Source organism: Ictidomys tridecemlineatus, chromosome 6 (assembly GCF_052094955.1).
Source record: "Ictidomys tridecemlineatus isolate mIctTri1 chromosome 6, mIctTri1.hap1, whole genome shotgun sequence".
In the NCBI taxonomy this organism is placed as follows: Eukaryota; Metazoa; Chordata; class Mammalia; order Rodentia; family Sciuridae; genus Ictidomys; species Ictidomys tridecemlineatus.
The window spans coordinates 133,098,809-133,363,043 of NC_135482.1; the positions used below are offsets into that span (position 1 = coordinate 133,098,809).

At 36.8% G+C, this 264,235-nt stretch overlaps 1 protein-coding gene and 1 long non-coding RNA gene across 11 annotated transcripts; both read right to left on the bottom strand.

Moving 5' to 3' along the window:
- Nucleotides 1-10,356: 10,356 nt before the first annotated feature.
- Scel (sciellin) lies at nucleotides 10,357-167,321 on the bottom strand. Of its 9 annotated transcripts, XM_078015761.1 has the most exons (37): nucleotides 167,041-167,321; nucleotides 125,198-125,321; nucleotides 122,149-122,247; nucleotides 121,619-121,654; nucleotides 98,084-98,145; nucleotides 97,073-97,190; nucleotides 94,287-94,346; nucleotides 92,214-92,282; nucleotides 87,640-87,708; nucleotides 87,022-87,060; nucleotides 85,614-85,694; nucleotides 83,406-83,471; nucleotides 70,788-70,868; nucleotides 68,399-68,464; nucleotides 66,534-66,596; nucleotides 62,746-62,790; nucleotides 61,540-61,599; nucleotides 61,183-61,242; nucleotides 60,518-60,577; nucleotides 58,157-58,216; nucleotides 57,730-57,789; nucleotides 55,917-55,976; nucleotides 52,429-52,488; nucleotides 51,518-51,577; nucleotides 50,602-50,661; nucleotides 47,324-47,374; nucleotides 39,663-39,722; nucleotides 35,595-35,654; nucleotides 34,848-34,907; nucleotides 34,654-34,710; nucleotides 27,061-27,123; nucleotides 23,372-23,464; nucleotides 22,410-22,481; nucleotides 19,654-19,728; nucleotides 15,313-15,421; nucleotides 13,252-13,354; nucleotides 11,490-12,103 (listed from the first exon to the last, which is right to left on the bottom strand). In XM_078015761.1, the coding sequence occupies exons 5-37, from the start codon at nucleotides 98,124-98,126 to the stop codon at nucleotides 12,033-12,035; spliced, it is 2,214 nt and encodes a 737-aa protein (XP_077871887.1). In that variant the 5' UTR covers nucleotides 98,127-98,145; nucleotides 121,619-121,654; nucleotides 122,149-122,247; nucleotides 125,198-125,321; nucleotides 167,041-167,321; the 3' UTR covers nucleotides 11,490-12,032. The 9 variants fall into 9 exon arrangements, with proteins under 9 accessions (XP_077871889.1, XP_077871888.1, XP_077871891.1 ...); XM_078015762.1 differs by lacking the exons at nucleotides 121,619-121,654; nucleotides 122,149-122,247; nucleotides 125,198-125,321; nucleotides 167,041-167,321 and adding exons at nucleotides 109,356-109,471; nucleotides 109,932-110,038 and having other exon boundaries at nucleotides 11,489-12,103; XM_078015763.1 differs by lacking the exons at nucleotides 11,490-12,103; nucleotides 121,619-121,654; nucleotides 122,149-122,247; nucleotides 125,198-125,321; nucleotides 167,041-167,321 and adding exons at nucleotides 10,357-11,453; nucleotides 109,932-110,060.
- Nucleotides 167,322-179,006: 11,685 nt separating this feature from the next.
- LOC144378410 (uncharacterized) lies at nucleotides 179,007-195,290 on the bottom strand. 2 transcript variants are annotated; one of them, XR_013440065.1, is made up of 2 exons: nucleotides 195,078-195,290; nucleotides 179,007-179,174 (listed from the first exon to the last, which is right to left on the bottom strand). It is a non-coding gene; the product is annotated as an uncharacterized LOC144378410 (long non-coding RNA). The 2 variants fall into 2 exon arrangements; XR_013440064.1 differs by lacking the exon at nucleotides 179,007-179,174 and adding an exon at nucleotides 192,702-193,204.
- Nucleotides 195,291-264,235: the final 68,945 nt, after the last annotated feature.

The following is a 264,235-nucleotide window of genomic DNA, read 5'->3' on the forward strand; positions in this document are numbered from 1 at the left end:
TCTTAGCACTATCCGCTGAAAAAGCATAGAGATATTGACCAACCCAATAGCAATAAGTAACCCTACTGCCTAGCTAGTCTTTAAATATGATGTTTCACTAAAAAAGACAGAATTCTTAAAAAAAAAAAAAAAAAGTTGATCTTAGACCTAAGGTAGGAAATGTATGAGATAACCCTGAATATTCTTCCCCAAAACTTAGTAGAATTTGTGTCAAAAGGATTCAGGACGATTCTGAATAAGCTCTCGCTGTGGAAAGATGGGACAATTTCAGGATCAATACGAATATTAACTATATAGGTTGAACTTGCAATATTCCCAAGACATAGAAATACAGGGGCTGAAAAACATGTATAAAATAAAACAAAATAAAAGTACACACAGCTTAAGTTCTCTGCAAGTGACCCAGCAGCTGCTGCTGTTGCCATTCGGTCCATGATCATTTGGTACTGTTGCTTTTGGGTCTACAGTGACCCGTCATGGTGGGAGAATGCCTCAGAATGAAACCCCTTACCTCATGACCAGGAAGCCAAAAAAAAAAAAAAAAAAAAAAAAAAAAAGAGGCAAAGGGATTAGTGTCTCCTGTCTTCTTCAAATGGTTGTCCTAGGTGACCAGAAGATCTCCCACCAGGCACCACTTAAAGTTTTTATCAACTTCCAATAGTACCAAGCTAGAGACCAAATCTTTAACACCTGGGCCTTTAATGAACATTTCAGATCCAAACTATGGCATTGCATACTAAAAGAAATAAGAGTATATTAACCAAATGCAATATATAGCAGTTGTTTGAACCATAATTCAAACTTAAATACAAAGAGAATATTTGTAGCATAGTTTGGAAAATGTGAGCATTACCTGGACATATGAGATTAAGGAATTACAGCTGATTTGGAAGATATATCAATGATACCATTATGTTCTAAAAATCAAAACATGGTAAATGTAGCAAGTGTACCATATTAACTTACATTGCCTCAGTCTCCTAAGAATGGAATTAAGTGGGAGTAGGATTAGGGATAGAAGAGATTAGGGTTGATGGTGTAAGGAAGGAAGATTTGTTGCTTCGTTTTGCTAGAAAAGTAAAGGGTATTTCAAATTTTGTTTCAACGCATCCAAGAAGCATGCATAAAATCAGTTTTTAAAAAAATGAATGGGTGAGTTGTAAAGACATCTAGATAGTGGGAAAAGTTCCTTTTCTCTAGCTAATTTTTCTTGACTAAAGAAAAAGAAGAAAAAATCCCTAAAGGTTCTACCAAATTTTAACAAATACAAAACTCTAAAATACAGGCAGGCATATGGATATATATTTAACTCTTTCGTAAGGTATTGAGACTTCCGTCAATTCTAACATATGTGAAGATGCTTAAATACATTGTGAAGTTTCAGTAAACTTCTTTTTCTTCATCAATTAACCATTCAGGATGGAGTTGGAAGACAATCATATGAATAAGAAATAACAAAAAAAAATAAATCTATGAGGCTGAATATTTTCATGCTTACACCTTATAATTTTCCTTCCTGTGGCACATATTTCCTTTTCCATATAAAGTATCATAGAATTAAACAGTTTGACTATTTCTATGGTATAATAGAATTCTTGAATGATACTACATCCACTTAAGAATTTTTATAAAATTTCCCAGGATGTGACATCTCTGAAAAGGTGAGATACATCCTGAAACACATGTATGTAAATTACCTGGGGCACAATTGGTACCCAGTGAGTAAAAGTTGTTATTGTGTCAAAAAGTTATCAACATGGGTATGGGCTTTATTATCCCATTTTCCTGTCTATGAAAGAAAATCTGATGGACACCTCTTCTCCTCTTTTAAAGGGAAAGGATAATTTTGTGCTGAGTTTCCATCTGAATCTGTCTACTGAACAATGTGATCCGAGAGAAGAGCAAAGAGGAGGAGAGCCAGATAAAGAGGCTGGGGTTTAAGAGGTATTGTGGGGGGTGGGGGTGGGCTGGGCTGGGGATGAGGAAAGCAGAAGAGGAAAAGTGGACATGGAATATTATTTGGATCCCTTCCAATGTCTTTTGAGAAGCACTAGTAGAAGATGGAATTCTTTCTAAATTCAAAAAGTTGAATTCCCCTTTTTGAATTTAGCACTATTATGGTACTACAACCCGAGCATCTCTGGATTGACAAGGCTTACTTATTGGTTTAAAGTTGTATAGAAGATGATTAACTTGGCACAAAGAGAGATTGTTTTTTTTTTTTTTTTTTTGTCACAGACTCCTAGGAGAAAACTTCTGAGCCTTTGGAATGTCCTGCCCGCCAGGATGTGTGTCTGCATTTACCTGGGGCCTTGGACCATCCCAGATACTGTATACTAAGAAGGTAACTTACAGAGGGGACTTGGGGCCACACAGAATCAGCTCTACCTCTGTATGGGCTGGAAATTAAAGGCAGCCATGGAATTGGACAAGCCAGGTCTATGTGACTAAAACACAATAGAAACTCTGGACACCAAGGCTTAAGGGAACTTCTCTGGTTGAGTCTACTCAGAGATAGGTATCTTCACATATCTTTGCTGGGGAAATGGTTGCTATCCATGGAACTGCCCTGGGGGAGAACAATCAATGTTCAGCTTTTAGTGTCTCCTGGACACTGCCCTTATGCTCCTCTTCCCTTGGCTGATATTCATCTGTATCCGTTTACTGTAATAAGCTGCAGTATGAGTATAACAGCTCTTCCAAGTACTGAGTCCTTTTAGTGAAGGATCTAAATTGACAGTGGCCTTGGGGATCTCTCCGATTTGTGGTTGTATCAGAAGTGGAGGGTTCTTGGAGCTTTGCAAAAGTGTACTGTGAAAAAGTATTTTTACACACTAATATAAGGTCAAAGTACATTTTTTTTTTTTTTTGGAAAGGCTAGAAGTGGAAAAGGGAGCCCATCATTTAGGAGGAAATGAGTCTACAAGTGTATATTTCCAGAGGAAATATCAGAAATCATGGTCAAAATAGCAAAATATGGAAAATAATATGACCTTTAAAGGAGTAAATTCTAATTTAAAGTATTTTTTACAATAGTGAGAAATCTAGTAAATGGGAGGCAAAAAAAATGCATCATACATGTTACTTTGGTAAAGTTTTTATTTGGCCCCAGGATTTGATGTTTTAAAGCATTTCCTGCTTTAAAAAGCTCCGGAAGTATTGTAAAATTAACTAATTCAACAGTGACACATGCAGAGGACAAAAAGTAACTTGTGAAAGAAGAAATCTGTACACATCCAAGCTAGGATGGAATTTAGTTTGCAAATGTATGGCGTAAGGGCTGGGATTGTGGCTCAGCAGTGGAGTGCTCTCCTAGCCCATGCGAGGCCCTGGGTTCAAGCCTCAGCACCACATAAAAATAAATAAATAAGGTAAAGGTATTGTGTCCAACTACAACTAAATAAATAAATAATTTTCTTAAATGTATGGCATAAAATTGATCTAGACAAATGAAAACCACAAGTTAAGTAGGAGTTAGCAGTGTGTCATTCTAATTCTAAAAGTTAATAAAATACTACAGTATCCAAATAAAAGAACGGCATGTAAGACTTAGACTGTCACAGCATTCTATTCTAGTAAGATAATTTTTAGATTATCTGTATTCATTTAAACCCCATAGGCAGTGAAAGAGACTTCAGTTTGCTGAGCTGCAATCTTCGTTTTGCCCCTAGCAAACTGGCTGTATCGTGGAACTGAAGGTGAGCATAGGCCCCTAACTCTCTCATATCCAGATCCCATAAATTGGGGGCATCAGATCAGGATCCTATTCAAATGACCATAGAAATCTAAACTCTTTTATTCAACAGGGAAAGACATGATTAAAAATGAGTTAGGGGAACCTGGGGTTGTGGCTCAGTGGTCGAGCGCTCGCCTGGCACATGTGAGGCACTGGGTTCAATCCTCAGCACGACATAAAAATAAATAAATAAAATAAAGGTATGGTGTCCATGTAAAACTAAAAAAAAAAAAATTTAAATGAGTTAGAAAGATCTAATGACAGTGTTTTTGTATATAAAGAAATGAGTCCTAGGAGGCTCTCTATGGATTATCACCCACCAGTGAGTAACCAGTCACAGGGTTAGGGTTAGGCCCTGGGCTCCCATCCTCCATCATCTGTCTTTCTTGAGTAATGAAACCCTCAACACGTATTGGCTGGTGCACAGCTGGAAGCTACATTTCACAGCCTTCCTTGGATATAGGTAGGACCAGTATGAATGGGCACTTGGACATGAAAGCAATGGGGCAGCTTCTTCATCACAACTGTGCCCTTTCTCTTAGAGGCCTACTGTGGAGCTGGTGAGCCAGCTTTGACCTGAGATACTGGAGGACGGCAGTGCAACCACATGCTCTGGACAATTTCTTGCTTTGCTGTGAAACACTCATGTTTGAACTACTGTAGTTTAGAGGCTCTTTGTTATGCTCTAACGTATATGGAAAATGGTACTAGAAATCAGGTGCTGTCAAACAAAAGCCTAAAACACATGTCATTAGCTTGTTACTGATATGGTGGGCAATAAAATAATAAATGTTGCAGGTTGGAAATCTAGTAACCCTTATTATGCCATAATAACACATTTGGCCATATTCTCATGTACCTTGGCATCTGTGGAGCCCATGCTAGGAAAAGAGAATGGAAAAACCCAGGATATGCTGGCTACTCCTTGACTGAGCGTCCAGTGATTTGGAGAGTAATCAAATTAGATAAGCTAACTGCAGCTTTCTGACAAAGAACAAGAGACATGTTTGTTTCTCAGAAGCTGCACCAGGACCTTCCATGAAATGCTCTTCCTCAGACAATGGAATGACCTCATCAGCAAAGGTCATTGTGTTAGCTTTCTGTCACTGTTACAAATATCTGAGATAAGTCAATTTATAAAGACAAAAGGTTTATTTGAGGGGGGAAATATATATATAAAACAAGCCCAAAGCATCTTCTAGTGTTGAGAATAAGGAAGTACTCAAATGCACAGTGCATACAACACACAAACAACACACAAAATAATGTGGATATGCTGAAGGGAATTGGAAAAGCTGGAACAATTTGAACAGGAAAATAAATAATGTACTATGGAATTGTAACCCCAAACACTAAATAAATATCTATGTGTTCAGGCTGATGTAAACAAGTGATAAAGAAAGAAAGAAGAAAAGAAAGAAAGAAAGAAGATATAGCTCCCCCATTCATAAGAATGCCAAAAAAAAAATTATGTAGTTACTCCATCCTTAAGGAGATGGAGCAAAGCACTCCTTTCTTCAAGTATGGGTGGTGCATAGTAACTTCCTTCCAAAGAGCACAGTAGGGAAAAGGTGGGGGGAAATAGTGACTTTCTAATAAAGACATCTGGCAAACACTACCTCAGCCAGATGGTCAAGATCAACATGAACAGCAACAAATCAGATCACTAGCCCATCCCCTTCCTACGGCACAGTCCTGCAGGGCATAGCAGAACACTCCTGTACTCCCAGCAGTTCAGGAGGCTGAGGCAGGAGGGTTGCAAATTCAAAGCCAGCCTCAGCAACTTGAAGGGGTCCTAAGTAACTTATCGAGACACTGTCTCAAACTAAAATATAAAAGGGCTGTGGATGTGGGTTTAATCTCAATACCAAAATACAAAAAATAAACAAACAAAAAAAGAAGAAGAATGGCACTATTCTCTGTGGTTTCCTCCTCAAAACCCATACCCCCAATCTAATCATGATAAAAAAAAAATTAGAAAAATCTTCAAGTAATAAGGTCACCAGTAAAAACAAAGTCTGAGAAACCGTCACAGGTAAGAAGAACCCGGGGAGACATGATAGCTAAAAGGTAATGTGGTACCCTGGATGGATCCTGTAATAGAAAAAGACATTATGTACTAAGAAAATCTGAATAAAATGTGGACATTGGTTTATAATAGTTTCATTAATTATAGCAATTATATCATATTAATATTGAATATTAATAATAATTTTTAGACTTCAGCCTTTTTAATAAGCATGTAGAGATATTTCATTGTTATTTTAATTTGCATTTCCCTAATAACAAATGTTGGGCATCTTTCATGCACGTATTTGCCATCTATATATCTTTTTTGATGAAGTGTCTACTCAGATCTTTTTGTCCATTTTTTAATTAAGTTTTTTTTTTTTTTATTGTTGAGTTTCAAGAACTAATTGTACATTCTGGGATAAGTTCCTGATAAGACAAGTGTTGAAAAAATATTTTCTTCCGGTCTGTGGCTTATCATTTCATTCTCTTAACAGTGCCTTTAACACAGCCTATGTTTTTCATTTTAATATACTTTAACTTATCAAATTTTCTTCTACAGATCATGATTTTTGTGCCATATCTAAAAACTCTTTGTCAAGCTTAAGGAAATGTTGAACTCTCTTCTTTTTTCTTGAAGTTTTATAGTTTTGCAGTTTTACATTTAGATCTGTGTTCCATTTTTGAGTCAATCTTTGAATCTTCATGAAACATGTCAAGTAAAAATTAATCAAGTATATTTGTCTCAATATTATTTTAAAACCTGTCCATAAAATGAATAACATCCCATAATATTTTAATGACAAAAATATAAAAGATATAAATGAATTCTACCAAGTGTAAATTATCAAAAGACAAAATTACAACAGACTTAACGATCTCAGTAGGCTTTTGTGATTCTAGAATCAGACAATATCTCCTTCTATAAGATAGAATAGAATGAGTAGTTTCCCAGCAGCTGAGCAGAGAAAGCTGAGTTTTTGGATAGAAAAGGGCTAAGAGAAGAAACAGAATAAACTTATGAATTGGTTGTTTCAAAGTTACTTTGGTTGTAAAGGTTAAATCAGAAAAGACTTCCTAATGATGCTGCCTAAAATTGGCCTATTATGGGATTTGGCTATTATCTCTCTTCTGTTTTCTCAGAAGTTCAAATAAATAACTTAGTTTCAGCTCGTTGATTTGGAGCCTCAGCAAGAACAATTCCTTTTTGGTGTGGTCCAGTGCAGAAAGCTCAGTCCAAAGCAATGGTCTCTTGTGAATTTTATTTAACATAACATATAGAAACATATAATCTTTACTTAATGATAATTATATTTAACAATCAATTATAAAACTACCACGACCTGCCTTCTTCTTCAACGTCTTCTCATGTTCACTAATTCCGGCTTCCAGCCAGTCTTTCTCTTCCTGAATCACACCAAGGTCACACAGGACCTAGACAAGAGGAGCCTAGACAATTTCCTGTGGGCGATTTTCAGTTCAATTTGTGTTTAGGGGCCTCAAGGAGGTCTAACATTCAAGAGCCTTCCCTTTTCACTTGGGGAAGGAGGTGCAATTAGCAAATTGTAACTGTTAAGAAAAGGTATACCAAGATCTTGATGTTCTTTTCCACCAGATACATTTATTCGTGTTTCAACAAGAGAAGAGAACATGGAAAAATTGATAAAATTCCCATGAGATGTCTCTTCTAGATCAGAAGTAATACTACCCTGCGGTTCAGTGTTTCTGTTTGAAAATCAAAAGGGATCTGACACTTAGTGCCTCCAAAGAGATGAGGAAACATTACCCTTGCTTCTGCTTCAGGTGTGAGCTTACTTCATACCCACTGGTCCCACCTCAGTCTCTTAGTGTGTCTGTGGGCTCCTTTGCTCAGGGGAGCAACTTCAACATCCAGGACTAAGCAGCCCTTTGGTGCAACTCACCCTTGGCAGAGAGTTGAAAATAGTCCGAGTAATAGGTCAATACTGTTTTTCAAGGGGAATAGAGGAGCCTTCAAAATACTTGGACTAGTCTGTCTACTGGCATTTGAATTTTCCATCTCATTATGTTTAAAAGAAGCAAGCAAGATTAGGTTTAGCCCAGAAAAAATGGTCTGATGTCTGTCAAATCTAAGACATCTCCTCCTAGAAAACTCTTCTCCTGGCTGGTTCTTATTTAAGATTCTCCTCTTCATCTTACCACCTCATTTTAAAAATTACTCCATTCATACAGTCACTGTATTCCATTTCATGTGTGGGTCTTATTAATATCAGAATTATAATATTTATTTTCTTTCTGTCTTTCAAACTGCTCTTCTACTTGCCTTCCTGCTTTAGGATGTAGTTTATGAGAGCAGGGACTTAAGCTGTTTTTTTCACCACTAGGACTTGGAATGAACAAAGTTCTCAAAGAAAAAGTTGAAGTTAGTTAATATAACAGAATGAATGAACGAATGAAAAAATGATAGATTATAAACTGTGCATCTTTTCCTCCAGAGAACCTAAAACAATAGGTGTTTAAATGTATTAATAAGAAAAATGCACCAAAAGGAATGTAGAAGCCAATGAAGCTAAAAGGTCTTCCCCAGATGGCATTTATAAAGCAATGATGGTGTCCAGTTTCCTCTTACAGTGAAGAAAGCTAAAATCATTACCTAATTTATACATTTTGAATATTTTAATAATATCTCTCAGAAGCCATGCTTCTCAAATGCCAGGTAAAAGGTCCAGGAAAAAAAGGGTCAGAATGGTGTCAAATTTTGGTATTATAATAAATTCAAATGAAATTCTCAAGTATACATAAAACATTCAAAGACCCTTAGACATCTAACAAAAGAGATCATATAAAAATAGGGTGATTTAGCTGGGGCTGGCTGGGGCTCAGCAATACTGCACTTGCCCGGCATATGTGAGGCACTGTGTTTGATTCTCAGTACCATATATAAATAAAGGTCTATCAACAACTAAAAAATAAAACTAAAAAATTTTTACAAAATTGGGTGAGCACCAGAAATAGATTTATAGACCCATGTGATGTTTGAGCTGAGGGCGCATTAGAGAGCCCCAAATTTTAAACAAAAGGGAATAAGACTAGTAAGGAAACGTGCTGTGGAATAGGTGGGATTCTAAAAGCACTTTATTTACATTGTACCAAAATAACCATTCCACAGTTAAAAAAAAAAACACTATCATTGTTATTTTGCCATGACATAGATCTGTCACTTGTTTTGATAAAGCTCTGAAAGCAGGAAAATGTTCCAAACATTCATGATTGTCTTCCATCCTGAACGAGTCACCACCAGCAATGACAGCCAGACCACCTTGTCACTCCCAACCAGCTAGCCGAGTGATTGCAATCAAACAATTAAAAGATGTACAGATTCTTGAGTAAATTCTTATTTCTTGGCCTTGTTTTAAAAGTGCATGTTATTTTAACAAATTCAGAACAAAATTCTGAAATTGTTGTATTTCTTTTCTTTAGTTTTCTTAAAAAGATACTCTCATGATGAAACTATGATTTCTCTTTCAGAGATATATTTTAACTAGCAATAGAATTCAGGACTTGGTATCCCTAGATTTAGGTACTTGTGTCCAGGACAAGTATGTAAATCATAACATAATTAATTGGCTGCCAAAAGAGAGATCTTCCAAGTTGTTTTAGGAGTCCGTCATTTCTATTGTGACAATAAACTCAGACATAATGAAGTGGTCTTGATGAATCGGAAGAACTTCTCTCTTCACTTCATTTTTATTTCATTTTTACAACAGCTTTGGGATTGATTTAACACATTATTGCAGAAGAAAGCATCCATAAAACAGCTTTAGAAGAGTGAGAAATGTGTTCCCTTTAGGTTTTTATACTTTATTTTTTATTTTTTAAATTTTTTTTAGGTTTTTATACTTTAAAATGGTATTCAGATGATTTTTAATTACTACAAAAGCATTGAGATGTTAATACACTTTGTAGAAAAGGCAGGGATGCTATTTCATCCATCCTTTTCTGCAGTGAATTTCAACTCTAAGAAAATTATTTCTTTTGATCCACTCTGATAGCATGTAATAAAAGAACAATAAAACATATGGCTCAATTACCACCGCTTCTCATCAAGCATGAATTAATGAATATCAAATTATTATTAATTGTTTTTTCTGGCTCCTTCTCCATAGGACAATTATACATTGCTGTATTTTGATAAGCACTTTGTGTTTAACACTTTGTGGAACAGACTCTAAGAGGGACAGATGCATGAAATTATAACACAAATCAATCATTCTTTGAATTTATCACCATTTGCATTATACATGGTCATCCTTTAACCTCCCTAGTTTGTATCAGTTTCTCAAAACTGCTTAAAACCTCCCTAGAATTCTACCTGCACCTCAATTAAACTCCCTTCAAGAAACAGTTGCTATGTGTCTACAAAATAGTTTATAAATTCAAGTTCTCACTAAGACTGGTTTCTCACATAATTATTGAGTTTTCATTTTCTTCAGAAAATGTTCTTTAAAAACAGAAGCTATAGCTTAAACAATTGAAAAATAACAGCACCTCACAGAATGTAAGACATTGTGCTAAGTATAATTGATAAAACATATGTTAGTAAATAACATTTATAGACACACCACAAAAAATTCTGCATACTTGGTAGTTCATTTTATTTTTATAAGCTTTCTGTAAATACAAAGTGCTACACAATAGGTATGTATGTAGAATGTGTTTGTAATCCATAACAATTACTTCTCATAGATTATTTGTACACCCAGACTTTGAAATGCATGCAAAGAAAATTTAACAAATTATAGCATGTTAATTATACATGTTATATGATTTTACCTATTATCTATAAATCTATTTCCTTTTAAAAAATAGTCTATGAAAACTATTCTTCTGAAAAATTGAAGGATGATATTAAGGTCAAATTGCTCATATGTCACATGTAGTTCAATCAACTTAACAAACACACATACTGACATATTTCTAACAAGCAAACCCAAATTCTAGAATCAAAGAACCAGAGTAGCAAAAAGGGACCTTAGAAGTCATTTTGTCCTATGCCCTTCATTTTACAAATAATGTCACAGAGATCTAGAAAGTTTAAGTGATTTTCTAAGGTCCATACAACCTTTTATGTTGACATCTTTGTGCAAAACTTTATAAGAAAATTTCTATCAGCATTTCTTTTGCAGATTAAAAAAGCATATGTTACTTTCTGTAGTATATTTGTCAAGATTTCAATAATGACTGTGAATCCAAATTCTCAGTGGAATAAAAGTGAATAAATGAGAAATTTGGTAACAATCAAAACCATAATGCACAGTGAACATATAAAGCAGGGATGGACTTTTGACATTGGTTACTAAAACCACCCGAATTAAGTTCTAGATGGACACAATACCTTTATTTTATTTATATATTTTTATGTGGTGCTGTGGATCGAACTCAGTGCCTCACACATGCTAGGCAAGTGTTCTATGACTGAGTCACAACCTCAGCCCCCCAATTTTTTTAATCACTAAATCTAACCAGATACAAGGTTTTATGTATTTAACCTTACTGAGGGGAATTAGATTATTTATGCAATAGCAGACTTGTTGATTTTATACAAGAATTAATCTTCAGTGTAAAAGCTTTTCTAGATTACATACTCTCAAAATAAAACTCGTAACTTTTAATTTCTTAATGTTTTTCATCTTGATTTCCATGTGCCATCATCACTGAATCCATTTTGCTGAAAAAAAAAGTGAAAAAAATTAGATATACAAATTCAGCACAAAAATAAGTCTACAATTAAGATTTTAAAAATCAATCTTTCATCTAGGGGAGAGTGGTGGATTAGGCATTCCACCTTTCCTTTCACTCCTGAATTCACTGATGTCCCTTTGGGCCACATGTAAAGTACCAGATATCAGATATGCATATTCATAAAATGCTTGAGAGTCATCTTGACAACTTATATGTACTATAAAAAATGCAGTGCCTATGAAGTGCACATGGGCAGGGGGGAAGGCACAAAGTCTCAGTCCTTGGGTAACCACACCCCCTAAAGTGTCATGGATTCCCGGGAGACCAAGTTATAGAGCTACCACCATGCATATCAAGACCTATGATATAATGTTGGATCAGGATACGGCTGCTAAATTAGAAAGAAAAGCAAATATGAGAGCTGTCTTGGGGAAGCAGAAAATAGAAGAAGTATGAATATAATTAGGTTTATTCTTGAAATTGATTCTGCAGCCTGATGGAACGTGGGTTTCTGAATATTTTTCAGAGCATTTTCCAGATGTAGCCTCCCAATAGCTCATTAAGCTCACACATTTGTCATCAAGCTCCGTACTTTGGATCCCATGTAGGAATCCCAAATGTTCCTCTTTTCATTCACTGTGTCAACAAGATAAGGAAAAAAGTGTTGTTCAAGTTCTCTTCAATCTCATTTTGGTTATTTTATCTACTTAGTATTAAACCTAAAAATAAAATGTAGATACTGGCTTGTAAAAGTTGATCAAATGTCAAAGGACTTTATTTTGCTAACTTATGTCCTCTGTTCATCTTTTCAGTCAGCTTTTATACCTTTCTCATTTAGTTTATAGAAAATGTTCATTGAAGATACATATCCTTAATGGTTTCTCCTCACATTATCAATTATGATATGAGTCTAATTTATACTAATATTTGATTTATATTGTTAAAAACATTTAAATGTTATAGTTAATAAAGAATCAACTCTATTTTTTTTTTTCATTTAAAAGTAACATTAAGGGCTGGGGTTGTGGCTCAGTGGTAGAGAGCTTGCCTAGCACGTGAGACACTGGGTTTAATCCTCAGCACCACATAAAAATAAATAAATAAATGAAATAAAGGTATTGTGTCCATTTATAACTAAAAATATTTGAAATTAAAAAAAAGGATTTATTATCAGGCACAGTGGTGCACACTTGTAATCCCAGTTACTTGAGAGGCTGAGGCAGGAAGATTGCAGGTTCAAGGCTAGCTTCAGCAACTTAGAAGGACCCAAAGCTATTTAGCAAGATTCTGTCTTCAAAATAACAAGTAAAAAGTGCTGGGAATGTAGCTCAGTGGTAAAGGCCCTGGGTTCAATTCCTAGTACAAAAAAAACAAACAAACAAAACAAAAAAAGGCATTTACTGTACTGACAAAATTATCTAAAAAAATATATATATTCAAGTGTAAATGTAAAAGGTCACTCACAGAAATGGACTTCAATTTAAAAAATCAATTTATCAGCAAAGATCTATTTTTGTTTGAAAAAAATGGGAAATTTTTTAAAATAAATGACTTCTTTCTTAGTTGTATCTATGTCCTATGTAATATCAGAAGATAATATAAATATTGACTGATTTTATACCAGTAACAAAATATTATCATAGTATAACTATATGCTGCTAAACTGTTAACTAAATATAATTAATTAATAAAATATCTTACTTTATTTCAATACATCATTTTCAACAATACTCAATGTACATTAGTAATAAAAGTGATTGTTCTTTACAGATCCTGACACTTACCCAGGACCTTGGAGTAGCAAGGTTCACAGTGTATTGTCTGTCTATAAATCCAAATACTGTCACCTGCTTGTAGATTTTCCAAAGGCTGTTTGCATATTTCACACTAAAGGAGAAAAACACAAATATAAAGTTTACATCATAGATTAAGTCTAGATTCTTGGAGGAACAAGGTAGAGAAGCCTTTTCAGTTCATTCAAGATCACCTTCCATAGCCTCACTCCAATGCAGCCTCAAAAAACACCACAGGAAATTTGAGAGTATCCTGGTCCTATAATCCAGTGGAAAACTTTTCAAATGGACTCTCATGTCCTCTTTCTATCATGCTGGTATATTTCAGGGACTATCTACCACTGAAGTTATCTACTTAACTCCCAAGGGAGCAGATACAATAGTTTTTATATTGGTTATGCCTGGGACAGGATGTTCACCCAATATCTCAAACAAAAATACAAGGTAGCATTTATGGTTTTCTTACATAAGGTTTAGGGGGAAAATTTATTCTGAGTTGTGTTGGGTGACAGAAGCAGGAAAGATCTGGCCTCTCTTTTAGACCCTTCCACTATTGATTGGCTGAGTTCCAAGCAAGAGGCAGGGGCACTAATTACTCTCAGAAGTGGGTTCACTAAAGTGAATTGGCATTGATTACTTTGACATGTTTAGACTACTTCAGATGGCTCTCTATTACCATGGCTACAGAACAAACTATCTTTTTCTACAAGTGTGGGGAAACCTTTTTATTCTCAGTTTTGTTTTACAATGACATTGGAAATAGTGTCAAATCATTTAAAATATAATAAATGAAAATTGTTCCTATTTACCAAAAGCAATAATCAGGAGAATTTTCTCTCATTTATAAAGTTTTATTCATAATAATTTAAAAGAAAGAGTTATATACTTTTATTTAATTGAATATATTTAATAATAGGAAGCGATTGCATATTCTTAGAATCAAATAATTATTCAATCTTCATAATATATTTTTATAATCCTCTATTGGGTGGGTTTTTCTTTGTTCAAAATAATGCACCAAATTTCTGATTGCTTTATGTTACTATCTGAAGGTAAATGGAGGAGAAACATTCAATTCACTAAGTATTACATCTATTTGGATTAGATAATTTGTATCAATCATAGAATGCCTGCACTATAACTACCCATAGATTTGGATAAGTGGCTCTCAATTGGCTGCATATTAGTTTTATCTAAGGAGTTTTCAAAGTACTAATGCCCCCAAATTATCTCTGAGATTCTTGGTTTAACTGGGGCTGGTCCCAAGCATTCTGATAATTTCCGTTAATCGCTTCAGATGATTATAAGACGCAGGGCAGGGTTAAGAACAACTGGTCTAGTCAACAGGTAAGGAAATAGTCCAAGGCAATCTAGGTGGTTTCCAAAGTCACTCAGTCATAACTAGTGGCAGAGGCAGAACCAGAAGTCAGGTCTTCAGATTCTCAGCTCAGTGTTTGCTCATGCAATTACACCTAAAGCTGTCATGTTGACCCACCCAATGTCATTGCTGAGAAAAAAAAAATAGCTGATAGAAACCAAACTCTGAAATACTATGCTAATGAATGTCTACTATTATTTATTAAACCACAATTAATTGCAATTAGTCATAGGCTCAAAAGCAGATTGAGTTTTAACAATTGTTAAACCCATCAGGCCTAATTTCATGATGAAGAGTTGCTCGCTTTCTTCTCAAGTTTATTCTCCTCTTTTGATTTCATTATATATTTTATGCAATATGTGAATTATCAAAATGCTGCAGAAACTTTATAAAAAGAACAAGTGTTTATCTTTTTCACAGACTTAAATCTCTTGGGTAAGAATGAATAGATGTGTCAGTAATCAACTCTAAGCCTAAAAAGCAAGATAGTAATTTTAAGCCTTTGAGGTTTAGGCTACAGAGCTCTGAGAAATATGTAAGTCGTGCATTATTAATGTGCATTATAGAGTTTCTGAATGCTTTCACTTCATTCCATGAATTTTAATAAATAATTATTTTAATTCCAGTTATTATGCCATTTTACATTTAGTTAAGTGTAATAAACACATGTTTACCTTAAAGCAAGTGGAATGGCAGCAAATCTGTAATTCATCTAAAATCATTTTCGTTTGTAAACCCAAGGGTTTGCGACAATAAGTACACATATCTCTTTCGATGACTGACCTGTAGAAATATAAGCAATAAAAAATTAAAAAGAAATTTGCTATCATATAAAAGACAGAAGTCATGTAGAAATAGTATGTTACTTTTAAAAATTAAATTATTTATTCTAATTTGTTATACACAATGGCAGAGTGCAATTCATTTCACATTACACAGAGAGAGCACAATTTTTCAAGACACTAATGGTACACAAAAAATCACACCATTTGTGTCTTCATACATGTACTTAGGGTAATGATGTCTTCCTCATTCCACCATCATTCATTCCCCTTTGCCCGCCCCTCCCCCCCATCCCTCCCTCCCCTTTGCCCTATCTAAAGTTCCTCCATTCCTCCCATGCTCCCCTCACCCATCACCATTATGAGTCAGCATTCTCATATAGGAAACTACAGTAAAATCAAAAAAAGTGCAGAGTTTACTTATTCTAGTAATAGAATTGATTTCCTAGTTACCCCTAAGATGATGTCAAAGAATTAACATGAGGGAAAGTCTCAGATTATTAAACCATTAGCAATCAAGAATGCATATGAGCAGGACAGAGATGTTCAGTTTTCCTGCTAAAGTAGTTTATAAGGACCTCTTGAAGCTGGAAGAGGGTTTTTTAATTATTAATTTACCTCTATCAGTTTACAGATTACATGGGGAAAGTATGTTACAGATTAATGTAAAGGTTTTACACTTGAAATATTCAATAGGCCCCCAGTAGAAATCCATTCAAGGGTGTGTTTATAAACTCACAAATGACGGGTCTATAGTGCTCAAGGACTCCAAGGTCTAGAGTCACCACCCAGGGTAAGAGTCAGATTTAGGGATACCTATCATGACAACGTTTATATTCTACAGGAAGATATAAAATTTGCTTAGTTTTGTGAAACTAATGTAAATGAATTATAGATGCAATCAACAGAATCCAGAAAAATTTAGATCATGCCACAGCATTAGGAAAGGATTCTTTTCCTTTTGTAAGGTCTCAGGAGTGTCTTAAATCCCACCAAGTAGTATGTATTGGATTTGAGGCTTTAGTACACCCGCCTGATATTTCCAGAGTAGGATACTTCATGGATAGTGAAATAAAAATAGCCAATACTTGTATAGTGCTTAACATGTGCAGTGTATTTCCCCAAGCCTGCGTATAAAAATTCAGCTACCCTTCACAACATCACTGAGAAGTCAGTATTGTTATTTTTAGCATCACTTTCTAGAAAGGGAAACTGGGGCAGAGAAAGGTCAGTATATTGCTGGTGTCATGCAGCCAATGAGTGGCCTTGAATGGAGACAGTGTGATCCCAGAGTTTAGGCCTACCCATGAGGCCTACTGGGTTCCCTGTGTTGATAAGAGCTAGTCATGCCCAGAAGCCACTATGGTGTCATCAAGCCCATGAGTGAAGCAGAGAAGAGGGAAAATGGGAGGAAGAGAAAACCAGAGAAGAAAGGAATTAAAGTAGATAAACCCTTTCTGGTTTTATATATTTAGTCATTCTAGCAATTTCTTGCTCATACCTAAGTGCATAAGTAAATATTTTCCCCTTCACTTCATTCTCTAACTACTCACTTATAGATACCAGGCAAATATTTCCCTATGAGTTACCCATTTATATACAGATGTATGTGCATACACACCCAAATTTCCCATTTGTGACTATAAGCACTTTAAGAGCAGAAAGTGTGTGCTTTCTATCTGCTGTCCATTCCACAGGCACTGAGCTAGGAACTGGGAGTACAAAGAATGGCTAGATGGTGTCCTCCTATGAGAAGCTGTTTGCCCTGGGGAAGCCAGACATGTGACTCAGTGGTGACAGCATGACATGGATATGAGGGAAGAGGAGCGTCCACTGAGGACGCAACCAATGCTGGGAGGAGTCAGGAAAGCTTGTCCAAAAAGTGCATATGGTTAGGCTGGAAGATGAAGGAGCTCCCAAGGTGGGCTCCTGGGGTTCATGATGGAGGAACCAAGCACAGTGAACAAGATAGATGGAGCTGCTCCTCCCTGAGGGCATTTGCAGTGATTGACCATCTGCCAGTGTTCTGCAGGAGCAGATTCTAAAAGCCCATAAAGAATGTGTAAAAAAAAAAAAAAAAGGTCTTTGTTTTATAATGTACGCAACCACTTTTAATGGGATTGGTATGCTTGGATAAGAACTGTGGGGACATAGCCAATTTCACACACTAACCAACAGCAAGAGTTGCTTGACCTACTGGGCTTACAGAGAACTTACTGACAACTAAGAAAAAGTTCATGAACTGCCTCAGGCTAATTCTCCAATTCTTCATATTAACAGAAAGACTTTAATGAAGCATATTTCAATTCATTACATTAACAATAAAAATATGAGTGCAGGTAGAATTCTGATATTGGTGTTGTCCTTAAAATTAAGGATTATACAATTAGGCATAGATATTTACAAAGGATTATTAAAAGTCTAGCTTTGGTTTGGTTTTGTTGTTGTTGTTGTTGTTACCTACATAGTGTCTATAATTCCAATGTTTGTATAGATTACTTTATTCCTCAGAGAAGTGTAACATAAAGGCAGGACACCCAGCAGAGCATTGATAATGGGAACAATCTTGGAAGATTATCATAAAGGGGCTATATTTTTATTTTTGATTGGCAGATAATAATTATACATTTTTATCTAACATGATGTGATATTTTGATATATGCATAATATTTATAATGACCAAATCAAAGTAATTAGCATTTCTGTCTCAAATACTTATTATTTGTGTTAGGAATACTCAAAATCCTTTCTTCTAATTATTTTGAAATAAACCATACATTGTTGTTAGCTCTGCTCATCCTACTGTGCTATAGAACTCTAGAAGTAATTCTCCTGTTTGACTGTATTTTGATACCTGTTATCTATCCTCTCTCTATCTTGCCCTCCACAACCTGGACCATTTTACTCTCGACTCCTATGAGATCAACTTTTTTTAGCTTCCACATAGGAGTGACAAAATGTGGTACTTGTCTTTCTGTGCCTGACTTATTTTACTTAACATAATGTTCTTTGGGCTCATCTACATTGCCACAAATAACAGGATTTCATTCTTTTTATGACTGAATACTATTCCATTGTATGTATATATCCAAACCTTTCTTTTTCCATGAATCTATCATTGGACATCTAGATTGATTCCATATCTTGGTTATTATGAATATTGCTGCGATGAACTGGGGGTAAAGCTGTTTCTTTGGCATACTGATTTCCTTTCCTTTGAATATGTACCCAGTAGTGGAATTGCTGGGTCTATGGAAGTTCCATTTTAGTTTATTGAGAAACCTCTATATTGTTTTCCATAATGGTCATACTAATTCACTTTCCTTCCATCAGAGAAACAGATAAAATTGTGATGCTTGGTTCACCCATATTCTCCTTTGTGAATGGGACATAGGTTCATGTGCTCAGAAAACATTTACTGAGTATCTGTTAGACACCAAATACTGCATTGGAGGCTGAAGCTATGCATAAAAACAAGATATACCCTTGCTCTCAATGAGTCATATTTCCAGCCCTTGCTATAGAGAAACTGGTAGAATATCAGATATTTGCATTAAAATTTGTTTCCAGTGATTGGGTTGAAAAGCTAATTATTTTCATTTAGTTCACTGCAAATCTGCAGGCCACACACTCCTGAGTGTCATCTAGGAGTGAACATTGGGCCCCACTGAACATTCAACAGTAGAAGATCACTAATAGCAAAAGCCTGGAGTGGGGTCAGTTCACCAGCACTAAATCAATACTCATCATAACTCTCCCCCTGGGAACTGCACTTAGGTCCAGGGTAGGTCTTATCAGTAAGTATATCCATACAGCTGCCTGTAAAGTGAGATGGCTTTGAGAAACCACAAGGAGGGAGGGCTGAGGGTAGTCTAGTAGTACAATGAAGCCTAGATGCTAATAATGTGGAATTGGGGACCCCTGGGATTCATCAACAGCAGAAGGGCTGGCCTGGAAGGCTGCTGCAAAGAATGGAAAGGATTTTGGGAATAATGTGCATCAAACTTAGAGATCAGCAACAGCAGGAGACCAAGAGGCAAATTCTTGGGTGCCGAGTTATATTCCCTTCTTGTACATACATAACAATTATCTTTAGGAGAGCTATCTCGAGAACAAATGATAATGAGAATATATATGTATGTGTATATGGGTTTTGTGTGTGTGTGTGTGTTCGTGTGTGTTCGTGTGTACACTAATGTATACTTTTGTGTTTGGAAATATAGACATGCTTACCGATCTGAAGTTGAATAAACAGTTTGTATATATTTTCCAGAAGTATTCTCCTGATATCCATCTTTTGGTGATTTACTAGAAACAAACATACATGAACATATGAGAGTCTATCTGTTTTCTCTAGTATCAATGTCATATCCATACACTGATGGATTGTAAGAAAACACACAAATGCAGCCTTATTATTATGCCTCCAAGTTGATATATCATCAAAGTAAATATAGAGCAGGGTAAGGAATATAGGAACAAGTGTGAGTAGGTAAATAAGTCAACATTTTTTCATAAAATGTATACTTTCACCTCACTTGTTCACTAAAACTATTTGCAGTCTAACATAAAATAAAGGTAACACACAAAGCCCAAGCAAGGCGGGCAAACGCACATACACCATTCCCAGGGAACAATGGAGACACATGAGCTTTTAGAGAAAGCTCTAGAAATTTTTATTTTTACTTGAAAACATGCAAGAAGGAGTAATTTAGAATGAAAGCAAAATTTTAAGTGCAATTTTAAAAGTCCTCTCTTTTTCATTTTGTAGATTGTCCCAGCTTCTAAACGTCACTTCTCTGGAGACAAATGAATCTGTTGTGAGCTAACCAGTTGGCTCCTCATAATTGCTTCCCCAAAACTTAGGCTACCTGGGAATATATTACCATTCAACTCAACATGTTGCTACTATTTCAAGCAAGTGATAATTCTACATCCCTCACATGAGATTTTTTAATGAGAAATCTCTCTCTCCATCCAAACAGTCCATAGGCAGACTGCTGTCAGAACTAAAATCTACTTCCTGGAGCACATTACCCCTCAATGCCAAATAAGAGTTTGCACATATTTGTTCATGATGCATATATCATTACTTTTATTTTATTGATGAGGAAACTGAGAACTGCAGAATAGCTTTGCCAAGACTACATGGTTAATAAATGGCAAACAAAGACTCAACCCAAATCTGATTCTAGAGACTCGACTCTACAATGCACTGTCTGTCAGTGGAGATTTTAGGGAAGTTAGGGGTGTTTGGGGTTGCATCACCATTTTGTTAAGTTAAAGGAGGGGAAAATCAATCTTTCCAGAATGTTCTGCCTTGTAAACACTTGGCCTGGCATGCAACAATGTTATCTATTATCTTTTATAGTGATTTTTCTCAAACCTAAATGTGTATCAGAAACACATGACAAGTTTGTTAAAATGAGATTTCTGGGTTCCACTTGCAAAGCTTTTGATCTGGCAGGTCTAGAGGGAGGCCAAAGAATTTTCATCTCTAGCAAGTTCTGAGGTGATGCTAGCCCAGAGTCCACACTGTATCAAAATGTCTAGAGTTAGATGTTTTATAGAATATACATAATTCTAGAAAAATCATCTTTTCTTTGAAAATCAATACTGCAATTATTGGCATGAGTTCCTGTAAGACATTTCTTTAGAAATCAAAACATATTGGTGTAATATCCCTTAAAGCTGATGATGTGTGAGAGAAATTATTATGGAAGAAATGCCTGTTATTTTCTAATTCTATTTTACAGTATTTGGTGTCTTGCCTACATCGTAATATTTTTTGATACTATTTATCTACTTACCAATGTTTTTCAACTACTTGTTATTTTAAAATTTACTCTGATGCAGGTTGAAAGGTACCACAGATGTGGGGGTAGCATTACTTCCTGTGTTCCAGACTGGCAGTAGCACATGCCTCATATTTAATAAAATTGGAGCCAATTTTGGTTTTGTATTATTTTCTGTTTTCTTTAAAAAATGTCAACATAAAATTATATGTGAAAAAATCATTTTGAAATATTTTATATGTGAGTTATTTAAAAGAGGGCAGAAATCATTGTCTTCAACATACCATAGAGTGCAATGTAAATTAAGACAAAAATCAAATTGGAAGTTATATTTTAAAGGATAAATTATACAAGGGTTTGAAGAACCTTTTTTGGAAAATTGCTCACTTTCCCTCATATATGAAGTTTATTGGAGCTCCTGAAGGTACCTACCCTGCACCCAGAAGATTCACCAGGGCCACTTCTGCTCTGAGGCCTCTTACATGTCACGTGTCTCTGCATGCGTGTGCCCAACTATTAGATTACACAACAATTAAGACAATGCTTGTTTTCATACTCCTTGAAAACCAAATGGGCTGTGAATGTGTGACCTTAGTTGACATTTTCCTCAAAATCCATCATGCCAATCAGCAGATTTCATGGGACATCCATTCTTTGTAATTTGGGTCAAAATATATCTGCTCAAAGTTATACCCCTTATTTCAGATTGGAGATAAACAATAGACAAAGCCATTTAATTAAAGTGGGACTTCAAATTAGTACTGGGATATTTGTGTAGTTTACAAAGCTTGTTAAACCATATGGTCACATATGTCTATGTGAGAGCTTTCAAATGATAATCCTATTATGTACACATGTATTATATTAAACTATCACTTAGCTCTTCCAGTGACTATGATTATTTATCAAGTCCTTAATATCGGAAAATGCAGTACTATATGCCTAGACCTTAATACATTTCTAGGTGGTCTTCTTTTGTTAAACATAGACCATTTCAAAATTATAAAACAAAGAAAGATATTTTAATTATATTTCTTTTTTTTTAAATATTTATTTATTTTTTCTTAGTTCTCGGCGGACACAACATCTTCGTTTGTATGTGGTGCTGAGGATCGAACCCGGGCTGCACGCACGCTAGGCGAGCGCACTACCGCTTGAGCCACATCCCCAGCCCCTTAATTATATTTCTAATACCTGTTTTCCACGTAGGTCCTTGTGTACACAACAGTGTCCTTTGGTCTTGTGTGCCTGGTATCAGCATTGGAACTGCAATACAAACCATTTTACTTCATGTTGAAAGTGTATGTATAAGAATAATAAAAACAACAAGGCTATTACCCAATTCAATGCAAAAAGTAATGTTGTGTGTCTTTCTTCTAGACTATAATTGTGGAAATCATGTTAAAGTGCTACTAATTAAATTCTGCAAAATTTTATTATTTCTCCTATTTTGTTCTTAACTTCCACTGTGCTGACCTACTTTCAGAGTATTAGCATGAAAATCAGTCATTCAGTAAATCTGCTCAGAGCGGGAAGATTATTTTCAATATCTGTGCAATGTGTTTTAGTGTCTCTTTCCCTGATGTCCCATTCATATTTCCTACCCACAATTCTCCCCATAAACCTCAAATAAAAATGAATCATAATTTAACTATCATAACAGCATCTGATTTAATGAAGTATCTAGATCTATCTAAAGAATGACAACATTAAGGCTGGACAGGTAGCTCAGTGGCAGAGAGCTTGCTTAGCACCCCAAAGCCTTGAGTTCAATCCCCAGTATTGCAAAACAGAACAAAAACAACAAAACCCACTAATATCACAATTTCATGCTTTTTGTAATTATAGACTTCTTAAGGAAAAAATGCATTTTACAGTTCCTATCCCAATGTTCCAAGAAAAAAACCAAGTTGCTAATAACACTTCCAGGTAATGTTATATACATATAACCCCAGATAAAATTAGAAATGTCTTCATTTCAAAGGAAGGGTCAGAGGCCAACCTCAGTAACTTAGCAAGACCCCATCTCAAAATAAACAGTGAAAAGGGCTGGGGATGTAGCTCAATGACAAATCACCCCTGGGTTCAATTCCAGTACCAGAATAAACAAACAAACAAGAATAGTCCTGTTGCTTATTGTACAATCAATTAAATACCTGAAGCTGTCCTTGGTTTCATAGGAATAGGAAGTGCTTCTCGTAGACTCATTGTGCAAAGTTTTGGTGAATCCATTGACTTGGCCACCTAGCCTGAGAGAGTAAACATAGTGTACTTGTCACTTAAAATCAGTCACTTAAAAGTTTTTTGCTTTATTAAACTTCTGTTCCATTAACATTACTTTACCTACAATTAACATTACTTTACCTATGACTGTCTGATGTCTGCACAGATACACATAGAGTACACTCATTATTTCTCTCCCTCCAGAGAAACCAGACTTTAAGAATATCCACAAGCACATGCCACATTGTCTGCTGCTAGGACAGAATACCTTTTTTATCAAGGCTTGAAACCATCAGAAATAGATTCCTGCAACATTTTCACACCAGCAATGTCATTTTATAAAGCTTCCCATGGTACAACACATCTGAGAATTTATCAACTTAATGAAAATGATCCAGGGGTTGCTCTGAGACATTCCAGTTTCCATTTTGCTTTTAATGAAAGGCAACACTTTGAAGATGGCAGAAGAACTCTGACCTAGATATCTGCTAATCTAAAAATGTCACCACGTTTCACAGAGTGGAGACACATTTGCCTTTTCCTATGGAACAGAAGAAATTCTTAATGCAAGAATAGTGAACATTTTAGCTCTTTCTCTTCCTCCATGTTAGCAAACTCTGACACAGGAGAGACTTGAAAACCTACAGGAGGGTTCAGATCTTAATCAAGCCTTATCATTCTCAAACAGGCTGTTCTTTCCATTTTCAGAAAGCTCTTAAAGAAGAGGAGAACATTTGTTCACATATCATCTCTGACATACAGAAAATCACCTCTGGTTTTAAGGCAGCTGTTTCATGAACATATATGCCTAAGTTCAAATGATACTAAGTAGTGAAAATGTAGAATTAATAGTATTAGGTTTTTAACATGATTATTACAATATGTCACTCCAGGAATAGTAAAACTAACTTGGAACTGTTAAAAAATATTCAAATCATATGACACACAATAAAAAACCCACTTACAAAAAATTGATAGCTTCAAAGAACAAAGATTATCAGGGAGATTGAAATATGTCTGCGTTGTCCTCAGCAACATAAAATAAAAAATAAACAGTTTGCAAAATCCACAAACAGAAGAGGGAAAGGCTTTGAAAATAGTACTATTATGGACTATTGTAGTCCCTCCAATTCATATATTGAAGCCCTAACCTTCCATGTGACTGTGTTAGCTCTTCATTAACTCTTCTAATGAAACCTCATTTCATAAACAAGCCCAAATGAAATTGGTACACCTTTCAAATCATATTAAATAGGAAGTTTCTTAATTATACTTATTTATTTATTTTTTTTTCTGAGTAGAATTTTTTATTGTTAAGATACTTGTTACATAACATCAGTGTTTTTCTAAGTGGAAGTCATGGAGAAGATGCTGGCTTTTTGTTTTGTTCTAAAGGCACATGAAAGCAGGTTTTCTAGAGTTAACAATTTTGATAAGTGGAATTTTTATGCATTACAATTCCTATTACAAATATAGAGCACATTTTTTTCATATCTTTGGTTGTACACAAGGTAGAGTCATATCCTTCATATCTTCATAGATGTACTTAGGGTCATGATGACCATCGCATTCCACTGTCTTTCCTACCCCTATCCTCCCTTACTTTACCTCCCTCCCCTTTTCCCCTTTGCCCTATCTAGAGTTCATTTAATCCTTCCATCCTACCCCTCACAGCATATTATGAATCAGCATCCTTAAATCAGATAAATCATTTGGCATTTGGTTTTTTGGTATTGCATTATATTCTCCAGCTCCATCCATTTACCTGCAAATGCCAAGTTTTTATTCTCTTTTAATGCTGAATGATATTCCATGGTGTATATTTACCACATTTTCTTTATCCATTCATCTACTGAAGGGCATCTAGGGTGGTTCCATAGTTTAGGTATTTTGAATTGTGCTGCTTTAAACATTGATGTGGCTGTGTCCCTATAGTATGCTGTTTTTAAGTCCTTTGGGTATAGATTGAGGAGTGGGATAGCTGGGTCAAATGGTTCCATTCCCAGTTTTCCAAGGATTCTCCATACTGCTTTCCAGTTTGGCTGCACCAATTTGCAGTCCCAGAGTGCCTTTTCCCTCACATCCTCTATCTATAACCATACACAAAACTCAACTCAAAGTGGATCAAGGACCTAGGAATTAGACCAGAGACACTGCATCTATTAGAAGAAAAAGTAGGTCCAAATCTCCATCATGTAGGATTAGGCCCCAACTGCCTTAATAAGACTCCTATAGCACAAGAATTAATATCAAGAATCAATAAATGGGATGGATTCAAACTAAAAAGCTTCTTCTCAGCAAAAGAAACAATCAGTGAGGTGAATAGAGAGCCTACTAATTGGAAACAAATTCTTACCACACGCATGTCAGAGCACTAATTTCTAGAATAAAAAATTCAAAAATCTTAACATCAAAAAAATAAATAACCCACTTAATAAATAGGCCAAGGACCTGAAAAGACACTTCTCCAAAGAAGATATAAAATCAATCAACAAATATATGAAAAAATGTTCAACATCTCTAGCAATTAGAGAAATGCAAATCAAAACTACTCTGAGATTTCATCTCATTCCAGTCAGAATGGCAGCTATTAAGAATTATTTACTTTTTTTATTTCAAACCTCAATCACTTTCAAATAATATTTGAATGAGCTTGGTTAATTGTAAGTCACTCCTGTTCCCAAAATAGTGAATGGGTTTCCAGAATAAGCAGATCCTACTGAAAAATTATACTGCCTCATTCTATCAAAGACTTTCTTAGGATCATGATAAAAGATGGCAGAAGATGATTTGGACAATTAAGGGAAGAGAAAGAAACTGTCTGTACAGATTCAAGAGCCTTTTGTAGACATTATGGGGGAAAAAAAGTGAGTCAGCTTTTTCCCAAGCTTTTCCACTGTCTGCAGAAAATATTATTTTTTAATATTTGAATGACAATTATTAAATTGTCACACACATACACCACTACCACCAACACACTAGGAAAGTAAAAAATGCCATAGGAAGGTAAATTTTAAAAAAAGTAATATATTATATTTTTAGGCTTTTTTCACATTTAGGGAAAAAACTGCTAAACATGAAAATTTATTAATTCCTTTCCAATTTAAACATTGATATTAACAATGAAATAATGCTTCTATCCTAATTTTCCTTATAGTGGCAAATGAAGCATTATAGTTTTAAAGCCCTTATACTTTGTGGTGTAAAGAAATTTCAAAATTAGGTCCTGTTTTGTGGCTGTGAGCAATTTGTGCATTTTTTAGCACAAGGTATCCAAGGAAAAGATTTTCAGAGTGTGCTCTGCATCTCTGAAGACCTACCAAGCAACAGTAAGTAAAAATAAATCTTCACAGACCACATAAAGAGCTTTGAATTTCCATGACGCCTTTTACACCAAGCAACGGAACAGCAGGCCTAAGTCAGAAAGTCTAACAGAATTAGAATTTTGTTAATTTTTTTGTATCAGCTATTAAGCAACTGGTACCATAATTTTTTTTGTATTTAGATAGTCTTTATTTTTAAAAACAATAATACAATCAAGTCCCCAGAAAATCTTCTAAGATTACACACTTCACACAGGGGCAAACTCATAATAAAGAAAGTAAATTATAATGAACCTTACCTTCCATTCTTTTTTTCAGACACATGAGAATTTTCTTCAATTAAATTTTCTTGGTCCTGGTCTCTAGTTACAACACAATTTTGGAAAATAAGCACATATTAGACTTAAAAAATTAAACCTTAGTACATAATGTTAGACACAGTGATTTGTGGTCTATAAAGTGTATGGAAGATCAGAAATTGGATGTTGAGCTATTTGGCCCAACTACCAGTGAATCAAATATGAAAGCACAGGTTGGGTGGAACCCCATGGTAGAGTACTTGTTTGCAGGCAGAGCATCTGGGTTCAACCCCAGGAATGAAAGAAAGAGAAAGCAGGCAAGAAAGGATAAAGAAAAGAAAGTGTGAATTACATTGTGAGAGAAAAGTAAAAAAAAAAAATTATGTTTTTTTGGAAGGTTTGGGAAGTCTTGTCTGAAAAGACACCATTGATTTATATTCACAGTCAGCTAACATTTAATGAGCACTAAGTTTGTATCACAAAGTTCTAACTGTGTATTTTTACATGATCTCTTTCAGATCTCACAAAACCATATAGGACGGCATCTAGGACTCAGAAAGACTGAATTTTCTAAGACCGATAAACTAATTTATGGAAAGTCAAGACTTAAGGCCATGTCACCTGCCCACCTAAAATCGACTCTTGAATTTTTATTGGAGTCTTTCATTCAGACTTCTGGAATAATCAAAACATAAGACAATAACCCAAAATGTTAGTCAATAATTTATGATGAGAAGGATAAATGGAGTGATTGGATTCTTAAACCTTGAGCTCCATTAATGATTTCACAAGTTTTCATGAGATACAATGTCCTCTGATATGTTAGCTGCATGTCAGCTATTTATATATTTATAACATTGACAATTCCTGAGGTGTGTGTGTTTTCATGAGTTTGGAAAAGGCTTTGTCTGTCATGAACTCTACTGAGCAGGAGCATTGCTAAGGAGTCAGATCAAGAAGGTTCATCTCTTCCCTTTCTTCCCTGGGCAAATTAGTCAACTTTTTAAGCTTCATTTTGTAAAGGAAGTTACTAATATCCAATCTCTCAAGTCATGATGAAAAAAAATAAAACTTAGGGCACAGTGAGCACACTTGTGGGTGAATTGAATAGGCTTACATAAATTAGAACTAATGGAAGAAAAGAGATGCAGGAGCACTACTGATTCACAGTTTTGAGGGACTACATTTTAATTGTTATTTGTATCCTAAATTTTCACATCTTTGGAATTAATTCCAGTTCTTAAAATTGTCCTTGCCATGCCCTGAGTTTAACTAAAGTTGTAATACATGGAATGAATATATAGACTTGTACTCACAAAATTAATCTTGATAAGGACAAAGAAGACTATAAACATTCTCATCTTTATGTGGAGTGAGATTTAATACTCTTTACATAACATTCAAGTCATCAGTAATTGATAGACGATGGAAATTAGGCACTATTGAATAGCCACACTTAAACCTTATTTTTAAAATACTAGCTGATGCTTCTCAAAATGCAAAAATTTAGGGCAAATTACTTTTTAATGTGAATTACAGTAGAAATATTCCAATTTGTGTATGTAAAAAGTATGATAGTTCAGAGGCAGCCCAGAAGTATCAAAATCACTAGGTTTTTTGATATGAATGATATCAAATTCTAAACTGAATTTCTGTTGAAAGACAATAGAAAGAATCAGATATAACTTTCCTATGTCTATACGTGAATACACTACCAGTACAACTCCACATTACGTACAAACACAAGAATGGGAAGTTATACTTCATGTATGCATAATATGTCAAAATATATTCTATGGTCATCTAAAAAGAACAAATTTTAAAAATGAAAAAAAAAATTCTAAATTGAACTTCTCAACTTGACAGCTAAACCTGTGTAAGGTGATCTCCCAGCTCACCTCCTGAAAATTTAGAAATGGAGACAGAAGGCTTTGGGTTTTCCTATCCCCACCATAGTCTTCATCAATTTCTGGAGCTTCCTTCTTGGTATCAGGGGCTGCTGTACTACCTTAATGGCCTTAGACATTAAGTGATCCTTCCCTTAATGTTTCGAATAATACTTCGCTAAATACTTGGGAATGAAGGAATAAAATTAAATGGAGTATCCATCATCCAGTTTCCTATAACAACAAACTGGGATGAATGGCAGCAGTACATGGGAAAGATCACCAGGACACATGAATCTTGGAAAATCAGAATTTTGTCCTGGAAAGTCATTCTCCCTCTGCTGCCAACACTGGAAAAACTTTGCACTACGTTTAAGGCAGCTGATCACTTTTATTACAACTTGAGGGTAGGTCTCACATGATCTTACACAGAGTAGTTTTTCCATAAATACGTGAAGACGAAAGGTAAAGATGGCCATCTACAAGCCAAAGAGAGAGGCCTGGAACAGATTCTTCCCTCTTGGCCTAAGCAGCACTAACCCCGCTGACAGCTTCATCTCAGACTTCTAGCCTCCAAAGCCAGACAAAGTCAATTTCTATCTTTCAGCCCATCCAGTCTGTGGTCCTTTGTAAGTGCAGTCCTAACAAATGAATTCAGACTTCTTCTCCCTCACAAGGTGATTACTTCTAATTTCTCAGCTTGATGGTGGACATTTTCCATTCCTCTGCCACTGTCCACTCAAGATTGCTGCAGATACTGCACCTTTGCTCTGTGTACACCTCTCACTCAACTCTTTCGGGCCATGGCTTCTTTTAAGAGGGAGAAAAAAAAAATGAATTTGAACTTCAGGAAGAAGGGGAAGCCAGAATCTTACAAATCCAACAACTAAACTAGACAAAAACTGGAGCCCACGTAAGCCTTCGAAGAAGCATGCTCCCAAAGTGGTGTGAATCAACAAACCACATTGTTAGTGGCTTCATAGAATTTTTCTTTTTTCTTGTTTCATTAAATACTACATATTAAGTTTGGTTGAGTGGGCTATAAAATTTTAAGCTGAATGAGCTATTACTAATATTGAAAGCAAACATTTATTCCTGATGATGGAAAGCACCAAATGAGCCAGCATGGTAACATACAACTGAGTCCCAGCAACTTGGGAGGCGGGGGAGGGAGGATTACATGTTTAAGGCTTAGCAAGACCCTGTCTCCAAATAAAAAGGGCTGGAGGTGTAGCTCAGTGGTAAATCCCCAGTCCTCTCCACACATACACACAAAGCACAAAATGTATATTTACCGTGCTTATTCACTCTCTTGGTATCATGAGCTAAATCAGAAGATCTAATAAAGTTCAGACTACCCATATACTTCCCAAGTCAAAGGATGTGAAAATAATTTTTGGTTTTTTAATTAACACCACATCTATTGCATGACGTCTTTTACACTATAGTGAAAGATGAAGAACTGTGAGTCAAAGCATGAAAAATAGATTTTATAGAAGTTCAAGCCAAACGCTGCAGGCTTGAGCAGCAAAGGGATTCCAAATGCTTCCCGTTGTAATTGTAGCAAAAGGAAGACCTTATAGTTTACAAGCAGTTAAATTAATTTCAAGGAAATCATTAATTCTTTATAGATTCATAGAATTGCTAAAGAACAAATTATTAATCATTGCAACCAGTAATAATTTTTTAAATGTGGATTTCAAACATTGGCGAGAAAATAGGAGTCATCTATGGGGCAAAGCCACAGGTGATTTATTTTCCTCTGCCACATTAAGTAGAATAGTTACTGAGCAGGGGAAATGGAGATTCTGGGGACCAAGAAATTATGTCTCTTGCTATAGACATTTCCTAGGATAAGTTTTGATGTGATAAAATTATTACTTCACTTCTAACTGTTCTTCTCTCGTATGAGTGTAGGAGGTATTTATTAATAGGTGGCAATATGCTTCTCTCTATAAGAGCTAACTTAATTTGCTTTTGCAGAGTATCATACACACTTAAAAAATTAAGAGTCTTCATATAAAACTTTTACTATGGTATTTCTTTTATGCCAGGAACTAAATCTTAGGCATTGGACTATAGTTTAAAAGGAATTTTTGTCTCCCTGAAAGGAATATAGAATACAAAGAAGTAACTAGTATAATTCTCAATTTATTGACATAGTAAAATGAGTCTAGCTTTACATGTTTTTACATTTTTTTCAACAAAGATGTCTTATTAAAGAAATTAAGAGATCTATAGAGAAGTTGGACAATTTAGGTATTTTAAATATAAGATATAATTTCTAACTTCAGTGGCTCTTGTTCACCAACATTCACTGAGATTATTGTGAACAACTGGGCTTTTGAGTGCACACCTATAATCCCAGATACCTGGGGGCAGGGGCACAAGGCTGGAGAATTTCAAATTCAAGGCCAACCTCAGCAATCTAGTGAGGTCCTGTCTCAAAAGGTTTTTTCTAGTTGGACTATCATAAAGCACTGATTAATTTGAGGTTTAGTCATTAATGCACAGAATATTTAACCTCATATGTGCCAGATACTGTGCCACTGTGCTAAACAGTATAAAGAATAAACAAGACGGATCCAGTCCTTGACACTAATGAGCTTATAGGCAGAGAGAGAGAGGATTAAATAACAATTCTCTCTAAGGGACAAATGTTAGGGGACAGGAAGGACAGAGCTTGAGAATATCTAGAGGATGATGCACACATGGTGGGTAGGGCTTTCCAGAACCTGAGTGAGAGACACCTACACTGGTACCTGAAGGGTAAGCAGAAGTTATCCAGGCAATAACATGGAAGGAGGAGTGAAGAGCAGTCCAGTGAGAGGCTGGTGGACAGAGTTTACTTGTAAGTGGGAAGGAACAGGAGTTGGGGTGGGAAAGCCTGCAGAGGCCAGATCATGATGGGCTTTGAAAACCAGGTTAAGCGGCAGGGTCATGACCTATTGGCAACAGGAAGCCGCTGACGGATTTTAATTAGAAAAACAGGATCAGATTTGGGTTTTAAGAAGATCAGCTACAGTGATTGAAGGACATAAGTAAGACTGGCAGCAGAGGAACCCTTAGGAGACGGGACAGCAGTCTGGACGACAGCAGTCCTGGGGTCATTTCCTGAAATGATGAGGAGAAGCACCAAAGTGATTGGTTGATGGATGATGGGAAGTGAAGCAAGAGTCGAGGATTTCCCCGGGTTTATGTCTTGAACAGAAATAGGAGAAACAACCAGTAGGAAGACAGGAAGGAACTTTTCTATTGCTGGAAAACTAAAAACTTGGAGGTACATGTTAACAAGTAGCCCTTAAAAAGATGAAAGTATAAAATCACAAATAGAACTTATTTTTTATTTTCTGCTTTACGTGAATGAATGCCTTTTCTCACCGGGAAGCCTTAGATGAACAGGTGTGCTTTTCTATATTCATTCGGGAGCAAAAATTCGGTTTTAATAATTAGTCTAACAGTTTATAGGCTACAGATAACTGAAGATCTCTCAAATGTTGGTTCATGTTGCTGCTAAAAGTCAGGCAATTTCTCACTGAATAAATAAAAATTCTGTGCACATCTGCATTTGTTCTGGTTGTTGTGTTCCAAGAAGCAGTTCAGGGATGCCTGCTTACGTTCTGATAGATGATTGAAGTTTATTCAGCCCCTAACTGTGAATTAAATATACAGCTGCAGGAGATGTCAGCAAAGTCACATAAAAGGATTCTGATTCACTGCTGTTATACTATTAAATAATCAGTGCTTGTGTCTCAGTGAATTGATGTAAAAGTGCCTTGTGGCTGTTCTTCCTACCAGGAGGTGCTTTAAAATGCCCTTTTTTTCTCTACCTGCATTAAAATCAAGAGGGCAGCATGGCTGCAATATAGATAGATACAGGTGGCCATATCAACTGAATGAAGTCACTCTTTTCAAAGAGTTCAGTATTTCCCATTTATCTGCTCTGTAACGATTCTTGGAATTCCTGGCTGATTATCATCAAATCTGTGTGCGACCAAAGAATGATCAGGCACAAGTCCTTCTTGTGGACCAAGATGCCATCTTAAAAGATCATGATAATGAATTTTTCAATTTCCTTTTTGTAGTCATCATACTTGTGGGAAGAAAATGTCCTGTTTCCATGTATGTTTGTTTAGGAGTTGTTGAAATACAACTTTTTGTAAAATCAGTCTCTTGCAAGTAAAGGAAAAGCAAATGCTATGTTGCTATTGTCAACATAGCACACTTGCCAGAGAGGCAGAGGCAGGGGAGAGGAGAGCAGCAGAGAAAAGAGAACAGGGGGTGGGAGTGGGGGAAGGGGCGGGGCAGAGAGAAGTAGAGAGAGGGAAAAAAATTTTTCCATTTTTAATTATTGTACAATATGATTATTAAATCTAACTATTTCCAACATGATTGGTAACCTTCTAGGACTATTTCTAATGTAAAGAAAAGTCTACCCTAACCAATACCACTATAAAGAAATGGTTCTATTTAAATAATTTGTTTCCATATAATTATCAGTGGCAAGACCTGAATCACAAGTTTCTTGTTATTTCAGCCAGTAAAACATTTCCATTTAAGGACTAGGGATGTAACTGAGTGAGAGAGTGCTCACCTAGCATGCTCAGGCCCTAGGTTCAATTCCCCAGATCCATAAAAATTATAAAATTTAAAAAATTTAAAAAGCCCTTTAACTAAGTGTAGGGAAAACAGGGGAATAGAGATATGAAAGGTTGAAAGAAGAGAGTCGGTGGGCATTTAAACACAGATCTTCTGTTCTCCCTCTAGGTAGTGACGTCAGACACAGTTAGATGGAGGTGTTTTCTTTCTTGAGAGGGCTGCTAAGTATCTTTGAGTTCTAGTATCCTCTTCCACAAAATACTAGACTATTTCTCATGAGGTGTTGTTGTAAGGACTAAATGTATATAAATTGCAAGTCACAGGGGCTCTGCAAGTACTCTAAGCAGCAATTGCTCTTCCTCTGCCTTCTGCCTTCCAAGACCCAAGACCCCAGTGATAAAAACACAGAAACAGAAAGAGAAAAATGAAGCGCTGACGTAGAAAAGCTTAAAAGGCCAATTAGTGTGTTACATTGCCCTTTTCTCTGACTGGACTCAAAGTACTTTTTCATAAATAATTTATTGTCTTCATCTCAGAATGTTGGGCTATGATTCCCAGCTATTATTTATTATGATAAAATATCAAGTCAGCAGAATGTTTTGAACTTCCAATACAGTATACACAGGTGAACCATCTATACTTTATTATATACTAATAAAGCACCTTGAGTGGAAGACATGATATAAAAATAGCAAACTCAAGGTGAAAGTTCAAGATTAAAATCTGCTGTGATGTTTGGCAAGCCTAGACAAATTGTAGATCTAAGCTTCTAAAGACCCTAAATTCCTTTTCCAAATTGGTTCAACTTCAAAAATATTTTTCTTTTATTTAATTTTATTCACTTTTCATTTCAGTCTTGAAACCCTGCTTCCTGTAGACAACAAATATTAAGTTGTTAGTGCAAAGAAGCACGGAACTGATTCTAAAGTAGTTCAATTGATTCCAGAAGAGTGAGTGTTTCCTTGTAGACAGGATACACGTGGGCTATAAATGCATCCTCATTTGTAACACCAAAGAAAAATAAAAGCCTTCTTCAAAAAAGAAAGAAAATCCCTACCCTAGATAGAACCTTGGGAATATGTCAAAATAATCAGGCAAGGCCATTTACCGATTAGAGTTCTCCAGAGCTGAAGGTTTCACATTAATAAGATGATCCAGGTCTTGGCTATTTAAAGAGACAAAGAAAAATTCAGGTTAGTGAAATGTTTTGCAGGTTGAAATCAATAAAGCCATGATACAAATCCACATCATCCAGGGACAACAGAGAGATCAAAATGGGATTAACTGCTTTTATTTGAGTACCTCTGATTGTTTCTGATTACTACAGGATTCACTTTGATGAAGTTATCCAGATCTTGGTTTCTTTAAATTAAAAAAAAAAAAGGTAAAGAGAGCATTTAGTGATAAAGTTATTTTTTTCCAACAATTAAAATATATTTTATTAGTGCATTTAAAAAATCGTTTTTAGTTTGTAGATGGATACAATACCTTTACTTTGTTTATTTATTTTTATATGGTGTTGAGGATCAAACCCAGTGCCTCACACATGCTAGCAAGAACTTTACCACTGAGCTACAACCTCAGCCCCTATTAGTGCATTTTAATTACACAGAATAATGTAAACAATGTGCTTCATCATATTAAAAGTAAATCAAAGAAACATCAGAAAATAACAATGTGTGAAAATTATTTGTATTTAAGTGAACTTTAAAATATAGTTATGATACATGCAATTAGAAACTTAAATATCAGGTGAAATTCAGTGATTGTTAGTTTTTAGTATGACTTTGTGTGTGTTATTATAATTACTTTACCATTTTAAGCTATTAAATGACTGACCAAGAAGAACACAAGCAGATGCTATCATACATAACAACTCAGATTAAATTATTTAAAATCAAACATGACAAAATGTTACAAATGAAAGTGATATAGAGTTGTTTTTTTTTTTTTTGGTAAAATTGTTAAGGTTATAAATCTGCTTGAAATTATAATAAAACAAAATACTCTTGACCAAAGTACATTTAAAATAAAAATGTATTCTATTACCTTTGGTTGTTTGTGAGAATTTCGGGATTCACTTTGATGAGCTTATCAAGATCTTGATTTCTTTAAGGGGGAAAAAAAAGATGAAGCAGCTTGGGTTAGAGATAATAGGATTTCAGGTCATTGTGAATGGAGGAGAGGATGACAGAGTGAGACATGGTCTTTTGATGTAGAACCTCCATGCAATGAGTCTTCTAACCCATCCAGAGGAGGAAGAATTATGCTGTGAGGGAAGGAAACTTACTCTGACTTCTTACACTTCACTGCAGAAGCACATCTATCTACAAGGATGTGCAGGCGAGGTACGTCCACAGCCAACACCCAGTGACTGACAATTTGTCACTCCAGAAGACTTCTACAATATTAAGAACTGATTCTAATGCCTTTGCCATTTCTTAAATTATATTGTAACTAAGGGTATCAATTCTTTGAAACAATAAGGTCTAAAACAGGTTTTATTCCTTATTCTTAACATAACTTTTTTTCCTTCTATTTTATTATTATTATTACTGTTATCATTATTATTTAGTGCTGAGGATGGAAGTGAGGCTCTTTACCATGCTAGGCAAGTATTCTACCACAGTAGTATGCTTCCTGCCCTTTTCTTTCCTCTATGACGACTAAAAACCTGAATTGAATTTAATTATTCATAGTTAAATTAGATACATCCTCTGAAAGTTGTTCACTCCCCATGGTACCAATTTCTTTTTTCAGCAAGAAATAGTATTTCCTCCCCTATGGTCTGTTCTCAGCCATTGCCTTGATATAACTCTAGTTTTAAGGACTACAAAGTGGTGATTATTTTCAGTGTCCCTCTAAACCCTTTTTTAATATATATTCAGAGAAATGCACGGCAAAGGCCTGGCAAGAGATTGCACAAGGCTGATAACCCCTGCATCCCCTTCCATCTGAGACAGCAACCAGTCTGTACCCATCTCCTGCAATCCTTTTTTCTTATCTAAAAACAAAATGCATTTTACTCAACAAAAAGATTGATGGGGTGGGGGGCGGCACTGGGGTTGTGGCTCAATGGTACAGGGCTCACCTAGCACGTGCAAGGCACTGGGTTCAATCCTCAGCACTAAATATAAATAAATAAAGAAATAAAGGTATAAAAAAATTGATGCAAGGTTACAAACGGAAAGTGCGTCATTTAGAGATGAATCCTTAAAAAGGCCTAGGGTCTACGTTCCCCTCCCCAGCCTCAATCTTTCCATGGAATGTGCTTCTCAGCTCATGACTCCATTCTGGAGATCTCTTCTGGTTCTCACATCTCCACAGTGGATGGAAAGTCCCTATCTGGACTTTTTTTGAATTAGCCTCTATATAATATACAAAATTAAAGATTATCTATTGGTATCTGCAAACATCATTAAAAGAATGATTGCCGAATGAGAACTAGCCCAAACATAATTTCTTCATATAAATTGATAGAAAAATATGTTATAAAAAGTACTGTGAGGATTAAGTGAGCTAGTAAAGATAAAAAAAAAGTGTCATAAAACAAAACTGTGCCATAAAAAAAAACAACTATGCCATAAAAACAAAGCTTAAAATTCGGTTAACTTCAAAATGTAAAAGAAAAAACTAACAAGGAATAAAACTTTGTAGAGGGGACAGTATGTTCAAAAGCCTTTTTGTACATATAAAATTAATCCCAATATATTTTAGTATAACTACATATAATACTCCTTAGCATAATTAAGAAGAGGGAGCATAGAAAATGCAAAAACAAACACAGGGGCTTCCATTTACACTTGTTCTGCTAAGCACAGAAGATTTGATCATCTATCATTCTAGATAAGAAATATTTAATATTTTATATTAATATTTATGTGCATGTAAATAGTATTTATATTTATATGAATAATATTTACATTAATATTACCAATTAATATTTTATAGATTACTATTTTGTAAAAACCAATAAGAAATGCATTTTCTTATTGGTCTTATTTCTTATTTTCTTATTGGCTGTATTTATATTACAGCCCAATACTCTCTCTTTTCCAGACAGACACGAACAGAATCACATATGGAAAATATGTGAATTACACAAAATAATACCCTACTCGATTAGAATTCTCACATTTTCTATTTGATTAAGCTTATTCAATTGAAGAGGTGAGGCTGATTATTACTCACTAAAATAACTACAACATCCTTGAATGAATGGTGACCCATGATTTGAGAAACTCTAGCTTAGAAAACAGATGTTAAGTCCTACTACTACTTCAACAAAAGGCAATGCCATGTGTTAATAAAATCAGGATCTTAGTAATAATGCTGAACTGTCTTGGTTGACAGCATAGGCAATTTATCTCAATGAATTGAAAACAACAAAATATTGACTTTTTTTCTTGACCTGAGTCCTGATAAAAAAGGAATCTAATATCTAAATTTTATCCAGGGAATATGTAACATCTTTCCTACTCAAGTTACTGCTTTCATTAATTTTGCTTTCAGGGTGTGGCAAAGAATGCATTCTAATGCATTAGAGCTAGTATTGTGACTTCTGAAGGTTTAAATGCTGTAAGACGTTTTGCATACTGTGCCATTGTCATTCATGAAGTAATTCTTCACATGACACTGTGAAAACAGTAGAGGGCACATCCTGGTTGTCCCACAATAAGAGCAGCAATCCTATCTGTTCGTCTCCACTATTTCCTGAGGTGTTTAATTAACTTTCATTTACTTCAAGATCAAACTCGGGTGCTGTGGTTGTAAAGATCAGAGTTGGGCTGAGAGTTATAAGAACTCCTAGGAGATGATGGGATTTTTGCTCTCTGGCCTCAGTATTCTCATTTCTATATGAGGAGCTTGGATTGGATAATCTCTAAGGCTCTGCTCATCACTGGCTTCTATTCCAGGACTCCATGAATATGAATTTTACTTCCTATCGTGTTTATTATATCCTCTTTTAATGCTTCTTTTTTCTTTTTAAATGCAATTCACTGACAATATATTCTATATTCAGCAAGCAGTACATGAGTGCTCTGAAATGTAATATATTAAACTGACAACCTATTATTGTCTTGGAGTAACATCTCTGTGCCCCTGGTACATAATTAGCTTTAATCTATGTTAATTGCCTGCTGTTAATAAGATTGAGTATGACTACTGAATTCTCTTTTTGGTGTCCACAGCCTATAATTATACCTAATGTGCAACTAATGATACCTAGTCTTAAATTGTGAACCCAGTAGGTGTTCGGTAATTATTCACTGCTTAGGAGATCACAGAACTACTATCAGTCTTACACTGATTTTCTCTGTGACCCTGGTCAAATCACTTAACCTTTCCATGTCCTAATTTCCTCTTTGACAAAATGAGCAATTTCAGCTGGAACAGTGGTTTTCAAAATTGTTCAAATTAACGAGGCTAGGATTCTCTGAGGTTTCTTTCTTCTTTTTTTTTTTTAAAGGTAACAACAAAACTTAAAAAGGAAATCATGAAAATATTTCTAAGATTTCTAAGAGTAAGGTGTAATGATGATGTGAAAATTTTCATATAATCAGGAACAAAAAGAGAATTTCATTATCTTAGAGAGACTACTTACAAAATTACCAAATTTTTGGTCCACCAAACCCTGTAAAGATCAATGAACCTCAAAGTTCTGGTGTTGCCCAGGAAACACTTCCAAAAGGATGTAAATGATACTACCAATGAGTCTAATGAAGCTTATAGGTCTATTTTTTAAATTAACTATCACTAAGAATTTAAATTCTAGAGACAAAAGTATTAATATCAATGCCACACAAAAACAAAACAAAACAGCTCTTGGACTGGCTCTGTTCCTAGCACCTCCTTCTCCAATCATTCCCTTCAACTGCTTTATACTTGAGGCTGAGGAAAGAGATGGGGCCACCATTCATTGTCATCAGCAGCCTCTTTCTTGCAATTAACAAATTCTGTTGTTAACAACTAGGTTTCCAGGGACATATAAAAACTGTGATGATATTTCAAGATCTATATCTAATTTGCCCATAGAATGATTATGTCATTTATATTCACACTGTGCTTAGTTATAAAGAAGGAAAACCAAACAAGTAAATAATATTCTTCTCTTACCCAGAGGTGCTTTGGACAGCTTTGGGGTTTACATTAATAAGTTCATCAAGACCTTGTTCACTAAAAAACAAAATAAAATAAAGTTCAGAGCCAATAAGAAATCAGCAAGTATAATGACTGGTGGGTTTTTTAAAAAAATTAATTTTTATTTTTTTTAACAATTATAAATTATTCAATGGAAACTAAAATCTAAAAAGTAATAAGTTTATTGAGTTTCTACTTTCAATACACAGTTGCTGTTTTCTAATACTCAGAGCAACTCACTGAGGTAGACACTATCATACCCTATGAAGAAATTGAGTTTCACAAAGACACTTCCTGGGGCTATATACCTAAGCAGTGGCTGAGGGTGACCCAAACATAAATTGTAACAAATTTCCACCCTCCTGCACCCTAAGAGGCTTCCTCTCTTATATTCATGGCAATTCCTTCCATCTGCACAATGTTTTCACCATTATCTTCAAAATAATTTTATAAAAAATGGTTTGAATTTTCTCTGTTATACATTTATTAACTTTTGCTCCAATGTGTAACAGTCTTAATTTCTTTCTTAATATCTCTCTCTCTCTCTCTCTCTCTCTCTCTCTCTCTCTCTCTCTCTCTCTTGTACTGGGTATTGAAATCAGGGGCATTTAATCATCAGCCTTTGTTTTTTTTGAGACAGAGTTTTGCTAAATTGCTGAGGCTGGTTTTGAACTCTTAATCCTCCTGTCTCAGCCTCCTCCAGCGCAGCTAGGATTACAATCATGTGACTGTAACAGGTTTTAATTTCTCAAGAACAGAAGAAATTCAATGTCATGCAAAAATATTATTTTCAAGTGTAAGAGTGTTATATTCCCACTTTTTTCAACCAAGTCATTTAAAAATTAATTCCTGGGCTGGGATTGTGGCTCAGCAGTATTCACCTCGAACGGGTGGACCCGGGTTCTATCCTCAGCACCACATAAAAATAAAGGCATTAAAAATTAATTCCTGGGCGGCAGAGGCCTACGCCGCGGAGGCGCATACCGCTGGGACCCGGACCTGCATCCAGTCGCTGCGGGTGTCGGCGGAGCCGCTTTCCCTTCATGCCTCGCCCTGGGACGCGGTCCTGAGCTTGCTGGCTGCAGGGTATTCCTAGCCTTATAAAATGAGTTAAGAAGTATTCCCGGAGATCCAACATGGCGGCCGGCGTGGAGAGATCAAGTCTCTGACCTCTTCAGCTGTGCGGGCATAGGGAGTCGTGGGCATAGGGAGTCGTAAACTGTCTAAATGCTGTTTGCTCAGGATCACTAGGCAATGCTGAGCTGACATGGATCTGGGGCGAACAGTTTGGGCCTCTCAGAACACACACTGAGCCCGGATCAGCTGCATTCAAGCTCCGATTCGCCTGCTTCTCGTGACTCAGCACTAAGGATCCCGCTGAAATAACTGGTCGGCCCTCCTGAACTTACAGAGGTAAAAGCCAACCGAGCCTTTATAGGCAGTGGCCACAGGATTGAAACGGGACTTGGGAGAGACAATCAGGACCCACCCGTTGCATTGGTCACCTGGCAAAGGGAACAAACGGTCACCATTTGCATGGATACCACCATGGCAGAGAACTGACGTCAAGGGCAGAGGAGATAACTTCATTGAAACCAGCAGTGACAGTGACTTCTTCCCTTCCCTTCTAATACCTTTCCTCCCAAGCATCAAATAAATTTATAGGAGTAAACAGTAACTCAGCAGTCAAACAGAACAAGAAGTAACATGAGCAGCATAAAAAAGCAAGGAAGAAAAGGAGTACAAACAATGTAGGACAGCCTAAATATTCAGGGGGACCTAGAGTCATCAGAATAATGGCCATATAAAGAACTCAAGGAACACCTTAGACAGATGGAATGGAACCTTATAGAGGATATGAGACAGCAAATTCAAACAGTGAAAGAACACATTGAAAATGAATTACATAAACAGATAAAAGAAGAAGTTAAGCATCTTCATCAGGAGATAGAGATTATAAAAAAAAATCAAACAATAATTCTAGAAATGAAGGAAATGATAAATCAAATTAAAAACTCAATTGAGAGTATCACAAACAGAGTGGAGCAAGTAGAAACCAGAACGTCAGATAATGAAGACAAAATATATCATCTTGAAAAGAGTCTAGCCAACTCAGAAAGGCTGGTAAAAAAATCACGAGAAAAATATCCAAGAGATATGGGATAACATAAAAAAAACAAACTTATGAGTCATCGGGATAGAGGAAGGTACAGAGATTCAAACCAAAGGAATGAGTAACATGCTGAATGAAATAATTACAGAAAACTTTCCAGAAATAAAAAAGGAAACGGATATACAAATTGTAGATGCATACAGGACACCGAGCACACAAAATCACAATAGACCAATGCCAAGACACACTGTTATGAAGATAGCCAATATACAGAACAAAGAGAAAATATTAAAAGCTACAAGAGAAAGGAGACAGATTAAATTCAGGGGTAAACCAATAAGGTTAACAACGGATTTTTTATCACAGATGCTGAAAGCGAGAAGATCCTGGAACAACATATTTCAAACACTGAAAGACAATGGATGCCAACCAAGAATTCTGTATCCAGCAAAATTAAGCTTCAGGTACAACAACGAAATAAAAATCTTTCATGATAAACAAAAGCTAAAAGAATTTGCAGCCAGAAAACCAGCAATGCAAAGCGTCTTGAGCAAAACAGTACACGAGGAAGAAATGAAAAACAACAACCAAAACCATCACTGGGAAGTGCCTCAGTAATGACAGAGGGCGGGGGGGGGGGAAAGCTAATCATGGAGAAACAAACTAAATTGAAAAAAAAAAGATAAATAATCAAACATGTCTGGCAGTACAAACCATATATCAATAGTAACTCTAAATGTTAATGGCTTAAACTCTCCAATAAAGCAACATAGGCTGGAAACATGGATTAAAAAAACAAATCCAACAATATGTTGCCTCCAGGAGACACATCTGATTGGAAAAGACATACACAGGCTGAAGGTGAAAGGTTGGGAAAAATATACCATGCACATGGTCCTTGTAAGCAAGCAGGGGTGGCCATCCTCATATCGAATAAAATCGACTTCAAGACTAAGTTAATCAAAAGGGATAAAGAAAGACATTATATACTGTTAAAAGGAATCATTCACCAACAAGACATAACAATTATCAATATTTATGCACCAAATAATGGTGCTGCGACATTCATAAAACAAATTCTCCTCAAATAGACCACAACACAATAATTATGGGTGACTTCAACACACCTCTCTCACCATTGGACAGATCCTCCAAACAAAAGTTGAATAAAGAAACTATAGAACTCAATATCAATAACCTAGACTTAACTGACATATATAGAATATATCAACCATCATCAAGTGAATATACTTTTTTCTCAGCATCACATGGATCCTTCTCAAAAATAGACCATATATTATGCCATAGGGTAACCCTCAGTAAATATAAAGGGGTGGAGATAATACCATGCATTTTATCTGATCATAATGGAATGAAACTGGAAATCAATGATAAAAGAAGGAAGGAAAAATCATGCATCACATGGAAAATGAACAATATGTTACTGAATGATCAATGGGTTACAGAAGACATAAAGGAGGAAATCAAAAAACTCTTAGAGATAAATGAAAATACAGACACAACATATAGGAATCTATTGCACACAATGAAAACAGTTTTAAGAGGGAAATTCATTGCCTGGAGATCATTCCTCAAAAAAAGGAAAAACCAACAAATAAATGAGCTCACACTTCATCTCAAAGCCCTAGAAAAGGAAGAGCAAAACAACAGCAAATGTAGCAGAAGGCAAGAAATAATTAAAATCAGAGTGGAAATCAACAAAATTGAAACAAAAGAAACTATTGAAAAAATTAACAAAACTAAAAGTTGATTCTTCGAAAAATAAATAAGATCGACAGACCCTTAGCCATGCTAACGAAGAGAAGAAGAGAGAGAACTCAAATTACTAACATACGGGATGAAAAAGGCAATATCACAACAGATGCTACAGAAATACAGAAGACAATTAGAAATTATTTTGAAAACCTATATTCCAATAAAATAGAAGATAGTGAAGACATCGATAAATTTCTTAAGTCATATGATTTGCCCAGACTGAGTCAGGAGGATACACACAATTTAAACAGACCAATATCAATGGATAAAATAGAAGAAGCAATCAAAAGACTACCAACCAAGAAAAGCCCAGGACCGGATGGGTATACAGTGGAGTTTTACAAAACCTTTAAAGAAGAATTAATACCAATACTTTTCAAGTTATTTCAGGAGACAGAAAAAGAAGGAGCTCTGCCAAATTCATTCTATGAGGCCAACATCACCCTGATTCCGAAATCAGACAAAGACACCTCAAAGAAAGAAAACTACAGACCAATATCTCTGATGAACCTAGATGCAAAAATCCTCAATAAAATTTTGGCGAATCGGATTCAAAAACATATCGAAAAAAATTGTGCACCATGATCAAGTAGGATTCATCCCTGGGATGCAAGGATGGTTCAATATACGGAAATCAATAAATGTTATTCACTACATCAATAGACTTAAAGATAAGAACCATATGATCATCTCGATAGATGCAGAAAAAGCATTTGACAAAGTACAGCATCCCTTTATGTTCAAAACACTAGAAAAACTAGGGATAACAGGAACTTTCCTCGACATTATAAAAGCTATCTATGCTAAACCTCAGGCTAGCATCATCCTAAATGGAGAAAAATTGAAGGCATTCCCTCTAAAATCTGGAACAAGACAGGGATGCCCTCTATCACCACTTCTATTCAATATAGTTCTCGAAACACTGGCCAGAGCAATTAGACAGACGAAAGAAATTAAAGGCATAAAAATAGGAAAAGAAGAACTTAAATTATCACTATTTGCAGGTGACATGATTCTATACCTAGAAGACCCAAAGGGGTCCACAAAAAAACTATTAGAACTAATAAATGAATTCAGCAAAGTGGTAGGATATGAAATCAACATGCATAAATCAAAGGCATTTCTGTATATCAGCGACAAAACTTTGGAAACTGAAATGAGGAAAAACACTCCATTCACAATATCCTCAAAAAAAATAAAATACTTGGGAATCAACCTAACAAAAGAGGTGAAAGATTTATACAATGAAAACTACAGAACCCTAAAAAGAGAAGTAGAAGAAGATCATAGAAGATGGAAAAATATACCCTGTTCATGGATAGGCAGAACTAACATCATCAAAATGGCGATATTACCAAAAGCTCTCTATAGATTTAATGCAATGCCAATCAAAATCCCAAAGGCATTTCTTGTAGAAATAGATAAAGCAGTCATGAAATTCATATGGAAAAATAAAAGACCCAGAATAGCAAAAGCAATTCTAAGCAGGAAGTGTGAATCAGGAGGTATAGCGATACTAGATTTCAAACTACTACAGAGCAATAGTAACAAAAACAGCATGGTACTGGTACCAAAACAGGCGGGTGGACCAATGGTACAGAATAGAGGACACAGAGACCAATCCACAAAACTACAACTATCTTATATTTGATAAAGGGGCTAAAAGCATGCAATGGAAGAAGGATAGCATCTTCAACAAATGGTGCTGGGAAAACTGGAAATCCATATGCAACAAAATGAAATTGAATACTCTCCTCTTGCCATGCACAAAAGTTAACTCAAAGTGGATCAAGGAGCTAGATATCAAATCAGAGACTCTGCATCTGATAGAAGAAAAAGTTGGCTCTGATCTACATATTGTGGGGTCGGGCTCCAAATTCCTTAATAGGACACCCATAGCACAAGAGTTAATAACAAGAATCAACAAATGGGACTTACTTAAACTGAAAAATTTTTTCTCAGCAAGAGAAACAATAAGAGAGGTAAATATGGAGCCTACATCATGGGAACAAATCTTTACTCCTCACACTTCAGATAGAGCCCTAAGATCCAGAGTATACAAAGAACTCAAAAAATTAGAAAATAAGAAAATGAATAACCCAATCAACAAATGGGCCAAGGACCTGAACAGACACTTCTCAGAGGAGGACATACAGTCAATCAACAAGTACATGAAAAAATGCTCACCATCTCTAGCAGTCAGAGAAACACAAATCAAAACCACCCTAAGATACCATCTCACTCCAGTAAGAATGGCAGCCCTTATGAAGTCAAACAACAATAAGTGCTGGCGAGGATGTGGAGAAAAGGGTACTCTTGTACCTTGCTAGTGGGACTGCAAACTGGTGCGGCCAATTTGGAAAGCAGTATGGAGATTCTTGGGAAAGCTGGGAATGGAACCACCATTTCACCCAGCTATTGCCCTTCTCGGACTATTCCCTGAAGACCTTAAAAGAGCGTACTACAGGGATACTGCCACATCGATGTTCATAGCAGCACAATTCACAATTGCTAGACTGTGGAACCAACCCAGATGCCCTTCAATACATGAATGGATAAAAAAAAATGTGGCATTTATACACCATGGAGTATTACACAGCATTAAAAAATGACAAAATCATGGAATTTGCAGGGAAATGGATGGCACTAGAGCAGATTATGCTTAGTGAAGCTAGCCAATCCCTAAAGAACAAATACCAAATGTCTTCTTTGATATAATGAGAGCAACTAAGAACAGAGCAGGGAGGAAGAGCAGGAAGAAAAGATTAACATTAAACAGAGACATGAGGTGGGAGGGAAAGGGAGAGAAAAGGGAAATTGCATGGAAATGGAAGGAGACCCTCATTGTTATACAAAATTACATATAAGAGGTTGTGAGGGGAATGGGAAAATAAACAAGGAGAGAAATGAATTACAGTAGATGGGGTAGAGAGAGAAGATGGAAGGGGAGGGGAGGGAGGATAGTAGAGGATAGGAAAGGTAGCAGAATACAACAGTTACTAATAGGGCATTATGTAAAAATGTGGATGTGTAACTGATGTGATTCTGCAATCTGTATTTGGGGTAAAAATGGGAATTCATAACCCACTTGAATCTAATGTATGAAATATGATATGTCAAGAGCTTTGTAATGTTTTGAACAACCAATAAAAAAAGAAAAAAAATTAATTCCTTGGGTCTATTATAGGGTAGAAAGCCCAAATTCTTTGGTTTATTGTGTTTTATGAACTTATATTAGTTTAAATTTACACTTATAATCTATTTGTGTTATCATTGTATCAAAAGAATTGCTCAAGTAGTAATTATACTAAATGGGCTTTGGTATTATCATTTTAAACAATATTATAATGAATAAGATGATTAATAATGAAAAAAAACTTGTCTACTATTATTACACATCAAGAAATCCATGTACCAGGCATAGTGGAGCCACCTGTAATCCCAGTGGCTCTGGAGGTGGAAGTATAAGAATTTTGAGTTCAAAGGCAGCTTCAGCAAGTTAGAAACTTAATGAGACTCTGTCTCTAAATAAAAAACAAAAAGGGCTGGGGATATGGCTCAGTGGTTAAGCACCCCTAGGTTCAATCCTCAATACAAAAAAAAAAAAAAAAGAATCAATGTGTTCTTTGTTTTCATGTACCCTTTCAAAGTGCCCTTAATCAATAATCTTTCTTTCTCTCTCCATTATTTTTAATATAAATTGAAACATTGTACAGGAGTCTTTAATAATTAATGTTAACAAGCTTACCTTTTGTTTGCTGAGGGGGTCACTTTGATAAGATTGTCCAGATCTTGGTTCCTAAAAATAAGTTCAGGTCAACTAAAATCAATCATTTTTTTTACTTTTTAACCTTAGTATTGAATCAATGACTACTGTTAACTTAAAAATCCATCATCTCTTGAATTCACTTTTTAGCCCCTGTAAAAATGTAGTTTATGGAACCACCATTTGACCCAGCTATCTCACTCCTTGGTCTACCCAAAGGACTTAAAATCAGCATACTACAGTGATGCAACCTCAATGTTTTTAGCACCACAATTCACAATAACTAAACTATGGAACCAACCTAGGTACCCTTCTCTAGAAGAATAGATGGATGGATAAAGAAACTGTGCTATATAGATACAATGGAATATTACTCAGCCTTAAAGAAGAATGAAATTGTGGCATTTACAGGTAAATGGATGAAATTGGAGAACATGATGCTGAGTGAAGTAAGCCAATCCACCCAAAACAAAGGCCAAATGTTTTCTCTGATAAGGGAGAGGTGGGGCAAGGGGAAAATGGAGGAACTTTGGACTAGGCAGAAGGGAGGGAGGGAATGAGAGGGGATGTTGGGAGAGAAGATGGTGGAATGAGACAAATATTATTGCTCTATGCATGGGTATGAGTGAACATATGGTGTGACTCAAGATCATGTACAACAATAAATGAAAAATTGTGTTCCATTTGTGTAAAAAATAAAATAAAATAATAACATATTTTAAAAAGAGTAAAAAAACACACCAAAAAACATAGCTTCTATCAATTTACTTCATGAGCACCATTGACTATGTGGGAATTTAATTTTACTCATGTTTCTGTCAAGTCTAACACAAAGCAGAATTTCTTTTAAACTTCTTACTTTCCATATTATATTTGTGTAGTCGAATTAGCATTTAGAATAGTTTTGGAGGTTATAATGAGAAACAGAAAAATATGAAACTATATCATTACTCAGTGGTCCTTGCTTCCTCCCCCTTCCAAAACACAAACCAGTAATAACAACTGAGACTTTTAAAACATGATTTCCTGATTCTAACTTATGTAAGTAATACGTATGTCTTTATTTATATGTATGTATATACACATATGATATAATTCTGTGCTACTCTAAGGTATTAAATAAATCATTTTAGAATCACACTTCATGTAGCCAAAGCATAACAAGCAAGATTTCAGACTATATAATTTATGTTTTTATTTTAAACTATTGAATATTGAGGCAATCATAGCTCTAAAGATATACTGTTATAACACTGGACTCTCACACCAACCCTAACAACAAATAGCCTGAACAAAAAGTCTTATTTGATATACTTTATTATTAGACAATGCATTAAATATCATAAAGCAAAAAAGAGACCAGAAAGACTTTATCATTTAACTAATCTTTGGGACTAACCTATGAACTCATTTTATTGTGTATCTATCCTCTGATATAAATTACTATATTCTATTATTGCTAAACTATATTATATTATCATTTGTGGGTTAAAAATTGTTGAATGTCAGTATTTTTGTAATTTTTAACTTAACAGGATAATTTCTTCAGTATCTTCTTTAAGAATCAAGTGGTGATATGGGGATTCAAAAATGAAGAAAAATAATAGCACCAATAATACTAATAGATAATATTTAATAAATAAGTATTTGAGCAAGAAATACTTTATAAGCAAGATCGCATTTAATCTTTCTAGTAACTCCTGATGAGGGTTAACTCCTGGTTTTACGATAAAGAAACTGAAGCTGAAAGATTAAGCAATTTGTTCATGACTACACAACTAGCAACTGTACTCAAAAATCTCACTGTCAAGTAGAAGAAATGAATACACAACCATGCAATGAGTGTCAGCATGCAGCTTCTAGGAAAGACCACCTTCACCTTTAGAAACTAAGTCATCCTGGGAAAGGGACAAAAGACAATAGCTACTCCCTTCATCTGTAATGTAGACTGTTTTTTGGTCTTCAGATTGAGTGTCTGACCATAAAGTTGATTTCCTCTTGGGTGCACAAACTCTGAAGATGGTCGAGCACTAAGCATTCCGAGATCATCAGTTTAATCATATAAAATGAATGAAACTATATATGCAATAGGACAGCCAGCTATGTTTTCCAAGTGGCCTCAAATGCATTCAGAGTTGACCCTCCTCTCCCTTCTAAATAAAACAATATCTAGTCTAAGGGCCAGCAAACTATGGCCCTCGGGCTAAATTCTGCCTGGTTTTTCAGCCGTTTTATAGGAACATGGCCATGTCCTTGTGTTTGCAAGATATTTTCTATGGCTGCTCTCACAGTACTGGTGGAGCTGACTACGTAGTTAAAGGAGAGACTGAACTATTGACTACCTAACCTTTTCACACAAAGCTTCTGATATCTGATCTAGTCAAAATAAGCTCTGTTTGATGGCTATTTACTATAAAAATAGAAAACATTTCTATATGTAAAGTGAAAGAGAAAATCTGTCAGAAAGAAGGTATGGTCTCGGTATCTTTCATGTCTAACTCATACTCGAACTTACATAACAATATAGGTATATAACTTCATGGTTTTGTTGTCTATTTTCTTAACATGCTGTGCCTTAGAGAAAATTCTCTTTGTATGAAAACCAAATGTCATTCTTTGCATTCTTTATTATTTCGATGAACTGAATATGATTTTTAAGAAATGATCTCTCAACTTCAGGATAGTTTGGGTGGTAAACAATAAGAAGAAGGAATAAACAGTGGACGAAGAAGGAAGGAGAAACTTTTATCATCTGAGGACTTTTCTTTAGGTTGCTTAGCTTTAGGAAATTGTTCTTATTTTTTATTTTTTGTAGTTGTAGATGGATAACATACCTTTATTTTATTTATTTATTTTTGTGCGATGCTAAGGATCAAACCCAGTGCCTGACTCATGTTAGGCAAGTGCTCTGCCACTGAGCTACAGCCCCAGCCCATAAAATTGTTTGGGGATGATGTTTCTTTCCATAGGGAATCCCCATCTCTTTTTAGAAAACCACAAGGTGGAATACAAATCCCACACTGGAAGGGTCACTCTGGTATTTCAAAGAATTATCTTTCCTGCAAAAACCCACAGCCAGGGATCCCCCAAGCAAGGCCCTGCACACCAGTCCCTGGGATGGTGACAGAGGAAATACTTATCTGGGGTCCCATCATTGATTGTCTCTATGGTGAGGCAGTGCATTCCATCCTATTTTTAAAGTTGGATACAAAAACCAACAAACAAAACAGGGTGAAATAGAAGACTTTCACAAACCTTACCCTGATTTGATCCTGTTTGTTTCAGGAGCCACTTGGATGAGGTTGTCAAGACTTTGGCCCCTTTAGAACATGGGAGAAATGATCAGGTCAGTGGTAGATATTCATCAAATCGTCATAAATATTTTTTTGAAACTGAGAAAACCTTTTTGTTATAAAATAGTCATTAAAACAGAGACCATCTCAAAAGGTTGAAGTTTTTTTAGTGATATCTATTAATCATCTATCAATATCTGCATAGGAATAACGGATAATAACTAGTATCTTAGGATTTTTTTTCACTTTTCATATGATTGCTATGATTTATGAAATTTAACCCTCACGCCGATCCTATGACACAGGAGGTATTAACATCATAGTTCAGTAGAAGAAAAACTTGAGACACAGTATCTTCTCACATGGCTGGGTGATCTAGTTCCAGAATGCTTGGACTTTACCACAACACCAACCACCCGATTGGAACTTAGTACCTGAAGGAGTGATGGAAGTATCTAGAAAGCAGCCAGCCCGATTTCCTTATTTTGAGGATGAGAAAACTGAAGCACACACAGAAGTGACTAGCTCCAGACCACACAAGTTCAAGGGCCAGAGCCAAGACTGACCTCTATCTAACAATTCCAGCCTAGTTCTCTTTCCCAGCTACTGTGCCATCCCTTCTGCTTGGGGAAATCAAGCCAACCAATAAAAATGTCATCTCCATCCTGGGAAAACCACTGTGGGCCTCGTTGACCAAATGTACCTTCATTGCATCAGCAATCGATTGGCTAAGATCTTAAACTTTTCAAATCTGAGGAAGTCAGTGTTACAGGGTTTTCTTGACAATCATGGGTTCAGCATCAGTCAGCCAAAAGGATGACTTAATTGTACTTTTAAGCTTTGGTTATGAGGAAATGAAAAAGAGGAGCTTATTAAATCTTACCCTTGCATGCCTCTTCCTGTTGATGGACTTACTCTGACGAGGTTATTAAGGTCTTTGGAACTTTAAACAGACAAACACACACACCATAAATAAAAAATGGAATTAAATTCATTGACTCTTTTGATTAAAGCAATATATGTGTTCAAGATGAATTTTACTACAGTTTTAACAGAGATCAATACTAGTTTTTCCCTTTAAAAGAGTAAACATTTTGAGCTTCATACAAATCACTGATATACTGGCTTGGTTTTGCATTTATAGTCAAAATAAAACTATAAAATCAGAACAAGATTGGGTTTTCTAAAAAATAATTGATTCAAGCACAATGTAACGATTTGCCTAAAACTCTTGCCCAGTTTCTATAAGCATTTCACCTAATGTTATCGCTGTAACTAAATTGTTTTGTTGGTAAAATTCACCTGTAGTACCTTTTTGTTTTAAAGGTATTTTATATCCATTATTACACTTGATTCTTAACAACTATCCAGTGCCAAAAGCAGAATGAATATTATGGACCTCATTCTGGAAAAGAAACTATGACTCAAACTGGACACTGTAGTGCACGCCTGTAATCCCAGTGACTTGGGAGGCTCAGGCAGGAGGATGGCAAGTTTGAGGCCAGCCTCAGCAACTTAGTGAGAGCTGTCAAAAATTAAATCAAATCAAATAAAAATGGCTGGGGATAAAGCTCAATGGTAAAGCATTTCTAGGTTCTCTAGTTCCAGAAAAAGAAAAGAAAGAAAGAAGAAAGTAAAAGCTGTAATTCAGTATTCAAGGGACTTGCTCAAAGACACCCAGCTCGTAAGTAATAAGGTTTGGACTTTCTGATTCTGATCCAAAGGCTTTTCAACTCATCCTCTGACACGAATTGATGAGGAGGGAGAGGAAGAGAGATAAAACATAATCCTCACTTTTGGTTCCTTCTGTTTGCTTCAGGGGTCACTTTGATCAGATTTTCAAGACTCTGGCCCCTTTAAAACATTGAAGAAATGATGGGGTTAATGGTAGTTTTTCAGAAATGAATGAATTCATTCATTGAATCTCAGAAACAGTATAAGTGCGCACTGAGATCATGTCAGAGTTGAAAACGATTAAAGGTGACTATGCATGCTTGGAGCGTGTCTACGTCTCTGAAACTTCCTGGGACTCAGCAAGACAGTATTTCAGTCTTGGAGACATTTGGTCCTTAGCAAATTTTGCATCAAGAAAAAAAAAAAAGTGCTTAACACAGAAAAATAACAGACTCTATTTCAGTGTATTTAATACTCTGCTGTTAGTCTTTGGCATGTACACATAATATGTTTTATGTCAGTCTATGTACTTATCTTAAGGAAAATTCCAGAAGGCATACTCTCTTAATATCAACCTCCAACATGTATGGAACTTTAAAACCAGCTTTGAAGAGTCCATGCTTTGTGACTGTCTGTCACAAAAGTATGTTAAGCAAATACACTGATATGCTAAAATGCACAATACGTAAACTGATGTGTGTTTCTGATACTTACAACTCTGTGTTAGAACGACCCATTTTGACCTATCATTTTGGCAACGGACAATAAGAAGATTAAAATCTATAGAGTTCTGAGGTGCAAGACATATCGACTGTACAAAATCACCAAAAATCACTTTGGTATTTCATGGTTACCCTTTGATATATGTCTACTTTTGATCTTAATGGAATTCTGCTTTTCTTGTTGCTTCTGTATGTGTTTTCCACATACACAGTGCCAACAAATGCCTGTCTGATCTCCAGCGGGCACCGTGTGGGGATAAGAACATCAGCAGGAGGGTATCTCACACCGTTTCTCCACACTTTGGACCCTACTAAGAGCCCTTCCAAAACAGTCTGAGGTTTCGTCTACACAACATCAAAGATATGAATATTTGAAAAAAGATGTGAATATGGATATTTGGAAGCAACCAGATGTTGATCCAAGTTTTTTTGCATGTATAAAGATGTCTGAGGATCAAACAAGAACAAAAAAAACGTGAACCTTTTCAAGCAGAGAATGAAACAATTAACCTCACAGAAACAACCACTCAACTCCAGATTACTCCTTGTTGACTTTTGCCTAAATGAAGTATATGGGATTTGATTGTCAGGGACTGAGAAAACAATCCCCATGTTTCTCTTTCCAGATCTGAGTATTCAAAAAAAAAAAAAAAAAAAAGCAAGCAAGCAGTTAAATATTGTAATTCCTTCCTTTGTTGTTTATGGAATCTGTTTTCATCATATTGCCAGGACTTTGATGTCTTTAAACACTCAATCAGGCACATAACCGTATAAGTATAAGGTTGTTTAAATTTCTTAGTTCATAAAACCAAATCAAATCAATCAAAAAAGTGAACTAATTAATGTATAACCTAATTGATGTAATAGTGTACATAATATTAGGACTTAACTCTGTGAAGCAGTGCCTCACAGTGTACACATCTTCCGTAGTTAGGCATTCTTTCAGGACCCAGGTTGGAAAGCCCAGTGGACTATGGGCTAGGCTCTGCCTCAAGTGTTAGGGTGGATGTGAGCACAACAGACGCATGGCCGGCTCACACCAGGCTTCTGTTCCAACTTGGGGAGAGGCAGGAAATAGACAATTGAGTATATAAATGAATGCTGCAATTTCAGATAACAATATGTGCTATTAAAAAAAAAAAAAGAGTGCCTGGTGCCTGTGGCGCTGGGGACAGGGGGAAGGGAGGTGACTTAATTATATTCAGTGGTAGGAAATGACCTGAAAAGGTGACAGTGTGGGCATAGAGCATTTCGGGAAGCAGGAGCAGCACCTGCCAAGCCTTAAGGCAGGAATGAGCCTGGAATAGGAGAGATCCATCTGGCAGGGCTTTACCAAGAAAGAAAAAGACCATTGCTAAACATTAGAATTCAATTCTATCTGAAAATGTCAAAACATTTTTTTTAAAGGGAAAGAAACATGATCTGACTTTATTTTTTAAAGATCTACAGAACTTCTTTATGTATAGCAAAAGAAATTAACAACTACTATCCTAATAGCCCAGGAAAGCACATACATAAAAATATAGATTCACACACTGCACATAAGTTCACACATGCAAGTACACATGCATCCATTACATATGCACTCATATACACACAAAAGCACACTTATACTTACTTATACTCATGAATACAAAAGCATGTCTATAGGTATACAATTACACACGTGTATAGCATACACACATTTGTGTGTATGCATGCTCCCATATGCACACAGGCATACACATACATGTATGTGAATGCACACATGCCCACAAACATTTGTATGTGTATATGCATATGTGCACACATAGGCATGTATATACATACACACTCCAATATATTAAGAAATATAGGTCACCATTTGAAAGATTAAAAAAAATTGGAAAGGAAAACAGATTTTTCTCAAAAGTCAAGGTAAACTAAATATTTGAACACCATCTAAATCAATAAGACAATACAATTCACCTGAATCTTTATTATTGTAACAACTTGTATCTCTTATGTGCCAGGCATGAGAGTATTGTGATCTGATCCATCTTTGGTAGATGAATAAATTGAGGTGCAGAAACACAGTTTGCAAGAGAGAGAATTTGAACCCAGTTCTTTCTGGTTCCCAAATTCAGTGCATATTATCATCCTGAACCTTCCACGTCGCCTAGGTAATCCACGTTTTGTCCTCGTCCTGTTGATGGTGAGATTGTGCCTCTGGCTACACCAAATGGCCAAGAGCAGGACAGCTTGAGAGTGTGCACCCCAGTTTTTAGCTAGCTGAGCCCTTGCTCTGCCAGTGGAGCCTACGGGCATTGATGACACATTTTAGAATTAACAAATAATATCATGTACTGTTAACTGAATGGAAAGAGTTCAAGGGAAACCACATGGAATTACTTAGCACACTGTTTTCAACAATATGCCAACAAGCCCAGTTTCAAAAATATTCCATCTGCTTTAAAAAGAATAATAAGCAAGAGGACATTATCTCTGTAGACTTACTTGATATTTCATGAGTAGAAGAACTCTTTTAATCAAGCATGCTCTAAGCTTGCAATCTTCACATATACACCACACTGCATACACATACACACACTATAGACAAAGATACCACAATAGTTCACACATATACATTACTTACCCATACACACACATACATTTATACATACACACAACTTACAACACATGTGCATGTACACACACTACTGATATATACACACATGCACACATACAGGTACACATATTACTTGCACATACACATTCATACACTTTTACTTACACACATTTATATGCATATAAGCACTTATACACACAAATGACTTCAAATACTGTTCTGAATACAAGCACTCAGAATTCTAACATAATGCTTATAAATGCCACATAAAAGGGGGAGGAGGGTTCTAAATGTCTTACCTCTTGATGTTTTTATTTGTTTCAGGATTCACTTTAATAAGCCCATTGAAGTCTTGTTTTCTTTGAAAAAGAAAATGAGTTTTAATGAATGACATAAAATAAAATAAAACAGTAATCAAGTGAATAATAGTTGGAAAAATTAAGAAGTGCTAAATATAAACGTTCTCTATGACAATGTAAACATTTGAAGCTCTAAAAGAAAATGGAAATTCTCTTACCGAATAACATTTAAGGTTATTTATTAGTAAGAAACAATATTTATTTGTTAATATATATTTGCTTCCAGAATTCCTAAGTATATGAAACTTGTAATTAAACAAAATCAACTTTGCTCTCAGATATATCTTCTGAGAACTCTCAAAATAGGCAGCACTGAAGTAATGAAAGTTAGATTATTTTTTTTCCCTATGGTATTGGGGCAATTAAACTCAGTGATGTTCTACCACTGAGCTACATCCCCATCCCTTTTTATTTTTTGAGGCAGGGTCTTGCTAAGTTTCCTGGGCTGTCCTCCAACTTACAATCCTCTGTCTCAGCCTCTAGAGTAGCTGGGATTACAGGTGTGCACCACCACATCCAGCTTAAAAATTCTTTACTGATTCAGACCTTTACTGATGAAATTCTTTACTGATTCATACCAAACATAAATTTTTACTCAAGAAATTCAATATAACTGCCTGTTCTGTTTTTAAATAATAGTAAAATGTTCACATAAATAATATTTTAACAATATAAAAATAATAATCATAACAAAACATGCCTTCATATAAACTTAATGATTGCCCCAGTCCAAACCTTTTTTTTTTTTAAAGAGAGAGTGAGAGAGGAGAGAGAGAGAGAGAGAGAGAGAGAGAGAGAGAGAGAGAGAGAGAGAATTTTTAATATTTATTTATTTTTTAGTTCTCGGCAGACACAACATCTTTGTTGGTATGTGGTGCTGAGGATCGAACCCGGGCCGCACGCATACCAGGCGAGCGCGCTACCGCTTGAGCCACATCCCCAGCCCAAACCTTTTAAAATATAATTTGCCTCAAAGTAAATTATGGTGTGTAATAAAAAAAGAAAAAGAAAATACCTCATAGAGCAAAAAAAATATGACTCACTTCCAAGGGAACACACACTCCTCCATTAAAATGCATTAAGTGGTACCAAAAAGTAAAAAATAAAAATAAAAATAAGTGCTACCTAAAGGGGTTCAAATTGGCACATGAAATAAAACCTTCATACATCAAAGACTGAAAATTATTAGAGAATATAAAAGCTGGTCCTTCAAATTCCCCAGTTGTTAAAATGCCATGTTTTCTGTCTGATTTCTCTGTGGTGGGACTGTTAACATGCTGGGGATAACAAGAGCATTGTGACTGGTATGGCTGCCACACTGACCGCTCCAAACAGCAGACAGTGGTGGTGAGCCCTTATCCCTGTGCAAAGTAAGGACTCCCAGACTCTCCCCAGCTGCCTTCTCCAGAGAGAAGGTGAATTATGAGCATTTTAACCAAGACTCTTTCTTGGTTATCTTTGTCATTTTGGAAACCTACTTCGAAAATTTCGTCAAGACTGCATTCTTTAGAAAAAGAAATGCAACTCAGTTTTCCATCACTAAAAATAAATCAACACCCCCAAACAGGGAGAAAAGGCAACTTGCTATCGAACTGTGGAACACTCTGGAACATTCTTCAAAAATAGCGGTTTTCTGTGTGGGGAGAGGTCAAGAAGGGATGGTCATGACCCATCTCTATCATGAAGCTAAAAAATCAAATTATTTTGATCATCTCTTACAGAAATCAAAGTTAAATACATCAATAAGTCTTACCCAGATACATTTTCCTTTCCTTTGGGATTGACTTTGATTATATTCTCGAAATCTTCATCTCTTTAAAAAAGAAACATTTAGGTCACTTTCAAATATTCCCACAGTATAGGTGCACATATGAATTCCATATTATTGATGGTCTATTCACGTTTGGGGAGAAAATTATTACACTGATATTAAATTGATTTTTTGGTATAAGAATTGCCTAACAATAGTATAGTTAATCCCTAGGATTTTCTGAGTTCTGTGTAAATGTGAATTTACATAGAATATCCTATAGACTTTTCAAAGTGAAGATCAGGGCACCAGAGATGAGTCAGGAGAGAGAAGACAAACACAGAGATGCAATAGATACTCTCAACATCACTGAGAAGACCACCAATGAATCTGGGAATAAACAACCAAGACTCAGAGACACATTTCTCACCCTTTGCTGGTTTTCTCTGTCTTGGCATTTGATTTGATAATAGATTGAAGATCTTGGCTTCTTTGGGAAAAACAAAACAAAACAAAACAAAACTTTAAGTCAGGTGAAATACAGTTTTCTGTGAAATTGTATAAATAAGAATGTTGAATGCAGCATCCGGTGTTTTTAGGGCGAGATGACCAGAAAGACCTTTGATACTTATCCTTAGCTTATCTTTAAATATCCACAATAGTGCTTGATTTACACCAGTTTAAATCAGTTTAGAGAAGCTTCCCAACATGACTCTCACTTTACAACTTATCCTTTATATTTCTAAATTTACATTTAAAAACTGGTTCATCTTTTAAATTATTTAAGAAAACACAAAATAAGAGATTATGTAGCAGGTTTTCCTGCACCTACTTCAATGTAACTCAAACACATGGTCTGTGGAAAATGCCCTCCTCATACTCCTCCCTGATGTCTCTAAATAGTTTGTCTGTGGCAAAGGACAGCATAACTCTCCTGTGTGTAATGAGGTGTAAGACCTGAAAAAAAGAGCCACCTCAAGGTGGGAATGCTACTTACACTTTCTCATATTTGTCAGTCCTTTGATTAACTTTATTAACACTTCCCAAGCCTTGGTTTCTTTTTAACACTAGGAGAAAAGAAAAGGCAGAGCAAGAGACAGAAAGAGGGCAGCTCTGTGCTCTGTTCAGAATCTCATATGACAGCAGCAGACTTTGCACAAGACTAAGACATAATTGGTGCCTAAAGAATTAGAAGTTCTTGGCCAGATGTGGTGGCACATGCCTGTAATCCCAGCAGCTTGGGAGACTGAGACAGGAGGATCATAAGTTCAAAGCCAGCCTCAGCAACAACGAGGTACTAAGCAACTTAGTGAGACCCTTTCTCTAAATAAAAATAGGGCTGGGCATGTGGCTCAGTGGTTGAATGCCCCTGAGTTCAATCCCTGATACCAAAAAAAAAAGAACTAGAAGTTCTTAGAAATATTTAATTCAAATGGCTCTGCTCCTGATGCAAAATGCTCAAGATATCTTGATATAAGAGTCCAACCATTACTCAGATACAACTGAATCAACTTCAAAGTTAAAGTCCTTCCCAGGTCTCAGGTTTTGCTTCTTGGAGAGAGGTTTGGAGGGAGGTGAACTTCAGTCTATACAGCAAGATGTTGACTTATTTAAGTATGAAAATCATTCATAACAGAGTGAAAATCAATTGGTCAACATTTTAAATCTAAAGAGTTGGAGGATTTAGTCAAGCAATTTCTTCTAAAAAGTTTAAGGGTGTATTTAAAGGTCTGAAGTTCCCTTGAAAAGTTGAAATAACACTATTATGGTTCCGGTATACTTTGTGTAAACTGGCACATGGAATAAAACTTTCATCCATCAAAGACTAAAATTCATTAGAGAATATGAAAGCTGATCCTTCAAATTCCCCAGTTGTTAAACTGCCATTTCCTTCTTTCTGATTTCACTGTGGTAAGACTGTTAACATTGTAAGTTCTTTCACTATTAGAAAGAAGGTGCAGTGACAAAGGCCTGTCATCCCAGCAGCTCAGGAGGCTAAGACAGGAGGATCATCACTTTGAGAGCAGCCCCAGCAACTTATCAAGGCCTAAAGCAATTTAGCAAGACCCTGTCTCAAAAATAATTTTTTTTTTTTTAAAAAGGGCTGGGGGTGTGGCTGGGTGGTTAAGCACCCCTCCAAAGAAAGAAAGATGTGGGGAAGAAGGAAAAAGAACTAGGACTCTTGGAATCTTTTTTTCCTATGCTGACAAGATCTTTATTCCTGCATTAAAGTTTAGTTGCTATCAAGTTATTCTAGTTACAAACACTTCTTTCACTTTCATATCACCAAAAATGATCCTCCTGAGATGTTCTTCCTATTTTTCTTCCCATTTACCACCAGTTTTGTGGAATTTTTCAAACTCTGTTTTTAAATATCTAAAAACTTTATCTCTTCCTATAAAACTCATAAAACCCCTCAAAGAGAATTGACTTTTTCCATCTTCATCTAGTCTCCATTTAAAAATCACCTGTGATGAGTTGGCACATTTACATGAAAAATGTTCTTATCAAGCATCCTGTGTCTGTGTGCTTGTTACCGCCAACACTTTCCATCATACAGACTGTGTTCAGAGTTCAGTATCAGAAAGAATTGAGAACATAGCTGCCAAGATTGACTTGGAAAGTTAGAATACCATTCTATACACAGATTGGCACAGATAAATGGTTTTTAAAAATAACTGTGACAATAGAAATGATTATCATGTTAGGAAGGCAAATAAAAATGACTAACCAAATACAAAGGAAACAACCAATTTGGGGGAAAAATAGTAGAAACCTCATAAATCCTTACCCTTTGTCATTCTTGACGGCTCTGGGATTTTCTTTAATGAAACTGTCAAGACTTTGGTTTCTTCCAACATGAAAAAAGGATGTTAATAATTAAAGTTAATTTTATAGTAGACCAGTATATTAATCTCTCAAATGCTGCTAGTTTAGCTACTGATCATGCATTAACCCATTTTGTGATACAAAATAAATAAAAGCATGGCTTTGGGTCTTAAGTTATTTACAAATACATCTATATACATATACATTTGAAGAGCTACTAAGATTCCAACTTGGTACAGCTGGAATCCACGTTTTAAAGACTTCAACATTGAACAGCTATACCCCCAGAAACAGTCTTATAGTAACTGTATTTAATTCATAAACAATGCCATGGTTTTCTACTTGTAATAGCCAGTTGGGTTTCTTTCACTTTTAGAATCAAAGGGAACTTGGAGATCAGCCAGGTCATAGCCCCTAGTTTATGGGTTGAGGAAACAGAGGTGCCCATGGTCACCCACATTGATGCTGTAGGCAAAGCCAGCACTGAGACTCCCACCCTCTCCTGATTGTGATCTAGGGCCTGTTCCTCCAGCCCACCTGACCCTTGCCCTGAGCAAGAGGTCTCCCCCAGAAAATAGTAGACATACTAGGACCCAACCAAAGCAGCCTGTCCTGATCAAATCTTACCCTTTGCCACCTTTGTCCATCAAAGTATTCACATAGATGAGACTCTCAAGACTTTTGGCTCTATAAATACAGAGAAACTCAAATAAAAACTGCACTCTGAAATTAAATTGTGTGGTATCTTGAAAGGTCAAATACAATAAACATTCTCCATGAATTGCTCATTCATTCCCATTGAATGGAAGAGTAAAAATCCTTCCGGGCAATTGTATCTGAACTCAATGTACAATGCAGAGAGCATTAGCCCATCTGCTCATGCATTTCCATGTTAGAGGATCAACTCCCTTCCAGATAACATGTGAGGAGTAAGACAAGCAGTCTGGGAGATAAGATTTTCGGATCAGAGATAGATGCGCTTACCTTTTCTCTGTTTGCTCAGCCTTTGGGGTTGCTCTGAAGAGACCATCAAGACCTTGATTCCTTTAAACATATTGATGTAAAAAAAATCTCAGCAGTAATAATGATGAATGCTTAACTTTAAAATATAAACACAGACAGATCAGTTAAAATAGGAAATAGAAGCTGGTTGGAAAAGATGAATCACAATTCTTTAAATTGCTTTATTCCAAACAGGTATTTTCACTCAAAATTAAATTGTAGTGAAGCTTCGAGAAGATGAATTAAAAGACATACACTGGGGGTCTGCCAGCCACAATAGGTTCATGAATGCGTTGCTTGGATATATGAAGTATTTTCTTTTTTAAAAAATTTTTTTGTAGTTGTAGATGGACTATTTGTTAACTTATATGCAGTACTGAGGATCAAACCCAGTGCCTCACACATGCTAGGCAAGCACTTTGCCACTGTGCTACAGCCCCAGCCCAAGTATTTTCCTTTTAATGTCAGCTAGTGTTTACAGGGATGGTCATAATCCTAAATTTTCAGAATCTCCTGAAAATGTCCTGCAAGAGTGGACCCAAATTGCCTGTGGTAACCCTTAGCTGAAACTGAGAAGTCAAACTGGTGCTTTTAACAAGACATTCACCATTTTTGACTTGGTTCCACCACTACCTGTATCATACAGCCAGTCACCTCTGGCAGCTGCCTGTCTGAAACTTCCTCTCTTTGTAAATGAGAAAACTGAAAAGTGGCAAGTTTCAGTGACTTGTCAATAGATCATTACTGTCTAGAGCCTGATACGAAAATCTTATCTCACAATCCTCTGACTGATTCATTCATTTGACTTTTTAAAAAATTTTCTCCTTTTCTTTGGTCCCTGCTGACTTAGTTTGTTAGCATACAAAGTAACAGAGAGAGAACTAAAATGAAATACACCCTTTCTGCCTCCATCGTAAATTTTTCTTTCAACATAATTTAAGTTTTACAATTATAAATGATCCAAGATAAAGAGATAACGGTAACTAGGATATTATGGGTTTTGAAATGGTTAAGCTAAAAGCATTCAACAATCAAACCAAACTCTGTGTATATAGAGCATATTAATATTTCAGTAAAAAAAGTGGTTATTTATATGAAGCATATGGAGTATGAAAATCAAAGACACTTTGTATCCAATGATAGGATTGAAGGCTGAGAATAAATAAAGTCTTAATTTTTAAGTCTTACCTATTCAAGCTTTTGTTCATTTTGATGATATTATCCAATTCTTCACTTTTTGGAAAAGAAAAAGAAAAACTCATATTAGTAAAAGGCTGCTCAGAGTTGATGGGTAGATATACCTTAAAATAACTCAGTTCTCTGAAATACAATATGTATCCTACCTTAATCACCTGCAAAACTCCTATTTAATCTTCAAGGCTCTCCTTAAATACTACTTCCAAGGTCCTAGTCCCTAGTCCTCCAACTGCCGGAACTTCCCTACGTTTTTGGAATAGTTACAGTATTTGGAGTTTGGGGCATCTCCTTTAAGATGCTTCTGTTGATTATACTTTGTATTATAGCAACTGCACACGTGCCTTATGTTAGTGTCCCTGCTCCTACATACACACATCACTTGAAATTTAGAACTGTATTTTACACGGCATCCTCTTCAGTCTTTAATACTGTGCTTTTACATAGATCCTTAATACACATTTTCAATTGAATCAACAAATACAGGTGCTGACTCTAGATTCTGTCCCTGCGTGAAGTATCTGCACATGGAGTAGCTATGGAAGACACTCACTCATCTGTAAGTCTGGCTTCTATCTGGAATTCTACTATTACCCATCTAGGTCAGTCAGCTAAAAGTGCTAGCCAGTGCTAGCCGTATCTGAGAACTGCAAAGTTCTGGTTGTTTTAGGAGCAACCTATTTAAGCTAAAATCCTGGGTTTAGGAATTTCCCTAAAACCACACAAACTCAGTTTTCTTCCTCAAGTAGGTAGCCTGGGGAGGGTTGTTCCCAAGAGTGCCCTGACTTGCTTCCTCCAGTACATTCCTCCTCACACTGTGTCTTCTCCCAAACTTTTCTCTCCCTCTTCTACCCACTTCTCTTGCCTTCCTCATTTAGTTTCTCCATTCACAAATCTTGGTTCCTCTTCTTTCTCCTCTAAACTTGCACAGTTTCCCAAGCATTCTTATTGTCCCGCTTTCTTCCTGAGTCACCTCTGGACTTAGGGTTAGGGTTAGGGTTAGGTGATGACCAGGAGTCCGTAAGAGCTGGTAACTTCTAGTTACACATTAAATCTTCCAATTCAGAGGCACCCACATTCCAATATGGGATTCACCAGTCATTCACTGGTGACCCTGGGTGAGTTGCCTCAACTCTTGTTGGATCAGTTTTCCCATCTGTAAAATGAGAATGCTAACTGTATGTATATCAGATAAAAATGGATAAGTTAATGAATATAGAGTGCTTAGCATGATGCCCAGCAAGTCATAAATTCTCAATTAATTCTGCCAGCATAATAAACAACATTCTATCAATTCTAGATGGTTCATGTAGTAAATGTTTTCTATATTTATTTATTAACTGAATTTAGAGACATCAAGACAATGTCATTGCTTTGCAGTGGCTAAGTCACTTTGTGCGGTAAGATGCCTAGCATAACACTTTTGCCATAATAACTGCCAAAGGCAATCCTTGTGGAGACCCTAAGAATATGTTAACAGCCATCATATAGGGGAAGAATTTCACATAATCTTATGTATTTAATGATAGGACCGAAAGCTGAGAATAAATATCGAAATACAAAAGTTGCTGACACTGACCAAAAAAAAAAAAAAAATTGATTAGTGTTCTATCCTTGTGTGGGACAAATACCACATCAACCCTAATATGGTGTCCTGTTATTTTTTCTTGCTCAAAATTTTACCTGCCAACTCTGAGGATGTGAATCTGCTCATGTCCCAAGGAAAAGAGCAAAGCTAAGAGAACTATAACTTTTGTTCCAGACCATTCTGACTGGCATGAGTCACACTGAAGAGATTCTCAGGATTCGGGGTTGCTTGTGTTTATCTGAAGAAGATTAGCATAAACCATGAGAAGATACTCTGTGGTAAATTAAATAAAATGGAAACTATATTCTACATAAAAAAAAAACTTGAGCTTTCAACATGACTGTAAATCAATGAAAGCTTTGGCTATTCAATTTCACCATTGCATTTGCAACAAATTAAATGCCCTTAATCAGATAGCTGTAACATTTAGTCCACAAAGAGCTGCTGGAATAAATAACACCATTTCTATTCCCTCTGGACAGCCTGTAGTACATTGTCCCTGGTGCTTATCAAAGCAGCGACTTTTCTATGAGATGAAGGTGTGTGGCTGTGAAATTTGTCCATTGTGGCTTGGAGGCAGAGACAGGAAAGTCTGCTGTCCTCATTGTTTTTCTTTGATTAATGCCAAACCACAATTTCCTCTTGGCATCACTCCCTTATCTCCTCTCAAATGTCCCCATCGCCCACCCCAACATTGTTCAGTCCCTACTGAAAACAAAATATCCTCCACACAAAGTAAATTAATAAAATGAGAGCATCAGGAACTTAGATGGGAGAGGAAATGGACATAAAACATCCAAATCCTTTCGACAGTCTCCATGTGGCTGCAGAGTGCCTATGGGCTAATGAATTTATAGAGAAACACCAAGTGTCACTTTGTTTCTTCTCTTCAGTTCTTTTGACCGAGACAGAAATCTCTAGTAACATTCTTATCATTATTAACTTCTATCCAACAAGGAAAAATATTGTGGGTTTGGAATTTAAACAATGGAAGATTTGAACTCTAGGTTGTCTCACTGCCCTTCATGATTTTAACACTATCAGCTATAAAGACCTCCTTTGGACAAAACAGTGTGACAGACACTGAAAACCACATCTGGCAAATAAGACAGCATATCTGCCCTGAAGATTATGGGATGAGAGGAAGGGGATCCACTTACACAAATAACATGGAACAAGAGCAACTGTTATGAGCTTTGCAAACTATGAACAGTGGGTCTCCAATCTCTTGGAGAGGCAGAAGTCACATCTCACTGGATCACTCAGTGAAGAATTCACAGGGGAGGTGGTGTTTGATCTGGATCTGGATAAACAGTAGGACTTGAATGAACTGAAATGGTGACCTTCAGGCTAGAGAAGACTGCCACATGGAGGGGATCCCTAAACCAAGGCAGAGTATCTGGGGATACTGTAAGATAGTGGTCTCATCTGTTACTGAATATAGGATTAACAACATAGGTGAAGTCAGAAGTAACTCTGAAGCATCAGACTTGGAGCCAGGTTAAGCAACAGCATTGAATGAGTTTGTATGTAATTAAATGGGTGATGGGGAGCCAGGACAGTAGTTGTATGAGCAAAAACTTAATAGAAAAAAAAAATCTCTGGCACTGATGGGCAGTCATGGTTCAGAGGCAGGAGAGACTGAGTAGCATAAGTAAATCTGACCAACCACTCTAACCACTATGCAGCAGTCGATGAGGGATTGAACTGGGAGAAACCGTCAATGCAGCGGAAGCATTTGATATTTAATTCATACCTGTCTATACTACATGAAGGGGGTAAGGGATGAAATAATCAAGAATGATTTCACAAAGGAGAGCCTACAGAAATTAAAGAACAGAAGTCAGGAAATAGCACCTTTGGGAAGGAAATTGAATGCAGCCTAGGACATCTTAAATGGGATGTTGGGGAGACTGATAAGTAGAGATCTGGGCCAACAACATAAATAAAGGACTGGAGATTTAGAATGAGATGTGGTGGCTGAGGTCATAAGAACAGGTAAAATTAGCAGAAGAGGAAGCAGAAGAGTGTCCATAAATGCCACCATCATCTATTATTCAATTATTCTTCTTTGAAATCATACTTAATAAAAAGCTCCGAGGTTTTGTTCATGTTTGGACATTTTCAAGGTACTGGCGAGGCGTTTTTGACACAAGGCATTTTGACACAGCTTGTGAGCTCTCAGACCACTCACCCCTTGTCAGTTTTCCCCATTGATGTGGCCACCTTGTCGATGTTATCGCGATGATCCTGACTCCTTCAAACAATGGGAAGAGGCACAGGTCAATGGCAGTGGAGTGAGCTTTGAAGGAGCTAACATTTCGCAACTGTTTCTAGTGCAGAAAGTTGTAGTACATGTGTTGTTCAGGAATTACTGACTTGTGCAGAATAAAAACGGTGCTATCATATCAGCTCACAACACACACACACACACACACACACACACACACACGCACGTCTGTAGCCTACACAATGTCATTTCACCTAGGTGCTGGAAATCCCTCTATTGGTTCTCAAGCTCCACACGTTAAAAAGGGCATATAAAAGAAAATGCAGTTACAGCACAAGGAAAAACAGAAGCCAAGTTCAGAAGTCTTTCTTCCAGATCCAAGGAGCATTAACCAACAGGTCTGAACAATTAATGAGTCTCTCAAACAGGGTGAAAATATCTGTCATCTCAGTGTTTCAGAGGGGAAAGAAAAGACACTTAAACTATTGGTAGAAGCACCTGAGACACAAAAGGCTTAGATCCAGGCTGACCTCCCTGGATCATGGAAAGGAATAATTTAGTCCTTATAGTTTCACCTATAATTAAGACCTGCATTTTCACAAATGTCTCATAGAGGGTTAATATGGTTGCATGAAGAAAAAAAAATGTTTTCATCAACTAAGTTTAGAAAATGTAACCTACTTTAGGTGATTCAAATTTCACACAGGCATGCTGAAGGTTCTAGAAAGTCCTAATTAAGAGAACACTATCTCATTGTTTCCTTGTGTACCGGACCATTCAACTCTTTCTTTCCAGAAAATGCATTGACATCTGTGTCAAAGGGAACACAGTTTAGGGAAATGCAGAGAGTTGCACTTTAAGTTCCTAGGTGCAAGGAAAAGATGATTCTCCGAGAGGTAAGGTATCTGTGTGGTGGGTGTCTCAAACCTGACTCTTCTGAGCATCAAAGGAGAGATAATACTGAAAAAAAGTTTATAAATTGGAACTTTAAAAATCTCTCAAAAAATTATTAACTGAAAATTGGTTTACAATGTTGAAGTACCTATAAAAATAGCATTGTTCAAAAAGTATTTTAAAACCAGTATTTTTTTTTCCTTAAAAAAAGAAAATAAGCAGACAAGATACAATCTAGAACACATGTTAAACTAGACAGGATGTGCAAAACAATAGGTGTCAATCAAGACTGTCCTGGAGATGCCAGGCATTTGGGAAATGCCACCCTACCCAAAGGAATCAACACAATTTGTGAGCCTGTTCCTTATGCTGCAGGGCGAGCTGGACTTGACTTTCTATCGCAAATACTACTAAAGCTCTCGTAGTACAAGTTCAACCAAATGATATGTTTCTGGCTATTCATTCATATACCTGCACTAACTATGCCACAGACCCGGGGGCAAGTGCTGGGACTACCAAAGTGAACAAGCTTCAAGAGATTTGATCTTACTCTGTTACTATGCTCAAGACATTCTGGTTGTTTGCTTAATGTAAAGTTTAGGATTGAAATACAAGGATCAGGGGCTGGGGTTGTGGCTCAGTGGTAGAGCACTCGCCTAGCACGTGCAAGGCCCTGGGTTTGATCCTCAGCACCATGTAAAAACAAATAAATTAAATAAAGCTATGTGTCAACTACAACTAAAAAATACTTAAAAAAAAGAAATATAAGGATCAAAATTCTGTAAGTACTATAAAAGCATTTATTATCCACTATATTAAAGCCATCAGAAAAATTAATTTTATCTTTTATTATTGTTTCATATTTTTGGAGTGTACTAAGAAAGCATATTTTACCACTGCTACAATTATATCTGTATAGACAGAGACCATTGTACCTTATATTTCTTTCAACAGATCTGCTGGTTTCCGTATAGACACCTGGTTTAGGTGGACATATCTGCCTGTATTTAAAGATAATGTCTGTTAGGTAAGGAAACATTTCTATGTTAAATTTAAATTTAACAGAAGGAAATATTTGTGTCAAAATGAGTAGTATATGTTGGAATCATATTGCTACTTAACATAGCAAACTCTACCCTAGTTCTTTGGGTTGGCAGCAACTCAACTATTTCCTGTTTGAAAGTTTCTAGAGAGTACAAAAATACATATAATATTGATCAAATTATATTGTTATATCATGTGCATGTATGAATATGAAACAATAATCCACTATTATGTATAATTATATAACACCAATAGAAAAATGAAAAAAAAATGTAAAGACACCAATATACTAATTTTATAATTTCACCTTGTTTTAATATATTTTGTACAACAAGGTGTGTTTAGAAATATCTGTTCTACATATGTTCATGTTCACTCTTTTGGTCTCTGTTCGTCAAAGCACTTTCATACATATCTCCATTAGATAATGAAATAACATTTTAAAATATTAAGAATATTTTTTGTTATTAAGCATCAAAGGGATGATGTTTTCCTTGAAGACTTATCCCATCTGATAACTGTCAAGAAATACATTTGCTTGGACAAGACAGGAAATAAGTCTATATTTCAAATGCAACTACCCCGATGAGAATGGCCCCATTGAGCTGACAGCATCAAATTCTACAGTGCTAGCTTCTGTCACAATTTATGACATCAGGCTTTTCTCTGCTCTTCTCAGTATCTGGTTGACCTACTTATACACGCTTGCTTGCTCTCAAGGAGCTGTATTCAACTATTTTTTGTTCTCCTGAGGACATGTGTTAATTACATAGGAAACACTTCCCTTTCATATTCTTTCATTAAAATCATCTTGCTGTGATTAAAGTAATCAGCCTTTAAAAAAAAACATGCAAGTTGTCCCAATTTTATTTTTTCAGATCATTTATGGAAGAAAAAGATTCGAGTAGTAAAAATTGACTAGACCAATTCCTGTGAAATTTAGCTTCTTTGGAAAATCTAAAGTTAACTACGTGTTGCTGATTTTTAGATTAGAATTTAGGTGGTACAAGGCAATTTTCTTTGGGTTTTTAAAAAATCCTATTTACATTAAGGTTTAATTGCTCAATATTTCTTTTATATAAGAGTAAAAGAAAAATAATCGGGTAAGAGAAAAAGTCTGAGAAGCTGTTTTAATGGGACAATTATAACCATTGAACAAATGAAGAGTTACACATCTAATCCATATTATTAACTGGTTTGTTGGATAGATATTTTCTTAACTCATTAGAAAATATACATGCTCTCATCCTGAGGGCAAAATTTCAAAGATCCGGTGGAATTCCACTGGAGAGAAGTTCAGATCTGGAGTTTTATCCCAACAGGATGAACACCTAAGGTGCTTCATGGTGGGCACTTCCAGCCAGTCACGCTCTTACTGAAGTTCTGCAGCTGTGACTTTTTGAAGAACAGCTCTACAATTGTGTCTTACATGGTGTCAGAAAAATCACCATCAAAAAGCAAAAATACTAAAGAATCAAAGACAAGTCTAATGTATTCAGTCTTCACTGATATCATTTTTAATCTCATAATGATAATGGAAATGTGGAATGCAGGTTTTGAAAATGGTTCACGATTATTAAGCAATTGAACAGGAAGACTTGGGAAGATTTTAAATCTCTGAATATGTTTCTAATTATTAATTATAGAGTGACAGGTTCACATGAAAAAAGCGTCTCTGTTTTTTCTTCTTCAGAGACAAGTTAATACAAATATTTTTCAGATTTTTTGAGAGTTTTGAATTAAACTATCCTTCTTAGCTAAGAAAAAATAAAAGGCAATCCCAAAAGGTATTTCTAACATAATTGAGGATTTCAGTAGTAACACAAAGTTTCAAGGACATCTTTCATCAGATTATAGAGCTTCTAATGGGAAACTTAACTAGGAGTAAATATCAATTAAATATGTATACATATAGTTTAATATGGTTTATAAGTGTATATGTATATAATATATATGCCAAGTACATACATACATCATTATGTGAATATTAGAAGCTAACATATAAGAAGCCTAAGCACAAATACATGAACATGAATATATTGTTCCATTTTTATCTCGAAAGTGCATCTCCATAAGACAAGTAATAGGAATTAGCATCCAAAAGCAAACATAAATACACAAGCATGTTAACAGATAAAATCAGGAAAAGTTCTATGTGCTTCACTTGTGAATGTGCATGCAAAACATCCTCACCTCTGGCACAAAGTGGATCCCAGATCATTTACTCCCATTTCCCTTGAACTTCATTTTGGCAATAAAGTCTGCAGTGCCAGTTCTTACCTATTATCTGGTCTCAGCTGGTTAGGAGAAGGAACAGGAGATCTAGGCTTTGGAGGTATCGGAGGGTGAACAGTTGGGTCCCTTTAAAACAGAAAATGGCAGTTCATTTTTTTATGGAAACATGGTGGATTTTAGCATCTATTAACCTAACACATCTACTTCCTGCATGAAAACATCTCTTACATCTTCTAATCCCCTTATGTGAGGGCCCTGAAAGGTCAGCATCCATGGAGCCCAAACTTTAAAGAAGTCAAATATTTCAAATACGCATCTTTAAAAGGTTCATTCAATCAGATTTTTTTGAAACTTTCTCTTCTTTAATTATAGTTTAAATTATAATATATTCTTTAAGTGGCATAATACTTCACTAGTCTATCTAGCTCAAGTCATGGCATTTTGAGTCAGTAGCTCATGAATGTAATGAAGGGTTCTTGGGCCTTAGCATATAAGCTTCTTTAGGAATTATATCAACCATCAGACTGCTATGGAAACAGCAAGAAAGGCTTTCAATTTCACAGACCTCAAGGTAAAGTTGCTTTGAAGCTTTTAACTGAATCGAACTTAAATATTGTCAGTACAAGCCAGTTTGATGTTTGCAAAGTATAAAATATACTGTTGGCCTAAACTTGCCAATGAAGTACCAAAGTAGTCTCTGAGTTAGCATGATTTAGTGACCTAAGAACTGGAGACACACAATTACATGTATATTTTCAATGGCGTCAACTCCTTACCAAGGGCATGTCACTACCCCTACCTCCCACAATGTTCTCTGTTGTCCTCAAGATAAACTCTGTATCCAATAAAAGTATCCATGTCTCTGGACTCCAAGGATCCTCTGGCTTCTACCAGCATGCTAGGTAGTCACACTCTGGAGTCAGTCTGCCTGAATTGCCAGCTGTGGGACAGTGGGTTAATCTAATGCTGTTTGTTCATCTGTAATAATCCTTCTAATAGGATTATTGGGGTGTTGTCAGGACTGAATGAGATCATGCTTTCATTCAACAGCCACTTATTGGTAGCTTTCTATGTGCAACACACTCTAGGAGATGGACAATGTTCCTGTCTACAAAAGGTTTTCAATATACTTCTAAGTGTGTATCAGAGAGAGAAAAGAGTTATGTAGAAAAATAAATGTAGTAAGGGGATAGAGAGCAGGGGTAGCAACACTGTTTTATTAAGAATACAGCACTATTTGTTTTCTCTGTAAGGTGAAATGTGAGCTGAGACTTCCAGGGAATGATGGAATGCACCCTGAAGATATCCAGAAGAAGACCATATAAATATGGCCACCATCATCTTGGAGATGGTATTTGCTGCTTGAAACTGAATGAGATCACCAAGGGAGTCAGTATAAGCAGAGACAAAAAGAGGGTCAACGTTTGGGCTGTCAGCTCCTACAGTATTTGGAGGTCAAGCCTAAGAGTAGGAAACATCATAAGAGCCCAAGGAGGAGTGCCCAAAAGAAAAGAAGAGAAATAGGAAGGTGTGGTATCTTGAAAGCAACTGAGAGAAGAGTTTCAAGGAAAGGGTAATTGGCACTGTCCGATGTCACTAATAGACCAAAAACACAAGGACTGGAAAACCAGCATGGTTTTGACAACAGGGTCATCATCGATAACCCTGATATGAGCAGTCTGGGTAGAACATGGTGCTGGACAAAAAAACATAATAGGAATATGTTATAGTTTATCTATGAAGTGTCCCTCCAAAGCTCATGTGGGAGACAGTGCAGGAAATTAGAGGTGAAATCATCAGGCTATGAGAGCCTTAACCTAATCAGTGCATTAATCCTCTGATATGGATTAACTGGGGGTTAACTGACAATAATGGCTCAAATGAAAGGCTTTGAGAGGCAGGATGACATCACACTGGGTTAGGGTCAGGGGTACGGAGTCTGAGAGAATGGTCCTGCCTGGGGTTTCTATAGAGATCCACAGACATGAGCATGGAAGACATGATGGAATTTGTCCTGACGACTCTTTGGCAGTGGGCAGTGGTGAGGCTTTTCGCGGGGGTGGATGTACGGTGGGGCAACAGTGAGTCTCCTGGCTCTTGTGTTGATGGTGGCTCTGAAGCCAGAAGAAGAGCAGAGAACACTGGTATAATTTGCTTGGAAATAGCTTCCCGCTACTGGCTCAGTGTCAGATTCTATAGTTAGAGGCTATTTTGTTTGTATTGAAAACATCTTTTTTTTTTTTTTTCTCAAAAAAAAAAATCCCTGTGTTGGGTATATGTGACAAGTGATAACCTTTAGTGTATCAGTGTGTCTTAGCTGATTCAATGTTCCCCTGCCAGAAGCAGAGGAAAAGCAGAAGGAGGTGGTCCATCCTGAGTGATAATCAGGCTGCTGCACAGGGCACTGGATATCCGAGGACAGACCAGAGAGGGGTAACAAGATGGGAAGGTAGATTACCGCAAGGAGAAAGAGGATGGGGCCAAGCTTTGCTTAGGGTAGGACCATGTTGAAGCAATGTTAAATGTTAGAACATCTAAGGTCTCAAAGAGGTAGGTAAATGTTGATGGGGTGGGTCTGGGAGGTAGAGATAGATAGAACAGAAGGAGATCTGGGATGGTCTGAGGAGCACTTGGGGAAAAAAAATACTGGTTGTGAGGTTGTAAAGACCAGGGAAAGCAGAGGAGGATCCTTAGTTCCAAGGTGTCCATGTACTGGACAGGGTCAGGGCACAGGCAATGCCACTTGACTTCAGTTCACCTCCAGGGCCTTCATGGGCCTCTCTGCAATGATAGCCACAGATGACAGAGCCCAAGCCTGGGGTGGGGGTAGGGGATGAGAGGAGTCATTCATACTGTGCCAAGAGCACGAGGCAATGCCAAGCAGGGGATTAAAATGCCAGCAGCAAGCAGGAAGCTGTGGCCTGGGGTGTTTGGAAGAGAAGGAAACAAAAGACATTTATTGGCGTGATCCTGATTGAATTCCGCTTGAAGACATGATGCTTAAGCTGGGGTGAGGTGACCCCAGCTCTCCCCTCTGTCCTCCCCCACAAGGCCTTTGTGGGATCCATGCCACCACAGTAGTGGCTAAAATTGTAAAGAACAGCTTTGAGGAATAAAAAGGCAGTTTTCACAAGAAACATATGACAACTTGCAGATTGTAGTACAAAGGACCAGAGCTAAAAGAAATATCAGCATGAAGAAAGCTGAGTATATTACTTCATTTCCACAAGCTGCTGCAAAGATCACTTCTTTCCATTTTGTCTTCTTTGGATAACATGCTTGGCTCCGAGACTAGTCCAAGTCTGACTTTGCAAACATTTCTACAACTGCAACACAAGTCTAGGCTCCACCAAGAACAATTGACCCTCATATTTAATGGTGAGTTTTGTTTTCACTTTTCATTGGGCGGAGCTTTTGCATTTCACAAACAGGATTTTTATTCCATCAGTGGCAAAGGAGATGGAACTGATATTGATGGGGCCTCCGTACATACCAGCTTGGAAGGAGCTGTTGGCTCAACAAGCACTGATTCCACAGCTGCCCAATTACAATGTTGGGAAGACGGCAATGGATGTGCAAAACTGGGCATTCATGGTCTAGAAAACATGGCCCATCCTTTCAAAGAACTTGTATAATGCAAGGCCTAGTTCAGAGGAATGGTTACTGTAGTGAAGACTCACTTTCTAGCAACTAGAGGCCATTTCCAACAGTCATAAGCACAGTCACGGAACATGTGCTGGACCAGAATCCCGGAGACTCAGCTTCCAGACTAGCTGGGCCACCAACTCTCTGTTTGACCCTGATAAGGAAGCTGATTCCTTCTGAACCTCTGCTTCTTTATCTTTAAAAGAAAGAGATTGATGCAGATCTGTGGATGGCAAACCAGCACGTGACCACAGGAGGGCAGAATTATTGCGAAGACTTCTCCATCTGCAAAGCCCTGAGCGTAAGCTAGACACTAAATACCTGGATATCCACATACTATACTTTTCAAATGTATGCAGATGCTGTTGTGGTTAATGAAATTTAAATTTATGTTGAAGCTGGAAGAACATATATCAACTTTAGTTGGTCCCAGGGTTCAGATTTGGTTGGTCAGATATTAGAGACTTGGTTATTCATATATTAGAGACTTTGGTTATTCATATTTTAGAGACTTGGTTCCTCAGTATTGCCACATTAAGAGGCAGTAGAACCTTTAAGGCATGGGACCTAGAAAATGAACAGGTTATTGTTTTGCTGTCCTTAAAGGGGGTTAATGTATCTTTAGGTATTTTGTTAGAGCAAACAGAAAATTCACTAAGATGTTTGGTTAAGAGACACAAGGAACTTTTAAAATACTGCTTAAGTCATAAATATTTTTGGCTCTTAGATGTTTTCTCAAAGACATAGCAAAACCAGTCCAAAGATTAGAAGATGAAACTGAAAACATTTTAGCATTAAAAAAGGAATCTACTCAAACTAGACCATTGACCTATAGGTTAAACATAAAACTGTAAAACTTCTAGAAGGAACTGAGGAAGAAAAATCTTTATGATCATTGGTTAGGTAAAGAGTTATTAGATATCACATCAAAAACATAATTCATTGAACAAAACTTAACAAGTTGGATTTCATCAAATTAAAAACCTTTTTTTGTTCTAAGGAATACATTGTTAAAAGACTGAAAATATAAACCACACACTGGAAGAAAATTTGTAAATCACTTATTCAACAAAGGACCTGTAAACAAAAATTTTTGTTTAAACCCCAAAACTCACTGAAAGGTAAAATAAACAGCAAAAATATAGGCAAGGCTGAGCGCAGTGGTGCACACCTATAATCCTAGCAGCTTGGGAGGCTGAGGCAGGAGGATCACGAGTTCAAAGCCAGCCTCAGCAAAAGTGAGACACTAAGCTACTCAGGGAGACCCTGTCTCTAAATAAAATACAAAATAGGGCTGGGGATATGGCTCAGTGATAGAGTATCCCCCTACCAAAAAAGAGAAAAGAAAGAAAAATATAAGCAAAATATTTGAAAAGGTATTTCATGAGAGAGAAGACATACAGATAATAAAAAAATGTATTTTAAAATTGCAATGTCATTTGTCTCCAGGAAAAAGCAAAGTAAAACCCATGATGAGATAAACTACACACTTATTAGAATGACTAACATAATTTTTTAGACTGTAAATACTAAGTGATGTTAAGGAAATAGAGCAACTATAAACTTTAGATTTTGCTGGTGGGAGGGAACACAAAATGAAACAGCTACTTTGAAAACATATTAGCAGATTTTTATAAAATTAAACATGCACCTATCATATGACCTAGCAATCCTACTTGTAGGCATGTTCTCAAAAGAAATGAGTACATATGTTCATATGAAGACAAGTATGTGAACATTTAAAACATCTTTGCAAACAACCAAATGTCTTTCCATTAGTGAATGGATAAATGAATTGTGTACATCCATGCAATGGAACACTACTCAGCGATGAAAAGGGATAAACTATTGATATACCCAGCAGTGGGGATGAATCTTCCATGCATCATGCAGATTCAAAAGGCTGTAGAGTGGGATTTCACTTATGTGACATTCTTCAAATAGCGGAGAAGAGAGAGATTAGAAGACAAAGAAGTGCCCCCTGCTGGTTTTCCAGAGTATAAGGAGAGTCTTAAGAAAAATGTTGATCCTTAAATACTCCATCTCCCACTCCCAGTGCCCCACAGACCACAGAGCCAGCATGTCTATCACCCATAGGACCCCATCCAGAACCTCCTGCCTCCCAGGGACTCCTCGCTGAAGCCATCTTCCATTGCTCACCACAAAATGTGAAACTCCATTCCAAGTTAATGTGTTCCAGGTCTGCCCAGTTATCACAGGAAAGAAATCTGATCTATGTCAGTGACATTAAGGTCGACATTTAAATAAGCAGAGACAGCCCCTGTCACCTGCCAAAGTTTTCCTGATATTAACTGAAATAAAGTTGATAGAACTTAAGGCAATTGCTACTGAATGGTGAAAAAAAAAATTCTTTTTTCTTAATCAAACCATTTTGTTTTTATGGCTGGGGCAGGGCGATGTTTTTATCAGAGTCGCTGACTCTGGGTATCTGATCTCACAGCTTCTTCCTCATCTCTGGCTTTGAACCTGGAGCCTCTCTGTCTTGCCAATCCCAAGGAGCTCCCCTGGCAAAGGTGGAACAAAGGAGGCTCTGAGGGAGGCAGGGGCTGTGGGTATCTGGGTTGGGCAAAGTAGGGGTGGTTTTCATTCATTGCTGGTTGAATGTATGAGTTACTTAAAACAAGTGTTAGGAGACCAGGGACATGTAGGTTGACCCTGTAGGACTGAGGAGACAGCAAGTTGTTGCTACAGGTTAAGATGTTCATTCTATTCCAGCAATTTTCTTTGTTCTGCTCAAACAACAATTTCCAAAAAATAATACACCTTCGCCAGAACCGAAATAAATAAATCGATAATAAAAATAATACACCTTTACGACCGTTTAATGTTTTAATTATTTGAATGTTTCGGCATTTAGGTATGATTTTTAAACCACTGTTATGCTTTAATATTTTAATCAATGTCAGAAAATCTTAAATGCTTTGACATTTTACTGAATGTCAGAGAGTCTTAATTTTTATAAAAGATTCTAATTAATAACATAAAGATTTTTGTCGGGATAAAAATGAAACCTATGTTTGTATATAGTGTGGTATCAAACTTTGTAGAGGACTTGGTACCAATAGAGTTAAAAAATGTTATAGCAAAATTAGAAAGGTTACATTTTACCATTTATAGTTACAGACAGAAAAATATAACTATAGTGCAAGGTTGCCATGGCAACTCCCTTCTCAATCGGGAATTTTTTTTTTCCTGCTGTGACTCTACCAATCAGCTACTTGGAAGTGAAAACCACTGAAGAAGAAGAGGTGGAAACAAATAAGGATGAGAAATAATGATGGTATACAGGAAATATCTCACTATATGCTACTTCTCCTAGGTATGTGTCCATTATTTAAATTTTTACCGGACATTATTTTTTTTGTCTATCTTCAAAAATGGTTACAGGAAAAAAGAAGAGAGAAATCGGTTTTGTTGGAGGTATGGTAGAGGTGATGGCTTTATTGTTCTTTCTAAAATCAGTATACTGGGTCACATTCATGAACATTCACACTGTTATCCAGGTCTTTTGGCTTCGGTGAACTGGGGATTGAACTCAGGAGCACTTTTTCACTGAGCCCCAGCCCCAGCCCTGTTTTGTATTTTAGTTAGAGACAGGATCTCACTGATTTGCTTAGCACCTTGCTAAACTGCTAAGGCTAGCTTTGAACCCATGATCCTCCTGTCTCAGCCTCCTGCTAGGATTACAGGCCTGCGCTTCAGTGCCCAGTGACTTCGGGTGAGTTTCTTAACTGCACCTTACATGGCATCTTACCACTGCATCTTTAAGTCACCTAATGTGAAGTCAGAGGCATTTGAATGGGCCCAGATTTGATGGTGGGTTCTGATGTTGAAAAGAAGTTCAATGTGGATTCTCCAGAACTGAAATGTGACTTCCATCCCTCAGGTCTATCATCCCCAAGCCCAGAAAACATTCTCACTCTTTTAAAGGGCCCAAAGACGATGAGAAAGAGTTGAAGAGCTTGGCCGATTGAGACACACACTAGTGATTTCTGACAAACTGCTTTGTGCCAGGCTTTCTGACACTTCTTCAAATGAAGGAAGAGGGGAAGGGGAAACCAATCACTGGCTCTGACCTTCTGATAGTTTCCTGTGTTGACAACACTCATGCTTTCTTTGATAGATACTTCAGGATCTCTACCACAGGGTCAGAGCTCCAATTATATATAACAACACAGCATTAACTCCTAAAATAGAAACACGATATCTTGAAGAGGTCCTTAAGCCTTCTGCAAGTTATGAATGGACATCTCCTATAACATTTTATGCTAAAAAAAACCCACATTTTTTTCTGCATGAAAATCGGGTTTGAAATTACTGAATTTCCTGCTACAACTAAAAATAACTGATAAAGAATGGATGCAGAGAATAATACCCTGTGATGATAGAAAGCCTATAGTGCTGCACATGCAGATACACTCAAACACAAGCACATACACGTGCACACACCTACACCCCCACACAGTGATGCTCATGCCAAACTCTCTGGCATTAGAGCTCCTTCTCCTTTCCCCATCCCTTCCCCTTTGCACCTCATTCCTTAAGATGCTCCTCAAGCACTGTGTCTTTTGAGTCTTCTGTTCCCCAAGTGGATACTCTATTGCCTCCTCTCCGTGCTGCCTCCTGCTCTGTGGCTCTCTCCATCCTCGTCAGCATTCTACCCCCAAGGACCACTTTCGGTAGGACCAGCCTTCATATTTAGTGATCCTGGCTCACAGTGACTCTCTGATAGATTCCCTAAAATAGGGTTGGGTCTTATATCTCCCCACATTCCTGGCATCTAGAAAGTATATTCTTATCACATAGCTAGAGATTTACATTTGTTTTGGAGAGAGAGAAAAAAAGGAGTTCAACGTGAAACAGACATAAGAAGCTTTCAGAGTTCACTTGACAAAAGAACCCCCTTGGCTAAGATTCATGCCAGACTTTGAAGGGTGGTCTGAAGTGGATTTGCGTGGTAGAATCCACTTCCTACTCTACCTTCACCCTACCTGCCTCCCATTACACCTCTATTTACCAGGTAACTCAGTAGCTAGGGTCTCATTTTTTTTAGCTCCTCCTCCACCACCTGGCATGTAGACACACATCAAGATTGCACATGATTTTCTCATTTAACATTTTCTCCAGAGGTAGCTTTGCTCTGAATGTAATATATTTTAAGTCCCTGGATTATCCTCAAATCAGGATCTCACACACCAGCTCTTATCTGAGCACATTCCACCCTCATCCCCAGACATTTTTCATTGCTTGGGGATCACCTCCACAAGTGCACCCCTCTAGTATCCCAGATTCTAGCTGCTCAAAACAAGTGCCATGGTGGCTTCTTAAGACCTACTGTATAGTCCCCGTCTGCTCCTCCCTATTCTGCTCCTATTTCTTCCTGCATTGACTGGTGTAACACTATGCTTTAAAATCACCCTGGGCTTGAAAACCTAGCAACGCATAATTACTCTCCTTCCTCCAAATCCCATCTCTTTCTCAGGACCTGTCTTTCGAGTCCCATTAGAATCTCTCCTACAACATCAGATCTAAAAGAGAAAGTGGATGCTCTTCTCATGACCCACAGAGGAGCTTCTGCTATGGTCATTTGTATACTCATGTTGTCCACCGTGGGGGGTTAGGGAGGGACCAAGCTGCTGTTGCCTTCAGCCTTCTCTGACACTTATGTTTCCCCTCCATGCTGCTGAGTCACATCTCCTAGATTCCCTCTCTGATCCTCCCACCCCCAAGAGTCCATCTACCCTCCTACCCTTCTAGATGGTGGCTCCAATGCAGTTGCCTTTGGAAAGCCTCCTGCCATGAGTGACACCTGCCACAGAAAACCTGTCAAAGCGCCACCCAAATGAAGCTTGTGGGGTGCTACTGCCACCTAGTGGTAATATCTTTTTCTTTAACATCATAACTTGAACTCACTACAAGAATGATTGAATACGCAGAGTAAGGAGGACAGACGGGTCAGTGATTGTTGTGATGTATTGAGTGTGGCTGTAATTAAATGTTGATATCACTGTGACATGAGGAAATAATTTTGTTGTAAAAGGCAGCAGAGAATGCTTCTCAAAGAGTGAATAATATTATGTTTTGGCTATGAGGATAGTGAGGCATAGCAAAGAAAGACCTAACCTGCCTGGCATGAGGGGAAGGGAAGAAAAATGGAGACAAAAGAAAGGAATAAGGGGACGCTGAGCAGAACAGCAACAGGGTAAAGGTTGAAGAGAAATGTCAGCCAGTGAGAAATGAATAATGATGGGGTGGCCAAAGAACTCACAACAGGGATTTCTAATATTCCATTTTATAAAGTTTGGTCTGGGCTTCTGAGATAAATTGCCATCACCCATTATATCTATATATTTATTAAAGCTTGATGCAGGTAATATTGGGTGAATTCATACACCCATTAGGCTAGTGTGGAAATGAGAGGACAGAATAGAGATAAATCAGAAGTAAAATTTTTCCTTTTTTTCAGTTTTGGAGGTTTTCAATTTTTTAAAATATTTTTTTCAGAAGTGAAATTTTGAAGAGAAATCAGATGAAAATGTGGCCACAAGAACTCAGGTGCCTTGGATGGGGAGAAGATAATATTTCAGACAAAAGGTATCTTACAAGCTAACGTATATAGGGAGCATCTTATATAGAAGGTGGCATATAGAGAGCATTTAAAACAGATAAAATAACTTAAAAAGAGCAAAGGGAAGTCCTGAAGGATGGAGGGTAGGTCAGCACCAGAGATCAATGCTAAGGATGTAGATCTGTAATCTAAAATGATGACAATGTGCTATAACTGTTATGTGGCAAGGTGACATGTTTCAATTTTTCTTTTATAATATATCACTCTAGGAACTTGTGTGGATAAGAGATGAGGGAGCAATAATGGGGCACAAATGTACATATAGAGAGATAGACCGTAGATGATAGATAGATAGATAGATAATCATGAGCTCTTCTGTTGATAAACAAGTTTGAGACCCCCAAGGTACAGTTTCCATTGTGCCTGAAGTTAGTTTTAACCCAAACATAATTCCCACACACATTTCAAATCCTAACATTTTAAATCCAAAAATTTGATTTCTTCCATGATATATTGGTCAAGAAAGGAACCAGCAAGGGAGGGGATGATCCATGGTATTAAAGGCTGCCCAGAGAACAGGGGAAGAAAAGGACCTCACATGTGCTAGGCAAGTGCTCCACCACTGAGCCACACCCCAGCTTCTCCCGAGGGAAAATTCTTTTGGAGAAGGTGGTAGAGCAGAGGAAGAGTGGAAGTATATGACTCTGTTCATGAAAGATAAAGACGAATATTCAAGTTTAGCACTGTAGTAGTAAGTAGTATTTAAAATCATAGTCCCCCATTTTATCTGGTGGATTGTTGTTGTTGTTTATTTGGTACCAGGGATTGAACTCAGTGGCACTCAACCACTGAGCAACATCCTCTGTCCTTTTTTCTATTTTATTTAGAGACAGGATCTCACTGAGTTGCTGAGGCTGCCTTTGAACTCACGATCCTCCTGCCTCAGCCTCTTGAGCTGCTAGAATTACAGGCTTGTGCCACGGCACTCAGCCATTTTATCTGTTTTTGACTTATTTTCATTTACTCTGGGTTCCCTTGGGGACGAAGGTTCCTTTCTGAATCCTTTCCCCATTTTCATCTTTTAATAATTTCTTCTATTTTTCAGCATTTACCAAAAAGGCTACTTATCAGTCCTGGGAATGCAGTGGCAGTAAAGGTGAGAAACAGAAGCTGCACATTGAGCTCTTCCAAAGAAAAGCACTTTAGAAATCAAAGCTATTGCTAAATTGTTAGGGTTCTCTCCTTTTCCTGAAAGCTTGGCGTGACATTATCTCTGATCCTCAGAAAGAAGTCTTTTGATTCAGTCATTATACTAATAATCTGTGACTCTAAAAATAGGATTGAATATCTAAATTGATCAGCAAAGCCCAATAATCTCTTTTTCCTCATTCTAATGTTATGGATGTAAACCAGGAACCAAAAATAGGAGCGTTGTAAGTCATTTCATCTTTCATATAAATCGCATCCAGCAATGCATAAATTGGGAGAGCTTAGAGCTAAGCACTGACATTTTTGTGCAAACAGAGATCCACAAACTCAACAGGCATTGAAGCATGAGAGGCTAACTCATGAATAATCCTTGCATACTTTTACAGTTATATAACCAGTTTCCTATTATAGTGATAATTTACATTAATATTGGGAGAATGAATAGAGGACAAAAATAAGAAGTTATTTTGGAAATAAGTAATAAATATTTCTAAGGAAAAGTGCCAGCAATTGTCTATCAAGACAAAATCGGATGGATCTTATAAGACTTAAAAAAAAAATTTGTCACTAGCAGAACACTTAGTTCACATTTTCCCACTTGGGTAGCTCCATGAAAGATGTCACCCATAGAGAAATGTCTAATAATAGTGTGAGGGGAAGGGACATTTTAAACTAAAAATATAATCTATACTTAGTAGTTCATATAACTAGAAGTCAATGCAGTTGAACCAGTTTAAAAAGAAAATATTTTAACTGATTCCAAACTGCAGCTGCTCAACATGTTCAGTAATTTGATTTAGTGTTCTATGTATCACATTGTATATGAAAGACGGACACAATGACAAGACTGTCAGAGAGTGTTCAGGAAGCCACCAGCGTGGAGGGGAGAACATAGAAGAAACTCTCACCGCCTCTGAAGGAGCCAACCTGCTGGCACCTTGGTCTTGGGCTTCTAGCCTCCAGATAGCTGAGGAAATCTATTTCTGTTGTTTAAGCCACCTAGTGTGTGGCCCTTTTTTATGATGACCCTAGCCTGTCAGCTTTTCTACCCTGGGGCACCTGTAGTCCTGACTTCACTTGGCACGTGCTCATTCAGAGCTCAGAGTCCACAAAATTGCCTTCAGATTTATTCCAAAGAATTCATAATTATGTGTTATCAGTGTTTTGACATATTCTTCAACCCAGCACCACAGCAGTGACATCTAATAGTGTGCCCTTACCTTTTGCTGGCTTCTGTGCTTGGGGTGGCACTATAACCAGGAGGGGGTGGTGGAAACCAGGACTGTCTGTGAAAAAATGATATCAGTTATAAACATGGTGCTTGAAGGATGAGCCTACCCCTGTGTCTGTCAGAAAAAGCTTAAAATAATTCGATGGTTAAAAAGGCCATGGAATTACTTTTTACAGAAGGCCTTGGAAATAAAATGAACACTGTTTCATAAATAAAATAAGAAGTGGCTGTCTATATTCCAGGCTATCTGCTCCCCCAAGTAAACTCCTTTTCCCATTTCCTTTGACACTGAACAATGTGGATGTGTCTTGCAAAAGAAATCTGAAGAGACTGGAAAAGAACAGCAATTATCAAATGTAGATAGTAGGTTCATGGGTGTTTATTTTACTATTCCCCTATTTTTTTTCCTAGCTGAACTATTTCATAATAGAATAACAGTCTTATAGTCTACTTAAATTATGATTTCTTTTAAAAAGTATGGATAAAAAAATCTTGGACAAGAATATTGAAAACATGAAAGAATACCAGAGCAATGCTAACATCATCTTAGTTAGAAAGATGTCCTCACATTATCAGGAAGTAGTTTTAATTAGTAGCAATAGCTAAGGTCTCTGTCAAAAACACTAAGATAAGGACCAGAAACGAAGATGTACAGAGAGTGATGTGGATGAGAGAAGAAAAGCCCAAGATAAAAGGAACAGTCTGAGCTGGATTTATTCTTTAAATAAGTCCAGGACTAAGACCAGGTGGGAGTCAAGCAAGACAGATTTCAGCTCCATGCAGGGGATCGATGCCCCCTAAAGAGCAGTCAGCGGTGCTTCATAAAACAGTGAGAGTCTCTTTGCTGGCTTCAGTGGTCCTGAATCAAGTCTAATCTGTTGGAGGAAAGATACTTGCACTGGATAGAACATCGAACAAACCCATCTTAAGTTTCTCTTAATACCTTATAAATCTGTTTTTTAACAGACCAAGGGTGGAGTGGGCATGAAATTTGGGTTCAGATAAAAGATGGATCATATTTTCTGAGATTCTGCAGATACAACCAGGACTCTGTGACTATAGGGAAGATAAAGACAGTTATCTCTCTCTACAGTGACACCATGGCAAAGCCAGCTAGTCCTTCAACAAACATGGAACATCTATCCTACACCAAGCAGGGTCCTGAGTGCAGGCACAGCCAAGAAAACAGAAAAATTTTAAAGCACTGAGGCTTAGGACACTCATTTTCCATTTGCATCACGATTCCCTGGCACTGTTCATTTCAACATGCGAAAATCTCTTCCACCTTCATGCTCTGTCTCATGTAGAATATTCTGTCATCACAGATCTCTCTTCTCCATGCCTAGCAGACAACACAGAATGCACCCACTCAGGGGAAGCCAAACACGAGGCAAAAATCACAAAGAGATGTCTCCCAGGAGGGTCTTTGACTCTGTACTTAGAAGAAAAATCAGCCAAGTCTACAGAGAGGTGGGGGTGGCTACAGGTGCAGGCTGGTTTCAGGAGGACAACATCGAGTGGCTCTATGTCAATCATTATTTCAGGTTAAGGTACTCCCTGTAGTCAGACTTTATAAAATATGGTACCTGAAATAGCCAACCCTGTGACTTCTGAGGTCAAGGTCCCAAGGGAATGGAGTATTATTTGAAGAGATTAGGGAGGGCAACTAAAAGTTTGAGAATAGCAGAATGTAGATGCAGAACCCTGGAAGGAGGGGAGAGAACACGGAAGAGCCTTCCCAATGCTGCTTGGGAACCCGGGTGGTAGATTTGGTTCCAAAATTAATGAAGACAGAGATGGAGAGGTAGAGTGGAGGGATAGGTAAGGAGACAATGCAGGACGATTTTTTAAAAAAATCTTATTATGTGCATATGTAAATATACCTCAGGGAATTTCACCTTTATGTAAAAGTAAAAAGATCCAATCAAATATAAATAAATAGATAAATGAAAGGAAGTCTAACCAAGTAGAGGAAGGAGACTGGGGAAGGGGAGGCAGGACAGGAAGGCAAAGGGGAAGACCATGAACTGGAATCGAATTCCATGCATGCATGAGTTTGTCAGGATGAACCCAACTACTACGAATAACTATAAAGCTCTACTTTAGAAAATAAAGTGAATTAACAACAAGAAGAAAATTGATGAAGAACAGTCCTTTTCAAGGTGTCCGCAGGAGGCAGACACAGAGCCCCTCATACCTCTTTTTCTTCACAGGAGTAGTAGCAGGGGTAGAAGACGAGGTGTAGGTCCTGCTTGCACTCAGTAAACCACCATGTGGCCTGTGGGACAACCAGAATGACAAATCATTACATTCCTCAAACCTCTTCTTTCTTCCCACCTTTGAAATGTCTGTTAATCTACTCATATTCCAGCTCACTCCCTATCCTCTACATAATGCTTCAATTGAAGATGGATAAGTTAAAAATTTTCTTCCTTATGGGGTCTGGGGATATGGCTCAGGTGGTAGAGTGCTTGCCTTACATGCACAAGGCCCTGGGTTCAATCCCCAGCTCTGACCAAAAAATTAAAAATTAAAAAAAATGTTCTTCCTTACTTTATCTATATAGATCAGTTATCAGAATATCATAAAACTAGTTAAAAATGAAGATTCTGAATGAAGAAGTAATTTACATATGGTATTAATTGTCTAAAAGTCAGGCCAATCAATTTTTTTTTTTCTTGGCGGCGCTGGGATTGAACCCAGGGCCTTATACATTCAAGGCAGGAACTCTACCAACTAAACTACAGCCCCAGCTCCTCAGGCCAATCAACTGTAGCATGCTATGGACTCATTTTTTTTTTAAAATCTCATGATTATATTGTGACTAACAGAATTATACTGCAATTTTACATTAAAAGTCTTGGTTTGATTAAGAAAAAATTTAAAGTCATATTTTAAATCTTCAGCTAGCATTTTAATATATGCAGACCCTCAAAAAATGGAAATTACTCAGGCTTGTGTCAAGTACTGAGAAGTACTGTCCAAAATGAAAATTAGTTTGTATATAAATACACATTTAAAAACTAAGTTTAACTGTCTACCTAATTTGAATTACTTATAACAACTAGTAATACATGACAGGGAAAAATGTATTTTATGTAAATGGATTTTTAGCAGGTTTAGGGATGACAGGGAGGTTCAGGGGAGGAAAGAGTTGGGTGCCATAGGAATGGGGGGATAAAATAGTTCTATGGGGGAGGAGTCTAGATCTTTTGAAAACGACAAAGACATAGCCTAAGCTTTGGTGTTTGGTTAGCATGATGGTCAACAAACTTGTTCAGTAAAAGTCCAGCCAGTAAATATATGAATGTGGACCATTTTGGTATCTGTGTTCCACCACTACCTCTGCCAAAGCCACAGGGTTGTGGCTGTATTCCAATGACACTTTGGCCTGGGGCTGGGACGCTATACCCTGGGTTTTTCTTGAACTAAGATGATACTTTGATTAGAAAAATACATACTAGTTGGGGAATGTAGCGCAGTATAGTGGTAGAGCATTTGCCTAACATATATGAAGCCCTGGGTTTCATCTCTAGCGCGCACACACACACACACACACACACACACACACATACACACACACACGGAAAGAGAAAAGTACATACAATGTGTTTGTTCCTGATGATCTAAATGGAGACAAGCTTCTGATAAAAGAGAAAAAAAACACAGTGAATAATTAATTAATATTTGCATCTATTGGTAATTGTCCACAAATTTAGAGTAATTATAATAAAAAATTAGACATTATTTCAGAGAAATTAAAAGAAAGCATCAGCATTGGAATAAATTTGATAAAGTGATTTTATCATTTAAAAAAATCTGTTGTACTAGATTTCAAGGGAAAATTTCCCCCCTTTGGAAAATTCAGTATTGGTTAAATCCAATGTTCTTAATATGTTGGGTTCAGTGATTTTTTTTTCTTTAGTATAAGAATGCAAAATTTGCTTTTGCATGTATTTCATCCCTGTCACCAGGACACCTTAAACAGTAACATCCATGTGGTAAGATCGATGGCCTGTAGCAATAAGCCTTGATTTTTTAAGCCAGGCAACATTTTATTCTAGTTAAGAACAGGAGAAAAGTTTTTTACTCCAGAAATTCTGTGTTAAAAATACAGAGAATAAGAATTTACAGAAAGACATTAAAGTACAATTGAAGAACTTAGATAAGTGAGAAAAAAAGGTTTCACTCAAGACTTTCCCAAAGTTAGTGGACACTGGTACCTATTGGTTAGTTGGTTATCCAAGGTATTGGCCTTATATGTTTTAGCAGCAGCATCTCTGTCTGAGATCCTTTATAAAGAAACAACACAAAAGTCTAGATAAATATTCAGGTTATTAAGTTCCATTCAGACCTCTTTGATGTTAGAGTGACTTTACAACATAACCTTTCTCTTGTGAAGAACAATTTTTCAGTTGTTACATTTTAGAAATTTTTACAGTAAAAAAGCAAAAAGCTACTCATGACAAAATCTACTTATGAGGCTATTTAGAATTTTTAAAGTATGATGCCTTTTGTACATTTTCTTTTCGGACTCATTAAGCATTTAACTCATTAATTATTTTTATTTTCTTTGCTATTTAATAATATATCTAGTTAATAAAAATACTTCTTATGTCAGTAAAAGGCATCAATGAAATACTTAAGTATTTTTAAAAATCATTTTGAGGCGTAGAAAATACTCTGTGTTTGCCAGACTCATTTTCTTTACCTCCTGAATGCACAGGAAGACCACATTTACCAACTTTAATTGCAATTAAGTTGGAGCCACTAGTGTGGGCACAAATATTATTTGCCATCTCCAAACCCATCATAAAATCTCCTGCATAATTTTTCATGCTAATTCTTTTCCTTTCAAAGCCATGGTACCAAAGCCATGGTATCCATGGGTTGAAGATGGCAGCATTAAAACACTGTAGGAATTGAAAGAATTCAATGAAAGAAGTCCAGAAGTCACTGCATGGATTCAGCAAAGCCCATCAGACTCTGGTGAGTCAAATGATACCTTCTATTGTGTTAAACCACCTATATTTGGGGATGGGGGGCTTGTTAAAATAGTTACTCTATCTTGACAAGATAATTACTTTGACCAATATATCAGAGGTTTTAATTCCTGTAATCTTAGGTCTCCTTAAAGACCTTCTTAGATCTGGAAAAGGTATATTTGTCTACCCCTTGGGTGAGGAAGCACAAATCTGGAATCGCCTGACTACAGACTCTGTTCCATCCTTGCCTGCCTCATGTCAGATAGGAACATTCCTTCTAGGACCCAGGGCTGAGTTCTGGAACATTCTGCAGATCTGCAGAAACTAGGATATAGCAAAGTGTGGTTCAGAAAAATTAAAGGTCAGCAAGATTCTTCCATTTATCCTACATTCTGGGCCTACTATAACTCTCCAAAAACTTTTGTTCTTATTATCCACTCTAGGACAAGACTTTATATAAAATATTCCTGCTAAAATGGATAATGATTTCGCCTCTCTCTAAAAGAAAAGGTCATGTGGGAAAAAACACAACTTCATTGTCATAAGTTAAAGATAATATCAATTTATTTTGACATACCTAATTATATTTTGGGGCAATTACTCTAATATAATAAACTTCTGAGTCCACCTGAACACAGTGTCTGTTTGGGATACATAACACCACAAGCTGATAACTCTTGAATGCAAAAATGAAAGATGAATAACTAGCTGTAACACTCCAAAGCACCACAGTCTCCACAGACTGTTAATAATACAGTCAGTAACTTACACAGAATCCTAGACTCAGGTACAAAAACTCATGTCTTCGGTGATCTTCGAGCCAAAGTCAGGGACCATTTCCCTGCACTAATTGAAGACTCTGAACTTCTGAGAGATTTAGATTTCAAGTGCTTTGCAGTAAATCACCATGCATACCACAAGTGAGAGGTCAGGTGATCAGAATTCTTAGAGGTTCCATGGGAACGAACCTCTACTCAGACTTTGCAGCTGTCTCTGTGATCCCAATAAAAGTTAAAAAAAAATAATCTCAGGAAATTGCTACACGGAAAACAATAATCTGCTGAAAGTGAATGGAACCTTAATTTTAAATGTTCTCAAGGTGAATTCTGATGTTAAAATTAAATGAACTTAATGAAAATTCCACATGTAAATCTGTGTGGGCAATCCTACATGTAATCATAAAAATAACTACCTACTCTCTGCTGACCTTTTCATAAATTTTTCTGCTCTTCAGAGAATAGAATTACCCCTGCAAAGTAGGGGTGATTATTTTCATTTTATAGATGAAGAAACAGAGTCTCAGAGAAGTTGGGTGACTTTTTCTTGGTCATACGACTAGGAAACAGTCTGTCTCCAAACTCTTCTCACTGGAGCCCAATATTGCACATCTCATTCAGACAGGATGACTGTCCCTAAAACTCATATAAGATTACCACATCTTCATTATTCTTCATTTATCACAGTCTCTTCCATGCCACTAGGGGGAGAAGTGATCAAGAGTAACGGAGGGAGGTGGATCGTGGCTCACTAGCAGAGCGCTTGCCTCGCACACGTGAGGCCCTGGATTTGATCCTCAGCATCATATAAAAATAACTAAACAAAATAAAGATATTGTGTCCATCTATAATTTTTAAAAAAGAGTAATGGAGAGACCTCTCAAGTACCATTCTAACATATGTCAACTTCTTATTGCTGAGAGAGATTAACTTTGTATTTCTTCTGGAAGTTGATCTTTTGCCAACTTGTGGTATGAAATAGGTTATTTTAATAGGAATGGGTCTGGGAGACAGAAAATAAACAATAGAATTAACAATATGATCAAGAGCTTAAAAAAAAATCCTCCACAAAGGAACACTAGGGGGCTCCCTAACCTTGGGTTTCCAAATTAGTCATTAAATCACCTTCAGGATTTGGACAATATCTTAGTGCTACATCCACTATTATTTACTTATGTTCTTTAGCATATTCCATATATGTACCCATACATATGCATATTTAAAGAAATATGTATCATATATGCAATATATGCCAATGTAAAAGGAAATTCTTGGAAGTCTAAACTCAATATTTTTTGTATTCATTAAAATTAATAATCATTAGTAAAATGCACATGCATACATACTGCATATATATATGATCAAATTCCTCCTGAAATATTTCACATCTTGCATTTTGGAGCGGGCTGCATGATGTAAGTCTCACTTCTGCTAACAGAACTTGTCTTTCTTTATTGACCCTGTGTTCACTTCCTCCTATTTCCATACTTACTGCCTTAAAAATAAGCTAACCCGGATACTTCTTCCAAATGTGTTACTAAATCTTTGTGTAAATAAATTATCACATAATCTCTAGTCCCACTTGCTAGCATATAAAATGAAGAGTCTGGGCTGCACTGGTGTTTCTGAATCTTGGTTGCACATTAGAATCAGTTGGAAATGAATCAGGTTAATTAAAAGAATTTGGGGAACGAGGGCAGTAAGACCAAGTAAAGTTTAAAAGTTCCCTTGGTGTTGGTAATTTGCTGCCAAGGCCCAGAATGATTCAATTAGTTTGCCTGGGAGATCTAATTCATTGCAATCCCTGTCTTTACTCACAAAGTTGAGGTCTGGATCTTGACCTGACCTTTCTGATATGAAGACTACAAAAGCATGGATCTTCCACGTATCTACCTTTACTGAGGCTTAATCACCATATTTTAAAAATTCATCCCTAGAAAGACGGTTTCCTGCTTCAATTAACTGGGCAATAGGACAATCCAAAAGGCTAGGGTGAATAAACAAAGGTATTTTCTCTACCTCTTCTCTGTATACTGTTCTGCAGATAAATCTTGAACATATACTTTTATGAGGTTATTTTTGACGAGTCTAATAATTAAAAGAAGAGAGAGGCCAACTCTTTAGGATACCAGTGATGATATTAGGATTCCTCTATTAGGAGGACTGACTTGAAAGTCTATGAATAATATAAAAATATATACATTTGCTGTATGAATATGGACTGGCATAGTCTGAATTCCAAGTACTAGTTGCTGCAAGTTTCAGTATATCTGCTTAAAACCCAGGACATGTCATTTTTTCTGCAATGGTAGCACATCTTTAGCTACAGGGAGTGAGCTCAACTGTCACCAGCCTCAGGTGTACATTATGCCTAACTCCTGTTAAAGATGCTAAAGTTGGCCTTCACTTCTGCTGGTTAAGCATCTCTACCAACTTCAAATGAAAAATATGGCTTGTGGAATTTACACTTCAACCTGGTTGGAAGTTTCTTAATGTCCTATATAGGACCAGCCTTTCTTTTCTATGTAAGAGGGAATGAACAATGTAATGGTCTCATTCTATGAGCCATATGGTGACTCTGGAAAGAGTTAATGTCTGTCATAGAGTGGATCAAAACTACTGTAGTTTTAAAACTGACATCTCTCCAGCAGGATGGAAGAACCCAACATAGGAACAAGGACTATTTGTAATTATAGAAAAAACTGTTCTTTATTTTAAATTGAATTAACAGATGCCATATCTTGTCCACCCCACTTATACTCAAGTCAGAATCTTTCAGAAGAATCTACTATTTCCTAAAATCTAGGGTCTCAGGAAACAATATATCTAGGCAAGATTTTGTGAGTTTTGGAGAAGATAATTTAATCCTTAGAGCCCTGTCTCCCTGAAGATAAAACATCAGAGGTTCAAAGCTTACTTTGGCAAACATTGTAATATCTCACAGATTTCTAAGAAGTGGGATTTATTATGTTAACAAGTATTAAATGTAAAGCACGTGTAAATGTTTTCCCCTCACATGATTCAAAAGTACCTTACCTGTCCAAAGTGTCATCGGATCTGTACCGACTAATTGTGGCTTTTGGCCCATCTCTCTCATTTATTTTCCTGTAACAGAAATAATTACCAAATAAATTAGATAAATTACCAAAAAAAAAGAGCATATAAAACCTGTCATACTTTTGGCAATAGTTTTACCTACTTGGGTAGGAAAAGTACAGGTTGTCAAAGGAAAGGCCGATTTGGAGTACCCAAATCTTCTAGGCTTTGGCTTGGATAGAATAATAATAATAAAAGGTTCTCTTGTGGCTCCAATTATTTTTAACTACAGTGTAACATAATCAAGTTGTGGACAAGGATATGTACAACAAACAACAAAACATGCAGAATGGTTAATAACTAATATGAACTCTTGTCAAGTTGTCAATCTCTGCATAATAGGAAATCAACTCCTTTATAGTCAGCTGTGTTTTGTTTGCAGGGTTCTAACAGTGCTCTATGCCCACACAATGGACTAACTCCTAAATTGCTGTATTTAACATTCAGCACCGTGGACAGAGTTGAAAGAGGATAACTCACTGGCAGCTGGAAAGGAGATGGGGAAGAAGGAAAAGATGGAAACATGCAGGGCCAAAAAGAAAAAAAAATAGAAAGAAGAAAGTGAGAGATGAGAAAAAGAAGAGAAGAGAAGAGTTATTCGGAGAAGGAGAGGAGGCAAGAAGAGAAAAAGATACACAAGCAGGAAAAAATGGGGAAGGAAGACAAGAAAATAGAGGCAGAGAGGACAGCAGCCTTAACAATAGGAATCATTGTTTTCAGAGGAAAGCACTGAAAATATTTTGATCTAATTGATCAAACAGAAAGTCTGTTTACTGCCTCATCTAGCCTGTGATGCGGGGAAAGCAAGCTCTTTGAGGAATTATGCCGTGATTTATTGCATTTACATTTCAAATCATCATTTGAAGCCGATAGATCAAAGATATGGAGTCAGAATAAGTACTAAGACTGGTTCAGCACACCAATGTAATTCAAAATAGAAAGTAAACACAGAAAGCACAAGGCTCCTGTTCTCCCAAAACACACTGTGTATATACCCTGAGAATAGGAAACTTAGTTTTCACTGTCACATCCCAAGTGTCATATTCTTTCATAATTATAGAGAAACTTAATAAAATGGAGGGAGAAATTTCCACTGGTGGCCAACCTCCCTGTGTCTGGTGAGATGAGGGTCAACTGAGAACCAGGCTGACATCTTCAATATGAGGAAGCCTAATGAGAAGGCACAGGTAGAGACTCTGCCAGACCACAGAAGGGTAAATCAGATGGCACCAGGAAAGCAAAATGGCTACTTTGAATAGAGAGTTGTAAGTTGTGCACCTTTAGGAAAGGTCAAAATGATGAAAAGGTTAGAAATGGTTGGGAAAAAATCACAGATAAAAAGTTTCGAATATAGATTCAAGGTGTCTACTTCACTTTCTACAGTCCACACTCTTTACTAAGTACCTCTCAGTTGCAAGCAAACACTAGACCAGATGGAACTTGATTCTGATATATATTTGGCTTCTTCTGACAGGTGTGGTTGTTTATATGTGTGTGGGTACAAATGTGTTTTAATGAGAATATTATCTTTCTTGATCAATCTAAGACTATTTACATCAATCATTATAATTACTAATTTTGTCTGAATTTTCTCACTTGCCATCAAGGATAGATTAGTGTTTTCCACAAGCCTAGGAGTTTCCAAAAAGAAATGGACTATCTCTCTGGAAATGTTATTTCTGAATTTTAGGATTCCGTTCTCTAAAGCTCAGAGATAGCTCATCTGGTTATGTTTCTATTTCCATGATAGACCTTTCCCTGCCCATGAGAAGGACCATCCTAGTGGCATGGGCTGTGGCTGATTATGTTTCAGCTCTAACCCTTAGTTCTGGGAACTGGGTAAGCAGGTCCCCACCCTTACCCCTGATGATATCCCAGATTCTCCTTCCCATGCCTGGAATACTGGGGCCAGCCTGAGGCCAGCCACAGATATTCTGCTGACTTGAGCAAGTCTCATCTCAGAGCCACCATCTTTGTGTTTCTGCTGATAACATACCTTATCAAAACACCTACCTGTCCAAGGCATCATGGGAGTTGTGTCGGTTGAGCACCACCCTGCCATAGTTTTCATCTCTGCAAAGAAAGACCAAAATGATGTCACATCACAAGTTACCACCGTGTTTGCTGAGCACAAAACAAGAGAGATGGGGAGAGCTCACAAATCTTGGCAAGGTTAATCCATTTTACTTTAGGCATAAGAACACAAATGTGAAACCAGTCACTGCTTGCAGGAGCATCCTAAAAAGAAACAAGTTGTCAGTACAAATGATCATTTATCTCATGAGACTTCCACATGATTCAACAAGGAACAACTGTTTGGTTGTTGTTATTTTTTTGTTTTTAAATAGAGTATGGAAACACGAGCCCACCTACGTTGTATATATTAGAAGAGTCCTTTTCCGTAGGATGGCAAATACAAAAGATTCCTACCAATGTTGTTTAAATTTAATTAACCCCTTGATGTCTGGATAATTGATGGACTTGAAAATTTCCTTGACACAAGTGTAGGAAAACATGTTGCTAAGGAGACTGAGCATTCATAGGAGATTTAGCCCATCTTGAACCATGAGCCCATATTGCCCTCTTTGGTCCTTAAAATAACCCTCTGAATTAGTCAGGGAAGACACTGTCCTTTCCAATTCACTGAAGAGTAAACTGATCAGGGATTTTGTAGCTTTCCTAAAATCACAAGATTAGTAAAGTGACAAGGTGGGTCTAGGACCCAGATATTTTCATTCCAAACCTTTGTTTTTTTTCTTCTGGTGAGCTCTGCAAGGAACCTTTATACATAAAATTCCAAAGCCATGTCATGATACTTTACTCAGTGCATTTGAATGTATGGGCAATTTTAGGAAATGTCAAAACATGTAGTGGAGCTCTTGGAGTGGAGCCAAAGCAGAGAGTAAGTACCTGAACCTCTTTCATGTCAACCCACCCAAACAGGAAACACTACCTTTTTCCTGATTCGGCTCCACTAACATTACTCAACACTCTGGAACCATTTTTAATAATGCTATAAGAGAACTGTGGTAGACAATTAAAAAGAAAGATGAGCACTGAAACTGAAACAATCCTAGAAAATATAGACCCTCATAGGTCCCAAGGGGGACGTTTCTATCTTCCTTTGTATTCCTTTCCAAAACCTGTCAGAGCGAAGCAGACACCAGGCGTGTTCTTACCTGAAAAAGAATCACAGCCCAGGACCCGGCCAGTGGCAGCCAGGGAGGCACTGGGGCCAGATTCCCTTTCACTCAGCAGCTGCCATCCCATTTCCAGCTGGCTTCCCTTTTTAGGGAGGTTTGCCTGGCATGAAACCAACATTCCTACCAACTGCGGTTTATCTTAGACATCTCTGTCTTCATCCATCTGTGTAAATATTTGCAATCCAAAATTTATTATCTACACTTGACATCACACTGCCACGACAGAAAAACAGAAATGCCATATTAAGCTCTGACAGAAGCAATAGGTGCTGCTTTGTGGAAGGGAATAATTGTTGTCCAAGAGTATTAACCCCAAAGTGAATCTGTCTCCACAAGCCCCTATATGTTCTCGAAACCATAAAATTCAGTAACAACAATCAGTAGGTATTTTAATGTCACAGTTGCAAATATGATCCTCAAATAAACACATTTGGACAGTTTGTAGAAGGTTTGGAGTACATATCATATAATGCTGGGTTTTTCAGATTCAGGTTTGACAATGATGTGATTGTGGAAGCTGTCCTGTGCATCATAGGATCTTTAACAACCTTCTTGGCCTCTACTCACCCCAATTGGGGTGTAAAGAACACACCCCAATTTTGACAATCAAAAGTTATCTCCTAACATAGCCCAATGTCTCCAGGGGGTAAAATCACCCGTGTTTGAGAAACACAGGTATAATGAAAAGACAATGGGTCACGTTAAAATCTCCACTCCGCCACTTAATGATGATGCCCCATCAGACAAATTATGGGGCTTCTTCTCACCAGAGATTTCTCTCCTATAAAATGAGTATATAATATCTACCTTGAGAGATTGTTGTGAGATTCAGTGATGCTCAATCTGTCAATTATCCACTATGAAGCTTAACACATAAGGAAATGATAAGATGTGTACATGTGTATGGGTAATTTATAATGTGCCACTAATTTATAAAAAAAAAAGATCTGGGATGGATGCGTGTCTATTATAAATCTGTGTTGGCAACGAGGCTCTATGCCTATGATTATAGTTTCCAGATCTTTGGCAGAAGCAATGCTTAAAGCAGATGAAACTTTGCAGGTGGCAAGTGTTTTCTCTTATAAAATAAAGCCACATTTTCCATCCATTCAATATCTAGAAGTGGGGCAGATAGGACTAAAATAATTGGGGATTTATTAACTAATTTCAGTGGTGTACATAGAAAATTGCAATACATTATTATTGGATTTGGAATAAGGCTACCATGTGCTTGTTTCCACCGGCTCCACCAACACACACGAGGAATCTCATGATGATGGATTAACTGTTAGCTTTTTGGAAACCGGAAACTCCTGTTTTCTTTTGTTCACCAAGGAAACACCAAAATCTATTCCAGGTGACAATCATGCTCTCTCTGAGGAGTGTCTCACATTCTCTTATGTGTAAGTGTATTAAAAATGAAGGAGATATTCTTGAAAATCTGGTACCACCGATTTATGTTTCCTAAATCTCACCCCAAATCAGAGCATGTGTTTTAAAGAAAACTGGCTTTCCAGATGACCCCTTAGTCCCAAACAGAGAACACCTCTTTCCGCTCATCCGTCCACCTACCCACTCCTACATCCCTACACTTACTTTTCTTCTTCCAGACGTTTCTTTATCCAGCTGCTGTCCTGTAAGAAAGTCCTTCTTTTGTTCATCTCGTGAAAGCCCTGCTGCCTCGGTGTGGTCCCCCCAGTGGTGCTCTTCACATCTATCAGTGGAAACATGAAAAATTAGGTGACAGAGTGAGGCTGAGTATTGGTTTGTTTACTCTGAAAATCTCAAGAAGCCCACGTGATCAGCCAGCATTACTTTCTAAGCTGGTAAGTCCAGTACTTGTTTCAAAGCAGGATTCCCCAGCAAGAAAGAACAAATCCCACACCCCATCATCAAAGATAACATATAAATCTGCTCAGGTGCCAAGCGAAACTGCCAGAGCAGCTCACGAGGCCTCATCCAGCGCCTGGGAATGTAGAACCACCAGCCAGGAATAAACCAAGCCAGGGCTTAGTGGGTTGGGTTTTGACCCAACAAGAAATACGTCTCCGAAGTACACCCAAGACTGTTGTTATAGGACTCAGTAAATTAAAATCCATAAGTCCTGGTGCATTTGATTACATGTAATTTGATTATTTGAACTTCTGGGAACCAGAAGAAATGTCACCCTCAAAGAAGGACATTTTTTTTTAAAGAATCTTTAAATTACAATTATATGATGAAAAACTATAGCACCTGTTCTTTTTTATATGTATATATTTTTAGTTGTATATATACAAATATAAATATACATTTTTGTATATATATACAAAAATATACATATTCTTATATGTATATACTTTTTATTATGATGGACATAATACCCTTATTTTATTTATTTATTTTTATGTGGTGCTGAGGATCAAATCCAGTGCCTCACACGAGCTAAGCAAGCGCTCTATCATTGAGCTACAGCCTCAGCGCCCTCTTGCTTGTTCTTAAGCTTAAATTCAGCAAAGCTGATTCGACTGCTACTTCCAAGCATTGAATACCTATATTTAAAACCATGAGTTGTTTTTCCTAGATTTTAGAGTTTTTGTTGAGCAAAGGAAACATTGTCTAAATTACCATTTCCTGTGGGTGACTTTTTTCTCATGGGAAAATCAGACATGATGCCTTCCAGTAAGGATCTAAAAGAAAAATGGGAATGTGAGAAAGCACAGCAATGACATTAATAATCTGTGAGTATTTCATTACTAAGGCATATTTTTCAATGACAAAGCTACATGATACAGTACAATCCATACGTTACATAAAGTACCCTGTAAGGACCTGAGAATTCATCTATTCCAATTAACTTATTTTACAAATAGAGAAAAATGAGGCCCGGGATGTTTAGTGTCCCCAATATTGTATGACAAGCAGTTGGTTGAATCATCTTCATTTTCTGAGAGCTGAACGGTCTTAGTGGAGTTGGAAGGATCTGCATTTAAATGATCCTATTTTCTGACTGTGTCACCTTGGGAATACTATTAGCTCAGTCCCTCATCTAAACAATGAAGTGAAATAGAACTATTATGAGGACCAAGTGGAGACATATGTAAAGTACCTAGTTATTGCCCAATAATTGCACCTAGTAGGTGCTCAATAATTCTTAACTGCATGCCTCTCTCACCTTGGAAAGCAGAAAGCAAAAATGTGAGAGAGAGGGTTGGGAGTGGGAAGGCAAGGAACAGACTTGAACTTGGGCATATGGACATGTAAGGGGTGTGGGGTGGCCCTGGCTGGGTTTGGAGGTTGATGAGACCTTGGCAGGAAGGGGAGGTAAAGAGGCAGCTGAAGACCAACACGCTTTAACTATTGGTGAATTTTGCCTCAGTCTGAGTCTGCTTCTTGACCTACCTGTTTCCGGCTGTTAATGGGCTCTGATAAATTCTATTCCTCTTAGCTGATGAAGACCTAGAACATTCTCAGAGGTTTGAACTAGAATTCTGAGGCAACCAGAATGTCGACTGTATATTGGATGATAAATTTGCAGAGACTGCAAATCCAATCGTGGGACAGGGGCCAGGGTATTTGGAGAAAAAGCGTTTTACAATTACCCCTTATTTGTCTGTCTCTCCTAAGAGACCAGGTTTTCAGTGGGCAGGATCTAAGTCTCTTCTGTTCCCAGTGTCTGACAATGGAGGAGCTGACTAAGTGATTTTTATTGGCTGAACAGCATCCTCCAAAATTCATGTATCAAAATCTAAAAACCTTAAAATGTGATTGTATTTGGAAATAGTGTCTTTAAAGAAGTAAGTTAGAATGAGGCCCTTGGGGTGGACGCTAATGCAATCTGACTGATGACTTTATAAGAATAATAATTTGGACACAGGAAGAGACATCAGAGGAAAGGTCAGGTGAGGGCCCAGCAAGAACCAGCCATCTGAAACCCCAGGGAAAAAAATCTCGGTGGAACCAAACCTACTGACAACTTGATCTTGGATTTATAGGCTCCAGAACTGTTAGACAAATTTCTATTGTTTGAGTCATCCAGTCAATGTGTGGTATTTTGTTATAGCAGCTCTTGCAAACTGATACAGTCCTTATAGAAATGTGATTTAAACATTTCTGAAATAGCAAAATTTCTCACAGAGCTCTGTGTGCTATATTGTCCCTTTCCTTTGTTTCTTCAGTTGTCCTATTCACAAGGCAATTATTAATAGCATAAATAGCTGTTTGTGGAGTTCCTGCTTTGAATAGGGGCCCTCACAGGCATCGTCTCTCATTTTCACATGAACTCTGTGACCTCACTATTATGACCTCCAACTCCCAAACAAAACATCTGAAGGTCAGGGACAGTATGTAACTTGCTCAAGGTGCTAAAAGGCAGTTAGGTTTCTAAACCAAAGCCAACCCTTATCTCAGCAAGCAGCAATAGTGCTCATCATGAGTCACTTCAAGACTAAACGGGTACCCAGGTATTAGAGAGATGATAAACATCAGGGTCCTGCCTGACCTTTGATATCTCACTCCTTGGAAGTGCTATAAACTTTGACCCTGTTGCATGGCACCAGGAGACTCAGGGTAGTCACTCAAGGAATCACTGCAGCAGAAAAATCCTCCAGAACAACTTTCTTTGTATTTTACCTTGATTATAAATATTTCCACACAAAAACTTGTACATGAATAATCACAGCAGTATTATTAGCAGTAGCCCCAAAGTGGAAATAATCCAAATGCCTATCACGTGATGAATGAATACAAAATTTGGTAAAGCCACACAATTGAATATTACTCAGCAATAAAAAAGGAATGTAGTACTGACTCAAAGAGGACATGGATGAAGCTTGAAACATTAGGCTAAATGAAAGATACCAGACACAGAAGATGGCATGTCATATGATTCTACTTTTATGAAGTATACAGCATAGTCACATTCATATAAAGAAAGTAGGTTGGTGTTTGTCAAGGGTTAGTGGAAGGGGAGAATGGAGAATGACTGTTAATGGTAGGTTTCTTTGGGGGGTAAAAATGTAGAGCAAACAGGTTAGAGGATGCAGGAGAGGAGGGAAAGGGGAGGCACTGAGGAATGAGACTGATCAAATTATATTTTATGCATGTATGAATATGGCATAATGAATCCCACTATTATGTTTAATTATAATATACCATTAAAAGTTAATGAAAATTTTTTTCTGGAATTAATGATGTTGGTTCTACAACCTTGTGAATAAATTTTTTACAACACTGAATTTTATACACTGAAGGGTGAATTTTTTTTTAAAGAGAGAGTGAGAGTGAGAGAGAGAGAGAGAGAGAGAGAGAGAGAGAGAGAATTTTTTAATATTTATTTTTTAGTTTTCGGCGGACACAACATCTTTGTTTGTATGTGGTGCTGAGGATCGAACCTGGGCCACACGCATGCCAGGTGAGCGCGCTACCACTTGAGCCACATCCCCAGCCCCTGAAGGGTGAATTTTGTAATATGAAAAAACAAAAAGAAAAACTGACAGCAGGTGTGGATCATGTCACAAAACCATGTAACTATTGGGTAGTACATTTTCAATTATTTTAGTTGTGTATGTTACTTAAAAATAGATATCGTATATGGATTTATATAAGTTATAGCACATATGTCCTAAATAAAATAATTAACATATATGCATTTAGTAAATGCATATTATGTATAAATATTTTATTTATAAAAATAAATATACAACATAAAAATCTGCCCCTAAAGCTATAAACTTAAAACTCATTTTATTGAAAAGGTAATTACACTCATTGAGACACACGAACTCATCTTAAGTACACTGTGTTCTTCTGTTCATGCTATTTGTTGTAACTTCCCTGAACAATGCCCTTTGGGCATATGGAAGTTGCCTTGTCTTCTTGTAGAGGGGTAAAGATGCCGACTGCATCTTACACAGACTTCACATATCTCAATGCCAACACACTCTTCTTCCCCTTTGATCCTATCTTTAGCTTCCCTTTATGCCCCAGAACTTTCCATCTCCCTCACACCCTTAATATTTATCTGACCTTCATTTTCTTGAAATCCTTCTGACTTCCAGCCAGTCTGAGGTAAAATGCCTGGACAGGGAATGAGGTGTCCTTTGAGGGGGGAGGGTAATCTGTTAAGGTGTTAGTGATGGCTTGGGGTGGGGTTGGGGGAATGATGACCTTCAGCCAGACAGCTCCCAGCCTGGCCACTCATCAGCTACGTGAACCCATTTTTCCTTTCTGCCTCTACAAAGTGGGGGTTATGTTAACCTTAAAAGATTGTTATGGGGCTGGGGTTGTGGCTCAGGGGTAGAGGGCTTGCCTAGTGTGAATGAGGAAGTAGGTTCGATCCTCAGCACCACGTAAAAATAAAAAAAGGTATTGTGTCCACCTACAATTAAAGGGAAAAAAAAGATTGTTATGGAAGCTAAATGAGATAATATTTTGTAAATTATAAATCACTAGAAAATCATCTAAACCATTATGACTATCTTAACTTTCCTTCTTCCCTAGCAGACCTTAAAGGGGCAGCAGAAGATTAGGTTGTGGGGAGGATTGACGTGGGATATGAGTAAGGGACCAAGGAAAATCCCAAGAACAATATCCACATGGGGTTTTGGGCAGAGTGATGCACACCATAGAAGAGGCAACAGGGTAAACCCTGGAGTGTCCCGGAGAAAGCAAGCAGGCTTGCTGGACACTACTCCTGGAGAATATCCCAGAACTTCTGGGGTGGAGCAGATGATTATTGAATACCTGTGGATAGTCACTAGCAGAGAGAAAAATAGGATAATGGCATAAGCTTGTTCAGATGTTCTCTCTCTCTCTCTCTCTCCCTCTCTCTCTCTCTCTCTCTCTCTCTCTCTCTCTCATTTAACCAGACCATATTGAGATTACCTTGCTATTAAAGGCATGAGAATATCAGAACCTCTAGCAGGATGTTGGATCTGACTGAAGCCAGCCCTGAATATAAAACAAAGAGGCAATTCTTGCTGTTCTCCATTCATCTCTCTGTTAAAAGTGCTGACAATCTGGGAATCCATCAAGGTCTTACCCAACCAAGCTTGGTACCCTAATCCTGGCTGCAAACATCTAGATGGGCAGGGGATGGAGGCATGGATGGAGGGCAGAAACACTGAGTTACTGCAAAAAGTCTGCTAGAAATCCTTCTGCTCTCAGTGTACAAGCAGTATTATTAGTGGAATGAAAATTACTAAATCAAGGATAACTTTTTGTCAACTAGTAAGTTACTTATAATTAGTCTCATATGTGAGACCTCATAATTTATTTTATTTTTAAAAGAAACTTTCCACTCAACAAGGTTAATAATCATCACTCTAGATTTTAAAGTAACTCATGATTGTTATATTTAGAATGTCTCCAGAATGCTATGCTTCCTTCTTCTAAATTACAAATGTTACTTTTAAAAAAAATTTGCCTTGAAATTTCGGAGGCTATTAGAGGAGTTGTGTTCAAATAGTAGACAGCAAGAAGGACAGACCCAGGCACAGGCGAAGGGGAAGTTGTCAAGCCGGGATGCATGGCATCTTTAGGGTACCTATCTGATATCCAGTCTCCCCTTCTTTACCCACAGATGAAATGGCATTTCTCAGCCTCACTTGAAGCTGTAAACAGTGTTACAGCTCTGGCTCTTAAGGCTGAAGAACATGTCCGTGGGAAGAGTTTGGCCTTTTGTATATCATGACTCCTCTTGTCTGAACTAAGATGTGGAGCTGAAGGCAGAAGTAGCCATCTTGGACCGTATGAACCACGGATGACCATACAGTCACACAGTAAGAAGGGCAGAGCCGAGAGTCAGAAGGAGCCCAGTTCTTTGACAATCTCATAAAACTGCCACATTTGCCCTGCATAATCTATCTTTGGACTTTTCCTTCCAAGAGAAAGGTAAACCTCCTAATGTTTTCAATAGATGGCTTTTCCATTTTTTTTTATTACTCAAGCCTAAAAGTTTTCCTACATGATACTAAGCCATGGTGGAGCAAAGAGAAGAGGTAAATGCTGATGAGGCCTACAAAAGATATTTGTGTTTCTTGTATTAGTAAAGCATTATCTATTACTACATGTCTACAAGATCGATGTTCTTAACAAGAAGGATCACTTACTGAGTGCCTACCATGTACCCTTCACAGTGCCACATGCTTCATGCACATGATCTTATTTAATTCTTCCAAATGAGTACTATTATCTCTAATTACAGGAGCCCAAAACTTAAATAACCTGCACAAATCACACAGTAAGTGGCAAACCCAGGAACTGTAATTAAGTCTATATGACTATGATGCCAGGGCTCTGTTCAGTAAGTGATCTTACATGTAACTTAAAGTGTCATGTGGTAGGCTAATACCAGGCATAGAGAAATGTCTTGATGTTCTAAAAGATGGGGCATAATGGGGGAGCATTATGCTGCCACTCTAACGCCAGGGGTGGTCTCACACTGTGACCTCACTCCTTCCTGGAGGGATCTATCTCCCACTGGATAGCTAGATAATGTTTCCTGTTCATTCCCAGACCTGTGCCATTCCTTGACATAAACTAAATGAGAAATAAAATATAATGATATGCCATTTGTCCACTACTTTAAAAATTTGCCTTCTTTTCATCTTCTCACCTCGTTTATGGCCTTTCTCGATTTCCTTTAGTGTTTTTTCTCTCTTTCCTTTTTTCCCTTTCCTTTCCTTTCCTTTGCAGTGCTGGGGATCAAACTCAGCCCTCACACATGCTTGGGAAATGCTTGACCAGGGAGCAACACCTCCCACCTCCCACCGCCAGCCCGGTATTTTCTTCCTTTTTTTTTTTTTTTTTAGCCTGGGATTGAACTCAGGGGCACTCTACCACAAAGCCACATCCCAAGCCCTATTTTGTAATTTATTTATTTGTTTATTTTTTGATTTTTTAGTATTTATTTTTAGTTTTCGGCGGACACAACATCTTTGTTGGTATGTGGTGCTGAGGATCGACCCCGGGCCGCACGCATGCCAGGCAAGCGCGCTACCGCTTGAGCCACATCCCCAGCCCCTTTCAATTTATTTAGAGACAGGATCTCACTGAGTTGCTTAGCGCCTTGCTTTTGCTGAGGCTGGCTTTGAACTCTCAATCCTCCTTCCTCAGCCTCCTGAGCCACTGGGATTACAGGCATGGGTCCAGGCTGCCTAGTGTTTTCTCTTTTTAATCAAGGCACTTCCCAGGAATCTTCAGGTAACTCACTCCTCCCCAAGACCAGTTCCAGCCCCTATCCTGTTCCAACACCAAGAATTCTATGGGTCCCAGCTCAGCTACCATTCTCTTCATTGTCTGGGTCTTCTCAAAAGAAAGTTGGTTTTTTTTTTTTTTTTTTTTTTTCTCACTCTTCCCTTCATACCCAAGGACAAAATGCCACTTGGCTTACCTAAAAATATCTTTACTTCTTCCTGCAAACTTTCTCTTTAAATAGATTGCTGAGAGCAAAGAAACTGGAATGGGTGGAGAGGGGCCCATAAAGAAGAGAACACAGAAAAAGCAAAGAGGAATAGAAAAAACCTGTAGCAAGAATAGATGAACAGAGGATAAGGGAAGGTGAGAAAAAACAATAAAAGGAACTCAACTCTGACTGCTGATATCTTGTGTCTTGGGGTAATTCGGAGATATATGTATGTATATATATAAAACACTTATGTGTATTATGTATTTATATATAATTTCATTTATGCTTCATATAACATTTTCAGGTTATTGCTATTATTATCCTTGTTGCAAACCTAAATAAAACCTTAAGACAAATTATTGCAACAAAGTTAGAGACATTTTATAGGAAGTTAGGACTGGAGTTAGTCAAGTGGGCAGTGGGAAAAACTACTTTTAAAAATATTTTTCTAGATAGGAATCTCAGGCTGAGTAGTTTGCCTGAGGCTACATAACTACTGAATTGCACAGTTGAGATTCAAATTCAAATCAGACTGACACCGAAGTACCTGTCTCAGAAGCCTGGGAAACAAAAGGGCACCAACAGGTGGAAAGTTACTGGGCTAAAATAAATGGTGAAAAGAAGAACAGTCCCTTTGCAGGACAGCACTGTGATGAAGCTAGACCCAGAGAGGATTTTCTTTGATTGTTTTATGAAAGCATCATGAGATCAGCATAGAATGAGCATACCCAATGTCTGTATGCTCCAAATTTTCTGACAATTGGATCTTTCCTTTCTCCAAAATCTTCCCATCAATTTATCAAGCTTCTAAGACATTTATGGCAATTGTTATCTTTATGGAAAGAAATGTGAGTAGTTGCTTAGGGAAAATGTCCACAGTAATGCAAAGTAGAATGAGGAAAGAAATAGAGCAAACATGTCCATTACCCTCATTTTACAAGGGGTAAATGGGCCAAGTGGAATTCATCTTCATGTATGAAAAAGTCCTGAGCTCTTATTTCCCAGAAATCACTGAAACAGGGGAAATGCCTTGAAGTGGAAAAGGACATATGCTACAAACCATTTTCAATAGAAGAATAAGGAGGACCTGATAATTATAGACCAATAAACAGAAGCACTCTCATTTAGAAGACAAAACAAATCATCCAACAACTAGTTATCCACTAAAGGACATGAAATATTATGTAAGGTGAAAACAAACCAGGTTTCATAAAGTATAAATGTGTTTCATAAAATATAAATGTTAATAAGTCCCCTTAAGTTAAATTTTAAATGGGCCCACCAGACCCAAACGACTATGTTTAGACTGAGTACGAAGCAATTGAAGGAAATCCAAAAATCTACCAGGCAGGCAAAGATTTGTTTATCCTGCTGCTATGGTTAGAAATGGTTTATTTCTTTCCTCACGTAGCCTCACAGCCTATGTTTGGGAATCTTACTTAATTTATAGTGAAATAATACAGAATACATCACAAATGAAATCTTTTTGCTACCCAATGTCTGTATGCTCCAAATTTTCTGAGTCTTTATAACCCCCTTCCACCACAAATTTTTCTCTCCGTTGATTCTTGGTTTTAATATATGGCCCTTAACTGTTCTACAGAATAATGCCAATGTTCTGTTAGAATAGTATCCTACTCTCTGGGACAATTATCAATTTAATTTTACAAAAGACACTATTATTCATGAATAAAATGCAATCCAATATAAATTACCTATCACCTGAGTTCCATCATGGGCTATTTCCGGTTTCAGGAGATTTAAAATCAAGTCTAACTGGAGTCCAGTCTCCTGCGCTTTCTGTACCTAGATGCCCTCTGAACTCATACACAATTAGCTCCCGGATGACAAAAGGGAAAAGGCAGGGCCATAGGGATCATTTTCTCTAGAACCTTTTGATGAAAATTAGCTCTCCATTCAGAGAAGTACCTTGCTTACTGTGAGTTTTGTGCACTTTCTAGATCACTGCTACAACCTCCTATAATATGCGCACCCCTGGTTGAAAAGTACTATCTAGAGTTCACTGTCTTCCCCAAGAGGTTCCACACACAGGAGACTTACTAACATTTTAGAGTTGAGGAAATTTGGATCTAGAGGCAAAGAATAAATTATTTCGATTCTTAGAGGTCTCAAGTGTACAATTACAATGAACATTTAGGATTATTGGTTTTTGTGACTAGAAGTAAGACAGTTGGTGTTTAACAGATAGCTATAAAATTCACTCTTCCAATTAATGATCATAATGAAAGGATGATTCAAATCCTTAAAAAGTTTAGCAACTTACATAAAATGCAAGTCTAATAAATGAAGCTTTCCTTTGGCAAAGCCTGCATCTAAAAAAGATCATTTTCCAAATCCTAAAATCACATGGATTTGTGCATCAGTAAACTAGAAACACTGAATACCTGTATAGAGGCATAGTAATTAACTCATGAAAACTTTATTTCAAACTTCTCAGGAAGAAAAAATGGAGAAAGATCAATAACCGGGGCTGGAGTTGTGGCTCAGTGGTAGAGCACTTGCCTAGCATGTGTCATGCCCTAGGTTCGATTCTCAGCACCACATACAAATAAAAAATAAATAAAATTCATCAACCACTCATAAAAATATTTTTTAAAAAAGATCAATAAATGGCCTAGAAGCAGGATAATGGCAAAAGAGAAGCTATGTGGAACCAAAAGAGATTTCTCTTTGACTGCTGGACCCAGGATTCTAGCACCTCACACCTAAGAATGCTCAGAGGTAATGCCTCAATCATAACAGATGCTAGCAGTGAAGTAATTAATGTTTTCTCAGGTTGACTGCTTGGTAAATTATAGCAGTTCATTCCATGGTATGAGTTCAGTCGTTTAAAACGTACCCTCTTCATTTTGTTTACAAAGTCCCCAGTAATATGAATCCTCAGGTATTTCAGTCAACATCTGAGAGTTAGAGAGGGCAGCCAGGTAAACAATGGTAGCTAAGGTGAAGATGTTCCCAAGTTGCATATCCCACACCTACACACAACTTCCAGACTGTCTTCTGACCCAGAGGCCATTGGACATACTAAATAAAAAGACTAACTCCACAAGCAAGTGAGAAATGTATCCTATGACCATACCATACATACGGTAATAACATTTTCACATAGTGCTGGGTAAGGAAATTCTTTTTTCCAAATCATTTGTAGTCCTTTTATAAAAGATGGAGTATAGCTCATTTATTGCTACTACATATTTTATATGGAAGATATTTGAAAAATTATTGAGAAAATCCCATTAAGACAAAAGACAGATGATCTAGCTTCACATTCTGATTCTGATACTCTGAGACTGGCAAGTTTATGCTTTGCTTCCCTCATCTAGAAAATTTAGGAGTTAGACTAAATGAATCTCTGCCCAGTTCCAATTTAAAAGATTATGTCAATTAAATCTAAGATTAATATGCAATTGAAATTTCAATAGGAATACAGATCTGAGCCAGGTGCAGTGAAGTACACCTGCAATCCCAGCAATTGGGAAGCTGAGGCAGGAGGATTGCAAGTTCAAAGCCAGACTCAGCAACTTAGGGAGGCCTTATGCAACGTAGCTAGACCCTTTCTCAAAATAAAACATAAAAAGTGCTGGGAATATGGCTCAGTAGTAAAGCACCTCGAGTTAAATCCCCAGTACCAAAAAACAAACAACAACAACAACAAATAGATTTCTGATATGTTTCTCTGGGTTACCTATATGCACTGATATTTAGATTCATCCAAAAGTTTTGGTAAAATTTTAAGTACTGTCATACCTTAGTTTCCTCAAATTGATTTTTTTAATGTTTTAGACACCGGAATACAACAAATATCAGAAAGGCCATATCTATGTTATAAACTATGGAAACAAAAGCCAGGTTTAATGTAATTATATTTTATGAAAAATGAAATTAGACTCCCCAAATGCTATACTTTAGCTTTCTAAGTACTATAACTGTTGGAAAACCAAGTAATAAAATTCTCCAGTAAACCACTGGAACTTAGCACTGACATATCTAAACCCCTTGAGACTTCAGGTGGTTTGGGCAACAGTAGGAAGCAATGAAAACTCTAGTTCTTATAATGGGGAATGCCTCACTGCAGGGCATGAGGCTGCTAGTCACAAACTGTTTGATCCCTACAGCTCTGCATTATAAATGGAAATAGTGAGAAAAAAAAAACTACCAGTAAAACAAGACAGCTTAGCTATTACTTATAAAAGAAAACCTGGTTAAAATAACTTTTATATTCTTATCAAAAGGCTTTCCAAACTGGTTTCTCAGGACTAGGATAAGAATAGAGGTTGAAAAATTGCCCCTGTATATCTTAAGTATATCTTAATCAGCTTTTAGTTTAGAATTCAGAATATAACTTAGAGAAGTTGGCCAAATGCACACAAATCCCTATGGAGAATCACACCCCCACACACCCACCCACCTGGCCTTCAGTCTTTGGGAAGATAGGGTGGAGGGACTGTGGTTTTGGCATCAATCACCTACCCTGCCTTCAGTCCTTGGGAAGATAGGGTGGAGGGAATGTGGTTTTGGCATCTCTCACAGCTCAGCAATGTGCAGTGCTTTTAGCAGTCAAGAAAAAAACAAATATGCCTTATGAGCTGCAAAACAATATGAAAACTAATGAAATAGTTTGCTATTTCATGAAAAAAATCATTTATGAAAACAGGAAGATTTTTTTAAAAAATTGCTTTTACAGTCACTTGAGAAAATAGACCAAAGAGTGCTGGTCCCTTACTGAAGCATTCATGATGCTTGAGTGTGAGAGGATTCACCAGCTGACAGATAACACATGGGAAACTTGAAAAGCTCTCATTTCTGTGAAGCCCATAATACATATAATTGCCAAGTTCAAAGCTATGCGATCTGGAAGCACAACCAGGAAGAGCAGAGCTATTGACAAACACAATACCCATTAGAAGCTGTCAAAATTTAACTGAAAAAAAAAATACAAAGATAATACAGACAGTCCTAATTTTAATCATTTGGAAAGAAAACAGAGAAAGTTATGTGCATAAAGTAAAGCAGGTGTATTTGTGTTGCAAATATAATTCAACTTACCTCTTGAGCAGAAAACCAGGACTCTACCTAACCAGCCTGCAGTGATTCCCCAGCAGATCTGCCTGGAGTTTCTCAGTGCAGTTCCTACCTCTACCTGACTGAATTAATGAACAGTCTGAAACTTCTCTCCTGGCGCTGAGTCACTCAGGGAGGAGGTGGGTGGTATGAAAGAGAGGGTGTCGCCTTGTACAAATACCAGTTCAATTAAAACAGTCTCACTCCCGGACTACTGTCTTTGTGTGGTGAATTCTCCATATAATTTGTGGCCATGTTATGCTCAAAATGCTCCTGTTATCACCTTTTTAACTGATGTCAAAAATACAACAATTTCACTAGCATAGTTGCTGCACAGCATGCAACTATTCTCAATTCCATGTTAAAAAGCAAAACAAAGACTCTGTAGAAGGGATCCCTATTTGCCCCTAGTGCCTGGAGTGTGGGACAGACCCACACAGGGAGTATGCTACTTGATTAGGAAAGGAAAGTCCTCGGGAATCCAGCAACTCTGGGATCAGAGATACGGAATGAATCAGTTGCACAAATTCTGTACATGGAACATTCTGTAGAACCATCAGAGGAAAAATACATACTGACATGTAAAAAGTCTGATCCTTATTTTACATATGTTAAAGGAAAATGTCAAAAAGATGGTTGAACCTTCTTTCACAGCTGGGGGCAGCATGAGGGAGGAATAATACAGAAAAGCCATCGTGGGTGGGGGCTTCATTAATAGGCTCTGAAATATACCTTTCACAATAGCCAAGGAGGCCTTAAAGAAACTCAGTACATCTGGAACATTGCCAGAGATGCTTGGTCATTAGAGTTTCCTGGGTCATCCTTATTCATCAGCCAAACCAACAATTAACCAAATCCTCTCTGTAAGATTGTTCCTGAAAGCTTCAGCTCACCTGAGCTACACCTGCAGCACTGACCATAACAAGATGTAGAAATGTCCAGATGGGAAGGCAAGGCAACAGCAGTAGGAACAGAAACTGGGAAGTTGCTGGCTCTGTGGCCCTTTGATGGAATTTTATATACAGGCAATATTTTTTAAAAAATATTTCTAAATTTCTATAACACATTTTAAATGTCTATTGGGTTGGGGTTGGATATTAATATTAGAAGTAAGTTGAAAAATAAAGATGTCACTAGCTCAACTTAAAAAATAAACTAAAAGTTATATTCAGCATTAGAACTTAGTTTAAATTATAGGGCTAAACAGTTTAAGAGCTATCTTGTAGGGGCAAGCTATCACTTATATTATACAATGTTTAAATACATGTTTTTGTCCTTCATAAAATACGGAACCAGAAATATAGGGTTTTTCTTTTACCTAATAATGAAGTCCAAGGTACGCTTAAGACTTTTGAACTTGCAAGAAATTATTTTTGCATGTAACTAAGGGTTTCTCTTACTAACTTTATATACAAGGACACCTATACCACCAAGCCAAACCAGTCTTTTCATTTAGAACCAAGTCTCTGATTCAGAAAGGGCTTATTCTAAACACTTGAGCAAAATTCAGATATCTTCATGCTGAACACATATTCAGCCAAAGACTGCTGTCTAAAGTCAAGAATCTCAAAGAATGAAGTGGTCAAATCAAGAATGTGTTTGGGTGTGGACATGGCCAAATAGGCTTGGCCTTGGTTTCACTGTGGCCTTAAGCTGGGAAGGCTTGGGCATGCTTAGAATAACTCAGCTACGCCTCTTTCACTGTGACTGTCAGAGCTCTGGAGGGTTCTTAGAACACCAGCTCAGTGGGGAGGGCAAATGGTCTTATCTCAGGTACAAATGCTAGCTGATTGGTGGGTAGCTACCTAGGGGGATATAGTGAACTTTGCAAGGCCCATTTGGACCCCACGGTGTGCAGGGGTTAATTAGTATTGTCCACTGCAGGTCTTAGCTAAGGGAGTGTTTTCTGACTCTGTCTTATAAAATTAAGACATTATAATGCTGCATTGCTTGGTTTATGTGTTTTATCCATTGAAATAACCAATCAAAATGAGCACTTATTACTACATAGTAATGTCAAGAGCAAGCATTGACATAGCACTTTTATGTGCCAAGCATTATTCTAGGAAATTTTCATAATTTAATAGTTATCAAATGATTGTTACCTCTTCACCCCAGAAAGATTCTAAAACTGATAGTGAAAGTGCAAATCATACAAAAGAAGTCAGAATCTCAAAAGTATCTAGTCTATGGTTTCCAGGCTTTGGGGAGTTAAAAAGTAGAGGGTTCCTCATTTTCCTTCCAGATGGAAGAAATAAAGGTTGTGTGCTTTTTAAAACAAAGGAGATGTCATTAGGGTGGAAATTACGGAGCCAATTTCTCTTTGTCTGGGAGTAGAGAGATGCCAGAATTCATCTATCACTGCTGTGCTACAAGACCTGGCATTGCCTAGTAGACTTTGAGGGCACCAGAGTAACACAGAACAATGAAAAACACAGCACCTATCCCATGGGAGCCTGGGTTCAGTGGCCCATACAGACTCACTATTCATGGTGAGCAAGTCACTTAAGCTTTATGCCCATGTCCTTTTTAGTGCAGTGAGATTAATCATAACCATCCACCAACTGGACATATCACAATGACAATGTCAGTCTTTTAACACCAGAAAGAATCAGGAGAATGCAGTCCTGAGTTTCTGATGCTTTCTGACTCTTCTTCAAGCTCTAAACAATTAACAGAGTTCTGCTTCCTAGTGAATATAGATCTGGTTTCAGCTGAGGCATAACTGGTCCAGTTAGTGAGAGAAAGAAGAGCAGAGATACAAGTGGGTAATGGAGATCAGCAGCCATACTCTCTCAAGTGGAGAATCCCTTTGATTCAAATGTATGATATGTCAAGATCATTGTATTGTCATGAGCAACTAATAAAAAAAAAAAAAAGAAAGTTTTGCTACATTCCTTCCTCCATTCCTGTGTCCACCAAAAGCAGCAATTTGGCAGACTCTGAAATCCTGTTCCTTAGAGTGTTGTGGATGGATTTTCCCATTCTTATGGGATTCTGAGGACAATCAGAGCTATACTGCAAAATAGTGGGATTTTCCTAACTTCAGGCTGAAATAAATAATTCCATGGGGACTGGAAGGGAAAAAAAAATGCTTTTTCTTCAACCGAAAGACTTAGAATGGTAAATCGTTTTTATAATTAAAATTTCATTTTAAAACTCAAGTTGTTATTTCACAATTTCATGACTTCTGAATTTCCCCAATATACAGTAAACTCTTCCACTTTACACCTGTCTCTTTATTGTCAAATATTTAGTGGCATTACCTAATAAGTACCTTGAGATCAGAGACCTTCATATTTGCCTTTGTGCCAATCACATGGCACAGTTCTTGATCCAAATAGTACTTGGTGTTTGTTGGTTGAATGTCAGAATAACGATCATAAACAAATGAGCATACACAAGGGGTATTCAGTGTTCACCAGAAGTCTTTTTAATAAAACCTGATTTCCTTATCAAGTTTTATATCCCTGGATGTAACACTGTAACATTAGCTCTTCAACTCACCTGTAAAACTCACAGTTCTTTTAGAACAAGGGGAGATTTCTCTATAGAGATTGCTCAAATAACAATTATCACAGCTGGATTTATTGCCCTTGGTTGAAACCTTCGTCACCTTCATCGTCATTGCCTCCTTCCTCAAACTCCCTATGCTTAAACCACATCCAGTTAATTGGTCACTGAACCATCATTGTTAATTCTACCTCGTTACTCAGTCCAACCTCCCCTTCCACTTGACTCCCCAAACCTGCCTGATTCAGGCCCTTCTACCTTGAGAGGGAACTTTCTTTTATTTTTTAATCATCATGTTGAGGAAACTATTACTTCAGTCACCTGCTAATGGATATCCCCAGTTCAAATGCATCACCTGCAGAGTCCATTAGGCTCCTCTGGGTTGTAAGATTGAGAGAGAACTCTGGAAACCTCAGTAGATGGGAACATACTAACAACAGTTAGGAGGGAAGACCCACAGAACCCAAAATGATACTTAGAAGCCTACAGTTTATTACAGGAAAGGATACAATGTGCAATCTCATTAAAGAAAAGCTAGGTATTGCAACTAACAGCCATCTTACAGTAAGGGGTCTGAGAGGCTACCTGTAGGCACCAACTGTCTTCTCTTTACCAAGTTCTTCTCAGGATCTACTTTCTCTCAGGTGGAAAAGCATTGAATGTGAAAGGAACACCCAACTGGGGTCTCAGCTAGTGTTTCCTGTACCACGCTGGGCCCACAGTACATGCTGCTATACAATCAGCCCTTCCAGGGTCTCACCAGATACAAATAAACAGGCTCAGTTATCAATAAACAATGTTGATTTGCTTGTACAAAACACCCTGAAACTCTTAGGGCACACGGTTTTGAGACAAAGCTATCAATCAGTGTGTGAGATCAACCTTACCCGTGACTGAGTTACACTCCCCGGCTGGGTGCTGAGGCGCTCAGTCACAGAAATGTGGCAGAGCTTTCCCCACCCTTCTTGGGTCCGAGGGTCGGTGTCTCATGCATGGGTGTGTCTTGCTACAGCCCCATGGGTGAAGCTATGCTCACCTGTTCCTTTGTAATATAACCCCTTGCCCTGTTTAGGATAGAATCTTCCATGGAAGTGCCTTGTGTGTGTCCCCTTCTCTTACTGTGCCCTTGGGTGTGGCCTACCCAGGTGCCAGTCAACCTGCTGACAGTGGACATCATGAAGATAGACTCAGCCCCCTGAAACCTGACCCCTTGCCTCATATTCAAATGAGCTTCCCCTCAATAAAAGGGGTCAGCACGTGCTCTCACTCTCTCTCTTTCTTCGGACCCTTAAGGTCAGAGGAGCCGTCACAGTGACCCCAAAGAAAAAGGTATTTGTGTCTCTTGTGTGGATATTTTGTGCAGCCCAGTTAGCCCAGATTATCTGGAGTGACCTCTGAGCCTTTTAGTCCTGAGAACAGAAACCTGGCAAATCGGTATGTTTCAGGTCAGTGCTGTGCAGGCTTATTCCTTATTTTAGTAGAATGACTCAGGCTAATTCCAGGTCTTCTCAGCATGCAGGGATCAGTGTAAACATTCGTGAGACTATGGGAAAGAATATAGTGTCACCAGGCTTTCTTGGATGTAAATTAACAAGTCCTGATGGTTTCTTTGCAAAAATAATACTAGTTATTCAGCACAACTCTGGGGACCCAAGAGCAACTCAATGAATCTCCCATGCTCCTGACTCAATTCATAACTGGGATCCTTTACCAGCTGCTTACTTATACCATACTATAAATTTTTCATAGTTTTTGTGTGCATGCTTTCCCCTGAGCTCTGGAATCCTGAGAAGTGGGCTGATTCAATTGCAAGTTTCCCCCTGGTAAAAAAAAACACCATTCCCTAAGATGCAAATCACGCCAGTCCCCAACATCAAACCTATTATAAGTTCTCCATGCCCCATAAAATTTCCAGTACCTTCATTTCATATATGACTGTATTTTCCAATGAAGCAGCCACTGACCACATGTTGCTCTTTAATTTTTAATTGATTAAAATTAAATCAATTTAAAATTAAGTAAATTTAAAATTCAGCTCTTCAGTTGCACTAGTCACATGGCAAACACCATATTGAATAGGGGAGACAGGAAATGCAGAAATATGGTCTTTGCACTTTCAAAGTCACTTCCTACTGTTCCAGGCTCATTTCCCACCACGTTCCCCAATGTATCTTAAGTTGTAGCCACATCGTAGCCACAAATCCTAGTTGTTGCCCAAATGCGTTATAATACTTCAAGCTTTTAATGTCTATCCTTATGCTATTCCTATTATCTAAAGTACCCTTGATTATTGTGTATGTGATGGTCTTTATTCTCCCTTAAGGCCAGCAAACACATAATGTGCTTCACAGAAATTCTCCTACTATTCCCAAACACAGGTAGTTACCCCTTACTCTGCTCCAAGGGAGCTCAGGATATTCTTCCACTATAGTAGTTAAGTGGATTATATGATAAACTAGTTGTACCCAGCATAAGAAATTGTAGAAGACTTTAATGATAGTGGCAGTTATAACCAGTGCTTAAGAACAGACTCAGGTGTCTCCAACAAAGACCACTGTAGGGTCAAATGTTAATACAGAGAAAGCACTTAGAATAGAGCTGGCAACTTTGTAAGGAGCCACCTGAAAGTCTTTAGCAAACTATAATGCATCTTATTTATTCACAGATAAAGTGCACCTGAGATAAAGAACATAAAACACAATTATTAATCCCACTCTTCACATACATTTACTGTGTTCAGCAGTCTCTTACAACATCATTCATGCACAACATTAGTTGTCTAAATGATGATCTTAAAAGATGTATGAAGAGCTTCTCCAGAGTCAGACCCTGGGACTATAGATGGTTTTGCAAAAGGCTAATCATGATCTTTCCACTGAGCAGGGATTTTAAACCCTATAATGAGAGGTGCTGGTGTGGAGTGGAGCATTCACTGTAGCATCACATCATTCATTTCTCTTAGAGGATAACTTGATGTTATTCACATGCCCTTCTATTTGATTGGCTTGTTATTTTTTTCTTCTTAGAACCAGTGTGTCTCCTCTTTCTTCATTGTTCCTATACCCATAATGGCAGTTTCACTTTTTTCTTGAAATCTATTTTATCTCTTCTCATAATTCGCTATTGCATTAGTTTCTTATTATTTCTGTAACAAATTACCACAAATTTAGGGGTTTACAGAAACACACTTTATTATCTTAGAACTCTAGAGGTCAAAAGTCTAAAATTAGTTGCAGTGGGTTAAAGTCAAGGTCTCGGCAGGATAAGATTCCTCTGGAGACACACCGAGGGAAGAATGTGTCTCCTTGTCTTTTCCACCTTCTAGAGGCCACGTACATCCCTTGGGCATGGCTCCTTCCTGCATCATTCCACCCTCTGCTGACTGATCCTGCTGACTCCCTCCTGTGATGACACTTATGGTTAAATTGGGCCCAACGGAAAATCCAGAATAATCTCCTCATCTCAATATTCTAAATTTAATCACATCTGCAAATCCCTTTGGCAAGAAAGATAACATATTCACAGGTTATGGGGATCAGGATTGTGGGCATATTTTGTGGGGTGGGTGGGAGAAGTGCATTATCTAGTCTACCACACGTATCATACTTTCACAATATTTCCTAGTTCTTTATCACTTCATCTATTTTTACAATTTAAAAAGCTAAGTATTTCATTGAAGTTCAAATGCATACAACATGTTGATTTACTAGAGAAATACAAAAATTCTAGAGTCTTACCACCTTCATTAAGTTAAAAATAGGCAACATATTTAGGACTGCATCTAAAATTTTAGATTTAAAACCATGTAAGGGGCTGGACATGTAGCTCAGTATTATAGCATTTGCCTGTCATGTACAAAGTCCTGGGTCCAATCCCTAGCCTGGCAAAAGTAAAATAAAAATAAACAAATGCTAGAAATACATGCAGTTTTTATAGTCATTCTTTACCTTCCCTCATGATTGATAAACAGTATTATTAATTCAACAGGAATTTTTTCTTTTTTAATATTTATTTTCTAGTTGTAGCTGGACACAATACCTTTATTTTACTTATTTATTTTTATGTGGTGCTGAGGATTGAACCCAGGGTCTTGTGCGTGCAAGGCAAGCACTCTACTGCTGAGCCACAACTCTATTTCCAATAGGAATGCTTTCTAATGATCACTGGATTGAGTATTGATTTCAATGATCATGTAAAATCTGTTTGCAGCTGAATCTTGGAGGAACATACTATTTAAATCATATATATTACCTATATATATCCACATACATACCTATCTCCATGTATATACACTCATATATATACTTTATTTGCACATATATAATAGATACTTATGCATATATAACTATATATTGTATATTTGTTATATTAATATCATATGTATCATATACAAATATATATATATATATATATGTCAAATTTGCATACACACAGAGCTCTACCTGTGTCTGTCTCCCCTATCAGGACATAAGCAACTAGAAGGCAAAACTCCAATCTTACTTATCCTTGAATCCTTAGTGGGCCTGACCTACCCAGTTCTAAGAAATTAAACTCCTTTGTGTCACCATATGACACATGGAGAAAATGACCTTTCATGCTCCTCCTCACAATTCATTTCAAATTGTCTTCAAAGGCCTTGACTTTGTGCAATCAAAAGATAAATCCACCAGAAGAAAGCAAGATATTCTAGAAAAGTTTTTATTTCCAAATATTATTGTAAATGAATAGATTATCCTTTACTGTAACAAAATTGGTGATGATTTTCATGGTGTCCCTGAAAACAGTGATTTTTAAATAATTTAAGATTGGTACATCCTATTATTGTTTTAGTTTTACAGCAACTCCCCCCATTCATCTTTTAACCATGTCAATTTAACTGCAAGTTATTAAAAATAGGTGACTTCAATAATTTGTATGTTTGAGAAGGAGAAACAGATAAAAAAAATTTTTTATTTTTATTTTAGTTATATATGATAGTAGAGTATAATTTGACTTGCTTGTACAAATATGGAGTACATCTTATTCTAATTAGGATCTCCATCTTGTGGTTGTACATGATGTGAAGATTCACTGTGGTATATTTATATAGGTACATAGGAAAGTTATGTCAGAATCATTCCACTGTCTTTCCTATTCCTTTCCTCCACTCCATTTCCTTCATTTTCCGTTGTCTAATCTACTGAACTTCCATTCTTCCCCTCCCTGAACTTGTTGTGTGTTAGCATCCACACATCAAAGAGAACATTAGACCTTTGGTTTTGGGGGGATTGGATTATTTCACTTAATAGTCTCCAGATCCATCCATTTTCTGATAGATATCATCAACTCATTCTTTTTTATGGCTGAGTAATAATCCATTGTGTATATATACCACATATTCTTTATCCATTAATCTGCTGTTTAGTTTATGTTGGTTCCATAGCTTAGCTATCATGAATTGAGATGCTATAAACATTGATGTGTCTATGTCACTGTTGTAAGCTGTTTTTAAGTTCTTTGGGTATATATAGAGAAGTGGGATAACTTTGTCAAATGGTGGTTCCAGTCCAAGTTTTCTGAGGAATCTCCATACTGCTTTCCAGAGTGTTTGCATCAATTTGCAGTCCCAACAAAAATGTATGAGTGTTTTTTCCCCACGTCCTCACTAACACTTGTTGTTACTTGTATTCTTGATAATTGTCTTTCTGATTGAACTGAGATGAAAACTCAGTGTAGCTTTAATTTGCATTTCTCTAATTGCTAGAAATGTTGAACATTTTTTCATATATTTGTTGACAAATTGTACTTCGTCTATGAAGTGTATGTTCAGTTTTTTTGCCCATTTATTAATTGGGTTATTTGGTTTTTTGACATTAAGTATTCTGAGTTTTTTATATAGCCTGGAGATCAATATTTTATCCAAGGTGTAGATGGCAAGATTTTCTAGCATTCTGTAGGCTCAAGAGAAGTTCTTGCAATCACTGAGAATACTTTTTTTAAATTTTATTTATCTTGTGCTCTTTTAATATTTTTATATGTTTTTAATTTTTTATGGTTGGTTTACCTTTTATTTTCCAGTTTCTGTACTTAATATATGTTTCATTAAGGAAAAAAAATGATAGGTGTTTACACATCCAGATGTCATCTACAAAAACAAACTTTGACTTTCAACAATCCTAATACTAATAATATCCTGTTATAGAGAAGGTCAGGAAAATTTAAACTAATAAACCAATCAAATTACCAAGTCAGTTTTAAAAATGTGTAAAGACCTAATTCAATGAATCTATAAATACTAAAGGTACAAAAATGACCACTAAAGTCATTGCCTGTTTATACATGAAAGTTACCCCAAAATACACTTCTTATAGAACATTTTCTTCCAGACAGGAAATTCTCAAGAAATGTCCAAGAGACATTTAGATCCAACATTAGCAAATAAAATCTGACACACCTTGGCTTTGAGCAGATAGAAGCAAAGATTTATATGAAAGCATTAAACCATAAAGATATCATGAGCACTTCAGAATAAATACAACTGATGCAACTCAGAATCCACCCTTTTTATTCTTTGTCTGTGGCCAGAAGTCAACATTTTTTTTCTTAAAGAACCAGACATTAAATCTTTTATTTTAGCTTTTGTTGGCTGTATGCAAACAACTCACTTCTGCCACAATGAGTGGTAAAGAAGTGGGTAAGGACAGAAGGACCTGCAGCAGTCAAAGCTGGCAGCACTTGGCCAATCCCTGGTCTATACAAAGCAGCACAAAGTACAAATGTACTTTTGACTGGGTGTGGTGGTGCATTGCCTATAGTCCCAGCAGTTCAGGAGTCTGAGGCAGGAGGATTGAGAGTTCAAAGCCAACTTCAGCAACTTAGTAAGGCCCTAAGGAACTCAGCAACACCCTGTGTCTAAATAAGGTATTTTTACAAAGGGCTGGGGATGTGGCTCAGTATTTGAGCACTCTTGGGCTCAATCCAGGATACCAAAAAAACATCCCTGGTACAAAAAAAAAAAAAATGTGCTTTTACCTTTTCTCTTCCTCTTTGTGCAGGGGTAACACTAAATGAGAAAAGAAGCATAAACATTTGGTCAAAGCTTCATTTTTCCAAACAAGAATATGAGGCTCTGAGTGGTCCAGAGAGCTTGGAAAAGATTTACTTAGTTTGTATGGAAGTGAGATCATAGTCCATTCAAAATTAGGGAACATTTCTTGACCACTTACTTTATCAGGTGAGCTTCTCAGCACTTGTACTTTATTTGATTTCATCCTCACAACTTTCTAAAGTACTATTATTATCTTTATTTCACAGAGGAAGAAACTGAGATTCAGAGAAATTAAACAATAGTCCAGAATTTCACAACAAGCAAATGATACAAGGATGAGCCAGTGCTTTTAACCCCCTGTTTCTTGACGATTATACTGCTATTGCTGCTGCTATTCCATGTTCCAATGACTGCTATTCCATGATGCTCATGAGAAGACTTTTCAGTGCAGTGCACACATGCTCTGGAGTTGGAGTCAACCCTAGAATTCCCACTGCTGCATCTGACCTAAGCTGTCAGACTTTTCCCCCTCAGGAGCACCACATAACCTGACCTGTCTATCCAGTCTAACTGTAATTCTGCAACACAGAAACAGGGAGTGGATCTTGACTTTACACACCCAAGGCCAGCCCCACGTACAAAGGCTGGGAAACCTAAGTGTTTGAGCTTTGCTTATGCAACAACGTGATTCTGAAGAGACCCACAACCACAGGGCATGAGGCGATTCAGTTGACTTCCTGCTCCCGCCTGCTCTGTTAGATTCTTGCAGCAGCTTTGGGCTCATTCCAATGTCCACAGTTACTAGGGGTCCAGGGAGGGTCCCCCCAAAATGAATGGAATTCCCTCTCACTCACAACCAAAATGTGCCATTTCTGTAGAAAATTGGACCTTCATGGCCCCCCAGAATTGAACTACATTAGCCTTTGCCTCTCTTCATTTTGTTTTCCCACAAACCCTGTCAAACAAGTAGGTATAGAAGTGTAGGAAGGAATAAAGAGACATTCAGTGCACATTTTTTATTCTCGACAAATGTACTTCCTTATGAGCTTTAGACAAGTGCCACAACTAAAACCTCTACCATTAAAAGCAGAAAAACATGGCTGGGAGTGCAGCTCAGAGGTGGAGCACTTACCTCACACAGGCAAAGGCCCTTGGTTCAATCCCCAGCCTGGCAAAAAGAAAAAAAAAAAAAAAGGCTAAATGGCAAGCGATGCACTTAAAATAGAAAAAAGAAAAAGCTTTGAAAAAGTTCATGTATGTGCTCATGTTACAGAATCAAATATTATTCTTCATGTGTCCCATACGTGAACATAAGCCACCATTACTTCATTTATTTAAAGGGATGTGTGTGAGCTATACACTCTTGTTTTCATCTCAGACTCTAGGAAAGGGCATATATAAAATGTGTTATCCTCAGATTACTAATCCCTAAAGCCACATATCTCCTCTCTGCCTTTTCCTTTCCACCAAGTTCCATTGTGCATCTGTTAAAATAGATTAAGTGAAAAAGTTGAGGGGAAACTTCTGTCTTACAGCAAAAGTAATTCATAGCAGGTTCTAATAAATCACTTTATAAGGTCTATTGTCCTTATTGTTCTTTCCTCTCCCTTCCAAATCTTTATTAAAAAAAAAAAATCTGGAGTCAAATTGGATGATACAGACCATAGTAAAGTCAGAGGAGACTGGAGAGTGAGCAACAGATCATGTGATCAAAACAGTGGCTCTGCCCATGGCCTTCTCCTTGAATCACTCAGCAAGGCCCTGGAGAGAGAATAGGGGTTCTCTCAGGTGCTGCCTGAATGGACTGCAGAGATTACAAGGAAAGAGTGACAACATGCTTCACATAACTGTGATTTTCCAAGATGCAAAGGCAAATCAAGAAATGTTAAAAATTGTGTCGATTATGTTAAATGAAATAAGTTAGAGAGAGTTAAATGAAATAAGTTAGGGGAGAGTTGGGGTCAGGGAGGGGGATGGAGAGAGGATGACTCACCCACATCACAAGGTACTTGGTTAGGAGGTCATTTCTAATGTTCTGTAGTGCAGTAGGGTATCTGTGGTTGATGGTATTTAACTGTGTAATTCAAAATAGCTAGTAGAGAAGATTTTGAATGTTCCCAACACAACAAAATGAAAAAACATTTGAGACGGTAGAAATGCCAATTTCCCTGATCTGGTCATTACACATTGTACTGAAATGCCACCCTGTACCCTGTAAAAATGTATAATGATTAGATAGTACAGTTAGAATATCAATAAAGATACGTGAGTGGCAGTTGGATATGGAAAACATCATGTCAGAGAAGTAATTTCCTGAAGATAAACAAACATTTAAAAATAATCAAAAATGACCATCTGAAGAAGCTTGTGAAGAGCTTCAGGTACCTCCGGGCAAATTCCTGACCACAGTATGCATTCTAATGTTCTCCCTGAAGTTCCCACTGCCCTTTGCTTTACCGGGCAGCTTCCTGGGTCTCCCCAGAAAGGTATGCAGCCTGCCCTGTGAGCTGACCTGACAAGGTCTGGCAAACATACTCTCAAATGTCTCAAAGACATTCTTTGGGGATTTGTGCAAAGGAATTTGGCAGCAGTGTCTTCCTCATGAGGTGTGGTGTAAAAAACAAATGCCTCAACCTGGGGCATGGGATTATTTGCAGTCTCCTGAGATCACTATTCAATTGTATTTATCCAGAAATCCATATTTGCATTAAAATGTCCATAGACTTGCTCTATTACTGATATCTTTGATATTAAGTAACAAACACAGACACAAACTTATCCAGGCAAATGTTCCCCATACTGAACCTACCATGGAATTAACACAGGAGACTTGGCATTCATAACTTGTGTAGGGATTCTGACCATGGAAATGTACAGGGAATCATTCCTTTGGGGAGCAAACTCCCGGGGGGGAGGGGGGTAATAGGCACTCTGTTTCCCAACCTTAGAATGCCCTGCAATCTCTCCTAGGATCTAGTAAAATAACTAAATATACATGTGCAATGTCTAGCTGGTATGGCAATGCCCTGCTTGAGAAGCCTCTGTGCTATAGAGACTCATTCAGCCTTGACCTTGATTGCTTCTGGGAGTAAAGGAACTTCTTGCTACATAACTACAATGTTTCATCAAGGTCCTGTGCTCCTGGATCTGCCTGCCTAACAGTAACTTCAGACAATGGACTTTCTTGAGAGCTCCACAAAGCTCCTGACATTGCATATTGTAACTATGGAATGTAATTACAGAATAAGCCACCTTCCTGATACTCTAAACAATAATGTCGTTATGGTACTAATGACCTAATTTAACCTATTGGTATAAATAAATGTGGCTGCTTGGACAAGGGGCCACTTTCCTGCCTCTGCACCTTGTCTCTGTGTCTCCTTATTATTTTCCTTACAATTCTTGTCTATTTCCCTCTTTTCTTTCTTGCTCCTTTCCATGGAGCACTAATGAAACACCTGCTGACACTCAGTACACCTAGGAACCCAGGAAGGACGTCTCAAGTATCTCTTACATACCAGGAGTGATGACAGGCGTTGGACCTGAACAGCCCTTCCTTTTTCAGAACTACAGGGCACTGTGTGCAGAGACACACCATTGTCATTGTAAAACATAACCTTACTTCCACTGGTCATGTCAATACTGGAAAGAGTCAAAGGCTAGAAAGCAATTTGGTTCCAGCCCCCACATTCTTAACAATACAGTTCCTACTATACCCAATCTGAGGTTACTACCCTCCTATGTTTGCCATGTGGTCTGCCTATTTTGTGGCCTCTCGTATTAGGTGACAAAAGTGCTACTGCTGTGTTAATTTCACTAGAGGAGAGAAGGAGTCTCATGATGAGTGAATCACGAGAGACTCCAGAAGTGAGCTGCACTGCCACCCTGGGTTAAGGGCTGAGTCTAGTTGACTCTCAATGGGAGTCACCTGTCATGGTCCTATGAATCACTTATGAACCTGGTATGACCCTCCCAGAAGCCAGAATTAAATAGGTGGAGCATTGAAGGATATATATATATATATATATACATATACATATACATATATATATACATATACATATATATATACATATACATATATATATGTATATGTATATGTATATATATATATATGTTTTTTTTTTTTGGTTGTTGTCATTTTGTGTTTTTAATAAGGAAGACTCTCTGACTTGCCCCTGGGGAGGGGCAAATGAAATAATAGACCATTTCCTGGAAGCCAGAAAAACCAGCTGAAAAACAAAAAGGGTGCAGGAGAAGGAAGTCCTATATAATATCTGTAGGTCATTAACTCTTTGGGGCCAAATTATTGTAACCCTCACCAACAGAAATCTGCACTATTTGTAGTCATTCCTGTTTGGGTACAAAAATTATGAATGAATAGTGGTTGCAGCCTTCTTTCCTGGGCCACTCCAACACAAGCCAGCATTCGCACCTTACTCTCTCAACATCACTCTAGTTTCCAGGTTGATTTTCAGGAAAGTGCTCAGAGCCAAAGATCAACTGCCCACCACAGGACTTGTCCAAGATCGGGGATAGGGAAATTGATGTGTCTTAAGAGTCCATTTGTGTTGTGCAGGTTTTCTCAGCACCATCCACCTTCCAAAGCAATTTGATTTGAAAGAGCTAAAAAGATTAGGAACTGCATGCATTTCCCAGATTGACTGCCAATCTGGGTTTGGGTTAGAATCTGCTTGGGAGAGATACTCACCCAAGCGTTGGAAGATTGGAGAGAAGCAGAAACTTTAATATTGTTCCCGAGCCACCAGCAGGCAAATCACATATTTTGGCAGATGGTGCCTCTAAGATGTTTCCAGAAGCTTCCCAGTGTCCTCCTATGAATTATTACATTTCAGTTGTGAGCAGGCAGCTGAATCATTTTCATCAACTTCCTGTAATTCCTAAAATTCTTCATTTCCTAAAAGTCATCAGCCACTCTGCATGACCTGTATTCTCCCAGCCTCTCTGTTTCCTTGGCACAGGTCTTAATAACACCTATCGTGTATAGAGCATAACGTACATAAAAGAAATTTTAAAAGAACAATATAGACATTATTTTAATATTTTTAACTTTGTAAATAGAACAAAAACATTCTACCTCAAATATTAGTTTCCAATTAATTCTTTTAAATTAATCAGCATATAATTTGAGCATCTAGTTCTAAAATGACTTTATTTCAATAATTTTAATAGCTACAAAATCTTTAAAAATGACATCTCACAAAACTATGGATTACAACTGAAGATGTACCTTATTAGTGACAAAGATTCTTTTCTTGTTATAATTTGGATCTGGAGTTCCCCCCAAAGCCCCTGAGTTAAAGGCTCTGTCTCCAACTTTAGGCATTATTGGGAGGTGGTGGGACATTCAGTAGGTGGGGTCTATTAACATTAGGGAGTATCTAAGATATTAGATCAATGGGGGCAAGTCATATGGAAGAAAGAAGTCATACTAAACATCTGTAGGACATTAACTTTGGGATTAGATTATTGTCAGCTCACCAACAGAAAGTTAGTCACTGAGGGCAAACCCTCGAAGGGTAAACTGGAACTCAAGCCCTTCTCTATTTTTGCTTCTCAGTTGCCATGAGGTAAAGGTCTCTTCTACCTGCTCCTGCCATGATGTACTGTGCCACCATGTGCGCAAAGCAACAGGGCCACATGACTATTGACTGAAACCTCTCAAACTGTGAGACAAAATGAACCTTTCCTCCTTTTACTTAATTACATCAAGCATTTTGTAATAGTGATAAAAAAAAATTGACTAACACGCTCCTTGATCAAACTCTAGACAAGCTTTAGTCAGGTTCCGTAACCAAAATCTAGTACAGCTGCTCTGAATTTTCTTCTCAGCTAGACTTTTGAGCTCCTGTGCTCATTTCTGCTTCTTCCAGTTATCACAAGAATCCTGCTAAGACAGTTTACCAGAATCGTCCACCCTTAATGCCCTTAATGTCTGATCATTCTCACTATCTGATAAAGACTTACCCTTTACCATCTTCTGAGACAGATCTGATCATCGCTCACCTTTGGCAAGTCTGAATTCTCAGCACCCTGGATATTTCTTCCTAGTAATTTTCCCTCTGTGACCTCCTCCATCTTGTTATTTAGCTATAAATTCCCACTTTTCCTTCTTTTATTTCGTGTTGAACCTGATCTCTCTTTCTCTCTCCTGCTTCAAAATTCCATTGTGGTAGTCCCTACTTGAATAAAGTATTCCTTATTATCTCTAACAAATGTTATGAATAATTTTTTCTTAATATCTGCTATGCTTACTAAACCGTGATATGTAAGAAAATTCACCAAATTGGTGAATATATTACCTCCTATTTTTTTTAAAAAAATGAATTCTGTAAATGTAATTAAGGATCTTGAGATGGGGAGGTTATCCAGTAGTTCTTATGAGAGGGAGGGAAAAGGATCATAGTGAGAGAAGAGAATATGATATTGGAAGCAGAAGTTGGAGGGTTAAAAGCTGAAAATTAGTGAAAGGTGAGGATTCTGCTGCTGACTCTCTACTGTCAACACCTGGCACACCATATGGGCCACAGAAACATCCAAGGTTGCACATTATCAAACAAGGACACCAAGGTTTTTAAGTGCATACACACACACACACACACACACACACACACACACACACACACAGCAACATCCAAAAAGTTAATTGCATCTTTCCATATAAGCCACAACAGAAAATGAAATAAAAATATTGCTTGCAATGCATCAAAACTATAAACATCAAGGCATTCAAGAACTGTCAAGAAAATTATTTTGTAAGTTTAAAAAGCACTAAATCTATGGCATAATATAAAATGTTGTATGAATTGAGAAAAATCAATACTGTAATATACTTTTGTGGTGGAGACTACCAGTGTCCACCATGATCTATTTTCCTTTTCTTCTGTTATAGAGTTGTGATTGGGCACATGGCTACCCAGCTAGAACTACATTTCCCAGGCCCTTTCATCTGGGTGTGCCCATGTAATTAGCTTTCATCCCACGGGAGGTAAACTGAGACAATGCCACCTTAGTCTATCAGCCTCTTTCTGCTTTCCATTGACTGGAGCCAGGGAATTGCAACAGGACCACAAAGGAAATTTCTGGTTTACTGGAGGCTTTTTCATGTGATGTACGTGATCCAAATGTTGATTATAGTGTATATGTAAATGAAATTTGAGCTGTACAATTAAAATCTGAACATTTTCCTGTGTTTATTGTATTTTACCACAATTAAAGCAATTTATTTTTACAAAAAAAAAAGTAACCTGTTTGCAGAAGGCTGAGTTTGGCAAGAACATTTAACAGTGTGGTGCTGCAGAGTTTTAAGCAAGAGACAGCATTAGCCTGAAGGAGAGTGATGGCTGAGGAGATAGACTGTGAAAGGACTGGAAAAGATATTAAAGGAGGTAAAATCCACAGGACCTGGTGGACTGGGTGGTGATAAAGTTGGATGAGAGAGATGAGAGAGATAGAACTATTAAGAAAGAGTCCAGGTGTTCTAAGTTGATATAAACAAGCTGAAAGAGGTAGTGAGCCCATCAAGTATGAGTCTGGACTGGGGTGAGAAACTTTGACTGCTTTTCACACTTGTTTGGTAAATAAATCTGCTTGTCCCAAGCTAGAAGTTCTAAAAAGCCACACCTTCACATCTACCCACACTGACCTGCGTGGGACCCAGGCACACAGTAGGCCCACTACCAGCAGACACCCAATGGAGCCCAGGCTCTGGCACAGGACCACCTCTTCTAACCAGAAGACCACCACAGGAGCTCAGGCCCAGCAGAGATCATCCCACACTGACATATGTGGGACCCAGGCCCAGAGTAGGTCCAAGTTCACCATCTTCCCACACCTGGGAGCCCAAGCCTAACCCACTTCTATCTTGGGACACTGCAGTCACCACCATAGCCTTCTCCTCGCAGTAGCCCCTACCTTTTTGACAACAGACAGGACCTACAAGCAGCTGCATCTCAGAGGGGGCATCCCAAAGACAGTGTTAAGGCCCACCCTTTCAGCTCCATCTCTCTAAGACATTGCCTTCATCTTGGGGCACCTCCAATATTATCTCAAGTTACCTCGGCTATTGCCACCTCCACCTTTACTTGCAACAACATACATTGAAGGACACCAGCAGGGTCTGGAAGCCCCAAATCAAGGTCAGGTACAAACAATCTGCACAGGTACTATAAGAATATAGGGTAGAAACTGTAATATCTCAGGTCCACACTGCAAGAAAGGAAGACACACAGACAACATGAAAAAACAAGGGAGGCAAGTTCCCCAAACAAACCAGGACACTATAATAACAGAACTCGTGGACAGCAAAGTTAATGAAATGTCAGAGAAGGAGTTCAGAAGGTTCATAATTAAAATAATCTGTGAATTAAAGAATGACCTAAATGAGCAAATACAGGCAAAAATTGATCACTTAATGAGATAAGAGAGCAAATACAGGTAGCAAAAAATTACTTCAAGAGAGAGATAGAGACTCTGAAAAAAAAAAAAACAGTCAGAAACCCTTGAAATGAAGGGAAAAAATAAGCCAAATAAAAAACTCAATAGAATGCATAACCAACAGACTAGATCACTTCAAGGAAAGAATGTCAGATAATGAAGACAAAGTATACAATCTGGGAAATAAAGTTGACCACATAGTGAAGATAGTAAGAAACCATGAAGAGAACATCCAAGAATTATGGACAGCATCAAAAGATCAAATCTAAGAGTTATTGGGATAGAAGAAGGCACAGAGTTTCAAACCAAAGGAATGAATATACAGTCTCTTCAATGAGATAATATCAATGAAAATTTCCCAAACATGAAGAATGAATTGGAAAACCAAATTCAAGAGGACACTAAATGTACAAAATTATAACAGATCTAACCAAGGCACATTATAATGAAAAAGCCTAGCATACAGAATAAAGATAGAATCTTAAAACCCATAAGAGAGAGGAATAGATCACATATAGGGGGAGACCAATTCATATCTCAGCAGATTTTTCAACCCAGACCCTCAAAGCCAGGAGATTATGGAATAACATAAACCAAGCTCTGAACGAAAATAGATGCCAATCAATCTTATATCCAGCAAAATTAAACTTTAGATTTGATGATGAAATAAAAACCTTCCATGATAAACAAAAGTTAAAAGAATTTACAACTAGAAAGCCTGCACTACAGAACATCCTTGGCAAAATATTCCACAAAGAGGAAATGAAAAACAACAATGAAAATCAGCAGGTGGAGATATTACACTAAAGGAAAATCTATTCAGTGGAGAAACCAAGTCAAGTTAAATACCAAAAATAAACAAAAATGGCTGGGAATACAAATCATGTCTCAATAATAACTCTGAATATTAATGGACTAAACTCACCAATCAAGACATAGACTGGCATATTGGATAAAAAAAAAATACCCAACAATATGCTGCCTCTAAGAGACTCATCTTGTAAGAAAAGACATCCACAGACTGAAGGTGAAAGGTTGGGAAAAATCACACTACTCACATGGACTGTGGAACCAAGCAGGGGTTTCCATCCTCATATCAAATAAAGTAGACTTCAAATTAAGGTCAATCAAAAAGGATAAAGAAGGACATTACATACTGCTCAAGGGAACCATATACCAACAATACTTAACGATAAATATATATGCCCCAAACAATGGAGCATCTACGTTCATCAAACAAGCTCTTCTCAAGTTCTAGAGTCAAATAGACCACAACACAATAATTTTGGGTGACTTTTACACACCTCTTTCACCACTGGATAGATCTTCCAAACAAAAGTTGAACAAAGAAACTATAGAATTCAATAATACAATCAATAACTTAGACTTAACTGACATATATAGACTATTTCATCCTTCAATGAGTGAATACACTTTCTTCTCAGCAGAACATGGTTCCTTCTCTAAAATAGACCATATATTATGCCACAAACAACTCTTAGTAAATATAAAAAAGTAGAGATACTACCCTGCATTCTATCAGATCATGATGGAATGAAATTAGAAACCAATGATAAAATAAGAAATAAAATCCACTCCAATACCTGAGACTAAATAATATGCTACTGAATGAACAATGGGTTGCAGAAGACGTCAGGAGGAGATTAAAAAAATTTTAGAGGTGAATGAGAACACAAATACAACATATCGAAATCTCTGGGACACTATGAAGGCAGTTGTAAGAGGAAAGCTCATTGCATGGAATTCATTCCTTAAAAAAAGAAAATGTCAACAAATACATGACTTAACATTACAACTCAAAGCCCTGGAAAAATAAGAACATATCTACATCGAAATCAGTATAAGACAGGAAATAATTAAAATCCAGTTGAAATAAATGAAATTGAAACAATTGAAGAAATTGACAAAACAGAAAGTTGGTTCTTTGAAAAAATAAATAATATTGACAGACCCTTAGCCATGCTAATGAAGAGAAGGAGAAAGAAAACAAATTACTAACATAAATGATGAAAAAGGAAATATCACAACAACACTACAGAAATACAGAAGATAATTAGAAATTATTTTGAAAACTTGTACTCCAATAAAATAGAAAATATCAAAGGCATCAACAAAATTTCTAGAGACATGTGATTTGCCCAAATTGAATCAGGATGATATGCAGAATTTAAACAGATCAATTTCAAGCAACAAAATAGAAGACACCATTAGAAGCCTACCATCCAAGAAAAGCCCAGGACCAGATGGATACCCAGGCAAGTTCTACAAGACATTTAAAGAAGAACTAGTACCAACACGCTTCAATTTATTTTAAGAAATAGAAAAAGAGGGAGCACTTCCAAACTCATTCTATGAAGCCAATATCACCCTGATTCCAAAACCAGGCAAAGACACAGCAAAAAAGAAAACTTCACACCAACATCTCCAATGAACATGGATACAAAAGTTCTCAATAAAATTCTGGAAAATCGAATACAAAAACATATCAAAAAGATAATACACCACTATCAAGTGGGGTTCATTCCAGGGATGCATGATTGGTTCAACATACAGAAATCAATAAATGCAATTCATCACATCAATAGAATTAAAGATAAGAACCATATGATCATCTCAATAGATGCAGAAAAAGCTTTCAACAAAATACAGAACCCCTTTATGTTCAAAACCCTAGAAAAATTAGGGATAACAGCAATATATATATATCAACATTGTAAAAGCCATCTATGCTAAGCCCCAGGCCAACATCATTCTAAATGGAGAAAAATTGAAGGCATTTCCTCTTAGAACTGAAACAAGACAGGGATGCTCTCTTTCACTTCTATTCAACATAGTTCTTAAAATACTAACCAGAACAATTAGACTAAAGAAATTAAAGGGATACAAAAAGGTAAAGAAAAAAAAATTCCACCAAAAAACTTCTAGTAAATGAATTCAGCAAAGTAGCAGGATACAAAATTAACACTCATGAATCAGAGGCATTTCTGTATATCAGTGGCAAACCCTCTGAAAAGGAAATTAGGAAAACTACCCTATTTACAATAGCATTAAAAAATGCTTGGGAATCAACTTAATGAAAGTGGTGAAAGACCTCTACAATGAAAAATACAGAACAATAAAGAAATAAAAAGAAGACCTTAGAAGATGGAAAGATCTATCTTGTTGTTGGATAGGAAGAATTAATATTGTCAAAATGACTATACTACCAAAAACACTATACAGATTTAATGCAATTCCAATCAAAATCACAATGACATTCCTCATAGAAATAGAAAAAGCAGTCATGAAATTCATCTGGAAAAATAAGAAACCCAGAATACTTAAAGCAATCCTTAGCAAGAAGGGTGAAGCAGGTGGCATCACTATACCAGATCTTAAACTATACTACAGAGCAGTAACAAAAACAGCATGGTATTGGCACTAAAATAGACTGATAGACCAATACTAAAGAATAGAGAACACAGAGACTGACCTACATAATTACAGTTATCGTATATTTGACAAAGCTGCCAAAAACATACATTGGAGAAAAGATAGCCTCTTCAACAATTGGTGCTGGGAAAATTGGAAATCCATATGCAACAAAATGAAATTAAACCCCTATCTCTCACCATGCACAAAACTCAACTCAAAGTGGATCAAGGACCTAGGAATTAAACCAGAAACATTGTGTCTATTAGAAGAAAAAGTTGGCCCAAATCTCCATCATGTTGGATTAGTCTTATTAACTTCCTTAATAAGACTCCTATAGTATAAGAATTAATATCAAGAATCAATAAATGGGATGGATTCAAACTAAAAAGTTTCTTCTCAGCAAAAGAAACAATCAGTGAGGTGAGTAGAGAGCCTACTAATTGAGAACAAATTTTGACCACATGCACATCAGATAGAGCACTAATCTCTAGCGTACATAGAGAACTCAACAAACTTAACACCAAAAAAACACAAATAACCCAGTCAATAAATGGGCCAAGGAACTGAACAGACACTTTTCAGAAGAAGATATATAATCAGTCAACAAATATATGAAAAATGTTCAATATCTTTAGCAATTAGAGAAATGCAAATCAAAACTACTCTAAGATATCATCTCACTCCAGTCAGAATGGCAGTTATTATGAAGACAAACAATGATAAGTGTTGGCGAGGATGTGGAGAAAAAGGCACGCTCATACATTGTTGGTGGGACTGCAGATTGGAGCAGCCAATATGGAAGGCAGTATGGAGAATTCTTGAAAAACTGGGAATGGAAGCACCATTTGACCCAGCTATCCCACTCCTCAGTCTATACCCGAAGTACTTAAAAACAGCATACTAGGGGCTGGGGATGTGATTCAAGTGTTAGCTCTCTTGCCTGACATGTGTGAGGCACTGGGTTTGATTCTCAGCACCACATAAAAATAAAATAAAGATATTGTGTCCACCAAAACTAAAAAATAAATATTAAAAAAACCCCAGCATACTACAGGGACACAGCCACATCAATGCTTATAGTAGTATAATTCACAATAGTTAAACTGTGGAACCAACCTAGATACCCTTCAGTAGATAAATGAATAAAGAAAATGTGGTATATATACACAATGGAATATTATTCAATATTAAAAGAGAATAAAGTCATGGCATTTGCAGGTAAATGGATGGAGCTGGAGAATATAATGTTAAGTGAAATTAGCTAATTCCCCCCAAAAAACAAACACTGAATGATTTCTCTGATTTAAGGATGCTGATCCATAATATGGGATGGGGAGATTAAATGAACTCTGGATAAGGCAGAGGGAAAAAGGGGAAGGAGTGGAAGAGAGGGGTTATAGGGGTAAGAAAGACGGTGGAATGCAATGGTCATCATTACCCTAAGTACGTGTATGAAGACATGAAGGATGTGACTCTACTTTGGGTACAACTAGAGTTATGAAAAATTGTGTTCTATATATGTAAGATGAATTGTAATGCATCCTGATGTCATATACAGCAAATTAAATTTTTTAGAAAAGAATATAAAATAGTTACAAGCCTGGGCAGGCTGAAGGGCTTCTGAGTACATTATATGGAAGGGAATGCTGTGGAGACAAATAAAATGGTGAAGAAAGATAAAAAGCCCCAGGGTGAAGGTGGGGATCACAGCATCTTCAGAGAAGCCTCACTGAGAAGATCAAATATAAACAAAGTCTCAGAGGAGGAAAGGGATCATAGCTGGGGAATAACATGCCAGGAAAAGAAAATAGAAAGTATAGAATCGCTGTAGGGAGACCATGACTATTGTGTTCAAGGAGTGAAAAGGGGGTTGGTAGGCAGAAACAGAGGGAGCCAAGAGATGAGTTACAAAACCTAAAGAGAGAGAGTGGGGAGGAGGGGCAGGTGATGTAGGACCTTGCAGGCCCCTGTAAATGTTCTTAGCTTCCTTTCTCTGAGAGGGAAAGGACTTCACTAGAGGTGAAATGTTTACTTATCCTTTCACTCAAGTGGCTAAACTAAGAATAAAAAATGCAAAGAAGGAGATGGATTAAAAGGATATTGCAACAATCTAAGCAAGAGATCATGGTCACTTGTACTAGCCAGCTGGTGAGGATGAAGGAATGTGATTTGTTTCTGAATATATTTTGAAGATACAAGAGATTTTATGGTAAAGTGGACATAGATTGTAGAAAAAAAAAGATGTCCAGGAGAGTCTATGGGTTTCATTCTGAGTATGTAAATATGGAATTTTAAATTAATGACATAAGAAATGTTTCTTAGAATGTTTTTAGATATAAAATACATAAAAAGTTCAATTCACTGTATACTGAACTTAAAATAAACATCTACTATGTACCTAGTGAGACTGGCACATAATGCAGTTAGAATTCATTGCAGTCCAAGTTGGATACATTCATGTGAACGTCATCAGCATATATTTTGAAATTTATAAACCATGATATCATATACAGGATCAACATTGTTAATTCAGAAATCTGAAATGTTTTAGAATGTCCTGAACACCAAAATATCTGAGTACCACAAGTGGAAAATTCCACATCTGATCTTATGTGATGAATTGTAGTTAAAATGCAGGCACACTAAAAATAATAAATAAATGAAATTACTTTTAGATTATGTAAATAAGGTATTATGAAACATAAATGAGTTTCATATTTAGAATTGGGTCTCATCCCAAGATGTCTTGCTATATATACATACATATTCCAAAATCCAAAAAGTCAGAAACTTGATATACTTCTGATCCCAGGGATTTGGGATAAGGGAGAGTCAACTCCTAGTCGTGTAAGTCACTGTATCAATTAACACAAGAAATAAATGCAAAAACAGAAGAAAATAAGCTGAAGCTAGAGCTCTTGAAGCATGATAATGTTTAGTTCACATAGATATGGAATAATAAGTAAGAGACCATGCGACAGGGAGAATAAAGGCCTCCTAAAAGATTCCAGATCTCCCAAAACCTATGAGTGTGTTTTGGAGAGAGTTGTCTGGATTATCCAATTTGCCAAATATAATCAGAAGAGTACTTACAGGAGGGAGAGAGGAGGGTCAGACTCAGAGAAAGGGATGTGATGAGAGAAGCAGAGGTCAATCAGAGTGATGTGATCATTGGAAACAAGTCACAAACCAAGGAATGCCCACAGGGTCTGAGCTGCCAAAGGAAAGGAGACTGATTCTTCTCTAGAGAAGGCTTGAAAGCCTCCAGGAGGCTTGAAACTTTGATATTAGGTTAGTGAAATGTATTTTTGATTTTTGACCTCCAGAACTATAAGACAATAAAGCTGTGTTGTTTAAAACCACTAAAAAAAAAAAAAGCCATACCTTCTCCATATTTCCAGGTTTACGTGAAGATATAGCCGAGGCTGAAACACACCAAGCCTTCTACAGAATTTCTGTGTAGTTCCTTGTCATCATTACAGAGGAAAAGGAAATGGGCAAACGTTCGATTCTAAATTCTCTCACCAAGTTCTCTTCTGATCTCACGAATATAAAATTAAATTTTCTCATGAATGCATAAGATGTATATATTAATCTTGAATTTTGCTCCTTTCTGGTGATTGCATGTTAGCATTTTTTATATTGAGGATAGTCCACATAAAAGCTAAATAATATTTCTTTGCATTCATAAAAAAAAACTGGTATTATAAGATCACACTGCAGTTACCAGAAATGGCTACTAAGGAAGAACATAAATCACACAACTATGTGAGGTGGGGGAATCACCCTGAGCTCCATGCTTCCCATTAAATAGATTGGAAAAAAAAAAAAAAAACAGCCTCCAGCCTGCTATTCTCTGCTCTACTCGAAGCCAAGGGAAATTAACAGAGCAGATAATAGAAGCAGCTAAGCAACAAGGACACACAGACAGAACACAGCTGCACTGCAGATGAGGACAGCAAACCCCCAAGTAGCAATTCAGGCGCAAGAATTTTGCTGAGGAACGGGGAAGCAATGGACTTCACTTGAATGAAAATCACTGTACAGCTGCTCCTTGACTCGTGACAGGGTTACGTCCTGATAAACCAACTGGAAGCTGAAAATATTATGTTGAGAATGCACTTATTACCCCCAGCCTACTGAACACCATAGCTGAGCAACACAGTACACCGAGTACCAGGTTTTTCTCTCTGCCATAGCATGGCTGATTGGGAGTTGTGCTTTGCTGCTGCTGCCCAGCACTACAAGAGAATATTCTTAAGGCATAGTGCTGACCCAGGAAATGATCAAAATACAAAGTATGATTTCTATTGAATGCAAAGTGCTTTTGTACCATCATCAACTAGAAAAATCTTAGAAGTTGGATCATCCTAACTCAGGACCATCTGAAGATGCAAAGAAAGAAATCCTTTGCCCTTACTAATAAGGGGACTGTCAGAAAACATGACCCAATTGTCACACATGCATGAGTTTGTTCCTGGAGTGGTGTGTTTTGTTGTCATGCAAGCTAATAGGACTCTTGCCAAAATCAGCCCTGGGAACATAGCTGCTTTTCCAGAGCTAGGAACCAGGAGGCTCAAGGAAAAGCAAGCATAACTTAAGAATGTATGCCCTGAACTTCCTTGGGCTGGCCACTGAGCACAGCCCAGAAAATCATATCAGCACTGAACTATCAAGGGATGCATGATGCAGAAACAGGAGGTAATTCCAGTAGGGTCTGCTTAGCTACCCTATGGAAGTGGATGGTAAGAAGAGTTTTTAAAGAAGGTTCATTGAGAGGTGAATAAATTATATTTGTCTGTGGTCCTTAAAAATCTCCAAATTTTCATAACTTCTAAAAATCAACCTATCAACTAAACAACAATCACACATAGAGAGAGACACAGACACACAAAACTTTCCCAATCTTCAAATCAGCTCATAGATGGTATATTAGATGTACTGGGTTAGTTTTAGATATCCCCAATATGATACAGGCTGTTTCTCCCGTTGAGTTTTTCTAGAATTGCAACTTCCTATTTTGTTTTCATTAATAGTCTTTAATTTTTAAAGCAGTATTAGGTTTATAGAAAAATTAGAAAGCACAGAGGTTTTTGAGTACCAACTTTTCTCCAGACTTAAGTTTTTCTTATTATTAACATCTTGCTGAGGTGGGGTGCATTTGTTACAATTGAAAGCTAATATTGATGCATTATTACTAATGAAAGTTCTTAGTTTATGTTGGCATTCACTCTCCATGTTGTGTAACACTGAATTTTGACAGACGCATAACATCAGACACCCACTGTTACTCCACCTATTCATTTCTCTCCACTCCCTCCCTAACCCCTGGCAATTACTGATTTTTTTTAACTATCTCTATAGTTTTGCCTCTTCTGAAATGTTATGTAGTTACAGTCAAAGTATGTAAAACTTTCAGACTGGCTTCTTTCACTTAGTAATATGCATTTAGGGTGCAATTTGCTATTTTTTTTTTTTGTTGAGCTATGAAAAGGGGAAAATATAGATAGCATGTTCTTGGTTTCACCAGAAACTATCTCTCACACACACATGCGTTCACATGTGCATGACTTGTGGATTTACACTCAACAATGTGAATATGCCAAATATAGAAAACATTGAAGTTTAGAGTAAAAACTAGGTATAGTCCTGGACCAATCGTATGGATAACCACACTGGTGACTTTCAAACTTGTCTTACCATTAAACAAGTATTTATGGAGTATGAAGGGGGATGGTGATGTAGAATGGCAAACAAATGCTAAAGTCTTTTTAACAGGTTTACTTCTTGCAGTTGTAATTGAATTACTTCACTCAATCCTGTATTGTAGAATTGAACAGTGAATTAATGTGCTTATATTGTTGAGAGTCAGACTTCTCACTATGCAAGAAGGGCCACACATATACAATTAAGGATGGAAAGAAAAAGCCCCAAGGGAATGGATTGGAAATAGAGATATTGATGCGGATTCACAATTTCTAAAATATGTTGGCATGTGTATATGGATATGTATGTGCACCTGTGTAAGCATATATATTTGCATTTGTAAATATATGTGTGCATATATGTATACATATGTACTTTGTGTCTGTGTATATCTCTGTGTGTGTGTGTGCCTGTGTATATGTGTCACACACAAATTTTCTAGTTCTATCCACTGAAAGGACCAAGAAGCAATGACATCTCAGTAGCCACAAGCACACCTAAAGCCCAGTTTGTCCTCTAATAACATTCCCCACTAAGAAGAACAAGGGCTCCTCTCTATGGAGACACACTAAACTGCTATCATAGCCAAAATATTTTAAAATTACATTTGTGCAAAGATTTACAATATCAATTAGTGAAGATTTGAAGACATAATGTGGATCCAATGAATTTTATTCTAGAGAGAGATGAGTCTTAAATGTACTTCTGAAAGTAAAGAAGTAGTTTTAAAAAGTGTGGGGGGCTTGTAACAAGGACAAGGATAAACTTAAAGAAGCCCCCATGGCAAAATCAGGGATAATTTGAGCACCAAAATGTTAAGTACAGTAATGAATTATAAGCCACTGAAAGATAAGAACTAAGGAGTGGTACCAACAATGATGATGATGAAGAAGAAGATGGATAGATAGATAGATACATACGTATGTACATACATAGGAGAGAAGGGAGATATCTTGCTTAATGTGGAGGGGTACTGGGGTAGGAAAACCATCATTTTACAACACACAGTAAATATTGGATCAGACAAATGAGCATCAATGGATACTAAGTCAAGGGAGTAATTTTGTTGAAGACTAGAAACTTCGCATGGACTTAAAGTGTCTTACCACAGTTGTTAATTAGTTTCAAGTTAAAAATAATAATAAATATTATATAGGAGGGAAGTTAGGCAACACACGTGTGTGTGTGTGTGTGTGTGTGTGTGTGTGTGTGTTACCAAGGGGATGTCCCTCAAATCCAACCTGGGGATTGAACCCAGGTCCTTGTGCATGTGAGGCAAGCATTCTACCAACTGAGCTATATCCCCAGCCCTAGGCAACACTTTTACCAGGTTATTAAAACTAACATCACTGACCAGGGGCAGGTGGCCATTGTGTGCCACCAGATGGGATACCTTGGTAAGGCTACAGCATCACGTCATCTGGAGTATCTAGTTGACAATGTACTCCCTAATCATGAGAAAATAGAAAACCAATAAAAGGATGGGGAAAGGTTATAACCTTCACAAATATTATTGATACAAAAATTAAAACTATGGAAATGCTCCAGAGGAAAGGAGGTTAAAAAACATGATAAATAAATGTAATAAGTGATCATTGGTTGAGTTCTAAATTGGAGGAGACCCTACACAACTCCTTGTCAGGGCAATTGTGTAAGGATAATAACATGGATAAAATTAGTGAATAAATGTTAAATTTACTAGAGTTGATGACTAAACTGTGAAGGTGCAAGAAAATATTTCTGTTTTTAGGAAATACACAGTGAAATATTTAGGGGTAAAGAAAGGGCTATGACATACACAACTGAACTATGGCACCACAATGACAAATACATAGTCAAGACAGTTAATTACAAAACTAATGGGACAAATTAATGATAGCTAAATCTGAAGAAAAAGCAGAAGAGTGTTTTAGCATTATTTTTATTCTTGCAGTTTTTGTGTATGTATAAAATTATTGCCAAACAAAAAGTTCAAATTAAAAAGCAATACCTAATGAAATATGTGGCAACAACAAATATCTTTCAATGGATCCTTCATCTTCTATAACCTGGACAGTTCCCCCCCCCCATATATCCTTTAAAATAATCTGTCAAGGCATCACTTTCTTTGATACTTTACCCGATATTTTCTTCTTAAAAAGAACTATATTTTCATGTCATCTGAAATTCCCTTAGACTCTAGTAACAGAATAAAATTAGTAGTAATGCAAGACAGAAACACATTTCTACCCCCAAACCAAGGGAGAGTCATCCCAGGGTTCCACTGGATCATTAGTGTGTCCTGGATCCTTCTATCTTTGTGCTCTGCCATCTTTTGCACCTGGCTTCTGTTCTCAGGGTCATAGAGTTCCAGAATTCTATTGTTCCAGGATCACTGCCAGAGTGTCAGCCATCACATCCACATCTTAGCCAGCAAGTGCCAATCATTTTGTCCCTCTACCAAGGGGATGTCCCTCAAATCCAACCTAAAACTTCTGCTTGCATTTCACAAGCCAAAACTTAATTCCATGGTTACATCTAGCAGGAAAGTAATATGGCATCTTGAGCTGGGTATTTGTTGCCTGGTATAAATTTCTATTATAAGGAAAAGAGGAAGAATTAATACTGGGTAAGCAATTCTATGTCTCTGAATACCTCCCATTGTGGTATTTGACGTTCTATTCCATTATTATATCACACTTTATTTGTTTTGATATCAGTATCATAAATTATACAATTTGGGGACATGAAATATCGGCATTTATTTCTGAGTTCCCTTATACTGGCTCAGTACCAGTCACTCAGTAACTGTTTATGAAGTTTTAGGAAATTGGGTGAATAGATAGGCAGTCACCTGCATAGTACAGGTAAGTATAATGTACATTCCACACAAGTAACAAGCACTGTTTCAACTATGGAAAGACCTTAAGAACCAACTTCTCCGTGTAATTTGATTATAAAATCCAAGTTAATTTTGGAGATTATGAAATTTGCTGGTGATTGTGGTAATAATAGAATAGAGAAGATATTCAACTGAAAAGTATAACAGTTATCCTTTTTTTTCCTCCGCCTCAATGGCTCTTCCCTTTTTCAACCCCAAATGCTTAGAATTTCCTTATTTCAACATGAAGACATTTAACAGTACGTATATTTCTGACTTCATTTACCCAATCAATAAGGAAATTTCAACAGAAACAGCAAAATGGAAATGGGAAGCAAAGGCCATCCCAGCTCGGAGTGATGCTTCATCTTCTCAAGCATGTATTTCATTGCAGAACCCAAATGTTCTTCAGGAAAGAGCAAAGCGATGGGCTTCTTAAATGCAAAAACTGCTGGAAAAGAATTTTCATGCTCAGGAAGAAAAAGTACCATTTCTATAGTGGAGCTTTTACTAGGTGTCAATCAGTTTGCTCTGTTCTTGAAGCAGAATGGCATAAAACAAAGAAAAGACACATCATTTCATGGAATCTTAAGCCTCGGGAAGTTCTCCCAATAAGTAAGAGCATGCTTTCAGCCTTGAGGTTATTTACCTCCAAAACCCATGCAATTGACTGCTATATTTTTACATGAAGAATCAGGTCTTCTTGAACATTTCCATCTGAAATTTTAGGTCCACAATCAATTAATAGTTGAAATCCTATATTGATGCCTTTAGTACTTGTGATTTCTATAAAAAATGAAGTTGCTGGGACTGGGGATATAGCTCAATTGGTAGAGTGCTGACCTCACATGCACAAGGCCCTGAGTTCAATCCCCAGCACCCCAAAAATAAATAAAGTTGCTGGTAATGGGTTAAAAAATAAATAAAGTTGCTGGTAATGGGTTAAAAAATCTGAAATTTCTTTAAGTAAAACAAAATATTCATTATTATCTCATCTTTACTTTTATAGGTCCACTTAACCAAGTTCTATATAAATGAATTGCCAAAATTTTGAAGTGCTCAGATTGCTGTATGTTTGTCTCATTACAATAAGCAACACTGAGATACAAAGCAATAATTTGGATATTATTTTTCTTTCTGATGGAAAAAATTCAAGCCTTTCCCTACAATGATCAGAAATTGGCGGTATGGGCACTCAGCTCAGCTGCCAGGCATACTGGAGAACATATTACCCAAAAATAAAGAATGGAACTGAAGAATAAGTAAAACAAAAGTCATGCCAAGAAAGATCAACACATAGGCTCCTTTGAAGATTACTGCCAAGTGTCTTTAAAACAGTGCCAAAGATAGTGTCTCATCCAGGTTCACTTTGTCTCTACCTTGCCTGTTTTACTTCTAAATACTCGGGACTCATTTGCAGCCCAATTCTACCTTGAGTTTTAAAATGATAAAACTGATGGACTGAAATCAGAGTGAGACTGACTTATTGTGTCCTTGATTATTATCTGATGAATAGGCCAAGAGGTGGCCTATGAGGTGTCCAGCCATGTATTGGAGGCCGGAGATGATTGTGCATCCATATGGTTCCTTGTGGGATTATCGAGTACCTTCCGCTCTGAGGACAAAAGCATCCCTTACTGGTAACCACACCTAGATTTTCAGATTAATAGATCTTTCACCTTGGGAAGTCGTCCAGCCCAAAATGTGAGATCATCGAGCCCTGGAAAAGCCATCAAACTATTGTTCGGTTATATATACTCTGCCTCTTGCCAAAAAAAAATTTAAGTGGTTCTGAATCACAGTTCCAAAGCACCAGCCCATAGTGACCACAAAACATATTCAGTCTTATTTAGAGTGTGAATAATGTAATAATTCTTCTTCTGGTAATAACTCCTGCTATGGTAGCAAGCCCTGCTCATTGTTCTCTTTTTTAAGACAACGAAAAGACAGATGTCCCCCAAATAGCCAGAAATCTAATGAGGATGCTATCTCTAGGACAAAACAGAGTGCTTAATACCTGAAATTGAAACACTAGTCCATTTCCCCCTTTTAAAAATCACTGTTATGGAATAATAAAGTGAATACTTAATTGCATTAAGCCATTTACCTGTAAAAGTTGTTCCAATGTGAGCTTAATGCCTGCACAGACCTATGCTTTAGAGTATTAAATTCAGAAAAAGGAAACAATAACCAAACTAACAAAACAGAGACAGACATAAGATACTGAAACAAATACGATCATCATGTACTTGGTTCCTGGAAATCGGAGTATTCTCAGGACGAGACGTTCAGTGGTGCTGGTGGGTTAGAGAGACTTTTTGTCCTCAAAGGGGCAGTAGTATCCAAGTTCTGAAAAGGACAATAAGACAGAATCTTTCCAGTTTCCCTCTAGTGAACCAATTCATTGAGTTGGGTATGTCCCCACATAAAACATCCATGCATTTTTCACTTCAGAGCACTAGAGGGAAACAAAGTAGGAAAAATAACGAAGACGAGCATATTAAACCATTAAAAGAACACTATTCTCTTCATTTTAATGCATTTTTTATGTTACTTTGTGGAGGGGAAAGCATTTAAATGAGAGAGTGGTTTCAACAGATGCAAGTTTGGATTTGATTTTGCAATACTTCAAACCCACTCCTCAGGAACAAATGCACAACTGAACCTCAGAAGATCCATTATCTTTGGTAGATTCAGGGGAAAAAAAAAAAAAGATGGTGAAGAAGTTAAGTCCAAGAGTGAGTAGGGTTTAGACACGATCTGCTTGTGGAAGGCTTATTTATATTCTCTTAGGAAATTACTGTCCCAATTACACGTGGGGGGAGCACGTTTCAGTGCTACCAAGAGCAGGAGGCAGCAACCGATGTCTGACTTCAGCTTCCTTTCGGGGTGCGCCAGCGGCAAAGTCACTGCTTTCAGAAATGGAAAAAGAGAGTATTAGAATTCACACTTCACTGCCGTTCCCCCATCAAGAAAATGTGTTCTGGGAATTTTGTTACTGATAATAACAGTGTTACCAAGTTCTCTTGAGAGTTCCTAGTCTTTATCCCAGCTGCCCCCCAGCTGCTATGCAGTTTCCCTTCTTGAAAAAAATCGGAAAATTAAAAAAAAAAAATGAGCAAAATTTCAAGTGAAGGAAGTCTCTTCTCCTAGCTGGTACCCTAGTGATTTTTCTTAATCATGTTTTTTATACCTAATAATTTTAGGATTTTTTATATCAAGATGATAATGGTAATATTTGAACTTGAACCTGTAATTGGCTTCATACAATCTTCAAACTAAGGGGTTGTTCTTGCTGAAAGGAAAAAACTCCACTGGATTCTGGTAAATTTATTCAAAATATTTGGTAAGGTAAAACCTGATTTTAAAATGTATGCATGAAATATGTGTGTGTGTGTCATATTTTTCAAGAGTCAGCCATTGTTAGCAGTCATCAAGAATATAAACAATAATAAATGCTAGAGAGGATGTTGGAAAAAGGGGACATTTTGCACTGTTGGTGGGATCATAAACTAGTGCAACCACAATGGAAATCAGTATGGCATGTTCCTCAAAAGACTAGACATAGAACTACCATATGACCCAACTGAACCACTCCTCCATGTTTATCCTAAAGAATTAAAGCCATCATACTTTCATGATGCATGCATACCCATGTTTACAGCAGCACAATTCACAACAGCTAAACTATGGATCCAGCCTAGGTGCCACCAGTGAATGAATGGATAACAAAAATATGGTATATACACACAATGAAGTTTCATTCAGCCATAAATAAATGAAATTATGTCATTTGCAGGAAAATGCATGGAATTGAGACCATTATGTTAAGCAAAATAAGTCCAACTCAGAAGATCAGTGACTGTATGTTTTCTCTCAGATTTGAAGCTAGAGAAGAAAAAGGAAAAGAAAGGTAGGGGTGAATCTCATGAAAATCAAAGGGAGATCAGTAGAGGAAAGGGACCAGGGTAGGAGGTGGGGAGAGAGGAGATTATATTGTATGTATGTATGGATATGTAACAACAAACCCCATCACTATGTACAACTATAATCACCAACAACAAAAAAAGGTGAGAAAAAAAGAGTCAGCTATTGTTAGAGTGGGGAAAACAAAGTGATCAATGCTTATTTTATTTATTTGAATTATCTTGTAATACCAAAATTTTTGTATCTTTAGTGCTGTTATGAATCTCGTACCTATTTGCAATAATGAAGTATAAACTTAGTTCTTAGTCCTTTTTAATCTGGGAATTTAGAAATTCAGTGTTGTTTGGTACCTTTAGACTTTTCCATACAGTAATAGACTGAAAATATAGTATTGAGTTATAGTAATGACTGAAAATGCCATATCATACCTTTTATTTCACTTGTCATCAGATTTCATATTTGATACTCAACTAAAAGTTATAGAATGGAGCAGGCCATGTCCTACAAATATTTGTCTTAAACATAAAAAGAAGGAAAATGTTGTAATAAGATATTGTGAATACATTTACAGTATGATAGTTGTTATAGAATATCAACTCTATGGGTCTAACTTCTTCCTCCCAAGCACAACCATAGAGGGCCCTCAATCTTAGCTGGATAAATGTAAAATTTGAACAATATAAAATGAAATATTTGTTCTGGTTTTTAAAATGGAAATTGCTACTAATAACTAAGTAAAATCAACAGGAGAGTTTAAATCACATTAATCCTGAATATTCTGATTCATTTACAGGCTAGAGTGAGCTAATCGCCTGGGATACCCTAGAAAATGAACTGATCACAAAAATGCTCATATCTTACCCTAAAAACTATGGGAGCCAGTGAAAGATTATGTGGAGGAAATACCATTAATATTATTTACTGTTTTATAGGTAAGAAAACTGATTTTCTCTAATTTTCACAGAAGTAACTGGAAGAGATAAAATTTGTCTTCCATCTCTCTGAACCCAGATCTTGTGGACTTGACTACTCTCCTAGTTTAAAAATTGCTGGGTGAAGTGGTGTATGCCTGTAATCCCAGCAGCAAGGGAGTCTGAGGCAAGAGGATCAGGAGTTCAAAGCCAGCCTCAGCAAAAGTGAAGTGCTAAGCAACTTGGTGAGACTCTGTCTCTAAATAAAAAACAAACAAACAAACAAACAAAAAAGCATTTAATATCAAGGTGAGAAGCAAGACTTAGACTACAGTTAACCTAACCTGTGATGCCCATTTGACTTTCTCACAAAAGTCAAAAACAAAGGCCACAGTCAAGGGATAGGAGGGAAGTTAGGATTAGGAAGCATGCAATATTTAAAAAGTTGGTTGAAACTGATAGTGAGATGCATCATCCTTCATAATTATTTCCAAAGTGCAAAAGAAGTACATGATGTTCTGCACCTCAGTGCATCTCTGAGGATCTTGTCATGAAGCAGAGTGATTGGCTAGAATTGAGGTGGGACCCTCATTTCTACATTTCTAACAGGCTCCTGGATGGTGCCAATCACCTGGTCCACAAACTAATCTGTAAGTGGCTAAGCTTGAGCTGATTCCTGTTTGAAATACCAGGGAAGGCTTGCAACTCTCTGCTTTGTCAAAAGAAGTTGTGACACCCAAAGATTTCCAGTTTCACCAGCTTGAACCAGGTATGGTAATAGGCAGTTGTACCCGATATTAAATCCATCACAACAGGCTTAAAGGGAGACTTTGGAGATTAGAGATTTAGGTGGAGGAATAATTATGCAAATATTCCAGTACACCTCCCTTTTCATATTCTTATTGAACCTGGAATATTTCCTCAACTTCTCACCACTCACAAAACTAAAATATAAACATTGCAGTGAGGAATTTATTACAGTAAAATGCTAGACTATGTCAAGGATTATTATTTTTTTCCAATTCATTTGGGTACTAGGGAGGATCATGCTATATTGTTTATCTGATGTGTCAATCCCTACCTATTTGATTTTAAAGACAGCAATAAAGTTGTAGTTACTTCCATATTTTTTTCAGGTGGTATTTATTAAAGGCATATAATGTCAGATGTTATACTAAATTTTTAAATGAATTCTTTCCTTTACTCTTCACAATAACTATATGAGATGAAGTGTAACATTATCTCTATTCAGAGTTGACAAAACAGAGCTTTAAGGACATGAAGCAGCTTCCCAAACAAGGTAACAGAGCTGATAAGTCAGGGTTCCTTGAAGTCTGCTTAAATCCAAAGCCTGGGATCCTAGTCATTGTGCCCCAATATTCTCTTTCTGAAAGGAAAGAATTCTTAAATTTCATTAAAAAAAATTTTTTTAGCTGTCAATGGCTTTTATTTTGTTTATTAACATGCGGTGCTGAGACTCCAACCCAGTGCCTCATACGTTCAAGGCAAGTGCTGTACCACTGAGCCACAGCCCCAGCCCTGAAATTTCATTTTGACTATTTGTAAAGAGCAAATTTGAGGATCCTTTGATAAGATTTTTCTGAGCCAATAAGGCATTTCTGGCTTGCTATGGGAAGTGGTGTTACCAGGCTTGGACTGAGTTACCAGTAATTATAAGCGTTTCTGAGTTTATTTTACACGGCAGTGAATTCTGACCACATGCATGTTTGTTCCTGTGGAGAATCCTTTTACTCTGTTCATCTGTCAGTTCCAAATCTAATTTGTAGCTGCAGCTACCATGAACAGTGTTGCCCTACTGCAGATACTTCCATCAAAGACTGTCTCTGTGACAAGCGCACATAAGATAAGTGCATAGTTTTTTTAAATCTTTTTTATTAGTTATTTTAGTTACATATATTATTAGGATTCCTTTTGACGTATAAAAACATAGAATATAATTTGCTCTGATTCAGTCAGTACCTAGTTTTTTGGTGGTTGTTTACATTTAGAATGTGTCACAGAACCTCTTGTTTCTCATCTGGATCATTAGGCATTATAAAGACAGAGCCCTAACATTTGAGGCTTTCTAAAGTGACTGGAATAAAGAAGTGGAAGCCTAGATGATAAAGATAACCCAGGGAAACAAGTAGCCTCCAAGGCCAGCCAGTGCCCAGAAACCCAGAGCAGTTGAGTTTTTTAGCAGTGGGTACCAAATAAACCTCTGAAACTCAGAGACATGAAGCAGGATATGGTTGACAGATGGTGACAGAACCTCAGAGAAAGGGTTAAGGCATCTCTCCCCTAGAGGAATGATGTTCACTTTGGTCCTGAAAAACCTATTTAGTGAAGTGCGAAGCAAGGCTTGTTTTTTTAAAAAAAAATCAAGTAAAGAATCTGAGAGGAAAACTCTGATTTGAACTGGCACTGAGCCTTCAGACTCTAGACCTAGACTTCCCTACATATCTTCCTACCTCAGAAAAGAGTTAATCTTCCAGTCAGGCATGCATCTGACCCTGTAGGGAATCCACTACGGGAATTTACCAATTAGGTGTTTAGGAAACCAAGCAGATTGCTAAAATTGCATCTTTTTTGCTTCCACTTGACTGATGGAAATAAATGAGCTCCTTTTGTGAGAATTAATTAAGTACTATATTTTAAGAAACTGAGCAATTAAAGATTTCAGGTTGACTCATAATCACCCCACACCCAGGATGGCAAAGGCTGTTATTTGTTCTCAAATCTCTTGTCTCTCTTCTTTCTGAGCAGATGGCTGTACAGAATGAGTGAAGTTCTCAACACAGCCTTGTGATGAAATTCTGGCTGACGGGATATGACCAGAGTAGCGTATGAAGGACCAGAAGAGTCCTTAAGTGCTAGGGACACTCTCCCTTTCCTCATTCTTGGCATCTGCCATGGGGATATGATGGCTTTACTTAGGGAACAGAGATCCTGGATGAAGGAACACCAAGACAGAAGCCTGGTGTGTTAGTCAGCTTTCAGCCACTGTGGTAAAATACCTGAGAAAATCAATTCTTTAAAGGTGGAAATTTTTGTTTTGGCTCCAGTTTCAGAGGTTTCAGTCTATGGTCACTTGTCCCCATTGCTTTGGGCCTTTGGCAAGAGACAACCTCATGGCAGAGAGTGCACAGTGGAGCAGTGTTGCTCACCTCATAGTGATCAGGAAGCAGAGAGAGAAAAAGAGAGGAAGGAGTCAGGGACAAGATAGAGCCTTCAAGAACATGCCCCCAGTGACCTACTTCTTCCAATTAGGCCTGGCCTCCTAGGGTTTCCATCACTTCCCAAAAGTACCACCAGCTGTAGTCCAATCCTTCCACACATGAACCTTTGGCAGGCATTGGGCCCTTCAGCACCTCAAAAAGCAGAACTGCCTGCCATCAGAGGCATTGAATGCCTACACCCAGGCATTAGTGGAAGGTAGAAATGAGGTTCTTTCTTGGTTAAACAGCTGATTTGAATTGCATCAATAGTCACAACCAAACCCAATTCTAAGCAATTCACTGAGCTATCACTTTTGCAAAAGTTACAATTGAAAAAAAATACTATTTCACTTGCTTCACTGACAAGTGAAAAATGGTCACGGTGGCTATCAGTGTATAAAGTGATTGCAATGAGGGCGAATCTGCAGGAAATCAGTTTTCAGACAATCAGCTTCAGCCACTTAACAATTCATTTAATACAATATTCAAATTGAGCAGAGACATTAATATTTTTAGAATGAAACCTGCCTACTTCCATCATTGTTTCTTTGAGAGATTTTTTTTTCAAACTCACCAAATTTTATTACATGGATATAAAATATAAGAAATATATAAGAAAACTTGATATTTCTATTGCTTAGTACAAAAAGTTGTATTAAATTAATGGAATTGAATGGGTGAAAATAAGAAAACCCTCTCACTGACAAAGGAAATCATTAGTGGACCATGAGATGGAAGATGGACACTAATCTTTCTTTGGTAGCCACACTGACTGTGCTTTAATCAGTAGTTGGATGATTATCTGCAAAATTGTGAATAAAGAAATATTAACCAATAAAGGATACCCACCATGATTCTGGATGGCCTCCTCATATTATTTCTAGCACACCCAACTGTTCTCAACCCTAGTGTCTGTACTGACATTCCTTGTCTGCTTCCCCCACACCTCCTTAAGGTGGTTCCATTCTCCGGATCTTTTCTCTTATCTCTGGAGCATAACAGGAGCTAACACAGTCTTCACATATTAGCTCATTCAACCCTGTGAGGTACCTGACTGTAAAGTACCCTTATTATTACCATTTTAAAGAGGAGTATGTGAGTCAAAGAGCCAGTCAATTGAGAGCTAGACTGCAAATGCAGGGAGTCTGGTTCAAAGCGAGATTAACCTACAAATGCATCTCATTCCCTCAGGAATAGTTGTGAAATAAAAACAGTTGGCATTATTTACTAGATAATCAGATCTGCCACCAAACGCAACTCCAAAGTCTAGCGGAGATTTGTCTTTTCATGAAGAATCAGCAATACAGATCTGAACAGGTTAACGGAGAAGTACTAGGGAAGGGGAACTTTCTGTACCCCACAAATCGCACTCTCCAGACAGTCCACCAGTTAGCACAGCTGTTCCTCAACCACAATCCTCTGTGTAAGATGCACAAGTGATTAGAACATAATGTGAACATTAAAAAGCAAGAGAATTTTGAGTCTTTAAAACTGAGATTAGTAAGGGTGAGCCATGCTACATCTGAGCACAAGTTATTCCAACTTTTAAATGAATTCCATTTCCTCTTCTGTGAAGCCCGAGCTCTTAATCTGGGGAAACTGCTGGCGTTTTATCATTTCCAACTTAGTATTGAGCTACTTTTCTTCAATACCACTTATACTTCATTGTCATTTTCATTCTGCCATTGATTTTTTTTCTCTATATAACTAGACCTTTGAATCTGGCAAATATAAATATTAAGAGACTTCTTTTCTGTTATGATCATCACAGACTGTTTCTGAGCTCAGACACTAATTTTTTTTTCTTTTAGCAAAAATACTGTCCAAGGAGGCTATTTGCCAAGCAGTGTATTTAAATAACAGCCAATCTTTTTGTCTCTGTTTAAAGATGAAGAAAGTGATGCTTACAGGTTTCACATAATGCTCAGGATAAACCAGTGGGTGAGAGCAGGAACTAGAATTTACCAAATCTCCAGACTCCAATTTATGCTCTTTCCATCACGCTGTGGTGTCATCTCTTCGCCAGATTTAATTAGGTCCAAGTTACTAATCGTAAAAAGACACACTTGAATTATATCCTTGAGCTTACAAAGACCATGAAAATCATGATTTCATCTATAAAAAATTCACTAAAAACAATGTTTATCAAACATATATTCTCTGATATCTTTAGCCAGTATTTTGTTTTTCTGCCAGCTTCTCTCCCCGCTGGTCAGTAGGAAACGGGGAAACTAATGTCCATCAGTGAGAGACAGCAGCATATGGTGTACATGGGATTCCACCGCCTGCTGGACATGGAGGACTGGACCAGAAGGACCTTCCCTTAAGGGCAGCCAACCCACTGGATTTGCAAAAACCAATTCAGTGTGGCCCAGCTCCAGTAGATTAAGATTAAGAGACTCCTTTCCTGAGAATGTAGGACTGAGTTACCAGCAGGGTGCCCACCATCTTTTAGAAAGTATCAGGACTACCATGATGGTCCGTGGTTGTTACAGTTTGAATGTGAGGTGTGAGACAATGTGTGAAGCAATGCAAGAAGGTTTAGAAGAGAAATGACTGGGTTATAAGAGCCTTACTCCAATCAGGGATTAACTGAGTGGTAATTGAAGGCCCGTAGGGCGTGGCTAGAGGAGTCTAGCTGAGATTTGTCTTTTCATGTTTTGTGGGGGGGGCAAGTGGAGTCTTTCTCTCCCTGCTTCTTGATCACTGTGTGAGCTGTTTCCCTCCACCACCCTCTTCTGCCAAGATGTTCTGCCTCACCTAAAGCCCTGAGGAATGGAACCAGCTATCAATAGACTGAGACCTCTGAAACTGTGAGCCTTCAAACTCTACCTCCCCTAAAATTGATCTTGTAGGGTCTTTAAGTCACATCAGAAAAAAAAAAAAAAACCTGACTAAAACAACCGTAAAGTGAAAGGTGTAAGAAAAGGAAAATCAAATGCACAAGTAATAAGAGCCACCATTTACAGAGTACATGTGCTTTTCATTTTTAGTTTATTTACTGTATGAAGAAATTACTATTAGTAACACAACTCCCACCTCCACCATTCTACCGATGGGAATGTTGAGGAATGAAGAAACTTGTCCAGCTTCACACAGTTCCTAAGAAGGAGACCATGACTGGAAGCCAAGACAGGAGGCTTTGCTGTCAAATTTGATTTCACATAAAGGTAGTGTGGTGTATAGATGTAGAGAAGACAGCAAACAAAATGTGTAAAAGAGAAGCACAAAGGAATGAGAAAGGCACAGAATGAAACAGGGAGTGGGAGAAAAGGAGAGAGAGTAAGAGAGAATGCAAGAGGTCTCCAGGTCTCAGCTATACTATAGCTCCTTTTCTTAGATTCCTATGAAATCCATGACTATGTTCCTACACGGCACAGCTTATGCCTCTTTCCTTGTAAATGAGAGATCCTGAAATCAAATTATATGCTCCCTTTTGATACTCTGTAAATATAACACTCCAAATGCTGAAGTTAGTTGTATTACTGTATATTTTATGTCTGAGGTAATGATTGAATATCTTAAAAGACTGATGAACCAATAGGATGGGTAAGATAGACAAATATACACACAAGGTAAATATTTATAATTAGAAGAGTACAACAAGATCATAATGTAGGTTGGAGTTAAAGAAAACTGAGAAAAACTCCAGCCAGGCATGGTGGTGCACATTTGTAATCCCAGCGACTCGGGAGGCTGAAGCAGGAGTTGGGGAGAACTTAGAAAATGGCAGATCAGAGCCTACAGGCAACAGAAATATTTGTGCTTTTACTGTAAAGGAGAATGAAAATCACTGTCAGGTTAGGAAAGAGGAGTGATTGTTTTCTAACATGCTTTTAAAATCATTCCCCTGGCTGCTGTGCCACACTCCCAGAGGGCAGAGACCAACCCGGAAGACCTGCCGGAGACTGTCATTGTGACCTACATGAGAGAAAACAGTAACTGGAACCCACATGTCCTCTTGAAGAACAAAATACAAAAGTAAAATATAAGGTTAGCTACACAAGTGAATGTATTGTTTAGAACAAAAACCAAACCAGAGTTTAACATTTTTAAACTCTGTCAAGCAGTACAAAAAAAAAAAACCTACAAAGATTTGGAAAAATAGTCCAGTGTTTTTATGAATTTCAATTGCTTGACCCATCTTTAATATATCTACATTCCCACATACCTGGGAGTTAAGAAACTTGTCCGGCATCACACAGTTCATAATAGATAGGTTCTGGGACACCCCCCTTTACCTCTGGGATGCCAAACTCTGCAGGTGCTCTAGTGTCCTATATAAAATGACATTTTGCCTCTGTACATCTTCCCACATATTTTAAATAATCTAGAGTACTTGCAATCCCTAATACCATGTCACTGCTATGTCAGTAATTGTTGTACTCTATTGTTGAGGCAAGAAAAATCTGTGCATGTTCACACAATACACACACAATTTTTTTCTGAGTATTCTAATCCAGTTTGTCAAAGCCATAGCTATGGAAACTATGAATCAAGAGGACCAACTGTATACATGTTTTTGTCTCCATACTCTGATCACCTCTTATATATGACAATATAATGTCACTGTCTTGACAGAAAAATATAAAGGTAACTCAGTCATCAGCATGAATTATTTACCGTAGGAAGTTTATTTACTTCATCGTTTGTTTACCCTATGAAGTAATTACTATTATTAAATCTTTAAAAATTCTCCGATAGTTTAGAAAATTTGAAATTTTTATTTTCAAATTTTCACATCTCAGTGTGGTTAAGGTCATACAAATTTGGGGTAACATCAAACTTAGGAAAAGCTCCGTCAATATTTCTTTACATATGATCTGTAAGATTCAGGACAAGCACAAGTCCTATGTTGTGTTATAATTTATCCATTCCTGTCCATCACTGTCAATACTTGATATCTACAAGAAACTTTTCTTTCAATGTGCTCATAGGGTCCATTAAATAATCTAAGAGTCAACTCATTATTTTCATGGAAAAGTTATCCTTTCCAAGGAATTATTGCTTCTGATATAATATGAATTTCTCTATGATTTGCTTCTTAATAGAAAAACCATTTCTATTTTATCACATTTTCTTATTATTTTTTTCTACACTCCATTATTTTATCTGAAGTTTTCCTCGTTCTGTAACTACTACATACTGATGTTCCGTGGAAGCTATGCTGAGTAAAAGAGGAAATGATGGGAAGGATGTGAACATGGTAGTAAAACTGATGGGAACAATAGTTCTAGGTCCCAGGCGGGCACTAGAGGAAGAGCTGGAAAGCTAAGAGGATCTGAGTTAAGGTGGCACCTGTTTTAGGGAAACTTCCAAGATTCCCAGAAACTCAGTTTTTTTATGCCTTCTCCCCACAGAACTCCTCCTTCTCATCTCAAGTAACATACATCCCACTATATTAAAATTACCTTTTTACTAAAAAGACATCTTTGGACAATAAGCTCTTTGAAAACAGATATTGATTTTTTTGTTCGATACCACACCTATTGATAATTATGCTAACTGCATAGCTAGATGAATGAATGAATAATGATGTGAAGATTTGTAAAAATTGAAGAAATTGCTATGATATAGTAAATGTGATCATAATAAAAGGGTAGATATCACAATATGATATACTGCAGAAGGATAATTATGGTTGAAGCTGGATGGTAAGTTCATAAGAATTTAGTTTTCTCTCGACTTTTGTAAAATATTTGATGCTTTTTATAATAGTAAGTTTTTAAAATAAGAAATATTTTGCAAAATTCAGTGTCACTTGTGTTAAGAACATTCTACATAGGAGAAAACAAAGAAAAAAATTTGAGGTCATGGTAGTTTACACATGATTTGACTATTTTTCTTGTGGTCTACAGAATTCTAAGATGACTCTCAACTTATATAATTTCCTCCCCTTGAGTGCTGGCTGGACCTGTGAATATGATAGAATATTGCTCCCATAATTATGTTATATTATATGCCATAGTGAAGGTATTTTGCTCAGTTATGCCTCTAAGGAGATTATCCTGGGTGGGTCTTGCCTGATCAGGTGATCAGGTGGAAGAGGGCACCTGGGATCTCTCAGAAGAAGAAGAGACTCTTGTGGCCTTGAAAAAGCAAGACAATGAGAGCTCTATGACAGCAGGAAAAGAACTCTGTCAGCAGCGAATTTCGTTTGGAATTGGACGGGAGCCTTAGATAACACCTCAGTCCAGCCATCTCTTCAAGTGCAGCCTTTGAGACTCTGAGTCAAGTCATGACAAGACTCCTGACCCAGAGCAGCTGAGAGATAATGAATGCATGTTCTTTTTAAGCTACTAAATCTGCAGCAGTTTGTCATGCATCAATCTGGATTTCCCAGAGTTTTTTTGGAATAAATAATTATTTTGTAACAAGAGACAAGGCTATTTAAAACAAAAAAAAAAAATAAGGAAAGTTAATGTGGATAATTCTGGCTATATTTTCCAGGAAAGTGAACTGATGTCATTTTTCTTAATGTCATGAAAAAAGAACTACATCAAATAGGAAGAAATCTCTTTGTACTTTAATGCTCTGGATCAAATCCAAAGTCACCCTGCTCAAGGACAAAAGCTAATACACTCTATATAAATGAACTGATGGGTTCTAAAACAAATGTGCTGAAAGATAACCCCTTGCATAAATCATTCTTCTCTCCCTGTACTGATTCATTGAAACCATCTCCAACAAACAGATTTTAATTTCAGTTTAGACACCAACACCCATCAGGCTACTTCACTGATTAATGATGGTAAAACTGAGTGAAAGGGGAAGCTATTCATGAAACAAACAATAGAACCATCAATCAAGCCTGCGGCTGATAATATTCAAATCCTTGAATATTATCAAAGTACTTGACTCTCTAGCACCACTCCATGGAGACCCAGTGAGCAGCTAAACCCTTTAAGAGTAATATCAAAATTACCAGTGCAAAGGTTCACAGTATCAATTAGGAGGACTTAAAGATACAATGTGGTATTTACTGATCTCCCACAATAAGCTAGATGCTACAAATGTGTGCTTAGCTTCAATCCTCAGGCAGGAACACAAACATGTCTTTCTCTAACACCCATCTGCCTATTGCACCTGCTACACCGGCAAGTTAAATAAGTGGAGAGCAGATAGAAAATCCTCGCCCCAGATTTTTCAAGTCCCTTCTGATGACTTTTTGAGTTTTTTAACCATGTGAAATCATTTTTATTTATTAGTTTACGTATGTGGTGTGATTTCATTATTTCCCCAGTCTGCGTTTACATGGGTCACCACAAGAAGCCCAGGAACCCCATGTCAGCCCTCTCACCTCAATTTTTTAAATATTTTTTTTTGTAGTTGTACACAATAACTTTTATTTATTTTTATGTGGTGCTGAGGATCGAACCCAGGACCTTGCATGTGCGAGGCGAGCGCTCTACGGCTGATCCATAACCCCAGCCCCTCACCTCAATTTTAATCCCAGTTGGCTCCATGAGAAATGAAGACCACCCCCCTGCTCACTCCACCCCTGATTTATACCCCCCCCCATGGCACTAATCACTATTTGACAAACTGTACGCTTCATTTATTAAATTGTCTTCTTCCTCTAAAATTTTCACTCTGCTAAAATAGGAATTTTTGTTTTGTTCCCTAATAAAAAGCCCCACAGTGTCTAACACATAGTAGGCAGTCAATAAAAATTGCTTGAATGAATGAATAGTACTATTATTTCAAGACCATTTGGAGGAAAGATTCTAGGACTCCCGCCAGCTCTTCCTATCATGATAATCTTTAGTGTGTCAGGAAGCTACCCGGAAGATTTTACAGTTTCTGAGGGTTTCCATTCAGTCATAAAATCAAACTGAATTTTAAACAAAGATATGGGTCTAGGTTTTGCCGAGGTAGACAGGTCAAAACCCCAACCATTACCTGACCTCCATAATCCCTCATTGTGACTGACAGATCTTGGTAGTTTCCTGGACCCCAGGAACTAGTGTTAACTCAGAACAACTATTAGATGGATCCTATAATGTGATAAGGGCCATCACATTTTTCTTTCTCAATACAGTCAGTTCAATAGCTGAAGGTCCCTTTGCAAAAGGCTAGAAGAAATACACCCTTGCAGTAAGATTTCAGAATTCTTTTTCAAGAACACCTAGTCTTCCTTTTTAGCATCTGACATTTAAATTTGGAAACTGGGTAGACCAGTGCTTTATGATGTGGAGAATCAAATTGAGTGAGCCCCATACCTATTGTTTTGGGCATATGTTTAATGTAAATATTGTTTTATAAATAAAATATTCTCTTGATTGGCTGTATATGTAGCTCATTTTTAAGGCCCTCATAGTTTGATCTTGAATGTCCCCCAAAAGCCTATGGATTAAAGGCTTGACCCCCAGCCCATGGTGCTACTGGGAGGTAGTGTAACCTTTAGGAGGTGAGACCTAGTTAGGTAATGGGGGGTTGCCTCAAAGGTGCTATTGGAACTCTAGCTTATCCCCGCCCCGCACCCCCCTTCCCAGCAGCCCAAGATAGCATGAGGTGAGCAGTTTCCTCACCATCCACTCTCTGGCAACATGCCCTAGCAACCTTGGACTGAAAACTCTGAAATCATGAGCCAAAATAAACCTTTCCTCCTTATGAGTTGGTTTATCTCAGGTATTTGTTACAGCAATGCAGAGCTGAATAGCTCAAATACTCATCACTAATAAACAAATATCAAAGATCTCTGAGACAAGGACCATTTTGACTGACTCTGCCCTTTCAAGCCTGTCACTCACCCACGCCTCAAATTGTTGCCTGTGTTTTAAATGCTGCTGTATGGCTTCAACCATGCTGGGATTCTAGTATCCCAGTGAGATCAGTTTATTTTAACTCACTCCTCTCCCAAGTCCACAAAGAACAGCCTCAAGGGATTTTTTTAACGCTAGTATTCTCTTCACTAATGAATTTCTCAATGCAAGAATCAGTGAAGGGCCATGGATAGTAGTTAAGGCACTGAATTGAACACACACAAACACACACAAACACACACACATACACACACACACCCTCATTCCTACCTCCTTCTGTCTCTAAATCTTTTGATAACTTTTCTTAAACTACAACAGAAGGGTTTAAGCCACTGTGGATGATGCACTCAATTTTGATTTTAGAGTAACTAAAATCACCCCCAGTTGAATTTAGGATTGTATATAGGTGCAGATACATATATTGATACATTCTGCTGAATCACATCGCATTCCTCCCTCCTGGGCTAACATTCTCAGCATTCATCGTCGCAAATATTAGCCATATTTTTGTAAATATAGGTTAGCAAAATCCTGAAATTCTTTTGGGTTGACTTCGTCATGGACGCTGGGACATTCTTACATTGACAGGGGTGGGGATGCACGGGTGTGTGTTGGGAGGTTTGAGCAACACAAATCTTCCCATGGCTCTACATCATGTGTTGGGACCTACTTAATACTGCATGTAACATAGAGCTCAAATTTCCACCTAAGAGACCAGAGAAGGTTATACATTGCTGTAAGGAAGCAACTTGGGATATAAATTGTTTGAGTCTGGATTCCTTGAGGCTTTTCTGGCTGAAAGAGGTGACAGATTCTCATAGAACTGTTTGAGAAAATGAGTTTTCAGTGGATGCTTTGAGCTGGGACTTTAAGTTTGCTGTTTTCTGCCATTACACTATCATCCGCTCTACTCCATGGTTCTTGAATTCTTCACACCTTTCAACCACCATCTTGCAACTACAATTTCACCTGCCAAACCAAATCTTCAATGGGACCACCACTGCAGGGAATCACAGGTGAGATGATTTGGTTAGATGTTTGTTCACTAATTTCAATGGCTGCTCAAATCTATTTTCTTCATATTAACTTGATTTTTTACTCCCCTTTAGTCCCCACCAGGACTCAATCAATTTCAATTTCCCCCTTATTCTCCTGCAGGCCTATTGCCTTTGATCCCTCCTGTTACAACCTTCAGTCTCAGGCAAATAATTAAAGAAAGTGGGAATTATTTAAAAGATGTAGGATAGCTCCCATACTCTGGTAGGGCTGGAGAAGCAAACTTAAGAATTTCACAACCATAAACAAGTCCCAAAATCAAACTATGGAACTTGCCAAGACATCTGGAGGCTGGTCCCAGATACCACAGCACATTCAGGCAGCCTCAGGGGCTGAACCCTGCTGCAGGAGCCATAGACACTGCTGCCTTTAGGAAAGAGTTGCCACCTCCACCCCCAAATGTCCAAATAGATTCTGGGTTGTTCCCACTTCTTTGTGTCCTAATTACTGATGCACAATGTGCAGAGCAGATGGATCTGAATGGCAGAGCCTAGCCCCTCACTCTCATGGCGACGTCCTGGAAAGGCAAGTAGCTGGCAAAGCACCCTAGGAAAAGCATTTACCAAACATAGAAAGTGGGCTCTGAGGCTCAGGTAACAAAAGAATAAAATAAAATAAAATTGACACATCTCCACTCCACTGTCTTTACGAGAAATGTCAGGTGCTGTGTATACAGACAAAGCCAGGTTTCAATTCAGGTATTTCTTTCACATTCTATTCCACTTTGGTTTAGTTAACCCCTGTGAGTTTCATTTTTACTCATAAACATAATGGATATAAAGCTGCCATGCAGGGCTTTATAATAAGGTGTGTGATTTAGATGATAAAATTTTGAAAATCAGTTTTGAAACAAATTCATCAAAATGTACAGTATTTTGCAAGGCTTCCTCTTGCTAAACTTTATGAAAAAACTTGTATACTTATATTTATTCTCCCTAATCAAAGTGTTATTTCAAATCAGTGTTCATGTTTTATACTATGTTTATTTCTCTCAAAGCAGTACATATGTATACATGCACACATACACACTAAATGAACAAATATTCCAGATTATAAATAAAAATGATAGGTAGCAATTTTCATTCTTATAGCAGCAAATCAAAGGTTATATGAGTACAGGCCATGTCCCACTGCAACTTTGAAACAGTTTCCGGAGGGCCCCACTGATGACTTTTGCTACCAGTTTATGAGCCACCCAGTTGAACATAGTTTGTTACATATATTGAAACCTAATCACTAATGTGATGGGATTTGGAGGGGGGACTTTTGGAAGGTGACTATGTCACAAATGCATTGTGAATGCTATTAGTGCTGTTAAAAGATAAGCCAAGGCACAATAAAATTTCAGAGTTTATGTGAACTAAGAGCAATTTGTGAATCCAGCAGCTCCAAACCACAAGTGGTTGGGTTGTGGGAGGAGGGAAGTTTGGGAAAGAAACACTAGAAATAGGGTGCTATAGGTTGAATGCAAGTATAAAACAAAGAAACTCTTTGGCTACAGTTTAAAGTTGCCTTATTTGGTTCATTCTGTTGAAGAGTACTTAGTTATATAAGTTAGTTTGTGGCTTCTGACTGCTTAGTTGTAAGTTTCATTTTCCTTGAGTGTAGGCATTTACAAGAAATAGCCCAAGTTTAAGTTTTGCTTATGTTTGCATATTGAGCAAAGTTAAGGTCACTTATGAGGACTCGTCAACTTTGTTCAGAGAGTCTTCAGGCTTGCTCTTAGTTCTAATTTACTTTAACAGTTCCTTTAGAAGAGACCCCTAAATATCCCTTGCCCCTTTTACCAGGGGAGGATTCAGCAGGAATATGGCTGTAGATGAACCAGGGAGCAGTGCTTACCACACATCAAATCTGCTGTTGGCCTTAGTCTTACACTTCTCAGCCTCCAGAAAGAAACAAATTTCTGTTGTTTATGAGCCACCCTGTCTAATGTAGACCTCATAGCTTGAAACGAAGCAGAAATGGAGCCAGCATTTCGATGACTTGGGCAGAACTTTGCAGAAAATTAAGATTTTTTTTTCTTATCATTTCCTTTATTCAAGCTGCATTCATTCTAGAAGTGGAAATGTTTAGATACAGTAAAGAACCTAAACTTTCAAAGTCTCATAGAGGCGAGAGAGGGCCAGAGGAATGCATATGAGTAAACACATTAATGTGGGCACAGTGCACAAGACTGGTATATAGATAGTGGGGGCAGGAGGTATGGTTTGAAGGTGGGTGCCAAAAGCAAAATTCATCAACTCCAAAAAAAAAAAGAGGGCTCAAGAAATCAGGAAATAATTAAAAACTTCTGTCTAGGGGTCAAGAAATCTGATCTTGAGTCCTACTAGCTATGAGACTTTGAGTAAGTCAATCACTCTGGATCCTCCTGCCTTATCCTTCCCAGCTGTTGGGATTACAGGCATGTGCCATCCTACTTGGAAAATATTTTAAAGCATATATTTTTAACTAATTCACAATAATGAGGAAAATTCCATGAGATTAACTTCCTCCAGTAAAATCTGATCATTTATTGTCTCCCTCAAACTCCCTACTGATTCTCAAAATAGACCCTAGACCTTTGGAAATGGCAATTATGCAGGAAGAACAGGTAAATAAAACCTGATTTCAACTTCCAAGAAATTCCATCTCCACTTACCCAATGCTAGAGAACAGTGGTTTTCCTATTGTCTTCATCAAATATGGAAGATTCTTTCCTCAAACAAAAGGAGGAAGCATGACCTCCTAGTCCTCCTCCCACAGTATGGCCCTGGCAAGTTACCTGGCTTCTAAGTTCATTTTAAATGAAAAAATTGGACAAAATACTTTCCAGATTGCCCATGTTCCACCCCCACCTAAAGTGGGCTCCACTTCCATTTGGCTTGATTGATCAAGGTAATTGGTCAAAGAAGTAAAACACAAATTGTAAGCCTGCCAATTCTGAGTCACATAGGCAAAAAATAATCTGGTTACTCAGCATTTACATAATGCTGTATTGTGCTTTCAAACTATATATGGCCATTAATCAACACAAACCATAAACAAGAGACATAGGAAATTGACATTGGCAAGACTTACCCAACAGATCAAAATCAGGAAAATAAAATGACATTTTAAAATTCTGGAAGGATGATTATCTCATGTGAGCCACATGACTTTTAGTGGGATTGTATCACATGATACTCAGGTGGGAAAAGAACACCAAAGTCTGGACTAAACCCTTCTTCTTGGATCCACTCCTCCCTCTATTCTACTTGCTGTGTGGTTCACCTGGAGCTGGGTGGATGACCACCCAGGTGGCCTGGTCTCACCCAGGACAACTATTCTGACCCTCCCACGCCTCCTTTCTTCTTAAAATTAGACATTTTATTCAACCTTCCCTGAGCATATGTTTTGCATGCCAGTGTTCCAGAATCCTCAAACAAGTTAATAATTGAAATCAGCCCCTGCTCCTCTACACTCCGCACCCCCCTCCGCCTACCTAGCCTCTGCTCTCTCTTTTGTTCTGCCTCCCACACCAGCCTCTCTTCCTCCTCACACATGGGAATGGCTCAGAGTGGCCTCCTTTCTCTCCTCTTCTCCTCCTCTGACTATGCCCACTCCTCAAGGGCCTGTCCATTTCCATCTCCATCTCTACCTGCTCCTTGGTCTTAGGTTTTCCCATCATGGATGGACCTCGTCTAAACTTGGTGCTCCATCTTGGATGTGAGGGACTCCCTTGGAATTTTGCAGCAACCCAACAGCTTTGGCCTGGCATTCCTCAGCCCCATCTCCCTCCCTTTACTCAAATTTCAATCAGATTAGTGGTACCAACATTGAGCAATGACCACACTTTAATTATGGGTAAGGAAATGATTTGTGAAATTTCAGAATGAAATTTTTCCTCTTAGATAATAATAATAACCAATTAAGAATGACATCTCTGAAAATTAATAATTATTTTTTCAATGAAAATACATTGGAGTCATACTTTACTCAACAAAGATATTGAAATGCCAAATGTCTTCTTTGATATAAAGAGAACAACTAAGATCAGAACAGGGAAGAAGAGCATGAGGAAAAAATTAACATTAAACAGAGACGAGTGGGGGGAGAGAAAGGGAGAGAGAAGGGAAACTGTATGGAAATGGAAGGAGACCCTCATTGTTACACAAAATTACATATAAGAGTTTGTGAGGGGAAAGGGGAAAAAAAACAAGGGAGAGAATTAAATAACAGCAGATGGGGTAGAGAGGGAAGATGAGAGGGAAGGGGAGGGGGGATAGTAGGGGATAGGAAAGGTAGAAGAATACAACAGTCACTAATATGATATTATGTAAAAATGTGGATGTGTAACCGATGTGATTCTGCAACTTGTATTTGGGGTAAAAAATGGGAGTTCACAACCCACTTGAATCAAATGTATGGAAGATGATATGTCATGAGCTTTGTAATGTTTTGAACAACCAATAAAAAAAATTATTAAAAAAAACAAAGATATTGAATGCTTTCTATGATCTGGAGATGAAAAAGATGTTCTTGAACTCAAAATGCATAACAGCCTACTAAAAGAGGTAGATGAGCAAACAACTAAATAATAATGACATAGTCACTGCAGTAGAGGTGTGATTTAGGTGGAGGAAAATGCAAAGCAACATATTGCTTTATCATAGCACTATGATGGTATTTACTGAAAACATTAAAATAGTGTTTATGTCTGTCACTATAAATTATAGGCTTTTGAAAAATCAAACTATGTCTTTGATATCTTTGATATATCCAGCACCTAGAAAAATACTATGCCTTGCATACCATAATCACTCTACAAGTGTTGTCCTGAACTGAAATGAACCGCATTGTTAGTTATGCTTAAGGCAGGAGGAAGATTTGTGAATGGATTTTCAGAGGAGGTAACATCTGAACTAGATCTTAAAAGATAAGTTGGAATTTTCCATGAAGATAAAAAAATAGAATAGGATTTGTAAGACCACGGAAAATGTGATATAATAATAGCAATAATAATAGATAACAATATGCCAGCAACTCTGCTAAGTACTAGTATGCATTATCATTTAATTCTTACACCAACCATACAGAGGTTTATTTTTTACAGATGAAGAAACTGAGGCTCATAGTGGTTAAAAAGCATATCCAATACCACCCAGTGGGTGCATTTGTACCCCAGGGACATCTGTGATTCTCTGACTCCAAAGCCCGTAAATGAGGTAACATTTCACACTCATGTGGAACTGAGCCAATTCCAGTGTCCTGCCAACCCAGTACCTATGGCCACCCATTGTCTCACTACTCTTCAGAGTGGGAGTCCATCTGTGGCTTCACTGTTGTGATACTAATATTTTCATGATATAACTTTCCTGACAACTACTCTTGGAATCTACCTCATCTTTGCTTCTCTCTTTATTGTTATTCTGTTCCTACTGATTCCCACCCCTCCTCTGTTTTCACCCCTCTTCTCACATTGTTAGAGTAGCTCTCTGGGTTAGAGTAAACATCTGTGGTCACCATATGTTGGTTTGAGCTGTCCAGCACCCAACTCCCATTGACTGTCCAATCTCTTTTATAGGAAATGCCCTGCTGTATGTCTGTATGTCAGTATAGTGACAGAACCATGATCCACACAGTAGTCATGAGTCAGTGCCTTCTCTCCCTCCCCAGCCTGGCTATGGGATAACAAGTCACTTGGCCTAGGACAGCCAGACCAGTACAGGGACCACTGCCTGGAAGGAGCAGCAGTGAGCTTGGCAAGCTGAACCTGTCTCTCACCTGCGGAACTTTTGCTGCTCACCTGCCTGCAAAACCCCCAGAGGACTTTGATTTCTATCTCTTTTCTAAGCATCCTCCAAAATCCTGTAGATCTGTGAGCCACAGACCATCACCCAGTAAATTTCCTACTGAGAAAAAAATTAGCCAGAATCATTTTCTATTGCTTGCAAAGAGGAACTCATACAGAACTCAGGCACCAGGTAGTTTTAGCCCAATCATCTGAGCTACTGAAGCCAGAATAGGCAAGGGTCCAATCCATAGAATGGAGGGATTGAAATGTTAATTCTTCCTCCACCCTTATCAAGATAACCTGCCCTGCTCCAACCTGTTACTAAGGTAACCTGTCCAGAGATTGTCCCTCCCTAGAAGGAATTATAAAGGTTGCTAATTACACCCCTTTGCTGGCCAGATCCCTTCACCTTGATCCCTTCAGTCCATCTGCTTCTCATCTTTAGGTCATCCCAAAGAGCATCTCCTGGGCCTAGTCACTTATGCAGGAAGGAGAGAGAAAAAGGGAAGAGAGCAGGAGAACAAAGCCTAGGACATATAAAAAAGGCTCATTTCTTGGGATACCAGTGTACCAGCTATGACCTCCTTCTCTCTCCTGGGAAAAGTCTGTGTTGCCCTTTTTAAATAAACCCTGCTTTATATGTTTGCCTTGGCATGCTTCTCTAATGCTATACTTCAACATGTGAGGAAGCAGAACTTGTCACCTATGACCAGCAGTATCACTACCCTGGTCTATGGCCCCTATCCACAACCCAGTTTGCTGAGAACAAACACATAACCCAAATCATGGCAACTTCTGTACGAAGAGCCTTTTATAGCCCCTATGTTAGGAGGAAGCTGTCACTTGATGCTTAGTTACAGACCCTAAGTCAAGATTCTAGGGGAGTTTGTTATATGTTTATATGCTAAGGGGATTGAGACAGTGACAGTGGAGGATTAAAGAAACATGAGAAAGAAGAGATGAAGCAAGGGCTCTGAAGAAATGGGTGGGAGGTGAAAGCACTGGGCTTGGAAAACAAGGGGAGTCACCTCTCCCCACTCTGGCAAGGGGAGATAAGGGTGGAATTGCAGAGGTAAGTACATTTAGTAAGTGGAAAGGACTTGAAAGAGCTATTGTAAATAGATCTGTCCCCGGTGTGATATAAGAGCCAAGGTCATCTGCTGACAGCGAGTGTAGGGAAATTGGGGGAGGATTTGCAGAGATGAGTGAAGACTTGGAAAAGCCACAGTGAGAAATAAGAGAGGGAGCCTGCTGGGAATTGGCAAAAGGACCTTAAGCTGCACAGAGGCAACTCTTTCTATCTGCATTGGCTAATAGCAATTAACCACTCCGTGGACACTTTTTAAACAAAGACTCAGACAAAGGACACACAAACCTTCTCTGAGACCTTTTCAATGCAAAATCAGGGATTTGCAAACTCAAGCAAATTTCACAGGAGAGAAAAAAAAAATCTTTAACCTAGTTTTTTTTTTTTTTAATTTTGCAATTTTATAGCTTTAGAGCTACTTAGAGTGAGCTCCTTTGATGGCCCAGGAGGAGATCATTATTGGGGACTACAGAAAGTTTGAGACAATAGAAATTTGTTCTCAAGGAATCCAGATTTTATTTGATACAACTTTTTTATTTTCTTTTTTTGAAATTAAGAAGTTAGTCAACTTTGTACACAAAAGTATGAAGGAAAAATTAGACAAAAGGCTTTCAGGGGTCTCATAGAAGTATTAAGGAGTGATAAACAATTTTGTTTACAGCAGTCTTTATTATTATTGGTAACCACCAAAATAAATAAATGTTGTTTGGTCTGAAGGTGCAACTCAGTTGTAGAGTACTTGCCTAGAATGCAGAAGGCCCTGGATTTGATTCTCAGTACCACACACACACACACACACACACACACACACACACACACACAAAAGTGAGGTAGGGGTGAGTTTCTCTGAAGTTGAATAAACAATGGAAGCCCATCTCTAAGTCTTTGAAGATAACATGGTTTGGGTGTGGTCCATGTGATGATACATGCACAAAGGATTAATTCTTCACATATCCCCTCTGCTGGCTCTGGTAAGCAACTGAACTGATAGATAAATTGTAGACTTCATTGTAGCTTGCCAGTTAGATCTGTGAAGGAAAAATGTGCTTCTGACACATTATAGGAAAATGAACAACTGCTCCGCATCATCTGGCCTGTCCTAAAAGAAGCTAGCATCTGGATAAAATTCAACCAGCAATTTTAGCTTTTGTTGCATTTTGAATAAAAATGGTTGGCTGAGCCACTACCTATTTAAATTACTGAAAGCTGGTGATTACAAATAAGCCTCCTGGCTGATCATTAGAGTGGCAGTAGACATCATTCAGAATATCAAGAGGTTGGACAGGATTCCAGAAGTCGTTTTCCCTCAAACTGAGTGGTGCAGACAAAAGCAGTTGGATCTTCAAAAAAACAAGTACTCTTAACTATTGTACTCACGGATGAAGCCCGGACAGACGTGGGTTAATTTATTCAGCTCTTCAGAGGCTTGAAGGTTTCATATTCAGCAAAGATGAGGCACCATGGAAATTAAAATTCATCATCTTTCTCTTGTGTTTTTTTCAAACACCCAAAGCTTCACAGCCTTAAAAGGATGATTCTCAGGCACACGGGTTTTTATTTGAGACACGGCATGGTCAAGAAACAAAAAGATAAAATTCTCTTTCTGAAACCGAATGTGATTCAAAACAGCCACTAGAGGACAGTGGTGATACTTGAGGATGTTTCAAGGCAAGTGCTTAGATCAGAACCTCAAAATGAAAGCTGTTTTGTCAGGTTTTAAAAGCATTTGATGGATTGTTTAACAAATAGGGTGGGGTGAGGGAGTGGAAAGAGAAGAAAGTATTTTCTTGATCACACTCATGTGACATTAATGGGAACCGGCAGAAACAATATCACACAAGCATGTGAGCATTTGCACTGACACACATTTCCACGACAGGGGACTTCTGTCCCGTGCCTTTGGGATGACAGTTGTAGGACCGTGATTCAGCACATATGATGTAATGAGGTCAGTCCCCCGATCCACTCTGTGATTTAACCCTGCCTCCAAAACGGCACAAGATCAAAGAGGCTGAGCAACCACAACACAACAAAACACAAATCACTGGCAGATGACCTTCTGGAACATTCCAAGGCAGCTGCATTGATAAGTTGTTCTGTGACTACGTGTGTGTGTGTGTGTGCGCGCACACACTTTTAATGTAAATTCTGTCTTTTAGGATTATGAAGTCGAAATTATTACTTTTTTTTTTTAAATTCCCACAGCTCTCTTTAACCCACGCTATTTGTGGGAGGTGAGGGAGAAATGATTCACATGATTGCTAAAATGCATGTGAAAATGCAGATGAAATGGTGACAGACATTGAAGCACTCAGCTGTGATGGTTTAAAAATCTTGCCATACAGAGGACTGGGCTGGGGATGGGGAAGACACAATCAAGCATTAATTCTAAGGACTATGCAGAACAACAGACCTTAAAGGTGGAAGTATCTTAAGGTCCTGTGCATGTAATATTTTCCATTATTTCCAGCCTATAATTTTGCTCGCAGCCATTTTAAGTAAAAAAAAAAAAAAAAAAAACTCTGTACATGAAGATACATTTTCCACATCAGCTAAATTGATCATGGAAATGTGACTATAGATAGGAGTTTACAAATGTTATAAACAACTAAAGATCTTTGGGGATTCTAGGTAAACCTGTAGTAGATAAGGCAGGAGTCAGTACCAATCCTTTTGATTCCCTGAAGCTGATCTCTGATGGCCAGTGTTGTGACTTCCTTCGATGCCATCCTGGCTCTTTGAAGGAAAAAGGTCTTAGACACTTTAAGCTTAGATATTAATGAAAAATACCAATGCCCTTGTTCCTTCAGAGCATGATGACCAGTCCCAACTTGATGACAATAAAAGGGAATAAGAGTGATACTTAGGTCCATGACAGTTTCTCCAACCATCTGTCTGAAACATAGCTACATTAATTTATTGAACATTATCATTTTATGTCAGGAAATACACATTTTTATATGACCACATAGAAACGCAAATTGTTATCTAAGGGAAAATATCCTATAATGAGTCTTCCAACAATAGTTTATTCGAACCTTTTTTTCTAAGAATCTATGTGACCTCAGATTTACTTTTCTTTTTTCCTCAATAAAAGATTTCTGTGGGAGAATCAGGCAAGTCTAAAATATCTGGCCACTTAGATTCACTGGGGTCATTCTACTTAATAGAGGAGACAATTTCCTAAGACTTCTGAAGAGGCCTTCACAAGGTACAGTGGTTCTGAACACCAAAGCTTTTTTGAATACTTGGTTCTCCTGTAGGTTAAGAACCCACTCCTGTGACTTTCAGGACAAGTTGTAAAATAAATTAGTCATACTCAAGGGTGAAATCTCAGATCCTAAAGTGCCTACAAATTAGAGATGCTTTGAAACCCAATTAAAATGTGCAGTAGAATATATTTTAGTGATTCCTCTCTGAAACTTCCTGGTCTTGGCAGAGAAGAGATATGCACCCCCATACTTCTTAATTGTACCTTTTGAATGGCCTGACCATTTTATACTATAATTTTTGTACACACTTAAGAAGCATGGTCATGTCTCACACATTCCTTAATTGCCCAGGACTGTCTTGTTCACTTGTGATTCACCAGATGTTGACTAAATTGGTGAGATTGCAATGTAGAAGATAAGCAAAGGATGGGGTTCATGAACACACTTCCCTGAGTGCACGTCCCTTCCATGGCAATTCAACCCTCCATTCAGAAGCAAGATTTAGAGCCTCTATGTATGATTCTTCTTATTAACAGGTGTCTGTACTTCCACAGGCTGCCCCTATCAGATGTGCCAGCTGTTTGGCCTTTTTACCTATGACAGTCCCCCTTGAGATTCTTGAATACTGCTGGACAAAGTTAATTGATAGTCCTTAACAGGAGGCATTGACTGCATCATACATAACATCATGCATAACATAGCATCCTTCACACTGGAGGTACCCCATATAAGGAAGAAGGAAGGGAGGGAAGGAGGAAGGACAGACAGGCCAATTAGAAAGACATTAAGCCTCATTTCTTGAATTTTTAAAAACAAATATGCAGACAGTTAATGTAAGCCACTGTTGTTCAACACTGAGCCCTGATTATCTCCGCTAACTTCTTTCTCAATAATGCCATTTGAATGGTCCACATAGCTTCCATGATAAAAATTTTGTAAAGTTAGATGTTTTAAGAAGTTGGGTTCTTTGATTTCTTACCTGGTTTGCATCTGCTCTATTTATTCTCTCCATTCTTCTCTTTTAAAACTCCTCCATGCTATAGAATTTATGAAGTTACTTGAACCATAATTATTTTTTTAAAGAGAGAGAAGAGAGAGAAAGAGAGAGAGAGAGAGAGAGAGAGAGAGAGAGAGAGAGAGAGAGAGAGAGAGAGAGAGAATTTTTAATATTTATTTTTCGGTTTTTGGTGGACACAACATCTTTATTTTATTTATATGTGGTGTTGAGGATCAAACCAGCGTCCCGCGTATGGCAGGTGAGCACGTTACCACTTGAGCCACATCCCCAGCCCAGCCATAATTATTTTTAATGGGTACTTCATCAGAAGCACATGATGCTCCTATGTTAGGAATGAAGCCTGTGTAGAGTGAAAGCTGACAGACAGAGGGATAACATGCTACAACTAAAAGAAGAGAATGCAAAAACAAACATAGAAATACAGATGCATCCTTCTGTTTACTTTTTTCACAGTTGGGAAGAGAACATCAAAATTTCATGTGATCAATTACTATAAAACAGCTAAGATGATCATGAAAAATAAACGTGTCCTAAATAAGATTTTACCCCCTCATTTCTCTCCTTGCTTCCTTCCTCCTTCCTTTTCTTTCATTTACTCATTCATTTTTTTCGTGATTATCTATGTAAGCGAATAAAACCAGGAAGTTTTTCTTCCTTTGAAAAGTAAGAGAAATGTGAAGGGCCCAAATATCCTACAAAAGTAGGAAAAGTTTAATGGAGCTGTCTATAATATATACTGCGATACTATTGATTGTTTTGCCATGGAAAAAAACTGGTGGAGTCATAATTCTGTTATATCAATCATGTATCTCTCTCTCTCTCTCTCTCTCTCTCTTTCTCTCTCTCTCTCTCTCTCTCTCTCTCTCTCTCTCTCTCTCTCTCTCTCTCTTTTGGTACTGGGGATAGAACCCAGAGCACTTAAACAATATACTTTTGTGTATTTGACTTAATCTCTATAACTCAGTATATCAAAATGCAATAGTTTTCCAATTGTAAAAATCTTTGAGGACATTGTATACATTACTTGAGATTGCCATGTTTTTTCTTGATGCATTAGCTAGGATCATTTGATTAATAAAAACAGATTTACTCATGACATCTGTGCCAGTAACTAATTAATTTTTCACCAAACTATTTTTTCTTTCTTCCCAAGTACACTACTAAACAAGATGTCATAGTGGCCTATTCAGTTGGATGTAGTCTGTGGCTGGGTAATGGTCAATGAAATGTGGCTAGAAAGATGTATATAATACTTCCAGTCCTGTAACATGAAAGGTTCCTATCCATAATTCTTCCTTCACCTTGTACCCACTGAATGGAGAAGTCTAAGAATTAAGAGAACTTTCTAAAACTTAAATTATTACATGGAAGAGAGCTGCCCAGTAGACTCAACCAACCAGGATAAAGCTATAATATAAGTGAAAAACTTTACTTTGGATTTTCCATTTTGTTTTATAGTGCTGGGGATCAAATCCAGGGCCCTAAGCATCCTAGGCAAGTCTTTTGCCACTAAGGACATCTTCAACCCCTTATTTTGGATTTTTGATATAAATTTTCAACTTTGAGGTTTTGAAGTTCTGTTTTAAATTTTAAAAAATTCTACCAAAGACAGCTTAGACTTTACCTTCTCCTCTAGGAAGAAATGTTCTTAAATTTTCCCAGAAAAATGAGGGAGTCCTAACTAATTCTGGTCTGGACCAACCAAACCAGAAAAATGCACCAGCCTGAGAAAACCAAGGTTATTCTAAAGATCTTCACAGACTCTAGCTAGCATGGGAAAACTAAAACCAACTTCTGGCAGTTGAGGTGAATATAGGGATCTGCAGCTTTTTCTGTCATTCATCCACAAAGCACCAAGCAAAGACACTATGAGTGTTCAATTCAAAAAACACTTATTAAGCAAAAACGATGTGCCAGATACCAACAAAGTCTTCCTCCAGTCAGTCAGTAGATGGGAGAGATTCATCAAAAGTATAGAGACCCAGAAAATAACACAACTTAATGAAACAATTAACTAAGGGGGTGAGTAGGGACAAATAAACCAGGTATGAAGAAGTGGAGAAGGAACATGAAAAGAAAGTATAGAACGGAAGTAGGAAGTAGGGCTTGGAGATAACACCTGAGGTACCCAGAGGTGAGGCTGGGGCTTTCCACAGGCCCCAGAAATCCTGCATAGTGATGAGGAGGAAATGGAAGCAAACACCCATCTTGGATCTGACCCTTTCAACCTTCTTTTCATCCTTCTGCATCTTTTTTACTTTTTCCTCATAAATCCTACTTTCTAATCATTGAATTATCATTTTATCACCTTCACTCTCTTTTAAACCAACTAGATTAGTTCCTGGTTTTGCATAGACTGTTTGAACTACAGTCTCCTGAACTGAATAAAAGTCAAAAGACTGACCAGGGGAGCATTTGCCATCCTTCTCCAGGCTGGGCTCCATAGATAGGCCCCACTGTATAACCCCAAGGCATCCCAGCAGAGTCAGGAGGCCACTGGCACACCAACCAAGCAATGGAAACTTCTGGATCTTTTTCTGTCTCCGTTTAACATAGACCAACAGGCAATAGCTTGGATTTCTGTGCAGTATTTTGGCCAGATATGAAAATAAATAAGTAAATTTTGCCCTCATTTTTGTGATTCTCTGGAATTGGCTGCCACCAAACAAGGTTGAGCAATTTCTCTGAAAGGGAACACCCATTATTCTGGGAAAATTTAGGCACATTCCTTCCTAGAAGAGAAGGGAAAGACTAAGTGGCGTCTGGCAGAATTTTCAGATCTAATGGGCTAAGAAAATGACACTTCGCAATGATGAGATGTTATGGCAGTAAAAAATCTGATTTGATATTGCCACTGTCCCCAAAAGATTCACCACACTCTTGCACAGTCATCATTGAGCCCTGAGATACGAGTTTGCTAATAGCCTCACTTGAAAAGTCAGGTAAATCGCCTTGTCCAAGTTCTTCCAGAGACCACTGCAGGCCTAGAACTGGTCCTTCTGTTAGAGGATAAACAGATGGAGATCAGAATCTTTGTTTTATCCTTTTTGAGTCACAGAGAAATGGGCAAGCTCAGTGACCCTGCTGTTTATCTATAAAACAAGAGGAGAGTGGCTAAAGGAAAAAAAAAAAACCCTTCTCCACGACCTTGACTCATCCTATTTATTGGATCAAAACAAATTCTGTTTTTATCTTCACCTTGAATGGGGGAGGGATCTTTCAGCATAATAACTGAAATTCTTCCTGACCTCCCAGTCTAAATGTTCAATAATTCTCTATTTCCCTGGTTTACTTTCGTCATAGAATGTATATTACCTGAAATTATCTTTTTAAAAATATTGAATGGCAGATGGACACAATATCTTTTATTGATTGATTGATTTTTATGTGGTGCTGAGGGCTGAATGCAGCGCCTCACACGTGCGAGGTAAGTGCTCAACCGCTGAGCTATAATCCCATCCCCTGAGATTATCTTTAAAAAAAAAATCATTAGTTCGCTTGTCAACCATCTGCACCCCTCCATACATACATACCCACTGGACTAGAAGTTCCATGAGCAGTTAACCTTGTCTGCTTTTTCACCACTGCATATACAGTACCTTAGCACATCAGAGTCAATTAAATGAACAGGAAAGTGAATACATCCAAGATGTACTATAAGAAGTGTCAACACTAGACTTTGTTGGTCTTATGAGAAGCTTCCCAGGAATGGGCAGATACAGCACAATGAGAACTCATCAGTGCAGATGAGAGGAGTTTCCTAACATAAAGCAGGTCTGAGGAAGAGGGCAGGGACTGAGGAAGAGGGCAGAAGTGAAGTGGAAATGAGGATAGAAGGAAGCCGAGGGAATGGGAATTTTTGTGTGTCTGCTGAGAATAAACTTGGCAATAACTACAAGGCCACCAAGGGGTACAGTGGACAAACATCTGCATTTTTTCTGTTGTACTTCAAAGATATTCTTAATAGACACGTAAGCCTGGAGCCATCCTTATTGGGCTTCCTAAGCCATTTGGAATGTAAGATGTTTCAACTGTGATGCTTATCACTGCTTATCACAGTGATATTGTGGGGATTATAAGTGATTAAAGAGTATAATACCAGTAGCACCCTGATACATAATTATACTCCCTGGTGTGTAATACCCATGGCTCCTTGACTTCCCTCCCAGGCATCTTCAGTATCTCCTTCTATACTTATCATTCCTGACAAAATTTAGCTGAGTTCATCGCTCCTATCTGAAATAATCTCTGTTTCTGCATCTTTGTTTTATTTACCATCCTGCTTCTCTGCTCCCCTTCACAACAAAGATCCCAAAAACAAGCCTCCTCCCTTGCTGAGAGGCCTACCAACCCTAGCCAGTTACAGAGACTGCAATGACCTCCTGTTGTCAAAAACAAGGAGCACAATCAGCCCCTTCCCTCTTACCCCTTTGTAGCATCCAACTTTCTTGAGCACTCACTTCTCAAAAATCTCTTTCCCCTGACTTTTCTGACACCATATTCATCAAGTTCCCCTCCTACAGGTCTGGCCACTACTTATTCTGCGATGCTAGCTCTCCCTCCTGTACATGATTTTTCAATGTTGAAATTCTTCAAGAGTTAACCTCTGACCTCTTTATTCCTTTAAAAAATATTCTCATCCATCCCTATGTTTCAAATCCATCTATATGAAAACTCCCTAATTAATATTCTCCAAATATTAATGTACAAATACAGCTCTGGATCTATCTACCTAAATGTCGACTTGACATGTCCACTTGTATATCCTACAGATATCACAAGCTTTATAATGTCCAAAACCAAACTATTGCTCTCTCCTAACCCCGGCCCAAACCATGCTCCTCTTTCATTCATTTCCATCTTCATAAGTGTTATCTCCATTTTCCTAGAAAATAAGAAGTCTCTTCCTCATCTCTTGTGACCAACCCATTACTAAACCCTGCTAATCTTTTCTTCAGATTATATTTTGAATCAATCTCTTATCTCCAGGTCTACTTTCTTCATTTTGGTTTTACGCCTCCTTCGTCTCTCATCTGAAATAGCTGATTTCCTCCCAGTTTTGCCCAAGTCTATTTTGTTCTTATAATTCCTATCATCCTGGAATGAAAACTTTAAACTTAAATTTGAACATAGCAATACCCAGCAAGTAAAACGAAATTTGTCTTTTCCATTGGCCTACTCAGCATAATCTAGCCTCTGCCTACTGTGAAACTCACTCAGATCCTTATTCTTTGCCTTGTACCAGGCATGGTCTTCTTCCACCTACCATATTTGCCAAGATCTTTTTATAGAATGTTTACCTCTTCCTCTTTATCTGCCAATTCCTAGTAATTCTGCAGGTCCCCATTCAAATATTTTTCTGATTCACTAATCTAAACCAGATCCTCTTCCATTTTTTTTCCTGTACTTGTTTCTTTTCGTTCACACTGTTTAACACAAATTATAATTATATAGCTGCACATGCACTATTTGATATCTGTCTCCCCAACTAGATGCTAAAGAGTGTGAATGCTTTCCTCACTGTTATATAGCCAGCACCTAGTGCAGTACTTGGCACATAATATGCACACAAGAAGTGCTTGCTTAATGAATAACAATCATTATTTAGTAGTCAAAATATCAAGGTTTATAATAGTATAGACATATAATTCCTTTTCTGAAACCCTTAGAGCTAGAGGTATTTGGAAATTCCAAAGAATTCTGAATTTAGCAATATGGTAAACATTCCACAGATGGAACATTCCTGGCAAGGTCTAGGGTGCACTTGTAACCAAAGACTATTTCCAATTAAAATGACAAATAGCCTCCCATAAGGCCAGGTCCATTATTGCTACCAATGAAGCTATGAAAACAAAGTCCACAAGCTTTCAGGAGTTGGGATCAAAGAGCAGCCCCTTCACCCCCCACATGCGGGTTGACTGTCATAGGACATACCTACAGAATAGCCTTTTTCACCTTGTGAAAAAGCACTTGACATTCACTCAGACTGGCCCAAAGGAAATTCAAACTACTCACAGGAAATGGCTGACTCCTGATGGACTCCAGTCACGTGACCTTTCCACCATGGAGTTCATCTTCACTGCAATAATCACCTCCTGGGAGCACTTGAAACTCTCCATTTCACAACAGATTTGGGAAGAAAAAAAAAATTAAGGAATCTTGTTTTAATCCATGGTCACTGCTGTCCAAGATGCATTTAAATCCTAAGAGTTCAGCCCCACCCATCCCCACCCCCACTGTACTTACTCATGACTCATAGGACTTCTCTGGTAATAACCTTCCTGAAACTTGCAAGTGCATTTGTGTTTGCATATAAATGCTTTCACTTTAAAGTCAAAGGAATGTTACAAGGTATTGACAAGGTTTTTTTTTTATTTTTTATTTTTGTAGTAATTAGTTTATCTTAAATCACTATATCTATAAAAGTTATCCCTTCTTAAATTAGAAAAAGGGATAACCATGAAGATGGATTGAAATCATCTTAAACTTTTTGCCCTTTTATCATTTTCAATTGTGGCAAAATACATGTGCCACATAACTTGCGGTTTTAACCAGTCTTAAGGATGTAGTTATATGGCTTTAAGTTCATCTGTATTGTTATACAACCATCACCTTCCTCCATTGCCAGAACTTTTCCATCTTCCCAAGTGGAAACTCTGCCAATTAAATAATAACTAACTCCCCCTTTTCTATTTCCTCAGTACCCAGCAACTTCCATTCTACTTTCTGTCTCTGTGAATGAACTCTTCTTGGTACTTCATATAAAAGCAATCCAACAACAGATGTCCTTTTGTGACTGGCTTTTTTTAACTTAACATAATGTCTTCCAGTTTCATCCACGCTGTAGCACATGTCAGAATTTCCTCCCTTTTAAAGCTAAATAGTATTCTATTGTATAGAAGTACCACTTTTCCTTTATCCATTCATCTGTTTATGGATACTTGAGCTGGTCCCACCTTTTGGCTATTGTGAATTTTACTCTTAAACTCTTTTTAAAAACATGTCTTGTAATACATTGGTCAGAAAAATTTCCTAACAAAATAAAACTGACATCCTTAGCTTTCAAAAGAAAATCCATTCAGTCAGGGAAGAAAGACTACATTGTTCAGTAATACCACCCTACCTTCTCACAAGTCAAATGTTATAAACTGAAAAGTTTGCTGTCCTTTTAACCATTTTCTTCCAAATACCATGAAATTTTAGAATACAATTTAGAAACTGTAGTTAAACATCCTCCTATACTAAATTTATGTTATTTAAAGATAAACTTTTGCAGCTTAGGCACAGAGGCACATGAATATAATCCCAGCTGCTCAAGACGCTGAGGCAGGAAGATTGAAAGTTCAAACCCAGCCTCAGTAACTTAATGAGGTCCTGAATAATTTAGTGAGACCCTGTTTCTAAATAAAATATAATTTAAAACAAGGGCTGTGGATATGGCTCAGTGGTTAAGCACCCCTGGTTTTAATCTCTGGTACCAAAAAAGACAGCCATTTGCCAAATTTCTCAAGTTAGTAACAAGAGAACAAATCCTTGTCTCATTAATTTTCCAAGGAACTAAATTGATATCAACTCTGTGGAGATATAGATAGATAGATAGATAGATAGATAGATAGATAGATATAGATATAGATATAGATATAATTTTTTTCCAGAATCACTGCAGTCCAAATATCAGTTAAATTTTAGGGTGAATCAAGGTCTATAGAAACCCCATATAGAGGCTTACTATTAAGTTTCATCCTAATATGGCTTATTGTAATTAAGTTTTAAAATTTTATTACAAATGATGTGATATGGAAGGTACCTCAGAGTTCATTTTGAGCAATTCTTCATTTTATATCAGGCCAAGACGCGGTATTTTCCCATTGCACTATGTAGCTAGCCCCCTTACATCATTTTTAGGAACAAGAGGGAGATTAATCATTTAGTAACATCCTGTATAATTTAATGGTTTTCAAGGCAGCTGACTGAGAAGTTATTTCATGTTTTCAGGCTACAGAGATTGGGTGCCACAATTCCAAACCTGTCATCTCAGGAACTGCTATTAAAGTGGATATGTTTATCAAAGGGCAGAGCTTGTTGACAGCTTGCCTGATTGAATACTTCTTGGAAGTGAACTATTCATGTGGGAGAATCATCACATTGTTCAGTAATACAATTACCTTTTTGCAAACCTAGCGCTGTTTCCTCTGATGAAAATTAGGCTGCCCTCCTCACTCTCACCTGCCCTGCCCAATCTCCTTCTTAAATGCTGACTCTCAATGTGATTTCATCATGAAGGTACAGAGGAGTAGCTTTTGGTTTTCATGCTGCAAAGAAATTGTAATAAGACACCCTGCTGTTGTTACTAAATTCGTGCCACTCAAAGGTGACAACTTGTCTTCTGTTTTGAATCACTGTACTCATTCTCTCCAACAATGTCACATTTAAAAAGTAAGTCAAAGGAGGAGAGAGAATCCATTCACCTGTTTATCTAATAAGAGTTAATCATTGTAACAAATGCTAGACAAACAGGCATTCATTAGTTGGTGGAGGGGACTCTCTTTGCAATTCCAAACTTACAAAATCAATAAAGAAATTAATTTGGGGTATTTCTAAGGGATTCCTATTTTTTAAATGTATGTGTTCACTGAACCTCTGTTCTGCCTTTGGAATCTCACATATACACATGTTATGGACAGTTGTAAATTATAGTTGTAAATTATACCCAGAATACTGAAAGTAAAGGAGTTGGGAAATGAGCTTCTCAGGCTTCCAGCCCTGTGATATTGGGCAGAGTATAAAAGAAGGAGGAAATAAATGCTGATTGTTTATGTATGCAAATATATTGTATATACAAATAGTCATATATATATATATATAAAACGTATATAAATAATGTATTCACCCCATCTCATCCCCCACACACCTGATAAGATAAGCCGAGGTTGTCCTTGTGCTGCTTATCAACTGTACAGTCTGAGGCCATACCATCTTCCCTAGAAATGGTCTTGATGCTGTTTTGTAAAAGGTCACCCCTGGCTTTCTTCACCAACCCTCTCTGTGTTGTCACAGTTATTCAGCAAAGCATAGTTCAAACAAACAAACAAACAAAGATAAAACTGAGCCAGTTAAGCCTGGAGATTCAATTTCTCATTTATTAGATGAAGAAGGCTCTTTTCCTAAGACTTTTTCGAGAGCAGCCAGCTGGCTGGCATTTTCTAAGCCAGTTCCAGCCTGTGCTCTTGTGTTTGCAGCGGAGTCGTCTGTTATTTGGCAACATTTCTTGATTATTCAACCTAAAGGGAAACAAAGAGAAACCACAGTCACATCCCTGGTGAACATACTTCCTAGTCTGTTTCCTGAGTACTTATTAAGCAAGAGAAACTTTACACACATGGATATCATTTAAAAATATGCAATGATATTATCCATATTTTACTAAAAAACAAAGGAGGAAAGGAAGAAAATTAAATACCTTGAAAAACTCTACCTCCAATATAACTGTTGTTGACCTATTTGTGCTAGTCCCTCACTCTACCTGCATTTATATGTCACCACAGGGTTTCAGCAGCTACAGGATGGTAGTTCCTTGTCCTTTAGTCCATCACAATAATTTCTATTTCTAAAAATGAAAGGTTGATCTAAATTTTTAAAAGTCCTTTTCAGGACTTGTTAGCTAATTTTAAACATGAATTTGACTACTAAAACTTTATATCCAAAATAAAAAATTCAAACAAGCAAAAAGAGAAATGAGGTAAGTTAATTTGGTGTCACATAGGTACAATTTTAAGAGCTGAATATCAAAATTACTAGTATTGAATTTTATTGTCTACCTGAACCCACCAACCATGCTTTAAAGTAGAATAAAATGTGGTTTGGCTGCAGATCTCACTGCCCTGGGAAGTGATCCTCAAAGGTCTTGGTTCCTGCCCTAGCTCCACTCATTATAACTGTATTCAGTGTGACTCAAACTCCATTCTGACCTCAGAGGGCAAATGTTTCATCTTTTGAGCTGAGAAAATAGCAACTCTGTGTCCATCAACTGACTTGATTCTTCCCACAGCTAGGATCTAAGTCAACCTAGAATGGGCCAGCAACAGCAACATCCGACCTTGTCACCAATCTATCAATACTGTTTACTGAACAACTGTACTTAAGGACCAAATCAACTCCATCAAAGGGGTCAATGATTATGATATATGTTTAAAAAAGAATTTGCCTTAAAATGACATTATCTGGAAGTCATTAAAGAATCAGTCTTAGTCTCCTATTCTGAATTTTCTCAATGACTCAGCCCTAATGTAAATATCTCCACATAACTATAAGTAACTGTATGTATCTCTGAGATTTAACAGCATACTATTTCTGTACCATAATTGTTGTGGATCTACTTATCATCATTATGCATCAAGAACAAGAACTATCTTGTCCTTTTTCTTCCATTACAGAAATGTGTCCACAATCCCTAGTTATAGTTACTCAATGTATCTTATAAGCAAAAATCTCAACAAATGAAAATATATATTTTAATTGCTTATTTTCTAACATCTGAAATGCGCATTTTAATGATCCGAATATTGTTTCCTATTCATTAATGTCAACATATGCCCTAATATGGCATCAAGAAGAAATACGTTAAGTAAGTTTCAAGATTTTTTAATTTAGAAATTTTACTTCAACATGTATCATAATTGTTAACCTCCTTTGTTCCAAATATGAACTTAAGCAAGTGACATTTACCTCCAGTTCTCAAGGAAATATCTTTGCTTGAATGTTTAAGGTCTGAAATGTCATTTACTAATAAGATTTGAATACCCATTATTTAATTTCCCACCAGGAGTGCTGCCCCTACAGTTGCTAATTATCTCTTCTGTGCATGTCCTCTTCCTCCTAGTAAACACTCGATTCCTCAAGGACAGGGGTAACATTTCATTCTCAGGGTCTCACAAGACTGACATATTAAATGTATGTTGTTGATTTGCTATATCTTATAAACCATCCTGGTTTAAAACTAACCTCAATAAAATAATGGTAATTAGATCAGCTCAGTGATTATAACCTACATCAAAAACAAGGTGGTGAAATGTTGCTCTATCTTCTCTGGAAAAAAAAATAACAGAAGAGGTAGCATAAAAATTTGAGGATAGCCAGTAATCACACCTGTAATCCTAGCAGCTTGGGAGGCTGAGGCAGAAGGATCACAAGTTCATATCCATCCTCAGCAATTTAACAAGGCTCTAAGCAACTCAGCAAGACCCTGTCTCTAAATAAAAAAAATTTCTTTAAAGGCTAGGGATGTGGCTCAATGATTAAGTACCTCTGGGTTCAATTCCTGGCATAAAAAATACTAAAAAAAATTTTGAGGACAAATATTACAGCATATGAAACAGCACTCATACAGCATTACTAAGGTCATCCACTTGCGTGAAACTAATAGTAAAAGTTCCCAAATTTAAGGTGACATTTTTGCAATGCCAAGTTTATTTTTAAATCCCCAAAATGGGTATTAACTGCCCAATTGTATACATAAAGAATTCATTCTGGTGTACAATGTAAATTACTTTTCCATAAAAGTATTACATAAGGCAGGGGAGATCAATCAATCATTTAGACCAAAATTTAGAGAAAAAGAGAGTCAGAATGTAGTAGTTGTAGTTCACCTTTCAACCAGAAGGAAATGTAAGGATCCTTTTCTCTAAGAGCCCAGTTAGATCTATGATAAACAGAATAATGACCTCCCCCTGACTATCACCAAATAGGTCTCATACCCCATTCACTGGAATCCGTGTGTGTATTATTTCACAGGGCAAAAGACATTGTTGAAGATGTGATTAAATCAGGAGTCTTGAGGTGAGGAGATTATCCTGGATCACCCACGTGGGTCCAATGTAATCACAACAGTCCTTCGAATCAAAGAGGAAGACAAACAACGTAAGAGTCTAAGAAGGAGATGCAATAGTAGAAACAGAGTGACACAGAGAGAGAAAGACTTGACTGGCCATTGCTGGCTTTGAAGATGCAAGAAGACACCACTGAAGAAATGAGAACAGCCTCCAGAAGTGGGAAGATGCAAGGAGTGGATTCCGCCCTAGAGTTTCATTCTTAAATGGAACACAGCCCTGACTCACCCTGATCTTAGCCCAGTGAGATCTATTCCAAACTTCTGACCTCCGGGGCTGGAAGATAATAAATTTGCATTGTCTTAAGTCATTATATTTGTGGTAATTTGTTAATCAGCAATAAAAATCTAGTACAAGATCACTGAGCTTTTAAAACGGAGGTCCAAAAATGATACAATCTCATCATGCTCATCACAGTCAAGAACTACTTCCCCCACCCCCACAGATCTAACGCACCATTCATGTCTGAAAAGGTCAATGTGGAAGGAAGGAGAAAGAAAGGAAGTAGCAATCTAATTTGGCAGGTTCACACAAATACTCAGGTTTCTCAATATTCAAGGCTTATAAAGATTTTGTAGAAATGGGTCAGTGATAGGAGAAATGTCATACATTTTAAATTTAAATAAAAAGGTTTCTAAAAATGTACCAGAAATGAATGAAGGGTACAGACAAATAGCCCTGCTCTTTAGATCTGAGCATTGCAAATAGTGAACCATGATCTCTTTAGGGGAATGTTTCAAGTTTTATTCATTTTTCCACACCCATGACCCAGGACAGTAAGTAACATAAAGTAGGCATTAAATAAGAATTTTTGCATAAATAAATGTAGGCTCTGGATAAGAAGGTTCTAGAGAAGGAGATGTTACTACAAAACAAAAGTTCATTTATTTATTCATTCATTCATCCAACAAATATTTACCAAGTGTTTTTTTTTTTTTGTCATGTGATTTTCTTAACAGTTGTTAAGAAAAAAATATAGGCCATGTTATAAGGTTTCATAAATTTATTTAGCCATGAAGTGCTGTCTGATCTTTAGGCATCTTTGAACATCCCTATTCTATTTCCATTACCATTTCATTGTGTAAGGTTCTACTTTTTCAAGAAAATGAATTATTTCAGGCCAAGATTTTCTTCTTTCTCACCTTTGACAATGGAGCTAAATTATTTTCAATAGTATTTTTTTCAAACTCTATTAAAAAGAAAAAAAAAAGGAAAAGGAAAGTAGGTTTGGTAGCACATGCCTGTAATCCCAGCTACTTGGGAAGCTAAAACAGGAGCATTGCATAAACAAAGCCAACTTGGACAACTTAGCAAGACCCTGCCTCAAAATACAAAACCAAAAGTGTTGGAGAGTAGTTAGTACAGTGGTAGAGTGCTCCTGGGTATAATCCCCAGTACCAGGAAATAAAAGAAAAAAACAAGGTCCCCTGTCTAGAAGCAGTTAATTCCCTAAGGAAATCCCCCACCTTTAGCTCCAGTGTTTCCCTTAATCCCAAGAGAATGATTCTAGTTGAAAAAGTCCCAGGAATACTGAGAGTGGTTGCTCCAAGTACAAAGAGAAAACTGAAAGTACTTCAAACCGATGAAAGAAGTGTGTCTGAGCTTTATTGACCATCATGGATGGGAATAGCTGAGCTGGAAGACTTATTCCCATAGGCCCCCAATAAAGCAGAGACCTAGTCATACGCCCAAGGAACCCCCAGCAGAGTGAGTAGCTGCGGAGGACACATGTTCAGTGGGTGAACCCTGATGATCCAGGCCTTGGCCAAGAGTCCCAAGAGATTAACTTATTCCCTGCTTTAATAAATACTGTACCCAATATGAGCCCTAGAGACACAAAGGCTCTAATTTACTTCTGGTCTTTGCAATTTGTAAAGAGACAAACAGAAACTGGGATTTGGTTGATGGTTTACTCATTCTTTCTTTGCCCTGGCAGCACTGTTTGGCCAATACTCAGGGCTGGCAATTGCAGATCTTCACTGCCTGGGGAGAAATGAAGTTGCTTATAGTATCTAGTGATTTTGGCTAGACTACATTCAGAGGAATTTCTTAAATTAGAAATAGTCTGGAATTTCAGCCTGAGGAAATATGATGAAGTGGACACAATGTTTTTGAAGGTCCCCATGCCTCTTCTTGGCTGGCTCCCCTGTCCTCCCTTGCCCAGCCTGAAGGCTCTCTATATCATACTCCTGTGTCATGTCTTGCTTCCAAGGGCATCCCTACTTCAGAGTGGGCTCCATTAACTCCAACTGACTCGGAAATGCTCTGACCAACAACTGTGCAGCCTAAGGTGCTCCTCCTAAGGAGCCAGACCCTTTACCCTGCAGTGTGTGGGGATCTTTGCCTAAGCCTGGAGAAACACAGCTTAGGGCACTAAATTCTCACCAAAGGGGATTTTCAACCAGCAGGAATTATTTGAAATTTGATAATGGGCACCTCCCTGGAAGTCTTGTTCATGTAAATATAAAATTCCAAGAATCAGATGGCATCAGAACAAGCAGACATTAGATGAGTACTAGAAGATTCTCTATTGACTTGCAAATGAACAAGGTGTTGGAAGAAGAGTGAAATTGTATTATGCCGCATGCTGCTCTAGTGGGGTTTTGTTGATTTCTTTTTTCTGCACATCAGGTTCAATTTTTGGAAGACTCTACCAGCACACTGAAGGTGCATCATGCTTCTGTAAAGTTAATATTTTCTTGCTTACAAAGATGTTCTTCTTTTGCCCTTGGAATGCAGTCTAACAGCTCTGCCAAGGGTATATTTTTAGTCTCCTTTAGAGACTTCAGTAATCTCTATACCAGAACTACCAGTTTTTTATACAAATTACATACGTTTTTTTTGAAAGGAAAAAAACCTGGTTTTTAAAAAGATGCAAACTACGTAAATTCTACTACTGCTACACATGAGATTATGCTGATCAAGACTTACAAGTTAAATTCAATTTAGGAAACAATTTCTATAATATGAACAGTATTATCTTCCTTGTAACTATTAGAATGGGAATAGTGTATGAGACCCAGGTTGATTCTCCAAACCTTGGGAAGAGGTTCATTAGAAAGACAGGGTTATTTAGGTGGATGGTTTGTCAATATGTCTAAAGTGGTACATACAGCAATTTGTTTTATGACTACCAGCTCTGAAGAGGCTATTTTAAAACCACAACTGGGGAAAGATAAAAACATGGACTGCAATCACTGTGGCTGTTGCTTGTCATTTTAGATCTATTCTTTCGTTGGTTGCCACTAGCAACAAGAAAATTAAGCTAAAGGAATTTTAATCAAATAAATACTGCATTGTACCTACTGGTCATAGCTTCTGGTGCATTGAAAAGTAGGCAAGTTCAGTAGAAATCAGTAATCTGAAATATGAATTTTACAGATAAAACTTTTAAAAAAATCTTAAAGCAACAGTCATCAATCATAAAGATATGGTTGTTGGAGCTATAAAAAATAACCTCTATTGAGCTCATGAGCATCTTTCTACTCTGAAGCATGTGGAACAGTGAGATTCACTTCTCTAGATCCCATAAACAGAGGCATTGGTAAAATTAAAGATCTAGCATTTCAACCAGAAATTGATCTAAGCTCAACAATGTTAATCATATTCCTGGAGGCTTTGGTTGTTTGAACATAGTGAAAATAAAGGGAACCTGATAAAAAACCAAACCTTAATAGAAAAAACTTAATACCACAATAATGATGTAACTGAAACAATCACTGTGTCAGGCAGTGTTTTAAATGTTTGAATATCTTGACCTATTCAGTCCTCATGTGTCTATAGATATGATTGAGGATTAATCTTTTTTCTTTTCTCTCCTCTTTGGGGAGAAGGAAACTCAACTGTGTTAAGAATTTGGCCCAAAGTCAGACCCCAATGCATGACAACAGAGTGTGAAGCTTGGTTTGTGCAACTTTAAAGACCTTCCTCTTTTCATCCTGTCATACTAGTCCTCTGAATATGCAAACACCCTGGTATTTATAGTATCTTGCATTCTAAGGTCAAAGAGGGCCTCCTATGTGCTAGGCACTTTACATAATTTCTCCAAAAGCACACTGTAACCTTGTGAAGTATGTACTTAGAATATTGACATTTAAACCCATTAAGGGACTTCAATCAAAATTACAAAAATACTAGGTGGCAAGGTTGGTATTTAAATCCAGATCTTTCTGACTCAAACACAAGTTCACTCTGCTCTCCCATCCCACCTCTTACAGAGTCTTAAGGTGATGCTGGTACTGGTGGACTGAACAAAGATCATCTTCGGTGAAACTTTCTTATTAAATGTGGTTAGGTTTCAGAGAATAACATTTAACATATGGTATGGTCAAATCTGTATACCTCAAAAATTACTAGGTAGCAGAGTTTTCCAGTATTTCTAGTTTTCACTGGAGACCAAGATTCTCCACTAAAATAAATGTTTTGTCTTCTAATTGTGTGAAAAAAAAAGATAATGCACAATGAACAAAACAATGTGTGATGGTACACACCTGTAATCCCAGCAGCTGGGAAGGCTGAGGCAGGAGGAGGATTGAGAGTTCAAAGCCAGCCTCTGCACTTAGCAAGGCCCTAAGTAACTCAATGAGACCCTGTCTTTAAATAAAATATTATAAAAAGGACTGAAGACATGGCTCAGTGGTTGAGCACCCCAGGTTCAATTCCCAGTGCCCCCCAAAAAAGTCATGATCAAATTGTATAAAAATAAAATTTTATTGCTTCTGTATACCTTATCTAAACTTTTATTTAGTCTTACAAATGCCACTTAAGAAAAGGAACAAAACAAAAAAGTTCAAATGAGAACTAACAACCAAAGTTCATTGATCAAATTGCCATTTTCTATATATTAATTATAACTTTTCTCTTTCTTCTAGCTTTATTGAGGTATAGTTGACAAATAGAAATCGTTTATTTAAAAATCTCCACTATTAGCAAGTTTCAAATATACGTATGGTAATAGGAACTATGGTTGCTATGGTATAATTAGATCTCCAGAGCTTATTCAATCTATGTACCCTTAACCAACATTCCACAATGTGCATGCCACTTGCAAATTCTAGCAGCATGTTAAACTGAAACAAGAACAGTAGAACACTCCTGGATACCTGGTACCAAGGGAAAACCCAGAACTAAAGATCCCACATCTTAGATGGAATATATGTGGGTTTTCATTTTGCAGAGAACCAGCAGACCTAATGTTAGTGAGAAATCAGGCAGAGGTTCTTGTGGAGTGTTATTGTCCAAACTGTATTGTTATATTGTGTGCATGTACTAATATGTAAAAACATTATATGCAACTATAGTGCACCAATAAAAATATGTGGAGAAAAAAAAGGAAGCATAAGAAAGTGGTGAGCCACTTCCCTGCCTTGAACAAGTCAGTTTATGCTAATATTTTAAATTTCAAAATACTGTTAAAAATAATACAAGCCTCACAACACCATTTGTACACAAAAGAAAAATAATATCAGCAAGTTCCCTCACATGACCAGGTGCTTGCTAAAAAGACATGATGACCTTGTGAGGTATTCTGCCCCTCAGACCCATGATCCTCACAGTTGATACTCAGCTTCTTTCCTGACCCTTGGCTTTGTTACATTTCTCTGTTACTGTTCTTCAATTTTGTTGACTTCTGCTCTTAGCTTCATTTCCTTCCTTCTAGTTATTTTCAGTTTGCATTGCATTTCCTTGATTCTTAAGATGGAACCTTAGATCGCTGTTTATAGATCTTCCTTCTTTCCTCACATAATCATTTAAAGATTTAAATTTCCCTATTAAATGCTGCTTTTGCTGCATTCCCATAAATGTTGATTGCTATTTTGTTATCCTTCCATTTGAAATATTTTCTACTTTTTCCAGTACTTCTTTGATTCCTGAGTTATTTATAAATCTGTTTCATTTCCAAAACAGGCTTCCCTAGATATGTCACTGTTATTGATACATAATTTAATTCCTTGTGGTTAGGAGAAAAAAAACTATGAATTTAATCTTCTCAAATTTATTGAGGTTTGTTTTGTAGCCTAGCACAAAAAGTACCAAGCACATTTTCAAAGAACATGCATTTTACTGTAGGATGTAGCTTTCTATGAATAACAGTCAGGTCATGATAGCTGAGAGTGTTGCTAAAATCCTGTGTCCTTACTGATTCCCTTGTCTGTTTACTCTGTTGATTAGTAACACAGAGATATTTAAATCTCCAGATATGATAGTGGAATTATTTATTTAACCTTAAATCCTCTCAATTTTGCTTCATGCATTTGGATGCTCTGTTGTTGGGCATATGGGCTCTTATTATTATTATGACTTCCTGTTGAATGAATCCTTTTATCATGATGAAACACCTCTTTTTATCTCTAATAATGTTCTTTGTTTTGAAGCATATTTTATCAAACATTAATATAGTTTCTCTAGCATTCCTTTTATGTTTACTATTTGCATGGTATATCTTTCTGTATCTTTATTTTTATAGGTAACTCGTGGACAATACATATTGGGTCTTGCTTTTTAAAATCCATTTGCACTTTCTGTGTTTGCCACATTGTCTGGCAGAACTTTCAGAGATGAAATATTCTCTGTCTTCACTATCCAATATGATAGCCACCATTCACACATGACCATTGAGTACCTGAACTGTGTCGTACAAGCAAGGAACTGTGTTTTAAATCAGATTTAGATTAAATTAATTTAAATTCAAGTAGCTACATGTGGCCATTGCAGCCATATTAGGTTACATGAGTTTAGTTCATTCACACTTAATGTAATTGTTAATATGGCTGGATATAGGTAGAATATAATAACAAATATGTATTTGGTCTTTGTTCCTGATTCCTGACACAGAGTTCCAAAATTTGGGAACTCTTCTAAATGGTAACGTTTTCTCTGTGTGCTAAGATGACTTCAGGTGAGGAGGAGGCTCCAGATAGCTTCAGGATGGGGGCTGGTCACCCGGAAAATCAACCATTTGATTAGAGGTTTGGAAATTTCAGCTTCATCCAGCCTCCTTCGGTCTCCAGTAAACAGAGAGAAGCTGGAGAGTGAGCTCAGTTATCAATGGCCAACAACATAATCAATCATGACTATGTAATTAAACTATTATGAAAATTCCTGAACAATAGCATTCAAGAGAGCTTCAGGTTGATGAACACATGGATGTGCTATAACCACACTCCCACAGCCCACCCACTCTACCTTGTCATTTGCATCCTTCCCATTTGGAAGATGCTGAGTTGTATCCTTTGCAATAAACCAGCAGTTGTGTGTGTGTGCTTTCTTGAGTTCTGCAAGTCATTCCAGCAAATTATTGAACCTGAGGAGGGGGATCATGGGAACCCCTGAATTTTGAATTGGTTGAGAAGTGTAGGTAGCTTGGGGACCCTACTTGCAACTGGTAAACAAAATGGGGGCAGACTTGTGGGACTAAGCCCTTTAATTTATGGGATCTGGCACTAACTCACATAGTTAATGTAGGAACGAATTGCTGTGCCTTGTTAATACAGAAGAATGGAAAATTGGTAGCTGTTGGAAAAGACAACACAACAGATCTATTCTTTTGATTATTTTCTGTTTTGTGCCCCCACTAGAATGATTTCTATTGATCTATCTCCACGTGGTCCAATATTTTGAGTTCTAAGGGCAGGGGTTGTGGCTCAGCAGTAGATCACTGGACTAGCATGTGCAAGGCCCTGAGTTCGATCCTCAGCACCACATAAAAATAAATAAATAAAATAAAGGTATTGTGTCCAATTACAATGAAAAATAATAAATATTTAAAAAATGAGATCTAACTTCACTGCATATACTGTTCCTCTCCCCCATCATTTCAAGCATATTATTCACCTTTCAAGGACTAATTCAGCAAGTTTCAACTCTGCAAAGAATTTCCTGAATTCCCCGAATAGACTTACCATTTCTTTTCGCTCCCTGTAAGAAGCATGCTCACCTGTCCAAATCCAAAGAGTAGACTAAGAGACACAAGAAGAATTTTACTTTCAAAATTAAATACTACATTTTGAAAATGGACTACCACCGCTGGACTTTCTATTCCTCTCATTGCTCCTACTATATTTATGTATTTATTTCTCTTGGTACCTCTAACCTCTTTATTATGTTCTAGCCCTGTTTCTTCCTCCTAATTGCTTATGACTTATTTATCTTTAATCTCTTCTCCTAATGCTGTGATCTGTTCTATTACTGTGATTGATTCTTTTCTTTGGGATTTTTTTTTTTTTTAAATCTCATGACAAGATCCATTAGAAGTAAAAGCAGTTCCTGGAGTAACTGGACAGATGTTAATAATTGTATTCTCCAAATTCATCTAACTGAAAAGTTCCAAAAGAAACCCCTCCAGGAAAACCCCTAACAACAGCACATCCTTTGTCAAGCCAGTGCCTTGTTGCTATTAGATGGAATTGAAATCCACATCAACGGAAATAATTTCATCAGCTAAAGGGATTCTGAATTCCAGCACAGAAGAATTGATGGTTCTCCCTGAGAGGTTGCAAAATTGGCAGCAAAGTATTCGGTGTTCACTAGAATGACAAAACAACCAATTGACAATGAATCAAAATGCATTCTGCTGTCATATATACCTAATTTTAATTAATTAATTAATTTTAAAAAACCAAACTGTTGATACTTACTTCACTTGTTCCTGGAACAAATTTCCTACCCCATTTGAACACAGAGCAGATGTAATAGAACACAGGCTGTGAAGTAAAACAGACCTGGGTTTGAAACTCAGGTCTTCTGCTGACTAGCCATGTGGCTTTGAAGATAGTCCTTAATCTCTTTGCTGCTACTTTATTCATAAAACATGAATGATATTTAATTTGTGCCATTGTTATAAGTACTTAAAATCATACACTAACAGCACTTGGCAAATAAATTTTGCATTGAATAAGCAAAACCCATTAAATAAGTATTATCCTTAGTATTTTTATTTTAGCATACCTCTAGTGAAGTTCACTGGAGATAATTTAGCATATATTAAGGTTGATTTGGGTGACTCTCCTTGACAATATTGCCCAAATTAAAAAGTTTCCAAAGTTTTATTTATTCTGTCTAATCCTAGGACTTATAAGTCAACATATAGGAAGGTAATTTCCGACCAATAAAAATTTTCCAGAACCATATTGCCACAGGAGAAAAGGGTGTAATTTACTAAGCACTGAGCATGATCTGGGCACTCTGTGCTAAGTACTCGCCATGCATTGACTTATGTAATCTTTACGACAGCCTTTTTAAGGCAGGGGCTATTGCCAATGAAGAAAACAAAGCCTCTGAGAGACTAAACAACATACCTAAACCCATACAGCAAAGCTAGGACTCACAAGCACATCTTTGGAGCCCTAGCCCTTTTTTTCCACCTCAGTATGGTTTCCCAGATATCCCAATCCTCTGTTGTTCTCTGGTCCTCCCACTACCTCACTTGGGGGCCAATTCAGTGTTTGTACCTGCTAAAGCCAAGCTAATGTGGCCTGGGGAGAAAAGTATCTTGACATTTGGAAGCCATGCCATTTTAAAGGTGCTGAAAGTTAAGGTTTCTTTTCTTTCTTTCCTTTTCTAAGGAGGGGAGAGGGAATGAGGATCTCACTGTGTGGCCAACACTGAGATAGAGATCGTAGGCACTAATAATCCTCCCACCTCAGCCTCCCAAGTACCTGGGACGAAATGATTCAATACTGTGCCTGGCTAAAGTTTCTAATAAACAGGGAACGCTCAACGTTGGTAGACATTCACAGTCCAGGAACTAGGTTTAACTTTCATTTCCAAACACTTGCTGGGGTCCTCAGTAACACTCACGATACAGTTCTGACCAGTGTTCCCTGCCTCTTTTTAACCACTGAAGAGACTAGAGCCAGCTTCTATCCACAGACCTCATCCCCACAAAGAGCAAATCATCCTCAGAGCTACTAAGGGAACATGTTCTCTGTTTCTTCATCAGAATTCCATTTATTTGCTTGGGCTTAATGAATGAGAAACATCAGGATTAAAGTGAAGAACATTCGGTATTGATATCCATCACAGACATCACTTTTTTTTTTGTACCAGGAATTGAACCCAGGGGTGCTTAATCCCTGAGCCCTGTTCACAGTTCTTTTTATTTTTTATACAAAAACAGGGTCTTGCTGAGCTGTTAGGGTGCTGAAAGCCTTGCTAAATTGCTGAGGCTAGCTATGAGCTTGCAGTCCTCCTGCCTCAGCCTCCTGGGCCACCAAGCTTACAGGTGTACACACCTCACCACAGATCACAGTCTTGAATGTTTTTGGAACAAGGAATCAGCATTCTAATCTGAGGACTTCTGAACTGAATCAAAACATTGGTCTGTGGTCTTTATTAAAGATAAATACAAATATCACTTCTAAGAGACATGTGGCTAACAGAACTATCAAAACAAAAATGTTCCAACTGTGCTTTATTGGTCAAGAAAGTTATGTTGATTTAATTCCTAAATTTTTGAGATGGAGTTTTAAGTTTCAAGCTTTAATAACCTTTCCTCAGAAATTAGTACTTTTCCTGGAAAATGATCATTTGCAATTAGTCAAGGATATTGGAGAGTCAGTAATTCTAACAGAATTCCTCTTGTTATAAATCAAATTGCCCTTAAAATCCTAAATAGCACAGAAGCAATATTTTTGTGCATATATATCTATATGTACCTGTGTGTTTATGTATGTGTATATATGCATGCATGTGTATGTGTACATATGAATATCTATCAATTTGTATGCATACGCATGTGTGTATACATAAATGCATGTGTTTATGTATGTGTATATGTGTATATATATATATATATATATATATATATATATATATATATGGGGGCCTGTATAATTATGTGTGCATATGTGCATTTATGTATATGTGTCCATGTGTGTTAGTCAAATCTGTGTTGCTGTGACCAAAATACCCACCAAGAACAACTTAGAGGAAGAAAAGTTTATTTTGGCTCATGTTTCAGAAGTCTGGCCCATGATTGGCCCAGTACATTGCTCTGGGCCCAAGATGAGGTAGAACATCATGGCAGAAGCATTTGGTGGAAGAGTGCTACTTCATTCATGGCAGTCAGGAAGCAAGGTTCAGGAGAAAGATGAATCTTTGCAGGGCACACCTCCAGTGACCTACCTCCTCCAATCATCCCCCATCTGTTTCCCATTACCACCCACTTAGTTCATTCAAATGGGCATGGACTGATTAGGATACAGTTTTCACAACGTAATCACTTCACCTCCAAACATTATGCAACACAGAAACTTTTGGGGACACTTTATATCCAAACCATGATATTCTGTTCTGGCCTCCAAAAGCTCATGCCCATTTCACAATGCAAAATACATTTACTCCAAGAGACCCACAGTCTTAACAGTCTCAGCACTGCCCAAATGTTCAGATCGAAATCTTCACCTGAGATTCTTGGCTGTGAGTACCTATAAAGATCAAGAACAATATATTTGATACACACGCGTGCACGCGCACACACACACACACACACACACACACACACACATACACACAAACACAGTGTCAAAGAGTGAACAGTTCCATTCCAAAAGGGAGGAATGGGGGTATAGAAAGAAGAAATGGATGGTGGCGCTACAAATTGGTGCAGCCAACCTGGAAAGCAATATGGTGATTCCTTAGAAAACTTGGAATGGAACCACCATTTGACCCAGCTATCCCACTCCTTGGTATATACCCAAAGGACTTAAAAACAGCATACTACAGCGACACAGCCACATCAATGTTCATAGCAGCAGAATTCACAATAGCTAAACTGTGAAACCAACCCAGATGCCCTTCAATAGATGAATGGATAAAGAAACTGTGGTATATATTCACAACTGAGTATCACTCAGCAACAAAAGAGAACGAAATTATGGTGTTTGCAGGTAAATGGAGTTGGAGAATATAATGCTAAATGAAATAAGCTAGTCCCCCAAACAAAGGGTGAATGTTTTCTCTGATAAGTGATGCTAGTCCACAATGGAGGGGGGGGGGCATGGGATGAGTGGAGGAATTTTGGATAGTGAAAAGGGGAGGCAGGGAGGGGGCATGAGGGTAGAAAAGATGGTAGAATGAGATGGTCATCATTACCCTAGGTACATGTATGATTGCATGAATGGTATGACCCTACTTTGGGTACAACCAGAGAAGTGAAAAATTTTGCCCCAATTGTGTACAATGAATTGGAGAACATCCTGCTGTCATGTATAGCTGATTAGAATATATAAATATATAAATTTAAAAAAAAAGAAAGAAGAAATGGGGTCAAAACAAGACCAAAACCCAGCTGTGAAAATAGGTCCTGTAACTCTGTGTGCAGCATCTAGGACACATGGTGGTGAGACGTTCTCCCCAGGTGGTTGGGCAGTCTTACCCATTTGGCCTTGCCAGTTCTAGTGCACATGGGCTCTCTTTTAGCCTTGCTTTCTCCATAGGCTGCTAGCAGCTTTTTACAGAGACAGTCCGTGTTACTGACATCTCTAAATTTCTGGAGGCTCCATTCCAACTTTGGCTTTACCTTCACAACTTCACACATCACCTTCTCAGGTGCAGCCAGATGAGATTCTGATGCTGCTATGCTTTGTCTGACTTCCCAGGCCTTCCATTTCATTGGAAGCCTCCATAACACCCTAACTCCAGCATACTGGAATTCCTGCAGAACCATCATCACATAGTTGAGGCCAAGATCTTTCTCCAGCTTGTGCAGTAGCTGAGACCCATGGAATCACGGCTGCAAGTACCCTCTGGATGCCTAGGCAGCTAAGCTTCGTGAAACAACTTCCTAGGCAGCCCCCCCCCCCCCCGGGGAAACAAGGTGCCACAATCTGTTCTAACAGGAAAATTTCTTCCTATATCCTTAAGCCTACAATATATCCAAACCATACCATTCTGTTCTGGTGTGGTCTTGCAAATTTCTGACATGCCCTCAAACCATGCAACCTATTGTCTCTGTTTGAAGTAGCCAGCCTGTCGTTAGTGACTCTAATCTCTTTAACAATCACACCTCTGTTGGCCCATGTTTTACCTGCACATTTCAGGTCAAACTTGCAAGTTTTTAAAATTCTTCAGCTCTGCTTTCTGCTCCCAATTCTCACAGTGCACCTGGATAATAGCTGCTGGCAAATCCATGCCACTGGCTGAATGTGGTGCTGCCTTGAAATTTCCTCTGCCAGAATAATTAGTCCTGAATTCTGCCTCACACAAAGTCTCAGCATATTAGCAAAATGTACACAAGTTCTTTGCCAGAAGATAACATGAGTGGCCTCTAGTTCAATTCCAAATAGAATTCTTATTCACCTCTGAAGCCTCATGAGCACGACCTTCATTGATTGTATTCTGATCTTCTGAGCGTTCACCAAAATCACCCATTATTCTCTGCTTACAACATTTTCAGACTTCTCCAGCTTGCATCTCCAAACTTTTCCAAACTCCTCCCACAATCCATTTCCAAAGGCTCCAGAACCACATGGTAAGATTAGTCATAGCAACAACCCCACTCCCGGATACCAATTTCTGTTAGTCACCTTTTCAGTACTGTGACCAAAACTCCTGACAAAAACAACTTAGAGAAGGAAAGTTTATTTTGGCTAATGGTTTCAAAGGTTTAGTTAATGGTCAGCCAAGTCCATTACTCTGGGCCCAAGTGAGGCAGAACAACATGATGCAAGGGTATGATGAAAAAAGACAGAGGGAGAACAGAGAAAGTGGCAACAGGGAAGATGAACCCCTCCAGAGTATGTTGAACCCCAATGCAAAGAAAAGGGGCCACCAACTCCAACTTTAAATCAAATTAAGGCCAGCTTGTATTTGTGTACACAAAGAGAGCTGATCAGCGACTGTCTGCCCTAACACGGGCCAGAGACCAGCACTCCAGCTTTCCAGGAACAAGGTTTTATAGCACAAAAAGTTGCAAAGGGAGTGTCTTAAGGATTTACAGATAACAGGATTTTTACAAGCATAATACAAAGGCAAATAGTAGGTTGATGATCTACATGGCTTAACATTTCAAGGTAGGGAATAAATTTAGATCTTAACACCATAATTTATGAGGCAGCACTAAGGTTTCAGGGAGGGTTGTTATCTGGTCAGGGAAAGCCAGGCATGGGTGAGTTCAAGGCATGGGCAGGCATTCCAAACAAGTTTAGAAATCACAGTGATTTATATCACAACAGAAATTAACTTTTCATGACTTTGTGACAAGGTGGCTCCCAATCTTGAGACGGAATTGGCTGGGTTCATCAGTGCATACTTTCAGTGACCCTCCTCCTCAGCCATGCCCCACCTGCCTATAGACACCACCCAGCCAATCAAACTAGGATGGACTCATGAGAACACAGTTCTTACAATCCAGTCATTTCATCTATGAACATTTCTGCATTAACACAGGAGCTTTTAGAGGACACGTCACATCCAAACCATATGTGAAAGTGTCTGTGCACACATATTGGTGAACATGTATGTATGGTTGTGTATGGAATTGTGCATATTTCTGTGTGTATGTATGAGTATATATATATATATACATTTGTATTATATATATATTTACATATGTATATACATATGTGTATATATATATACATTTGTATTATATATATATTTGTGTGTGTGTGTATCCAAGTTATACATGAGTACATATGTGTGTATGTGTTCTCTAGGAACTTTAGTAAGTATTCAGAAAATGTTGCTGCACACTGGGTATCTAGGAAATTAGAATTTCCTACCAATTACATAATATGTGGACTCTTGAATCTGTCTCTCTAGGTCTAATACAAACTCCACCTTTTATTAGTATCTGATGCAAGATATGTTCTGTGCCTCAGTTTCTCATTTGTTAAGTACGGATTATAGGGCTGGGGTTGTACCTCAGTGGTAGAGCACTTGCCTAGCATGAGTGAGGCACTGGGTTTGATCCCAAGCACTACATAAAAAAACTAAATAAAATAAATTTATTGTGTCCATCTATAACTAAAAATATTTTTAAAAACATAGATTACATTATACAAACTGGTATGAGGACTAAATAAAATACATTATTTAGTAAAGTGACTAATACATTAATAAATATTCTATATAATCTGCACTGTTTTTAAAGTTTGCAAATGTAATGTTCCTGGTAAGTTTGAATTTAGTAGTTTCGAGTTGTTTGAAGTTTGTTTTTTGTTGTTTTGTTTTGTTTTTGCATTTATATTCTCCTTGGGTTTATTTTCATAATTCTCAAAAATGTCTTCACTTCATGAGACAAACACTATGTGATTGAGTGCTGATTTTCTGAATGTATAGAGTAATGCTTAAAATTTTGAACTCAGTCCTGAGTTCAACTTGCCCCAACCACCTCTCAATTCTAATACATCTGACACTCAGATCCATCTCAGAAGGTTATGTTTCTTTCTCTCCCTAAGAAGTTACTACTAAGCCAATAACATTTTGGTGGTTGTTTTTTGAGGCTTTGGTTGGTTGCTTTTTCTTTTCTTTTTTTTTTTGCCTTGTTTAATTTTATTTTTATATTTTTATAATCTATAATGTCTTAATATTTAGAAAACATAGTAATATATGTAAGTGAAAACGATTTACTTAAATTCCTTAAATCATTGTTTCATCATTTATAAATTACTTTATTTATACACGTATTTATTGCTCCCACCCCATGGAAAAACCCACTTGTTTATTTGGTTAAACAAAAATAAAACAAGTTGCATAGAAACAATTTTAAGTCCAAAGAGACACCAACTTTGTTTTAAGGTTGTAGAAGCATCTCGTTTCTACCTTCTCCAGCCTTCTCTGTGGACCACAGCAGCACATTCAGAAGTCTGTTAGCTAACACAGGAGTTTTTGACTACTTTCCCATTGGTACTTCACCTGCTCATTGCTGTCATGCCTATGGCCTGCAATATTAACATTTAAGATTTAAAAGTAAAAGTCAAAAGAGGAAAGTGGGGGCAGGGGGAGGGGGGCAAAGAAAAATCCACTATTGCCTAACAGTTTTGAAAAAAATCTTTATTTCCCCACCTGAAATAATGGGATCAGCATTACCAAAGCCAAGGCCATTTAAAAAGTGCCAGGAAGCAGTTGGCACTCCAAGTGGGCTGACAGTCTGCTTTCTGCAGCCAGGGAAGTTATTCTGGTGGCACATATTTCTTCTGTCAGTTTGCCTGGAACAAATAATAAAAAAATTAGAGGTTTGACTTGTTCATTATGACTGACATCAGGCATAAGGCCTGTATCAGAGTCCCCTAATCCTGCATTTATTTTTCTTAAAATAAAATGCAATTAAGTCACATATTCTGTACATAAAATTAAAGCATTTTGCTGATCAAGCATGAGAACTAATGGACCATATTAGACAAAAACTATTAAAAAATACTAACAACTCTCCCACTCAAACTATACCTACCATGTTTGTTGACCTACTATCCCACCTCACCACCCCCCTCACAAAAAAAAAAAAAAAAAAAAGAATTCAGAGGTGAATTCCTGGAAATCATCTGTGGAAACAGTCCTTATGGAAGTGACTTCTAGATTGACATCTGGAGGATCAGCAGGAGTGAGCCAGGTAAGCACAGGGGAGAGAGACCTGCAGGCACGGATGCAAGATGTGCCAAGTCCTGACACTGAGAAAGAGCTCCCTGTACAGGAGACTAACAAGTGTTATTAATTAAGGTTTACTATATTGACAGATCATGCTGCACATTTGAACATAAGTGATAAATATGCTTCTTTCTGGCTTAGAGGAATCATTCTTAAGTCACAGAACTTCAGATAATTTAGCAATCAAATTAAAACTTTTATTTTTGAGATAAGGACATCTAAGTCTGCAGATGAAGGAAAGGGCAGAGAGAGAGAGATGTTGTGAAGGTAGATGACATGGGCACCTATTATGTGTCAGGCAAGAGACATTGTACACATGGAATAGATGAGGAGGCATAGAAATGTCAAATTGCTCGCTCAAGGCCTCAACTTTAGTGACAATAGAGCCAGGATTCAACCCCAAATATACAATGCTTCAAAATCTAGGACCATTTTCACTATATCACTTGGAATTTGTACTGGTTCACCCACAACAGCACTGAAATGACTGATTTGTGTATTTATTCCTGCACTAGCCTAAAAACTTCTGGGTGTTTTTTGTTTTTTTTGTTTTTACTTGCAGGCCCATTTCCTGTCCGATGGATGAATCCAGTGAGATAGGGGATGAATGAATGGGTGGATGAATGAACAAATATTTGAGAGATTAATTGAATGGATTTTTCTGAGGGTCTATCCAAGAACCTTTCAAGAGTATTGTGATACTCACAGATTTAAATCTAATTAATCACATTTCAAAATCTCAACAAATTCTACCACAATTTTAAGTAAAACATATAAAGAGGAATGACTCTGAATAAAGTTATAAGTGATAGAACCTCCTGGTTCTGCCCACAGTATAAGTTCCTTGCAGGCACAGACCATGGATAGTTTGTCCTTAATATTTGTCCTCTGAACACATTTAGCATGCCTATACTGAGAGTCTAATCAGTCAACAATTCTGATTAAAGTCATGTATGGCTGGCTCTTTAAATGACAGAAAATTAAGTCCAATGTTGAAAATAACATTTTCTGCTGAACAAATAATTCCAGTCTTATCCTTCCTTAGAAGATGAAGAGGGCTAATGGTTTACCACATGAAAAATCATTATTTACTGTCTTCATACTGAAATCCTAAAGATGCTACCAGACATCAGACCAAATGTTGATTATGTGCGGGAATGATATAGACAATATGTAGCCACTGGTACATACAGGCACCAACCATTCACAGTGGATAACCCATCCCAGTGGAAGGAGGCCTCAAAACATCAGGGTAGATGCCAGTGTAGATAACATGTCTGATGCGTTGTGTGGGACAGAATCTTCAGCCCTGCTCACAGGTGCTTAGAAATAAGGAGAAAAGTAGGTTGAAGAGTAAAGGAAAGTTAATGAGAGGGAGGAGGGCCATGGAACTAAGCTATAATGCATGGATTTGCTTTTAGAAATACAATATAGTTTCTAGACCTGAAACACACTATTAAGAACAATCTTGTAGCAAGGCACAGAAGTTACTGCAGAACTAAAACTGCAGAACTACAGAAAGCTTGCATATTTGGTGCTAGATAATCTGAATATTCAGCCAGAGGTCCTGACAAATGAAGGAATCAGTCCAGTGATTTTGGGGGGTTATATCAAACCTTTAAGTTGAACCAGATTATCTGATTTAGCTGTAAGGATATTCTTTTCTGAACTTGAAAAGAATAACAAATGTGTTGGCAGGCCCATCTTCCATTCTTCTTTCCTCCTTTTCTTGCTTTTCTGTCTGAATTACCCTGTGGCAGATACAGGGGATTCTTTGCTTTGTTCTGGACACGTCACTAACTCTTAGAATGACCTGCTGCTTATTCGGGTATTTCCAAGTCTTCTCTACTTTCAGAGATAGAACTAATCATCCCACATCTGTGATTCCTGGCAGCACTGCTGCTTTGGAATAGTGCCTGGTTGTGGTTTGAACTGCAGGTGATTAGACTTCTCAAGTAATTCATCTTGAATTACCCAGGACTACCATGAATATTAGAACTTATATTTTAAAACTTGTTGGAATAAGGGAGTATGTTAATAGTTGTATTAAAAATGTTTACATGGACCTAAAAGGTCTTTTATGTCCTATTTCAACAGAAATTAAAACATTTTGTGGACACCTAAATATAATGGGCACTTGGCACTGTGCCCACTGTGTCTGATGAGTACATTGTCCCTGAGTACACATGGGCTCACATCTACATTTTTCTCACTTATACAACCTACATCTGAGAGGGGCTTCTCCAAGGGAGGAAAGAGTTAGTTCTAAAATCTGGTGATGAGACAAATTTGAAAGAAAGATCATACAATTCAACATCAAGAATGTTCTTTAAAGGAGGTTTATATATTTTTATGGAATTATTTCAAATAACTAATAACTCTTTAAAATTTTTTTGAACTCAGAACTAAGGCTACTGTGGGCGTTGGCAGTCATCTGCTTTGTGTGGGCATATGTCACTTTAGAGCAATATTTGAGTTAATCTGAAATAAAATAACTACTCCTTGCATGATACTTCCCAATTGACAAAGCATTTTCATATATATTATTTATATGATATGCACAATGACCTGAAAGCTGGATATAATTTATTTTTTATTTGGTAGCAAGAAAAACAAGCCTCAGACAGATTAAATGACTTATCCAAGGTCACACGACTGTTAGTAGAGTCTGGGAATCATGCCCAATTCTAATTCCAGAATCTCATTTTCTTTTCACTACTTTATGTGCCCAGAGGAAAAAAGCGTCTATGTGAACACGTGCATAAAAATGCTGAGCTCATTTTCTGAGTAGACTGATGCTCTTTTAGAAAACTTAATCGCATTTTTGGAAATGTAATTTTGCTGTGGATTTAGTTCTAAAACATTTTAATAAGAAGATGGTTGGCAAAATTTTTTTTCAGTGGAAGTCTGAACTGAATGATATTTTTAATTTATTTTTATTTCTGTGGATCACAAACTTTGGTCAAAATAATGATAATTATGTCAAAAATGTAAAGATAGTTTAGACATATTTTAATTTCAGGTTGCAAGTCTTTGTTCTTTAGATTGTCCCAGTTCCCTCTTATTTGTTTCTCTTCCTAGTCTCTTAAACCTATCCACCTTGAGTAAACAAATGAAAATATACTTGACTTGGAGAGTTTTCTTTTATCAATTCTTTTGCTCCTGAAAAGGGCAATCTCCTCACAAAAGAAACAAATGGAAGGAAGTAAATGGCATTGAGCTAGTCTGATCTTAAAAAAGCCAAAATTGTGCAGGGCATGAAGACTAAATCATATATTATCTCGAAGAAAAAATGCAAGCTTATTAAAATCAGTATGGATCTTCACTCTTCACATGAAAATTAGGCAAAACAGGGAATGAAACTTGGGCTGGGGCTGTAGCTCAGAGGCAGAGAACTTGTCTAGCATGTGTGAGACACTGGGTTCGATCCTTAGCACCACATAAAAATAATTAAATAAAATAATTAAAAAGAATAAAAACATTAAAAAAAATGAATGAGACTTTAGGGATTTCAAAAGAACATGAACCAAAGCCATACAATACATAAACTCACTATGTCAAGTACAAATGAGAGGGATGGAGAAATAGCTCAGTTGGTAGAGTACTTGCCTTGTATGTACAAAGGCTCTGGGTTCAATCCCCAGCACCACCAAAAACAAAACAACAACAACAAAGTACAAAGGAGATAGTTTGGTCAGACTTACATGAGCTAGTCTGAACAAAATGAAAATTATATTAAGTTTGTAAGGTCAGGAAGTAATTGAAAAAATTGAATGTGTACATGTCATCTCAGTTCAATTTAACTTTGATTATTCACAGAAGAAATATTGGGGAATATTTATAAGATTTTTTTCTGATATGTATTTCTGAAGCCTTAAAATACTTATGTATTACTTTATTCAGAGATGGAAATTAATTTTACAAATGTATTTTACATATCTTACATCTTATTTCATTTGCAATAGGAATACATATAATTATACTGCGGAGCTTTTGGATACACAACGTAATTTTGTTGTAAATTCTATATTTTTTAATTTTTTGGTCTCTAGATTACAAAATAAAAGGCATATTTCAGGTTCAGTCCCCTAAGCTAGATTGATTTATCTACGACTTATCTTCAACCTGCACCCTAACCAGAAAGCCAGCAGTTCAAGCAAAGGCTGCAGGTACAACCTGGCTCAACACAGCAAGGAAAGCCTTAAAGCAATTTTTGCACATTATGTGTTCCTTGTGCTCAGGCAAATTTGTTGCCATAGTAGTAAATTTCATTTGAAAATCCAAGAACAATATTTGTTGCCCCATATTTTCCTGACGGACACATGGAATAGTCCCAGAACTTTGCATACAAACATTAGAATGAAGAGGAAATAGTCAATAATGATAAGTTGCTTTGCTGGGCAGGTGGGGTTGGGGGGATACTTTTAATACCTATTTATGGAAGATCTAAAAGTTTAGGCATGTATTAAGTGCTATGAGGAAAACACAACACCAACCTCAAAGAATTCAAAGGGGTTTAATAGCTGCTCAATAAATGTTGACTGAATCAGTATATGACTGCTTGCTGTTGTAAAAAAGATGATAGAACTAAGCAACTTAGCAAGATCCTACATCAAAATAAAATAAAAAGGGCTAGATATGTGGCTCAGTGGCTAAGTTCCCCTCGGTCCCAATAGCAATAAAAACAATTTTTTTTAAACTGATAGAAACACAGATAGAGAAGCCAGGGTGACAGAGTAAATAAAAATATCAGGCAAAGCCAGGTTCAGTGGTGCACACCTGTAATCCCAGCAGCTTGGGAGGCTGAGGCAGGAGGATTGCGAGTTCAAAGCCAGCCTCAGCAAAAGCGAGGCACTAAGCAACACAGTGAGACCCTGTCTCCAAATAAAATACAAAATAGGGATGGGGATGTGGTTCAGTGGTCGAGAGCCTCTGAATTCAATTCCTGGTACCAAACAAACAAACAAACAAAAACAAACAAACAAATAAAAACACCAGGCATGAATGCAATGAGGGGGATAATAGTAGGTTTGGTTGGCATTAGACAATCCAGGGGAGAAATATAGTACAGAAATATCTTCTTACAGTTAAAGATGTGGCCAGGTGCAATGGTGCACACCTGTAATGCCAGCTGCTCAGGAAGCTGAGGCAGGAGTATCATGAGTTCAAAGCCAGCCTCAGCAACAGTGAGGTGCCAAGTAACTCAGTGAGATCCTGTCTGTAAATAAAATACAAAAAATATGGCTGGGGATGTGGCTCAGTGATTGAGTGCCCCTGAGTTCCATTCCCAGTACCCGCTCCTCCCTCACAAAAAAAAAAAAAAGACATAAGTGAATTTTACCAGAAAGGAAAAAAAGAGTTAACTAAAACACTAGAAAAAACTTGACTTCATTGATAATACACCATATTGTATCATCTTAAAGTATAAATTGTAAAATAAACTCTGAAGACTTTAATTAAGTCTTGCCATTCAAAAGATCTTCAATATTTTAAAACTTCCATTTTTTCCAACCACTTGAGCTTCTAGGATGAATAATTATATATTGTTAATTTTTTCCCCATAGTAATCCTTGAATAGCTTTTGAAATTAGTTTTTTAATCTAGAGAAAGGATACTATGCTACAGATAGGATGATGTGAATGCCCAAAAGTAAAATTAATAATGAGTGCACTTTAGGAAAGACCAGTGCTCATGAAATTTATGACATACCAGCAAATTCTTAGCTTCATTTTCTTCAATTTTACTTTTAATAAAATTACACAGAACAATAACTAGTAAAAACTGAGAATACTTTTTACATCTTCACAATGAACTTTTGATCCACTAGAATTAACAGAATCAGGACTAGAAGCAGCAGATCATCATCTTGACATAGTTGTTGAAGTCTGGCAAGGTTCAAAGAGTACTTGGCAAATTGGAAAAAGCAAAGAATGCAAAAGCATGATATTTTAGGTCTGTGACATTTTGGGTATAGGAACTTTTTGGATTAGAAAACATAATAAATCTTAAAAGGACAATTTCTACCTAGGCTTTATGAGAGATAGGCATTGTTAACAAATACATTAATATACAATTCTAACAAAGATTTCTTCTTTCTTATAACTAACATATAGCTGAGAGTTATCTGCTGCCAAGACAGGTTTTAGCCCTTGTCACTGTCAACAGAAACTTTTAAAAAATTTATTTATTTGTTCTAATTTGTTATATATGACAGCAGAATGCATTTCAGTTCATAGTACACAAATGGAATACAATTTTTCATTTCTCTGGTTGTACACAAAGTACAGCCACACCATTCATGTCTTCATACATGTACCTCGGGTAATGCTGTACATCTCCTTCCACCATCTTACCCCCATACCCTCTCCCTTCCCTTCCCTCCCCTTTGCCCTATCCAAAGTTCCTCCATTCCTCCCATGCTCCCCCTCACTCCCATTATGGATCAGTATCCACTTCTCAGAGAAAACATTCAGCCTTTGGGTTTTATTAAATTTTTTATTTGTTTTAATTAGTTATACATGACAGTAGAATGCACTTATATACTTTGGTATATCATACATAGATGGGCTATAATTTCTCATTTTTCTGAGTATACATATTTTAGAATCACATTGGTCATATAGTCACATACACACATAAAGTAATAATGTCTGTTTCATTCTACTATCTTTCTTATCCCCACATCCCTGCCTTCCCCTCCTTTCACTTCCCTCTACCTAATCTAAGGTAACGCTGCTATTTTTTTTTTTTTTGCATTACAATTCTTAATACGCATATACACCACAATTTTTGTATCTTTGTATATAGAATATGTTGACACCCAACTCAGGTCTTCATACATGTATTTTGTATAATGATGTCCATCACATTCCACCAGCCTTTGGTTTTATGGAATGGGCATACTTCACTTAGCTTGATATTCTCCAACTCCATCCATTTACCTGCAAATGCCATGATTTTATTATCTTTTAATGCTGAGTAATATTCCATTGTATATACCAGTTTCTTTCATCTATTGGAGGACATCTAGGTTGGTTCCACAATTTAGCTATTGTGAATTGAGCTGCTATAAACATTGAGGTGGCTGCATCACTATAGTATGCTGTTTTTAAGCCCTTTGGGTATAGGCCAAGGAGTGGGATAGCTGGGTCAAATGGTGGTTCCATTCTAAGTTTTCTAGGGAATCTCCTAACTGCTTCCCAGATCTGTTGCACCAATTTGAAGTCCCACCAGCAATATATGATTGTACCTTTTCCCCACATCCTCACCAATACTTAATGTTGCTTGTATTCTTAATAACTGCCATTCTGATTGGAGTGAGATGAAATCTTAGAGTAGTTTTAATTTGCATTTCTCTAATTGCTAGAGATGTTAAACATTTTATATATATATATATATATATATATATATATATATATATATGTTGATCCATCATATATCTTTTGAGAAATGTCTGTTCAGTTCCTTGGCCCATTTATTAACTGGGTTATCTGTTTTTCTAGTGTTAAGTTTTTCAAGTTCTTTATATATCCTGGAAATTTCTGCTCCATCTTATGTGCTTGTGATAAAAATTTGCTTCCTATTCTGCAGACTCTCTGTTCACCTCACTGATTGTTTCTTTTGCTGAGTAAGGATTTTCAGTTTGAAATCATTCCATTTATTGATTCTTGATTTTATTTCTTGCACTTTAGGGGTCTTGTTAAGGAAGTAGGGGCCTAATTCGACATGATGAAGATTTGAGCCTACTTTTTCTTCTATTAGGTGCAGGGTCTCCAACAGACTTTTCTATCCTACAAACCTGATAATGTTCAAAACCCTTTCAAAAAAAGGTCCAGAATTCCCATTAAAATATACCTGTACTTTCTTTGTTTATTTTCTTAGAGTTTTTTCTATGCTTTTTTTAATATGTTAAAGTAATACAAACATAACACAGTTTTTCCAAAGACCTGAATAATAAACACATTTCTTTCATTTTAAACTTTTTGAAAAGTACTGACATATTTGACCTTCTCAGTGATATTGTTTAGAAAGGAATGTTTGAATTTCATTTGATAATATATAATTTGGTCTTGTAACTGTGTCGCCACTTAAGTTCACAATGTCTCAAGCAATTCACAGAATAATATCTTAATTTTAAGATTATCTTAATAAAATATAGATTTGTTTTAAAAATTTGAACTTACCTACTCTATTATGAATGCTAGTGATAGATTAGAATATGAATGCCAATGTCCAGATCAGTAAGAAAATCAGGAAAATTTGATTCTATTCAAGAAATGAAATTTTATTTTCAAAAGATACAATAGCAACTATCAAAATCATTGAAACTTCCTACACACATGGGCTCCTTAGCATCTCAGGATCCCATTGTACCCCAGCACTATATTAATAATTTTACTCTGTTTTAAAAAAATATAAGTAGATTGTAAAAATATTAAAAGTCTGAACCTATCAATTCATTTTGGAAATAAAGACATTCACTTCATTAGAACCAATAAAAGCAAACTTGGAATGTGGATCCTTTTTTTAATTTTCCATAATACTAGGGTGAGAGCCCTGAGAGGACAATGTTCTGAAGATGTACAGTGAAGTCTAACCAGGAGGAAGTGACCTGCAGAGGAGGAAGCAAGGCAAGACATTGCAGTTCCAGAAAGCAATGAGGTTCAGGAAATTTAAAAAATGGTAATAGAAATAGGGCATAGTGGGTTTGGCTCAGAGGAGGAAGAAAAGACATATGATTATAAAAAATGGAGGCAAGTGATTAGAAAAGGTCCAAGTAGAATGTTTTCTGTCTTAGGGTGATATAGAACCCAGTGCTTAAGTTTTACCTGAACTTACTAATAGGGGGAAAAATATATTTCCCTGTTGCTAAAGAAAAATTCTAGGCAGAAGCCAAAAAAAAAGTGAGTATAGTATATACCCAGAAATGTCATCCTACACAGGTATCCAACATTAGTTCTTAGAAAAGTAATAATAAAATGTATAAACTTCTAGTCTAAGAAAAAAGAAAAAAGTCACATTGATCAATGCAGAAATGAAAAGGGAGACATCAATACAAAGCACAGTCATTAATAAAATAATGAAAACATTATTAATAATATTTTTCCAACTAACCTGAAAGTTTAAACAAAGCGGTCAGATCCTAGGAAAAAACCAGTATACTGAAATTTATTCAAGAAGAAATTTTTAAAAATATTGTCCTATATGTATTAAAGAAATTGAACCTAAAACTAAGTATTTTCTCCCCAAAAAGAAAAAAAAAAAAACCCTCCAGGTACAAATGGGCTCAATAGTGAGGGTAAGAAAGAATACTGTCAATCTTACGTGAACTCTCCCAAAGAATAAAGGAGATAGGATGCTGCAACTTACTTATGAGTGCAGCATAGTTTTTATGCCAAACAGACATTATAAGAAAGAAAATTAAAAGCTAATCTCTCTCAAAAACACAGGTGTAAAAAAGTCTTAAACAAAATACTACCAAATATTTACCAGTGTATAAAAAGTATTGTCCATCATGATCAAGTTGGATTTTTTTCTAGGATTCAAAGGTAGTTTCCCATTTGAAAAGCAATGAATCCAATTTGTTAGATTTACAAATAAAAAAGATAATATAATAAAAGAGATGCAGAAAAATATTTAATATTTTTTAAAACTTATTTGTGATTAAAAAAATTGTTTTTCAAAAAACTAGAATAGAGGGCATCACAGACTAAAGGTGGTCGCACACTCTTTGCTACTCCTCCCACTGAGAAGTGGAATCTAATTCCCTCCTTGGATCTGGGTTTATCTTAGTGACATTCATAAGAGCAGAATACGACAAAGGGATATTCTGGGACTCCTAGAGTTGGTCATAAAAATTCTCCGAGTTTCCACTCAAAGTTTTTTTCAACACCATCTCTGGTAGTCTTGACCTGCCATGTAGAAATCCAACTATACAGAGACCATCATGCTGGGGAGGCCCTATATAAGCACCATGGTGAATAGTTCCAGCTGAGCCAGCCTTCCAATCACTCCCACCAAAGGGACACACGTGAGAGAAGCCACCCTTCACCTGAGTACCCCCAAATGACTTCTGTCAATACCATTTGAAAATGAAATTTTTTCCCCGAGCTGTGCTCATTATTAACGTAGCTATTGAAAAATCAAGGACATCTCATACTTAAATGGGATGGGATAACAAATGTTACCAATTATTTTCTGACTAGCTAAGGAAGATCTGAGACATCAGGAAATGCAGGAATGACATCCATAATCTCCTTTTACTTCTCTAGAAAAGAAGTTGGCAAACATTTTCTGCAGAGTCCTAAACAGGAAATATTTTAGGCTTTTCAGACCAACAGGCAAGAAAAAAAAGAGAAATAGTATGTAGTTAATGTCCTTCTATAGCAAGGGAGAAAACAAACATCACAAAATTTTTCTTAAAAACATTCAAACATAATGGTTATATACAATTTATAAATAAACATATACAATGATTATATATAATATATTTATATATTTTAATACATACCTACTGAGAAGAATGTAATGGTTATAATAGCATTGATTTTAATTAAGTTTCAAAATGAACATGCCCTATATCAAATAAATTGAAAGTGTTCATCTACAAAAACCATTCTAAGCTCATAGACTATACAAAAAATAGGTAACAGGCCAGAAGGAGCCACAGGTTAGTTTGTAACCCCTGCACTGAATGTGCTGCAATATAAAAAATGTAAATAAACTAGATTTTCTTGAAGCTTCCCTGCATTTTCTTGAAGCTTCCCTGCATTTAGGAACACATAAGGAGAGAGTTGTTTTTGTTTTACAGGCTTTTCTACTGCTTTGGCAGAGCAGGACAGGTCTACACACATTTGTAGAGGGCCTTCATGTGATCCCCATAAGTAAGGAAATGCAAAACTCTATCCTTCAGTTTCCTCCTTCCTTTTTCTTTTTTAAATTTTTTTCTGCATTCCTTGATTCACTTAAGATCCCATTTAGAAAGCTGCTCCATCACTCTGGCATAGAGTCCTGGGATAGGTTCTATTCCTCTAAAGAATACATATTTGGGTCTCGGGCTTCAGGGTGACTCATTCTCCATCTGTAACATGTCCTCTAATTGACTTTAGGCATCTTCACCAACAGAAAACAATTTTTTTTCCAAAGCAAAATTTTTCCAACCTCAATCATTTAAGTTGGATTTAAAACTGCTTTGAATCTGATTAAAATAGAGGCCAGTTACTTCTCTGCGAGTACCCTCTGTACCCTAGGGATAATTCCAACTCTTCTTCTAAGCGTGTGACAATGTCTCCTTGACTACAGGAAGTGTGTTGCTAAGAAGCGCATTGTTGTGTTTGATCTAAGACAGAAACCAACACCATCAATGAAAACAGTTGTGTGGCACAATGGCTTCCTATCAGTGATTAACTGTGAGGTTTTTGTTAAAACCTAACAGACTGCATCCAGAAAACAATGTGATTTGAGGCAAATCCACATTCTAAGAAAAATTCCAGTAACTCCTACTAAAAATTGTACACTATCATTAAATAAATTCACATGTTGCTAGCAAATAAATACTTTTTAGACAATCGAATTCAATTACTCTAGGAGTAAAACAATACTATGTTGGAATAAACAGCACTTTAGCTGTCATGACTAAGCATCCTCCCATTCTCCCATTTTATTTCTTTGCGTGAAAACATTTGTTTTGCAATTCTAGTAGTGTAGAGGTTTGAAAACTAAGTTATTTTAAAAATTCTCTAGTAGCACTATTGGTTTGAAATGATAGAGGTGAGTGAAAAATGCTTAAGATATTTGTACAAGCAGATGAATCGCCTTAAATTAGAATTTCTTCATTCTCTTTTGTGCTTAGAATTTCAAAGGAGCTCATATCCATCCTCAGACTCTTACATGATGTTTTATTTGCATATACTGCCTTATAATGGGTGAGTTATATGTATATCTTATATTTCCTATTGGGGAATTTATCAGCCCCTTGCCCACATATTTCCATCTAGAGAACTCTAACAATGATAGGCCAAATTAGGTTGATAAAATTACCAGCTTCGATGAGTTCCCACCAATCTGAGCATTTTCATCTTGATAAGGAAATGAAAGGATCCATGTGAGCGTTGTCTGCTTTTGTAACAGGATTATATTTTAGCTTACTTGGGTGAGCGGGGGTGAGGTGCTTTACTCTGGGATATAATAAATATATTCCAGAGTAAATATATTAATTAGGACCCTAAGGAATTTAGCATCTTTTGCTTACCCAACATGTTAAATATATATATATCATGCTTTTTCTATTAGAATAGGCTCTTTTATGGGAACAATAAATTTTCAATCTCTCTCTCTCTTTTTTTATTTGTCTCAACTGAAATACAGCACCATCTGTAAGCCTGGGAGAGACCATTCCTAGAAGCACAATGAAGTTTCCTACAGTGAATTTGGTCACTTTGAAAGGTCAGATTCATCAGAAGACTCATTAGCTTCTGGGTTTGTTTGTCACCTGGGAATGGAATGGAGGAATCATGCCAAAAGATTTCTTTACTCAGTTTGGAGTGCTTTTCTTGAAAGGACATAATGTGTTCTATTTACAATTCTTATGTCTCTTCAGGATTGCTCCATTTCGTCTCTGGGTGTAATGGAAAGGATAGCATGTTTTGATATAAATAACTATATATGGCAAAGAGGTTCTTGTCAATTGATTGGTTTTTAAGTGAGTTCTACTTTTAGCAACTAACAGGAGTATTTCACTTTTCTCTGAATTTTCCCAAAGTATGTATTATGTATTATGTATTTTCCCTTAGTATGTATTATGGGTTGAAGTGTATTGCCTCAAAATTCATAGGTTGAATTCTAATCCCCCCTCAAAATCTCCAGAATGTGTATTTACTTGGGGATAGGCTCTTGAAAGGGATAATTAAGTTAAAATAAGGTCAGTAGGGTAGGCTCTAATTCAATATGACTGGTATCCTTGTAACATGAGGGGAGTAAGATACAGAGAGGAGACCATATAAAGACACAGGAAGAGAGTGCCATCCACCAGCAAAAGAGAGAGGCCCCAGAAAAAACCAACCCCATGGACACCTTGATCTTGGATACCTCCGTCTGCAGAAGTGTAAGAAAATATATTTCTATTGTTTTAGCCACTTATAGTCAGGTTCTTTGTTTTAGCAGCCTCACCTAACTAATACATTATGCCACATTGGTCAATAGTTATGTATGCATATATGGTATTTTAACTCCTAGGGCCTCACCTTATGTGTTCTTTGGAATCAAAGTTCATGTACTAAACATTCCTGTGTCCTCAACAAACACTCCTTTGCACATAGTAAATGTTTAATAAATATAAACTGAATGAATAAGGTTGTTTAATTTTAAAATACAGAAATGGTACAATTTTTTAAGAAATATTTAAAACAAACTTGAAAATATACTTTTAGAAAGACATTTAATTTTTAAACACAGTATTAAGGAAAAAGATATAAAATGTATTATGATGTTCTACTATGAATACTAATATATTATAATCTTGAGATAAATATATATATATATATATATACACACACATATATATTTATATTCATGAGTGATTATATTAGTTCTCTATTGCTCCTATAACAATTGAAGGGCCTAAAACCATACAAATCATTCTCTTAGGGTTCTTGAAGTCAGAAATCTTAAAACAAGGTGTTTGCAGAGATGGTTCTTTCTGGAGCTTTCAGGGAAAAATGTTTCCTTCTCTTTCTTTCCCAGTTTCTAGAAGTTGCCTACATTCCTTAGTTTCTGACTCTTTTCTCCATCTTCAGAGGGCATCTTTTCAACCTCTGGTTCCATCATCATGTCTCCTTTTTCTGACTTTGATTCTTGTGCTTCCCTCTTAGAAAGAACAATGACCTGGGGCCCCCATCTCAAAATCTTTAAGGACGTCTGTGCTGTCCCTTTTACCATTTCAGATAATGTATTCACAGGCCTCAGGCATGAGGACATAGACATCTTTGGGGGATCATTTGTCAGCCTACATGAACTTGGGCGGGTTCTTGGGCTAGTCACGGCAAAGAGGCTGAGGCACAGAGAAGGAAATGGGACAAGTCCTGCTTGGAGCACAATCCTAGTAAAAGCAGTGGGCAGGCAGAGGGCCAGTGCTCGGAGACACATCACACTCAGGAGTCATACAAATATATGGAAGAAAAGGTTGTTCCCGGGTTCTATCAAGCCTTCTACTACATTAAATTAACTTTTAACTTATGTAGTAGAATGCAGAGATAGAAAAATATTAATTCCATTCAGATCATGAATCTTGGTAATCGTTACAGGCCTGTGTCCTATAAAGTACTTAAACCTTACAATAGCATATTAAAACATAATTTGATATAGCTTAATCACTTTAATAGAATTGCTGAGAAAGTGACACCATTAAATTTCAGAAATCTGTGTATAATGACTATATCTCTAGAGGAAGTGCAGAATATAGAGTTTAATAATTTATTCAGAGATTATGATCAATTAGGCATTATGGGGGGGAAATTTTACAAAACAAATCTACAAATGAGCAAAAACCAAAACAATTTCAGTTTTGGAAATAAATGGTAAATTTGATATAGTTTTTTTTTTGCCATAATTTTCCAGATCTATTATCTACTTTTCTTAATTAGACCCAACCTTATAGCCATATGAAATGAACACACTTTGTGAATATCTTTAATCTTTATACCCATATCTGTTTACCAAACCTAGATTTTTAAGATTCTTCTTTTCTTTTTTTCAATTTTTTAAGTTTGTTCTAATTAGTTATACATGACAATAGAATGCAAGATTCTTCTCAACTATAAAACTAAGTCATATTTTTATGACCCAGGGAATGTTAAACCCACTAAAAATTGTGAAAAATTTCACACCCACATACCCACACACACATTTTTTCATGCCATAAAAACATTCAAGACATACAAAGGCATCTAAATAAATTTGAAACCCTTAAAATATAACATATATAGCAAACATCACCAGAACTGTTTTTAAATAGTCACTGTCATTTATATATTTGAGCAAACAGACAAATGCAATATCCTACATCACTGAGTAGAGTGATGAATTCTTCTTCAGGTTTTAGTTCTCTATTAGCTGCACATTAAGGTAAATCACACAACTTTTCTGAGCCTCAGTTTCCTCCTCTGAAGCAAGAAGGGATTAAATTAAGGGATTGTATAACTTGCTTCCCATTCTCAGATTCTATGATTTTTAAGCCTGAGTCCTCATTACTTGTATAATAAACCCCTATTATGGTGAATTTCATACAAGATTTATAACTTTTAGTCAAAATATAGAAAGGAAATCAATGTTAGAATCCACATATAGTTTCTATAAGATCTGCAGATAAAACAACCAAGGAGAGAAATTAAGTAAAAAGAAGTATTGGGATCTATTGTTAAAAAGGAAAAAACATAATTTCCTTATATACCACTGTGTCTTTCCACATGTCTCTAGACTCTATCTGTGTGATCCAGCTGTAGTAGGTACTCTAGGAATTCAGGTGTATTTTCCAGTAAGAGTTTTTGAAATATAAGTGAGATGAGAAAACAAAAACAGAAGGGTAATAGTTAGCTGATGTCCTTGGCAAAAAAATTAGACAACTACATACAGATGCGACCTTAGGTCTGTGATGCAAAGAGCATACACACAAGCTGTTTTGACATCCACCCAAGACAAGAAAACAATTTGTATAAAAAGCATTGAGAGTAGAGATCCAGCAGAGGACTGTGAACCCTTGGCAGGGATAGAAGGTAATTCTGCCACAGCAAACTCTTCATTTCATGCCTTTCTTATCATTACACATTTAAGTCTAAATGCTCTGCTACCTGACTGTGGCCCACCTGGCCTGTCCACCTGCACTGATGTCCCCAGGACCATTGGCTGTGAATGGAAAAGACTAAGGTGTCTGCAGAGAACAGATGGGTGCATATGGCTGTAGGCAGTTCAGTCTTCCCAGAATTACCAGCTTGTTCTGGCAGAAGAATTTAGAAAATAAACCAAAGGAACCACTCGGTTCAGACAAAGCAAAACATCACTACTTCCCACTTTGCATGCATAACTGAGAAACTGTATGGATAACTGAAAGCTACACACGTTAGTTCTGTTGATTATGAAAAGCCAGGAAATAAATAGAGTCATTTTCTGGGACCAGAAAAGAATGACTTTCATTTTATGTCAGTTAATGAACTGGGTTATTGGGGGCTGGGGTAGGAGAAGGTATTTTGTTTTTCCAAAGAATGTTTAAAAGTTAAACAAACTGGTCAGGGATGCGACTAAAAGCCTTTCAACAAAAATTTTCCCTGACCACTAAACAAAATTTGACCCATGAGGAAGACAATGGTCTTAGAGACAAAAGAAATATAAATAATGACCTAGTTATTTTTATCAAAGGTATAATCTGAGCTGCTTACAACACCAGTATTTGCTCCCTAGCTCCTGGTCTAAATTAGGTATGTACAGAAGAAAATCTGTGTAATTTCCCTAAAGACATAATAGGAACTATTTCATTGTTCAAGAAAAACCACATTCTCCAGTGAAGTCCATGTAAGAAAATGTCCTTCATGATTCCTCCACTCTTCATCCCCGGTTTGTGACTCAACACTTCATTGCTGACCTCAGGGACACGGTAGGCACATTTACTAATAGGCAGGTGTCCTTACTTGGATTTCAGAGCCTATTACAAGAGTGACCTAAAACCAAAAGCATGTAGAGAATTTCTCTGGAATGCAGCGTCTCCTAGGAATCTTCTGAAAGCAGGCCCTAGGAGAGGAAGAGGTCCAGGTTGCTCAAACACTAAATTTTGCAATATCAGAGAACATTAGATCCAGAATGGTAGGTCAATGTTGTAGCACCCAAGACTGAAGCAGTCAAAGCAAAAGACTGATTGATGTGCAGGGGGTAGCTCTCTCACACTCTGGCCCTCCCCAGGAGTGAGGCTACTATATACATATCTATAAATATTAGGTACTTGCAAAGTGTCAATATTACTCCTTAAGGCTTAATTTAAATATTAGATTTTTAACATTTTTTCATTTTGTTCCTCTAAGTAAAGCTTTTTAAAAATATTAAGTAGCAGGATCTTTAAGGTTAAAATTTTGGTCAGGAAACCTAACGTCTAAACTATGTTTTTATCTAATGGTAAATGAGTAGGCCTCTCAAGTCAACTGCATCTGATGATTTTTTTTTTTTTTTTTTTTTTGGTGGCTGCTGAAGAGTTAAACTAGGACTCATGGTCACTGGATATCTGCATGGAAAGAGTAATAAAGCATTTTTATTGTAGAAGTCACCCCTCAAGCTACCAGTTAAGCACCATGATATTGGCCTCTCATCTCACTAAAACAAAAGAGAGGGTTCTAATAACATTCTATGATGACTTTTTATTTTTCACTAAAATAGACTACAATGTCTGTTATTTCATTCTGATTGTGAGTGTAGCAGTGTGTGTGTGTGTGTGTGTGTGTGTGTGTGTGTGTGTGTGAGAGAGAGAGAGAGAGAGAGAGAGAGAGAGAGAGAGAGAGAGAGATACTAAAGCAAACTGAGCCCAGTAAAATCAAGTGTCTGGAACAGCAAAATAACAGATTGAATTAGATATAGTTTCTTCATTACCATAGTGTTCCACAAAATGCCTAAACAATTAGAAAATTTGGTCAAAACCAGTGATTGAGAACAATAAGGGCAAACCACTAACTGGATTTCTACTTTCAACTAGTCACATGCTTCTGCTTGAAAAAAAAAAAAAACTTCCAGTAAATCTTATCAATTATCATATGCAAAATGACAGGAGTCTTACGTTTCAATTTCAAAATCCCTTCTATGAGTCAGCCATTCAGCAACAAAACTTACAAATTATCTGCTGCTAAAAGACAGGCAAAATTTTATTTTCAGCCATGTGACTAGACAGAAATCACTCAAATTCAAAATAGGGCAGGTCTGTGATATAACTGGGTTATCTTAATTGTATAAGCCAAATGCTTTTCTATTGCATTACAGAAGCAAAACATCAGGACTGTTCCTTTGCATGTTCATAGGTCAGCAAGCATCTCCCTGGAGATGTTGTTGATGTGGGCGTATAATAACTTTAAAATCAGAACAGTTATCCAATTTTTTGCTAGAGAAGAAAAAGGACTATTCTCTACCATACCAGTACTCTCTGATATAACTATAAGTATACTCAAAAATTTTTTCCATGTTTTATATGTATCCAAGTACATACTAGATCCATAAAATGAAAAAGAGATTCAAGGTAATGGCATACTAAAGAACCTGAAAGCTTCAAATAGGCAAAAGTTATTTCCTATTAAATACATGCAAGCTTTTTTTTTTTTTTGAGATTGTACTTCATCTTAGAAATACTACAAAAGATCCACTCATTTCCCCTTTTCACCATACAATTTGCCTCCACTTTAGTAAACACAAGCTTTCTCAGTTAAACTGCTGGAACTAAAGGTTCAATTTTAGAAAAGATTTCACAGTACTTAAGCAGATGTTTACATATCTGTTTCTGAGTAAACAAATAAAAAGGGAGCAGGCCCTTGACAGAGGTGTTCCTGGTGAAATGAGCATCCATCATGTGCCCTTCCTACCAATATTGAGCATTTGATTACAAATTAGAGAGTGTGCCTGGGGCTTGGAGGGAGCTCAGGAGTGAGGCAATCATGATCAGGTTGACCCTTTAGGGTGACAAGGATACTGGGCTTACAGCAGATTTCATATGGGTTAAGTCTCATATTTATAAACAGGAACCAAAAGATTTATAAGGGCTGTGCAGACTGCATACAACAGCCAGGCTTTAAGCAGATGGAAGGAAGAGATTCTGGCTTCTGTAGAGAGAGCTGGAGAACTGCTTGCCTGTCCCAGAGGAGGGGGCTGATGTAATGACATTATAACCTTCAGGTCACCAAGCTGCAGAGAATGGCCCAAGGGGCCCTTGGAAAAATGATGTTGCTTTTACAGGGTCCCATGTGGAAACATGTAATGGGAAATCAAAACTGAAACCCTCGACTGCACAGGAGGAGTCAACATGGGTTTCATCTCCACAAATGTGCTGTGTGTGTGCGCACACCCAGTCCCAGGTCTTGAGGCTTGGTACCCAGCTGTGAGAGGGGATAAATATCTCTCCTGGGTGGGCCTTTGGAAAGAACTGTGAAAGAGCAGTGGCCTGGGAGTTGGGGCTCCAACTTCAGATTAGTCATCAGCTGGTACCAGAGCTGGCCTCCCTTCTGAATTCCACTTCCCAGCCACTCACCTCAGTCCCTCTCCTCCATTCTTCTGTCTCAGCTCCGGGTTCATCCCTCAAAGCCCTTTCCAAGATCATTTCAACTTTTCTAACTTGTCTTCCTGACTCCAGTCCTTCTGTCTTTTTAATCCCTCCTTCAAGAATTATCTTTTTATTTGACATTGGCTCTTCAAATAAAAAGTAATGCATGTCTAACAAGATGTTAAATAGAAAAGACAAAAAAGCCTGCATCACTCATAATCTCACTTTTTCTTATGGATATGAAATGAGAAACTCTTCCTTTCCTTCTCTCCTGACTCTTTGGCCTCTACTCTAGCCCCCATGATTAGGAGATCATTTTGTATTCTTCTAGCCTTTATTCTAGGTTTATAGTAATAAACATTTTGTTGTTTTTACTTTCCCAAATGAAAATAGAATCAGGCTATGAATATGGTTTTGCAGAGGGCTTTTTGTTGTATTTACAACATCTGGTTTTCCAAACCACTGTGAATGAATCGGCTTTTTTTCTACTTAGCTGCTTCATGAATTTCCTTCAATGAATATTCTGTAATTGACTCAACCATTTTTCTCTCAATTGAATTTCCCCTCAATTTTTGACTAGTAAACAACACTGCAAGGCAGCCTGAGGCATAAATATTTTATATATTTAAGTAGTACTTCTTTTGGATACTGGAAGTGAAATTGCTGGGTCAAAGGCCATATGTATTGTTTTTATTTTGATAGATAATGTCAGTTTGCCTCATTAAAATTACACCTATATTCACTCCCACCAATACCATATGAAAGTGCCGATGTTCCCTTTGCAAAGACTGAGGATGTTATCAGTCCACCAAAATGTTGCCAATTGGTAATTTTTATTGTTTAATTTTCATTTATTTATTATTTAAATGAATCCTTTTATCTGAAACTTATTGGACATTTATAGCCCCGTTTCCATGAATTTCCTTTTCATTTGTATTCTTTGTCAATTTTCATATATATATACACACACACACATACACACACACACACACACACACACACACACACACACACACACACATATATATATATATATGGTATAGATATTAACAAGCCCACCACTTCTTCCATAATACCTTTATTTTATTTACTTACTTATTCTTATGTGGTGCTGAGGATTGAACCCAGCACCTCACATGTGCTAGGCGAGTGCTCTACCGCTGAGCCACAACCCCAGCCCCTTCTTTGTAAATTTTCTATCTGGCTGATTTTGTATTTTTTCTAAATGATTAGTAAAACATTCCAGTATTAACCTTTTTTTTTTCACATATGCTGCATACATTTTTCCCAGATTCTCACTTATCTTTTAACTTTATTTTTATCCTTTCAAATGAATCAGTTTTTATAATTTTTGCTATATTACATTTCTCTCTATGGCTTCTAGGTTTTCTATTACACTGAGAAAATCTGTCCTCATCCCCAAATTATAAAATTTTGTTTCATTCCTTTTTTTCTAGCATTTTTATAGTTTTTAAGTTAAAAAAAAAAAAGTATAGCAGGGCCCAGTGGCACACACCTGTAATCCCAGCAGCTCAGGCAGCTGAGGCAGGAGGACTACAGATTGAAAGCCAGCCTCAGCAATTTAGCAAGACTATAAGCAACTTTGAGAAACCCTGTCTCTAAACAAAAAATAAAAAGGGCTGGGGATGAGGCTCAGTGGTTAAGTGCTGCTTAGTTCTATCCCTGGTACCAAAATAAATAAATAAATAAAAGTATAGGCTAGATTATCAATTATTATAACATCATTTGGAATATTTCTTTTTTTGTCCTATCATTTATGAAATACTACAACTGTCAGTTACTAAATTATCAAATTTATTGATGGATTTTTTAATATTGAGATATTACATGTTTATGTATTTACTACATATATTTTAATATCTGGTAGGCAAGTTTCCTATACCAAAAGAATTCATCCCAAAGACAGCAATAAATAATGTCTAAGTCTATAGGACATAAAATGTAAATGAGATTGTTCAAGAAACTCTGGTTTACTTATTTAAAATGATGTTTTCCGAAAGCACAGACACACACACACACACAAAAAAAATGTTCTTCTAAAATATTACCAAATATGTATTACTGTTAAAAAATAGTATTATATTATACAGATAATATTTTTAAACATTATCTCCTGGTCCAATTGAAAAAAGTAATGCTTTTTTTTTTTTGGAAAAGCAAACAATTTTCTGTCATTTCTTTAAGCTGACAGTAAATTATTGCTACCACATTTTACAGTCCATGTCAAGACATAACTCCAATTAGGAAACAATTTATTCTATCCAGTGAGACAGAATAAATGGCTTACAGTGGCAGTCCATTTTGCAATTGCCAGGACTATAGCCCAACAGAAATTTTTTTTCACAGATGGTAGTTCCCAAGAGACCTAATCCCTGGGATCTTCCCTCAGATAATCTGCATTTTTAAAAATCTTTGTTTCAATCCAGAAGAAACAAATTTTCACTAAGCTGTATTCTTACCAACACCAAATTATAGAAAAGAAGCTTTTTTACAAAAGATTATTTAATGACCCAGATGAAGCTAGCATGAGGGATGTTATCAGTAAGAGGCATAGATATTAACAAGCCCACCACTACTTCCACAAGATGTTTACCCCATTGCTGCTATGGCCATAGACGTTCTGGAAGGAGAGGGGACACAGGGACAGGGCTCCAAAGGAACACCCCACAAACATGATCCCAACCCAGGACTCAGGTCTTGCCAACCCCTCCATCCTGTAGCGTTCTTATTCAGTGCAAACATCTTCCCCAGGGGAATGAATGGAAATGTATACAAACCACTGAATTATTCATGTCCTTCACACTGGGAAGCTAAATGATGAAATGTTCCCCAATTTAGCTTGACATGAAGATGTGGATTTTGTTATCCATTAGGCTGTCTTTGTGGCTGCTGAAGATCATTCAGGCAGAGGTCAAACATAACTGAATACAGACTGAGAAAAAGTCTGCCACATTGTTCTTAATGAATATCATGTCAATTGAAATCAGTGGGCATCCCCCAACCCCCTAAAAAGACACAAGTTCTCCCAAAGGAGTATTAGCATCTGTTTGCACACCTGAGTGTCTGCTTCTTCAAACTGACAGAGACAATTAAACCAGATATAATTTACATCTTGAATATATAATTCTTCTTTATCATAGCCATGAGCTAAGATCACATCATTATCATTAAAACTGCTTTCTTGTCCTTTAAATATTGTATAGACTGCAATGCTCAGAGCCCACATTTGTGTGCAATTTGTCTTAATCCCTCCACACTAGAAATACAGGACGGTGCTTTACTCATTTTTATATCCTTTACATGTCCCATTCTCAGGTTTCCATTCCTTACAGTATAGAGCATAGCACCTTGCACATAGTAAGTATTCAGTAAACATAATAGAATTATATGAAGCATCAAATATTGTCTAGAATAGCATCCTCTGGGTGGATATGTGACTCAGTATTATTCATATGCATAAGTCATACTCATTTGAAGATGTAGTATTTAGATATTTAAAAGCCCTTATACAGAAAAAATATTTCATAGAATTTGTATTAACTGAAAATCTGTTGTCTCATACTCTTTCAGATGAATAGTAGTTTTTATGTTACATACCAAAAGAAGGCAAGGCATGTCTAACTCAAATATTTACCTTGCTTGTTTCTTTACACATTAAGAATTCAATAAGTCATAGAATTATTTCCAAAAGACATTGTTAAAAAAAAAGCAAGAAACAGAACAACATGCACAGAATGTAGATATTTGTGTAAAGATGTCATAACTACATATGTATTTATATGTGTGCTTGTATATTTATATGCATTGCCTTGACAGAATAAATAAGCAATATGATAAAAACAATTCAGTAAGTAGTTACTATATTAAATGTGTTCTCATGCTAATTTTTTTATATGCACTTCAGAGCTAAGCCAGAGGAAGTACTTCCAACACCCCCAAAAGAGGGAATAAACTCCAAGTCAATTGATCTAATGATGAATACTCAGGTGGACCTCCTCAGATCCACAGCCATGTCTGTTTGGTGGCTTTTGAGCCACTCCTTTGCTCTTTTCCAAGAGTTCTCAGGAAAGGGGTTGATAAAGTTTAGGAAGAATATAGTGTTCAGCCAAGAGAGTTTAAGTTAGATGAATATCTATTCTGAAGATGAAAGTGGAGTATAGAAATGCAAATCACAGAAAGAGTTTTGTCATAAGTCTTGGGCAAATGTGACAGGGAGTGCGGAGGAAGAGGGTGCTGTTAAGAGTGATTGATAGGGATATTCCACTTGGACTCAATCCAGAAGAACTTCCTCCACGGCCCCCAGCTCCCCAACACTGCACCAGCTACTTTTTAGTCCATTGATATGCTGTTTTCTTGGATAAAGATTGTTTCTGAGTCTGCGCAGAAGAGGAGTGAGCCTTCCGCAGGAAAGATGATTTCAGGGTCTGCAGCTGAGGGGGCTGGAAAAGGTAGAAACAGACCAACCACCACATTCAATAAGGACAATGTCCTCCACATCATCCCACTCATACCCAGTGACCATCTTATCAGATAATTTAGTCACATGAACACAGTTCAAGTGTGCTGCTTTTAAAAAAGAATTTTCAGGTTGCCCATTTGACCCCTAACCACTATATTGCCTTGCATTATTAATTATAAATTTACTTTCTTGGTGTTTTGAAGATAGAATTTGAGACTAAACAAGAATAGTAGGTGAAACTGAGAAAAGTCTTAAAACATTTGCAAAACAGATTTAGGGGTTTAATGGCTACTATAATAAAATGTATGTTAAATTTATAAACAAGTCTATGAAATGGGCATCATTATAACACTGTCCTTGGGGTTTGTGCTATGAAATTACTTTTCTATGAGCAAATTTATTTAAACATATATACATTACTTTTTATAAATTTTCTGAGACAGTACAAAGAGAATTTCATTTTATGCCAAATTTCCTTCTATCAAGGATCATAACTGAGTACTATGAACTGGGATCTGGGACAAACACCATGGAATTGGGAAGAAAAAAAATTGTGTCAGAGTATAACACCCCAAGTCAAGGCCATAATAGGAGTCAGGAGAGCCAGCAAAGAGAGGAGCAAGCAATGTGGGAAACACCAAGAGCAGTGAAACTAGGTACAGAGCCCAACATGGAGCAAAAGTCCAAAGGAAGTTTCAGAATAACATAGTTTCTAGATCAGAAAGCCAAGACAACATAAGAAAACCAATTTTAGATGAAAGAGGCCATTAGGCTCTCATTGATTACAGAGGAGTCTGAAAAATCAAGATTCATGGGCAAAAGAGAGAGCTGAGAGAGAGGCTTATTACAATAGATAACTTCTCTGTATTGGATACAACATTCCTTTTTTAGATTACTTAAAACTTAAAATACCTAGTTTCAGAGCATTTTGTGAAAGCATACTTAGAAAATTGTTCAGTAAAGTTTTGTGTCAGTTTACCACCCCAGTCTTCTCCACCATCCCTAAACAGATTTAGTCATGTCTTCTGTTTTGTTACCTGTTCCCTCTAGTAAATAATGCCCTCTATTATACATTTACCCAAGCATTCCCCATCTAAGACCAATTCAAACTCCAAATCACTTATGAAGTGGTTATTCAGCCCAACTTGAAAGGATTTCTCACAACTCAGAATTTTCAGGTTGCCCGTTTGACCCCCAACCACTATATTGCCTTGCGTTATTAATTTTATTTTCCTGGTCCTATTGTCTTATGCTAAGACAATAAGATACTTATCAATTGTCTCCTATTGAGAAATACTGTGGAAGTATTTGATAACTAATGCTATCATAAGGAGGGGGAGCCGCATAATACTGATATTCTCTTCTCAAAATGTAAAACACAAAACTAATCTTAGCTTCCACATCGGTAAAATGGGATTAACAGCCACTTCACTGATTTAGGGATTAATAAGATATATATGTGAAGCATTTAGTTAGCCTACAATGTGATATGTCATAAGTGTTTGTTGTCTTTGAATTAGAATCAGCCACTCTTAGGAAAACTGAACACTGCTTTTGATCCAACTTGATACCTGTGAAATCTCCCAATAATATTTACAGACTTTATCCGGGAGTTCTATTTGTAAAATCCCCAGAAACATATTGGGGGGTATCAAATTCACAGAAAAAAAAAATCAAATGGGTTTTCTATTCAAACTCACACCTGGTACTGAAGACATTTGATAGAAAGAGGACCTTCCAAAAGGATCTTATTTTATGTTATTTATAACATAATATAAATTTAGACACAGTGGATTTGATTTATATATGTTAACCAGATGGTATTGAGAAATAAATAAGTTATATGAATATCACATTAGCCTTAAATAAAATGAGAAAAAAATTAATCAATCAGTAGAATAACAAGAATATTGCTACAGAAAGTACTTGGTGTTGAAGAATGAGACTAAGGGAATTCCATAACTGGATAGGGAAGAGAATTGACAGTGGGTACTAGAGATGGTTCAGACTGGCCTGCAAGAGCCAGTTAAATTACCAGGAATTGTGGAGCCAATTGTTAAAATGGCTATTATTAAAAGTTTCATTATATAAACTTACAATGAAATAAGTCATATTAAAAGGTAATAAGCATTCAAAACTCATCACTTCCTACTTACTTTACTAAATTTTAGTATTATCTATTTTTTAAAATTATTTGTCTATTCTGTCTGTGTGATAGAAATAGTGTGCTACCGTGCATCTCTTCAAAACTTTACATTCATTGATGTTCTATTGGTGGCTCAAAATCAACAGTATTACCATATTTACATTATGGAAATTAATAAATGTTGCAAATTCAGAGATTCCCCCACACAGAGGTAATTGTTAAATATCTGTCAGCATACCACTGATAGTATCCTATTTGCTTCTTAAAGTTTGTAAATTCTAACTATTTTCTGGTTGGTTAGAAATGATTCTTCATGAGTCTCCCATGTTTTCACATCTCTTGCAAAACAAGGCAATGTCTGTCAATCATTATGAACCATCTTTTCAAGGATTTTTGTAGAAGTTCATAGACTTAAAAATTATGAGGACTCCCTGCAGAGCAAAAGCCCACATGCTTGTGCCCATTATAAAAGACTCAGGTTCCCTGAGCTTCAGATTCCTCTTCTTGAACTCAACCCACTGCCTCTGGAGGAATTCATATGGACAACTGTGTGGAATTTGGGGGCAAAGGAAACAATCCCAAATATGCCAATACTCATACATCTTGCAATGCAATATTTGTGTTACTCTCCACGCCAGAATTTCATCAGCCTCCATCAAACTGTGGCAGGCTCACTTATTAGTTTGCAAATAGGGTAAAATCTCAGACCCATCATAATTCTTGATAATCCTTTTCTAAAAAGAAGAATAATCTAATATTTTAGTATAACCTATTATAAAGCTGGAGTGGCTAAAAATTATTTCTAGATATATTTTTTTAGTTGTAGATAGACACAATACCTTTATTTTATTTATTTACTTTTATGTGGTGCTGAGGATTGAAGCCAGTGCCTCACACATCCTAGGCAAGTGCAGAACCACTGAGCTACAATTTCAACCCTTAGACTTATTTTTAATATGGTGATTTTCCTAAATGTTGGTGGGAGAATTTTAGTTGCTAAAACTTAAATACTTTCCTAGATCCTTTTCTGCCTGCCCAAATCTTTGTATGCCCTCAATTGTAGGCTAGGTCTCTTCTGTTTGTCTTTTATATGCAACAACAACAAAAAATCTATTGTCAAGAAAAGGAGAAATAACAAGATAGAGGCAATGGAAGTAATAGCTTAAAGGGAAGGAAGTTATCTTTCATTTTCAACAGTGAAAATTAAGCTTAGGATACCAGTAACAAGTTTAAACATGCAAAGACTGCTAGAAAAATAATGAAACAACTGTTATTTTAGGAAATAACAGTTGACGTAAGAGTAATAAATGCTGTGTTCTGGGAAAGCCGTGCCTGAAGGTCCTATGAAGACTTTAATACATTTCTTTTTATTATCATTTTAATGTAATACTTTACTCATTTGAGAAATATTCATACCTTAACACAAAATCTTATTTTGGGAGGGGATCATGGTGTCTAGAGGTTTTACCCCACATAGCCAACTTGAGGATCTACAAAGTTATCTTGTCATTAATTAGGACAGGCTCTAGGAACTAGAGGCCATTGTGAGAGTCACCAGAATGAAGATATATAAAAGCCAACTTCTCTATCTATCAATAAAGTATTGCCTGATTCAGGCACATGCTTGGAGCATTGCCATCAAAGTCATGACAATTAAATTGCACCTATTCAATATGAAATGGATAGCAGCATTTACAAGCTACCATCCCTTTATAGTATATTCTGACATAAAATCTCTTTAACATTCAAGTCCATGGCTGTGTTGTATTTACAAAAGGAAAAAAAAAGAGTAAGGAACGCATAGCAATAGAAGATGATCCATTATACACCAATAGAATTTAAACATAGAAAATATTTTTATTTCTAAATTACATTCACTGCATTCCCTAACATTTACAGACTTGCAAGAGCTTCAGAATTAATTAGCACTTACAACACAGAAAAGTCTCATCATTTAAAAATAATCAAGAGTGCCAGGAAATAATTATTGTACAAAACAAGATATCTGTTTTATAAAGATATGTTCATAAGTAATTGATTTCATCTTTTTTTGTGTCTCATTTAACTGGAATAAATAACAATATTTTAAATTAACATAACCAGAATATGTTTGCCTGTATTTTCTCATATAACATCTAGAGAATAGAGTTAAGGCACAATAATAGTAACAACACAACTTCTTCTTTGTCCCTGCCCCTCAACCCTAGTTACAATTTTGGAATCTCCAGATTTCAAAATCTCTCTAGTTCTATTGTGTTTCTATTAACTATAAAGGAGCAATAACAGAGATTGCATCAGCAAGAACCAGCCTTCACAATGATAAATTCCTACAATGCTAAATGTGAAGAGCTCTCTGGAAATTCAGTGTGCCAAAGCATGCTGTGATCACTCCTGAAAGGGGAGAAAGAGGAGAGTGTATCTCTTCTTCCTTAGCTTTGTGTCCAGAGACCAAAGTAGAGATGGCTGGTGTCCTCCCTTCTTAGAGACTGTAAACATTCCTATTCTCAACATCTGTTCCCTGTAAGACCTACATTGTGCTGGTCCAGAGATAGGGCTAAGAGGCTGACAAGGTACTATACAAAGTCAAGGCTCTCTTGGATGTCAGAAACGTCTGTTAAGGCAAGAGTTCCCTGCCTGCCCCTCTCTTTCTAAGCATGAGTTCTTTTCCCAATTCTTTTCCTTTAGTCCTGCAAAGAGACCACTGGCAGGCCCACCCCAGCCCCCAGCCAGACAGACATGGTTGAATCCTAGCAGGAAATACAGCTTAGATTCCAATGGAGTCCCTAGGATGTTCAAGCTGTTTAAATTAAAAAAAGAAAGAAAGAAAATAAAACAATGTAAAAGTTGGCAATCATCTTTAATTACTTACATACCCAGTGACAAAAAGTTTTTAAAGAAAAATTCTGGTAAACAGAGAGTATAAGACAGAGTGAATTTTTCACAACCATCAAGACAGTGAAATTGATGTGAGGATGAACAACAACAACAAAAAACATGTGTTAGGCAAAAATAGTCGTATCAATCCATGGTGCTGAAATAATTGTATATCAATATGCACAAAGGAACTTTAATTCATACCTCATATCATATATATAAATTTATCTTATACACACTAAGGACTTAAATGAACAATAAAACTAAATTTTCAGGACAAAAACATAGGGGCTATTATTTGTGACCTTGAACTAGGTAAGAAATTCTTAACTATGCCACCAACAACACAATTTTAAAAAAAAACTTAAAAAATGATAAATTGGTGCTCTGGTCTAAATGTTTGTGTCCTCCCAAAATTTATATACTGAAATTCTAACCAATGAAGTGATGACATTAGGAGATGGGGCCTTTGGTAATTAGGTCATGAGGACAGAGCCCTCATAAATAGGGTTAGTGTCCACATATAAAAGGCCCCAGAGAGTCAGCTTGACTTTTACATCATGTGAGAATACAGTAACAGGTCACAATCTAGGAATCAAAAATCTGACTCTCCAGATCTGCCTGTGACTAATCTTGCACTTTCCACCCTCCAAAACTATGGGAAATAAATTTTTGTTATTTATAAGCTACCAATTTATGGTATTTTGTTATAGCAGCCTGAATAAACTAAGGCCATGGGTTTTGTCAAATTTTAAATATGCTATTATTAAGAAGAAAAGTCATATAACTTGGGGGAAAAAACATGAAGAATATATATTTTAAAAAACCTTTCAAAACTCCACAGTTAAAAGAAAACCAAACAATTATTTTTAAATGGTCAGAATATGTGAACAAACACTTTGCCAAAGAGGTTTATGTGAATGGTAAATAAGCACATGAAAATTCACTTAACACCTTTAGTCCCTTAGGGAAATGTAGATTAAAACAAAGAGTTACTACAACTCCACCATTAGAATGCTTAAAACTAAAATGATTGACTATACCAGACTTCAGTGAGGACATGAAGCACTTAGAACTCTCCTTCACTGCTAGTAGGAGCATAAAATAGTCCAGTCACAGGGTACAGCCACACCAAAGTTTATGGCAGCACAATTCACAATAGCTAAACTGTGCAACCAAACTAGATGCCCTTCAATAAATGAATGGATAAAAAAGTGGTATATATACAAAGTGGAATATGACTCAGCAATAAAAGAGAGTAAAATCATGGCATATGCAGGTAAATGGATGGAGTTAGAGAAGATAATGCTAAGTGAAATTAACCAATCCCAAAAAACCAAATGCCAAATGATTTCTCTGATATGAGGAGACTGATTCATATTGAGTAGGGAGGGGACTATGGAGAAATAGACAAACTCTGGATAGGGCAGAAGGGTGGGAGAGGAAGAAAGGAGATATGGGTTAGAAATGATGATGGAATGTGATGAACATGATTATCCAAAATACATGTATAAAGACATGAATTGGTGTGAATATACTTTGTACACAACCAGAGATATGAAAAATTGTGCTCTATATGTATAATAAGAATTGTAATGCATTCTGCTGTCATATGTAAATTTAAAAAATTAATAAAAAATAGTCCAATCACATTGGAAAATACATATTCAGATTTGAAAAGTGAAACATCATTTTAGGATCTCACCATTCTACTCCTAAACAGGTATCCTGGACAAATTAAAACATGTATACATACAAAGATTTATGTAAGAATGTTCACAGCAGCTTTATTGTAATAGTCCAAACTTCAAATACCCAAATGTCTGAATTTAAGTAAATGGATAAACAAAAATGAGATATGCTTACACAATGGAGTACTTAGCAATAAAAAAGTGTTTGTCTATTCCTCCCACACTTCCCTCCCTACTCAATATGAATCAGCCTCCTGATAACAGAGAAAACATTTGGCATTTGGTTTTTTGGGATTGGCTAACTTCACTTAGCATTATCTTCTCTAACTCCATCCATTTACCTGCATATGCCATGATTTTACTCTCTTTTATTGCTGAGTAATATTCCATTATGTATATATGCCACATTTTTTTCCTTTCATTTATTGAAGGGTATCTAGGTTGGTTCCACAGTATCTGTATACTGGTTCCACAGTATCTGTATCAACTCTTGGTACAGATGACAACGTAGATGACGCCAACATAATGTTAAGTAAAAGAAGCCAAACAAAAGAGAGTGTATAGATAACACCTTTATCTTAAATTCTACAACATACAAACTAATACAAAGTCACATAAAATAGGTCAGTTATTTATTGGTGATATTTAGGAGAGGAGAGCAAAGAGGGATTATAAAGATGTAGGACAAAACATAAAATATGATGGGTATATTCACTATCATGACTGTGGTGTTTACCCAGGTATATGAATAAGCCAAAACATATTGAATTGTACACTTTAAGTTTGTGCAGCTTATTGTATTCCTATTTTAATTCATTAATTCTTACCAAAACACATAAAAATACTTCCCTAGAATATCAAATGTCAAATATCACTTAAAACTTCAAATTTGGCATAAATAAGAATTACAAGCACTCATATCAACTTTCTTATTTCTAAACAGTCTGCAAAATCTGAAATAAATGGAGATTTAGAATTATAACATTTTAAAGTCATTAATAGTCTTATTTTGCAACTTAGGAAAATAGTATAATATTAAATTACAACTGAATTTCACTATTATGTATAATTATAATGCACCAGTAAAAACAAAAGAGAAAACATTAACATTTAACATCATACAACAGTATAATAACATTATACTCTAGTAAAACCTTAAATTGCTAATCTTTAACATGAAAGGCTTCAATCAATTTGAGAAGTTAAGCATCCCTACTCCAAAAATCTGAAATCTGAAATTATCCAAAATCTAAAACCTCTCTCTCTCTCTCTCTCTCTCTCTCTCTCTCTCTCTCTCTCTCTCTCTCTCTCTCTCTCTCTCTCCCCCCAATGGTGCATTATAATTACACATAATAGTGGGATTCACTGTTACATGTTCATAAATGCATACAACATAATTTGGTCAATTTCATTCCCTCCCATCATCCCTTCTCCTGGTCTACTTCCTTTACTCTATTGATCTCCCTTCTATTTTCATGAGATACTCCCTACTTTTTCCCCCTTCTCCTCTCTATCGTCCATGTCTGAAAGAAAACACATGATTCTGTACTCTCTGAATTTGGCTTATTTTGCTTAACATGATGCTCTCAACTTCCACCATCTTCCTTCTAATGACACAATTTCATTCTTCATGGCTAAATAAATCTCCATTTTATACATATCACGTTTGCTTTATTCATTTATCTATTGATGGCCACCTAGGCTGGTTTTCTAATTTGGCAATTGTAAATTGTGCAGCTATAAACATGGGTATGCATGTTTTGCTATAGCATGATGACTTTGGATAACTACTGAGGAGTGGAATAGCAGGGTCATTTGGTGGTTTCATTCCTATTCCTTTGGGGAATCTTCACTCTTATTTCCATAATGGTTATACAATAATTTACAATCCTGCCAACAACATATAAGTGTTCCTTCCCTCTCAGCATTTATTAGTATTTATATTCTTTTTTTTAAGTCAGTAAGGTTACATTTTATTTATACCAAAAAAAACCTCAAAATTAATTGAAAGTGAATTCCTTTTTAAAATTTGTTCTAGTTAGTTATACATGACAGCAGAATGCATTTCAATTCATTGTACATAAATGGAGCACAACTTTTTATTTCTCTGTACATAATGTAGAGTCACACCATATGTGCAGTCATACATGTATCTAGGGTAATGATGCCTAACTCATTCCACCATCTTTCCTGCCCCCATGTTCCCTCCTCTTCCCCCTCCCCTTTTCCCAAAATTCCTTCATTTTTCTCATGCACCCCCATTATAGATTACCATCCACTTATCAGAGAAAACATTCAGCCTTTGGGTTGTAGGGATTGGCTTACTTCACTTAGCATAATATTCTCCAGTTTCATCCATTTACCTGTAAAAGACATAATTTTATTTGTATTCTTGATCACTGCCTTTCTAACTAGAACAAGTAAAATGTCAGTGTACATTTTTCTTCTTTCTTTTATTTTTATTTATTTTTTTCTTTCTGTGGCACTGGGGATTGAACCCAAAGCCTTGTGCCTCCTAGACAAGTGCTCTACCACTGAGCTTCATTCCCAGCTCTTCTCAGTGTAGTTTTGACTTGCACAAAATCTGAAACTTTTTGAGCATTAATATGACATCACAAATGGGAATTTCAGCACTGTGATCAGTTGCAGTCAAAACACAGGTGCACTAAAAATATATAAAATTAGCTTTCGGCTACATGTATAAGATGAAACACAAATGAATTTTGTGTTTAGACTACGGTAAATCCCAAGACATCTCATTATGTATATTCAAATACTCCAAAATCTGAAAAAAAATATCCAAATCCAAATACTTCTTATCCCAAGAATTTTGGATATGGGATACTTAATCTGAAAAGGAATCCTTGGAGTAGGAATCTGCTCTTCCTGAAGTTTTAGCTAAAATGCATGGAAAACAGTGTATTGCAGTGGCCTGTGCTAGCAACTGCAACCTTTGAAATTATTAACAGATATTAGGTGCCCAGCATTCTAGCCCATCAGTGGGTCAAGAAGTCCATTGACCTAACAACAGGATAACAACACTTTAATCTTGTCTCTACCATAGGGTATCCACTCTACTTTGTACCAGGCCCCAAAAAATATATGCCAGACACATGAAAGTGATTAATTAGGTTTCTGCTCTAAGGAACTCATAGTTGAATATTATCTTCACGTCAGCAGACAGTGATATTGTGTCATGAAGGATAATTTAGCAGACATATTGCTAAAGAAAAAGACATAATTGTTTAAATGCAGAAATGATTGCATCGAATCTATAAGAAACATTGCTTCATTCATATCTAGGGGAAAATAAAGTTTATTAGATGACACTATGGTTTATGGTTTTGATTTGTGAACACCCTGTGAATCAGACATTCTGACACAAAACAGGTCAAGTACAACGCATGAACAGTGCAAACGAAAAAAGAAAGATATAGCAAGCACTATGTAGCAACTTGTCTTTTCACTAATCCTGCATTAGTCAGCTTTTCATCACTATCATGACATATCTGATACAAACTACTTATGACAATAAAGGTTTTTATTTGTTTGGGTATTTTTTTAGCTACAGGTTTGAAGGTTCAAAATCTGAACGGCATAGCATGGTCTCTGTGTGGAAACCTTGCTGCCCTTTGGCTGTCTCCTTGTTGTCGATAACAATGGCAGGAACATGGGTCAGAGCCAGTGGTCACATCTTCAGGAAGCAGGCCTGCTCCTTTTATAATGACCCTCCCACAAGAACTCAACGGGATCCCACAAGAACTAGCAAAGGGTCCCACAAGAACTACCTCACTCCCCCAGTGTCCTAAGAACTTAGAATCCATTATAATCCATCTCTTCAAGTTTCCTCCACTTCCCAACACTGCCCTGCTAGAGACCAAGCCTTTAATTGCTTAAACCTTCAGGAGCCAATAAACCATATCCAAACCATAGCAAGGCTTAAGTTACTGCTCATTGGAATCTATTTTTGTCAAATATGAGGGTTGCTGTTTCCATTAGACTGTTTTTACATCTGTTGGGTATTTTTCATTACCTTGGTGATAGGTTTCAAATCCTAGTTCTAGGCTTTCTTTGCAAACTCCAGGACTAAGATCATCTGCCCATGTGCTCATTTCTCAAAGAAGCAAGTATGTTGCATGATTCACATAGATGTGTCCTCTATTGCGGTCAGCAAGTTTAAATAACAAGTACATCTAATGGGTGTAGCGCAGGATAATGAGTGTACTTAGGTAGGCCCTTCCCTGTAATTATTTGTGACTTTTCACAATAACCTTCACTCCTATTAAGAAATCATTATAATTTTAGCACTTAACTCTGCTTGCTTGAAGTTCTAAATGCACTGGCCATGTCTACACAACGCAGAGCAAAATGAAGATTTGGGGAAGTTAATCTGCACTTAGTAAATCTGAATGATTTAGAGCTATAATGCTCACCTATGACAGTCCAAAATTTGTCCCTTTTACTAAAAGTAAAAAATGTTGTCAATGTTTATAGTAGCTCAATTTACAATAACTAAACTACAGAACCAACCTAGGTATCCTTCAATAGAGGAGTGGATAACGAAAATGGGGTGTATATATTCAAAGGAAGATTACTCAGCTTTAAAGAAGAGTGAAATTATAGCATTCACTAGTAAAAGGATGGAGTTGGAAAATATCAAGTGAAATAAGCCAATCCCACTAAACCAAAGACCAAATGATTTCTCTAATATGCGGACGCTAATTCACAATAAAGCACACGGGGTGGGGGGGCAGTAGAGAAGAATAGCATTACCTTAGATTAGGTATAGAGAAGTGATAGGAGGGGAGTGGAGGGGATGTGGGGATAGGAAAGATAGTAGAATGAAACAGACATTATTTCTGTATGTATATATGTGACTACATGACCAATATGATTGTACAACATGTGTACACTCAGAAAAATGAGAAATTATATTCCATCTGTGATATATCAAAATGCATAAATTCATCCTACTGTCATGTGTAACTAATTAAAACAAATTTAAAAATTAATAAAAAAGAGAAAAAAATGTCATTCAGACATAGCTAATACAGACTAGAAATAACTAGGCATTATATCCCCGTTTGGCATGCCCATGCTTAATTAGTGATGTTCTTGAGGTGTTCTGGCTGAATCTAAAGCTTTGAATTTTCCAAAAAGTAATGTCAGAAGAAAGTACAATAGAAAAATTACACTCTGAGTTGAGTAATATTAGAGAACCTATTATTTTGCAGATTAGGATTGTCTGGACAAGCAAACAGGATACAATGCTAATAGAAGTCTCTTCAGGAGTTTGTTTTAGTTTTCTCACTCTTCTCAGTCAACATTAGTCACAGCAAGCACAATGATGCTGTACATTTCTATCACCAAGAACCAAAGTTCAGTTGATACAAACTGACCCAGCTTACAGGAGAACATTCTTTGTATGAATGTATTGATTCTGCTACAGTTTTCTAATTGCTATACTATTTCCAACTTGCTAATAAACTGATACACCTGATAATTTATTGTAGTATCATTATAATATTGCAATTTAGCAAATTTCATGATATTGAAGTGAATGGATGAGGATATCCAAAATGAGCCTCCTTGGAAGTTTCTAGAATGTACCATTTAACATCAGCAAGAGAAATGAAAACAAAATCTTGTTTTAATGATTCCATTCTCTTTCCACATATTTTTTCACTAAGAATATACTGTTTGTTAATGCTTGCTTTTGTCTATTTTTAGAATAAAGGTGAAACATTCTAAATAGGAACTACTTTTTGTGGAGCAAGGGTTACATTTATTTCTTTTCCAGTATTCTTTGCCTGATGATTACATACTTCAATTACATTAACATTACTTCTCTTGGGAATTTTCCATTAACTGATCAGTCTGTTCATTAGGATATTTTCCCTAACATCATATTGAGCTCCTGCTCTCATTTTCTACTTTCCTCCCCACTATTAGTGATAACTAGGTCCCCTTGAATCAGGGAGAAGAATGCTGTTCCATCTTGGCGTTCATTCTTGATTCTGTAGACATGATGCACAGCTTTATTTATTATGCATTGAATACTTATATATCGCCCTGAATAATTCTGTGTGAGATTGTAATTATGTCAACTTGCCCTTTCAAAGTTTTTAAATTGTCTGATCTTTTCAAAGATAAAATATTTTAAATTCATTATAATACGCAATATTAGAAGAAAACATGTTGGCTTCTGAACCAATGACTTCTAATTGTATCCAGATACAAGGCAAGGAGCAGGGAGAGAGAGACTGGGAGGGAGAGGGGAGGGGAGGAAGGAAGGAAGAGAGTGTCAGAGGGAGAGAGAGAGGAAATGTGGTTTATCAAAAAATGTGATGTGCAGAATTTCACATAGGGTACATTTATAAGGATGTAAACTATAAGATTGATTTAATTTCTAATTTAAAAATATAACTATAAAAGTAGTTCAGTTTTTATATTTAATGAGCTTAAAAGCTTGGTTACACTTTTTTTTCCTTTTGTATTCCTACTCTCTTGTTCTGATAGTCTCTGAAAATGTATTTTGTTCAAAACATCTTAGGCATTCAACAAACACTAGTTAATCAACAAGTACAATGCTGGTGAATGATACAAAGTGCAGAAATACTTTCAAATAGGATTAAAATGTCTTACTTCCAAAAGATGCAATATGTGACACTGGGTTGACAAATAATTTAATTAGCTATGGGAATCCAGGCTTGAATTACTTCTTTTAGTAATTACTAAATTACAACTAGTCAATAGTATGGAAAAAAATAGTGAAGGAGATTTTAAAATGAAAAGAGGTGAAAGCGATTGAATATAAGATTCTTGTTTGAATTCTGTTTTAAAACAGCGATAAAAGAGGTATTTGAGACATTGAGACAGTGTGATTATTGCTATAACTTGGATCTTGAATGTCCCCAAAGACCAATGAATTAAAGGATTGGTTTCCAGAATGGTACAATTAGGAGATGCTGGAACTTTTAGAAAGAGACCTTCTAGGAAGTCCTTAGGTCATTGAGTTTATGCCACCAAATGGGATTGTGGGACCCTAGTCCCTTCTTCTTTCTCTCTTTTGCTTCCTGACCGTGAGTTGTGCAGTTTGCTCTGTCATTGCTCCCCACCATTGTCACTGGCACGCTTACCAGAAGCTCAATGTAATGTGTGCATCCAGTCTTGAGCTGGAAGCTCCAAAACTGTGAGCCAAAATAAATCTTTTTAATTTATAAGTTAATTATCTTAGGTATTTTGTTACAGTGATGGAAAGCTGGCTAATGAAAGTATGGACTGGGTATTAAGGATCATTATAATTATTGTCAATTTTTAAGGTATGATAATGGCACTATAGTTATGTAATAAAATTTCTGTAACTCTCATTGATATACACTGAGTTAGTTATGAGTATAATAGAATGCTGTCTGGAATTTCTGACGTTGTTGGCTGTAATAGATAATGCATATGTGGAGATTCAATACATTATTCTCTTCTTTGATGAATGTTTAAAACTATTAAATAAAATGGTGTGGTTTTTTTGTTTAATTATTTGTAGTACTGGGGATTGAACACAGGACCTCATACATGCTAAGCAAGCACTCTGACACCAAGCCACATACCTAATCTTTTAAAATTTTTTATTTCAAGGCAGGGTCTTACTAAATTGCTGAGGATGACCCAGAACTTGTACTCCTCCTGCCTCAATATCCCAAGTAACTGTAATTACAGGTGTGCACCACTGTGCCCAGGTAAAAAGGTTTTTCAAATAAAACAAAAGTAATCCATATTCAATACATTGAAATAAAAATAAAATAAAATACATATAAGTTAAAATACAAAAGTCCTCCTTTACCATCACTCCCAAATCCATCTCCCAGGAGGAAACCACTAGGAACAATTTGGTGTGTATGTCAGTATGGTCATTTCTATCTATTATGTATATATTTAAATTTTTACCAAAATATTTCTAAAATTTTCTTTATAAAGACTGTATCTTGTGTATTTTTTCATGTCAATAAATTTAGATCTGCCTTATTCTTAGTAACTGACACAGTATATTCTGTTGTTTGGGTATTTTCCAAGGATAATTTTATTTTTACAATCCCATATGGATAAGTATTTAATCTGCTCCCAGTTTTTAGCTATTACAAGCAATATTACAGGGACATTTTTGTACATGCTTCTTTGCACACTTGTAAGATGAAGTTTTGAAAGTAGAATTGAGAGGCACTCTAAGATAATGAATAAGCATGGGGGCCCTACAGTCAAGATCCTTGAGATCCAACCCCAGTGCAGCTATTATAGTCTTGAGTGACCTTGGGCCTATCGTTTAACGTTCTCAGTTTCATCTTACTGAAAGTAAGATTGACAATTATATCTAGTTCACGACATTATTACAAAAATAAATAACATAATACATATAAAGTATTGAAAATGGCTCATGACACTCGGAATGAGGCTCACTAAATGTCAGTGATCCTTCAGTCATTACTGCTAATATAGATTAGAAAATCAACTCTTTTAATGTGGTGAAGGAAAATTTGTTTCAGTTTTCATGTTGTTGTTGTTGTTGTTTTTTCAGTACTAGAAATTGAGCCCAGGGCCTCACACATGTTAGGCAGTCAGTTTTCTTACTGTTTAATAATGTTGGACTCATGTTTATAGATTTCATAGCCACTTGAACATTATTTCCGCAAAATATTAATTGCTCTGATGTCCATTTTCCCACTGCTACAGTTTGGATCTGAAATGTCTCCCAAAGATTCATGTTAGAGGTTTGCTCCCCAGCCTGGCACTATGGGAGGTGGCGAAAACTGTAGGAGGCAGAGCCTAGAAAGGGGTCCTGGGTTATGAGGGGTGTACTCTTGAAGTGAACTGTGGGACCCTGGTCTCTGTGTCTTTGTTTTCCTCTTCCCAGTCATGAGGTAAGCAGTTTTCTTCTGCCAGACGCTGCTGCCATGATGTGCAAAGCACTGGACACAATGATGATAATGGACTGAATCTCTCAAATTATAAGTCAAAATAAACCTTTTCTCTTTACACATTGATTATCTTAAGTATTGGTTATAGTGACAGAAAGTCTATGTCCTAGGACTGAGAACGCCAAAATATACCCACTGGAATATAAAATGAGTGATGGCAGATTCCAGAAAGGGGAACAGCAACCTACAAGTTCTGGTCAGACCTGAATTTCCAGAGATTCTGAAAAACTTAGTTTCAGTCTGTCCTGTTTCGAGAGCAGTGTTAACAATAATCATATCTACTTCAAAACATTATGATGAGAATAAATAACATAATACATAGAAAGTATGCAAAGTGACTCATAACACACAGAATGGGTGCTCAATAAATGACAGTGATGATTCATTCATTGTTGCTAATACAAATTGGGTTGGTTTACATTCCCGCCTATAGTAAGATCAATTCTTTTAATAATGGTAGAGGAAATTGCAGAGGACCTCTACTTCCTGCTGAATGTCCAACCAACGCTCTCACCAAGAAGCTGGATGAAATTCTATTTTTAAAAATCAGTTATTCTAAGGCAATAGGGAACAACCTAGAGAGTAAAACTTAAAGGGCCATAAATGAAGAAAGAAGAAAAGCACATAAATATGAGTTCAATATCCTCCTTCACATTGCCCCTTGATAAATTTGCCAATTCTGAAACACCACAGGGGCTATTGGCCAAGCTTTCGACTTCAAGCTCAGCGCTTTCAGCAAGTTCACAGGGATAAGAAAATAAAAACCATCAAGAACTGTCAAGATAAATAGCTTGGCTTTGACTTAGAACACAGAAAGTCTATGTCCTGGGACTGAGAACACCAAAATACACCAGATCTTACACGGACTGAAATTCCATCACAAATTAACTTAATCATTAAATAAATCAAGTGATCTATCCTTACACTAACTGCCTAACAAAAGAAAAGTAAATCCTCCCTAGAAAAAAATATATAATGTTCCAAATGTCAATCATTCTTTATATATAATATCTAGTATTCAATAAAAATTATTAATCATACAAGGGACAGAACCAAATTACCAAAAGTCAAAACAACAAAGAAAAGAAGTCAGATAAAAATGGAAGAACAGAATATCAAATGGTAGAGTTACCACTTATAGCAAAAAGAAAAAAAAAAAAGGGAAACATTTTATCCAAGTCAGAAATAACAATACTAAAAGCTGACTTCGCATCATAAATTATGAGAGAAGTCTTTGTCAAGTCATATTTCTATACTCAGAAAAAATAGTCATCAAATGTGAAGAAGCTGGCACAGTGGAACGCACCTATAATTTTGCAACTGGGGAGGCTGAGGTGGGAGAATTGCAAGTTGAAGGCCAGCCTTGGCAACTCTGCAAAACTGTTTAAAAAAAGAAAGAAAGAAAAGAAAAAAAAGAGGGGCAGATCTGGGGAGGTATCTTTGTAGAGTATCACTGGGTTAAATCCCCAGCACCTCTTCCACCCTCCAGAAAAAGTGAAAAAGTTTCACAAAATAAAAATGATCTGGAGATTGATTCCACAACAATGTGGATGTACTTAACACTGCAGAATTATATACTTTAAAATTATTGACATGGTAAATTTTATGTTGTGTATTTTACCACAATTTTTTTTCTTATTTTATTTATTTATTTCTATTTGTTCTAATTAGCTACACATGACAGTGGAATGCATTTCCGTTCATTGTACACAAATGGAGCACAGCTTTTCATTTCTCTGGTAGTATACGATGTAGAGTCATACTATATGTGCAGTCATATTTGTACCTAGGGTAATGATGTCAGTCTCATTCTACCATCTTTCTCTCCCATGTCCCCTCCCCTCCCTCCTCTCCCCTTTGCCCAAAGTTCCTCTATTCTTCCCAGCCCCCAACCCCTACCCCAGTTAAGGATCAGCATGCACTTATTGGAGAGAATATTTGGTCTTTGGTTTTTCTGGATTGGCTTACTTTGCTTAACATGATATTCTCTAACTCTATCAATTTACCTGCAAATGCCATAGATTTATTCTCTTTCAAGGCCCAGTAATGTTCCATTGTATATATATATACTACAGTTTCTTCATCCATTCATCTACTGAAGGGCATCTAGGTTGGTTCCATGATTTAGCTGTTGTAAATTCAGCTGCTATAAACATTGATGTGGCTGTGTCACTGTAGTAGGCTGATTTTAAGTCCTTTGGGTATAGACTGAGGAGTGGGTAGCTGGGTCAAATGGTGGTTTCATTCCAAGTTTTCTAAGGAATCTCTATACTGCTTTCCAGATTTGTTGCACCAATTTGCAGTGCCACCAGCAATGTATGAGTGTAACTTCCCCCCCCACACATGCTCGCCAACACTTATTGTTGCTTGTATTCTTGTTTAAAATATTTATGTTATAGTTATAGATGGAACAATGTCTTTATTTTACTTTATGTGGTGCTGAGGATCAAACCCAGTGCCTCACGCCATGCCAGGCATGCCCTCTACCTCTGAGCCTCAACCCCAGCCCATTGCTTGTATTCTTAATAACTGCCATTCTGACTGGAGTGAGATGAAATCTTAGAGTAGTTTTGATTTTCATTTCTCTAATTATCAGTTAAGTTGAACATTTTTTCATGTATTTGTTGTTCGACTGTATTTCTTCTTCTGTGAAGAGTCTGTTCATTTCCTTAGCCCATTTATTGATTGGGTTATTTATTCTTTTTTACCACAATTTTTTAAGTGAAAGAGACAGAAAAAAAATAATGTAGAAGAAAAAGTGACTTTTGTGTACACAAATTATAAATCTGTTTTAAAAATAGTGAATAAAAAATAAATTTTAAAGCAAACAGAAACTTAGAGAATTCACTATTAGCAAAAGAGTCCAAAAAAGGAATATTTAAAGTAGTTCTTCAGACAGAAGGAAAGTAATACAGGTAGAAATACAGAAATTCAAGACAGATCGAAAAGGAACAGAAGGAATAACTATAAATAATTTTAACTGCAGAAAATAATAATACTCTTAAAGGAGAGGTACTAAAAATATGCATATTTACAAATATAAATAAATGCATTTATTTATACATCTTAACAAGCATCTTCATTTATACATATGAACATAGAAGGGAAAAAAGGCAAGAACAAGGGCTGGGGTTCTGGCTCACTGGTAGAGCACTCACTTAGCATGCATAAGGCACTGGGTTCAATCCTCAGCACCACATAAATGTAAAATAAAGATATCGTGTCCACCTAAAACTAAAGAATAAATTTTTTTTTAAAAAAAGGCAAGAACACAGTACATGGAGTCAGACTGCCCTTATCTCCTACTACTGTTCAGGAAGTAATAGATGTATTAAGTTTCATAGACTCTACGAAGTCAAGAAAGTCTTTCATAATAGTGATGACAACCACTAGGAAATATACCAAGTAATTTATATTCAGTTATTAATAGAAGAGAGAATAAATTTCTAAAAATAATGCAACAATTTAAGCACCAAGAAAGGGAAGAAATTTAAACAACAGAAATGACAAATAGGAAAGAAATAATAAGATGCTATTTAGGAACACAAATATATCAGCAATTTAGATAAAATTCTCCAATTACAAAAAGTCAGCCAGGAACTGCAGCACACATCTCTATTCCCAGGGGCTCTGAAGGCTGAAGCAGAAGTCTCCTGAGTTCAAAGCCAGCCTCAGCAATTTATCAAGTCCCTAAGTAACTTAGTGAGATCTTGTCTTTAAATAAAATATAAAAAAGGGCTGGGGATGTAGCTCAGTGGTAAAGTGCCCCTAGGATCCAATCCCTGTTAACAAACAAACAAAAAAGCATTAAAAAATAAAACTCTTCTTCTTACAAGAGACACACCTTAAACAAAAGGGCACAGAAACAACATATTGGAAAAATACAAGGCAAAAGCAAAAGAAAGTTGTTATACCTACATTAATATCGGGGAAAAGGGGGACATTATTAAATATAGCAAATGTTTATAACGATTAAAATGTCAATCCACCAAGTTGATTTAATAACTAGAAATTTGCATGCTTCTTACAATGTAGCCTTAAGATGCTTCAAACAAAAATTGACAGACTCCAAGAAGAAATGGGTCATCAGAATTAGATTAGAAGATTTTAATACATCTATTTCAGTAAAGATTGGGGGGATGGAAACCGTAGTATTTAGATCTTAACATGATTAATGAGCTACATTTAACTGCTGTATGTAATATTATAACATTTTTTTCAAGTGTGCAACATCTACTTGCCAAAACTGATGAAGTATTGTGTCATAAATCAAGTCTCAACAGATTTCAAAGCACTGTGAACATTAATCTTATAAAGTTAGGGTAGAAAATCAATAATGAAAAATAATTAGAAAAGGCCCAAATGTTTGAACAAAAACAGTATACTTAATAACCCAAAGGGCAAAGATTCACTCATGATGAAATTTGGACTGATTTATGAAAGAAAACACAGTATGTCAAAAAGTTTGAGGTGCCTAGGGTGTGGCTCAGTGGTAAAGCGCTTGCCTCCCACATATGAGGCACTGGGTTCAATTCTCAGCACCACATAAAAGTAAATAAACAAAATAGATACTGCGTCCATGTACAACTAGAAAATATTTTTTTTTAAAGTTTGAGATGTAAATAAAACTACTCAGAGTGAAATTTAAAGCCTGAAATGCTGATATTAGGAAAACAAAAAGGGCCACAATCAAATGATCTAAGTAAGTATCCATCTCAGTAATGAGCTCAGATTTTTGGTTTTCAATATATTCTAGTGTTGTTTTGTTGTTTTTGGTTTTTGGTTGTTTATTTATTTATTTATTTATTTTTGGTACCTCGAATTGAATTCAGGGGCACTCAACCACTGAGCCACATCCCCAGCCCTATTCTGTATTTTATTTAGAGACAGGGTCTCACGGAGTTGCTTAGCACCTAATTGTATTGTTTTTAAAAGAATTTTTTTAAGAAAATGGAACTCCATAAGATTCAGTCTTGGGTTCTACAAGTATTGAATGGATCTCAAAGTCTGTATATGTGTTTGACAAGCAAATAGCTCTCATTCCTCCTTAAAATGCTTTTACAATCTTGTGCATACCCTAATCTGGGAATGGGTTTTTTTTTCTTTCTATTTTATATATATTTGGAAGCCAGAATTGCCTTTTCAGAACCACTTTGTAGCAGAAGGTACTCAAACATGCAGTGGTTCAGACACATCCTTCCAGAAACAGGCGGACACAAGCCTCTGGATCAACAGAAAAAACCAGTTACTCTTCAGGTGTTCATCTCACCACACCCCGCCAGTAGGAAATACCTGTGCAGCATATGCATTATCACACTAGCCTAAAAACGTTTCTCCCCTCCTTTTGTAACATAATAATTGATTAATGGTATGTTTTAGATTATCTAAGCAAACAGTATTTCATCACAGCAATCTACCACAATTAACCCTACTACTATACCTTACTCATGAAATTAAATGTTGTTTTGAGAAAGCAAAGAATTCATTATCTTAGTTTTAGAGCCTAAAAATCAATGTATCCCCCCAAAAGTTTTCATGATGTGCTTATGAATTTTCAATTGAAAAAGTATTTGAGATGTGGTATGTATATATTAGTATTATTCCCCTAGTAAATGAAATTATCTTCGAGCATGAATTAGAAAGATTTAATGTGAAACGTCACATTAATATACTATCAATAGAATTCCCAATCACATGAAATGGTCAAGAGTTTTGAAATGTTCTTTATTTTCTTTTACAACATTAATATGAGACTATATAATTTTATTAAATAAACATAGAAAACTACTCTTTCATTGAAATTACTAAATTCATTTCTAATATTCTCCTAATACAGAGCATTGAAAATAATACTCCCGAGAAACCAAGAGTTCAATGCGCCCCATTGAAATCAGGCAATGCATTTCCTTAAGCCAAAGAAACCTCACCCTTCCCTGTACTTAGGTTTCTTTTTTTTTATTTATTTATTTTATTTTTGGGGGGTGTGGGTGGGTATTAGGATTGAACTTAGGGGCACTCGACCACTGAGCCATATTCCCAGCCTTTTTGTTCTTTATTTAAAGACAGAGTCTCATTGAGTTCCTTAGTGCCTCACTTTTGCTGAGACTGGCGGCTGGCTTTAAACTTGCAATCCTCCTGCCTCAGCCTCCTGAGCAGATGGGATTACAGACACGTGCCACCAGGTCTGGCAGCTTTCTGTGGGAACAGATAGCTTCGACTGGCAATAAAATCACCTCTTCTCTAGTTGGACAGGAAAAGCACAAGATAAAAACAAGCAGTGCTCTAAGCCATTTCTTATTGGACACCCCCAAAGCCCAAGTCAATTACCCACTTCCCTGTGACTGATTTTACAAGGAAGATACTCCTTCTTCTTAAAAATACACAAAAGGAATTTTCTCCAGAAGTTTGCAACAGTCTCACAAGCAGGGAGATGACTGGAAAGGAAGAGTTTAGAGCTGATATTTAATCTGAGAAATTGGCAACTACCAAGGGGAGTATCTGTGCTTTTTTTTTTTTTTTTTTTTTTTTTTTTTTTAGCTGTAAGTGTGTACTAGGCACCACCCTTTGTTCGAAACTAATTAGCATCCTGCATCTCTCTCCACCCCAACCTATTTCCTCATTCTCTTCTCCTTCTCACAGGAACTCAAAGTAAGGCACCCTTCCCACAGGTACTGCTTTCTCTAACCCTGATTCTGACCTCTTTCTGCCTGAATTCTCATTTTCTAAAGTACCCTCGGAAATCATCAATAAATCTCCCTCCAAACAAAACCTCCCTTTTAGAATAATTTAAAACAAAAAAATGCTAGTTTGATCAAAATGTTTTGGATTCTATGTGATTAAACATCTATCAACTTGCAACTTCAGCCCATGAATATGGATAGGGAAAAGGGCCCTAAATATTATTTAGTGCATTGAGACACTATGAAAAACAATCCTAAATAATAGTTTAGCATTTTTCTCATTTATTTGTCTTTTTTTTTCATTGAAGTGTCTCTAATACCATGATAACTCATTCCCAATGAAAAGGTATACTTCAGAAGAAAAATAAATACTTTTATTCCCAAATCTAGACAAGGAGTAACTCAAACAACAATATTTTATATTTGGATAACAACCTAGTGATACTTCATTTGCATAGATTGCCTGTAATTTAATCTTTCAAATAACCACATAGGTAGGCAAGACAAGCCTCATGACTTGCATTTGAGAACCAGAATCATACAAATCATGTGATCTGACATAGTACTCTAGTACTTTGACTATAAGCACATTTTTGCCTTTTGAAGCATTCATAGCAACTCAAATTTGCCTAGCAACAATCCGTCACCATAAATAATATCTAAGAGGTACTAAATTTTATTTCATTTTTTTCTTTATTTTTTTTATTTAAATAAATGACAATGGGATGCCTTACAATACTTATTACGTCAGATAACCTAAAGGACATGTCTTCCCAAAGATTGTTGCAAAAGATTATTACAGGTGCATGGCCCAGAGTCTGCCATTTATTGGGCAGACATGAGTCTGTATGCTTTTGTTAAGGAGAGGGCTTAAGGAAAGAGTCATCAAGAGTTTATTATACATATAGAGTACAACTTTTCATATCTCTGTTTGTATATAAAGTATGTTCACACCAATTCGTGTCCTCATACATGTACTTTGGATAATAATGTCCATCACATTCTACCATCCTTGCTAACCCCCGCCCTCTCCCTTCCCCTTCCACCCCTATCTAGAGTTCATCTATTCCTCCCATGCTCCCTCTCTCTACCCCACTATGTGTCAGTCACCTTATACCAGAGAAAACATTCAGCAATTTTTTTTGGGGGGGGGGGGATTGGCTAACTTCACTTAGCATTATCTTCTCCAACACCATCCATTTACCTACAAATGCTATGATTTTATTCTCTTTTATTGCTGAGTAATATTCCATTGTGTATATATGCCACATTTTTTTTTATCCATTCACCTACTGAAGGGCATCTAGGTTGGTTCCACAGTTTAGCTTTTGTGAATTGTGCTGCAATTTTTTTTTCATTTCCTATAACATCTTTAAACTAGAAAGTAAGATGCTAAATATAAATTTAGCCCAAGGACCAGAGAACCTAAAGGACATAAACCAAATATTGTTGCAAGAGATTGTTACAAGTGCATGGCCCAGAGTCTGCCATTTATGGAGCAGCCATGAATCTGTATGCTTTTGTTAAGGGGAGGGCTTAAGGAAAGAGTCAAGAGTTTATCAGAGCATGCCAGTTCGTGACCCCCATTTCAAAGACTCAAATGGAAAGAGAGCCAGGATCTTAGCGTGAAGGTCTATGTACAAGAAAGGTAATTTCTACTCTCCCTCTGCACTCCTTACCCCCAGTCACTGGCAATAACATTGATAGAGGAGCTGATCAACCATTTAGAAGGGCACTGAATGCAGCCAAAATGAATGGTCTGAAATAGCTGAGGAGTTTTCCCTATAAACTTTCATGTGATCGCATTGTGACCACTACATTTTATGACATATCCATTTTTATAAGTCTATTTATGAGTACAAAGAGGTAGCCACCACTGCTTTGCCTTGCCAGCTTGGACTGATTGCTGCTATTTTAACCCCACGGCTCCTGTAGAAAGAGCATGGCCAACGATTCCAAATTCCTGAGGGACCAATATCTGTTTCTACCAAGAAAATGGAATGATATACTTGGAAATTTGCAATTTGAGACATATCGACTGGTGGGGGTTCTGTTGTTTGTTTGTTTTGAGTAAACCTGTTAGAGGACCCAAGTTCCATATCCCCACTCCTATTCCCAAGGGTGACTGGCTCCAGGAGTGAAAAACTATCCTGAAGAAAAGCCCGGACAACCAGACATCAACAACCAACATACCCCAAAAAGGAAAGTCTCAGGGCTCAGCCAACGGTCCCCAACAGGTCAAGAATATCACTTTTCCTTAAACACTAAGAGTGAAAAACAATATGAACAGCCACTGACGGAGAGCAGCCCAAGAATTTAGCACCTCAACAACTCAAAGACTCAACTAAAAGTCACTTTTAGAGGAAGGGAAAAAGTGCTATCTTTATGAAAAGTCATACCCTAGAGAAACAAGGAATCAAGGGTTACTTCCTGCCAACCTGTTTCAGGAACATAAGCTACCCTAACCTCAAATGCCTGCCCACTTCTTGGTCCTTCCATTCTTCCATGGCTGCTTTGAGCATGGTGTTAGCTTTTCTTAGGTAATATCAGATCAACCTGTTCATTCTTTAATATTTCTTACTTGCCTCAGGCTATTACTGCTTTTCAGATTCAACCTCTACCTCACCCTGGTCATTCAGCAATGACCCACATTAGGGGTCTTGATTCCCCAGGAAAATCCTCAGGTAAAGAACTGTAAATACATTTGCCAAAAGTTTGCACGCTGACGAATTATCCTGCCCTAGTTTATTGAATATTGGCAGAGGACATAAGATTCCTGGGTCAAAGAACTTTTTTTTTCCAGAGACAAAGAACTTTATAAAGGACTTTGTAACTCATAGCACAATCTAAGGAGGACTCGTGGATTCACTGAGCCTCAATGGTGACAATGAGACTGCCCTATTACATACCTGATGAAGTAGTGTCATCGGGAAATAAGTTCAAATGTCCTTCAACTGAAACAAACATGACATATTGGGGAAGGAAAGGACAGTGTGGCTGTTGCAAGAAGCAGCAAGGGAGACAATAGTACTGGATGGGTTTAGAATAGACTGGATGATATAGAAATATATCAGCTTTAGTAAGGAGTTTGAATTTTATTTGAGGTACAATACTACATCTTATAAACTGTCATTTTTTTTTTTTTACCAAACAAGAGCTTACTATAGAGAAAACTATTCCTTAATATGGTTTACATACTGAGCTTCTACGTAAGCAATCAGAAGGGAATTCACACAAGCCACATCTTCACACCTACTACATCTGGGCCCAGGGACCCCTCCTCGTCTGCTGTTACTGTGGATGAACTGTCTTCCCTGAGACAACCCCTCCATATGTGCATTCATGCCTATCATCTCTCTCTTAACAACGTCCTTCTGACTATTCTTTTCTCTCTCTTCCTTATCTCAACTTTTACCTTTCTACAGGTTTGTACCCATCAACATTAAATATATAGTAATTTCCTTACACGTATACATAAAACCTCTCTTGGCCCCTACATCCTTCTCCAGATACCATGCCATTTCTCTTTTAGATTTTATAGCAAGACTTCTCAAAGTACTTGTCTATAATTATTGCTTTAATTGCCCTCTTTCCACTCTCTCCTGAACTTTCTCCAATCAAGTTTCCACCCCTACTTCTCCCATAGAATGCCTCTTACTCAGGATACTTGATCCATCTACAGCAATACTGTGGCTTATCCAGACCAACTTCTTTGCTCGTAAAACAGCTATGTGCTGCAGGGGACTGGGACCTCTCCTTCACAAAAGTTGGAAATCATGATTAGTCTCTTAACTAGATGTTCATGCTACCACCACTACCCTTGTTGCCCCACTAGCTTAGGAAGGACTGACGTGAGTCATCAAATCTCAGGGAGCTTTTGCTCTTATAATAAAGTGAAATATTATTTCCCTGATAATGAATTGTTAAACTGATTCCAATTTAGTATCAATCATTTATCAGACAGTGACAGATATTTTATTGAACATAGGGATTCTGCTTCCATCCACTTTGTTGATGGGGCAAAGTCCTTGGAATATTTTCATCCTTCTACCCTCATTCTACCATCCTCCCATGTAATTATAAATTGTTGCCTTTTAGCTCTCAAGTTCTCTCTTGACTTCTATCAACCACTCTCATAGGAGGTACTCAGTAATTATTTATTGAAGACAGGGAAGCTGACAAAAAAAGAAAGGAGGCTTTCTGTATACTGCATTAAGATGTGAAAATATTTCACATGCAGAATGGGGTTGCATTCAGACTTTCGATTCTTCATATGGTGAATGAATTCATTTTCTCCAGGTGGTACATTAGGCAAATGCTGTCATCTGTGTTTTATTATTATTATAAGCATCAGAAACCAATTCTGCATTAAGTAATACAGAGAAGAGGATTTACTGGATAAATGTGATAGCATTTCACAAAGTCAAGGGGAGAAACAATCAACCAAACCTCAGGGCAGCAGGGACTATGGCAAGAATTCATAAGCCTCACTTCTGGGCATTTGTATAAATGCAACAGGTCTCCAATGCCCTTAAGTGCTTCTCTCTTACAAGTTTCAAAATTGTCGGAAAGAGTATGATCGGCCCCAATTAGATCAACTGTCAGCTTGCACCTAGATTGATCAGCTTTGGCCATTACACAGTAGAGACAAGGTTACTCTGTGTTTTGATCCATTCCCAGAAGAACAAAGAGGGACCCAAGATGACATCTTCTCTAAATAAGGACAAGGCAGACACTTACATTGCCCAGCAAATGTGCCAGAGCAAGGTGAGTGGAAGCTTCTGTTAACAAGTATTCTAACACAAGTTTTATTTACATTTATTATTTTCTACATTTATTGTTATATATAATATACTATCTATAAAATTTAGTTTACATTATGAAAACCCAGAAAATTAGAGAAAAAAGGACAATGGCCACAATGTACCCATCAACCAGCTTTAATAATTGTCAGCATTTTTTAATCCTTATTTTATTTTCTCTATACCCCCAAATTTGTTTCTAGAGTATGTTATAATAAATGCCAGATATCATATCTTTTAACCTTATAAATACTCCAGTATATTAAATAAGTAACTTTAAAATTATAACTACAATATTGTTATCATACTAAGTAACAATAATTCCTTAATATTTGTGATCATTGGTATATATCCAGGTGCATAAGACTTGTTTTCTGTTACCAAAAAGCTCAGAATTTAGAAGGAATGATAAGACATTTATTTAAATAACTACAAGAAACAAAACACATAAAGAAAGCAGAGATGAAGTGCCAAGGGATAATGAGAGGAGACACTCAAACATACTCTGATAGAACAGATGGGTGCATGGATTTTATATAATTGTGCAGACACGTTATTAAGCTATCTCTAAAGCTCTATAGACCAATCTCCCCTATTCATTCAATTACCTTCTGTTTTCAGAGAATCCTATTATGATAGCTTCCAGCTAGGATGATACATTTTCTCGTTAATCCAATCTAAATTGATTCTAAGAGAAAAATTAGAAAATTTCCAAGACATATTCTCAGTATGCCTCAAAAAGTGTATACTTTCCACTAATATTTAGAGAATACTTTAAAAGAGAACTGTATAATTATTGCCAAATTATCCTTATTGTCAATTTAGATATTTCTCTTATTTGAAGGGGCATGAGTATAAAAATCCTATATCTTAACAAAAAATATCCAATGGATAAATTCCCTAACTGAAAAAGAACTTTTTCAAATACCATAAAAGCAGTAATATTTTAAGATTATCTTCTTATTCTATAAAACAAGAATTACCTAGAGATCATACATTCCTGACACTTCTAATAGTACAGGAATCTTTTTTATTACTTTATCACTTTGGAAAATGTGCAGTCAGTGTAACTATCATTTGATAGTCACATAGTTAATTCACACTCATTTACATAAAGACTAAGATAGTTCAAAAAGTTCCTGAGCAAGTTTTAGCTTGTATGGGAGCGCTGAGTCAATTAAGCCCTTTGTGTTAGAATGAATAGGGCTGGGTTAATAACAGATCATCAACTCATTGGGCAGAAAACTTCGTTGTTACATAAACAAGCTTATAGAAGTATAGTGCTGACTAAGACATTTGGTTTGGTTCACAGATCCCTGATAGTCATAATTTAAAATTATATGTAGTTTCCTCAGGCAATCTCAGAAGTTTGTGCGTCTATTTTTTTTTCTGAGAAGTAAACATTCACATTAAATTGGAGTACATTTTTGCTCTACAATAACAAAAATAAAATACAAATTATTCTTTCCAGGGTCATGGCCACCTCCAGTGTTATTCAGAATCCCAGATGGATAGAGTTGAGTAAAGAGAGAGTTTAAGGGAGAGACCCGTATGGGCAAAGGTAAGGAAATCAACACTTATTGGTAAAACAGCCCAAGGCCAAAATAATTGGGAGTCATCACCATCTCTAAATCTGAAGGTGGATGTTGTGCAGTCAACTGGAAACTGAAGGGGGTTATACCTGTCGGTATAGGAAAAGAATGATCAGAAGGATCCATGGATGTAGTCATGAGTTGCTGCAAAGAGAGAGCACCACTTCTGCCACTCAGATTTCCTTCCACTTCCTCCTTTTGGCAGAACTCAAGTGAAAGCCAGAGCGGAAGGGGGTGAGTGATACACAGCCCACAAAGGTCAGCCAGAGCAAGCAAGTGAGAGATGAATGGAGAGTGGGTCTGGAAAGCCAATGGGAAATCCCCAACATGTATGCTTCTACCATTGTAATTCAAGTTTGACCAGATTACATATTTTCCAGCAGTTTCTCTTATTCCCATGGTGGCTGAACCAAAAAGAAGCAATCTAACAGACTGTAGGACTCAATTAAGTTCTCATAGAAAGACATGAATTCTGCCCCCAAGATGTTTATATTAGTTGGAAGCTATGATAAATACATGTGGAATAAATATGAGAGAATACACAACAAGTTATAGAATATAGAGAGGGTTGAAAATTTGGCCTCAGGCAGGACTAAGTATTGCCTCTAAAGCATTTTTTAGAAGGTCTTGGGTGTAAGTGGGAGTTTTTGAAAATGTTAAAGAGAATACAGGAAAAGGAAATGGAAGAGTAAAGATGTTATTTGAGAGTAACAGTAAACTAACATCCTTAGAAATATTCTGGTAGCACCCTGAAACTTTGTCCAGCCTAGGTGGCTAAGTAACCTCTTCCAGAAATGAATAGGAAGTTAAGGAAGGAGAAATTGCTTATTCTTTTCACTATTTTCACACAGTCATTTCCAAGAGGAGCAAAGAATTACAGTCATCATAAAAGCCATTTTCAATATTGTAAGGCAATCACATCAAAGCCTAACCCAACATCAGTTGGTAGAGGCTAGTCTACCACCCTGAAATGGTTAAGATACTTTCTCATCATGCAAATGTCTATTAATTCTTCAGGACTCCACTTTTAAACATGAGACCTATATTACTGAGCATTCTAGGCAAATCCAGACCCTTCTCTGAACTTTAATCTCCAAAAGGATTTAAAAGGGTTATTTCAAAATTATACCCTGGTTCACATAATTATGTTTGAAGAACTTACATGATTATCTTCTTTTATTTCTGTATTTCAATGTAAAAATTTCTTAAATGATACACACAAATAACTTTGTGCAGGTTCAAAAGTATGACCCAGAGAGATCTTTTTAGGGCAAATTCTCTAAAAGAGGAAACCAAAAACTTACAATTATTATTGTACCCTCTGTGACAATAACTCTAAATATGAACGTATAAAAACTGTTAAGCTAATGGAAAAAACTCCTCTTCTCCCATTAAATATATCATCCTTTGTTGAATAAAAAGCTATTATGCAACCAACATTGATTTATCTTTTATGGATTTTTCCATAGTGATAATTAAAATCATGATTTTTCTGTTTTCTAACCATTCCTATGGGATCTAGTGACTTCCTAACTTGTCAAATCACCACTGAGCTTGGTTAATTTTGAGAGAGGGAACAGGAGTACCTACAGAGAAATTGTCTATACTTGATCTCAGTCAAAAGGCGAAGAATTGAAGAGAGGGGGAAATGCTCTAAAAATACCTTTTTATTTGAAAAGTAATCATGATAAAACAGAAGAGAATGTATTCTGGAATTTCACAGAGCAAAATAATCTAAATAGGATAAGGAGCTAAATAAAATATGAAGAAACAATACTTTTACCTCAAATATCCACTTAGATTTTTAGAAAACATGACCATTTGTAATGGAAAAATAGGGAGGAGAGAGGAGGTAAAATAACTGCAGCCTCACCCAATTTTCTATTTGAATCAGGTTTATGGCTGGTTTGAATAGAGAATTAATTGTTTAAATTGGGCTGGCGATTAGTTCAGTAGTAGAGCACATGCCTAGCCTGCAGGAAGCCCTGGGTTCCATTCTCAGCATGGGGTGGTACGTGGGAATTATCCATTTAAATCAGGTAAAAAGCCATGAATTTCTAAACAATTTGGAAAGAAATCAGAAATGTTCAGCAAATGTTTACTGAGTACCTGGTTGCGAATAGGCATTTTGGCTGTTTCTTTCCCTGCCTGTATATTCTAATTGGAGATATAAACACATTGTTAACATTATACATGTTATATGCTAAAAGGGAAGCAAAAAAATTAACATTTAGTGATAGGCCACACACATCACACAGAGAATCGTCTTCACAATGATCCTATCACCTAAGTACTATTCAATCAATATTAGAAATGGGAACTTAAGCTAAGAGACACTCAAGTCACCAAGTTTACCCTACTCTAATGAGTATTGGGGATATCTGACTCTAGAGTTCATTATCTTCTTTCTACTCAAGAAGTTTTTGCTTGCATACTCACATACAAACCAACATGAAATTGTTATTCAAACAATGGCTTTCCATGGAAACCATGCATAGAAAAATAATAATAAAGTTACTTTGTTGTAGGGGGGAGAAAATCTTTTCTTACCTATCACCAGGTTCTTGACTGAAGCCCCTATAACAAAAGACAAATTAGAAGAGTGAAGTCCACAAATATATTTAATATAAATTCTAGGTAACAACAGAGCCTTTAGAAAGGAAGACCCAAAGAAATAGGGAATCTGTGTATTTTTTAAAGAGTGGATGGAGAAATGATGGGAAGACAAATGATGTCATATAAAGCTAATAAACTGAAGGGAACTTAGCAAAGTTTGTTTGTTCAGATTCCTGATATGTCCTGCAGAGACCAAATTTTTTTTTTTTAAGAGAAAACCAAATGCCAAGCTTTTGTAATGCCAAGAGTTATTGTTATGCAAATTGATGTCCCTGTTTCTGTTAATTAGAGCTTTTTCTCAGTGGAGAAAAGTTTTCATCTTTGACAATGGAAATTTAACTGATTTAAAATACACAATAAGACTCAACAGAATAGCAAAATGTGCTTTCCTGTAATTAACATATTTCAGTGACCCTGTTTTCTATATTTCCAATATACACTGTTTCCATAATTTGTATTTCTTCTTTTTGCCATTCAATAATATTAGGTAATTCAGCAATTTTGACTTTCAGTAAATAGTAAATATCTCATCATTGGTTAAAATGTGTACAAAACCAAATGAACTCTAAAATCAAAATGAATAGGCATTTAGCACTATTAAAAATTCCTTCCAACCTGACACGTAAGTCTGATATTAAAAACAATCAAACAACCCCCCCCCCAAAAAAAAAAAAAACTCTTGGCTAATTTAATCTAGCCTTAATCCTAAATACCTAAGCTTGGTACTTAGGAAAAGGAATAATATAATTACTTTGTTGTAGGGAGGAGAAAATCTTTTCTTAACCATCACCTATAACAAAAGACAGATTAGAAGAGTGAAGTCCACAAATATATTTAATATAAATTCTAAGTGACAACAGAGCCTTCAGAAAGGAAGACCCAAAGAAATAGGGGATCTGGGTACTTTATAAAGAGTTGCAATCTGGTACCCCTAAAACTAAAGCAATCTCCTTGTGCTCAACAATATTATCTAGCCTCTATGGCTGGGCTTGTGTCCCACTGGACATTGGTATGACCAACTGGGACAGGGGCCCCTGAACCCCTTCCTACTAGAACTGGGACTATGGTATTCTTCCTGGTCCCTGTACAAAGGGAATAGAATTGCTGGGAGAGTTCCCCCACACACGCAGTAAGCCTTTCCAAATCACGAATGCTATTTCTAGCCAGATTGTTTGAGTATCCTTATTGCCACGATAATCCTACTGCTGTTGAATAGGTAGGACAGTCAGATAGTAAGACATAGCAGGCAGTTAGGGCAACAGACCCCAAATGGATATCTCTGTAGAAACATTCCAAACATCCCAACCACCAAAACCCTCTGACTCTGAAAAGTGGAAAAAGGGAATGTAGGATGGACCTGAGGTGGAAGGTACAAGTAGTTTCGAACCCAACAGTTAAAAGAACACAACCAACCAGATCTAATAATCATAAAGTTAGGCAACACCCTGAGCCATGTTGATAAAGACTTCTAGGCCAAACCTCTCCTTGGCAATCCTCTACCAGGACCCCGCTTCTTCAGCAAGAGCTCTGTTTCTTCTCTTTCTCTTGAATAAATATTTTTCTTTCACACTAACTCTTGGTTGTCTGTAGATTTTATTCTTTAAGATCATGAGATAAGAACCTACAAAGGGATCACTGGTGCTCTGCTGCTGAGCAATATCACTAGCAGGCACGGTCTGCTGTAAAGCTGAAAGAGCTGTAACGCCATCCCAGCGGGCACTGCTCTCTGCGATACTGACAGCAGAAAATCCAGCTTCAATGCGCTCATAAAAGAGCCCATTTCCCACCTGCAGCCCTCTTCTGACTTCCAACCACTCTTCATCTGGCTTCTTTCTCTATTTAATGGCAATTACCCTGAAACTGCAGCAAGTGTCATAAAATCAGATGACTGGTCACTCTGTACTCTTTTTATTTTTCACTTTTACTAAACAGTGAGAAATATTGGGTTTTTGTTTTGTGTTAATGATCATTAGCGTCTAAATAAGGAAAAGGTGCACAGAAGCAAAAATGGAAATGTCTCCTTCTAAAATCACCAACATTTGTATCTTTAAATGACCCACACAAAATATTCAACCCTTCAAAGACTATCATTCTAAATGATGCAATGGAAATTTAAATTTAAATCTAAATTTTGCAATGAAAATGACTTTATTCTTAACGGCTAAGTACTAATGATACACTTTTTTCTGAGATACAATTTTTTTTTATTGAATTATAACTCACCTACTTCTGCTTTAAAATGTACAATTCAGTGTTTTTCAGTATTTCCACAGGGTTATGTAGCCATAACCACTAATGACAAACATTTTCTTTGTTCATTTCCTATATTACCCACTAGTAGCTATTCTCCATTTTTTCTTCTCTCACTAATCAGTCTAACTTCTTGCATTTTGCATTCTAGACATTTCATATAAATGGAATCATACAATATGGCCTTTTAAGTTTAACTTCATTCATTTATTATAATGTTTTTAAGATCTATCCATGTTGTACCCTTTATCAGTACTTCATTCATCATATGACTGAATAATAGTCCATTGTGTGGATATGCCATCTTTGTTTATCCACCTACCAATCAATAGATAGCTAGGTTATTTCCATTTTGGAGATATTGTAAATAAGAATGGTGTTATAACATTTGTGCACAAGAATTTTTGTGTGTGTGCATTCGTTTATGTTTTTTATTTTTTTATTTTTTATTTTTTTTTAGGCATTGAGTTAGGATTAGAATTTATACGTCATATGGTAGGTAACTCTATGTTCAACATTTCAAGAACTATCAACTGTTCTCCAAAGTGATTCACTGCTTGACTAATACCTAGATTGAATGGTGGTCTATGCAAAATGAGTCTGAAATGCCAAAGATGTCAGCAAAGATAGGAGCCTGAGTCACTTGTGACAGCATGCAGCTGCCACACTAGCCTTTGGACAGCACATCACCAGGCTTCTTTGGTCTTATTTGGATTATTTGAGTAAACTTTACAAATATATCGCTCTTATTAAGCCAAAGCTAATCCCTGTTAATACAATATTATAAGCGCATAAATCTTTTTTATTAGCCATTCTCAAGTGGACAGATGGTCATTTACCCAGCAACTGTGCACTGGGAAATCATGGTGTATTTTTCTCTTTATTAAATTATACATTTCCTAATTCTTTCTACAAAAAAAGACCCCAAAACTATGGCCAATCTAGTAGCAATGAACTCCCTAACACCTATTAAAATGAATAAGGGTAACTCAGAAAATGGCCAACACTAGATCTGGGTCAGGAAATATACAAAAAGTGCCTTCTTCCTTGTGCTAGGAAGCAAGGAGTTTATCAGAGACTAATGGAGTGCACAAAGGACACAAGAGCCAACTTGAATGTCCTCTTAAAGGTCCAAGATGGAATAGAGTAAGAGTCAAAATTGTTTTCAATTATTAAAATACAACAGATATGTAAAAAAAAAATCTTTCATGATGATGCTAGAAGAAAATCATTTCACTGTCTATCATTAGACATAATCAACCACACATGAACATACCAATCAGTCCTGACACTGAAAAAAATAAAACCATCAGCCAGTATGAATCTAACAGGCAACAGGGTAGTCACCACCTGTGAAATATTTTCAGCCCAAAAAAATAAAACTGAGCTTATCTTAAATCTCAATTTAGTCAAGTCAATGCCCTAACGGAGCATATAGAGTGAACCACGAACAGTCAATCAGCCAAATCCAGAAGGTATGAAATCCTTTTTAAGCATAACTCCACTTTTTTCAACAATGACATAATAATTTAAAAAATAATTTTGAAAATCAAAAATATAAGGAATCTATATAATAAATATTGAAGGGATTGAATAATAATAATAAATTATAAGAGACTTAGCAACCAAATAAACAAACTAATTTGGCTCCTGATTCAAACATTTGAGAAAATCAGAGAAATATAATTATGTCCCATGTGTAACCAAACACAAAAGGTTAACCTTCTGGTGAGTGCAAAGCCGATAAGCACAACCAGGAGATGAGAGAGTGGAGAAAGGTTTATTACTTATGGAATGGAAGAACACCACTAGAGATAGCTCTCAAAGCAGTATTCTCCCTGAACAAAGACAATAAGGAGCTTTTAATGTATGCATATCCATATAGGAAAAACTTATCATCATATGTAGAGGTGGACATACTTTTCAGTTTGCTCAGTTCACAATCATATGTCACATGTTTCTTTAAAAAAATGATGAATAAAAATGCTTCTGGAGGGAGAACTTAATGTTATGATGAATGTTATGATTTAATGTTATGATTTAATCAAAGTGACTTGGCCATTTTGGATGGTCACTTGTAAATTTCTCTGAAGGAATTTAGCTGAAACCACAACAATAGCAAGAAAACTTTGCAGACATATTGATTCTTTTATAGGGTCAACAGCTTATCCCTGAGTTTGTATAGAAGCTTGTCCTATACATATAGTGCCTGCCTAGAGGCTACCAGAGGCATGTAAGGCCATCTTACAGAAGTTTTTGTCAATTGTATGTGATATATTAGTACTGCAGTTATTTTTAAAATGTTAGTGATCCATTTTAAAATATTTGTGAATGAAATTATACTTTGTCTAGGATTTGTTTTAAAATATTCCTGTTAAAGCAAGAAGGGAATCCATGAAACTAGATTGGCAAAATGTTGATAGTTGTGGAAAATGGGGAAAAGGTGCATGGGATTCATACTAGCATCATCCCTATTTTTGTGTGTGTTTAATGTTTTCCAAAATAAAGAACTGGAAAAGGAGAAGGAATAGGGGAAAAGAAGAGAATGATGACAACTGCTAATGTTGCCTCCTCTTCCTTGTTTCTCCTTCTTCATGAATGGTATGTGACCATGGAGCTTACGTTGCAGTCACCTTCAGGCTGCTGCAAGTCAAACACAGTACGGGGATGAAAAATAACATAAGAATGGCAGGCAGAAAGATAAAAAGGAAATGCTGAGCTGCAACACCAAGTCATTACTCTCCTGTGGACACCATTTTGATGAGACACTTCAATCCCTGCATGTGTAAGCCTCTGTGAGTTGAGTTTTCTATTCACTGAAGTCTCCCACTGTGATTATGAATACAATTTGGCCAGATTGACATTGGAGGATTTGGGGCTCTTCATATCCTCTGTATAAAGCTGGCTGGAGTGACCCATATTAAGAAGAAATAGTGTTGCTATTTTTTGTTGACTTTACAATAAAGTCAACTGGCAAAATCAACAGACACAAAATAAAAATTTAATCTTTTTTTAATTGCAAATAAATGCTTTAATTATAGATTTGATTCTCAAATGCAACACAGAAACATTAAAAAATAAAAACAATGTTTTTATAGTTCTAAATACCCACCATTTGTTTTGTTTTCTTTTTTTTATTGGTTGTTTAAAAACATTACAAAGCTCTTGACATATCATATTTCATACATTAGATTGAAGTGGGTTATGAACTCCCAATTTTTACCCCAAATGCAGATTGCAGAATCACGTCGGTTACACATCCACAATTTTACATAATGCCCTATTAGTAACTGTTGTATTCTGATACCTTTCCTATCCCCTACTATCCCCACTCCCCTTTCCTCACATCTTCTCTCTCTACCCCATCTACTGTGATTCATTTCTCTCCTTGTTTATTTTCCCATTCCCCTCACAACCTCTTATATGTAATTTTATATAGCAATGAGGGTCTCCCTTTATTTCCATGCAATTTCCCTTTTCTCTCCCTTTCCCTCCCATCTCATGTCTCTGTTTAATGTTAATCATTTTTTTATGTAATCTTTTATTTCATAAAAGAGAAAACATTGGAAGGTAAAATAAAAGATCTTACCTTCTGTCAGTTATTTTGTGGTAGTTTACTGGTGTAGTTGGAACTGGTATAGTTGAGTTACTATCTCAACTATTCTGTTGTTTGATCACACACCACTGATGAGAGTACAAAGGTTGTAAGTGGTCATACTATAATTTATAACTTACTATAGTGTAAAGGTATATTTGGATCAATGTTGGTATTAAGACCACATTCTAAGTGCATGCAGTGGCTCAATTTCAATGTCTTTATATACCTTAAGCAGAACCTAGTGATTAAGTGGCAGAAAATCCCATTTATTTTTTGAAATTTGGATTGGCATTTACATTATGCTACTTCAAACACAAGGAGAATAGAAGCATTTCCCTCTATTAGGTTTAAAAAATGACTTAACAGAAAAAAAGATCACATTAAACCCTCTACTGATTTTTTTGCCACCGGATCAGTGGAGGTGGTTATTAGGCCTTTGTTAATTTTTTTCATGTCTTAAATTTGGTTCTATTTTCATGATTCCATTGATTTCTGGATTTCACAAGTACACAAATGACTTAACACTGTACAAACAACCGTGCATTAGTCAAAACTTTCATAAACTTCTACATGGCCACTTTGAGGAAGTTCATCCAAAATGACAGATAAAATTTAAAGTTAAGTAGTAAGAACATGAATAAAGGTATTGAATTTACATGATCTGTAAAAAAGAGGACTTAAAGAGGGACTGAGTCTCCTTTTTTGAGTATGAAAAGGATTTCCAGGGCGGAGGTTGTGATTCTGTGGTAGAGCGCTTGCCTTGCACGTGTGAAGCACTGGGTTCAATCCTCAGCACCACATAAAAAATAAATGAACAATATAAAGTTATAAAAAAAAATTGAGAAGGAAGAAATACAACTTTTTTTTAAAAAAAAAAAGATTTCCATATTAATGATAGAAAACAATTACTGTCAGTCTCATGTGGTAGACAGAAATTGCAGTAGGGAAGATTTAAACTAGCTCTTAGAGGAACTCTGAGGATTGTAAAACACGGGTATAGAAGGCTGCTGTATTATGCAGTTGGTTTGTTTTTTAAAAATGGGTCAGAGTTGGTAGTGATTTTTAAATAATTTTAACACAAGCTAAAAATGGGACAACTCAACTCCATTTCCTAAGAAATATTCACATCAAGACTCTTTATAGGAATGCAGTAAAGTAAAACCCATTTCTGCCCTCTGTCAAGTTACCATGTTAGAAAGAAGGTGAATAGAGTCGCCAAGTACAAAGATAACTACTTAATAAAAGAAAGCATAACTGATAAATAATAAAAGCAACCTATAGTTCTACAAGTTGCATCACAGTCATGGCCACATATACATCAGGTTATGACACTAGTAACAAAAACTATAACTCAGATGTCTCAGCCCTGAGAGCCATGATTGCTCCTCAAAGCGAAGCTGCGCACTGGCAGGACGCATACAGGGTGGACGCACCACAGAATATAAAAAGAAGCTGCTATTTGGCTGAGCTGTATAGTAATTTAATTTAACAAGTTGGTAACTAGGATTGAACATTATATGCTTTTCTCATCTTTGAGGAAGTGTATAAAGAAGGAAGATCTTCTAAGTTAGCAGAGGTTGCTTGAAATCTGCAAAGAAGAAATGCAAAAAAAAAATGTGCTTAAGGAAGAATCTTTTGAAAAAAATTATTTATTTATTTATTTTTGCATTACAATTCTTATTACATCTTTATACCACAAGTTATCATATCTCTGATTATATATAAGGTATGTTGACACCAAATTCACATCTTCATACATGTATTTTGTATAATGATGAGGGTCTCCTTTCACCATCCATGCTATTCCCCTTCTCCCTCTCTTTCCACCCACTCCTATTCCCTATCTAGAGGCAATCTTTAAGGAAGAATCTTTAAAGTTTAAAAAAAGGTCTAAAAGTGTTATACTTTAAAAATTTCTATGCATACCCAGGTATTTGTGATTCTGGCAATCAATTTCTGACCATTTCAAAAATATCATCAGTAAACTTCTATGAAGGAACCAAATAGCCTTGGAAGAATAGTTTTAAACCTTGTTCCCCATATATTACCATGCTTTGGATACTTAGAAAATATATTCATATTCATTGCTAAAATATTTTCTAAATCATATAGCCATTTAGAAATGGCATTGCTTTAAAACACACTTAGACTATTTGATTCTGTTAAGTATGGAGAAAAAAAGCTTTTTGAAAACAACATTATTTTCCACATTTCTTAGCATCCCTGAAATGTTGGCAGGACCATGGTATCACTAGTAAAACAGTCTTCTTCAAAAGTTATTCTGTAAATTTCAAATAATTTGTAATAAAATATAACTTAGTTTGTAGTCACTGAACATTTACAATTAGGAAAATGTTTTAATTGCCATAGAAAAACTGGCAATAGCATGACCAAAACAATTCCTGTTTATTGTTCTTTCTGTATAGTCATTACAGTGCAAAGGTGATCCCAAGCATGGGTTCCCAGGGTTGCCTTCCCCATGGAGCCTGACAGGGCTAACTTGTCACTATTGTAATTAGTGAACATCATTGAAGCTAGGTCTTTCTTCAAGCTTTTGGGAAAAATTAAATTTATTTTTTAGCTGACAGGTATGAATAAAAATTGCAAATATCAGTGGAGGAACATGTAATGTTTCAATATGTGAATACACTATGTGATATTTAAAACATACTCAGCTTCTCAAACATTTATTATTTATTTATGATGAAAGTTTTGAAATCCTTCTAACTTTTTGAAATCATTTCTGCTAGTACATCAGTGTCATTAATAGTCACCATACTGTGCAGTAGCACACCAGAACCTCTTGCGCCTATCTAACTATAACTTACTACCTATTGATCAACATTTCCTCATACTTCTCTTCCCTCTCCAAGATTTTTGTTCCTTAGGATAGATTTTTACAGGTGGAAAAACTTGGCCACAGTTATAAACCTTTTTAAAGCTTATGGTATGAATTGTTGCTAGCTTTCCAGAATGATTATACTAAATTGCTTATACCAATTGTTTACAAGCATTCATTTAAATGACAAACTCTTCATTGCTAATCATTATAATTAAAAATCATTTATGAATATAGTAGAAAAATACTTATTTGTATTTCATTTTTTTTAATTTGTACGTATGTAATTGACTTTCAAATATTTTAGCCAAAAAATAAATTTATACATGTACTTAGCAATATTTTAAAATTTGGCAACAAGTTAATAATTGTTTAATTTAGTGGAGGGTACATGAATGCCTTTTATATCATTATTTAAATTTTAAATTTTTCTCCATATTTGAAGTTTTAAAATAAAAAGTCAGAAACACTCCAGCATCAATTTTTGGTTTGAATTTCCAATCTTTCAGCCAGCTCCATGGGGTTTATGCCATACTACGCCCATGAAGCGTAAGTAATTCCCTTAAAATTATACATATGTCTGTGTGCATATACACACATGCCATCAACATACATATACTTGTGGATGTATGTGCATACAAAGGGAGGTAAAGTAATTACTCATAATTTTAATTCTCATTTTATACTGACTTGTCACCATCCATCTGCTTAGGACTTCTCTTTTGTAGTATTAACCTATTTCTTATTTTTCCATAATGTCCAGTACCCACTAATTATTCTTGTCCATTTTGACATGATATCCACTGTTGTTGACATACGTTCTTCAAAAACATATATTTTTGTGTACATGTTTTATTGCACATGTGCTGCAAATTGTATCGTTGCATATTATTTCACTTTGATGTTTATGTTTTATTTATTTCTTAAATAAATTCATTTATTTTTAATTGAAAAAGTCAGAAACAGAAATTTGATATTTTTACTTAAAAATAAATAAGACTAATAATTCATGTAATAAAGATGAATTAAGAATCCTTAATGTCATCCAACCTGAGATCTATAATAACATTACTAAATTAATATTTATCCTCTTCCCTATTGTATCCCCCAGTCTCCTCCCCAACTACCTTAATAATTTAATATTTATTATGGAAAATTTCAAGAACACACAAGAAAGTCTACTCCAGGCTTTGCAGCTTTGTTTTCAAATATCAGAGATTATCCTTAGAGAATTCCCCCATTATTTGTAAAACCAGTAATGCCTTTAAAATGTATCTTGTCCAGGAATTTAATATTCTGTAAAGGAAGATATTTAGTCCAACTAATGTCAGAAGTGAAAACTTTAGTGCAATGCTTATCCTTTCTGTGGATGCACACACAATCTTATTTCACTTGGAATCAGTTCTAAAAAGCAGCATTGTTTTGGAGACAATGTTTCTTTCTATATAAAAAATAAATAAATTTTTCATAAGAAATTTAGAATATATCTTATAATTACAATCACCTGAAGAACCTCTTCTGGTGTTTCATTCAATTAATTCATTGCTATTGTGAAATTTGCTTGTAAAACAGAAGTGAAAATTTTTTCTCCATCCTGAGAACTAGATGAGTGGAAGGAAGTATGCCAATCAGGAAACTGATACTACAGGAGTTCAATTAATAAAGTAGCACTTAGTCAAGAATAAAGAAAGGATTCTGGAACTGAGCAGAACACTGAGTGATTAAGAACAAAAGCAAGCAAGCAGAAAATAAAGGGAAAGAAAGACTTTAGTCAAAGTTTAGCGTAACGTTAAAGAGGAAATAAAAAGAGGAAGTGGTTTACAGAGTAAAGGTTTTTATATATTATCTTGAGTTTTTAACCTCTATTGACAGGAAACGTAATAGCCACCATAAAATAGTTAATACATTATGAGAAGAAACTGTAAAAAGCATAAAGTAATTATGTTTTTCAAATCAATCAGTTCTCTGTTGTGTATCTAGATGCTGTCTCATGATTTGATTTTAAAGAATTATAAAATGTGTAGCTATTAGGTGCTAGATTATCTTATTCTAACTTAATT

Excerpts from the sequence above, each read along its gene's own strand:
- Scel (XM_078015762.1), bottom strand. The coding sequence starts at position 98,126 with ATGTCTGATTTTCCCATGAGAAAAAAGTCACCCACAGGAAATG. Across the intron at positions 70,869-83,405 it reads AGCACAGAAGCCAGCAAAAG|GGACCCAACTGTTCACCCTC; the intron begins GTAAGGGCACAC and ends TCTGTTTTAAAG. Across the intron at positions 66,597-68,398 it reads TCTGTTGAAAGAAATATAAG|GAGTCAGGATCATCGCGATA; the intron begins GTACAATGGTCT and ends CATTGTTTGAAG.